The 274,938-nt window shown below is 52.0% G+C and overlaps 17 protein-coding genes and 3 long non-coding RNA genes across 36 annotated transcripts in view; 10 read left to right on the top strand and 10 right to left on the bottom strand.

Moving 5' to 3' along the window:
- Window positions 1-463: 463 nt before the first annotated feature.
- LOC135304289 (lysophosphatidic acid receptor 6-like) lies at window positions 464-4,614 on the bottom strand. Its single transcript, XM_064426546.1, has 2 exons — window positions 4,480-4,614; window positions 464-1,154 (listed from the first exon to the last, which is right to left on the bottom strand). The coding sequence occupies exons 1-2, from the start codon at window positions 4,515-4,517 to the stop codon at window positions 464-466; spliced, it is 729 nt and encodes a 242-aa protein (XP_064282616.1). The 5' UTR covers window positions 4,518-4,614.
- On the top strand, window positions 953-24,916 carry CYSLTR1 (cysteinyl leukotriene receptor 1). 5 transcript variants are annotated; one of them, XM_064426544.1, is made up of 5 exons: window positions 953-1,093; window positions 2,507-2,664; window positions 11,228-11,283; window positions 18,961-19,133; window positions 21,760-24,916. In XM_064426544.1, exon 5 carries the CDS (start codon window positions 21,803-21,805, stop codon window positions 22,841-22,843), a length of 1,041 nt encoding a protein of 346 aa, XP_064282614.1. In that variant the 5' UTR covers window positions 953-1,093; window positions 2,507-2,664; window positions 11,228-11,283; window positions 18,961-19,133; window positions 21,760-21,802; the 3' UTR covers window positions 22,844-24,916. The 5 variants fall into 5 exon arrangements, 3 of the variants coding, with proteins under 3 accessions (XP_064282614.1, XP_064282615.1, XP_064282613.1); XR_010365725.1 differs by lacking the exons at window positions 11,228-11,283; window positions 18,961-19,133; window positions 21,760-24,916 and adding exons at window positions 2,783-5,030; window positions 6,848-8,945; XR_010365724.1 differs by lacking the exons at window positions 11,228-11,283; window positions 18,961-19,133; window positions 21,760-24,916 and adding an exon at window positions 6,848-8,945.
- A 15,361-nt stretch (window positions 24,917-40,277) lies between these two features.
- On the top strand, window positions 40,278-79,500 carry LOC135304290 (fibronectin type-III domain-containing protein 3a-like). The gene is given in 29 exon segments (XM_064426548.1): window positions 40,278-40,354; window positions 44,875-44,965; window positions 56,396-56,531; window positions 59,576-59,651; window positions 60,502-60,578; window positions 62,034-62,117; window positions 62,119-62,172; window positions 62,174-62,273; window positions 63,209-63,481; window positions 64,371-64,426; window positions 65,534-65,688; window positions 65,949-66,008; window positions 67,011-67,149; window positions 67,971-68,024; window positions 68,706-68,827; window positions 68,916-69,090; window positions 69,936-70,022; window positions 70,348-70,486; window positions 70,928-70,996; window positions 71,302-71,420; window positions 71,521-71,626; window positions 72,165-72,340; window positions 72,816-72,929; window positions 73,452-73,601; window positions 73,949-74,229; window positions 74,706-74,918; window positions 75,436-75,602; window positions 76,286-76,407; window positions 76,996-79,500. Coding segments are annotated over 27 exon segments (3,582 nt in total). The 5' UTR covers window positions 40,278-40,354; window positions 44,875-44,965; window positions 56,396-56,435; the 3' UTR covers window positions 77,314-79,500.
- A 2,968-nt stretch (window positions 79,501-82,468) lies between these two features.
- TAF9B (TATA-box binding protein associated factor 9b) lies at window positions 82,469-86,411 on the top strand. Its single transcript, XM_064426549.1, has 7 exons — window positions 82,469-82,602; window positions 82,688-82,769; window positions 83,056-83,192; window positions 84,134-84,268; window positions 84,912-84,993; window positions 85,544-85,657; window positions 86,066-86,411. The coding sequence occupies exons 1-7, from the start codon at window positions 82,552-82,554 to the stop codon at window positions 86,224-86,226; spliced, it is 762 nt and encodes a 253-aa protein (XP_064282619.1). The 5' UTR covers window positions 82,469-82,551; the 3' UTR covers window positions 86,227-86,411.
- Window positions 86,412-87,529: 1,118 nt separating this feature from the next.
- On the bottom strand, window positions 87,530-105,326 carry KIF4A (kinesin family member 4A). Of its 2 annotated transcripts, XM_064426550.1 has the most exons (31): window positions 105,281-105,326; window positions 104,943-105,072; window positions 104,753-104,867; window positions 103,898-104,088; window positions 103,587-103,676; window positions 102,837-103,003; window positions 102,577-102,671; window positions 102,276-102,395; window positions 101,109-101,284; window positions 100,573-100,634; window positions 99,778-99,913; window positions 99,287-99,345; window positions 99,009-99,114; window positions 98,301-98,366; window positions 97,835-98,017; window positions 97,349-97,452; window positions 97,013-97,157; window positions 96,445-96,555; window positions 95,893-95,976; window positions 95,201-95,314; window positions 94,870-95,025; window positions 94,221-94,315; window positions 93,016-93,145; window positions 92,119-92,289; window positions 91,653-91,760; window positions 91,387-91,464; window positions 91,202-91,303; window positions 90,407-90,556; window positions 89,511-89,627; window positions 88,759-88,881; window positions 87,530-88,257 (listed from the first exon to the last, which is right to left on the bottom strand). In XM_064426550.1, the coding sequence occupies exons 2-31, from the start codon at window positions 105,063-105,065 to the stop codon at window positions 88,081-88,083; spliced, it is 3,654 nt and encodes a 1,217-aa protein (XP_064282620.1). In that variant the 5' UTR covers window positions 105,066-105,072; window positions 105,281-105,326; the 3' UTR covers window positions 87,530-88,080. The 2 variants fall into 2 exon arrangements, with proteins under 2 accessions (XP_064282620.1, XP_064282621.1); XM_064426551.1 differs by lacking the exon at window positions 89,511-89,627.
- Window positions 105,327-105,550: 224 nt separating this feature from the next.
- Window positions 105,551-108,190, top strand: PDZD11 (PDZ domain containing 11). 2 transcript variants are annotated; one of them, XM_064426553.1, is made up of 6 exons: window positions 105,551-105,704; window positions 105,812-105,895; window positions 106,358-106,414; window positions 106,593-106,691; window positions 106,777-106,837; window positions 107,458-108,190. In XM_064426553.1, the coding sequence occupies exons 1-6, from the start codon at window positions 105,618-105,620 to the stop codon at window positions 107,490-107,492; spliced, it is 423 nt and encodes a 140-aa protein (XP_064282623.1). In that variant the 5' UTR covers window positions 105,551-105,617; the 3' UTR covers window positions 107,493-108,190. The 2 variants fall into 2 exon arrangements, with proteins under 2 accessions (XP_064282623.1, XP_064282624.1); XM_064426554.1 differs by lacking the exon at window positions 106,358-106,414.
- Window positions 108,191-109,796: 1,606 nt separating this feature from the next.
- On the bottom strand, window positions 109,797-125,770 carry RAB41 (RAB41, member RAS oncogene family). Its single transcript, XM_064426552.1, has 8 exons — window positions 125,576-125,770; window positions 124,085-124,143; window positions 122,421-122,474; window positions 117,349-117,454; window positions 116,982-117,093; window positions 114,128-114,221; window positions 112,483-112,549; window positions 109,797-111,708 (listed from the first exon to the last, which is right to left on the bottom strand). Exons 1-8 carry the CDS (start codon window positions 125,652-125,654, stop codon window positions 111,644-111,646), a joined length of 636 nt encoding a protein of 211 aa, XP_064282622.1. The 5' UTR covers window positions 125,655-125,770; the 3' UTR covers window positions 109,797-111,643.
- Window positions 117,409-119,668, top strand: LOC135304296 (uncharacterized). The gene is made up of 3 exons (XR_010365726.1): window positions 117,409-118,723; window positions 118,864-118,955; window positions 119,151-119,668. It is a non-coding gene; the product is annotated as an uncharacterized LOC135304296 (long non-coding RNA).
- Window positions 125,771-126,458: 688 nt separating the features above from the next.
- ARR3 (arrestin 3) lies at window positions 126,459-135,056 on the bottom strand. The gene is made up of 19 exons (XM_064426555.1): window positions 134,958-135,056; window positions 133,936-134,155; window positions 132,655-132,704; window positions 132,237-132,267; window positions 131,863-131,923; window positions 131,483-131,527; window positions 130,931-131,130; window positions 130,770-130,829; window positions 130,465-130,532; window positions 130,040-130,175; window positions 129,875-129,959; window positions 129,695-129,767; window positions 129,052-129,189; window positions 128,567-128,650; window positions 128,285-128,308; window positions 128,155-128,207; window positions 127,755-127,764; window positions 126,933-126,935; window positions 126,459-126,663 (listed from the first exon to the last, which is right to left on the bottom strand). Exons 3-19 carry the CDS (start codon window positions 132,669-132,671, stop codon window positions 126,564-126,566), a joined length of 1,188 nt encoding a protein of 395 aa, XP_064282625.1. The 5' UTR covers window positions 132,672-132,704; window positions 133,936-134,155; window positions 134,958-135,056; the 3' UTR covers window positions 126,459-126,563.
- A 2,176-nt stretch (window positions 135,057-137,232) lies between these two features.
- Window positions 137,233-146,570, top strand: LOC135304298 (phosphatidylinositol 3,4,5-trisphosphate 5-phosphatase 2-like). Of its 2 annotated transcripts, XM_064426556.1 has the most exons (26): window positions 137,233-137,615; window positions 137,769-138,189; window positions 139,228-139,291; window positions 139,838-139,970; window positions 140,049-140,166; window positions 140,242-140,379; window positions 140,499-140,586; window positions 140,708-140,794; window positions 140,941-141,048; window positions 141,137-141,251; window positions 141,433-141,539; window positions 141,716-141,818; window positions 142,187-142,383; window positions 142,597-142,714; window positions 142,823-142,919; window positions 143,087-143,225; window positions 143,301-143,400; window positions 143,648-143,736; window positions 143,960-144,041; window positions 144,133-144,222; window positions 144,305-144,421; window positions 144,505-144,593; window positions 145,025-145,112; window positions 145,303-145,458; window positions 145,572-145,659; window positions 145,738-146,570. In XM_064426556.1, exons 2-26 carry the CDS (start codon window positions 138,053-138,055, stop codon window positions 146,255-146,257), a joined length of 3,168 nt encoding a protein of 1,055 aa, XP_064282626.1. In that variant the 5' UTR covers window positions 137,233-137,615; window positions 137,769-138,052; the 3' UTR covers window positions 146,258-146,570. The 2 variants fall into 2 exon arrangements, with proteins under 2 accessions (XP_064282626.1, XP_064282627.1); XM_064426557.1 differs by lacking the exon at window positions 139,228-139,291.
- A 4,103-nt stretch (window positions 146,571-150,673) lies between these two features.
- On the top strand, window positions 150,674-152,146 carry P2RY4 (pyrimidinergic receptor P2Y4). The gene has a single exon (XM_064426559.1). It carries the CDS (start codon window positions 150,872-150,874, stop codon window positions 151,985-151,987), a length of 1,116 nt encoding a protein of 371 aa, XP_064282629.1. The 5' UTR covers window positions 150,674-150,871; the 3' UTR covers window positions 151,988-152,146.
- A 136-nt stretch (window positions 152,147-152,282) lies between these two features.
- Window positions 152,283-157,997, bottom strand: LOC135304300 (diacylglycerol O-acyltransferase 2-like). Its single transcript, XM_064426560.1, has 9 exons — window positions 157,941-157,997; window positions 157,360-157,412; window positions 155,792-155,920; window positions 155,612-155,719; window positions 155,285-155,355; window positions 155,001-155,205; window positions 154,387-154,561; window positions 154,090-154,292; window positions 152,283-153,988 (listed from the first exon to the last, which is right to left on the bottom strand). Exons 2-9 carry the CDS (start codon window positions 157,397-157,399, stop codon window positions 153,834-153,836), a joined length of 1,086 nt encoding a protein of 361 aa, XP_064282630.1. The 5' UTR covers window positions 157,400-157,412; window positions 157,941-157,997; the 3' UTR covers window positions 152,283-153,833.
- On the top strand, window positions 157,723-161,717 carry LOC135304302 (uncharacterized). Of its 3 annotated transcripts, XR_010365729.1 has the most exons (4): window positions 157,723-157,897; window positions 158,113-158,281; window positions 159,000-160,147; window positions 160,607-161,717. It is a non-coding gene; the product is annotated as an uncharacterized LOC135304302 (long non-coding RNA). The 3 variants fall into 3 exon arrangements; XR_010365727.1 differs by having other exon boundaries at window positions 157,749-157,897; window positions 159,000-161,717; XR_010365728.1 differs by having other exon boundaries at window positions 157,754-157,839; window positions 159,000-161,717.
- Window positions 158,677-163,532, bottom strand: IGBP1 (immunoglobulin binding protein 1). 2 transcript variants are annotated; one of them, XM_064426562.1, is made up of 6 exons: window positions 163,317-163,532; window positions 162,528-162,827; window positions 161,154-161,349; window positions 160,239-160,324; window positions 159,522-159,625; window positions 158,677-159,188 (listed from the first exon to the last, which is right to left on the bottom strand). In XM_064426562.1, the coding sequence occupies exons 1-6, from the start codon at window positions 163,505-163,507 to the stop codon at window positions 159,043-159,045; spliced, it is 1,023 nt and encodes a 340-aa protein (XP_064282632.1). In that variant the 5' UTR covers window positions 163,508-163,532; the 3' UTR covers window positions 158,677-159,042. The 2 variants fall into 2 exon arrangements, with proteins under 2 accessions (XP_064282632.1, XP_064282631.1); XM_064426561.1 differs by having other exon boundaries at window positions 158,677-159,191; window positions 163,317-163,531.
- Window positions 163,533-167,237: 3,705 nt separating this feature from the next.
- LOC135304088 (protein Wnt-11b-like) lies at window positions 167,238-171,096 on the bottom strand. The gene is made up of 5 exons (XM_064426353.1): window positions 171,026-171,096; window positions 170,713-170,933; window positions 170,053-170,330; window positions 169,021-169,313; window positions 167,238-168,299 (listed from the first exon to the last, which is right to left on the bottom strand). The coding sequence occupies exons 1-5, from the start codon at window positions 171,094-171,096 to the stop codon at window positions 168,125-168,127; spliced, it is 1,038 nt and encodes a 345-aa protein (XP_064282423.1). The 3' UTR covers window positions 167,238-168,124.
- Window positions 171,097-177,625: 6,529 nt separating this feature from the next.
- On the bottom strand, window positions 177,626-183,867 carry LOC135304303 (transforming growth factor beta activator LRRC32-like). The gene is made up of 2 exons (XM_064426563.1): window positions 180,177-183,867; window positions 177,626-179,639 (listed from the first exon to the last, which is right to left on the bottom strand). The coding sequence occupies exons 1-2, from the start codon at window positions 180,279-180,281 to the stop codon at window positions 177,702-177,704; spliced, it is 2,043 nt and encodes a 680-aa protein (XP_064282633.1). The 5' UTR covers window positions 180,282-183,867; the 3' UTR covers window positions 177,626-177,701.
- A 139-nt stretch (window positions 183,868-184,006) lies between these two features.
- EDA (ectodysplasin A) lies at window positions 184,007-244,886 on the bottom strand. 6 transcript variants are annotated; one of them, XM_064426569.1, is made up of 8 exons: window positions 244,517-244,886; window positions 209,726-209,831; window positions 193,298-193,327; window positions 190,076-190,255; window positions 189,233-189,267; window positions 189,080-189,131; window positions 186,687-186,766; window positions 184,007-185,257 (listed from the first exon to the last, which is right to left on the bottom strand). In XM_064426569.1, exons 1-8 carry the CDS (start codon window positions 244,793-244,795, stop codon window positions 185,006-185,008), a joined length of 1,014 nt encoding a protein of 337 aa, XP_064282639.1. In that variant the 5' UTR covers window positions 244,796-244,886; the 3' UTR covers window positions 184,007-185,005. The 6 variants fall into 6 exon arrangements, with proteins under 6 accessions (XP_064282639.1, XP_064282637.1, XP_064282636.1 ...); XM_064426567.1 differs by having other exon boundaries at window positions 186,651-186,766; XM_064426566.1 differs by having other exon boundaries at window positions 186,645-186,766.
- LOC135304306 (uncharacterized) lies at window positions 239,032-244,287 on the top strand. Its single transcript, XR_010365730.1, has 3 exons — window positions 239,032-240,764; window positions 240,923-241,145; window positions 242,033-244,287. It is a non-coding gene; the product is annotated as an uncharacterized LOC135304306 (long non-coding RNA).
- Window positions 244,887-255,303: 10,417 nt separating the features above from the next.
- Window positions 255,304-274,938, bottom strand: part of NALF2 (NALCN channel auxiliary factor 2) — a 28,081-nt gene continuing 8,446 nt past the window's right edge. Inside the window, exons 2-3 of one of the 2 annotated variants that reach the window (XM_064426572.1) lie at window positions 264,891-265,038; window positions 255,304-264,374 (exon numbers count right to left, since the gene is read on the bottom strand). In XM_064426572.1, coding sequence (XP_064282642.1) covers window positions 263,962-264,374; window positions 264,891-265,038 — 561 coding nt within the window. In that variant the 3' untranslated portion in view covers window positions 255,304-263,961. Of the gene's footprint in view, window positions 264,375-264,866; window positions 265,039-274,938 lie in introns of both variants that reach the window. The other variant, XM_064426571.1, reaches the window with a different exon arrangement.
- LOC135304176 (SAP30-binding protein-like) lies at window positions 258,084-258,797 on the top strand. The gene is given in 3 exon segments (XM_064426381.1): window positions 258,084-258,111; window positions 258,114-258,546; window positions 258,548-258,797. Coding segments are annotated over 3 exon segments (684 nt in total). The 3' UTR covers window positions 258,771-258,797.

Raw genomic sequence — 274,938 nt, forward strand, 5'->3', positions numbered from 1 at the left:
TGTCCAGGTGGGGCCGGTGCCCTGAGCCCACCTTGGACATCTTGGTGCTTACCTTGTCTCTCCATCCCACCTGCAGAGCCTGGGGTCACCTGAGTTAGGAATATTTTAGGACATAGATCCTTCAGTAAACAACTACACAAATCTTGGCTCAACAGATCCCTGAGGAAGCATTTAAGCACCCTTTTTATATAAAAAATAGTGGGGTTGATTTACAACCATGAAATGTCTTTTGTTTCACCTCTACAGTGAATAAAGTCTAAATAAACACACACCAGCTGTGGTGTCTTAATGCCAAGGGGCTCCTCAGCCCCAAACTCTTCTCAATAACAGCTCAACAGTACCAGGAATCAGGAAGGTTTAAACTCCCTGGTGGGCCTTGGTCCTGGTTATTGAACAGTTTCCAAGTGGTTTGGAATTGCGTTGAAGGGCCTTGTGTTGTTCCAGCATTCCCAGAAGAAACATCCTACTTGGATTTGAGTCTAGACCTGGGAGACATGCTGAAAAATATCTTGTAGTAGATGTAGACGTTGATAATCCTCAGCAGAATTCCCAGGATGTAGCTGAGGGACCTGAGCAGGGCCGCGGCCGCGCTGCAGAGCTGGAACAGGAGCCCCACAGGGCCGCGGGAGGGAGCGGAGGCACCGCCGGCCCTCAGGTGGTCATCCACGAGGAACAGGGCACACTCTGCGGCCACCAGCGCCCAGACCACCCTGGACAGCAGCCTGGCGTTCCTGACTGTCCGCAGGGGCCGCGACTCCGAGGGCAGGAAGGTGATCAGGTAGGCCTCCAAGGCCACGCAGCTGAGCAGGACGCAGCTCACGTGGGCGTTGGCCGTGAGCAGGACCCGCGCCACGGCCGAGGCCGCGGGAGGGACAGCGGCACCAAAACCCCCCGAAACCACGTCAGAAACAAGGCTGAGCAAAACCAGGATGTCTGCCTGGGCCAGGCTGGAAATGAGGACTGCAGTGGACTTGGAGGAGACCTTGGCAGACTGCAGGAGGATCATGGTGTAGGCGCTGCCCAGCAGGCCCAGGAGGGTGCTGACAGCATTGGAGGAAGACAGGACGAGGTATTGGATATACTTCAGTGCCAGGTATCTTCTGAGATCTTTCATGTGGTCTCGCTCCATTGAAATGCCAGTTAGGGAAGAATACCTGGAATACACATAAAATACCCCCATGATTAAATGTAAAATTAACAGGATGGATTCCAGGCAAATTACGATGGACCTGTGCTTGTACAGGCACATTCCGGTGTCAAGAACTGCTTGGAGATGATGCCAGCTCAGGATCTGAGCTTGTATTTACACACTCATATCACAAATAGGAATGAAGTTTGTAAAGTGCCTGGATATTTTTAGGTAGCAGAATAATTTTTGTAATCCTGCACAGAAGGAGTGTAACTGTGAATTATCCCTGTCTCTGAAAGGGAGGAGCCAGAAAATTATAAGCTGCAGTTCCTAGAAAATACTGAAATCATCACCGAATTCAGTTCTAACAAATAAACAAGGAAATTGTTATCTAAGTGAGAGAGATGAGATAAGGAAAAACAGCATGGGTTTCTCACAGATAAAGCAAATTGATTGAGCCCAGCTTCCTCCTGTATCAGGGTGATCAATCCTGGTGGGAATCAGCCAGTGTCACATAGCTTGAATTTTCTCAAGAACTTCAATATTGTTTCATGAGGCATTTTTAGAGAGGAGCAAGGTAAGAAATGTGGCCTAGGTGAAGTTGTGGTTAAGTCATACACAGCTGGATGGGAAATTGAGGGAAGGCTCTGTTCTCAGGAATTTGAGGAATGATGTGTCAAGTGGGGCTCTGCAGAGATCTCATATTTTGTGGTTTTCATGAACTGCAAGAAGGAACTCAGCAGAATTTAGGCCTTGACTGAGGTGTGTGACCAGTTTTAAGAGCAACAGCTCAAAAAAGGTATCACTGCAGAAGTTCCAAGGAAGCTGATCCTCAGAGATTGAGCCGAGTGTAGCAACTCCATTTCCCTCCTATTGAGCAATCATCTCCATATGTAAATTCCCAGAATTCCCAATGTCAGCACCTTGGAGCTGGTGTTACAGAGATTTTCCAGTGCATTACCCAGCAGGTCTGAGTGCTTGCTTAAGTCATCACCTTGGTTTAATTTTGCTGGGATGATGGGAAGATGATAATCCCGAGTGATTCCCATGAAATGTACGGAGCCAGGTTTTTGAGACTGGGATTCCCATTGCTTGTAGAGACTTGACTGGTACCAGGTTGACTCATCTGAGATTCACATGTGCCTGTTCTCCTTTGTCTTTGAAATGTCTGATCCAACTTGCTGAGGGATTACTTTGGGGAAGAAGTAGGGAAAGATTTCTCCCTGTATTTCAGCTGACTCAGCTCATCCTACCCTCCCTTCCCACAGTGATTAAGTGGAAAACGATTCTGCATTTTGTGGCAAAAGCAAATGATCTTAGAGGTCTTCTCCAACCTTAATGACTCCATTATTGGTTTGGCCCTTTGTTTTGATACAGAGCACCAAAGCAATTCCAATCTAATGGAACAAACCCTGAACCCACAACACGGAACTCGTGCAAGTCCCCAGCTCCAAGAGGAGGAGAACCAAGCCATGACATGTACAGCTGAATCCTGATTTATCTTCTTGTCTTCAAGCAAGTTACTCCTTTGAAAGGTAAGGATGTCCTGTCATTATATTTTTTTCTTGCAACCTACTTCTGTGTCCATTTTAATGAATTATATTTTTGAGGAGATAAATCACGTGCCTTGATAAAGATCTTTGCTCGTTTTAGGAGCTGGATTTACAGCAGATCTTATCTATGTGGAGTGTTTGAACTCAGAGCTTCTGGACTTTGGCTCCTACCTCGCCCCAGGGTTTGGTGATGAGTCCAAGGAGGAGCGTTAGAAATCCAGAACAGCCGGAGAAGCCAGGGGAGGTGCCCAGGGCAGAACCCCGAGGAGCTCAAAATGTTTCTCCCATCCTCTCTTCTTGAAACTTCAGCATTTTTCATAGTGCTGCCGCATTTTCTGAACACCACAGTGTCCTTTGGGAAGGAGCTGGAGCTTCTGGCTGGAAGGTGCCTTCCTGTTCTCTGTTGGTGACAGCCAGAGGTGTCTGTCCCTTCATTCCACGGCTGCCCCTCGAGGCAGGGTTGCTGCCAGGGCTCCCTCCTGCTCCCTCCTCCTCTTCCAGACTATAATTTAGGGGTTAAAACTGTCATCCAGAATGCAGCAGAGCCAGGTTTGATTTCCTCCTTTGCCTCAGGGGTTTGAGATGTTTATCTCCTGTGGGTGGATGGGGATTGTCCTCGTGCCTCCCAAGGAATCTGGGCACAGTGTGAGAAAACAGGTGACACCCCTGGCCAAGGGTTGGGATCAGGAGCTGCCCCATGGGTCACCACACAGGCATTTGCACATGTTTGATAGGGAAGAGACGTCCCAGTTCCTGGCACTTGCTCCAAGTGCTGTTTGGATTCATCTGCTCCTGTGAATGAAGCAGAGCTGGGAGATGTTCCCAGGTGCTGGAGCTCCATCCATGCAGAGCTCCAGAGGCCCCTGGCAGAGTTGTGGCACTGCCAATGCACACCCTCCATGGGGACAGGGGCTGGGCTGTGGCAGCAGGAGGCAGGGAATGCTGCCCACCCCACAAGGATGCTGTGAGGGCACAGTCCCTGCTCCTGTCACCAAATCAGTGCCAGAGAACACCCTGGGCACAGCCCTGGTCAGACACAGCCTCTGCACAGGTAAGAGAAAGGTAAAACTGGGTGAAGAGCAGGTGCAGGAAGAGAGCACAAGCAGGGGCTGAAGCCACAAACTCCTCCTGTGCGGCTCACCTGAGCTCCCAGTGCCAGAACCCCATCCACGGCTTCCTCCAGCTGGGAAATCCCACCAGACCATAAAGACATTTGGTGAGGAGAGAGCAAACCCTTCCCTCTGCCTGCACCTGGGCAGGTGGGATCACACCAGCTATGGGGACAGGAGTGGGGAGCTGTTTCCTGAGTGTTTCCTGAACGGCCACACGCAGTGAAGGAGGAAACCTGAGCTTCACCCATTTATTTACAGTTTTCAAAGCAGCTCTTGTGGCCTGTGGTTCAGGTCACCCACAAGAGGATTCCTGCACACGGGCAGGGACACTTGGACAGTTTTTGGTCGGATGAAATCCAAGTTCATGCTCACACAAGGCTTCCTGAACCAAATGAATCTGGCTTTTTCAGTGTGCTATTTTTTTATTTCTACAGAAATCTCTCCTGACACAGTTCCCAAATTCCAGATAATAATAACTGCTTATTTGTCATAAATACATTGTTGTAATCTGAGGGGTACCCAAAAATACCTCCTTCTCTTAAAAAAGTAATTCCTTTTAAAATTCCTCCTGGAATGATGTCAAAGAATATAGAGAAGAGGAGAACAAATTAAAAAGGCAGATTAGCACTGAATATCCCAACAGTAATGAGGTGCTATTCCTTATTTGAAAAGGAAAAATACTTACAATTGCTGGAAGAAGCAGCCAGTGATAGTTTTCTGCATCCCTGCCCTCTGTGTGATGTCTCAGCAGAGCTGAAATGTGCTGTTTCCCTTGGAATGATTCCTGGTTTTTATACAGAGCACCCCGTGTTCGGCTCCACGTCACAGCTGGGGCCACGGGATTTGTTTTGCTGGGCGACTTCCTCCAGAGCTGGTTTCACAAGGATTACTCACTGGAATCATGGTGCCCATTAACTTTCAGCTGTCTGGAAAAACTGATGGCCTGAGTGGAAAAGGAGTCCCAGACACTTCCTCACACACAGGCTGGAGCAGATCACAGGGAGCCATGCCGGGCTTGTCTGGGTGCTGCGTGGGCCAGCACAGGTTATCCTCCCTCTGAGCACAGAGGGGATGTCCCTGGCACGGCTGGACCGGGCTATCCCGGGATTGTTTGTGTTGGCGTTGCCTGGGATACCCAGGTTTGGTGCTGCTGACGCTGCACTCCCTCTCCTCATTGTTCTCCATGGTCGGAGCCGAGTCCTTCCCTGTCTCAGGAAATTTCCTCCCGGGGCATCGGTGAGCAGCAGAGGGGCAGAGGAGCATCCCACAGGCACGGGGGGGAGCAGCCAAGGGACACATCCCCAGCCACACACGGAGCACAGCTCCCAGGCTGTGCCTGCTGATCCCACACCCGCACCCAGGACGTGGAAGGCAGTGACTCTGCCTCGGCTCTGATCAGCCAGGAGGGTTCACTGCTGCCCCACACCAGCCCTGCCATTCCCTCAGCCCTTCCTGAAGCCGTGGAGAGCTGTGGAAGGAAAAAGCAGAGGAAATACCAGGTGCTGCAAAGGATGATGCAGGGAAGGAAACCTAGTGCTTTCCTCCTCACCTGGAGACACCGGGGGAACATCTGCCAAAGGCATCCTTGGAAACAGGCACTGGGCTGGGTGGCAATTAATAGAATTTGTGCTTGGATTTCATGTGTAATTATTCATTTTTGTATTTGATTCCAAGGAGTGGATTTTGCCAGGGACTCCATAGCAGTTCTGTGTTTTAACTTTTGCTCTACTTCACAACGTCTATTATCTTTTACAAGTCCTATTCTATTTCACAACTTCTGTTGGATTTGCTTATTTTTCTTGCCTGCCACGATGATACAACAGAACCAGCAGCTGCAAGAGCACAAATTCTGCAAACTGGCCACACTTTCCTCAGCAGCTCAAAATTTCACAATGATTTGGGGACAGATAAGATGAACACAGCATCTCCCAGGGCACCACCCTATGGTGAGACCTTCCCCTGCACCACCCACCCTGTGAAAACAGCAAGAAACTCCTTTTTGGGGAGAGGAGGGAGACTGAGATGGGGGATCTGGCCCTGGCTGTGCCCAGTTTCACCAGCCATGGGGAAGGTGCTGGAATCTTTAATCAGCTCAATTATTTCATCTATTCATCTTTACCTCCCCCATGGCTGGTGGCTCCTCCTTGAACCCCCCCAGTGCCTCCACAAACAGAACAAACAGAGCTTTCCCAATTAATTTCTGTTTGCTGGGAGCTGGTTCCCAGTATTTTTCCATAACCTGTTTATTTTGTGCTACACCTTTGTTTGAAGGCGGTGCCCAGCTCCCTGCAGTGATTGCAGTGCCCTTTACAGCTGAGAACTTTCTCTTCCTTTTCTTTCTTTTTATTTTTTTTTTCCCCTCAGCTACTGAAGTTAATTAGCATTCAGGACTATGTAAGAAAATTTCAGTTTTCTTCTGTCTGAAGCACTTCACTCTTCACTTTTTATCCATGAGGGTTTCCAGCAATTTTCCCTTGCCATCTCATAGAATCACAGAATAATGGAATCACAGAGTGCTCTGGGTTGAAGGGAGTTTAAAGCTCATCTCATCCCAGCCACGGGCAGGGACAGCTTCCACTTTCCCAGACTGCTCCAAGCCCCATCCAACCTGGCCTTGGACGCTTCCAGGAATGGGGCAGACACAGCTGCTCTGGGCCCAGGGCAATGACATCATCTGAATATTTTGTAATTTTAGGAAGTTTTTTAAACACACTTGAAGATTTTGAGGAAATTGAGGGAGGACAATTTTCTTTGCAAATAACTTTGCAGCTTGGTGCTACAAACCAGGTCCTGATTCCTGTTCCTTGGTGCTTATCCAGTTATCTGGTCCTGATGGTTCCATCCTGATCCCTGGGCTGATTGACGGCTCTGCTACTCACAGTCTGGGCTGCTCTTCTCATGCTTTACCTTGGTTTTATTTTCTCTTGGTTTGTTTGAGAAACCAGAACAGCTCCTGTAAGATCTTTACCCACAATATCCTGGTTTTTCCCTCATGAAGGGTCTCCTGCCTGGACATCTGACTTGACATCATTTCCCATCTTTATTTTCCTCAGAGAATGTGCATTTCTTCAGCACCTTTTGTGATTCCTCCCGAAGTTTTCCACAATTCCACCTCTCCCTCACCTGGCAGAGTTCAAGAAGCTCCTTTTCAAAGTCAAACCCAGCTGAATAATTGTCTCTTCTGGCTGGAAAAGGGAGGAGAAGCCAGGTAAGTATTTGCAGGTGTGAGAAGGAGTTTGGTGACGCTGGGCAGAGTCTGGAGGGCAGGAGTGACCTGTCACAGCTCCCACTGCCACCAAGCCACAGCCAGAGCTCCACTGGCAGCAGAGCAGCAGGAGGCTCCCAAAAGTGCTGAGCTGACCTCCATGCCCTTCCTGACGGGAAACCAGCAGATCCTGCCTGCTGGAGAAGCAGGAATTGGCAAGGGTCAGCTGTCCCTGCTGGCTCAGGTGTGGATGTGTGACCTGGCTGTACCCTGTCCCTCTCTCAAGAACATGAGTTTCCTTTTTTCACCTTTTGGAAGAGCTCATCAACAAAGGGAATCATCATCTCGCTTGTTTTATTGTCATTATTCTCCATTTTCAGGGTAGAAAAGGAAATTACCTTTTAATGAGAGCAAATGAGGGGATGAAGCATTACTAATGGAATGTTTGTGCCTTATGGAGAGTAATTCCAGACATAAAACAGGATTTCATCAGCCCCTTCTGAAAAGCTGGCAGGAAAGATTTCCTTACAGGGAAACAGGAACAAGGTTGATGGCACAATCCTTTTTGTTAAGGTGTAGAATGGATCAAGATTACAGAAAAAGTGCATAAAGAAGCAGTGGTGATTCCTAGAACTGGGGGGAAGGACTCAGTGCAAAACATTTAATGCAAATCTCAGTGTGCTCTGCCTTCCTCTTTCACTAATTCCCATTTCCAGGGAAGGAAGAACAGCACTTTGGGACACGCCCTTCTTCCAGGAGCTGAGGTGGAAATTCCCACTGCTGCCCTTAGCTGAAATTTCGGGAATAGCTTGAATAAGTTGGGAAGTTCTCAGCTGACAGTTGTTCTAAGGAATTGTGCAGGGAGTGCTGAGCTTCCCCAGCCCTGCTCAGCTCCTCGGGGCTCTCATCCTGCAGAGCTCTGCCCTTGCCTGCTCCAACCCCTCCCAGGAAATCCATGGAGCTCCTGGACTTCCCCTGTGCTGTGCCAGGGTCAGACCTTTGTTGGATTTCTCTCTGCTCTTGTTGTGGTTTCACCTCAGTCTCTTGCTCATGTCCCAATGCTCCTCCTCATATCAGTCTGGTTGCAGTTAAACTCTGTGCTTTCCTTTGACTCACAATATTCCACTGCTCAGCTCATCCCCAGGGATGAGGCTGGCAGGAATTTCCCTGGAAGCCACAGATTTCCTCCATTTTCTGCTGAACTCATCCTCCTTCCCCACCCTCACGCTCCCCCCTTCCTGGCTGGGCTGTCTCCATCCCCACCACGGACCCGGAGCAGGAAATTATTTCCATACAGGGTTTTTCTCAGCCGTAAATGTTGCCACTTTTACCACTCCAGTGCTCTCCCCCATGCCACCAGGAGGGAGCCAGAGGCAGTGTGGTGCTGGGATTAATCCAGGACATGGTACCAGGGCCACTTCCACAAGGAGGTACCAGCCCAGAGGGGTCAGGCAGAAGTGACATCCTCCCATGGCTCATCCATGATTTATCTGGAGTAGGGTTTCTCCATGTTTTACACCGTGTTGTAAAGTGAGAGCAGAGCAAACACTCATTGCAACGCTGAGGAGTAAATGCAAAGTCATTGGAAAAGCCCAAAGGAACTTTTGGGATTAGAAAAGGATGATGAAGGAATGGCTGGAGCATGGCAGGATTGGAGCAGGTGAAGCCTGAGCTGAGCAGGGATCTCTGAGAGCTCCCTCAGAGCCCACCAGGGACAGCTCCAAAGCCATAACCCATCCGCATCTGGATCTTCAAACAAACCAAACCCTTCCTCCACAGGGAGCTGAAAGCAGTGCACGAGGAATTACTGCTCCCAGAAATCTCTCCTGTATGAACACTGGTTGTCTTCAGCTGGTGAGGACAAAGTTGTTGGAAAGAAAAATTTATTATTCCTTTAACAAACAATTCTAGGAGCTATTTTGGGTGTTATTGTTGCATAAAAGAATAAAAGAGGAAACAAATTCTGTGCTATATTCATGCAATTCCCGTATCAGCAAATGTGTTTGCTTTGGACAGATGACAGGAATTAGGAAAATGTTTCCTAGTGGGACCACACAGATGGACAAAAATAACTGGTATAGAAAATCACCTAATTAAGAAAGTGACCCAAGTGTGCTGCTGCAAAATTTTGGGAGATCTGGATTGCCAACCTGGGAGAATCCTTTTGGATCATGAAAATCCTCAATTCCCTGCAAAGTCCGGCTAGGATTTGGGTTTTCTATGGCTAAGGCCAATTAGGGTTGAGAGCTGGGAGAGCTCCCAAAGAGCTGGGGCAGCTGTAGCTCCTGTGGTCCAGGGGAATGGAGGAAATAGAGGAAGATGTTGATTTCTGCTCAAAGAAATCCTGGTCATCAGTGCAAGTTGGTATCAGGATTTCCGGGCCTTATCACTTGGCAGGTCACAAACTCTGCTGCAGCTGATAAAAGATCTGGGGGCAGGGGGAGAGCCACATCTGTTACACGGGGCATTGCCACACATTTTTGTGGGGGGTTTTAGGGCCTCGTGAGGGTTTTTCAGAAGAAACTGCCTTTCCCTGGCAGCTGAAGCCGCACAGGTGTCACCCGTGTCCCCACAGACCCAGGACAGTGCCAGTGGTCACCACCACAACCTGCACAGGGAAGGCTGAGGGTTTCCCAGCTTTCTGTAGCTTTTTTGGGATTTGTTCTTCCCTCTCTCTTGAAGAGAGAGTGGGACATGGAAAATAGGACCTGTGAGCCACCTGCTGCTCCTGGCTGTGGCTGTGGAGAGCCAGAAGCTCTGGAGCTGGTCCATGGCAGGGTGAGCCAGGTGCTCGTGCTCACACAGCCCTATGGATTTGTTGGACCAGCAAATCCTTCCCAAATCTGTCTGGAAAACAAAAATAAAAGCTAAATACTGCTGCTCTTGCTCCATGGAGTCCTGCTGCACCTCAGGAAAAAGCACTTTGGGGAAAATCAGAAAGAAAACACAGTATAGAAAGAATAATGGGAATAAAGCACAACTAAATAAATAACGAGGCAAAGCAAGCCTCGGCTGAACTAATGGCTTGTGGTTCCTGCAGGGAAAGGCTGGGAGCTGGGAAAACAGCTGCCTGATGCTTTTATAATTTTGTTCCAATCTTTAAAGGCAGGGATGAGAGGCTGAAATTTGATTTTTGAAGCAATAGAGAGACTTGATTGTGGATGGATTAATTATAAGATAATGCAGAAATCAGTTGTCAGCCTGGAAGCTCAACAGAAGCAGAGCTGATGTGACTCAGAGAGCCTCAGATGACCAAAAAGGGCTAAATTTGGTGATGTAGGGTCTGCAGGGAACTGGAGTCAGCCAGAATTCTCTGAGATCAGAGTTTGCACAGAAATCCCCGTTCTGCCCAGAAGGGGCTGGGGTTGGGGTCAGTCCAAGGTCATTCCCAAACCTGACCTTGCAAAGCCAGAGGGGTTTTGATGCACAGACAAACACAGACTAAACAGACAGAGATGTGCAGAGGTGATTTTTATCTGTGGGTCCTCAGACTGTGGCAAAATGGAAACAAAATCTCACAGAAATTATTTCAGGGAGCTCAAAGGAAGTTGGGAAAAGACCCAAATCCACCAGTGGCACTGACTGGAGTGAGCTGCTCCTCGCTAACTCACAAAATGATGGCCCAGAAGCAGCACAAAGAGGGGCTTCAGGGGATTTTTGGCAATGGGTGATGAACACCAGGCTGTACCAGGTGGTAATTACAGGAATCCTTCATCTCCCTGCTTCTCAGTTCTTGGAAATCCACTGGAAAGGGTTAAAAAGTGGATAATGCCAACAGAATTGTGTCCCAGTTTTGCAAAATCTCCACTGATACCAGAGTTATTTATCACCCACCCCCATCAGAGTTTTTCTTTGCCAGCAGTATTTTTGTGTTTTACGGGATGTTAGAATGGATGGAAACAGCCAAATCTTCTTTGGCCTTGAAACTGCCCAAACTCAGCCTTAATATGGTCATAAATGTTCAAGATAATATATTTTTATATAAATATTTGAGATATTAATATTAAGTTATGCATTTAATTGCTGGTTTCAACTGCAGATCAGCACTCACAAATCACTTTTGGAATGTTGATCCCAGTCCTGACAGTCCCCAGCAGGGACTGACAAGGGACACCAGCCTGGGCTGGGATTGTTCCCATCCTCCACCACCTCCTGGAGCACCATTTGAGACATCACTGATCACAAGGGAGATGATCTTTGTGTGATATAATTTTTTAATTTTTTTTAGGAAGAAAGCTTTCTCACTGGCTGCCTTGGCTGCTCCCCTGTCCTTTCCCAACCCAGGTGAATATTCCATTTTAAAACCTATTCCTGGCATTTTATGGGCCTGGGCTGCTCAGAGCAGTTGAATCATAGCAGAAAAAGTAAAAACCTTCTCCAGTGAGCATTAAAAGCACCTGAAAGAGCCAATCTTTCACATGAGATAAGAGCAGGCAGTTATATAATTGAGGGATGATTCAGAGGCCAGAGGAAGCATTTTTGGGCTGATCAGGAGCTGATAGCTGGCCTGGCCTGAGAGCACATGTCAAGAAATCCAAGCAGAAAGGATGGGAGGTTGTGGAGCAAACAATGGGAGCAAAAGCAGCTCAGTGTGGTGGTGTAGGGTGGTACAGACCACACAACTGCTTGCTCTGATGGAAAATGTGAATTATTTTCAGACAGATCGACTGGTGACATTCAGGAAATGAGAGGTTGTAACGATTAAAACCAAAACTTCGATTTCATAAAGATTTCTGGTGATATCTGCTGCAATCTGCTGTGGAAGCAGAGCTGCAGGGGGGCTGGAGATGGGCACTGTAAGAACATATTTTCACAAATTCTTGGTACTTGGGGTGTCCTTATCTGCCCTCAACTCTGCACAAAGGGCCTGGTTAAGTCATCACTCATCAGGGGCTTTCTCTTTGCATTTTTCCTTTCAAGTCAACAGAAAACAACAAAAAAAAAGCCCTCAAGATGAGAACCTGAGTGCTCAAAGAACAGGAAGTTTCTGACACTCTTTCCTGTGGTGTTTTTAACCAAACACTTTGCATATCTGATGCTCCAGATCCCTCAGTCTGGAGGGCTCAATTCTTGTTGTCTCCAGTTCCCATGCTGCAATTGCAAACCCTGCTCTTGGAGAAGGGAGAGTTCCTCAATGATTCCTCTGGGAATCCTCAAGGATTCCTCTGGGAATGAGGAACCAGAGCGTTGTTGCCAGTGTGCTCCAATTTATTCTGCTCCAAAGTTGAATTTTTGGGTTGGCCTTGGCTGCCCTGACATTTCCCTTGGCTGAAGAACCCGGGCGTGTCCAACCCCAGGTTCCATCCTGCCTTCTCCTTTCTCCAACAGCTTGATTAGGCTTTTCCCCTGTTACTTTTCCCCTGTTACTTTGGCTGGTTTTTAATTATGTCCCTTATTAATTATGTCCTTTATTAATTATTAATTATGTCCAGGTCTTATCTCTCTCCCCATTCATGCAGGCTCTATGTGATCCCTGTTGCATTCCTTTGGGAATCAAAATCCCAGGACTGAGCTCTCTTGTATTTGTGGGGTTCCCAGACGAAGGAAGGAATGATGCATCTGACATGTTCTTAGAAGGCTAATTTATTATTTTATGATCTATATTACCTTAAAGATTACTAAACTATACTAAAGAATACAGAATGGATACAGACAGAAGGCTAAAAGATACTAAAGAAAACTCATGACTCTCTCCAGAGTCTGACACAGCTTGGCCCCAGTTTGCCAATAAGCCAAAAACAATTCACACAAAACCAATAAAACAACCACCTGTTGGATAAAGAATCTCTGACCACATTCCAGAGCAGCAAAACACAGGAGAAGCAAATGAGATCATATTGTTTTCCTTTTTCTCTGAGGCTGCTCAGCTTCCCAGGAGAGAAATCCTGGCGAAGGGATTTTTCCAGAAAATATGACGGTAACAGAGTTTCAAGGCTGCTCCAAGTGATCTCAGTCTGGACATGGGGCTTTCCCTGTCAGTCAGTAACAGAATCAACCTCGAGGTATAAATCATTTTACCACCCAAATACAGCCCAGAAATCCAGGAATATTATCCTAAAAAGAAGTAAAATGGCACTTGGGCACATGGTGCTTAGCAGTGCTGGGTCATGGTTGGATAAATGTCCTTCAGGGTCTTTTCCAACCTAAATCACTCCATGATTCCAGTTACGTGATGGTTAATGCGAAGTAGTAGAAAAATGAGGTTTCTCCTGGGAAGTTGTTTTTGGCCTTGTGCTCCCCATGTCTTCCCAGGGCAAAACTGTGAATGAGAACAGAGAGCACAGGTGCAAATAAAATAAAATGGGAATAATTAAAAGGTTAATCCCATGGCAAAGTATGTTTGATCATCAAAGATTAATTATGGAGGTTTAATTGACCTGGCATTTATTCTTAATAGCTTTTAAGGAAAATCTGACTTCCACATGGCTGTATCTCCACAATTAAAATGGAGCTGTTCAAATGCAAGGCAGGTTTTTCATCCTGGTGGATTTTCCCTGAGAAAAGCCTCTGGCTGCAGTTTTATTCCAATGCAAGGTGCTGAACATGATCTCTGGGATTCTGTGGAAAATACTGAATGTGTGCTGTGTCCCAGATAATTCCCTGGCCATCCTCAAATCCTGAACACTGCTTCAATATCACAAGATGCACTCAATACATTCAGGCTCCAACTGTCACCCATGAAAGTTGAACTTGGGGATCTTTGAACTCTTTTCCAACCTTGGTTATTCTATGGTTCATTAATTCACATGAATTTTCCCCTCTGTTTAAATTTGGACAAATTTCCAAGAGCTACAAGCCCTAAAAATAATATTGATGCCAAAAATCCACTTACTTTCATGCTGTTTATTCCAACCCCTTTCCCAAAAGAGAATGCCAATTTGCACAGGCTATTTCTGGCTTTTCAGTTTACTTTCCAAAAGATTAAACTAAAATTTATCTATGAGGAATTTTTGCCTTTGTGCTGTTGAGTTTTCTGGGGAAGTTTGTTTTCTCATCTTCCAGCAACAAAGTCTGGTGGATTTTGGTATGAGAGAACTCTGTGGTCAAAAAATGATCATCAGAGAGTTAAAATGTTGCTTTTGTGGGTGAGAAAGGCTCCCAGTAGCCCCAGTTGGGAGGGTTAAAGTCACTGGTGGTTTGCAAGGACCCTCACACCCAGTTCCAGCCTGAGGGTCAATAATGCACCTTTTGGTCTGCCCCATTCTGAGAAAAATATTAGGATGAAAAGATACCTTGAAGAGATTTGGATATAATACAGATTTCCTATCAGTTCTACAAAACCAGGAGAATTCATAGAATTTCCCAGCTCCTCATAAATGAACCATGAGGGATGAGGAAATGTTTTCAGGCTGTTTTTCCCTGACAATGCTTCATCTGAAAGGGACACTGCACATTCCCTGAGAGTTTTCTCTGTGATGGGACTTGTGAAATACCAGAGGCAGAACTCAAACCCAGCCCTATCTGCCCCATCTGCTGCAGCCCTCGTGTTCCACATACAAAACAGGAAGGGGAAGCAGCAATTGGCTCTATCAGAACAGCATCTCCAGCCAGAGTGGCTCTTTGTTCTCACAGGTTGAAAACTGTGAAAAAAAAAAAAAACCCAGCCAAGGAAATGCAGCTTTTCAAGTCAGCAGTTCAAAGGTTTTTGATGATAATGACTTTAACTTTTTTCTGAGGTGACCTCAGATACTCAGGATGCTTTTCCTGGCGCCCAGCACTGCTGGCCTCAGAGGTGTCCCGTGCCTGGTGGAGCCCATCCCATAATGACTCTGGAAGTGTACAAGTTCAAGCCTTCTCTTTCATAAAACCACATGTAGAGCGTGACCAGCTGACTGCAGATGGGCTGGTTCCTGCTGGGTCCTTCACCCACCAAACCACAGCAGAAGGATGACTCAGGGTCCTTGTCTGGAGCTTTGGCCTCACGAATCATCCTATGATTGAAATATCCTTTCCAGAAGTTTTCTTTGGCAGAAGAACCTGAAGTGTCTGTCCTCTGTCCTAAGATCCCTCCAAACCTGGTGTGGATCACTTTAGGGAGGAGTGGAATTGCAGCTCCAGGAGCTGTGGCAGCGGGGACAGCCCTGTCCCTGTCCCCACCCGGTGGCAGCTCCACTTCCCCAAAAAGGCCATTCAGACTCTCCCTGTTGGGATTTTGAGAGGAAACCCTGTCAGTGAAGCAGAAACAATCAGTTACCCCTGGCTGATGTCTTTGGTCCCTCCTAGATTGGTCATCCATCTCCATCCCCACCTCTTTTTCTGGGGAGAAATCAGCAACATTCTCCAAATGTTCAGGATAACAAGGGCTGAATATGGTCCATGCACTCAGTCCTGGCAGTAATTTATTTTATTCATCTCAGCAGAGCAAGTGCTTTATCCCACAAAATGCTGACTGGAGACCATGTTGAAAGTGTCCAACTATCTCCCCATCTTCCCTCAGTCCTCCTTCCTCAGCAGCCACTCAAAAAGTTGTATTTGCAGCAGGATTTGATGGGCTGAGTGACAAGGGGTGAAGTTTTCCTTCACAAGAGGTTCCCCAGCTCTGGTTTCCCACAAAAAACATGGAATAGGGAACTTTGTTGGCCTCATGGCTTGGGATGGAGCAGCTTCTCACAGCTGCCAGTGCAGGTCACTCATTTATATAAATCCCTAAACACCAAGGGGAGATGGGGGCAGTGTTGGAAGTGTGACAACAACTCAGGTTCCCTCTGTTGAGCTGGATGCTGATAACACCAAGGGTTTGACCTCTGGATAAGCCATTCCCTTAAAAGTTGGACTTGATGATCATTGTGGGTCCCTTACAGCTCAGAATATTCTGTGATTCTGTGGATTCCCTGTGTTGAGTCCAGGGAATAAAGAGACCCAAGTTTAGGTGAGAATAAGGGATGATCCCCTGGAGAAGCCGCTCCCACTGGGGAAAAGGAGCTGATACAGCAAAGGGGTTCCACACCCTTGGCAAGCAGCAGAAATGACTTCTCCAAACAAGAGGAAGCAGAGGAGGAGGGATCCAAAGCCATCCCCCAGCAGCTGCTGACAGCCCCGTTCCTCTGTGTGGTTTTGTGTCACCCAAACAGCGACCCAGCCAACCCAGGGCTGACCCTGCCCAGGATGGCCCTGACCCAGCACTTCCCGGGGCACAGCCCCTCTGTTTCAGAATGACTGTGGGCTGCTGGCCTCCAGGGCACAGAATTTATTGCATTGAAAGGCTCTTCACCTCCACTCACACTGGGGGGAACCCCCAGAGCTCCCCTTTCCCTCTGCTTTCCCACCCTGTGCAGTGGAAGCTCATCCCTGTTCCAGTGCACTGCCCTCATTAACCCCCACCAAGAACTTTCCATCCTCCTTCCCTCTGTTTTTTTGGGTTTTTTTTGTTTTGTTTTGGTGGTTTTTTTTTTTGTTTTGTTTGTTTGTTTGTTTGGGGGTTTTTTGGGTTTTTTCCCCCTTCTGCTTTTCTCCTGTGCTTTATTCACTTCCAGGAGGGACATTCCTGGGATGATGACTGAAGCCATGCACATTGCAGTTGTGGCTGGTTGAGTCCAGCTGATCAGGGCAGGCAGAGCATTCCCAGGTCTCCGTGCCTGATTTCAGGCATCACCACAGTCCTGCTTTTCTGGAGAAATCCTGCAGCTGACATTGCCCCTGGGAGTTCCCTGCCAGTGTCACACAGCCCAGCCCACTCCAAATACCTTGGGGCAAGTCTGAAGCTGGGACGCCATCCTTATCCCAGGAGATTCCAAGAATAAGGAATTATTTCAGAAGTCACATGAGAGGAAAGAAAATGCAACATTGTTAAGATGTTTGTTTCCTCACAAAACCCCACCTTTCTGCTCTCCCCATCCTAAACAGCCAGAGTGGAAGTTGCCAGTGCTGGAGGGATTTTTCATTTGCTCTGGGAAGTATTTGGGCTTTTAGGAAATTGTCTGGAAGTCCTGCAGCAAAGAGATAAGCAGTGTGCTGGATCAGTGGCATTCAGGACACTTGAGGAAGGGCTCAAGTTTTGGAATCTGGTGCCATTGGAAACTTCCTGGAATCTGGCAGGAGTTGCAGGAATTTGGGGTCCATGGGGAGAAGGCAATGGAGGATCAGTCAGTGCTAAGTGACAATCCCAAAGCATGGTCAGGCTTTTCCTAGATTTGGATGGTCCCAGACAGATTTCCAAAGCCTCATTTGTGTCTTTATTCCTTATCCCATTTTTCTCTGGAAAGGGAATCAGAGTTACAACCCAGCATCAAATTGCTCTTATCAGACCTGATGGTGATCACTTTGTTGGGGTTTTCTTCACCCTCATTCCTCTGGGAATTCATCCAAGACTCATTTTAGGAGTCCTCCCCTCCCCTTGCTCTCCTCTGGATCTCCTCACATGTTGATATGTCAGGGAGGTACTGCAGTCCTGCCTCCCCAAATTCCCTGTGTCATCTTTGCCCCATCGTGTCAGAGCTGCAGTCTGAGCTCCTCCTGGATTCAGCGTGGAAACTCTTCCCACAAAACTGTGGCTGCAATTCCAGCACATCTGGAACAGCAGCAGCCTCCTCGATCCCACACCAACCACAGTCTGACTTTGCAACTAGAAATCTTCCTGTTCTTGAAAGTGAAAGGCAGAAAAGAAAAAGGAACAGAAAAAAATATAAAGGAAAGAGAAAGAAAAGGAGAAGGAATAACTGAGTGGCAAAAAGCAGAAGGAATGGCCAGAAAAGGCAGCAAAAAAGCAGAAGAATGGCTGAATAACAGCAGAGTGTGCACCACAATTAAAACAAACTCCAGAGGCACCTCCCAGCACAGGAGATTGCAGGCAGTGCAAGGAATTGTCAGTCTTGGAGGCTTTTGGAACTCCAACCTTGAAAGTTTTCAAAATCAAGTGGGAGAAAGCCCTGAGCAGCCTGGTCTAGATCAGCTGAAGTTGCACTGGAGATCTCCTGAGGTCCCCTCGAGCCTGGATCATCCCATGATCCTGCCATTTGACTGTTCCCAACGTGCTGCCAAGCAGCTCCTGGGAGCTGGACAGGCTTCCTGGGCACGGGTGGGTGAGGAAGGGTGGGAAGCTCTTGGGAAGGGCACAGGGAAAAGGTGCATTTCCTTCTCACACACCTTCATTGTTCACGGAGAGCGAGGTCAAAGAGAAACTGTCACGTTCACAGCACCGTGGCCTTGGAAAATCCAAAAGCAGCTATAGAAATGGAGCTGGGGCAGGAAAAATGGCTGGGAATGCTCCCAGGAAGTCACACAACAGCAGCACCGTGGGAGAGCTGTGCTGGTGTGGCTTCACAGCTTCACAGAAACGTGGGATCACTGCTGCCAGCCCCTGGGACAGAGCTGGACAGGCTGAGCCTGGGGACACCAGCAAGGTGGGAACCAGGGATGGCCACGAGGACAGGGAGATGTCCATGAGGACAGGGAGATGTCCACGAGGACAGTGACCCACGTGGTGAGTTCAGCAGGGCTGGCTTTAATCATGGAATGGTTTAGGTGGGAAGGGACCTTAAAGCCCATCCAGTGCCACCCCTGCCATGGGCAGGGACACCTTCCACTGGAGCAGGTTGCTCCAAGCCCTGTCCAACCCAGCCCTGGACACTTCCAGATATCCAGTGCCATTTGGAGCTGTTCCCACCATGGATTAAGGTTTCTTCTCCCAAAGGATTCCCCATTGCCTTGGAGAAGACAGGAGCTGCTGGGTCCCACCACCCCCTGTGACCATCCACATTCCAGTCAAACCTGGGGATGGGAGAATAGAAGAATTCCTTAACTCCTTGGCAAAAGGTGGGAACAGCATATTATACATCCTCAAAAGAAAGCCAATATAATAAATTGAAAATTCAGAGTGGGACAGCCCACTTAAAATATTCAAAATTGAGAAAATTTGATATAGCCATGGAGTTTGTTTGGTTTGGTTTGGGGGGTATTTTTTATTTTTGGTTTGGGTTGTTTTGGTTGGTTTTTATTTGTTTTTGGTGTTGTTTTTTTTTCCAGACAAAGCCACAGTTGTTTAAAAACAGATAGACAAATATAGAATATTTTGATATGCTGGAAGAATGGAGCTTCGTGAGAATTCGTGAGAATTCTGTTTTCCCTCTGATGAGACCAACATCAAAAAGTCTCCTAAAAGCTATTTCTAAACAAGGTTCTTAACACTGATGTCAGAGGTGAGCTCCCTGCCAGTTACAAGCAGGAGTAAAATACTCTCAGAACAAACACAGGGAGGGGACCCGGCCAGCTCCCCCCAGACCGGGGGGGCTTGGGCACGGCTGGAACCTTCCAAGTGCTCTTTTCTCGGATGATGGGAAAACCCTGGAAAAGCTGAAGTTTTCGGGGTCCCGGTGGGGCCAGGGCGGAGCCGAGGGCGGGATCGGGGGCGCGCCCCGCTTTAAGAGCGGCGGGAGCGCGCCCGGGACAGATCCGCGCCCGCTCCGACCCCGCAGCGCTCCGGTAAGGGCTGCACTGGGGCTGCACTGGGGCTGGGGGTCCCGGGGTCAGGGGTGGGGGCTCTGCCTCGGTGCCCCCCGCTTGTGCCGTGTCCCGGTTTGAGCCGCTGGATCCTCCCCGGAGCGCAGCCGCGCCGCTAATGAGCTGCGGCGTTAATTAGCGGCCGCGATGATCGCTCCGTCCCTGTCCCGTGTCCCCGCTCCGTCCCCTCGCACAGCGGGTCTGGGGCTTGTGAGAGGAGTTTGGTGGTTTGGGGCATTCCCGTCCCTCCCCAAACGGGGAATGCAGAGCCCGGAGCGCTCCTCGGGATGGGGATGTTTCGTGTCTGTGCTTGGAGCGAACGACAGCAGCGGCTTGGTGCTTTTGGAGTGTGTGATTAAATTGAGATGCTCCGAGAGCTGGAGTGCCTCCGCTCTGGAGCCAGGCTGGGAGAGCTGGGGGTGCTCACCTGGACAGCAGAAGGATCCAAGAAAACCTTGGAGCCCCTTCAAGAGCCTGAAGGAGTTCCAGGAGAGCTGGAGAGACACTTGGGACGAGGGATGGAGGGACAGGACACGGGGAATGGCTTCCCAGTGCCAGGGGTAGATGGGATATTGGGGAGAAATTCTTTCCTGTGAGAACCTGGCACAGGGTGCCCAGAGGAGCTGTGGCTGCCCCATCCCTGGAAGTGTCCAAGGGATCTGGGATGGTGGAAGGTGTCCCTGCCCATGGCAGGGATGGAATGGGATGAGCCTTAACGCCCTTTCCAGCACAAACCAGTCTGCGATTCTATGACAAGCTATAATTTATCTGTGCTGCATCAGAGTGGGAGAATAGCAGTAGTTCAGGGGTTTTGCTCCCTTTGGGAGCCTTTTCTCATCCACTGCGGTTCCCTTTCACTCAGTGAGCTGAATTCACCAGCATACAAATAATTGGTTCAGTGAACCACGACTGTACAAATAAAAAAGTGACAGAAGGAATGTTTGTCTTCAACTCATGATGCAAATGTAAAGCCTCAGCTGGGAAATGCTCTCTTATGGGATTCTTGTTGATTTTTACAGAAGCATTTCTGGGTGTGATGTTCTCTCATGCTTAAGCAGTCGGATTGCGAACATCAGTTTCCTTTTGGTTGCAAAACTCAAATTCTGTTTAGAAATAGACTAGATAACAAGTCTTGCTTGTCTTTTGGACAAATACCTCGAGTAGTTGTTTAAATTGTGGGCTGGTTGCTGGAGTTAAGGCCATAATGTAATAAAAGCATTAAAGATCCTTGACACATGGACTGGTGGCTTTGTTCAGGATTTCTAATGAACATCACTGCCTCTACCCTTGGGTGGTGACAGTCCCCTCACTGACACCTGCTCAGCTTTTGCTCATTTGTGCATTGCAGATAATCAAAGGACTCTTTTAAAAGAGTACAAACACCAAAAAATCTGAAATTTAACTGACACCTGGAAGCCTTGAGCATCCCAGAGCAGTTCTGAATTCTGACTTCAGCAAGTCCTGGGGGCAGACAGAGAATCTAATAAAGCCAAGTTATTTGTATGGGTGGAAATATATTTATCAGCAATTTTGAGCATATTCATGGTAGAGTTGTGGGTTCTCATGGCTGATCTTGACTCAGCTTCTGCTTTTGTTGTTGTTGTCATGGTGTCCTGTTATTTCAGCTGGCCCTTGTCCTGCAGTTCTGGTCTCAAGCTGCAAGGGAAGTTCTGTGTTTAAACCATTAGGAACTGAAAATCAATCAAAAAATAAAAAAGAGGAGAATCAGTGCTGGAGAGTTATTAGGGTCCAGGACACTACTCCTATTTTAGATTCCGTAGTGGTGTTGTCACCTTCGTTATCTGTCTTTGCTCTTTTGCTGAGTAGCTGCCTCAGTGTGTGAGTTAAGAGATTTTTTGGTAATTTAATACCTTGATGTCTTTGTCTTGAGTTGCACCAGGGGAGGTTTAGATTGGACGTTAGGAAAAATTCCTTCACTAAAAGGCTCATCAAACCCTGGCACAGGCTGCCCAGGGAGGAGCTGGAGCCATCATACGTTCCAAAACGTATCAATGTGGCACTTGAGGACATGGATTAGTGGTGATTGTGGTGGTGGTGCTTGATGGTTGGACTTGGTCCAAAGGGTCTTTTCCAGCCTTAAGGACTCCATGGTACTCTGATATGATTCCATGACTCTCTGCCACATTCTGTCACTCATAACCAGTTGTTGGTACCTGGTGAAGAAAGGTGGATGTAGTGGGGATGGGTCAGATCCACACCCCTTCTCAACTCTCTCCTGAGACAGATGACAGATTTTTCCTCTTACTTCATCACGGATATTTATGTTCCTGTCCTGCTTTACCTCACCTTCATTTCCCCCCCCAGGCCTGACACCATCCCTGGGGAGCTGGTGCCTCAGCCGGGCACCATGACAGCGCTGTCCCCCAACCTGTCGTGCCACCACCACTCCATCGACGACTTCCGCAACAGCGTCTACTCCACGCTCTACTCCATGATCAGCATCATGGGCTTTGTGGGGAACGGCGTGGTGCTCTACGTGCTGATCCGCACGTACCGGCAGAAAACGGCCTTCCAGATCTACATGCTCAACCTGGCCCTGTCCGACTTCCTGTGCGTGCTCACCCTGCCCCTGCGTGTCACCTACTACGTGCACAAGGGCAACTGGTTCTTCAGCGACTTCCTGTGCCGCCTCTCGTCCTACGCGCTCTACGTCAACCTCTACTGCAGCATCTTCTTCATGACGGCCATGAGCTTCTTCCGCTGCATCGCCATCGTCTTCCCGGTCCGCAACATCAAGCTGGTGTCGGAGAAGAAGGCGAAGTTCCTGTGCATTGGCATCTGGGTGTTCGTCACGCTGACGAGCGCGCCCTTCCTGCGGAACGGGACCTACCAGCTCGGCAACAAGACCAAGTGCTTCGAGCCGCCGGAGAACTCCCAGAAGACAAACATGGTGGTGATCCTGGATTTGATCGCCCTCTTCGTGGGCTTCATCATCCCCTTCGTCATCATCACCATCTGCTACACCATGATCATCCGCACGCTGCTGCGGAACTCGCTGCGGAAGAACGAGGCCAACCGCCGCAAGGCCGTGTGGATGATTGTCATCGTCACCGCCACCTTCCTGGTGAGCTTCACGCCGTACCACGTCCTGCGCACGGTGCACCTGCACGCGCTGCGCCTGCGGGGCCCCGGCTGCGGGGACACCGTGTTCCTGCAGAAAGCTGTCATCGTCACCCTGCCCCTGGCAGCTGCCAACTGCTGCTTTGACCCCCTCCTCTACTTCTTCTCCGGGGGAAACTTCCGGCAGAGACTCACCACGCTGAGGAAGGCGTCCTCCTCCAGCTTGTCGCAAGCCTTCAGGAAAAAGATCTCCATGAAGGACAAGGAGGAGGAACCCTTTGGAGAAAGCCAGAGGGAGAACGGAAAGGCAGCTGTGGCTCCTTCGTAAGGAGGTTAAACTTTCCCCTCAGAGCTCTGGTGGGGGATGGAGATCTCTGAACTCTTCCAGAAGATGGGATGGAGGCTCTCGAGCCTTCGTTGCAGTTAAATAGCTGTGGACAGTCGCTGGTTTGTGGTGGCAGAGCTGCTGCTGGGGCTGGGCAGCCCCTGGGGCCCCCAGAGCCACGTGGGACAGAGCAGCCACCACCAGCAAGCTGTGGAGCTGCTGCTGAACTCCCCGACCCCTTCCAAGGCTGCATTTGGGCATTTGCTTCATTTCACAACTTTCCAAGAGCGTTAATTCCCCGAGCCAGCGGGAAATGTACACAAAGCTTGCGGCGCGTGGGGAGCTCCTGATGAACAGTGAGGGCAGAGTTTTCACTGGAACTTCAAACAGCCGCCAAGTTATTTACACAGCGAGGCCAGGATAATTCCTGCCCTGCTCCCAGCCGCCTCTGGATTTTGGTTTTTATGATCATTATGTGTGTTTTAGGCTCCCAGGGCTGTGCCTGGGTTGCAAATTGGGATGGGCCCCTCTCTCACCCCCACCAAGCAGCTCAAGAGGCTTTGGTGGGCAGCAGATTTGCCAGAGTTTTCCCAGTTTCTAGAAAAATCCATGGGATCAGTTGTAGAATTGCAGTATTCAATTGCAGTTGTAGAATTGCAGTATCCTGTGCAGGATAACTTAGGAATAAGTATAAGAGGAAGCTTTATTTCAGTGGGACTGGTCCTGAAGTGGTGGCTGCAGGATTCAGAATATCACTCCAGTTTTTGGGGAAGTTTTAGGTAAAAGTAGAGCTCTGCATGCTTGGAGTCAGATTAGCCTTTCTCAACTATTGGCCAAGGGTATTAAATTAATGACAAATATTTAAAAAAGCTCTCCAGGATGTTTGATTCTGTTCCAGAGTGTTCACCTCACCCACACCTGGCAGGAAAGAGGCAACATGAGACCCTTGGAAAGACTTTTAGGAAGAGCTGGAGATTCAAAATCTGAGTCTGGATGAGATGTAATGCTGAAAAAACATTGGGCCGTTTTTCTTCCGTAAAGAAAAACTTTAAACTCTTGGATGGAGGGAAACATTCCTGTACTTTTCCAGGGGATCTGCAGGAAGGTAGCTCCAGCTCTGCTGGAGCAGAGCCCAGCCGGAAATGTGCGACACATCCCGGCAGAAATAGAAATTCTTGTAGGATTAAACCTCGCTGTTCATTTATCAACTCCTTCTCCAAATGAAAGTGTGTTTGGATATAGTATTTATGAAATTACTCGATGTTATCTTCAATAAAGAAAACAGTTTTAGTAGTGAAGAATAACAGTGAGCAAAAGAAGTTTGGCTTGGACAGGGATCTGCTGGAGAAATTATCTGTACAGATAATTGGAGTATGAATTCTCCCTTGGCACCACAGCCCTAGGTCAGCAAAAGGACCTTAAAAAACCAAATTCACCTGCAGGATAAAAGATGGATGTGAATTTCCAAGGAGATCTGAAATTCCTTTGTTAAATTTGAAGGATAAAGCAGTAGAGGGCTGAAAGTTGCTGCTCTAGAGTAGAGTTAGAGACCCCATAAACCCCCAGGGCAGAGCCAAGAGTTCAAGCCAGAACTGCAAATTGTTCAGGGAAAAAATGTGAATGAATTGGCTAAACCTCATTTTCAAGGGTCAGCACTGAGTATTCCACTTGTGTCTCCAGGCTTTAAAGGTATTGTAAAACTGTAAAAAATCCTCATGGATTTTTATTTGGAATATGCAGAAACAATATGCCCATTCCCAACGTTTAAATGATTGTACAGTAAAGCTAAGTGTTTATATATATATATATGTATATATTGCAAAGCATTTTTATTGTACCAGATGTATTTTTTAACCTTTTGCCTTTTTTATTTGAATGAGACAATATTAATGGCAAAGAAAATGGCAGCTTTTTTTCTTTTTATTTTCTGTTTTTGTGCAATAGGAATGCCTGTTTTAAAAAACTACTGAAAACCAAATGAAAACATTGCAAGGGAAATTTTAATTACTGTTTTCTGTGGCTCATTTGAAAGTCTATGTTACAGATTCTTCTTCCCTACAATAAAACTTTATTTGCACAGCACCAGAGTGTAATATTTGCTTAATAATAATAATAATAATTTATAATGGTGGAATAAACACTTAGAGCAGCACAGATGTTGCTGAGATGTTTGGGGGAGTTATTTTGCTCCAGCCAAACTGGACTTTGAGGAAGCCCAACTTCCCTGGAGCTGCAGTTTGGGGATCTGTTGGAGCCAAAACACTTCTGAGGGTCTTGGTAGAGCTTGCAGTGGTGGAGCAGTCCAACAAAAAGCAGCTGGAACCTGGATAAATTGGGATGTAGAGACAGAAAATGCATGCAAGACAGTTGGGGGGGCAGGGATGCTCCTGGTGAGGGGGATTTTTGTCTGTTCTTGTGATCACACATCACAAATGCATGGGAAAAGCTGCTGGGAATGTTTTCACCTTGGAGTTCCCCAAAGCAGGTGCAGGGTCTGCAGGGGGGTGTTGGGTTATAAAGCTCCAGCCCAGAGGGCTGAGGAGAGAAAAAAAAAAAAAAAAAAAAAATTATATATTAATATTTATTATTTGCCACCTGCTGCGGGTGATAATGTCCCCGTGTGTACCTTTGCCCTGTGGAAACAGCAAAGTGCCACCCTGGCAGCAAATTCCGGGTAAGATTTGCTCAGGAATAGGAGCCTGGAGAGAAAGCTGGGCAGAGAAACAGGGATTGGCACTGGGATGGGGCCAGTTGGGATTTGTGGTGTTTCTGGGGCTGTACACCGTGACAGGAGCTGGGAGTTGGGGACCGAATGTCACCCTGGTGCGGTGACAGAGACACAGAAAAAACGAAAGTGAGTGGGTTGTGTTTTTCCTTGAAAAGGGGCTATTTTCTGCTGCAGTTTCTGGTCCAATGGTGTCCCCTAGTGCTGAGCCCTGCCCGGAGCCTGTGGCTGCCGAGGTTTCCTCTTTCCGTTTAGTCCAGCCCCAGTTCCTCTCCTGTCACTGTCCTGTTTCCTCTGGTGCTGACCCCTTCGTTCCTCCCCTCCCATCCCTGCCTGTGTTTTTTTTTTTTTTTCCACAATCTTTGGGGTTTCCCTCTCTACCTTCCTTTTAGTTTTTCCTATTTTTCAGGATGGATGCTCCAGCTGGGAAGGACCCAGCCACAGAAGCACTCAGTACCCTCCTCCTGCCTTGGGGTCTAATTGCACCCTCGACTTTGCCTAAAAAACTGATTTTCCATAGGATGGCTGTGCCAGTATGGACCTGCAGAGCTGCCACTGGGAGCTGGTAGTGAATACAGCCCTTGGGCATCACCTCCCCGTGCCAGTTTGGCCTGGGTGTATCTGGGTTATTTCTGACCAAACCACTACAGCTGTGGGCAAAAAGCTCTGCAAGAAACTGGTTATCCATAGGGGAATGGAATGGTCCTGCCTGTCTCCCACCAAAGGAAAAGGAGCTGCCACACAGGCACAGCTGGGGACTTCAGAAATGGCACATGGGACACGCTCAGCCTAATTCCTAAACTGCCTTTCCATAAAACTCCTGCAGCATGTGAGAAGCCAGCAGCCCTTCAGTTTAATGAGTTAATAAATAAAGTCCAAGCACTGGCAATAAAGAGATATTTCCTCCCATTCCTGCTCCAAGCATGATGCCTCCTGCCCCCCCAACCCTGAGCATGAATTTTGGGGCTGGAGGGGCTCAATCCATTCCCACTGCCCTGGATTCCCCAGGGATCTGTGCACTGAGAAGCTCTGGCTCCCTTAAGCAGGAGTTAATTCTCAAGCTGAATCTTAAATTAGCATTTTTTTGCCCAATTTCCACTGTGGTCTGACATTGGGAGAGGGACTTCTCCCACATGGCAGGAGGGAGAACACCAGGCTCTTTATCCTTCTCCTACACGGGGTACGACCTGATTACCAGGGAAAAAAACTAAGGAGCAAAAATGAAGGAAAGCCCATCCGATTTTGAAATACCATCAGCACCAAAATCTCTTAGAAACATTCCTGAAAGCAATAAAATGTCTTAGAAACATTCCTGAAAGCAAACCTGAGGGATGAAAAGCCCAGCCTGACGCTTGGGGTTACAAATCCCTCTTGGGATCAGCAAGGTTGGGAACTCACCCCTGCTTCCCCCAAACTCTTAATTCCAGCCCTGCGAGGGGCTGAGCGTACAAACAGCTCTGTGGAATATTTGCAGGCTTCACTGGAGGGGGAAATGTGTCTGTTTTGTTCTTGTCAGTGTGGTTTCTTACGCTTCAGAGGAAAGCAGCTGCCCTGGGAGCAAAGCAAGGGCTCTTTGTTAGGTCAATAAATACATTCCTGATGGATCTTCACCAGGTTGGGAGGGATAGAAGGAATGAGGCAGCAAAACCCCACATTTCTGATCATTAATAAAAACTCTAAGTTTTTATTAATGCTGCAGGTCTCTGCTGGGCAGGCAAAGACTAAGCAGGGCTTGGTTTGGGATTGGCCTCTTAAAATCCCTTTATTTGTGAGGCGCACAACTCCCTGGCGATCTGCTTGAGTTTCATTTCAGCAAGCTGAGGTCATTTGGGTTGTTCAGCCTGGAGAAGAGAGGACACAGGGGAGACTCCTCAGGAGCTGCAGCTCCTCCTGTGGAGCAGCTCCAATCTCTGCTCCTTGTGACAGGGACAGGAGCCAGGGAATGGCTGGAGCTGTGTCAGGGGAGGGTCGGGCTGGATTTTAGGAAAAGGTTCTTCCCCCACAGGGTGCTGGGCACTGCCCAGGCTCCCAGGGCACTGCCCCAAGGCTGCCAGAGCTCCAGGAGAGTTTGGACAATGCTCCCAGGGATGCACAGGGTGGGATTGTTGGGGTATCTGTGCAGGGTCAGGAGCTGGACTCTGACCCTTGTGGGTCCCTTCCAGCTCAGGGTAATGTGTGACTCTGACAGGCTCCCCACAGCCCCTGAGTCCCCCAGAGACACCTGGAGGGCTCAAGGGCAAGAACCAGAGTGTCACCATATCCCTGCTGCAGGGACACTCAGGACAGGAGTGCCACCATGTCCCTGCTGCAGGGACACTCAGGACAGGAGTGCCACCATGTCCCTGCTGCAGGGACACTCAGGACAGGAGTGCCACCATGTCCCTGCTGTGGGGACACCCAGGACAGGAGTGCCACCATGTCCCTGCTGTGGGGACACCCAGGACAGGAGTGCCACCATGTCCCTGCTGTGGGGACACCCAGGACAGGAGGTTCCTGCAGGTGTTTTTTCTGACCAGCCCAGAAGGCAGCAAAGGGCTGACTGGCTTTAGGAGCAGTTATTGCAAAAGGCAGCCTGTGGCTGGACTGTTAGAATTGCATCTGTCCCAGGATCAGAGAGGCTTTATTTCCTTTCTGAGTAACCCTGAGACAGCCCCTTCTCTCTGCCCTGTCCTCCCCACGTTACTCATGGCAGGAAGCTGCTGACGTGAGTGAGGGCTGGAAAATGCTGCACTGCCCTTTCACCACGAATTTTCAAGGAAAACGGAATGAAAGTTCCCCCAAACTGGCCTTGAGCCGCTGCCTCCTGTCAGCAGCATCTCCTCCCACACTCCCCACGTCCTCCATCACCCCGAGCCACCGTGCCAGAGGTTCACAGGGCTCCAGAGCTGCTCTGGCTTCCTCCTCATTTTCCAGGTGGGAAGGGCAGGGCAGCAGCTTCCCTGCACACCTGGAGCAGCATCCTCACCTCTGGGGAAGGCTTGTGATCCCCAGCTCCAGAGAAGAGACTGGAGCAGGGCTGAGAGCCTCGGGGAGGGCAGCCAGCCCCAGTGCTCAGGTGGCCCAGACGTGTCCCAGAGCAGATTCCCAAGGAATCCCAGGCTGGGCAGGACTCCAGGGGGGGCAGAGGCTGAGCTCAGGTGGATTTTCCTCTTGGGATGCAGTGTGATGTGTCCAGTCAGGGTTAATCATATCCTGTGGGAGGAAAAAGAGCCCTCAAGGATGTGAACTAATGAAACAGAGGTGCTGAGGAACGGATGTCAAAGCCCTGGGGGACAGTCCTGCAAATCTTCAGCTCCTGGGGTAGATCCTCCTGGGGTCTATCTGCTCAGATCTCCTGGGGTCTATCTGTTCAGATCGTCCTGGGATCTATCTGCTCAGATCCTCCTGGGATCTATCTGCTCAGATCCCCCTGGGGTCTATCTGCTCAGATCCTCCTGGGATCTATCTGCTCAGATCCCCCTGGGATCTATCTGCTCAGATCCTCCTGGGATCTATCTGCTCAGATCTCCTGGGATCTATCTGCTCAGATCCTCCTGGGATCTATCTGCTCAGATCCTCCTGGGATTTATCTGTTCAGATCCCCCTGGGATCTATCTGTTCAGATCCCCCTGGGGTCTATCTGCTCAGATCCTCCTGGGATCTGCTCAGATCTCCTGGGATTTATCTGCTCAGATCCTCGTGGGATCTATCTGCTCAGATCCTCCTGGGATCTATCTGCTCAGATCCTGCTGGGATTTATCTGTTCAGATCCAAACTGTGCCACTAGCACCAGCTGACGGTCGAGTTTGCTGCCACTGTAATTAAAACTAAAGCTAATCAATAGAATCTGAGGCTGTTCTGAGGGTCAGCACATGTCCCTGGTGCATCTGCACATGGCAGAGGAGACTGGAGCCACTGGGCAGTGCTGAGCAGGAGCCTCCAGAGCCACAGAGAGTGGCACCAATGATTCAACTCAAATTAAATGTCTAATTATGATAACTCTCTCCCATGGTGGGATTTCTGCTGGTGAAACAACCCCAGCAAATATCCAATATTACAGAGTTTTCGTAAACTCAGGCACAGCCTGCCCGGCTTCCAGAGAGGTGCCCGAGCTCGTGGCCTCCTCCAGCAGCACTGACCCCTCAGCAGAGCTGTATATTTTGATTTTTCCCTGTTTATTTCTACTGGATGTTCCTCTGAAACAACTGTGCTCCAACAAGGACTGCTGGAGGAGGAGGCAGCTCTTACACTCCATACTCAGGGAGGGACAATTCGTGGTTGAACTGACTCTGAGAAGGAAGGTGGGAAAAGTAGAAATATGGTTTATTGGCCATCAAATCTAGAAAAGCAACACAGCCAGGAAAATATTGCCCTCCTGTGAGCCAAGGAGAGTGATAATGAAAGGTTAAACTGAAGTTTCAACTCCAAATGTAATTCTGTTACAAGAAAAAATATGGAAATTCTTCAGTCCCTGCTTTCCCTGGAAAATTGAAATTTCTACAAAATACCAGCTCTTTATCCAAACTACAAGGATTGTGTCGATACAAACTGCAGGAGTTGTAGGGAGAGGGAGGAGATTTGGGGCCGTAGTAAATTGGGGAATATTTTTGTTTGTTTCTATTTCATATTAAACTTCAGGGACTTTTCCTCAAGTTCAGTGCTGCAACACCACAAGAGAACATAACCTTTGCCATCCTAACTCACACAAACACAGTTTGGACTCCTTTTGGATGGAGGGATTTATATTTAAAGACTGTTATTGATGGTTTTTGCTGGATTTTATGTAGAAATACATAAATAGGAAGAGCAGGGGCAGCAGTGAAAAGGCAACACTGAGCAAGACCCTGATGGTGGTGAGGCCTTTTCTGTCCCCTGTCCCAAAGCTAAAGGGGTCAGGGCCCCCTAAGGAGGCACTGACAGCATTTTATCCACCAGAAGGAGGATTTTAAAGCCCGGTAACCTTTGGTAAGAGCAGGGATTAACAGAGCTCCCTGAGTGACACCGTGACAAAAGGCCAGCCCTGCTCATGTCCCACACGCGCTGCCCGGGCACGCTGCTGGCAGCGTTGGGGGAGAAAAGATGAAGTAACAGCAAAGAGGGGAAGTGAAAAGGAGATTGCTTCATTTCTTGATGAAACAAGGGTCCTGTAGTTCTCTCAAAACATGTGTTTGTTTTTGGAGAAACTGCTGGAACAGACGCCGAGGCCCCACGTGTCACTGGGGGAAGGATTTGGTGGCTGCAGGGTGAGCGGTCACAGGGGGCCACGCACAGGTACAAATATTCCATGTCTGGAGGCTTTCCCTCGGCTCCAGTAGAAATGCTGAGCATGATTAAGACCAAAAAGAGACATTCAAAGCTTTTTATTGAAGGAGGTGCTGCAAACACTTGGTCTCAGGAGGCGGGAATGGGGCAATGCCACTGCTGGGGTTCAGCCACCCCATCCCTCACCAAGGCAGAGGAACCCGGGGATCAGGGGTCCCAAATCCCTTCCTGGCACTCAGGGGCTGCTCACCCCCCTCTCACAGCTCTAACACAAATCTCTCCTCATCCTGTCGTGCTTATCTCACCCCTTATCTCACCCCTAACAAGTGGGGACTCCTGGCTGCCCTGGCAAGTGGGAAGTCACTTATTCAGTGAGGCAGAGGGGCAGGGGCTGATGCTGGAGCACCAGGCCATTCTCCACCTCCTTTTCCAGCAGGAAAGTTCATCCTGAGCTCACCACCAGCTCAGGATGAGCACCTGCTGGTGACCAGGAGCACTCCCTGCAGAGACAGCCTCAAGGCACATCCCAGGAAATGTCACTTTGCTTCCACCCCTCTTTATTCCTTCTGCTTTTCTCACAGTGATTGGAAAATCCACTGCTGGAGTGTCACAGACAATCCCCACATCAATCCCCACGGATGAGCTCAGCTGGCAGCTGCTCCAGGCCCCATTTGCAGCCTCTGGAGCCACCAGCCCCTTTTCCAGAGCAGGGAAATGGCAAAGCTCCTGGAGCAGAGACTTTGGAAAGGCTCCCTGAAATTCCCCACTCCCAGCAGCAGGCACAGCAGCAGGGAAAGCAGTGAGGAGGATTTTTCACAGCAAGAGAAGATGGGGAAGGTGGGAAGGGGCCAGTTTGGGTTTTTTTTTTCTGCTTTCTCTCCTGAAGTGTCCTCGATAATTCCATTTGCAGGTTCTCTGCCAGAGATCTGCTCTGCCAGCTGAGACATGCTCCTTGTGCCACCACCTCCCATGGAATATCAGTGCTTGGACCTTCCCTCTGAGGGTGGGAAACCAGATCCATGCCAATCTCAAACTGGAGATCATTAGCCCCAAACAAATAAGTAGATTTCAGTAATGGATACAACGTGGAGGTTTCCTGGAGGAGCCAATATTTGAATTCTTCACAGCTGCATCTCTCCTTTTGCTGAGTGGGTTGGGTTTTTTTTTTTTCCTCTTTAGCCTGAAGTGCTCCCAAGTGCCTCGTGCCATGTGGCTGCTTCTTATTTGCATCCCAGACCTGATTCATAGCCCTGCACTGATATAAAATCTATCAGATAGAAAATGCTCGCTGGGGTGGGGAGAGTCCCTTCTGCAGTGCTGAGGACACTGATCTGATGGGAAGGGGAGTTGGGGCTGTTAAAGGAGACCCCAGCACAGAGCAGGGCCCCCAGGCCTCCATCAAGTGAAAAATAAAAAGTAAAACAAAAAAAAAAGGGAATGGAAACAATCACGAGGAATGGGCTTATTGTAGGAGAGAGCAAGTAAAAGAGGTTGTTTGGGGACAGGGAGGAAAATGCCAGATAGGAAAGAAATAGAGCTCTGAAGAGAGACAATGGAGAACTGGAGGGAAACAATTGGAGTCCCATGTGGACAGGGAGCAGGGAGATCAGGGAGCACGGGCAGCTTTTCCCAAAGGTGCTGCAGCTTCCAGCACTCTCAGCCCGGGGCTGGACACCAAACCTTCTGTGCACAGGGAAATTCTGGTGCCAATGTGAGGGGAAAAGGGTTTGCATGCCCTGAAAGTGAGGTGGGGGGAGTTAAAACAAGGGCAGCAGCCAGAAAAACAAGTGAACCTGTGGAAAGGTAGGAAACCTGCTCCAAGGGCCCAGCAGGAAGGAAACAGCCCAAACAAAGGGATGAGCATCACATTACACCTGACACAGGAATATTTCAGGTTTTATCAGTCCTCCCCTGCTGAGGGCTCACCTGCAGCTCCCCTGGATGTGCCCTTCAGAACAAGTTAAAAAAGAGATCAGCATTTCAACAACTGAGCTCAGCCTTTTGTCTGATGCAAAAAAAATCAATTCCAAATGTGGAGATTTCAATACAGGCTGTAATTTTGTTACAATTCAGATTTATTCTGCTTGCTTTCTTTCCTTTTTTTTTTTTTTGTCCTCCCCTCCTCTCTGTTCTCCAGACATTGGCTCTGGTGCCTGTTCTGCTCTCCAAAGACCTTTCTCAGCTCAATTCCATGCAGGGAAATGAGCCCCTGCCCAGCCCAGGGAGTGAAATCCCCTCTTTGGGATAAAACCACAGGATTCAGGTGCTTCTGCAGCATCCTGGAAATGTTCTCTTCGTGCAGAGCAGCAGGAAAGCACATCAGGGATGGTTTGTTGAACAGCTTCACTCTGATTTACAAGAGCCTTATAAATGAACTTATTTTTGCTTCCTCCTTTCATCACCAGAGCAAGGACGAGCACCTCCAGCTCTAAGATGTTTAAATGATGGTTGTTTTGATTTCCTTGGAACTGTGAGCACACTCCCAGGTGAGCAGAGCTGACCCAGCCCTGGTGTGCCTGTGACTGGGTCAGATGGAGAACTGTCCCTAACACAGCTGGGAGCAGCTCTGCTCCTGCTCCTGAGCCTTCCCTGGGCTCTGGGGATGCTGCAGCACCAGGGGGAGGTAGGTTGGGCTCCATCCCACAAGGAGATCCAGTTTTTCCCAAATTAACATTCTGCTCTGGAGCAGAAGCCCCAGCATTGCTTCCCAAGGCCTCTGCTTGGACCTGCCCATTCCCAACAATCTCTTGAGGCACAGAGTTCTTCAGCCTGTTTGGATTTGGGTTTTTTTTTTTTTTTTTCTGTCTTGTTTGCTTCTTGGCTTGGGGCAAGAGTTATAGATTTATGGCTACACAGAGCCAGTGGTTGGAACTGGACTGAAATGAGATGTTTGATTCCTATCAGGGCTCCTGCTGGATAAATTGAGGAGAAACGGAGCAGAAAGACCTTGCAGAAGGTGGGAGAGACCAGGCAGGTGCTCCACAGCCTTCTCCTCACATGCTGGTGACAGCAGCTCCAGACTGGGGCTGAGAGAAGTGAGGAACAACTTCCCTACTCCAGGTTTTTACCATTTACAGGTATCCAGTGGCAAGGTGGGAGCTCCAGCCCTCCCTCCTGCACGGCAGAGGGATGAGGGCGAGCTCAGCTTTTCCTCCCTGCTCACAGAAAGACCTTCAGTGTTTTAATGACATTAAAGGTTTTAATGAAATTAAAGGATTTAATAAAATTAAAGGTTTTAATTCCCTTTTCCAAACAGCCCCTGTTGTGCTTGCAGCCTGCAGGATGGGGCAGAGGGAGGTGTGGAAGCAGCTCGAGGGCAGGACATGCAGTGTTTGCTCGTGGGCTCTGCCCCATAGCGAGTGAAGGAATCATAAACCAGGTGTTCCCCAGCCCTGAACTTCATCCCTCGCCACTCCAGCAGCCATAAACACCAGCAGTGTTTGTTGTGGGCTGCAGAGGGCCTTTGGTTGGGTTTTTATGGTGACTTTGTGCCAGCAGGTTTGTGGATTCAGGGCTGATGTTCAGTGGGATTTTATGGGAGCAGGTTTGTGCCAGGAGTTCCTGGTTTGGAGTGAGGGTTCTTGAGGAGTTCTGGGGCCTGCTTGGACAAAGAAGCACAGACAGTAAAATGTGGTGTCCACCTGCATTTCCACCCCCTGCCAGGCTTCTCTGCCTTCCGTGCTGGCCTGTCCATACTGATACAAACACCTGTATTTTCTTCTTCATGCATCTCTGTTTTGCTATACAGCAACGCCAGAACTGAACCAGAACTGAAAACCACTGAGAGGGCAGAGAGTTCTGAGAATAGTGCTGAACCCAGAAGAAAATCTCCAAACTTGGTGTATTTTTTTCAATTAAAATGACTCAATTTTAGTGACTGGTGACTGGTGCTGGTACCAGCCTGTGCATCTGCCAGTGTCACCTGTTTGTTTAGTGGGTGTTTAATAACCCTAAAGCATTTCTGCTGGTGCTGATTTGCTTCTGTGGTTCAAAGAAACAGCACTTGGATGGGGCTTGGAACAACCTGTGATGGTGGAAGGTGTCCCTGCCATTGGCAGGGGTGGAACTGGATGGGTTTTAAGGTCCCTTCCCACCCAAACCATCCTGGGATTCTGCGATTCCATGGAACAGGGATGAGGGCACCTGCAGAGCAGCAGGTGTGTGACCCTTGAGGGAAAACCCCCTCTCCAGGCTTTTCCCCCTGTGCTGCCCTCCAGACCCAGAGCCCAGAGTGCTGCTTTGCTCCCTGAGGAGCAGATCCCACAGCTGCAGAAACGCTGGGGGTGTGGAAGGAGCGGCTGCAGGATCTGCCCCAGCAGCACTGTTTGCTCTGCAGATCCCAGCACAGCTCCCTGCAAAGTGCTGCTGGAGGGAAGTTTGTTTGCCAGGCTGTCCTGGCCCGCTCCCTCCTGGAGCGCACGCAGCAGGAGTTTGTGTGGAGCCAGGGAAAACCAAGGGAATGCGTTCCAAGCTCCAAGCCCGCAGCTCCCAGCGAAGGCAGGAGAGGGGAGGCTTTGCTGGACACGAGTTCAAATAACCAGAATCGTTATTATTGTAGTCCAAGGATGGAAAAACAAACATTTGTATTATGGGCTGGAGCTAAAACTCCAGGACGGCTGCTAATCCCCCTGATAAGTGGGGTGTTGGCGTGGAGGGGGGTTTGCATCCAGGTTTTTGTTTTTCAAGCTCCCCAGCCCACGTTCAGACTGGGATATGTTGTAACTGCAATGTTCCTCTTATCTTTCTTTTCTCCCCTCTCTGTCAAAGGGTTTTCTTTTCCATCTCTTTAATATTTTTCTTTCCCCCTGCCCCTTTATTTTTATTAACTCACCTAGGGCAGTTGAATCAGCAAATTAAAAAAAATGAAATTGCAATTCCAAATTTTCTAGTGGAAGAATGAGCATGCTTTTGGCACTGCCTCTTGCCATTGTTTTGTTAAGACAGACTCTCCTCAATTCCCCTCTTTTCCATTTTTTTTACATTTCAGAGCCTGCCCTTCCTTTATAAGCCCAGTTTTCTTCCCATTTGTCCTCTCTTTCCTCCCTCCTGACTCATTTCCACTTCCCATTTCTTTTCTCTTTCCCTTTCCTTTTGCCAAGTGTTCTTTGATGTTATATTCTACTATTTTTAATTCCTCTTTCCCAGGCCTGGATCCACCCCCAGCCCAGTCCCCTCTTCCTCTCCAGACTGAAAGAACAGTCTGGGCAAACATTTCCTCAAAATCCAACTTTTCCCCATCCAGTCGCTGCCGTGTGTGGAACCCCCTGTCCTCGCACGGTCCTTGTGGCTCTCCAGGAATTTCAAAATACAGTTAAAGCTGCCCTCAGCCTTGTTCCATGTCATTCCTGACCCATTTAATCAGACCTTCCTCCCAGGCAGTTTGGTCACCGTGCTCCTCACGCCAAATATTCCTCCTGTGTGGCTTTTCCGTCTGGAACATCCCGCCTCTGCCTCCAGCCTCACCTCCCTCTCCAGCCCAGCTGTAAAAAACAGCTTTCCCTCACTGTCATGCTGGGTGTAGGCAGCAAACATTGGGTCATTTCTTTTCCATGGTGTGGGAATAGCTGTGGCACGTGGAGTTTGAAAGGAGCCCTGGAGCCCGTGGGGTGTGGGCAGCTTTGAGATCTCTCGTCCCCAGGCTCACTGGGAACGAGCTGTGACCCCAGAAGTTCCTCCATCATTTTGCTGGAATTACTTTGTTATATAAGAATGGATATAAGATCCATTTAAAATGGAAATTTAAGGAGAAAAAAAATGATTTAAGGGAAAAGGATTTTTTCTGCACTGCATTATTACCTACAAAGGAATTCTTGTCCTTATCAAAGCTAGGAGCTTTCAGAGCAAAGAATGCTCAGCATTCCCTCCCAAGGACCTCCTTTATTCTGGATATCAGGCACAGGACATCACCACGGGGGACCACAGCCACCACTAGTCACAACTTGTGAGGTTTAGCTGGCAGTGGATAAATACTGAGCCTGGGAAGTCAAAACAGTCCTTGGATCTCTGCTTTCAGCAGCAAAGTTCATCTGGTGCAGAGTGCTTCAGATTTCAAATCCATCTGGTGGGTCACTTTCAGGAGATCTCCCAAAAATTAAGCCCAAATATTTCACTTCAGAGTGAAATCCCCAGGGCACTGCAGATTAGGTAGAGCCCGTGGAGTTCTAAGATTCCTGAGATGGAGTGCTGAAGATTCCAGGAATTCTCTCCAAGGTGAAATTATTAACCAACTTTTTGTTCCTAAAGCAGGTCTGCACTCCCTGAATCCTGTGTTGGTCTGGTCTTCCACCTTTCCTGAGGTGTTCCCAGACTTGAAAGGGAGCTGGAATTAAAGAATTCCATTTGGGGTCGTCAGTGAAATTCAGACTTTAATATCAGGGACAAAAGCATGGTGAGACTCAAAACAAAGGAACAGATTATTTTTCCCCTAAATCTTTGTCTGAAGGTTTCAATCTAGTTTATAGGCAAATTTATAGTTTCTTATCAACCATAATAAAACATGGGATGTGCTGATCCAGACTATTCCACATGAAAAAGAATCAGGCCAGGAGTCACACGTGTGCAGGGACACTTGTGGAAGGGGCAGAAAGAAGAATTTCAGTGCATAGATTTTTACCAATTATCTTGTTAAGAGGAAAAGGTTTCCTCTGCCTTTTCCACCTGGAATTTGCTGTGGATTCAGCTGTAAAATTTTGCTTTTCAGATGCAACAGATTTTATGTTCTTTCACCATTTGCTCCCAATTAGAAAGGAATACATTCATGCATTTTATGGGCCTATATGAGTAAAATTAATGGTAAAGTTACTCTGAGAGTTGTTTCGGCCTTTATTTAACAAGGTAACCTATTAATTGCTTAAAAATTCAGCAGCCACCACCTCTTCTGGCCTTTCTTACCAGGGCCTGATTGTTTAAAAATATGGATGGGAATTTATTTTAGTCCTGTCCAGCACAGGGTGTTCGTTCTGGCAAATGAACCCCTTCCAGCATTCTCCAGAGAGAAATTCTCTGACATTAAGGAACAATTTCTTCTATTCATCATAAAATTTTCTATATTCATTATGAACACATCTAAGATCAGTCTGGGGGTAAACACAAGCCCATTCATTTTAAAAGGTTAGTCTTTCTATGTCCATTATATAGATTATATATACACATTTATTATATTGCATATAAATGTCAAGTGTGACCTTTTTCTGCTGTGATCCACAGTTTAGTGGGGCTTGTATAAAAGCACAGCTGTCACATTTATTTTACATCCACATGGAGCTGAATTCCACACAGAATATCTCTGAAATCGCTGCTTTAAGCAAGTTTGAGGCATATTTTTTAAAAACACATTAATGGAAATATACTGGTGTAAACTGCCTGGTGGAAATAAGGTGTAGAGTGTAAGATTAATTGGTACATTATTTGCCACAAAAAAAAAATGGATGTGCCAGAGGGGCTCTGCAGCCCAGGAGGGTTTTTTTTTCAACCCCTGCCCTTGATCCTCTTTGCAGCAGGGCTTGGGATGCTCCGAGGCTGAGCATGGGAATGGAGCTGCCTGTCAGGAGACACAGGATCGTGGAATAACAGGAATGTTCAGCTTGGAAAAGACCCCCATGGAGTTCAACCACTCCCCAGCACTGCCAAGGCCACCACTAACCCACGTCCCCAAGTGCCACAGGGATCTGAAATCCCTGCAGGATGGGGTCTCAGAGGGATCTGAAATCCCTGCAGGATGGGGTCTCAGAGGGATCTGAAATCCCTGCAGGATGGGGTCTGACATGGATCTGAAATCCCTGCAGGATGGGGTCTCTGTGCAGGGATCTGAAATCCCTGCAGGATGGGGTCTGACATGGATCTGAAATCCCTGCAGGATGGGGTCTGACATGGATCTGAAATCCCTGCAGGATGGGGTGTGACAGGGATCTGAAATCCCTGCAGGATGGGGTGTGACAGGGATCTGAAATCCCTGCAGGATGGGGTCTCGGAGGGATCTGAAATCCCTGCAGGATGGGGTCTCTCAGGAGTCTGAAATCCCTGCAGGATGGGGTCTGACAGGGATCTGAAATCCCTGCAGGATGGGGTCTGACAGGGATCTGAAATCCCTGCAGGATGGGGTCTGACAGGGATCTGAAATCCCTGCAGGATGGGGTCTGACAGGGATCTGAAATCCCTGCAGGATGGGGTCTGAAGGGGTCTGAAATCCCTGCAGGATGGGGTCCCACAAGGATCTGAAATCCCTGCAGGATGGGGTCTGACAGGGATCTGAAATCCCTGCAGGATGGGGCCTGACAGGGATCTGAAATCCCTGCAGGATGGGGTGTGACAGGGGTCTGAAATCCCTGCAGGATGGGGTGTGACAGGGGTCTGAAATCCCTGCAGGATGGGGTGTGACATGGATCTGAAATCCCTGCAGGATGGGGTCTGACAGGGATCTGAAATCCCTGCAGGATGGGGCCTGACAGGGATCTGAAATCCCTGCAGGATGGGGTGTGACAGGGGTCTGAAATCCCTGCAGGATGGGGTCTGACATGGATCTGAAATCCCTGCAGGATGGGGTCTGACATGGATCTGAAATCCCTGCAGGATGGGGTCTGAAGGGGTCTGAAATCCCTGCAGGATGGGGTCTGACATGGATCTGAAATCCCTGCAGGATGGGGTCTGACATGGATCTGAAATCCCTGCAGGATGGGGTCTGACATGGATCTGAAATCCCTGCAGGATGGGGTCTGAAGGGGTCTGAAATCCCTGCAGGATGGGGTCCCACAAGGATCTGAAATCCCTGCAGGATGGGGTCTGACGGGGATCTGAAATCCCTGCAGGATGGGGTCTGACAGGGATCTGAAATCCCTGCAGGATGGGGTCTCTGTGCAGGGTGGGTGGCCCCAAACTTTCCATGAGGAAATTTTCCTTAATATCCAACTAGATGTCCCCTGGCACAACCAGCAATGAAACCTCTCCTTCCTCGTCGTTTTGCCCACTCAGTCGGGGTCGCCCCCTCACTTTCATGCTGTCACCATTAAAGTTTTTTGTGCTGTGACAGTTTTAGGGCCAGGGACGCGCTGTGAGCCCCAAATTGTGGGGTGCACTGCACAAAGTGGGAAACCTCCCCCTCATCCTTGTCGTGATGGGGGATGGAGACCGGAGACCCCCGAGGGGGCCCGGGCACGGTTTGGTGACACTGGGGTGACAATCAGTGCCTGAGGGTGACATCGGCCAAGGGGCACAGACAGTGACCAGGGGACAGTGCCCAGAGTGGCGGGCAGTGTCCGGGGGTGGCGGGCGGTGTCCTGCAGGGACAGACAGTGCCCAGACAGGTCACCCGCCCCCAGGTGCCACCAGCCCGGGCCACCCGCCCCCAGGTGCCACCAGCCCGGCCCGCCGGTGCCGCCCCCCCGCGCGGCTTTCGGCGGGCGCGGTGTCCGGGAGCCGCGGAACCTCGCGGGCTGTGGTTGGCGCGCCCGCCCGCCCCCGGCCGGCGCTGGCGCAGGCGCGGTGCGCGCATTCCGTGATGGCGGCGCGGGCGGGCGGCGGGCGCTGAGGCGGCGGAGCCCGCGGGGCACACGGTCAGTGCCGGGGGCAGCGCACGGGCACCGCCGGGGGCCGCTCCCCGGGGCTCCTTCCCCGGGCTCCGCTGCTCCCCGGGGCGGCGGAGAGCGGCGGCGCCCAGCCGGGGCGCGGTGGGCAGTGCCGGGAGCGGAGCCCCGCGGAGCGGAGGGCGGGAGGCGGCGCGGAGCCGGGCGGGGGCGGCTGGAGGGACAGGCGGGACCCCGGGGACGGGAGGGGTGTTGTGAGGCGGGGGACAGCCCGGCCTGTGGGACAGGTTCGGGGTGGACGTGGCGCAAGGGGCAGGTGGGGGCAGGATCCGCGGGGTTCCGCTGTCCCGGGACGTGCGGTGGGATGGGGTGAGCGGGATGGGATGGATTGGGATGGGGTGCCGTGGATGGGGTGCCCGAGGTGGGCTGGAGTGCCCGAGGCGCACGGGGTGCCCGGGCTGCGGGGCAGGCAGGGCTCGGGGTGTCCGGCACAGACACCGGGCTGTGTCCGGCTGCGCTGCCCTGCGGAGCGGGAGCATCCCCCGGGAGCCCCGGGGGTTCGGGGGTTCCGGGGAGCCGCTCCCGCAGGGACTCCCGGAGCTCGGCGGGCCGGGCCGAGCGGGGGCTCCGGCTGAGCCCGCCCGGATGGGGTTAATGCCAGGGGGTCGCGCTTCCCCCAGCCCGTTCCCGCTCGGATCTTGCGTCTCCTTATTTCCCTTTGCTCTCCTTATCCTGCTGCTTCGCGGGGCTGGAGGGGCTGCGATGTGCGGTCGCCCCCCCGGGTCCCCCCTGGCCGCCCCCCCGTGCTCCCTCCCCGGCAGCCGCTGCCTGCGAATGCCACGTAGCCTTGTAGTTGTTCCCCTTGGCTGCTCCGCAGCTCCGGTCCCAGACACCTCCCCCGCGTTCTGGGCTCGGGGCAGGGGGAGGTCACTCCTGTCAGCCCCTGCCTGGCTGCTGGCCGTCTTTCGCCCTCCCCCTTCCCGCTGTGCCCCCCTCTCCGCCTTGGGGCAGCAGCAGCGGGGACCCCGCTGGGGTCGCTCTCTGTCCGCTCCTGTCTGTGTGTCTCACAAAGGGCTGCGGACTGCAGCAGCGGCTGCTTCCCCTCGGGGACAGTCCCCAGGGATTCTTTGCCCCCGGACTCAGCAGCCCCTTTGCCACCTCAGATCTGAAGTGTTTTGTGTGGTGATCTCCAAAAACAGGGCAATAATGCATTGCTGGCAGGTGTATCTGCTCCCTTCAGCAGCTCGCCCAGCTGGTTTCTGAGTTTCATTTCTGTTCAAAACTTGGTTGGAATGACGGAAATTTTCTGTAATTAATAACTGAGGTGTCAGTTTCTGTCCATTCTGCTGCTGCTTTGTCTTCTCTCTGTCCCGTGCTAGTTAATTTTTTTCACATTGGCAGCCCTTCCTTGCTTTCCCTGCTGCCTGATTGGGAATATTGACACACAGATAAGTTCCCCAACAGCCCGCTGCACATATGTGGCCTGTGATTCCTGATGTTTTCCTAATGCATTTATCTTTACAACACTGCCTTCAATAGGGAAATACTGTCTCAGTCACAGATGGAAAGACTGAGGCACCGAAATATTTATGGCCCAAGGTCGCACAGGAAGTATGTGGTGAGGCAGGGAATTGAATCTAGGTTTCCTGAGCCTCAGATTAGCATTTGAACCAGGGAAGCATCCTCTCTGTATTTTAAGCCAATAAATTGACCTTGGAGTTAAGATCCAGTGTAGAAGAAAGTACTTTGTGTTTGGTTCAGTATCTGTGTAAGTAAGCACAGCCTGAGTTGCTTCCCACACTCGCATTCCTTCCCTTGGTTTATGTAATTTGTGAAAGAGGATAAGGTGGTAAAATAGGAAAGATGTTGACTTTCTCAGGGCTCAGTGTGTGATCATGGGTGTTGAAAAGCAGCCAGCTATTACACTCTCCTCTCTCTTTGGGCTTTTTACCTTCCTGTTTCCAAATCTTGGAAAGTTTTGGAGTGCTGTTGTTGTTTGGGAATCTTTTGTTCCCGGCTGGGATCAAATACATCTCATTTTTTAGAGAGCTGATCTGATTCACTGGATCCCAGATCTCTGTTTGGGATCCTGCACGGGGCAGGATAAACAGGGCTGGGGCTGATGGCTCACACAGCTCCTGAAGCAAGCTCTTACAAGTTGTTCACTCAGCTGTAGCTCAGGGTTGTTGCAGCAAGTTTTTGGAAAACTTGGCTTCAGCTGGAATGAAGCAGCACTTTGACAGTGCAGTGGAATAATTTCAGCTCCTTCTGCACAAATACCACCTTGCCCTGCTCTTCTCTTGGGACAGCTGATTTTTGGTGGTGATTTGGTCCTTCAATTTCTTCAGTGGTTTTGAGGAATTGGAATGGTTTAAAACAATAACTCCTGGGGGATTCACCTTGAGAGAGAATAAAGATAACTTTGTCTACACAAATCCATTTCCTGCCACAAGCCTTGATCATAAACTGCATCTCTCTTTGATGTTGCACTGACACCAAATCTGCATATAAATGTTCTGTATAACTCTTTTCATGACCTTTTGGTTGTCATTTTTGGAGGTTGGCATTGGCATCCTGTTAACTGTGGGGCTTGTCCCACCCCTGCCAACAATTGTCATCCTTTATGGTTATTTTTAGGAAAGGTTTGGTGAGTCCTCACAAAAACAATATTTCATATGGACTGTGCAGACAGGAAAAATTCCAGTATTCTGCTCCCATTCCGCCTGGCCTTGGGTGAATTTCATGCAAATTAAAATTTATCTTTTAAGCTTGAAAGAGCAGCATTTTTATTTGGTGACTTGCTATTTCCACAATTGGGGAACTTGTCAGATTTAGAAGGAAATACGTGACTGGGAAGACATTCTTATAATGTTGTTCATCAAAGTCAGGAGCTGCTATGAAATATTGTAAGAATTCTTTCCCTGGTTCCATATTTTCTTAATTTCCTGTCATGATTTCATTGAATCGGAGAAGAATTTTAAAATTATCTCTGAAAGCAGATGAACAAAACCTCAATATAAGTAATCCTGCAACAGGCAAGAGGCTTGAGGGAAAAAAATTACATTTCTCACTTCTAATTTTGTTCTGTCTGAAAGCATCAGGTCTGAACTCTCAGTATTTAAACCTGGGGCTGCTCAAGGCTCAGTCTCAAGGCTGGGGGATGTGGAAGCAGGAACCTGTGCATTTTTTCACCTGTTTTTAACACATTGTCATGAAGCTTCCCAAGGTCAGGATGGTTGGTTTTCAGCTGTTATCTTTGCTGCAAGCCAGACCTTCACTGAAAAGTTTTGGATTCCTGAGTGAGGAGCACACACTGAACTCTTTATTGCATTCTTGAAGAGCTTATTGTAAAAGCAGCGATAATTTATTCTTTCAGTGGTGCTAACACAATCCTGTCTGTGTATTGACCAGCACAGACAGACCACTGGCTCCCAGCCCTTGGGCCCTTTCAATCCTAATGTAAATCTCCCCTTGTTCCCAGGATCTTGATTGATGTGGAAAATGCCTCCTTTTGCCCAGGATTCACTCTGAGGCCTGATGCTTTATATTCAATATTTTTCCAGTGTCTCATTTAAAGCAGCTCAGCAGGAACATTTGTTAGGTTGTGACTTCAGAAGCATCTTCAGGTGATGTCATCAGTGTGACTTGAAGACAGTATCACCTTTTGGTGACAGTGACAATGGATTGCAGTGTGGGAGCTTCTCCAGGCAGCCTGAGGAGCCACAAGGACTCAGATTTCTTGGAGTGTTCCAGTAAAACTGCAGAACACTCTGCACCTGCCTGGGCCTTATCTTTAGAGATTCAGCAGGAATTTCCCCATGGAAAGGGCATTGGAAAGGAGGAGATTTGGAGTCCCCATCCCTGCAGGTGTCCAAGGAAGGACTGGGGGTGGCACTCAGAGCTCTGGGCTGTGACAAGGTGGGGATTGGGCACAGGTTGGAATTGATGATCTTGGAGACCTTTTCCAACCTTAACAGTTCTGTGAAGAACAACATTGGGGATTGACTGATCCCTGCAAAACCTTCCTGTGTCTGGAGGGCCAAAAGAGGGCTCAGTTTAGGAAGTATTTTAGTGCTGGATGCAGCTTGAGGAAGGTGGTGATTTTTACATTATTAAATACAACATCTGAAGTGGTTTAACAACTCCTGGAGCTGTTCATTTCCTTCTGCTGGAGCATCTTTTATGGAGCAGTTTCTAGAATAAAGCTGTGCTGCCCCATAACAGCAAACTGGGATTGTATTTCCAGTTTTTTGTACAATTTATGTCTTTTTATGTCCTTTAACAGAAGGGAAATGTGTGCATGCCAATTTAAGTTTGGTTATGTTTGGAACTTGATTTTTCTGTCTTTGTTGCCATGCAGAGGAGTAGAACAGGTATAAAGTAGGTAACCAAATAAATCCAGTTCTGTCCAAAGAACTCCCCAGTGGAGTTACCACTGCCTGGCTCCTGCTGTTTCCATGGATCTCTGGTGTTCCCTGCAGCTTGTTTTTCTTTGGATTTCACGTTTGCCAAGGCACTAACATGAAAATGTGGGGTTTTTTTGCCTGCAGAAAGAAGCTTGAGGACAGCACGCGTTGCTCACTCTGCAGCAGGCACTGGAGCACTCGCCAGGAGGAATTCCCAGTCAGGAGAGTGACAACGGTAATTGCACAGAATTTAGGATTCTCCCAGGTTTTATGATTTTTATTTTCTCATTAAATCTCTAAGTAACATTTTAAATGAATGAATGTACTTGACAGACCTCTAAACTTAGGACTCTTTTTTTTCTGGAAGAAAGTTCTGGACAACTTCTTATCAAATGGAAAAAATGAATTAGGGAAGGAAGAACTCATTGGGTTCTTGAGGTAAGAAGAGTTTCAGGTTCTACAGGAACATTATTGATTTTGTAAGGTGGCAGCCTTATCTCTATTTTCACATTTCTTACTCTCTCTTCTCCCTTCACCCACTTAGCTGGAAGTTTTCTCTTGGAGAGAATTGCATAATTGGCTTTGGACAGAGAAAGTAAATTCTGTTTTTAGCCAAATGCATTTCCTGTGTGGAGAACAGCTGGAGTGGGTGACAGCATTCTGGTAGTGCCTTGCTCAGATCCTTTGGTTTTAGTTGGAGATCATGGAACTGAGTTCCTTCTCATGGAACTGGTCAGGTCAGGGAACTGATCTGCTGGAAAAGCAGAAGGGAATCTCTCAAAACCTTGGGAAGGAATGCTGGAAAGCAAGACATGATCAGCAGATGGATTTCATACAAGAGGTAAAAAGAAGTGATAATCATGCTGCATTCCTGCATCTGTCCAGGTGTTGTGGAAGGAAAAGCATTCAACCAGGTTAAATCCAGGTTTATAAATTCAGATGAAGTTTTTTCATCTGCCCTTCCATGCCCTTTATTAAGTAACTTCAGCATTAATGTCTTCCATGGGAATCAGTTAGTTTCAGTTCTGCTGAGTGAGATTACAAACCCCACTGATGTCACTGGGGTTTGTCATCTCCAGTCAGGAGTGAAGGCACTTTAATGTTTGCTTGGGAGGAGTTTTATGCTCCTGGAGGACTTGTTCATGTTGGTTTAAAGCAGATCCTGCTTGAAAAGACCTTTAATCTGCTCACCCAGATATGTATTTTTGTCCATTTCAGTGTGACGGGTGAGAATTATTTAGAGGAACTATTCAGATTTGGAAGATAATTATGTAAACAGTCTTTTGGTGTATTGTAAATTGTCATTTTGCTTTTTAATGCCTGGATTTCTTAAAATGTAAACTTGATAAAACTTACACAAACTATCATCATCCTTAGGTTCTTTAAAACTGATAATTTCTACTTAGGCAGTTCCATAAAAATGTGATTCAGTGCCCAAACTTCCAGCAGGTTCATTGATTTGCTAATAAATATCCAAAGCCCAGGTACAGAAAGGAAGGGCTTCAGTGTGTTGCCAGCCACCAGCTGAGCTGTGGCAGTGATTCTGTGCTGGTCCTGGCCAGTCACCCAGACTGAGGGAAGTGTTCCTGCTCCAGCCTCATGGGGATGATCTCACACTTGCATTTTTCCCTTGCATTTTCCATGAACTAAAAAAATGCACATGGTCTGATGCCACGAGACTGCTCAGCTGTGGTAATTGCAGTCATTTATTGGTGTGTTTTAGCCCTGGGTTTAAGCATAACCTGTTCTAACCAGCCTAATTTGACCCAGTGCTCAGCTAAAGTGTTACAGCCTCAACCTCTGGTGTTGTGCAAGGAAAAGTCTGCAGCTGCTGTATCAGAATAATTCCTCCTTGCTCAGAGTTTGCTTAATCTGCTCCAATTTGGAGAAATCCTTTGCTTTTGCTGGGGTTTTCTGCTCGGTTTTGGAGTCCTGGTTTAAGAGGGTTGTTAAATGAGAGGCCTGTTTGTGCTGCATCCAGCACTGGTGATCTGGAGACCAGAGCTGGTGGAAAATCAGCCTTTGCTTCCTCGGAGCCTGCAGAAACCAGGGAGCAAACTCCTGTTTGTTCCACCTGTGAGATGCTGCTTTTCCTCCTGTTCTGTTGGATCAGGCAGCAGCTGACTGCTCTGAGCTGTCTCATGGCAGGGAGCCTCTCCTGGAAATGGCCTGGTGGCTGCTGGTGCTCCCAGTCTGCATGATTGCCCTCTCTGAGTCAGGTTAAAGGAAATAAATCAGTGCAGATGTGGAATGGAAGCATTTGGGAAAGAGCTTTTGGATCACCTCTGTCTCATATCAGCTGTGTGTGTCTGCCATCCCATAATGCTCCCAAATTCATGGAGGTATCCCCCAGCTCTGGCACTAAAAAAGGCTCAGGTTTGGTGCTTTCCTGGCTCATTCCCAGGAGTTTTCATCCAGGTTTGGACACACATGGCACAGGACAAAGCAGAGCAGCCAAGCTCAATTCTTAAATTCCCCACTTTTCCTGCTCCTCACTGGAAGATTCTAAAAAAAGCTTTTAAAATACTTTAATATTTATTCCATGCCATGAGCTGGGTGTTGCTGGCTGGAGGGAGGGCCTGGGATGAACAAGGTGCTGTGGAATGATGTGTTCCTGTTGGAGGGAACGTGTCTGCACACACAGCAGCCATTCCTTTGGGTTGCTTCCAGGCTTCCAAACACAGCTTTTCCCCTGGAAGCTGGTAAATGGGCAGAACTTTTTTATTTTCAGGGGAAAAAATTATCATAAAATGGCTTCAGTTTTACCTTCCACTCCAAGACAAACGTGTCCCATGGAGAATAGCTGTGCCCAGTTATGCAGATCTGGATTTCAGAGCCTTGGGAGAGGGTGCAGCTCCCTGTAGGAACTTGCAGTTCCCAGCTGGCAAACCTTGGCACACTTGGAAACTCTTTGTTTCGTCTGCCCAGCTCTGGTACTTCCAGGTGGGAATTCCAGCTGCCTTTTTGCTGACCAGTTCAGGCCCAGGAGGGAATTCCTGGCACACACAAGGGCTTGGGCTCTGTCTTGTGCCTCTGGGCAGAAGTTTTTTGGATTTCTTTTCCATGGACTGTGATGTCTGTTGCTTCCATAGTTTCCAAGTGAATTAGAGAACCATTTGGATATAGAATTTCCATGGTGTATAGTTAATGTGTAAATAAACTGGTTTTCTTCATGGCCTAAAAGAAACCAGAATAATGTGGTTTTAAATTAATTTTACACTTAAAACAAGCCTATTGTTAAATTGCATGTAATAAAGGCTTTTTTATCGAAGCTTGAAAGTTTTTTCTTTGTGGAGCATTAAGATGTTAAAATGAGCACCTTGGCTTATTGCAGAAAGTGTCACCTTCCTAACAGGTGGAAAGAAAGATATTTTATATTTAATTCTTTTTTCTCTCTCTCTTTTTTTTTTTTTTTTTGGTAACAGCATTTTTGCAGCTAGAAAATTTCTGATCCCTTTATTTTTTAAGCTGAAATAAGAATGAAGCATCTTAATGGCTCAGTCCTTTGAGGTGCTCAATTCTCTGAACATTTGTGGAAGCAGGATTGGGATTAGGACAAAAATAGGACTTTCAGGAACTCCTGGAGTTTGGTTTATGGGACTGGTCACTTAGGTCACTTAGCACACAAGTGCTCAGGATTCAACTCTGCTTTTCTGCCAATAACAGAAAAGCCATAAAAGAACTAAAACAACAAAGGAAAATATTTATCTAAAAGTCATGTCATGTTTGCATTATAGAAACTGTTACTGCCAATTTTACAGGCCTCCCATATGAATAATTCTGAGGGCAGGCATGGCCTTAACGTGAGCATAATATTAAATAACAACTCAAATCAGATGATTGCACTCTGGGCACTGACAGAGCTTCTCTTCCCAGCGGAATTTCTTTTGGGAAGAGCAGCGGGGAGCTGTGCAGCCTATGAAAAACGTGGGTGTAAGCCTGGAGGGTGGGCACTGGAATCCTGAGGGATGGAGTTTCAGGCTGGAAAACAATCCTGGAGTGCTGGGGAGCTGCAGGGGGAGGCTGCAGGGGACAATTGTGTGATGGCTTTCCTGGCACGCTCCCCCCGGAACCCGATCCTGAGCCAGGGTGAAAATCGATCCCATCCCTGGGGGCAGAGCTCCCGGGCCTGGGGGGGTTGGAGCTCTGGTTCTGGGTGCTTTTGGGGGTTTTGGTGTCTGGGAAATGAGGGATTCCATCCCAATCTTAGTCCTGCTCCAGGGAGAATTTTAGGAGTGTTGAGGTCTCGTGATGGCCTGAGAGATGAGTGTTAATAGTGAATTAAAAATCCTCCTGCAATCCCAGCAAACGCCTGGAGCAGAGTGTGGGAGCCTTGTCCTGTGTGTGGAGCTGGGCTGGGATTTTGGTGAGGTCAAATGTGGGCTCTGTGACCCCATCTGTGACCCCCTATTTAAGTATTTTCTTATTATATTAAAAATCTCTCTTCAAAAAGATCTCACACTGACTTTAAATGGGAGGAACACTGCAGACAGGCATGGATCAGCTTTATTCCACTGTCCAGAGGAGAAACCCAACACATTTCATAAACAGTGAAAAATAAATTAATAACCCCAGATAGAAGCTGTCCCAAAGGCTGGATTTTCATTACAGTAAGTGCTGGATTTAAGATGACAAAGTTCCTATTCCAAGAAGCTTTCCTGGGGTCACAGACCTCACCTGGGTCAAAGCCACCCCTGGATCAGGCTCTGAATAGTCAAAATATTTGAGCCCATTTCTTGGGTAAATAATGAGGGACATTTTCAGGTGAGCTCTCAGTATTCAGAATATATGAGCCCATTTCTTGGGTAAATCATAAGGAACATTTTGAGGCAGGCTCTCTCAATATTCAGAATATTTGAGCCCATTTCTTGGGTAAATCATGAGGAACATTTTCAGGCTGTGTTGCCCTCCTGGCTGGAAGCCAAACTTCCCACAAGATGCTGTGGCCCAATTCCCTTGGGGGCCGTTAGAAATGATTTCCAGGATTTTAATCAAAACATGGATTTAGTGGGGAACAGATGACTTATGGAGCAAGGGTGGTCCCTGCAGAGCTCAGGTTGTAACTGAGCTTCTGTTAAATCTCTCCTTGCCTTAATCTTGCTCAAAGTAACCCCAGTCCATCCACAGTTCTCACGTGTGGTCCTGGGGCACAAACTATTTTAGGAGTGGGATGGCACCTTCAGCACCTTGTTAATGCTGTTTATTGGAAAACTTTGGGTGGCAAAGGGCAGCTTGGGTCTTATTTCCCCAATTTTTTCTGCTTTGGAATTGCGTGGGGAGTATCTGGGTTTTTTAGGAGTCATAATTAAGGTTGGATCTTTTTGACAAGGTTATTCCTTAGCCCGAGGTTGGGGGTGGCTCCGTGGTTGTTCTTTTCAACAGCCTTTGGAGATGAGTGATGGAAAATTGATCTGACAGTGGAGTGTGAAATACTCAGAGCTTCAGTTTGCAGGAGAATTCTAAGGCATGGCAGTAACAAATAATATTCTTTACGAGAGAACATGGGGTTTCCCCCTGCTCATGTATTTGCTGTACTTTTATGTATTATATAATATTTATTATATTAATTAGTAATTCTGTCAGTATAAAAAGGTGTAAGTCATGCTTTAGCTGTTTATCTTAGTTTAAAAAAAGCTGTTACTTTTAGTAAAGAGCAATGTTAGAGTAGTTTACTTCCTGCAATAAGTGAAAATTTAGGATCAGGCTGGCAGGTTGCATAAAGCACTGAACCTGGAAATCAGGAAGTCTCTGCTGAATTTCAGGCTCTCCTTCCTGTACACATTGTTCTTTCTAACTCAGGCATGCTGTATTTAAGAAAAAAATAAAGTCTCTATTTAAGTAATAAGCTTCTTGGAATAGGAACTTTGTCATCTTAAATCCAGCACTTACTGTAATGAAAATCCGGCCTTTGGGACAGCTTCTGTCTGGGGTTATAAACTTATTTTTCACTGTATATGAAATGTATTTCTTGAAGAAGAAATGGGTTTCTTCTCTGGGCAGTGGAATAAAGCTGATCCATGCCTGTCTGCAGTGTTCCTCCCATTTAAAGTCAGTGTGAGATCTTTCTGGAAAGAGCTTTTTAATATAAAAGGAAAATGCTTTAATGTGAGACAACGGGAACTTTGAAACTCACTAAATCTGTAATACTGCAACACATTTGCACAATAGATAACATGACTACAGGATACAATTCCAATGAAAAAGTTCTTTTTATCAGTTTATTACATTTTTTTAACATTACAATTAAGAAATACACAACCTCCTTGTTCTTCCATGTCTTGCAGTAAATACTGGCAAAAAGAGAAACGTCTGTAAATTGTAGATTGTAAATTAGTGGTGACTGCTCCAAAAGCTCTTGATAAAACAGGAGTGATGTGTTTATCCAGGAAGATTCTTCTGGCCACAGCCTTTCTTCCAGATATTGCTGTGACAGTTTTGAAGTTGCTTCTCCCGTGTCATTGAAGTGGAAGTGACAGAGCTGACGTGGGGCCTCGTCCTGAGCTGCACGTTGGGAATGGCTCAAGGAGGCTCAGGAGTGCTGGGAGCTCTGCCCAGGAGTTTGCAGAACATTTCTGGAGTCATGATGCTTGGAAAAGCCCTCTAAGATCCCCTACTCCAACCATCTGTCTGCAACTGCCCCTCTGCCCTGGAATTGTTCATTATTCCACTTGGGATCCAAACCAACAGAGACAGTTGGCGTGGGGTGGACTCGGTGATCTTTAAGGTCCCTTCCCACCAGTCATCCTGGGAATTCTGGGAATTTCAGCATTTCCAGCTGCCTGGTGTGAATAATCCCTGATGTTTTCCAGGCTTGGGGTGGGATGATCCCATATCAGGCAGCCCTCAGGAGCTCCTAGGGAGCTGCAGAGCAGTTTTCCATGGAATCTGAGCTGGAATCAGTGAGCACTGAGCAGCCTTGGGGCTGCTGGGCTTCAGGCTGGACTTGGGCTGGAGCCTTGCAGAGCTGGGCTGGAATTTGGGCTGGAGCTAAGGGAGGCTGGGCTGGAGCCTTGCAGAGCTGGGCTGGAATTTGGGCTGGAGCCTTGCAGAGCTGGGCTGGAGCCTGGCAGAGCTGGGCTGGAATTTGGGCTGGAGCTAAGGGAGGCTGGGCTGGAGCCTTGCAGAGCTGGGCTGGAATTTGGGCTGGAGCAAGGGGAGGCTGGGCTGGAGCCTTGCAGGGCTGGGCTGGAATTTGGGCTGGAGCTAAGGGAGGCTGGGCTGGAGCCTTGCAGGGCTGGGCTGGAATTTGGGCTGGAGCTAAGGGAGGCTGGGCTGGAGCCTTGCAGAGCTTGGCGTTTTTGCTGCTGCAGGAAGTGAGGTCAGGCCCAGCTCTGTGGACAGGAATTGTTTGCTGCAAGGGCAGTCCTGGCGATTTTCTGTTTTTCTTAGAAGCTTTTGTAGGAGTGTCCCTGGAAAATGTTGCCTTCTTTTGAAAATGGGAGCAGGACCGTGTTACTTGAGGTTGATGAATTAGTCCAGAACACATCTCATGGTCTGGTTTTACAGTATGGATTGGGTTTATTTAGTTTAAAATATATTCTGTTGTGAAAAATTACTGTATTTCAGTTTTTTAGATGTTGAATAATCTTTGAAAACAAAAGCTATTTAACTTAACTCATTCAAGCTGTTTAACTTAGGAATGTGTTACCCACTACCACTTCTTCCAGCTTCAGGTTTGTTGCTGAGATGATTAATGCAAATTATTTTAATTTTTTGTGGCTCTGTGCGCTGAATTCATCCCTCAGCTCAACCCAGGTTTGGAAATGACCTTTAGCTGATGTGTAATAGAAACCACTGCAAAAAAATGAATCAGGCCAGAAGTGCCCTTGCAAAACGTAACCTTTCTAAAATTTAACTTGTTTAATCCCATACTGAGTCAAAAATCTTCAGGACAGGGTGACAAAGCTGTAGAGACACCTCTACAAGTTCTGCTATTGATTCATATTTAATGAGTCACTAAACTTCAGTTTATTCCTATAAATGACCAAATTTGCCTGGTCTTTAATGCTTCCAGATGGGTTTTTTCTTGCTTATTTTTAGTTTAGAATGTAAAATTTAGTGTATTAGCTCATCTTTAATGTCAGTGCAGCCTGTGAATTCCCAGGACTGTATTTTTTTCCTTGATTTCTTTTTTCCCCTGACCACTTGAATAGTTCCTGGGGATGATCAATCCCTCACTGCCAAGAACAGACCACAGCAAAAGCAGCTTGAGCTGCTCTCCCTGAGGCCGGCTGGAATGAAGTGGCTTTAGGGACCAGGGGCTCTTTGATGCAGTTCTCCCTGTGGGTGGCTCCATGAACAACCCCCCAGCTGCATCTGCCTCTCACCCTGACTTGGTCTGGGGTAAATCCAAGGGTTTAGAGGAAGTCTGGAACCACTGACAGCCTTTAGGGATGATGTGAAACTTGGGAGCTCGGGAGTGTTGTGGAGGAGAGGCTGGGCCTGCCCTGGCCCAGAACCCCCTGGTTCCAGGTGTGGGCAGGAGGAACAGGGAATTCTGCCCTGCTCAGGTGAGACCCCACCTGCAGAGCTGCCTCCCAAAACAAAAAGGACCTGGAGCTGCTGGAGAGGGTCCAGAGAGACCACGGAGCTGCTCTGAGGGCTGGAGCCCCTCTGGAGCCAGGCTGGCAGAGCTGGGGGTGCTCACCTGGAGAGGAGAAGGCTCCAGGGAGAGCTGGAGAGGGATTTAGGACAAGGAATGGAGGGACAGGACACAGGGAATGGCTTCCACTGCCAGAGGGCAGGGATGGATGGGATATTGGGAAGGAATTCCTGGCTCTGAGGGTGGGGTGGCCCTGGCACAGGGTGCCCAAGCAGCTGTGGCTGCCCCTGGATCCCTGGCAGTGCCCGAGGCCAGGCTGGACAGGGCTTGGAGCAGCCTGGGACAGTGGGGTGTCCCTGCCCATGGCAGGGGTGACACTGCATGGGCTTTAAGGTCCTTTTTAACCCAAAGCATGCTGGATTCCATGGTGCCTGGGTGTGGATGGAGGTGGGTTCAGGAGCCTGGAGTCTCCTCTCTGCCCTGTGCTGGTTGTCCTGCCCCTCTCCCTGGGGAGCAGCCTGGCCCTGCAGGGAGAGCAGGACTGGATTCCCTGCTCCAGGCCAGCCCTGGGAGGCTGTTGGGAAATGGCTTTTCAAGATAGAGCTCTGTCTTTGTTTTGTTTTGCAGGAAATTGTGCTGAGTATGTAATAACTTTTCAGGAATTCTCTTTTTATATACCCAAATACCACCTACTTCCTTGAGTGAAATGGAGACTTTGGGGAGGTGAATCCGTGGATTTATTTCCCTGGAAAAGTTTTACCTCTTGAAGTGGGGAGGGGTTGAGCCCCACATTCATTGACTGTGTTCTCTTGGAGGGCAGGGTGGTTTCGCTGCTCTTATCAGCGTTTTCAAGGAATGAAGCAGTTCTCAAAAGCCAAAATAACTTGGTTTTTTTCCAGTTTGTCAGGATGTCCCTCTTTGTCCTCAGTGTTCTGCTACTTGCAGCCACCCCAGCCCAGCTGCACAGGGAAATACCAACGTTGTGAGCCAGGTGAAACTGTCCCAAAACCTCTTCAGATGGTTTTGTTCCTGTCAGTACTTCTCTTTCTTCTGACCATGTGGCCATTGCTACTAAGACACAAAATTGGCTATTTTTGGAGTTTATCCTTAATACTTTAAAACCAATTATTTCCTGATACTCCTAATATTCAGTTCTTCCTCAGAGAAATGAAGTTACAGCACTAAGCAAGCAGAAAGTGTTTGGAGGTGTCCATTTAAATTAAATCCTCCCTGTGTCATTAGGCAGGAGATGAAGGCTTCTAAAAACCACAGGGATTTTGGGGCTCTGCTCTCTAATTTGTCCTAAAGAGAGAATTAAATTCAGCCAAGGCAGGGGAAGAGCACAGAAACTCTGAACCTTTATTTAAAGTTGCAGGTGCCTTTGGGTCCTGTTTCAGAACACATTTTTCTGCAGCTGCTTATTTGGGGTAGTTGAATTTCAATGCAGAAGGAGTTGCCCTTTGGTAAAGGGTTTTCCCCTTTATTTTCAGTTTTAATTTCTGTTTACTTTGAGATTCAAGAAATTCATATGCAAATGTAAAATAAAGAATTTTCATTTTGCTTGAGTACAGTGAATTCCTGTTATGGCTTTTAAGGCTTAGATCCAACCTCAAAAAATGGGAGAGGTGTAGAGGAAGAAACCTTTGCCCAAATTTTACTGTTCCAGGCAGGGATTTTTAAGTGGAATAGTTAAAATTTGCATCCTTGGCAGAGGCGATTCCAAACCTGACAAAAAGGAGATTATTTTATTCAGGAAATAAATACCATGCTCAGTGTGTTTATTGAGTGTATTTAGGCCAAACCTGATGCAGATTTGATCTTTGAGGTCCTGTCCAGCCCTTGCACCTTGCAGAGATGTTTGGCTTCTTCAAGCTGTCACTGGAGCAGCCCTGGAGAAGAATTTCCTTGTGAAAGGAGCTGGGTTTGGGAAGTCCTGAGGAGTTTGTTGTGCTGCATTTTGTGGCTGTGTGATTGCATCTCTGATTTTGAGATGATTTTGCAAAGGAGGAGTGGGGGTTTTATCAGTGGATTCACCAGCTCCTTTGCCTTGTCTTGATAACACAGGAAAAACCTTTGTAATCTCAGCTTTCTTACAGATTTTTCTGTACAAAATCAGTTAAAAGCAGAAGAAATTATGTTAATTATATTATATTTCTCCTACTGTTGCTAATCTGCTGGAAATACAGTCCCACAGGTACAGAATTAATCAGTTTTTGTCTTTTTTCTTCCCCAAAAATTGCCCTTTCCTTGCTGCTTGTGGAGAACTGAAGAAAGATTTGACACTTTCAAGCAGCCTGACTCGGTTCATGCACAGATTTAGGGAGGTGTTTTGTGGTTTGCTTTTTATTTTTAAGGAATTGGACCCTCCTAACCACATTTTGCCTTCTGGTTTATGGGAGGTAATGGGAAAGGAGCAGGAAGTGTCAGCATTTCCTGTATCCTGTTATCTTGTGCTTTTTATGGATGCTGGATTAACTATACACTGAAAATTCCCTACCATTGGGAGCTTGTAGCTTGATTTGCTCTAATTACTATAATTAATTTGTATCATGTGTATTTTGACTTGCTCTAATTACAGATTTTCCCCTGGAAGCTCACAACTCTGCAGCACTTTTCCATTCACATTTCCCCATGACTGTCAGTCAAAAATTTTGGGACAAAGCAAACAGGATTTTGTGTTGTCTCGAGCTTTGCTTTCACCCTGGCAGATTTTGTGTTGGAGAAATTGCATGGTTTAGGGTTTTTTTGGTCATCACTAAAATGTAAATGTGGTGTGTGCATTATGTAGCCTAAAACTTGGGGTCTGGAGTGGAAGCAGTTTAGGAATTTGAAGTGCAAATTTAGGAATAAATTGCTGTATAAATGGAAATTCCTCTGCTGTGTAATTGCTGCACTGAGGTACCAATTCCAGCACTCGTGGCTGAAAATTCCTGATAATTAAAGGGGAGAATTTTGGGAAAAGGACATTTATTGCTTACATGAAAGGAGTTAAAAGTGAGAAGCAGGATATTGGATATTTGGGTGCACTTGGAGTTGACAGAGCTGAGTTTGTCAAACAAACAGGGAATGATTTAAGGAAGGGAGAGCTGGATCTGACCTCATCCCTGTTTTTTCTTGGAGCAGGTGGCTGAGGTGAGCAGGTGTCCATGAGTGATCCCAAGAAATGATGGCTGAGCAGCCGCCCCCCCTGGAAGCCACACCTCTGCTGAATGAAGTGCCACTTCTACCTCACATGGTCAACGGGGACAGCATCCAGCAGGCAAGTGAGCCCTCAACTGGGAGCACTGGGAGCAGCTGGGATGGGGGCTCCACAAAAAGCAGGCAGCTCTGAGAGCTGGGGAGGGGTGAGGTTGTGAGCACTGACAGCAGGAGTTAAACAGAAGTGCAGAGGGAAAAAAATCATTCAGCTCCCAGCAGTGGACAAGTGTGAAAAAATGGCTTTAAAATGGAGCTGCAAACTCTAAAAATCAAAGGAAAAATTGGGGGGTTAATAAAGGTTTTGAAGCTCTTGTGAAGTAATGAATAAAGATTAGCAAGGGATTGCAGAGGAAATCTATGGCAGGAAAATGAAAGGAAAGACCTTGGCTTCCTGGTTTTAAGTGTCTTCATTAATAATTACAGCGCAGTGGTGAAACCTGAGTGTGTTTAGTTGAAACTTTAGAGCATTATTGGACACAACCCTTCAGAAGCCCCTGGTAGGATTAAAAATACAGGTAAAAAGTGGCAGCAGAATAATTTTAAAGCCCAAGTCTGTGTAAGTTGTCAGTAAATGTGAATTTAGTGTTCAGCAGAAAGAGCTGAGTGCTTTGTACTACAAATACTGGGAGCTCTTCCCATCCTTGAGGTCTGGCAGGCCATAAATGCTGAAAGTTTACATGAGATCTTTAATTTGTCATTGCTGCAGATAAGAAGGAGAAATCTGTGTTGTTTCATCTGTATACTTGGAAAAATGGGCTTTTTTTAAAAAAAAAAGTCCTTTTCCTTTTATCCATCAGACCCTGGAGGTGGAAGTACAGTGAGTTTGTGTGGAAATGAGCAAAGTCTCCAAGGTGTTTCTGAAGTTCTGGCAGTGGAAGGTGAAATTTCAGCCCTGGCCAGCTGGGAGGTGGCTCAGGTGGTTCAGGTTTCATGAGGAAAGGAGATCATGTAGATTTAGTTGGCTCCTGTCCCCAGAGCTGTGTGTGTGGGACATGGAGGTGACACTCGCTGGCATTTTTAGGACCTAGAGAAGACTTTGCAATCAGGTGAGATTAAAAAAAAAAAAAAGGAACATAATAGAGTTGGAAGAGCAGCTTTGGAGTTTAAATAGACTCTTTCAAAGAGAGTCTTGACTTAGAATCTTTATTAATGCAGAGGATTTTTAATTATTTCTCCACCAGTGCTGTGGAGGACAGTGCTAATACTTAATTACTGTAGAGAGATTTGTTTCCAGAAACCAAACCTCTGTGTTTGGCCAGTGAATCCATTAGCTCCATTTCACTTGAAGCAAAAGTTGGAAGTTTTCTGGAAGGGTTTCTGCATCCAAAAATGTGTGAACAGGGCTGAAAGCAGAGCTGTGGCTGAGCAGCTCTGGCTGTGCTGGTGCCCCAGCCCTGCAGAGGTGCCCAGCACACCTGGAGGCGTTGGCAGCTCCTGGGCTCAGCACTCCCAGATCCACCCCTCAGCCCTGCTCCAGCCTCCTGGAAATGTTCCTTGTTGGAAGGTGCCTGGGAGTGCATTTGTTCATGAATTCCAGTGAGTCACTGCTCTGAGGCATGGCCTGAGCATTCCTGGCATTCCAGGCTCCCACTGCTGGGATCCTTCCCTCTCTTCTGAGCTGGAGTTCATGGAGCTGTGCTGAGGATGTGCCACCCTCAGAGGCTCTGAAGCTCTCAAACATTCCCTTTCTGCTGAGTTTTGCCCTCAGAGATGAGCCTTTTCCTGAGGTCAGTCCCTGCCTGTGGAATCCTGGATCCACAGCAAATCTTTGTCCTGTTTCTTGTGCTCTGGCAAATCCCCAGCCCATTATTGTCAGTTTGCTTTAAACTACTGACACCACTTCTCTCCCTTTCCCCCAAGGAATGTATTAGCATTGAAGTCATGCATTTACTTGCATCTGAAGTGACAAATCTGCATAAAATTCATTATTAATGCAAATTATGCCACGTTTAAAGGCATTCTCTGCCTTCTCTCACTCTCCTGGAACCATAATAAATGTTACTGAGTGCCTAAATGGCCTTTTCAGGGATTTTGGTGGCTTACTTATATCCAGAAACAAATCACCCATCCAAAGTAAAGTTCTCCTGTACAAGGAGCATCAGTTCTCCCCTACAAAGGAGGTTATGAAAAATAAAATCAAAGATTAATACAGCAATATGCTGAAGCTGCAAAAGCAGTGTTAAATAGCATTTGTCATTTATCCCTGGAGTCCCTAGTGATGAGAACAGTGAAATTGGTGCCTGAGGAATTCAGGGAGCTCCAGCACTGAAAATGTGACAGCACAGAAAAATTCATTCATTCATTAATGTCATGTGTGGCTCATTTTATCAGGAATTAAATGACCAGGTGATTTCTTCAGGTGCCATCTCCCTGCTACAAATGTCACTCCATGAATAGTGCAAAAATACTTTATAAAATTTGAATGGAAGAAAATTGTACTGATCTTCACACTGCTTTAACAAATACATTTTATTTCAGTTTTTACATCAGCTCCAGCTGTCAGCAGGGTGGAATTTGAATTGTGTACCTGCAGTTCTTACCTGGCCAAACCCCCTTTTATTAAAGGATTATCTGTGGAATATCACAGATGTTACAATAAAGTGCAGCTGCCAAAATTCCTGAGGCTGGGGCAGGATGAGGGGAAGGTTTGTGATCCCAGCAGTGCCTGAGGAGTGATCCTGGCCCAGCTCCACGTGGATCTCTGTGCAAGAGGACCAGAGGGACCTGCAGGATGTCACTGGGACCTGGATTCCTTCCACAGGGAAAACTCACCTGGGCTCACAGGAGCTGCAGGGAAGAGCCTGGAATGCAGTGTGAATCTCAGGTCATTATTGCCTCAGAAAAAGCAGAAAAATCAGTGTGAAATGTGAAATTGAAAGCACATTTCATGTATATCAAGTGAGGCACTTCTGGGAAAGAGAGGAAAAATACAAGGATTTTATGTCAAAGTAGGAAGAAATATTTTCATTCTGTCCATTTTCCTGTTTTACTCCAAGGTTGCCAAAGCTCTGATGTTGTTTGTCTCTGAAGAGAAGGAGTTTTCCCCCAGAGAATTTCTAAAATTTAAAAAGCCCCCAACCCCTCTTTTTGTTTTGTTTCCTGCAGGTGATTCTTGTCCAGGTAAACCCAGGTGAAACATTTACAATTACAACTGAAGATGGACACATTCAGTGCATTCAAGGTAAAGGGAGCCTCAAGTCCTGAATCCAGATATTTTGGTTCTAGGGTTATTCCACTGGGCTTTTTCTGTGATGTCAGATGTGTTTTCTGCACTGGAATAAATCAGATTTTTCAGTTTGTGTCCAAGCACAAATGAGGCAGCACTGGGAAGCTGCCAGGATTCCCTGAATCCTGCAGATTCTCATTCCCAGAAGATGGGTTTGCAATGATCCTTGACTAAGTGTCTTCCCAGCATCCTAACTCATGATTTCTGAGTATTTATTAACAATAAGTTGAAGAGCTTTAAGGGGCACTGGGACCTCCCTGTGCTGTGAGGTGGGGAGTCATTGCTCCACTCTGTGCCTGCAGATTCCTTCTTACCTTCTGGGTGAGTGACAGAAAACCTGAGTCAGGCAAAATATCTCCTGTAAGTCAAGTTAAATATATCAGTATTTCCATTTTTTGAGCATTTGTCACCGTTTTACATGATACTATACAAAATGTGTCCATTCTGTTTTCATCAGATCCCCTACAGGAATACTTCCCTTGAGCTTAACATGAAAAATAATGTATTTAAAATCAATTTTTAAATTCCTACATCAGCTTTACCCCAATACCTGCATTTACCTTCAGTACTACAGACTTTTAGCTGTCACAAATTAAGAGCTAAAATTATTTAAACAGATTTTTGTGCAATTAAAAATACCCTGTTGGCCAAAGCGTGGTGCCTGGAATAAAGCCAATAACCAAACAGAGAACGGGCTGCAATCCCTGATGTTTCAGGCTCCAGGGTGAGCTCCCACCTTTGGCAGAAGGTGTCTCCAGCTGGGAGAAGCCTTGGTTGTTAAGGAGTGGCCCCTTGTCCTCGGCAGGTCCAGCACATGTCCCCATGATGTCCCCAAACGGTTCCATGCCGCCGATCTTTGTGCCTCCCGGTTACGTATCTCAGGTGCGTTCACTTCTCCTTCTCTTGCTGGGTGGTTTGGGGGAAATTTTAATAATATTTTTATTATTTATTGCTGATTTTAGCTGTGAAAAAAAAGCTGTTTTTTCCATTGAACTTAACCAACTGTTTCACTTTATTGTGGGCTCAGTCCCCTTTGTTATTGAGTAATGTCTGATCCAGTTTCCAGGAATTTTTTAATCCTGCTCCCAGCAGTTAAAGACACTTTTAGTAACAAGGACAGCTCTGAATTGACTGTCTGAGCTCCATGAACAGGATCCACATGTTTATTTTTCATCAGTCCTGTTTGCAGGGTGAAGCTGGGTCATGTGAACAGTCCCAGCTGGCTGCAGGTTTTCTATTTAATATAAAATTTACCCGAGTTTTCAGTGCCCCTTTCTTGACCAGCCCTGATCTCCTGAAATTCCAGCAAAGCAGCACTGCTGGAGCAGAGTGGTGGTGATGCAAACACTGATTCCAGTGATGTGTTTGGGAAATGAGCAGTGCTCTGGGCTCTCCCAGCTTTGCTTTTCCACTCCCTTGGATTTTCCACTCCTGGGTGTTGTTCAGGTCAGACCTGCATGTTGTTACCAGAGATACTCCCAGTTCCCAGTTTGATTTATTCCTAAATTAGTGTGTTTTAAAAGGAAATAATCAAAACCAAATGTGGAAAGTCATGTTGTAGTAATGTTGAAAATCAGCAGTGTTCTGAGTAGGTTTGAAACCTGTGAGTTCTTGGGTTGTCCCTGCAGTTTCTTTTGCACACAGCTGCATTTTGGGCTTCTGCCATTGTTCAGCTCTGCAGACCTTGAGCAAAGATTCCCCCAGACAATTTCTGATCCCTGTGAAATGAATCCCTCAGTGCAAACAGTGGGCAAAGCCCTGGCAGCACTGAGCTGCTCAGCCTGAAAACCACGTTTATTTGTTCTGTGTTTGCTGTCACCTGAAACCAGCAGGGTTGGGTTGTTTTCCCTTGGTTGTTGTGACAGGGATTGACAAGTTGGAAAGCAGCTTTGAGTCAGAGCTTGGGTTACCTGGACTGCTCTTGTCAGATGAGGTGATAACTTTGTGTTCCCAGTGTCTGGAGGAGCCCAGGGCTGGTTCTCTTGGGTTCTGCCAAAGTGGAGTGAAATAATTCAGGAGTGAACAGGTTGTGGGCTCCCATCCCTGGAAGTGTTCCAGGACAGGCTGGGTGGGGCTTGGGGCAGCCCCTGTGGAAGGGGTGGGATGAGATGGAGTTTAAGGTCTTTTCCTACCTAAAAAACATCCTGGATTCCGTGACTGCCTCAAACTCCACTTCATCCCAGCAGTCCTGGTTTCCACTGGAATCCAGTGTGGTGTGCAAACCCTGCCTGTCAGGTTCTGGCTGTGAACCAGAGCAGGGAAATCCCTTGGTGAATGTGCAATATCTGATGGGACTCTCTCTGGCCTCACAGCTGATTTCTCCCCTTTTCCCTGCAGGTGGTGGAAGAAAATGGAGTTCGGAGAGTGGTGGTGGTGCCCCACTCGGGGGAATTCCATCCTTCCATGCATCCCCCTCCTCCTCCCCCCTCCTCCCCACGTGCCCCATTACATGCACCACCCCCATGCCCTGCTCCCACCCCCCCCCTCACCCCGTGTTCCCCGCCGTGCCCGGCACAGGAGAGCTCCCACCCCAGTTCATGCACCAGCACCCGCCACCACACGTGTTCCAGGAGCAAGGTGAGAGCCCAGAGTGTCCCCGAGCCTGGGGACAGCTGGCCCTGCCTCCCCACACATTGCCATGGGCTGTGTTATTAACTTGGAGCCCCCCTGTGGGTCAGGGACTCACCTGAGTCCCTGAGGACTCCCTGAGTGCAAAGTGTGGTTGTGTATCCTCTGATTTTTCTGTTTGGATCCTCTGTTTTCAAGGAGTTATGCACATTTATACCTGAGAAATGTTGTATTTTCCAGTGTTGTATTTTCCATGCATCCCTGCTTTTGCCACTCTAAATCCCACAGCAGTGACTCCTAAAACTTCTTTCCCTAAAACTCTGCCCACTGAGTTTTGTCACAGCCTTGGTGTGAAGTTTATTGAAAATGAACTTAATTTGATACATGAATGTATTTTTGTTTTAGTCCAAATATGACTGGAAAGTGAACAAAAACAACCCAAAAAATGTTGTTATCCATAGTGGAGGGTGAAGTGCAGACCCACTCTAAAAACTGAACAAATCAATAAATCACAGAAGAACAAGGGTTATGTTGCATTAAACCAATCTCTAATCCTTATTTTATTATCAAGACTTAAAACAGAGATTAGACTTCGTAAGACTGTTCATTGTCTCTCAAGTTTAAATTGAGTAGGTATTTTGGCTCACTCTAGGCTAAAACAGCATTCAGGATGCGTTGGAAAAATTCAGTTTGGGTCCTAAATTTGCTTGAATTTTTGTGAATGTGTCCATAGCAGGGAAGAAAGGCAGCTGTAAAGCAGGATCTGGAGCAGCTGACAGCAGAAAGGCCCAAAAAATTCAGTTTAAAAAGACCCCAAACTCCAAAATCCCTCCAAAAGCACAGGGAAGTTCCAGGGGCTGGGTTTTAGTGATTTTTCCAGCTTGTAAATTCAGATATCAAATGAATAATTCAGAATAATGAAGTCATTTCTCCCTTCTTTGCAGAACCTCGTTCCCATGGGAGGACAAACTTCATCCAGAGGGACGAGAGGAGCCTCAAAATGCAGGAGCACCTCAAGAAGAGGCTAAAGGACAGACAAGCCAGTGGCCACACCAACAATAAACTGAACAGCCCTCCCTCCTCACCACATAAAGTCCTTAATTCTTCCAATGCCACAATTCCCAATGGGAATGGGAAGGGCCAGCAAGGGGCAGTTGGAGCACTAAAGCAGAAGCAGATAGGAAAAGCAAAGGGCAGTCCAGAGGCAGAGATGGGAGGTAGGTGGCATGGGCAGGGGAAATCTCTGTTGTTTTATGTAAATTCATTGCAAAACAGGTTCTGAAAAAGCTGAATTGATAATTATTATTTATAATTTATTTGTTTGGCTCTACAGGATTAGAGGAAGCCTGAAATCCATTATGGTTAGATGTTTTTTTTCTTCTTTAGGAATCATTGGAATACCAAGTTTTTTCATTTGGTATTTATCAAATAAGGTCTTCAGGAAGATTTAATCTGAAACCTTTTTACTTCCCTGCCATTTCTGAGCCACGACTGATCAATATTCCCAGTGAGGGTGACCTGTAGGTACTCCCAGAACTTCTGGTGTCACTGTTTGTGGTACTTTTTGGTTAACCAGGAGCCACTTAAACCTTCAAAAAATATGAAAATTTGAGCAGTTGTAGAAAGTGCCATTTAATTACTTCTAATTTCAGCTTTTGAATACCTTGTGGCTACTAAAAAAGCTTGTGCAGTGTCCTTGCTTTGCTTTGAGACAGTGTCAGGCTTCTTCCAAACTGGGAATGTTTTGCCATAAAAATTCCAGGAAAACACATCAGACAGAGATAAGATCTTATTGTCATTTTTTTTAACACCTCTCATTTTTGGAGGAATGTTTTTCTGTTGTCAAAGAAAACCTATTTCTGCTCCATTAGGAAAAGATCCCCTTTGTGCAGGATGTACTAAAAGGGTTTTTGTACCACTGTTGGTTTTGGATAGTTGGTGTTTCTGCCCCTCACGCAGCCAAAACAAACAGGGGAAATGAACTTTGCACAATAAGAACCATTGTTCAAGTCCTAATGAGGCCAACTCCATCTCGTGGTGGCCTTTTGGTAACAGCCTGGGTTGCTCTCAGGCTTTGGGATAATCTGGTTTGTGTTTAAATTGCAGAATCTGACACAGAATCCAGGAAATGTGATACTCACTTGAGCATTGGCAAGCCAGTTGTAAGTATTAGCCTTAAAATCCCATTATTTTCTGGGCCTGTGCTTCCTAGAAAATAACTTGTGTTTGATCAATCCCTTTTTCTTTGTCCTTAAAGGTTTAATTTTTTTTTAATAGAGAAGATAAATACAGTTTAGTTGTCAGAGTTCCTAGCTGGGAAAGGGCAACCATGCTGGAAATTCAGTATTTCTCAGTTTGCCAGCCTGTAATCCCAGAATATTCCACTGCTGCAGTTTTCCAGTGTATGTGAGGGCTTTACCTTGCAAACCAGGGGCCTGCTAAACTCTTGGAAGTTTGTCCACTCCTGGAACCATCCTTTGCTCAGCAGAGAGGATTTAGGAGTGTTGAGGATAAAGTTTACACAAACAGATCCTCTTTTGATGTTATATTGAGAAACTGGAGCAAATATTTGAGTATTTAGAGACTTATTTAGGAAGGAGGATTCTGGTGAGGGTAATTAAAATGTCTGTGTTTGATATTGAGCAAGTTTAATGAGCTCTTCTCTGCATTATCCACACAGCAAACAGGGGTTGTGTTCCCTTGCACCAGCTTTTGAGGGGATTTTTGGTCCTTTAGTACTTTTTCCCTGCTGCTTCTGACATCTGTACTTTGAGGTACCCCAGAGTTGTGTTGCCTTGGGCAGAGAGAATTTGGAGTGTGGGAATTAAGCAGCTAAAAAAAAAATCAGACAAGAAATGTTGAGTTTTACAAACAGAGCCTGTGCTGTCCTTAGGATCAGTGGCTGAATATTGTGTGAGGGAGCTGTCAGAAAATGACAGTGAGGTGTCTGTGCCTAAATCTGATCTGGGCTCCTGCCCAAGACTCCCCAGCTGAACATTTGCTCCAAGTGCGTGATGATGGAAACCTTGATGCAGGAATTTTCTCTTCCTGCCCCACTGTGGTGTTGGTTTGGTGTTGGAAGGGAAAGCCTTTAGAAATGAAAAGAGGAAATCATTGCAATCCAAAGAATGCCTCTATATTCCCACTCCAAAGGGAAAGAATTCCTCCAGTGAGGAGCTTCCTAGGCCAATTAGCGACACCATGTTATTGACTAATTAACCTTTTCTTGCAGAAAGCAAACTTACTTGCATTATTTATGCTTTTAATAGGTTTCTGATATACAAGCAAGATCAGCCGTTCTGTCCTGGAATCTCCCAGTTAGTTCACAGAATGGAGAGAGCCATAGTCATAGTCCAGCAGCATTTACATTTGAAGTAGCAATATCCAACAGTGGTAAAAATGGAAAATTTAAATCTGTCTATGTGTAAGTTTAGTTTCTTCCTTTAAGCACAATGTTTAAACCATTAACCAATCAGCAATCTCTCTATCAGGAGCTGTTTGTTGACTTGCAGACCTTCCTACTTCACATGAAATAAATTTTAAGTAATGTCACTAAAGAGTTGTACATGGACAGTGGGAAACTTAAATGTGCACTACGTGGTTTTGCTTTTCAATGAGCTTTGAGCCCTGAGGTTTAAGGAGGAGCTGTAACTCTGCTTTCTGTTTGTTTTTGCCTTTTCACAGTGGGGAAGAATTAACAATTACACTTCCTGATCTCAGACCAGCCACTGATTATCATGCCAGGTATGCTGCTGGGGAGCAAATAAAGCTTTGGGGGATGTGGGCAGGCAGGATTTTTGTGGCTTCATGGAAGAGGGGTGATACAAACAGTTAAGGAATACTCTGAAAAAACACCATGCTGTGGACACTGGGTTTGCTATCTAAATTCCCATTGATCTTCTAACTTCATTAAAATACCACCTCATTTCCTTCCCTACCACCTTCTCTGTCTCCTCAGATTTCTCAGTTACAAACTATAAATTATTCTCTGCTAGTATTTTTTTAGAACAACACTCTGTTGTGGGCTGAAGTCAGTGGGAAATGAAATAATTTAGCCTTGAAATTGGATCTGAAATCTGACTTGTCAGCTGGATTTTGGAGATGCTTGTCTGACCTGCAGCAGGGAAGTGGGAATGGGCTGGATGGTCAGGAGTAAATGATCCTGACTGGAGGTGTTGGGCTGGCCAGGGAGAGAGCAGCTGCTAAACAAACCAGGGGAACCAGAGTCACACTCAGTGCTGGGGCACTGGAGCAGGTGAGATTAAAAATTCCCTGCAGCAAAGTCCTGCTCTGAAGCTGTGGAAGAGTTCTGGGTGTGGGGAGTGCTGGGACAGCTCCACCTGCACAGTGTTTTCCACAGAAAGAGGCAGGACTGCTGAACACATGAAACAATTCCTATGTTATTTTATGATTTAGCTGCACAAGCATTGGCTGTATTTGAATTTCAAGGTGTTTTTAGCAAAAGGCTCATTTCCAGTCAGGTATCCTGTTGCCTTTTAGGAACACCTGCATAAGTTTACATCCCCTATCCCACAGGTATTTCAGCACTAAAATATTTCCACTGTGACAGAGAGTAAAGGCAGAGTAAATGAAGGGTGAGAAATGGGGGTCTGGGGTCAGCAGTGAGCCTGTGTGACCCCCACCCTGCAGCCACTGCCTGGGAATAAATCCCTGAAGCTGCCAGCCCTTCCCTCCCATCTCCAGGTGCCAGTGCAACAGCCACATCATTAATTACCCTTTGTTTAGAGTTTCAGCAACCAGCAGTTCCATCAAAGAAACCATTTCAGAGCTGGTGAGCTTCACCACAGAGAGCTGTGAGCCAGACTGTCCAGCTGCCCCCAAACTGATAAACAGAACCAAAAACAGCCTGAGCTTGCAGTGGAAGGTAAGAACCACACCTGGGGCTGAGGGCAGGGAGCAGAGCACTCTGCTGGATTCCTGGGCAGTGGATTGAAGTGAGCTTTGTCAGGAATTCAGTGTGTGCTGTAGGTGTTGCCTTTTGAGTTGCTCAGTGAAGATTGATAATGAAATAATAATTACCTTTCTTTTTTTTTAATGTTTGCTGAGTTTCTTGCCTGCAGCTGTAGTGTGACAGATTTGGTAGCAGAGCTCTTCTGAGCTGGCAGAGAGGAAAAAATGGATTTTTATTTATTTATATATATCTTTGCTTGAGGTCCTGGATGATAAATAGATGTGACTTAATGTTCTTTTAGTTATTCTGACCCGTTCAGACTAAATTTCTTTGGATAGATTCTCATTTTTAATCTTGACTTTTGAATATAACCACTATCTGTCAAGGCTTGTTGGTAGCTGTGTTTGCTTGGTTTTTGATGTTTTTCTTATGACCATGCTGAAAAATGGTTCCAGCTAAATGACTTTAGTGAAATCATTTGTAGAATCTGTGCTTAGAAAATGAAGTTCCCATTTCATGTGTCAGATGTTGCTTGTGTGAACCCTTAGATTGCAGAGGCAGGTGGTGAGCACACAGAGCAAGGCACCAGGAAAAGAGCTCTAAGAATATAATTTGCTTCATTTATAAATTCAAACAATTTATAAATTTATATTCTAAACTATCAGAACTAAAAGAAGTACCACAGCAGCCTTTTATTAAAAGGCAGTTGGAGTTTATTCAATGAGTAAAAATATTTATAAAACACATTTACAACCACTTGATTTTAACTCTTTTTTTCATTTCTTTATTTTCAGTCCTCAAATGACAATGGTTCCAAAATAACTAATTTTCTTTTAGAATGGGATGAGGTAAGAGCTTTTCTAGTACCAAAAAAAAAATCATAATGACATCTGTAGAGCAATTACACTTAAAAATACCCTTTGCTTAGGTACAGCAGCTATTTTGGGGCAACTGTCCTGACAATTTTAAAGAGACAAATGATCAGTGGGAGGGGACAGTGTAAAACTGCCTCATTTCTTATCCAGAATATCAGCCATTCCTGTGTTCTCTTGAAATGCACAAGCATTTGGCATCTTTGGGTTGTGCCACAAATCTCCCTCAGCTCTTGAGCATCTTGCTGAGATGTAATGCAAAGGGATGAAAAACTTCCAGAATGTGTTTTGTTTTCAGCTCAATGGTTAATCCCATTTTTGTCAAATCCCCACTACCAAAAGTAATCAGATATCTCAGTCCTAATGTGGTTTATTGTCAAGACTGCTCAGGGTGACCATCAGCAGGCTCAGGATGACCATGATACATTAAATTTTGCATACTTGAGGCAATAGAAATAGTAACTACTATTTTAATTACTGTTAGTTGAGTGAAATGACATTTCTCATGGAAGTTGTCCCGGCCCATGGAACAGGATGAGCTTTAAGGTCTCTCCCAACCCAAACCAGTCTGAGATTCTGGGCTTTAGGAGGGTGTAGAGTGAGGAGGGTGACCTTGGCAGGGATCAGGGAGTGACTCTGGATCTCCCTGTTCTCCAGGGGAAGAATGGCCCCTTCAAGGAATGTTACTACGGGCACCTGAAGCAGTACAAGCTCACCAGACTCGCTCCCTCCACAAGATACTCCCTGAGACTGGCTGCTAAAAACGACATTGGAATGAGGTAACCAGGAGCCCAGGGCTGCCAAATGCTGGATTCCCCCTGGATTCCATCAGCTGCTGCTCACCTTTGTTCAAAATCTCCTCCCCAGTGGGTTCAGTGAGACGGTGACGTTCGGCACGGCCGGGGTGGTGCCACCAGCGCCGGCGCCACCCACGCTGCTGGAAGCAGGAGTGACCTGGATGGCCCTGGCATGGAGCCCTCCTGCAGGAGGGGCCGTGGATGACTCCCTCACCTACTGCCTGGACATGGAGGAAGAAGGTTCTGTAAGTGCTGGGCTTTGTGTGGAAATTTCCTTCATAGTGCTGAAATAAAAATGAACTTTTTTTTATCTTCCGATAAATGGTCGGCAAGGATTGCATGGGATTGATGGCAGAGAGAGAAAGCATTGCATGGAATTCATGGCAGGGAGAGAGCATTTCATGGAATTCATGGCAGAGAGAAAGCATTGCATGGAATTCATGGCAGGGAGAGAGAGCATTTCATGGAATTCATGGCAGGGAGAGAGAGCATTTCATGGAATTCATGGCAGAGAGAGAAAGCATTTCATGGAATTGATGGCAGAGAGAGAAAGCATTTCATGGAATTGATGGCAGAGAGAGAAAGCATTGCATGGAATTCATGGCAGGGAGAGAGAGCATTGCATGGAATTCATGGCAGAGAGAGAAAGCATTTCATGGAATTCATGGCAGGGAGAGAGAGCATTGCATGGAATTGATGGCAGAGAGAGAAAGCATTGCATGGAATTCATGGCAGGGAGAGAGAGCATTGCATGGAATTGATGGCAGAGAGAGAAAGCATTGCATGGAATTCATGGCAGAGAGAGAAAGCATTGCATGGAATTCATGGCAGAGAGAGAGAGCATTTCATGGAATTCATGGCAGGGAGAGAGAGCATTTCATGGAATTCATGGCAGAGAGAGAGAGCATTTCATGGAATTCATGGCAGAGATAAAGTATTGTGTGCAGTTCGTGGCACAAAGTATTGTGTGTAATTCATGGCACAGAAATGAAGTTCAAGATAAAAAAAAAAAGTGACTTAGCCACTCTGGGTTTTGTTTCACCTTAAAAAATCAGTGACTGTGTTCATCCTTCTTTTCCCTCCTTGCCAGGGCTATGGATTCCAGCCCCAGTACAATGGAGATGAGCTCTCATGCACTTTAAGAAACCTGAGGAGGAGTACATCCTATAAGTTCAGGGTTTGTACCATAGTTTGTTCCTAACTTCATTTGCTTTCCTGGGCTTTGGCATTTTCCAGCAAGTTTTTCAGCTTTGTATGGAGACAGCAGGAATTCACCTGTTGTCCCAACAATTACCAGTTGTTAGGGAAGGTTTTGGTGAAGTAATAATACAAACCAGATTTTTTGCACCAGCTAATTTTGGTATAAATGATTGTCTTTATTTTGGTTTGGTTTTTAATAGATATTTTTTAATCACCAGCATGTTTATCCTTATGTATTATCACCATATATTGCTATCATTAAATAAACCATTTACTCTGTGTTCTGTTCCCTCCTCCAACAGCTCTTTGCCTACAACAGTGAAGGAAAAAGCAGCCCCAGTGAGGTGGTGGAGCACAGCACCAAACCTGACAGACCTGGAGCCCCCAGCAAACCCGTTGTAAAGGGCAAGATCCATCCCCACAGTGTGAGAGTCACGTGGGGTAGGTGCCTTGGGGTGTTCAGTGCTGCTGGGGTGTGGACTTATTGCAGGAGAAATATTCAACCTTACCCAAAAGTGGTTTATTTTGGGGCTGTGGATGCACACTGGTGTTGTTCATCCATTTCTGAGAAGCACTGACTGCTGTCCTGACCCCCACTGTGGGTTTACTGTGGTGTTTAAATAATTCCTATGTTCACTTAAAAAATAAGAGCTGATACCTGAAATTGGGAGTGTTTTCCCAGTTTCTGTTCCTGGCATAATCATGATTAATAATAGGAGGAAAATTGCTCAGAAAAAATGTATTGTGAATAATTAAGTGCACTTGTTTCTCTTGCTGGTTGACTTTTCTGTTTGAATATGAATATGTTCACTGAAAAAGCTGATAAAAAAACAATGCCTTGATATTAAATCTTTTGTAACTTAAGGTGTTGATTTCTTTCAGAACCCCCCAAGGATAATGGAGGATCAGACATCTCTAAATACTTTTTGGAAATCTCTGAGGCATCAGTTGGTAAGGAATCATCTCTGGGTACTAATACAGTACTCAGTCTCCATCCCTGGAGGTACTTAATTCACATTTAGACGTGGGACATGGTTTAGACTTGGATTTTGGAGATGTTTTCCAACTTAAATGATGCTTTACTCCAGCAGTCACTTCTGATTTTACACGTGTGTGTGTGTCTTGTACATGTTTTCTGTATAATTAATCATTTCAGATTGATTCTCTGGCTTGACCACCTTAATAATTGTGTGAGAGAATTTCCAGGTGGGATTTTAGAAAGGTTTGAAATGATAAAGTGCTTTTCCTTCCCTCAGGAGGGAGGTGGGAGCCCGTTTACAGCGGAGCCCAGCGGGAGCACGTCTGTGACCACCTCAGGCCTGGCACCTCCTACAGGCTCCGGGTGTCCTGTGCCAGTAAAGGTGGGGACAGCCAGGTGAGCAGCAGGAGGGGAGAGGCGCTTCTGTTCCATTTCTGTTCCTCTTTTAGCAAAATGCTTTGTGTCTGTGCTCTGCAATGACCTGTGTCCCTGGCAGGCCTCTGATGTCACGACTGTCACCACAGCGGCCGTTCCCCCCGGGCCCTGTCCTGCCCCAGCCCTGCTGGGCAAAGCCAAGCCTAAGGAAATCACTCTGCAGTGGGGTAAGCACCAGAGCTGGAGTAAAACACTGCTCTGATTTCAATCATACTAGTCAAAAATCTATAGAACTCTTCAGGGAAAATGAAAGATAAAAATGAAACTATAGAGATGCTGTCCATGGCCTTAGGGTTTTTTTGGGTTTGGGGTGGGGTTTTTGGTTTGTTTTGTGGGATTTTTTTTAAGAAGACCAAAGCTTCTGTCCACCTCTGGTAGGGTGATACAGTGAGACTGAAGCAGACATAAATATTTTCCAGTGAGAAAGCTTCCTGTCTGCCCATGACTGACACCTCCTTAGCAATTTAAAAATCTCCTCTTGTTTTATGTTATCTCAGTAAATGAGATAACCAAAAATGAATGAAGATGCACTGTTAATGAAGAAAACAGGGAAAATACATGAAAAAACCCTGATGAAGGCCATCTTAAGCTAAGTATCAGTGCAAGCTTCAAGCAGTGTTTCTGCTCAGACACATGACAAGAGCCTGCCCTAACTTAGGGAATTCAGAAATTAACAGGAGAATGCAATCTGTTTTTGTCTGCCAGGCCCCCCAGCTGTGGATGGAGGCTCAGAGATCACAGAGTACCTCCTGGAGATGGCCAGCTCGGAGCAGGACGAGCGCAGGGTGCTCTACCAGGGCCCAGCTGCTGAGTTTGGGGTGACCAACCTGCTCCCAGGGAGAAGCTACAGCTTCTGGCTGCGGGCAGGGAACAGAGTCGGGGTGAGCACTGCACTCACTGCACCTCACAGGGCAGCACTGAGGGTGCTGAGGGCCTTCTGTAGCCTGGGTGCTGTGAACCTCTTGATGTTTGTGCCTTTGGAATTGTTGGATGTGTTACCCCGAGCTCAGGCTCTGCAGATGTGGTGGGAGCAGCGTGGTGTAGAGAGGGGTGGGTGCCAGCCATGCCAGGATGGGAGAAGTGTGAGGTAAACACTGGTGGCATAAAAGTGTTTGTGAAACAGTGCCCAGCTGCTGTGGAAGGCAGATCCTGGCTGCGGGAGGGAGGAGTTACAAAACCCTGGCAGTGGGAGGAGCTCAGATATCCTGTGTACTCGAGTACCTGCAAGGAATCCGAAACTGAGCCCTGAGCTCTGCTGTTTACTTCCCTGTCAAGTTAAAAATAGTTTGCTTCACTTGCACATCAGTTCTTGCCCTGGTGCTGTTGCTGTGTTCATGCAGTGTTGTTTTCCTGCAGTTTGGCCCCCACTCTGAGAAGGCAGAGCTTTGCACTGCTCCAGGACCCCCTGAGCAGTGCTGCAAACCCCTGGTAACCTGCAAAAGTGCAACTTGTGCTGTGGTTTCCTGGGAGGTAGGTGTTGATGGCTTCCAGTACCACCCAAATAGTGTTTGGATTTTAGAATTGTAGTGACACATTTATGATACACAGAAATTAGAGAAATAGTATGTGTAGAGGTGGAATATTTTAAGCCCATTTCTTTATAGAGGTCTGTGTTGGGCTTGTAAATTTTGGGAGTTACTAATTGCAGTCTTAAATGTACAAACTGGGTGGCATTTAATCTTCCTCATGCTGTGGTAATTGATATATAGTGAATGAATTCTTTGAAGTAGTAAGAGATTGTGGGACAGTCAAAATTCTGGTGTGAACTGTGGTGGTGTTACAGCCACGTGTCACCTTTTAACTTAAAATCCCTTGGAACAGTCCTCAGATTTCAACCCCAGTGCTTACAAAGGTTGGATGTGATGATCTTGAAGGTGTTTTCCAGCCTTTTCTGTGACTCTCACCCAGTGTCTCAGTGTGACAGAGCTCCCCCCTGGATTCTGGGGGTGTGTAAGTGCAAGAGCTGAGCAGAATTTCTCCCTCACCCTGCAGAGCCCGGCGTGCAATGGAGCAGAAATCACTGAGTACAGGCTGGACTGGGGCCAGGTGGAGGGGTCCATGCACATCATCTACACTGGCCCCTGCCAGAGCTACGAGGTCAAGGGGCTCACACCTGCCACCACCTATTACTGCAGAGTCCAGGTAGGAAAAGCCTTTTGGTGCCATGGGGCACTTGCAGTCTGGGGCCAAACTCCAGCTAGAGGGGAATAAAGTCATGTGCTGTCACCTGCTCATGCAATAGAGAAGGTAATTGGGGAAAAACACTTCCCTTGTCCCCCAGTCCCTCCTCATTCCCTGAATCTGCAAGAGTTTAGATCCAGTGTGCTGTGAAATACCAGCTTGACAGATGCTTTGCCCTGTTGACAAATTATTCAGGAGATTTTCCACTCTCTCCCACGTTGCTTTTGAGAACACACGGAAGGCTGTGAGAGCTGTGAGTGCCTGCTGGGAAGGCAGGGATTTGGTAACCCCTGTGTGGTGTCTTCCAGGCTGTGAACGTGGCTGGGGCAGGGCTCTTTGGGGACACGGCCGTGGTGACCACGCCCCCGTCAGTGCCCGCAGCCGTGGCCGTGCTGCACTTACTTGAAGAGGATCAGGTGGAAATGTCCCCTCCTTTCTCCACGTGCCTTGCAATCCAGTGGGAAGAGCCCTGCTGCCACGGGGCAGAGATCACAGGGTACAACATCGAGTATGGGGAGAAGCAGCTGGTCACTGTGGGGAGAAACACAACCCATGTCCTTGAGAATCTGCTGCCTGACACCCTGTACAGGTAAGAATTATTCTTAAATCACATTTGTAGTGTTTAAAAGTCCTTTGAGAGGGTAGTGCTTTACATTTTTAGAGCAATTTTTCGTGCAGCTTACAGACTATTTGCCTAATTCACCCTGCAGCTCCAAAAAAACTCCTAAAATTGTCATATCCAGAGTCCAGTCGTGACATTGGCATGAGTGAGATCGTGGTTGATGTTGAGGTTCACATTCTGTCTCAAAGCCAAGACTTGTAAGATTTCTGGGTTTAGAATCTTTCATTGGGATGCTCAGGTGTGTGGTGAGAAGATGGATGGACAGGTAAGAGCAGAGCAGGGGATCCTGTGACCTCAGTCTTGGTTGAAGCTGAGTTCAGATTTAATTTCTAACTGCATATTAATTGCTTTACTGTTTGGAGTTACACTCTGTACAGCTTTTAACTCTTGCTTTGTTACCCAGCACTTTTTGTGACCACGTGGCTGCTCTCTCCCATCCCCAGGATCAGGGTACAGGCCATCAACAGCTTTGGAGTCGGTCCTTTCAGTCATTCCATGAAAGCCAAAACCAAACCACTACCTCCTGACCCTCCCCACCTGGAATGTGTTGTCTTCAGCTACCAGAGCCTTAAACTGAAATGGGGAGAAGGGCCCAGCAGAGCTTTAATTCCCAACCCTACTCAGTTCAATCTGCAGATGGAGGACAGGTTTGGCAGGTGAGACCATGAAGGATCTTGTGGTTTTACCATTTCATGTCAAGTTTTTAAGGTGTTTTATATTATTCTCCCTTCTGTTGGCACCACTGAATCATTTGAGCATCCTAGAGTTTTCCCTTTTGCAGTTTTGCATCCCATCTTTCAGCCAGAAATGCTGTCAGTAACTTGCATTTCTGCTGCTTGTAAACAGCAAATACTATTTAAAGAATAAATACCTTACCACCATCCTGTGCTGGCAGGGTTATTTTTGACATTCAAAAACAAAGTCAGGCCTGCATAGAAGAAACAACAGTTGGCCAGCTGTTCTTTAAGAGGAAATTTCAATTTATTTTGAATATTCAAGGGTTGTTTTCTTGATTCAGAGGAGTTGGGCTCTGCAGCCTCAGTGGGAAGAAAGCTGGGACACCCAGCATGCTGCATCACTTCTTTGTCCTTAACTCAAATCTGAGTGCTTCAGGTCTGCTGCTGCCCTGGACACTTGTGCTAGCTGGGTAACTGCGTGTCCTGTGTCCCCCAGGTTTGTGACAGTCTATAATGGTCCCTGCCACACCTACAAGGTGCAGAGGCTCAGCGAATCCACCACGTACCGCTTCCGCATCCAGGCGTACAACGACGCTGGGGAAGGAGCCTTCTCCGAGGTCTGTGCTTTCACCACCACCAAGTCTCCACCTGCCCCTCTCAAAGGTGAGCTGGCTCTGCCCTGGCAACTGCTGCAAGGCACTGCTGGGCAGGATTGGATGCTGCAAGCTGACCCTCAGCCAACCTTTGCAGGGACAAGGACACAAACTCGCTCTGAGGGGCTTTGGGTGGGAGAAGGGCTCTTTTGTTGTCATCACCTCCTGCACTGCAGCTCTTCACCCCTGAACTGAGTGTTCCTGCCTTTGCTCTGCTGGAAAGGCATTTTGCAGGGTTATCCATTGAAGTTACAGCAGTGTGTAGGCAAATGAGGGCAGAGTTAATTCCTCTGATCTTCACTTTTTAATATGGACATTTAAGGTCATCATTAAAGTCACTGTGAAGGTCACAGTGCTGAGTGCCTGCAGCAATAGTGATTGACTGGACCATGGCTAGAACATAATTTCAGCTCTGCACTTGGGCAGAAATGCTCAGTTCTGTAGTGACTTGAAAGTGCTGCTCCTCTTTACAAACATGGTCTCATCCTGGCAGCTCAAAAAGACCAGCAAGTATAACCTACACATAGCAGTGATCATTTTCTAAGCTCATGGCATCAAATGAAAGAAAAAGAAAGAAACAAATCTTAATTGCTTTAAGTTATTGGAATGAGTTGCCTCTAAGCATGACAGCTGTACATTTGTAGAGACAATTGTTCTTTTTCTAAAACACCAACAAATCACTCTATTTTCCAGCACCCAAAGTGATTCAGCTGGAAGAAAACACTTTTGAAATCACATGGGAGCCTCTACAGCCGATGAAAGGAGATTCCATTGTTTACATCCTTCAGCTTGCTGCTGGCAGAGAGTTTGATCAGGTACCTTTTATGTAGCATCAGGAATGTGAGGGGTTTTTCCTGGGAAAAATTATTACCAAAGAAAAGTGTGCATATTTCTTATGGAAGGTGTCCCTGCCTATGGCAAAGGGTGGAATGAGATGGGCTTTGAGGTCTCTTCCAACGCAAACCATGCTGTGATTCCATGATTTGAAGGTTGAGATTATGTCTGGGGAGATGACAGGGAGACTTTTCATTTCATAAAGTGTGCAGTGGGTGAGCACTGGTTTATCCTGTTCTCCCTTGATTCTTAATCCTGATGGTCTGTGGTACCACTGCCTCTCTTAATCAGAGAGTCCACTTTGCTGGAGGAGCTTTGAGGAAGAAAATGCAGGATGATTTTTTTTCTCCTTTCTGAGCCTCCCAGCCCAGGTGAGGCCTTACTGTGGGAAACTTCAATGAATCATGAATTGTCCAGAGCTTTAAGCTGCGATTTCACAAATTTGGGGAGAGAAGGGCAACTCCAGGCTGTGCCCAGCACCTCCCACACCCCTGGAGCAGTACAGGCAGCTCCAGGTGCCAGTGCTGAGTGCTCTGCTCCTGACTGAAGCTGCTCCTGTCCCCTGCCAGGTGTACAAGGGCCCCGAGCCGTGCTTCCGGCTGCCGGCCGCGCAGACGAACTGTGAGTACCGCGCGCGCGTCTGCGCCGGCCGCCAGTGCCACGACCTGCCGGGCAGCCCCGAGCTCTGCGGCCCCTACAGCCCCAGCACCGTGTTCTGCTGCCAGCGCCGGCAGCCGGGCCCCGGCGCGGCCCCGGTGGGCGCGGAGCTGGCGCAGAGCGGGAAGCGGCTGCGCGAGGAGCGCGCCATCGCCATCGCGCTGCTCTGCGGCTTCGCCGTGGTCGCCATCCTCTTCGCCGTGGTCATCCAGTACTTCGTCATCAAGTAGGGCGGAGCTGGCCCCGCTCGGCTGGCTGTACAGAGCTCTCTGGGGTATTTATGGGTAGTTGAGTGAAATCCTAGCTGGGAACCCTTCGCTCCGTGCGTTCCCGCTCCTGCTGCTGGCTGCCGGCGAGGCTGGCGAGGCAGATCCTTTCCAAATGCTGGACACAGATTTCCTGTAGAAAGGGTGATCCTGGGGCCTCTGCAATCAGGGTGAGCTGGTGGAGAACAGCAGTCAGCTGCCTTACGGTGCACGCCGGGGGGGTGTGTGCACGCTCCTCCTCTCTCCCCATCCCAGCCAGTTGGAGAGGGAAGGCATTGCTAGAACAGTCCTTTGCCAGCACCACCAGAGCAGCGGGAGGCGATGGCTGCTCCATCGAGTCCCGCTGCGGTCTGATATCCATGAAATCCAGCAGCACAAGTGCTTTGAGCTTAGAGCAGAACTGCAGAGCCTACTAGAGCATACCACATTTACTAGACTGTAGAAGGAAAGCAGAATATTGACTTAGTGATACTACTACTTTACAGTTATTTTAATACTTGGGATTCAGTAATAATCATTTCAAGTGTTGGAGTAGAGGGTGCCAGGGTTTTTTAGGGTTTTAATCCAAACCAATGCCAGCAGGACGTGGCCCTCGGCCGGGATGCCCAGGAAAGGCTCTGCCCGGAATGTTCCTGCTGTCCTGAGCAGCTTTGGCCCAATCCACATTTCACTCTCAGTGCCTGAGAGAAAAGTAATTCCCTGTGCAGCGTGCTCAGAACAGCACAGGAGTTGTCTTTAAGGAGAAAGAGTGCATTTATGATAAATGTTACACTATTTGGCTCAAACTGAGCAAATGTTTTTGTACTATTATTAACCTAAAAAAATAAAAAGTTCAGCCTGCTTTGGGTGCCCTTCTAACTTAACCCCAACGAGCAAATTGTACGTGAGAGAACTCTTTTTAGATAACGTTTATACAATGTTTTAAACTTGCTATCCCAGTGGTAGCAGCTTCACATTCCATGGTTTTCCTGTTGGGAATGTTCAGCCTGCTATGAACTTGTCTGAAACTCGTCCTGGTCGGCTGGGGGATATTTTTGTGGACACTGTGCACTACATTTGACTGTTGTGTTCCATCTGCTTGTGAATCCCTGAGGAGGAGCCTGGCAGCTCCTGGCTCCGTTAGATCAAAGCTTTTGAAAGCTGGAACTCACAAATTTCCAGTGCTTCAGGATGGGTCTTGCCAGCAGCATTTGGAACATGCCACAGAACGGTAGATTTAGGGTCTTGTGCAAAGTCTGTGGCTCCACTTCGGCCATCAGAACGATTCACTTGTGGGTGGGAGGGTGGATGTGACAGAGCTACAGGCGATGTGTTTCCAGTAATTAATTAATCACTTTTAAGGGTCTTTCTCCTACAGCAGTTGAGGAATAACGTTGTGTTAGAGTTTGAGGCATTGTGTTGTATTTCAGATGTGGAAAACCTAAATTATGACCTAGTATCACTTAATCCTCTTCACAGTAGATCGATGGTGCAATCTGAAATTAATCTTTTCAAAACATACTCTTCATTTTTGTACTCTATTTATTTTGATTAAAAGTCCTGGAAAGAAACAAAAATGTATGTTTGAATGTATTGTTCTACTTGTAGCAGAACTTTAAGTTAATCATTTATTATATCATAGAAATCTGTCCCTCCAGTGTCAGAGTTTTATACAGATATTAGTCTCTAGTTTGCAGAAGAGTTTACAATCTGTCTTTATTTTCCTCATAGTCTCCCTTTAGCAGATAAACTGCCTGCAGCAAATCTCCGTTGCCAAAGGGTTCTTTTTTAACTCCTTAGAACCAACTTGTAGAGGTTTATTTGGCAATAATAGTCCTGAAATTAGGATTGCAGAGTAAATACTAACAAGTCACCACTGCTAAAAAATGAAATCGAATCCTTTTGTGATTGCCACAAAATGCTCATATTTCCAGAAAATATCTGGGATTTCTACTGCAATACGGATTTTCCATCAGCTGTTGTCCATTCCAGAAGGATGTACCCTCGTGGCATTAATGTATTTTAGATATCTTTGGTTTTCTTGTATTGTCATTTTTGAGGTATCTCAAACGTATGTTAAAGCTGCCATGCATTGTATTACTAAATTGTAACTATCAAATAGATAATATATTTAATACAGCCAATAAATAATACAAATGTATTCAAATTTGACTCCGAGCTCCTGTGGTTTTGTGGGATTTAGTCTCACTTGTGTCATGTGTAATTGAAGGGAAGGGAACATGCTCAGTGTCATTAAGAGCTGAATTAACTTGGGACCCTTGGAATGTCACTTCCACTTCTCCTCGCACTGCAGGAAGGACCTGCAGTTCCCAGGTGAGACAGAAGAGTTCCTTGACACTGGAAATTGAATCATTTGGGGCTGATTGCCAATTTTCCATCATTTTGTGTTGACTCAGGTCTTTTCCCCCTTAAGCTCTTCCCCAGCATTTGCTGCTGAGTGCGGAATTCCTCCTGACGGTGCCTTCATGATCCGATAAAGATAAGATGGGAAAGGCTTTATTTGACCACCATCCCCAAAGAGACAGCTGGACACAGCCTGGGTAAAATTTCCACTTGAGGAACAATCAGGGGTGAGGAGCTGGAAAATGCTGGGGTGGAGGAGGCAAGGGGAGTGGGGGCCAGCCTGAGGGAATCCCAAAGGAAGGCTCTGGGAAGCTGGAAGCACAGGGCCAAAGGGAGCAGGGACACCCAGCAGCAGGATCTGTCCTCACAGTGCTCAGAATTCCTCCAGAAGCCAGGAACAGGGCTCTAGCAGAAATGAGAGGTATCAGCTACAAAACAAATCTCAGAGCTTGGCTCTTTGGAGCTCTTATTCTCCCAAGGACTGCCCAAATGCCAGAGTTTTGTGGAGCCAAGTAGTGTGGGATTAGTGCTGGAAAGGTCAGCGCTGAGCACAGGCACTGCATTGTCCAGCAAATCCCAGCTCTGACGTTAGGGAGATTCCTGCTGCCCTTTCCAAGAGGCAGAAGCTCTGGCTGGGGTTCTTGCAGATTTGGACACCTTCCAACAAGAAAAGCTGTCCTTGTGCCAGGGCTGTGCGTGGCTGCACCCTGAACACCTCAAATTTTGTCTGGGAAGAAATTCCCAGTGAAATTTCATAGAATAATCATGGAATGGATTGGGTTGGGAGGGATCTTAAAGCTCATCTTGTTCCACTCCTGCAAGACAGGGACACCTTCCCCTATGTCAGCTTGCTCCAAGCCCCATCCATCCTGGCCTGGAACACTTAGAAGGATTTAAAATTTATGGATTTCAATCCTGCCCGCTGAGCAGAGCCACGTGCCCAGGCTGTGCTGATTTCTCCAGCAGATGATTCCCAGCTGGCGGCAGCTCCGGGATGAACGACCGCGGCCGGCGGAGGAGCCGGCGCCCGGCCAGGACACACCATGACCCCATTTCCTGTTTTCCAGCACTGAAAACAGCCCCAGTCCCCGAGCAGAGGGGAAGGATGGCTGCTCTTCCATCGGGCCAGCGTGTGGTGCCCATGGAATGTGTCTTTTTGAGTTTATCCTGGAGAAAAGGAGGCTCAGGAGGGACCTCGTGGCTCTGCACAGCTCCTGCCAGGAGGGGACAGCCAGGGGAGGCTCTGCTCCCAGGGAACAGGGACAGGAGGAGAGGGAACGGCCTCAGGCTGTGCCAGGGGAGGGGTAGGCTGGACATCAGCAGGAATTTCTTCACAGAAAAGGTTGTTAAACATGGGAACTGCCCAGGGAGGTTTGGAGTGCCCATCCCTGGAGGTGGCACTCAGAGCTCTGGGCTGGTGACAAGGTGAGGATCAGGCACGGCTTGGACTCCGTGGTCTTGGAGGGCTTCTCCAACCCCATGATTCCCAGCATGGCTGTGCCCCACAGGAGTGTCCATGGGGCCAGGAAGGCTTTTGTGGCCCTGCCCTGTGGGAGCTGCCTCTCCCTGTCTCCTGCTGCTTTCCTCACAGAAATCCTCCAAGGAGCTCCTGGTTGTCCTTCCCAGCGTGGAAAGTCACCTGTGGTGAGTGGAGGAAGTGGCACAGAGGAAGCAGAAGAGTCCTGCACTGGGTTTAGGGATAAATTCCGAGCCCCATGGAAGTGGGGAATCAAACCATCATTTTCTTTCCTGCCTCAGGAATAAAGAGTGTGGCAGCCCCCAGCTCCACATGCTGAGCTCCAGCCTGATCCCAGCCCATGGAAAAGCTGCTCTCCCCCTCTTTCCTAAAACAAGGGGAAAGAAAAGTGGATTTAGTTTCTTTAGTCTAAGATCAGTGTCTGGAATTCCTCCTCCCTCCCTCGCTCCCTCCTCCCAGGATGTTTTTGTGTAACACACTCTGACTCATGGAAGTCAAATGACTTGGCCTGGGAGCTGCCCCAGCCCTGGATTCTGGCGCAGGGATCCCGTGCCGGCCCCTTGTGCTGGTGAGGGTTTTCCAGCCGGAGCCATGGGGCTGCTCCTGCTCCCCCAGGCTGATCCCAAACCAGGCAGGGCTGGGATGTGAGCCAGGGCTGAATGCCTGCCTGGGGGTGATGGGAGCAGCAGAGCTGCTGGAATGTTCCGCAGGGCGGATCGGAGGGAGCAGCCCTTGGTGTGTCCCTGTCTCTGAGGAGCTGGGTGGGAGTCCCAGCACATCCTCCTCCTCCAGACCTGGCTGCAGTCGGACCTTCCTGGGTTTTAACACATTGCAACTGCTTCTGGAACGTTCCTGATCGCCTGCCCGACAAAATCACAACAAAACTTTATTTTTGGTTCTGTTTTGCCCCAGAAAGTGAGAAACTCTGACAAAGCTCACATGGAATGTGCTCTGTGTGGCTTACAAATCCAGCCAGCTGACATGAAAACCAGCTTTAAAAAGCTTTTAAATTTGCTTCCAAAGTGGAATCTTTTATTTTCAGAATAGTGGGAACACACTGTCATTTTTAGTTAATCCTGGGATTGCTAGCACTTTAAAAAGTGGCTTCAGATCTATTAATGAAACAACAAAACATCTCCTGCATCACCTCAGGGCAGATGGGGGCACTGGGCTGTCTGCAGCAGGGGAAGTGGGAAAACAGTCGCTTGAATCCAGCAGATTTGGTCTGTGCATCAGTTGGCCTACATGAATATTTACAGTAAAGTGAATTTCTGCTCTGGCAGGCCGCGTCTCCACGGCAACCCCGCTAGGCCGCGTCTCCATAGCAACGCCGCCCTCCCGGCCGCCGTAGCCGCGCCCCCTGTGTCACATGACCGGAAACCATGGAGGCGGCCAAGATGGCGTCTCCCAAGAGCGCCCCTAAAGACGCGCAGGTACCGCGGGGCGCGGGGGGCTCCGGGCGGGTCCGGGCGGCACCGGGGGCTCGGGGGGCTGAGCCGTGCCTGTGTCCCCCCGCAGGTGATGGCGCAGATCCTCAAGGACATGGGCATCACCGAGTACGAGCCGCGCGTCATCAACCAGATGCTGGAGTTCGCCTACAGTGAGCGGGGCCGGGCGGGAAGCGCGCGGGGAGGCCGCGGGTGGGGCAGGGAAGGGTTGTGTGGGGCAGGGAAGGGTTGTGTGGGGCAGGGAAGTGCTGCCCGGAGCAGGGGAGGGTTGGATGGAGCAGGGAATGCTGCCCGGAGCAGGGAATGCTGCCTGGATCCGGCTGCCTTGGGCGCTCCCAGAGCTGCTCTGGCAGGGAGGGATTCCTCGGTTACCCCACGGGTGAGGCCAGGGTGGGGCTGGGGAGCTTTCCCTGAAGGGCAGAGCCCGTGTCCCCCCAGGGTACGTCACCACCATCCTGGAGGACGCCAAGATCTACTCGAGCCACGCCAAGAAGTCGAGCGTGGACGCGGACGACGTGCGGCTGGCGATCCAGTGCCGCACCGACCAGGCCTTCACCTCGCCCCCGCCCCGCGACGTGAGCACACGGGGACGGGGGGGGGACACGGGGCTGGGGGTGACACAGGGACTGGGGGTGGGCAGGGACACAGGGACACAGGAGTGGGCAGGGACAGGGAGGTGGCACAGGACACGGGGGTGACACGGGATATGGGGGTGACACACGGACACAGGAGTGGCACGGGGACACGGGGCTGGGCAGGGACAGGGGGGTGACACTGGGCTGTCACTGGGACCGGGGCTGGCACGGGACTGAGGCTGTCAGTAGGACACAGGGCTGGCGCCAGGACACAGGGATGAGGCCTGCACATGGGGATGTCACTGGGATACAGGGATGAGGCCAGGACATAAGGGTGTCACTGGGACACAAGGAAAGAGGACAGGACGTGGGGATGAGGCCAGGACACATGGGTGTCACCAGGACACAGGGATGTGGCTGGGACACGGGGATGGCACCAGGACACAGGGGTGTCGTCAGGAAACGGGGATGTCACTGGGACACTGGGATGAGGGCAGGACATGGGGATGTTAATGGGGCACAGGGATGAGGTTGGGACACGGGGATGTGACCAGACACGGGGGTGGCTGGGACACTGGGATATCACCAGGATACGGGGATGAGGCAGGGACACGGGGATGTGACCAGACACAGGGATGTCAGTGGGACATGGGGATGTGAGCAGGACATGGGGATGAGGCTGGGACACAGGGATCTGACTGGACACAGGGATGTCACTGAGAAGACACAGGGGTGTGACCAGACACAGGGATGTCAGTGGGACCTGGGGATATCAGTGGGACACAGGAATGTCACCGGGACACAGGAGTGTGACCAGACAAGGGGATATCAGTGGGACACGGGGATGTGACCAAACATCAGGACACAGGGATGTGACCAGGACACGGGGGTGTGACCAGGACAGGGGGGTGTGACAGGCAGGGTGTGCCATGTCCCTGCAGTTCCTGCTGGACATCGCCCGCCAGAAGAACCAGACGCCGCTGCCGCTGATCAAGCCGTACTCGGGCCCGCGGCTGCCACCCGACAGGTACTGCCTGACTGCCCCCAACTACCGCCTGAAATCCCTGCAGAAGAAGGTAAGGAGTGCCCAGGGCTCGGGGATCACCCCTGGGGGGTGGGAGTGGTGGTGGATTGCAGTTTTGCACAGCTCTGGAAGGCTGGGGTGGATGTTGGCCTGTGCGTGCCAGCTCGGAGGTCTCCAGGCTGGATTCGCGATTTGGCGTTGGTTGATTTTAGGTGGAAATTTTGAAATGTGGGAAGTTTTAAAATATGGGAAAATTTCAGGTATGGGAATATTGTGGTGTTAATGAAATACTGCAGAATGCCAGGATCACTGAGGCTGGAAAAGCCCTCCAGGATCATCAAATCCAGCCTGTGCCAGAGCACTGAGTGCCATTTCCAGTTGTTCCCTGGGCACCTCCAGGGCTGGGGACTCCAGCACCTCCCTGGGCAGCCCCTGCCAGTGCCTGCCCAGCCTTTCCCTGAAGAAATTCCTCCTCATGTCCAGGAGGAACTGTCAGGTTTAATGTCAGGTTGTCAGAGGTACAGGCCAGGCTTTGGTGTAGATGATATTAAAGAGTATTTTTGACTTCCACCTCAGTTGTTTCTGCTTTAGATAGAAAATATTTCCTTTGCTGGGAAGCCCTGAATGCCTCATTGTGGGGGGACTTTCCTGTTTATTCCAGGCCATTCCCTGATTCCCTGTTTCTCTCCCCACAGGTCTCCTCCACAGCAGGCAGGATCACAGTGCCTCGCCTGAGCGTGGGCGCCGTGAGCAGCAGGCCCAGCACTCCCACTTTGGGTAGGGAACAGCTCCACAGGGGATTCCCACCTTCAATTTAGGAAGGAAAATAAAGAGGAATCATTTAAAACACTTTTCAGCCCATGAGGGAATGTCAGGGACTGCCTGACCTTATATTGTTTGACAGAATCAGAAAGTTAATTTCATAAATTAGTATTACAATAACATTTAAATGTAAATGCATTATAGATGTTCTGTATTTGTGATAAATTCTTTGTTTAAGGGACTATGCAAGAACTTTACTTAAATTTAGGGTTATTTTCCTCAGTGTCAGTATGATGCTGAATTAAATAGCACATTTTTAAAAGGATCTTTAATTTTTAGGGCACAGCTTTAAATTTTATGTGTGTTTATAGTCTGGAATTCAGTGGGGCTCGGGCAAATGTGGGAAAATTATCAAATGTGCAGCTCTGCCTGGAAATCTGATCCTTACATCTGGTGTTCTGTGCATTCCCACTGTGTCTAATAGCAGATTCCACTTGGCGGGGGGTAGTTTTGGGAGTGTTTTTGGTTTATTTTGGTTTATTTGGTGTGTTTGTGTGGAGTGCAGGCACCCCCTCAGCCCAGACCGTGTCGGTGTCAGCCAAGGTGGGCGCGCCGGTGTCGCTGGCGGGGCAGCGCTTCACGGTCCAGATCCCGTCCTCACAGCCTGCTGGGAAATCAGGTACTGCTGGGGTTCCTGGGGCTGGGAGCAGGGATACCACGCTGCCACAGCCTGCTTGGGCTGCCAGGGAGGAGCTCATCCACTCTGCCGTGGACAGAGACACCTTCCATGCTGCGCCAAGCTGCCCTGGAACACTTCCAGGGATGGGGCAGCCACGCTGCTCTGGCCAAGCTGATGGGGGAATTTCTCCCCCTGCCCCTCACTCCAGGAACTTCCAGTGTTAATTCCCATTCCCAGCACGCAGTGACAGCCAGAACATGGCCATCCTGAGCAGCTCCCCCCCACCCTGGCTCCTGTTTCCCTCTCCCCCTTGTGTCCTCACCCCCCCAGACTTTCCCCATCCTCCCTCTTGGGATGAGCCTGGAATAACTCCAAGCTTTCAGTGACGCCTTTCCATGATTCCCACAGCCACTCCCACCACGCCCACGGTGCAGAACGTCCTGATCAACCCCTCCCTGATCGGCCCCAAGAACATCCTGATCACCACCAACATGGTCCCGCCCGGCGCCGCCGACCCCAACCCGCTCAAGAGGAAACACGAGGACGACGACGACTACGACGCCTTGTGAGGTTCAGGGAGCCCTGCCCGAGGGATTCAGGGAGCTTTTCCCATGGGATTCATGGAGCCTTGCCTGTGGGGTTCACAGAGCCCTGCCTACGGCATTCACACGGACTCCAGAGGGTGGGAATGGGCAGGAAGGCCCCGTTTGGGCCTTGGGAGTGTGGAAATAAAGAGCAGAGTGTTTGTAGCCTGGCCTTGGTGTCTTGTGCACACACCTGGGGGAGGGGGCAGGGGCTTCTCAATATATTTTCTATATATTTTCTATTTTTAAATGTATTTTCATGTTAATTTTTATATAATTTATATATAAACACACACACATATATATACACATATAGTTTTTATATATGTGTTTCGTATATATGTGTATATATGTGAAATATATTTATCATATACACACATGTAATTGCCTTGTACACTCAAAACTCCCACTTTTTAATATATATACATTTCTCTATACACATACATATTTATATCTTAGATATGTATGTGTGCACACATAAAATATATATAGTGTGTAGAGAGACTGCACAGTAGCTAATTATGCATACACAGAAACGCTCATATATAAATTATGTTTTATGTATCTAAAATAATGATATAATAATATGCTATATAATGTACAACATATAATTATATATTTTATATTATAATATATAAATAGCTTTTGGGACAATCTTCCATTAGGGCCTAAGCCCTCAGAACTTCCAAGCTCGTTTAAATCACTTGGAAATATTTTACAGCTCTCAGGGCCTTTATAGACTTGGAAAGCAAGGAGAGGAGTGCAGTCCAGGTGAGAGGGATTTTGGGAAGGAATTCTGTGAGGGGCAAGGCCCTGGCACAGGGGGTCTGTGCTCTCTGTGGCTGCCCCATTCCTGCAGGTGTCCAAGGCCAGCTTGGACAGAGCTTGGAGCAGCCTGGGCTGGTGGAAGTGGATGATCCTTAAGGCCCCTTCCAGCCCAGACCATCCTGGCATTCCCTAAGCTGGCAGAGCCCTCATCCAACAGGAAAATAAAGAGGATTCTCAGGTCAGGGAAACTGCTGCCCAAATCCCACAGCCCTGTGCACGTCACACCCAGTGGCAGAAGAGGAAAAATAAATTTAACAAAGTTAACATTTATCACCTTTTCTTCCTGCTGAGACTCATAACTTAGGGCTGAGGGCAAGGAAAAGGAGCAGGAACGTGTTTGGGACCTGAACAGGTCTCAGTGTCAGCAACTCCTGGACTGGTTTTAAGACCAAATTTAAGTGCAGAGAGGCCAGGGGAACCTGGGGAATGTTGTACACAATAATTCCAACTCCAGGCCTGGTTTCTTTAGTAACTCCTTTATTAAAATCACAAACCAGAGTTAAAATTCCTACATTATTCACATAAGTCAAGTTTCTAAGTTCATTGAATAAAGACAGTCCAGCGGCCAAAGGGGCCAGAAAGCCTGAGCAGCTCAGAGCTGCTGCTTTAAGACTTCAGCCAGGCCCTTCTCACTCCATGGCTCTCCCAAGGCAGCTGGAAAAGTTCCTTCAGGCTCCATGGGCAGAGGCAGGAGCAGAGCTCCAGGGCAGAGGCAAAGCTCTCTCAAGATTTCAGGTGAAACCGTACCCAGGTTCACAGCTCAGCAGGAGGGAGGGAGCTGGGAACACCCACCTGGAAAATCCCTCCATTCACTCCAGGAATTCCAGAGGACAGATTCTTACCCCCCACCTGGCCCCAACACACAAATATTTACAGAGACATAACAAAGAAAGAAGCAGCTTGACTCCCTTGCTGCGGGCAGGAGCTGCTGCTCCAGCAGGAGAATCCAACTCCCTCAAAAATCACCAGGAATGTGGCCTAAAGGGATGGGAAAGCTCCAGCTCAGGTAAACTACTCCTTGATGGGGGTGCAGCCTGAGAAGAAGCTGATGTTGCTGCTCAGCATCCTCTTCTTCCTCCTCCCAAAGGGGTTCTGGTTCTCCTGGGACTCCTCATCCCTCCCGAGCAGGGAGGCAGCAGTGCTGGGAATCTTCAGGAGCGCCTCCTGCTCTGTGATGTCCTGCAGGACCTGTGGGAAAGCAAGGGACAATCCCTGGAGTTAGTCACAGCTGGGGTGACCCACCCGAGGCAGCAGGACACCAAGTGCCAGGCCAGCCTCAGGAGTGGCTTTTCTTACTCAAGTCAGGAAAAAGACATTTTTTTGACAAAATACCAAGATCCAGCAGGGAGAGAGAGCAGTTGGAATAGGTGGGTTCCCATGGGATAAGGGAATTTGTTTAGCTGAGGTGAAATGAGATGTGCCAGGTCAGAGAGGTCACTCTGAACATGGACAGACAGGATTTTATCCTGCAAACTCCTCACTCCCCCCCTCTCCTTGCTGAAGGAGCTGCAGGAAAACGTGACAAGCTCATGGCATCATTTCAGTGAGGAAACAAGAATTCAGCACCCTCTCGACTTCCACACGAGCTGCCTGGAGCTGTGCAGTTTTCCAGCAGCAGCTTCTCCTCTGGGGTGATTTCCCTCCAAGCCCCCTCCCTCCTTCAGCAGCTCTGCTGTCCCCTGGGAATACCTTGGTGGTTGGAGTGATACACACGGGCTGGAAGAAGCTCTCTTCTGCTTTCACCTCTGTGGGGTCTTCCAGCTTCAAGGACCCCTCTGAGTCCCTTTTGTTCTCCTCACATGTTGTGGTTTCCTGAGGGGCAGCAGAGGGTGAAGCTCTGGCAGAACATCCATCCCCTCCCTTCCCACCACAGCCCCTGCTCTCCAGCTGGGAAGTTTTCCACACTACAGGATCTGCAGCTCAGACTAGGCCTCCATAAAATAGGCAATAATTAGAGCACTATGGGATGTCCCTGCTCCACATCTCTGAGATCCAAGAGCAAAATTCCCACTAGGAACATCAGTTTCTCATGGACCTTCCTGCTGCTACAACCCCCTCCCCCAAACCATCCCTTCCATTCTTAAAAAAGAAATCTGGGAATGAGTCAGGGTTTTGTGTTGTCTGAAGCCAAAGACAAAACTTTAATTTACTGAGTCCAAAAGGGAAATTGAAACTGTTTATCCTCAGATTTGTGGATGAGAAGTGGGAACACGAAAATCTTTGCTGTGAATCTCCAAAATTCTGTCCTGAAAGGCAGAGTCTGGTCCTGCAGTGGAAAATTTTGCTCAGTTACCAGAGAGGCACTAATTAGTGACATTTCACAGAGTTTCAGCAAAGTGCACATACTCTGCCTGGACAAACTATGCTCGTGTGGGAGTTATCCCTTCATCCAGCTTTGCTCCTGCCCCAGCCCCTGTGCCCCCAGAGCCAGCAGCACTCACCAGGCCTCGCTCCCTGTTCCTGCACGTGGCCGCGGCGCAGCTGCAGCCGTCGGTGCATCCCAACTTCTGCTTCCTGCAGCCACACTGCCTGTTCCCACAGCGGCCCTTGCACGAGCACTGTGGAGGAGGCAAGGGGGAACAATGGCCAGGATGCTCCTGCAGTGCTCCAGGTCCTGCCAGCTGTGGCATCTCAAGGACAGGGACAGCCCCAAGCTGCCCCTTGTCGCATTTCGCTGCCATTTCGCATTTTGCTACATCCCAGAATAATTTTCTTCCTAATATCCAGAATAAAATCCTTCCACCTACAGATCCATCTTCAGGATCTACAGAAGTACCTTCAGTTACTCAGTGCCTGACTGGAGGTTAAGGATCCCAGTTTCTGTGCCACACTTCCACAAAAAGAGGGAGGCCCCAGCCCAAAAGCCTCAGGAATTCTCTAAGCCAGAGGCTGAAGCTCCAGACTGACAGACAGATGGAAGTTGAGGCTCTGTCAGGACTGCAAGCTCCACGTTCCCAAAGGAAACAGGGATGCACAACAGGCCATCTTTTTTTATTTGTTTTTTTTTTTTTTTCCCCCCTAAAACTGGCTCCCTGGACAGATCTGGCTGCTGTTGGGGCTGTTCCTAAAGCAGAGGCCAGCTCAGACACAGGCAGCAGGACAGAACATGGGAGAAAGTGACTTGGACAGGGAAAACCTGTCCAGGAAGGTCTTGCTGACTGCAGACAACCTTTGCTATGTCTGTGGGAATGTCCCAAATATCCCCAGGCACCCAAATAACCCATTCCTGCCACTTTGAGAGCAGTGGAGACACGGCACCTCCCAGCTCCCTGCCCAGCCCCTACACAAAGCAACTGATCCCCTAACAGACACTGGAGCAAGGGCAGCTGGATCTTACCCCCATGAGGTTTTTCTTGGTTCCTCTGCCTGCTTTCCCTGGAAGCCAGTCAGAATCCTCCAGCTCCCCAGGGTCAGAGAGCAGCTCCTCCACATCCACCTCGGGGCTGGGCGCTCGGGGCTTGGCCGTCGTCTGCCGGCGGCACCGGGGCTGCAACACAGGAGCACCAGGGTTAGGCCACCAAAAATCAGCTGTATTTCATGAAAAATATTAATAATGATTACATGTTAATAAGGTTTTATCAGGGTTTTCAGAGTCCCTCACAGCCAAGCAGGTTGTGGAGCGAGAGAAGGGAAAAAAGATCCAATTATCAGGATTGAAAATTCAATTTAAACTATTGATGACAAATCCTCTGAAGTCTGAGTTGTTGACACATCACATGACAAAAAACAAGTGTCACACACTGCTGTCCAAAGAATTTTAAATCATTTCTTCCTCCCAGCACTAAGATTTGGCTCTATGCAAAGCAGCAAAGTTTGCTGTGAAACATGTGCCTTGCTCCATAATTTAAAGACTGGGAATGCTACAGAAAAACAATCTGGATTGTGAAGGAGAATAGAGTCAGAACTACAATGAGGAAACAGGTTTGGGGGTTTGTTTGTTTTTTCTTTTTTAACCAAAAAACTAATGTAAAGTATTTGAGTCTTCTGGAAAGGACTGAAGGGGCCACTTCAATGAGCAGAACAAGTGCCTGATAAAAGCAGCTTAGGAGAAAGAAAACCACATTATCAATAGCCAAGATTAACTCTGGCAAAGAATTCAGGTGCAACACAAACTGTGCAGCCTCTTTCTTACTTTGGGTGGAACATAATCAAAAGAAGAGTCTGGAGACTCAGGTGGCCTTTGCTGGATGTGCCGGATCTTCTGGCCACTAGCAACTTGGAGGAGCAGCAGTTTCTGTCAAAAGGGACAAGAATTAGCTCTGCAAAATCCATCAAACCCAACTGCCACGAGGCTCTGGTGTCTGTGCAAGGCTCTACCTGTTTCAGATTGTCATTTTCCCGGAGGAGTTCCTGGTTCTTCTCACAGATCTCCCTCATTTTTTCCAGCTCTTCCTCCTGTTCACAGGATAAGAGGAAATTTGTTTCATTGGAGATAAATGAGAGAAAATCCCCCAGGGTTATTCCAGCCTGCACAGCAACCATCCCATGCAGGCTTCTGCAAAGGGAACACACAATCCTTCTCTTAATTCCACACAATCCTTCTCCTAATCCCAAAGGATCCCAAGCTCTCCCAGCCCCTGCACCTGGAACCGCAGTCGCTCCTGCAGTTGTTTCTCCTGCTCGTTCAGGGAATCTTCCAATCTCTTCTCTGCTGCTTCTTTCTGCTGGAATTGGCTGAGCAGGTACAGAACCTAAGAGCAAGTTGGAATAAACAGGGGTGAATTCCTGAAAGTAGCACTTGGCATCAAAGTCCAGGTTCAGAGAAATTTCCTGTCACTTCCAGCACAATTCCACCCTGATCTATCTGAAAAGTGATCTTGTGCTCAGGTGTAACTTCCTCATTTAAAGCAGGAGGAAAGTTACTGAATAAACCAATTTACACAGGATAAATACAAAGATTTCTTTGGCTTTGAATGAACCATCTGCAAAAATCCAACAAAATTTGAGCTGATATTCAGCACCAGTTTCATTTCAGCACATCCCCCTTTGCCTTTCTCTCTGAGCAGGCCTGGAGATCAGACTCCAAGATTTCCATGAGCTGTGGTTCACCTTTTCCTGGTGTTGCTGTTCCTGCACCAAAATCTGATTTTGGAACTCTGCCTCCATCTCTGCTATGTGGTTTCTCTCTTCCATCAGCATCTTCTGCACATCAGAGCAGCTGGCCTGGCTCTGCTGCAGGCCGCTCTGCAGTTTGCTCTCCTGCACTTTGGAGGAGACCAGCTGGAAAACAAGAGCAAGGCATGGCTTGGGACAGGGATTTCCTGCTGGGACAGGGATTCCCTGCTGGGACAGGTGCTGCAGGGTGGAGGAGAAGCATCCCTGTAACTTCCAGCTACCCCAGGAATTGGACCAGCCCTCAGCACCAAGGACACCAGAGAGATCCAGAGGCAGACACTCTGGAAGTGCAAACCAGGGAGCTGAGGGTCTTGCTCACAGTTCTGAATTCACCTCCCTTCCTGCAGCACTTGGAGCATTTTCCTTTTCACCCTTCTCCTTGATTTCCAAGCACCATGGAGCAACAGGTAATTTTGTCCTTCAGTTGCTCTCTCCCTGCTCCCACAAGTCCCCAGTTTCTCTTTTTCCCATCTCCACACCAATTCCACTGCTTCCCCTGACCTCCCAGCACTGCCCTTGTTTCCCTGCCTGCTCAGGAAGTATTTCAGATACTTTTTCTTCTCTTCCACTTCTGAAATTCGTTTTTTGCTTTCCCCATGCAAGCATTTAGCTGGTATCTCCAGACCCTCATCTATTCCACTCTCCTCTTCCCTGCCTTTCAGACTTCACTCCCCCATACAGATTACTCTAATCCAAACTTGAGAGGGGAATGAACCTCATCCACTACAAGAGGGCTCCACTCAAATTCCTTTGGTCACTTCCTGTTATCTGTGGCTAAGCAGACTTACAGCCTTTATTTTCAGGGCCAAAAGAGGAAAATGCAGGGTTTACCTCTCCCAGGAGATACTTCAGAGCACATTTGGCCTCCAGGATGGTGGCAATGCTGTCCCAGCGCTGCTTGGCCCGATCTCCATTGTCTGCATCCAGGAGTTTCTGCTGCAGATCTGCTATCTGGGCACTCCTGGGATTGGAATCATGGAAAATCCATGGATTTGGGGTTACAACACAGGAGAAAACCAGGGCTGGTTTCTGGGATAATGTGACTGTTCCCAGAATATTGAGTAAAATAGTACAAATTGAGATTTTTGCTGCTCAGTAGAGCACCTGGAGCCTGCAGTGCTTCCCTGGGGAGTTTTGCCTCCACTCCACATTCCCAAATAAAAGTGGAGGTTTTTCCCCCAGAGGTGCTCACTAACAGCTCAAAACACCCAGTCTAAGTTTGTGAGTATTTCCCCCACATTCTGGAAACATTCCAGCCAGGAAAACCCAGGAAAGGGGTTTGGGGGTTTCACCCCCTGAAAAGCCATTTTCAGCTGGTCACTTTGCCAGTAGATACTTGGCCAATACCAAAAACCACTCCACATCTTTCTCCATGTGTTATAAATCCCTCTGATGGATGGGGTGTTGGGACCAAATTCCTTCCTGAAGTGTCCTTTGAACCCCAAAAACTGGAAATTCTTGGTTCTGTAAAAATGGATTTTTGCATCAAATTTTGGCTTTTTTGGCTTTGAACAAAACAAAGACAAAACGTCAGATGCCACTCCCTATCACCCTGGGTATAAAGATGCAGATTCTTGATGTAATTATATCTCAGTTCTGTTTTCAGTTACAATTTACCATGGGGGATGTTTTTCTCTGTGGAGACAGAGCTTGGCCAACCATTCCATCAAACACCAAAGGTGGTCCATGGAGCTTTGGAAGGCTTTCTTTGCTGACACCCAGTGTAAATATGATTATAGACCATAGATGCAGAGGAAAAATGTTTGTCCATCACTATGAATCAGACTGTAAAGATGATTTTGAACCTTGAAGCTTTGGAAAAATACTTTGCTTTAGCAGTGGCTCTAAAGCAATTAGATGGGTTAGGGTGCTAGTTAAGGAAACAGACCAAAGCAACTTCTCTTGCACTGAGTGAAAGGGCTTTCCCTCATCATTCCAGTATCAGTCTGTGTGTTTTACATCCACCTCCACCTCCCAGACAGCTGGGATGGAAACAAGAAAAGGCAGAGGCAAGGCTGTGTGGGTGAGAGGCTCACCTGAGCTCCATCTCTGTTTGCAGGCTCTCGATCTGCTTGGCGACAGAGACATCGGTGTCCAGAGCCTGCAGGTCAGTCAGGCAGTAGGTGCGCCTCTGGAAGCACAGCACACAGGCATGTAGGGCAGGGACAGGGCAGCAAATCACACATTTACAGATATTCCAGCGAGGAAAGCCTCCAGGCATCTCCCCACAGCTTCAGTTCCACTGTTCCTCCCCAAAGGCCTGTGCTAAGGAGGGTGGGACACTCACATCCCTCAGAATCCTTGAGGATGGAAAAGCTCTCCCACAGCTTGAGTCCAACACTGATGGGTCACCCATGTCCCCAAGTGCCACACCCAGATGGTTTTTGGGCACTTCCAGGGATGGTGATTCCACCACTTCCCTGGGCAGCCCGTTCCAAAGTCTGACTGCCCTTTCTCTGACTGCCCTTTCAGGGAAAAAAATTCCCCAAATTCCATTAAATAAGTTCCTTCAGCACTGCTTGTCCCTGACAAGTCAGAGGATAAAAATATTAACCCTTTCTCTCAGAGAGGGTGGGATCCATCCCCACCTTCTGAGGGAACAGGTCAAGTAGGAGAGAGAAGAATGAATCCAGTATTGCTGAACAGCCAGAGGAGTGGGGTGGGAAAAGGGGAATTTCTTCTTACCCGCAGCTTTGGAGGGGGGTTTTCTCCAGCATCTTTCTTCTCTTGCAGCTGAAGGAGCTCTTTTGCAAGGATTTTCCTGTCCTCCAGCAGGTCTGCCAGGTGTCTTCGAGCTTCCTCAGTGCTGACAAGAACCTCAACTTCATTTGCAAGCCAGCTCTGGAAAAACAACCCCCAAAAGCCAGTGGTTGAGCTCAACTGCAGGACTGAATCCCTCTGAATAATCCCACTGCAATTCCCTGGTCCTGCTGCTGTGCTCCAGCCACCAAGGCCAGCAGCACCCACCCCAAATCCCAGTTTGCCCACTGCAGGGATGTCAAACACTGTTACCCACTTTGACTCGTGCAGCAATTCCTTCCATGCCCCGATTTTGGGTCTCCTTCCGTTTATCTGCCACCTCCTTCTGCCTCTGCAGAGCATCCTTCAGGCGCTTGTTGGCAGCTGCTGCCTGGAAAAGATTCCCCAAGGAGCTGAGCAGGGACTGCAAATCACCTGCTACAGCTGGAAACACCAGGGATTCCCAGCCCAGGGCAAACCCTGGGACAGTGACAGCACAAGGTTAATAAATCTGAGATTATTCTGCTTTAACTCAAGGAGTTCTGCCCTGGATTTATTTTCTTTGCTGATATCCTACCTTTAAAGAAAAGCTCCTTCTAGGCCTGAAGGGAGAAGAAAACACCCAAAATGAGGGGTTAAAGGTGAATTTCTTTTACAAAGCCATCCTTGAAAGGATTTTGAACTGCAACCTTGTAAATCCACCAATTCATTTCCCACTTCCTACCTTGGGCATTTGCATGGATTTGCCACAGGAGCCTGGGACTCACCCAGAGCCACCTGGCCTTTAAGGAGCAAATTTAACTGGGATCCCTCAAAAGCAGAAATGGGGATTTCTCTCTCTACAGAGAGATTTTTTTTCCAGCCTCTATACTTCCTTTCAGGGGTTTCTGTGTATGCTGTTCCTTCCTCCAGCCCCACTTGGCAGACCTTAGGGACTGTTGGGATTTCCAGGAGGGGCTGGCTCCTCACCTCCTCAGTTTTGCGCCGCAGGACGTTGGCCTGTTTCTGGAAATCCCTCTCCAGCTTGAGGAGCTCATACTGTCTCTTACGGTCCTGCAAGGAGAAACAGCTGGAAAAGTCACATTTGTCATTACAAAGGAAAGGTTGCACCCCTAAAATTCCAGCTTGAGCACCCCGAGGCACTGAGGGGCAGGAATTGCTGTGACACCAAACTCCAGATGTTTGCTGGCTGTTGCACTCAGCCACCACAAGCAGCTGGATTCTGTAGATCCAACATTTCTTTGGAAGTTTAAAAACTTCCCAATGCTGAAGCCAAACCCTACAACTGTAAATCCTTCAAATATTAACTATTTTTGCTTTCTGCTTTAGAGCAGAGTCACAGCTGTGGCAAGAGCTTGAAGATCTCCAGTCACAAACAAGTCCAGGTGGTGAGAAGTGGCAGCCACATGAGCCAAGCTTTTCCTCAAAGCATTCCCAGCTCTTCTGAGATTCTTCCCAGTTAAAGAAACCTTCAGGCAGTCCTTTGGAGGGAGGAATAGTGTGAGGGGCTTGTTTGCTCACCTTTTCCTTCAGCTGGATCACCTCCTTGTCCTTCTGCTGCTTCCACTGCCTGAATTTCTCAGTGTCTTCTTTCATCTGACGCATCAGCTGCACCCTTTGCTGCTTCATTTCCTGAAAAACACCAGTGGCTGGAAGAATTACCCAGGATTTACATCCCAAAGAGCTTCAACCTCCATTCCCCCCTGTGCCTGCCAGGTGTGGGGAGTAGCAGGTGGGAAATTTTGCTCTGCTCCCTCAGGACACTTTAAAAAACAGGGGGTTTTTTTAGGCATAAAAGGAAGACAAACACAGGCACAATTTAGGGAAATCAAAGAGAAATCAAATTATTTGACTGAGGCAATAAATTAGAAGTGCCATAAGATACATTAGACTTATTTTCCTCCCAGCCCTCACTAGTCACCTGCCTATTGTGGCCATGTAGCCACAAGAATCTTGCCTAAAACTGCTATTTTCAATCTGACTAAACAGAAAGTGGATTCCTGTGGGATTTTTGTCAGGGATTTCTGGGACTCCTGTCAGGGAGCTGCTTTGCCCACACTGGCTCAAGTCAGAGGTGCTTGTTGGTTACCCTGATCTCCTGGTTCAGTTTGGACACCGTGTGCTCTGTGGATTCCTTCAGCTTCAAGAGCTTGGACTGCTCATTCAGCTTCTTCTTGAGCTCACTAATTTGTGCTTCCAGCTCCTGGAGCCTCTTCCGGCGCCGCTCACTCAGCCTGGAGAGAAACAACAAATCCAAATGTCACCTCTGCCACCTCTGCTGCTGCTGAAAGTTTCTTTCCAGCCCCTGGCACATTAAAGGGATACTTTTACACCAAAAAAGAGCTTTTACAGATGATGGAAGTGCAAGACATTGGATTTCCAGACACACTGACAAGCCCCAGAGCTGCAGGCAGAGCTCTCTTACTTGGCCTGGTTGATGTCCTTCTTTGCCATTTGCAGAGCAAGGACCAACTCCTCCTTTTCCTTCTGCAAGTTGCTGACCTCTGATTCCAGATCCCTGATATTGGTCTAGAAAGGACAAGAAGAAGACATCTCCAAATAAAATCCTTGGAAAGACACCCTGAGGCAAAGGTTTAAGACTGAGAAACCTTGAAAAGCCCCACTCCTTCCCAGCAGGCTGCTAAAGCAGCTCATCTCAGAGCAGTGTGAGGGTCACAGGGCTGGCCCAGCACACTCTGCAGCTTTGGTGGGCACACTGGGGCCACGTCCTGACTGAATGATTTCAGAGATGGGAGATCCCAACACAGCAGGGAACAGTGCCCAAGGGAGCAGGGACCCAGCTTAAGGAACAGACCCAAATCAGAGCAGGCTCCTGAGGACAGATCTCCTCCCTTCCCTCCCCAGCAGGAATTGGGGAAAACAAACTGACCAAGGAGGATTTCAGCTTTACCTGGTACTGGGACTGAATGGGCCCAAGCTGAGTATCATTTTGAGACATTTTTTTGGCCAGGGCCTCTTTCAGAGTCAGGGCTTTGTTGAGCTCCAGCAGCTCCCTGGAGAGCTGTGCCTGGCGCAGGGCGTGCTGGGTGCTGAAGTCAGAGGCTCTCTTGGATTCCTGGCCCACTTCTGCTCCCTGCAGAGACACAGCCATGAGGAGAGGCCAATCCAGAGCTCCTGAATTACATCATCTCTGCTTCTACAGAGCACTTCAGATTCATTTTAATGTAAAAAAATCAGATACTCAGAAATGAGAACAGGTTCTTGACTGTGAACACATTGAGTTTGAAACAGCACAGACAAGGGTGATGATTTATCAAGCATTTGGGTTAGAAAATGAGCAGGAGGGAGCAGATAAAAGTGATGAGGAGATAAAACCACGCCCCAGTGAGGTGTGCACTGCTGAGCCCCTCACTTACACCTGGAGAATCCTGTTCAGAGTTTGGCAGCTCTGCAGCAGCTTCTGTGATGGCAGCATTTTCACTCTGGTGGACAGAGAAAGATAAAATTTGGGTAAGAAGGGAAATATGAAATAAAATGAAGGAAATAACAGTCTGTTGGCACATTATGGCAAAGCACAACGTGATTCTCCTCTGGCCAGGACCTCTCTGGAAAGAGGAGACCATCATCCTCCTCCTCAAGGATGTGAGGAAACTCCTCCTTTTCTAGCTGGAAAAGCCATTCCTTGAAATCTTCCCTGAACTCCAGCACTGGAGAGAACAGGAAGAGGAAGAGGAGAGAACAGAGGAATGTCCAGTGAGGCAGAACTGAAATTCCTCCATTAGACAAAAGCCTGGAAGCTTCTACTTAACAATTTCAGAGCCCTGCAATTTACATTGTCCCTAAAAATCACCAAGTTTGGAGCACTCCATCCAATTCAGGGACTGTAAATCCATGCCAAGCTCCAGCATCAGGTTTTTCATGTAGATTCCTCCTTCCCTTCCCCCCAGGAGCAGCACAAGTGGCCTTTCTGCAGCATTACAGCACAACAGGACAGTTTTGAAGTGGATCTCAAGAGTCATTTCACACTGTTAATTGCTGGGCTCCTTGAGGGAAGCTGTTGGAGTGGAATCCCAGATTTCCTGGGATTGTTGCCACAACCCTCCCCTCCCTGGGCTCAGCCTTACCTGCAGCTCAGCCAGCACCTGCTGCAGGTTCCGGATCACCTCCACATTTTCCTTTAACTCCTCATCTTCCACAGTCTCCACCAGCTTCTGCAGATCCAACTTGCACCTGCAAACATGGGAGCACGTCCATGCTGAGTTTGTGCCAGGGAAGAACAACTTTCCCCACTCCGAATTAATTCTGGATGAGCAAATCCCAGCTGAGTGGATCCAGTTCATCCCACTGCAAACACTGAATTCCCAAGGACATTATCCCAGGAGAAGGGAGTGGGGACACTTACACAGCGTGCTGCTGGAGCTGCTCTAGCTTTGCATTCATCTTCTCATTTTCTTGCTCTGTCTAAAGAAATCAGAATTATATTGAATTGTAGAAGATAAGAAGCCAGAAATCAGCTGATAATTTGCAGTAAAAGATTGGCAGAGTGAAAATCAATGCACTGAAAGATCTTTCATGGTCAGGGCCACCAGCCTGGGTTTCACAGCATTTTTCAGGGATAGACACTGCAGGCAGTAGGAAAAAAACAGCTGAGGAAGGGAGAGCACAAGTGTGCAAGTGCTATTTAAAATATTAAACCAAAATATTTAAAATATTAAAAAAGTTGAAAGATTCAAGTCTCCTTTTTCCAAAAGGAATCTAAAGACCAACAGATTCAGGCAGGTTTTTGGTTCTGACTGATTTGGAATCAATGTGAAAGGAACATTTAAGAGAGATTCTCAGTATGTCATACACAGGAGCTGCTGTTGATTATCACTCTGGGATAACTGAACTTACCAGGATGATCCTCTCCAGCATCTGTGCTGTCTGCCCAGCAGCCTCACTCAGCCCCTGGCTCAGCTTCTGGTTCTCCTCCTGCAGGGATTGGTTCTTCTCCATCAGGGATTGGAGGCTCTCTGAGGGGGCCAAACCACTGCAACAGCAAGGAGCAGCTGGGGGTGAGTTTGGGCTTTGGGACAGCACTGAAGTTACCTCCAAAATTATTATTATTCTCTAAATAATTTAAATAAATAGCCCAGCATGGCTTGGGAGGGAAGGATCTTAAAGCTCATCCAGCTCCACCCCACCATGGGCAGGAACACCTTCCACAGACCAGGCTGCTCCAGGGTCTGTCCAAGCCTTGGACACTTCCAGAATGCAGGAAAACCTCCAAACACAGGTTGTGAACTCCATGTTCTTGGTTTTGGAACATCCCCAGAACACAACACCTGCACAGTCCAACTCTGTCCCAGATTTTGTGTTTTTAAGGATAATGTGGGTGGAACTGCCCCACATTTAGGGGTAGAGGGGTGAGGAGAACAGGGATGGATGGTCTCAGAGACAGGAATTTATTCAGGAGGTGTTTCCTGATTCCTTTTTTACTTCATGCAACAGATTTCTGCAATCATGAAGTGTTTGCTACAAAACTAAATATCCCAGGGAATTCCAGCAAGGATGACAAAAAGAGGGGCAAAAAAAGCAACCAATTTGTTCTCCCCTCGCTCCACAGCACTGCCCAGAGCTAAGAGATCCAGAGACTTCTCTGGAGTGTGATAAATACACATCCAGAGGACATTAAATAACAAATCTTACTTGAGAGCCACGGGCAGGGTCCCTCCGTGGGCCTGGAGCAGCAACACCTGGAGCTGCTGGACCTGCAGAGACAAATAATTATTGATTGTAAATGTAGCAGCTCCGTGGATCCTTGGTCTTCCTGACTGCTCTGCTCCAAAATTCCCCTTTTACCTCTGACTGGGGAAAGGAGTGGTGTTGTTACAATACTTCAAGTTATTTATTCTTCAAATAAAAGGTTCTTCACTTCCCTCTGGGATCACCCCAGGGAAAACCCTTCCCCTTCCTCAGTGCTGGGCACAGGCAGGAGATGTCAGGAGGGCACCAAACCATCTCTGTATTTTTAACTGTACCTGCAGCTCACCAGGCAATGATTTGTTGGGAAATTTAAATTACACCAGCACCACCACTTTTCTCTGGCTGCAGGAAAACAAGAAATATCCACACATCCCCTTCCCAGCCACCTCCAGAGACAGAGCAATGCACATCAGGGACGTTTTGCATTTTTTGTGAGGTTCTGCCTTCCTTTGGGGTTTGCTGAGGGGTTCCCCCAGTACCTGCTGCTTCAGCTGGTGCAGCTCAGCTGCCTGGGGGTCCACGTTGACAATGGGTTTGTTTTTGATCTTCCTGGCCCTGTCAGCATAACGCAGAGTGTTCAGGGTCTCCTCCAGGTTGGAATCTGCTGGGCTCACACAGGCAATCATCAGCGTGTGGCTGTTCCCACCCAGGGAGTCTGGCAAGGAAAAGAAACCATGGCAAAGCTGTCAGAGCAACAGTGGCAGGGAAATGCCATGGGTGCATCCCCAAAATGCAGATGAAACAGCTGGATTTTGGTGAAATTCATTACTTTCTCCTCTGTACACTCTGTTCTGTTTTAAAGTGGGTTTTTGAAAGCCAAAGTCAGGCTTTGAAACCAAAGGATTCACCCCAGAAGCCCCAGTTGTTGCCCTAATAAATAATTTCTTTATGCCATTTCTGGCCTGGTTCTTTCAGGTTTGCCCCTCCCAACAAGACCTCCATAAATATCCAGAATTTTCTCCTATTTAAGGAATTTTTGGCTAAGAACAGATCACAAAGCTGCAGGGTTTGTATAAAACCCTTTGGTTTTATACAAATTGGCTCTTAAAGCTACTGATCAGAAAAAAACCAGGGGCCACAGACCAATCCAGGTTTTATGAGGTACTTTCAGACAAGGAAAATACTGAAGAGCATTTGTACCAAATTATGTAATTACCATAAAAACCCCAGTAATTTCATTACTAAAGCTGTGCCCAAATTAAAGGGCAACTTAAATAAAATGCATGGAAAGACAAATCCCAGCTATTGAAAAGTAAAGACCAGATATTCAGACTAAGAAAACAAATCCCAGGGAAAGCACAGAGAGCTGGATCTTCATTCTGGTGACATCACCAGGGAGTTGCTATAATTAAGGTACAATAATAGATCTCTGCTCCCAGACTTCTCCTCTTCCTTCTCCCACCAAAAATAGCCCCTGAATTTGTCTTGTTTCCTCCTGTCACACAAAGTGCAGGAGAGCAGGATTTGTTTTGAGCTCATCTCACTGCATTTGCAACCTAAAATAAGAGTCCAGGAAAGGCCTGGCTTCAGTGAGGAATTAAACAAGCAAATCCCTTTGCAGCAGCAGCTCTGAGCTGGGGGTTTTCTCCTGGTTTGTTATTTAAAAAACACTTGCAAGTTTAGGCTTTGTCATCCTCTTCTCTCACCTTGCAGCAGCCTGGTCAGCTTGGAGTCTCTGTAGGGGACAAAGCCTCCCTTTTTGTTCTCATCTCCCAGAGCACTGATGACATTCCCCAGGCACAGGAGGCCTCTGTTGATGTTGATTCCTGCAGACAAAGCTCACAGTGAGCACAGCCACCTCAACAGCTCCAAGCTCCTCATTTCCTGCCCTCATTAAAACTTTAACAAGCTTCAAAAAAAGCAAATTAAAGGGTTAAAGAAGTCTTGCTCTTTTATTAAGCCCCAAGTGAAAAGAAACCCAAACCCCACCAGTCCCAGCCCAGAGACCTTCTTTGAGTCTGTCTCCCTCAGCCTTGGTCTTCTTTTGTCTCTCAGAGCCAGCAAGATCCACCAGGTGCAGCTTGCAGTGAAAACTGCAATTCCTAGGGCAGAGAGAAACTCTTTTACTCTCCCAGGTGGAAAAGGAGCAGCCCAGGAGTTCAAAATTCAGGGAGCCAAACCCTGAACTGCCTTGGGAAGCAGAGCTCAGGACCAGGATGAGGAAATTTTGGCAAAGTAACTCCCATCAGCAGCACAATGACACTCACTTGTCATTTTTCTTCTTCTGGTCGATGCAGATGGTGAAGATGGCGTGGGATCTGGAGGACTGGGAATTCATGGCCGTGGATCCCACAGTTCTGGAGTTGTTCCCCTGCTCCAGGCAGGACACGGTCTCTTGGGCACAGGTGACATTTCTTTCTGTCAACCCCACAATCTGTAGCCAGGAAGGAAACATTGTTTATCCTCTGCTTCCTCTTTGTCCCACCTGGGATCAGAAAAATCTCCCTGCACCTCAGGCTGTGCCAGCCCATTCCCAAAAACCACTCCAGCCAGGGGGCTGGAATGGAAACTCCCAGGAAAAACTGGTTCTGAATTTCACTTCAGGAACATGGAATCACATCATGATGCTGCTCCTAAACACCCCCCAGGTTCCTCTGCCTGCTCCAGAGCCAGCTGGGCTCAGGGATGGAGACAGAGCTCCTCAGGGCCCCTGGGACAAATCCATGGATATCCCGGGCCAAGCTGGGAGCTGAGAGCTGTGCCAGTCACAGGAAGGGGCTCAGGGGGAGGGGATTTGTGTGAATAAAGTACTGCAGAGGCAGCTCCCAGGGACACACACCAGAGAGGGGATGGGCAGGAGGGACGGGGTGTGCTCCGTGGCAAGCTGTGCTCTCCCTGAGCATCCCACCCCTGGATCTCTGTGCTGCTCCCAACACAAGGATGATCCCCATCCCACTGCTTCAGGGATGACAGAAACTCCCACACAAAGCCCCTCCTCAGTCCCCAGCAGGGCAGACCTTGATGCCTTCCTTGGGGTCCTCCCGGATGCTGATGGGGGAGCGCTCTCGGGAGGGGCACAGCAGGTCCAGGATGTCCTCGTTGTAAATCTGGAGGCACCACAGGAGCAGCTCAGAGTTACCAGCCAAATTAGGGCTAATTTAGCATCACATTGTACTCATTTCACCTTCAGGGAAAGACACCTTGGACCAGAAAGGACTAACAGAACCTCCTAGAGTCTTAGGTGTTGATTTAACCAATATTTATTAACCTGAAGGAGGTGACCTCAAAGCTCCCTTTATTCCTAACTTGAAAAAAACCAAACTTTTACCTCCAAATAAGAAACTTTGAGGACGAAGTCCCAGTCCTGCCTTTGCTGCTTCTCCTCAAAGAGCAGCTTGATGACCCTGGGGATGACCCCCACGCTGGGCTCGTGCTCCTGGTTGGCAGTGTAGGTGCCTCCCATGGAATAGGTTTTCCCTGACCCCGTCTGTCCGTAGGCCAAGACGGTGGCATTGTATCCTGAGGGAACAAAGGAACCCGGGTGAGTCACGTGCAGACTGAAAGCTGCAGTTTTGAAAACTGCCCTTGCAGAAAATCATCAGTTTACACCAGCTTTAAGCATAGATCACAGTCAGGAACATTGAGGGGGGGAAAAAAGGCAATGAAAACTTCATAAAGCACAGATAATAGGGTTATTTCAGTTCTTTGTTAAGACTGGATGTTTTATTAGAGCTAAACAGAAACACAGCACAGAATCTCTGCCATCCCAGCTCCACTGCAGCATCCTGGAACAGGATGTTTATCAATTCTTTGTGTTATCCCTAAGGAAGGAGAGGGACATTTTATAATGGCTGGAGTCACAGGACAAGGGGAATGGCTTCTCACTGCCAGAGGAATATTGGGAAGGAATTGATCCCTGTGAGGGCAGGGAGGCCCAGAGAAGCTGTGACTGCCCTGGATCCCTGGAAATGTCCAAGGCCAGGCTGGACAGGGCTTGGAGCAGCCTGGGACAGTGCAAAGTGTCCCTGCCCATGCAGGAGTGGCACTGGGTGGGCTTTAAGGTCCCTTTTAACCCAAACCTCTCTGGCATTCCACAAGAACTGCCTCACAGGGCAGCCTCAGAGAGCACACCCCCGTTCTGCGGAGAGGAACGGGCTCCGCACGGGCACAACCCGGGACAAACCTTTGAAGATGCCTCGGACCAGAGGCGACACCGCCGTGTTGAACACCTCCTCCTGCTCGGCGGACGGGTCGAACACGTAGTCGTAGGTGAAGGCTTTGTCATTGCCCACCACCACCTGCGGGCGAGAGGCACGGGGCAGCGCTGGCGGCGGCGCCGGGGCGCCGGGACCCCCGCGGACCCCGGGGCTCACCTGCGGCTCGCCGGGCACGAAGGACAGGCACGTCCGGCAGCCCTCGCTGCTCTCCTTGGGCACCAGCGGCCGGCAGCGCAGCGCCACGCGCACCGGGATGCCCTTCTCGTCCTCCCGCACCATCACCGGCCTGCGGGACACGACGCCGTGAGGGGGGACGGGACGCGGAGCGGGGCTCGCCTCAGGCCTGCCCGGGCTGGGGGGGGGGAGCGGGCGGGAAGCGGCCTCAGCGGGGCTCTGGGATGGAGCGGGGGGCTCGGCGATGGAGCGGAAGCCCCGGGGGCGGAGCGGGCCCGGCCTGGCCCTGCCCGGTGTCGCGGGGCGGCCGCGGGACTGACCTGGAACCGCCGCTGCCCGTGCCAATGGCGGCGCCGCAACGGCCGCCGTTCGAACCGGGCCGCGCGCCGCCGCGGCCAATCACCGACAGGGACGTCCGGCGGGGCGGCGCCGCAGCCAATCGCGGGGCCGTGCGTCGCCGAGAGGGCGGGGCGGCAGCCAATCGCAGCGCGGTGCGTCACTCAGGGGCGGGGCCAACCGAGGGTGGGGACGGCACCGCGCGAGGGGCGGAGCGGGGCCAATCGCGTGCGGGTGCGTCAGGCGCGGGGCGGGCCTCGCGGCGGGCCTCGGCCAATCGCAGCGCGGTGCGTCGCGCTCGGGGCGCGGCGCGGCGGCAGCATGGAGGGCCGGGTGCCCTACGACGACTTCCCGGTGGTTTTCCTGCCGCCCTACGAGAGCCCGCCCGCCTGGGTGCCGCCGCACGAGGTCAGCCCGGGACGGGGGGAGCGGGGGCACGGCGCGGGGGCGGCGGGGCCCCGCCGGGCGGGGGAGCCCGGCCCGGCCCCGGCTGAGCCGCCGCGCGTCCCCCGCAGCGCGTGTACCACCCCGACTACAACAACGAGCTCACGCAGTTCCTGCCCCGCACCATCGTCCTCAAGAAGCCGCCCGGAGCGCAGGTGAGGCGGGCGGCGCCGGCCCGGCGCTGCCTGGGCGCGGTGTCGCCTTCCCGCAGCGTTTCCTGACAAAAAAGGCGCTGGGATGGCGATGTTCCCGGCTGGCAGCGTCCTGGCACAGGGAACTGCCGGGCCAGGAGCGGGGCGGGCAGGGTGGCGGATGCCAGCGCGGTGGGCAAGGGGAGGGCTTGTTCCTGATGTGGTACCTTGGGATGTGGAGCTGCTGGAGGATGGAGCGGGTGCCCTCAGGTGTTCCCGGGAGCAGGAATTGGGAGAGAGGACCTGGCGCTGCTGGCTGAGCACCGCAGCAGCCGGGCCTTGGATCCCTCCGGGAGGCAGAGCAGGGAGCAGAGCCCTGGGGAACTGGAATGGCCCTGGACAGGGAGAAGAGTCCTGGGGAATGGAAAGAACCGGGCCAAGGGAAGGGGCCTGGTGACTGCATTTCCCTGCTGGCTTTTCCCACAGCTGGGCTTCAACATCCGGGGAGGAAAAGCCTCGCAGCTGGGAATCTTCATCTCCAAGGTGTGTCCGTCCTTGTGCCTGTGCCGCCGGGAGCAGCTGAGCCCCAGGCGGGCTCTGGCTGCCTCAGAACTTCCTGCACGCTCCCTGCTCTCCTCCCAGCCCCTGGAACTGCTCCCGGGGCAGTGTGGAGGGGAGCTGTGGGGGATTCCCTGCTGCCATCCCTGCTCTCCCTTCCCAGGTGATTCCCGACTCGGATGCGCACAGGGCCGGGCTGCAGGAGGGGGACCAGGTGCTCTCAGTGAACGACGTGGATTTCCAGGACATTGAGCACAGCAAGGTGAGTGCTGGGATGGGGGATCCACATCCTTGCAGCCTCTCAGCCCTGCACAGAACCCACGGGATGCTCTTTCCTGCTTTTCCAGGCCGTGGAGATCCTGAAGACGGCGCGGGAGATCACGATGCGCGTCCGGTACTTCCCCTACAGTGAGTGCCCAGGCCTGGGATGCTCCCTGGGGAGCAAACTGCCATAAATCCCTGAGAATTCCACCCCAGTTTAGCAGCCCAAGGTCACTGACTGATTTGGGATCAGGCACCACGTCAGGATAATGAGGCCTGGCTTCATGTAGGAAAACTCGGAGAGCAGGAAGGTGGGATGGTTGGGAATGGAAAAGTTAATTTAAAGCTCATGACTTTCAGCTAATTATCCTTGAATAACATAGGAATGAGGTCTGGTACAAGTGCATATCCCTCCCTAAGGATGTTTGAGTTGTGAGTGAAGGGAAGGACTGGGTTAACTCCCAGTTTCTGCTTCTGCACCCATAAATTTCCAAGATTTAAGGAATGAAAAAAGGGAGAAGTCAAGCCAAACGAGGATTCTTCATAGAATGGAAAGTGGCCATTAAGAAGAAAAGGAGTAGGAGCAGAGGGGGTTTTGAACAAATAATTTCAAACAAACCTGTTGTTCTAAATGCCCTGAAATCACTTGAAGTGACTGGTGGGGGTGCACTCGTAAAGCCAGAGGGTCTCAAACACTGCCTCCACTCGGGAATGTGTGTTTTCCTGAACAGTTTGGGTAATTCCCCTGGCCATTTTCTCCCTCCCAGATTACCAGCGGCAGAAGGAACGGACAGTTCACTAACGGGGAGCTTCCTCCTGCCAAAACCCCTCCACTCCTTCTCCCCACGTCTGAGATGACTCCTCACGTTCCAGCTTTCCCTGGAGGCACCACTGGCCTGCCCAGGCTCAGCTCTTTGCACGTGGGGAGATGCCAAGGGGCTCATTTGGCTGGAAGGTGGGTGGGGATTGAGGCTGTGCTCCTGGGAATGGGTGTTGGGAGAAGCTGGTGAGAAGTGGGTCCTGGGGGGCAGCTGCTCCAGCAGGATCCAGAGTTTAGCAAGATTGAAATTAATGAGTTCTGGGCTGGTTCTGGATCCTTTGATCCTGAATCCCTGGCTCTTGAGCATTCCTGAGCAGAGCACAGGCACTGTCCTCCAGGAAATTCACCTGTTCTACTCTCTTGTGCCATGGAATTCTTTCCTTCTCCTCTGTCCCACCTCTGCTCTGCGTTGCTGGGAATTCCAGGAGTAAAATCCAGCCCCAGTCCATGCACAGCTCTGGCTGTTTGTGCCTCTTTGCTGATAAAACCCCCACAATATAAGACTGGGATGTTTGGAAATGTTAATTACCAAGGAAATTATCAGCAAATCCAGGGGCAAATGCCTGGTGGGATCCCATTGTAATGGCTTCAGGACGGCCCTGGCTCTGACCTTCTCTTCCTTGTGGTGTTTTCCACTTTTTCTGTAAAATCAATCAATAAATCAAGTACAGCAGCCTGAATTCAGCTTCTTCCCACTCAGGAGTCTGGAGGTTGGGATGTCCCCACCATGAGCACCATTCCAAGGAAATGCTGGGCCAAGGCTCAGCTCCAGTCAGCCTTGCAGCCTGCAGGAGAAAAGTTGGGATCTGCAGCTGTTTCAGGGGCTTTTCCCACTGACTCTGCTGGAAATCAGCCCCTGATTCCCTGGAGTGTGTCCCAGCACTGCTGGGAAGGAGCAAGGCAGGATGGTGGCTGTGGTGGCACCAGCACAACTCCAGGAGCAGGGCAGGACCCTGAGCCAGGCTGGGAACAGACACTGGAAAAGAGATTTTTCACTCCAAATTAAAAATTAGCTTTTCCACCAGGAGAAGGAACATCCTGGAAGCCCCTGCAACACTCTGGGAAAGGGAAGACCTCTTGCATCAGCTGTTTCCCACAATCTCTGTGTCCCACAGGGAAGGAGGAGCTGCAGGTCCAATTTCAAGGTTGAATTTGTCCCTCCTGCTTCAGAGCATTCCCTGGCAGGAGCTGCAGGAAGGTCTCCCCTGCCCAGGGCAGCTCCTCCCAGGGAATGACTCAGGTGTTTTCCTGCTGACCTGGCTGACTGGAAAGAGTGGATTCTTTCCCAGGGCACATTCATGTTTGGGGTATGTTAATTAGCAAAGCATTAAGGCCACCAGAGTGCATTTCATCCTCCAGAACTCGAGCAGTTACTGATTCCTGGTGGGAAAACAACAGCTCCAGCAACACTGAATTGTTTTAGTGACACAAAACTAGGCTGAGAGGCACAAATTTATAAAATCATGGACTGGTTTGGGTGGGAAGGATCATCCAGTGCCTGGATGGGAGGGCAGGGACACCTCCCACTGTCCCTGGTTGCTCCCAGCCCTGTCCAACCTGACCTTGGACACTTGCAGGGATGAAGGGAGCACTGCCAGGGGCTCAGGCTGCAGGGAAGCAGCACTGGCAGAGTCCTGCAGGTCTTTCTGGAGCAGCAGGATCAGTCCCAGGTGTGTTGCAGGGCAGGGCTCACCTGAGGGCTCCAGGAGCTGTGCGCTCCATTCAGAGTCACCTTTGGATCCACAAGGTCCTGTTGTTATCCCAAAATAGGGATCCTTCTTCCCAAGCTTTGGTAACCTCCCCCAGGGCTGAGATGATTGAAGCACGTCCAGCCCTAACCCTCAGTGAAGCAATTCCACCCACAAGTCACCTGTCCTTCCAACACCTGCACATCACTTCCAGCTCATTGGCTGCTCAATTCAATTTCTTGGATTAAATCTCATTTTTTGCTGAGCAGGCTTGAAAGTAACAAAGATCAAACACAAAGAAGAGACCTCCTGAGAATATTGTTACAGATTCCACCTTTTGCAACAACGTCAGCAAAGTCCTTTCTCCCTCCCTCCTCTGTCCTTCCTTCTCCATTCCTCCACTTCTGTTCCTCCTCCTCCCCCCATCCTTTTTCCTCATTCATCCTTCCTTCTCTTCATGCCACCTGCTCCATCCTCCCTCCTCCTCTTCCTCCATTTCTCCTTGTCTTCCTCCTTCTCCTCCATCCCTGCTCAGGACAGGAATGTCACACCTGGGAGCCCTCTCCCCCCAGGCCGGTGTGGCAGCAGGAGAGCGCAGTGTTGGTGAAATAACTTTATTTATTTAGTGATACACTGTGGCTGTGTCACACAGTCCTTACTCAGAGTTACAGTCACACTTACTCGCTACAGCTACAAGACAGCGGGGCCGGACACACGGCAGGAACACATCCAGAAAAACAGTGGGAAGGGAACTATTGGATTCCACTAATTACCCCCCGCCCCTAATTGGGGTCTCCCCCCTCCCGCCCCGGTCCGTGAAACAACACGAGGGGACAGCAGAGCTGCCTGTGAGGAGGGACAGCAACACCTGTTCTACAGACACGGACACCGACACCAGCGACTGCCACCGGGCTATGTACAGGGAACGGGGACAGGACGGGACTCACACCCCAGCTTCCTCCTGCTCGGGGCACCTCGCTCAGCTGCTGCCAGGCCAGGGCTGTCCCTTCCCTCCTCAGGTGACACACGGACCGAGGGACACGCTGCCAAGGGAGGGGAGGGAGTGCCACTGACCCCCCCGGCGTGGTCACTGTCCCACCACAGCGTGCTCTGTGTCACACAGGCCAGGGGGGGAAAGGACAGAGGAATTCTCCTCTCTGCCAACGGACAAACCAGCTTTGTATGGACCCAAAACCCCAGGAAATCTCTGAAAAGCTCTAGGAATGAGTTCAAAAGCAGGGGCTGGGGGAAAGGAGGCAGTTCCCAGAGTGACACCGGAATTCCCTTCAGCAGCATCCAATCCTCCAATCCTCCACCCACTGTGACAGGAATCCCCTGCCACTGCTCCCCTCAGCTTTGGCAAAGGTTCAAACTCCCCCAGGAGTGAATTGGCTGCTGGTCCCACCCCAGAGCTCTGCTCCAAGGGCAGAGGCAATGGGAATGATTGCACCAAGCAGCAACCTGGGAATGAGAGTGGAATGTTGCCCTTCTCTCTGCTGTGCCTCTCCTGCTCTGCATGAAGCAGCTCCCATGACAAAGAGCAGGAGAATGGAGATCAGGGAAGGAGCCTGAGGAGCATCCATGACTCCCAGGGCAGGTATTGCCCCTGCAGTGATGGATTCCAGGTCACTGTTTGCTTCCAGAATCCCTGAGGATCTCTCCCCACCCAGCCTCGCGCTGCAAAGCCTTGTCCTCTCCCACGTCTGCAGCCAACACTCACCAACATCCTCTGGATGGGAAGAGATTCCAGCAGGCTCTGGGATGTCCCTGCCACACAAACAGGAGCAATAAGGCCAAAGCTCTCAGAGTCTGGGGCTTTCCAGGGCCTGTGTGACTCGAGGGGCAAAACTGGGAAGTGGTGAGCGAGAGTTAGCCAGGGTCATCCACAGAAAGGAGAAACCAGGGAGCTCATGGGGTGTGTGCCCTGCGGGAAGCAAAGCCTGGGAACCTGCAGAGTCCAAAAAGGCAAGTCCAAGTGACTGGTTTAAGTTTAAGGAGCAGCCTTTTACCAGAGGAAGTGGGGATGCAGGACAGAGGGCTGGAGAAGGCAGGGGGAGGATGCAAGGCAGGAGGGAAGGCAGAAAACCCACCCCCCCAAAAGCTTCGTTTTTGTCTTCCCTAACTCGGCAGCTTTTCCATGGCATTCACAAGATACATCTGAGCAGGGAGGCTCCAGGTGGGAACAGGGGGAGAAAGGGAGGAAGAGAGAGAGAGAAAGAGAGAGTGTGAAGGGCACCGCGGTGCCAAAGTGCAACAACATAAAAAAATAAACTCAAAAAGACAGGACACTCATTCTGCACTCAGGGCTCAAACCATGCAGTGAGAGGGGCGGCCAGGGCTGCTCCCCACCAGCACCCAGGGGTTCATTTGCTCGCTTGGGGATGGTTTGGCAGCCCCGGGGGGCGATGAGCGCGATGTTCTCCCGAGCCCGTGCGCCTGGGGCTGTTAGCAGGAGCAGCCGCTCTCCGTCACTGGCTGCTCGGGGGGCTTCTCTAGTTTGATGTCAATCACTGCAGGGACAGTCAAGGAATCACCCAGGACAGGATCTGGAAGGGTTGTTTGGGGTCTCTCCATGGCCTGCCCACACAGGCAAAGGCAGGCACGTGGTGAGACCTTTCAGAGGATGGACAAAAAGAGTAACAAGCTCTGGTGCTCTAAAGCTGTGGAAATTCCAGCCTCAGTTCGAGTGGAGAAGTAAAACTTCTGGCCATTTATATCTGGTCTACAAACAGGGTCATACAATCCCAAGGTGGTTTGGGTTAGAAGGAGATCTTAAAGATCACTCAGTGCCACCCCTGCTATGTGCAGGGACACCTTCCACTGTCCCAGGTTGCTCCAAACCCCATCCAATCTGGCCTTGGACACTTCCAGGATCCAGGGCAGCCACAGCTTCTCTGGGTAATCTGCCAGGGCCTTCCCACCCTCACAGGGAAGGATTCCTTCCCAATATTCCATCTAACCCTGCTCTGTGGCAGTGGGAAGCCATTCCCCCTTGTCCTGTCACCCCAAGCCATTGTAAATATTCCCTTTCCATTTTTCTTTTTGGCTTCTTCAGGTCCAAATTAGGTCACCCCAAAGCTTCTCTTCTCCAGCCTGAACAATCCCAATTGTCCCAACCTTTCCTCATGGCAGAGCTGCTCCATCCCTCTGCTCACACTCAACAGCTCCGTGCCCTGCTTCAGCCACACCCCTGCAAACCCCAGCAAGGCTCGTCCTCACAATGTGCCAGAGAAAGTCAGTAAGCCAAATTTAACACCAGATAATTCCATGGCAAACAAGGATACTGTCTTCTTTGCTCTTCTCTGGTGTGCTGTCCATCCCAGGTAAGGCAGCAGCCACACGGCGGAAAAGCTGGGAAGCAGCAAGAGAGAAGCTCAGGCATTGTCAGAAACAAATTCCTGTTAGAAACATTGTTTTACAGCAGGACTCTGAGCCTGAGTTGTACAAACTCCTTAAGTGGGTGCTTTAGCAGGCAGAGCAGTGATCAAAAATGCCATGAGAATTGTATGGAGGAAATTTAACAAGTTTTAAAGAACTTATATTAAAGAACTTATTTAATGCCTACAAAAAAATTTTATTTTACCTGTTCCTGCTTGAAGACAATGTGGAATTAATTAGTAACATTCTTCCAGGGATTCATGGAATTCCCTCCTGCACTTACTAAACATCATTTACCATGCTCAGCCTCTGCTTGTGCACACAGGGTGCACATTTGGGGATTTCTGATCACTCAGCTGGCACTGAATATTCCTCTGTGGAAGAACAGAGCTTTTAGAGGCCAGCCCTTCAGATCAGTCCTGCTGCCAAAGAGCCATTCCTCAGCAGAACTGCTGGTTCCAGGGAGCTGCACTTACACTGGGAAGGGCTCTGCTATCCCCAGAAAACCTGGAAAATGGGTTTGCACCATCCTCAGCCAGTGTCTGGAGCTTGCCCTCACACAGTGCAGACACTGCCAGGCTGCTGAACTCTGCTGCATCAAACCCCAGAGCAATTCCTGCTGCTCTGATTTCCCTCCTCAGCCACCCCAAAGGGTGTTCCTTGCAAAACCAAGGTCCCAGGGAGGTGCTGGGGTTTGCAGCCTTCAAATCCCAGCTCTCCTCACGAACACCCGTTGGGCAAAGCAGGCAAGAGGAGTCAAAATGCACCACTGAAGTGGGTTCAATCCAGAACAGCCACAAAAACTGAGCCCAAAAGCCTCCCAACCCCACTGTGGGGTTGTACCAAGCTGCTGGTGTGCAGCAAACCCCTGAGGATGTTTCCCAATTTCCTCCAGAGCTCACAGCTCCTTATTCCAAGCTCTGTCATATCCAGAACAATCCCTGAACCAGTGGAGAGGGGAATCACAAGTAAGAGGCAAAGGGCACAAGCAGAAATCTGAGAAATTCTGCTTAAAACAAAAAAGTAAAGGTTATTTTGTTGTTTGGTTGATCAAACACTGGCACCTGGAGTCAGCTGTGGCAGCCTGCTCTGAGCAGGAGGGCTGGAAGGGATGATTTCCAGAGATCCCTTCCAACCTCAATTCCTCTAAAACATTTCAAGATTCTCTGGCTGGCAAACAGAAGGAGGAACTTCTACTCCAGTGCATCAGCAGAAACAATTCTCCCCACTGATGTCAGCAGTGATTTCAGCAAACAGTGCATTGACTGTGAACCAAACCAAACCAAATTCCAGCTGACTGGCTGCACAAAACAATGATTTTTTCCCCTTTCCCATCCCTCAGCACATTCTGGAGTGAGTCCTCCTTTGTTTCAAGGTTTAGCTTTGGCAGGGAATCATTGACTCAACAGGAAAGGAGCTTGCACTACACAAACAAACCAAGAAACATCTCAGAGATCATTGAAGACGAGGAAATTCCTGCAGGATTAAAATCCACCCGGGAGCAGCCCCAGAGCAGTGAGATCCCTGCCTGGGAACACAGGCTGGATGTACCTGTTTCACATTGTAGCCAGTCTTTGCACTGGTCTCAATGAACATCACATTCAGCTCTTTGGCTCTCTGTTCCCCTTCCTCTGTGGTGATTTGCCTGCACAAAGGTGGAAAAGAGACACAAAAACAGAAGGAAGAGTTAGAGATGGCTGGAGTGAGCTGCTGCTCCCCCTCCAAGAGGGTACAGCCCACCTCAGGAGCCTGGAGGCTTCAGCACCCCCAGGTCTTCCAGCTGGGAGTGAAACCACCTCAGGGAAGCCCTGGAGCTGTGGCAGATGAGCAGCACAGGATGGAGCCTGAGCAGAACATCTGAGCCTCATCCACAGCATTCCAGGCAAGGAAAAATGCCCACATTTGGAGTTTTCCAAATCTAAGAGGGAATGTTGTGAGGTGACACAAAGATTCCAGAAAGGCTCCAGCAGCAGGGACAGTGCAGCAGCTTGGGGACAAGCACCTGGAATTGTCCCTCTGTGTCCCATTAAGTCCTGCTTTAGCACTGCTTTCAACACACAGCACATTCAGCTCCTGGGCTTCTCCCTCACCCTCCTCTACAGAAACCTGTCTCCAGTAATGAGAACAAATCACAGAGCAGAAAAACCAAACAAAAGCAAAAGAGTCCAAAAATGAGAGAAAGAAAACTGCAGGGAAAAAGAAAAAAAAACAACAAAAAACCCCAGCCAACTGAAGCAACACTGAGTGGAATGAAAAGCTTACCAGGCTGCACTGAACAGGAACAGGGCTATTTTTAGTGCTGCTTTTTGGCCTCAGAACTTGCCTCATCCCTGGTTTTTATCAGAGGATGAATGGCTTCCCTGTATTCTGCCTCAACAAAAAAACCCTGTCACCTTTGTGACACCAAAGGTGGCTTTGTCCAGCCTTTGCAGGCCCAGAATTCCAGCCTCACCCAACCCCAAGGTCCTTTGAAAAGAAAGGCAAGGCAGCTCCTGTTACTGACACCTGGATATTCCCTTCCCCATCATTCCAAATCCCAGCCCACACCAGGACTACTGTCACGTTCAGCTGCCAAAATAAGAATTTCCAGTGCTGCATCAACTTCAGCTGTAGCTGCTTCAAACAATTTTCTGGTATTTTTAATTCTTCCAGCAGTGCCAGGCCAGCTGTTGTGCACCACCAGGAAATACTCCAAGGCTGAAATGATCCCACTGGCCTTTCTAGTTTCACATGAAACTGGATTTTGAGAGGAATTAGAAATGCCAGGTTGTTCTGTCAGGGAGCTGCAGTTATTCCAGCTCCCAGGAGGGGATGGGAGAGGCTCAGTGGTCAAAATCCAGAGCTGGCTCAGGGACAACATCTTGGATTTTGGTTTTGTGAACGATTTCAGGGACAGATCATGAATTCATCACACATGGAATTCTTACCAAAATGAACTGTACATGTTTTCATTGTACTCCTGAGGCTCTCAGCACCAAGATTTAGGAATATTTCCCAAGTGCAAGGCATGGGACACCTCAAAAGGCTTCCCAGTGAAGTGGGAAAAGCCAAATGGAATTATCCCTGCTTTTCCTGCTTGGCATGAAAACTAAAAACCTGCAGGACAAACAGCCAGGGATGCTGGGGATGTTGGGACATAAAACCACCAGAATGACAAGAGAAAATCCACATCACAACACATCCTGAAGGGATGTGTAACTGCAGGAGTGAGCAAAGCAGGGGTTAGAACTAAAAATGTGGGAATGTCCCACAATGGAACACTGAGATCACTCTGCTCATCATCCCAAGAAACAGAGTAAACTGATATTCAAAGAAAAGCCATGATTTTGCTGAGAAAACATTGATTTAATCTATAAATTGTTCTTCTCCTTTGATCAGGAAAACCTTGTGAACAGCCAAAGTACAAGAACTTGACTTTTTAAGGCTTTGTTTTTGTGTGAGATCCAGGTGTTTCCCAGTTCTGCCTTCCTGAGGTGATTTTCTGTGCATCAGATCAAAATCCCCCTGTGGCTTCAAGCCCTCACACATCCCCTGACACCCAAAGCCCACATTTCTGGGATGTGTGAGGGCTGGAATTGCCTGGTTCACTCCAGCTTCCCTGTGCCAACTTCTGGCATCACCCATTAAAATAAAAAACTTCCCTTATCTACACTGCTCCTGGTACCTTCCTATGGAACAAAAATCTCTGAAAATATTCACCAAAATCATTGCTAAATCAACAATCCAGAGAAGGATTTGAGATAGGAACACAAAGTAAAGCCTGTGCTCTTCTAAGAGCCCACTACATTGGTTATTTTGGCTGATCTGCTGTAGAATTAAGAATTTTAAAGCAAAATGCTTTATGGCACCTCCCAAAACATTAATCTGTGTCATTTTAGGAGTCTAATCAAATTCTTGGGACTCTCTTTGGGGGAAGTTTGGGTTTTGCTGACTGGGTTTCCTTTCACACATTCACAAGCTCAGTGTGTGTTATGTATGACAGGAAATTTATACTCAGAGAATTTCAGATCAATCCTACAAAAGTTTGTGCAGCTTCTTAATGAGGAGAAATTGTGCCACGAACTTCCAGCTGCATGTGCAGAGAGAGTGAGAGAAATTAGTGGAAAACAGTGAAAATCAGCTGATTTCCTTGCTTTTAGCCTTCACCTCAGTGTGAAAAGGAAAAATCAGACAAAATACCCTACTGAGATAATGGAGCAGAGCCACTTAAGCAATTTTTTCAGGTGGGTTTGTTTTAAACCATTTGTTGGACAGCAAAGGGAATAACTTTTGCTGAAACCAGAAATGAGAATTTCCTGACAAGCAAACGATGTTGTGTTTAAAACTAAGCCTTGTTTTAAGGCCAGACTGGCCCCAGTCCCTGGTGGCTCTGGGCAGGGCAGCAGGGCCCAGTGTCCCCTGTTACCTCTTGTCTGCCAGGTCGGTTTTGTTCCCCACCAACATGATGATGACATCACTGCCTCGCTCTGTCCTGACGTCATCGATCCACTTGGAGGTCTGCTGGAAAGAATTCAAGTCTGCAGGGAAGAATGAAATGGCAAAGCTGAGGAGAAAACTCCTTTATGACTGGGAAAACGCTTCACTTGTACTCAGGTGCTTCTCCAAACCTCCCCACCCCACATCAAGTATTTCCCACCCGGATGGAAAGACAAGGAAGGGGTGAAAACATTTTGATTTTAATGATATTTTTGCAGAACTTGTGGTTGTAACTTCTCAGTTCTGCTCGTGTGGGGTGTTTCTAGCAAGGACTCAGCAGAGCAGGCCCCACTCACTTGTGATGTCATAGACCACGACGGCGATGGTGGAGTCGCGGATGTAGCTGGGGATGAGGCTGCGGAACCGCTCCTGCCCCGCCGTGTCCCAGAGCTGCAGCCGCACCTGCTGGGGCCAGCCCGGCCCACACGGGGGGGAGAGAGAGCAGGAAAACCCTTTAGGGACAAGGCCACTTCCACACCCAGCTGCAGCAGCAGGAAAACCCTTTAGGGACAAGGCCACTTCCACACCCCACTGCAGCAGCTGAGGTGAGCTTGGCATCTCGCCCCCAGTCCAACCCCAGCAGAGATGTTTCCTGGATTTGTGTATAAAGTGCTAAAATTCCCTCCCTGTGCTTGCCCTGCTACTCCCAAACATCTCTAGGATTTGGCTCCCACCTCATTACTGGGGGTAGCCAACAGTACAGCACTGATGTCCCAGGATTATGGATGGGATCTCCACAGGACTCATAGCCTGGAGCATCTGTGATCAAAGCTTTTGGGGCAATTCCCCCAGGACAGACACCAGGCAGGAAAACAACATCCAGCATGGAGCATCCATGTGATGGCAGTGGGGATTTTCATGTGATATGGAAGCAATGACAACTTAAATTGCAGCAGAAATGAAAGCAAGTGTTACACACTGCAGGGTTCAGGTGGTGCAAAGGGCACTGGGTTCTGCCCTCCAGAGCAGCACAGGAGTCACAAAAATGCTGGAAGAGCTTGACCCCAAGCACAAACTGTTACAATTATATATTATATATTATTATATATGACAGCTCCATGGTCTGGCTGAACCAGCACTGCTCAAAAATTCCCCAAACACTCCAAAGAAAAAGCTTTCCACACTGGAAGTCCTTTTCCTTTACCCCACAGTCTCTAAAAACAGGATTGCTCCTCCTTCCCAACAGTTTTCTGGAGGCACCCACTGGTTCCCAGTTTACAGCCACAAATAATCCCAGCAGGGAGGCAGAGCACTGGTTAATGAAGCAGCTCATCAAGGAAAGAGCAGCTTCTTCAGGACCAATCACTGCTTGTTTAGAAGAGGAAGAGAAGCTGATAGAGCACAGGCCTGCAGTCAGATTCAAAACAACATCTTATCTGCATCAGGGAATGTCGAGCTGATGCCCTGGGGCTTAGGGAAGATTAGGGTTTATAGTTAAAGCAATTAGCTCTTGCTTCATTTTGACGGCAGACTTGATTACAGAAGCAGAAGTCAGAGCTCTTCTCTATGCCAGGAAACTCAAGGTGACAAAGTGGGAGCACCTGGGCAGCGTCACAGCAGAGCTGGAAGGAAGATCAGGCTGATCCCAACAGCTCCTGGACTTCCCAAGCTTCCACACCCTCCCTGGACAGTGCTGTCACACTGGAATATTGCCCATGAACATTCACCCAGGTGGAGACTGAACCCCCCAAACCTTCAGACTCACAGCAAAAGGCAACTGGAGGAAGCACCACACAGCTGGCCCAGGTAATTTGTTTAATTTGTTAAATTTATTTAATTTTATAAATTTGTTTAATTTGTAATTTGTGCAGGGTAAAGTAATTTGAGGGAAGGTCTCCAGTGAGCAGGTACCACACAGACACCCCTGAAGTGACCCAGGTGTGCTGCATTTCTACAAGTCCAGGTTTGTGTACACCCATTTTAGAAGGGAAAATACAAATAACCACTGTGGGACACCAGGAATGAGCCCAGCCCCCCTTAGGAACAACCTTCAGGAAGGGCCTGAGCTGAGTATGGACTCCCCTCATGGATCTCTCCACCTGCATTTTGGGATGTCCAGCACATCAACAATAACTAAACAATTTCATTGTGCCCCCAGAAGTACCTGAGCATGTCCCTTCTGCCACACAAGAAAACTTTAAACCTCTCAGTCACTAAGAACTGTGAAAAAATGAAATTATCTGCAAAGATCAGCCTGTTACTGAAGAATTATGAGATCAGCTGTCACTTAATTTCTTCTGACATGGCTGGGAGCTGTCAAGAACAGCCTGGACTGGCAAAATATTTCCAGCTGCTTGGATAAACAGCATCCTGTACCTGCACAGTGGGAAAAATGATGGCAAGCTGTGCATCCTGCCCAGCTGCCTCAGCACCTCACCACCTGCACATCTCTGTGCTCCCCAAACAGGCCAGTCTGACATCATTTGCACCAAACCAGGAATTCCCCAGCACTTCTCTGGGAGAAATACCAAGAAATTATTTATTAATCCTCACTGAATAGTGAGGATAAATCACAGCCTATTATTTGTTAAGCACTTCAGCCTAGCAGAGCAAAATAAATGCCTGGTCCTCACTCTAAACTTGTTTGTAACAGAATAAAGCTGGGCCAGAGCTTTTCCACCTGTGCTGTTTTCTTTACTGGAATTTATATAAATCCAGATACTGTAGATTAACAAAACCCCCACCAGATCAAGTGGAATCAATAACAAGGAGTTACAATGAAATAATTCTCTTCATAACTTCCTATCTTGCATTAAAACATTCATGTCAAGTTACAGAGAATTTCCCTCTAAGCTTGTTTGTTCTTTAGAAATTGTGGTTGTTCCATCTCTCCTCTTTCAAAAGCTCTCGTGAGTCTCCAGGTCTCTTTTCTAACAAAATGGGAATCTTGAATCCTCTTAAGTCACTCCTCAGTTTCTGTTTAAGAGGGCCCTGTTTTGTTTTACCTACTCTGACAATGTTCCTTTGCTTTGGCACCTGAAGCTGCTACTTGTATAACCTCTCTCCTTACCCAGAAATTAAAAAGAAAAATCATTTTGAAGTTAGAAAAATAAAAAAAAAAAAATCAAAACAGAAAAACAATAAAGCTTTCCAAAGACTACCAACAACCAGCACAGACACAGGAACTCCCAATCCCTGCCAACACCCACAGCTGGCTGATGGGCTATTTTAGCTCTTTTTGGGTACCACCACCACTTCCAGAGCAAGATATGTGTTAAAAGCAAGGTCCCTGCAGAGCCTGGGCTCGATACCTACTTGTGATGCCAAAGACAATGAGAGCCACAGCAGAGTCACGGATGGAGCTGGGAATGAGGAACCTCTCCTGGCCGGCTGTGTCCCACAGCTGCAGCCTCATCTGGGAAATGGAAAAGTGCAGGGGAAGGGGAAGGGGAACAGCAGGAAAATGGAGAACAAAACCAAAACTCAAGTGAAATCAAATTAAATAAATAAATAAAAATAAGTTGCAAAGCAAAACTAAGGCAACAAAAGGAAAGTTCAAATGGAACAGAAATGTGAAGAGAGGCAGCGACACTTCCCCAGCTCTGGGAACATCCCTCCCTCCACACACCCAGGAATATCTCACACATTCCAACACCAGAAACTGGGAAAGCCCTAGATCCCTCCTCATGGCACCAGCTAACAAGGGAAATGCACAGCCAGGCCTCAGGGATCCTGCCAGAACAGCCACACAAGCAGCTGGCCAGATGTGAGACTCCTGACCCCAAGGATCACCTCATCCCAGCCTGGATGATCCCACTGGAAAACCAGAGCTGGTGGAACCCCCAGGAGCAACCACCCTGCAGGCTGGCTTCTCCTGCACTGCAATCCAACAAGGCTGGGAGGATATGGACACACAGAGAAGGAGAACTGCTCAGTCTGTCAGGAATGAGGGGAACTGGCACATGGATTTGGCTGCTGACAGCCAGGACTGAGGATGGGGCTTCAGGTGGCTCCAGCTCATATAGTGCCACACATCCCAATGCTGGGAATGTCACACAGGAGATGGTTTTAAAGAGCCAAATCCCACATGTATTTCTTGGAACCCCAGAATGGTTTGGGTTGGATGGGATCTTAAAGCTCATCTCATTCCACAAAGGGACACCTTCCACCACCCCAGCTTGCTCCAAGCCCTGTCCAACCCGGCCTTGGACGCTTCCAGGGATGAGGATTCCTTCTGCTGGCTTTTGCTGCAAGGCCATATCAAATCCACCAAAGCACACATCCCAGCTGGAGGCTCAGCATGCCTCATTTCCAGCCCAGAAATCAAAGCCTATTGCAAAATCCAGCATTAACCACATCTGAGAAACTATTCCAGTGTCTGAATTTTCTCAGCTTGTTTGCTTGTATTTCTTCCTCCTCTTATCTACACTCCACACCTCTGTTATCTGAACAGGCTTTATGGGCTCTGTGTGCCACTTACATAACCAGGAAAGCTCACAGCATTCCAACACTGGGAGGAAAATGGGATTTTTTGGATAGCAGAGCAGCAGGTGAATGACATCCTGACTTACACAGCCATGAGAAACTCACACCACAACAGCACACAGGCATCCACAGGTGTCCAGCAGCATTCCCAGGATCCTTGTCTTAAACAAAGGTTAAGGAAGGGCTTTTCTAAGAGGGAATCATTGCTAAAATGGCAGAGGAATTCTCAGGAAATTCAGCACACACAATGGGAAGAGACTTCTTTGGAAGCAGCAGGCCCAAAGCTCCACAGAGGAGTGTTCCCTGCCCCCCCAGCTCTGTCACACTCCTCACACAGCAGTAAAATGGGAAAAAGGCAAATACTGGCAAAACACGAGCAAACCCACAAATACTGAAAGGAAATCCAGGAGAAGGGAGTGAGAGGTCTCTGTGCAAACAGGAATCTCATGCAGGCTAAATCCCAAATTGCTTTACTGCAATAGGTCAGAGCTGTGTTACCACAAGAACTTCCTAGGAGAAGGAACAAGGTCTAATAATGAAAGACTTCAAGACTTGGAACACCAACTCCTTGGCTTTTTATTGGCTTCAGGAGCTGCACTGCACGAGCCACGTGGGTCCTTTCCAGCTCAGAATATTCTGTGGTACCTGAGGTCTGCTCAGCCCTTTTCATCCTGCCAATGCCAGAGGCAGAGCTGCAAATTCAGGGAGCAACCTGCACCTAAAGCAGGTCCACACAAGAGGCAGCATCCCAGGAAAATGTGGGATGTGGCCATTTCCCGGCCCCAGTTTTCCATGGAAGATTCTGACTTCCTGATGGAGGAATCAGATCTTGTACCAGTGATGGGGCTCAGCCAAGGCTGGCTCTCTGGAGGCTGCTGGGGGATTCCAGCAGCTGCTGGGGAAGGGTCAGGGGAAAGAGCCCTCCCAGCCCCGCCCCACTCACCGTGCGGTCCTCCAGGTACATGGTTTTGGACAGGAAATCAATTCCAATGGTTGCCTGGAAAGAGGAGAAGCATTAGGAGCTGTGATTTGCCTCCCAGCATCCCCTTGCTGCACAAGCTCTCAGAGATGTTCACAAACTTGTTATGAAGCTGGTGAAGTGATTTGCCTTCAATTGCCTTCAACTGAAGTGATAAAAACAAAGCAATCTGCATTTCACAGCATTCCTCAACACTTCTCAGCTCCACAAGGGCCTCTGAGTCTGGATTTTAACCTCAGACATTCCTGTATCTCCACACAGATTGTATCTGAGCTGGCAGCTCCTTCTGGCCTGCCCCAATTCAATCTGGTAAGAGTTATCTTGTTAGAAATACCCAAAAGGTAGAACAAATGAGATCTATAAAATATGGGCAGCTGAAAGCTAAAAAGCCATGTTTATCCAGGCCTTCCCACTTCAGAATGTGCTTCTCTTCCAGTGACATTCAGCAGCTTCATTTCCCAGGCAGGTCTGCATCCACTCCCATTCCCACTGCCAGAGCAATTCCAGCACAAAGGCATTTAAAATAATGCACTAAGATAGGTGCACTCCCAGGCACTCCAATCAAGGACTGTCCCAGCTCATCAGAACTGCAGGAAAAAGGAGAGAGCTCCTGATGTACCAGAATTGAGAGTTTTAGGCACAGTATCCCCACTCTTAACACTCACAGCTGAATGTGTACCACTGGACAATTGTAAAGAGCAACACAGTCAGTTTTGGGAGGGAGAATTTATTTCTGGGAGGTCTATTTTCCAACCAGGCCATGGTTTATAACAACTACAACAAACAATAAATAAATCTATGAGAACATCTTACAAGAGTCAGGAAAAGAAAGGAAGCACAGGAGAAGAAAAAGCACAGGAAGCACAAGAGAATCCAGTTTTCAGTGACTTGTCCTCAACTTCAAATCACCCCAATCTAACCCAGTAACTCTTCCAGGCTGAATTAAAAGATAAAACCCTAATCTCATCTGCTTTACAGATATTTGATATTCCCATGAAATACTTCTGAGTGCCTTTGATGCCATTAATTCTTCCCCAAACCTCTTACACATCTTCTGCTTTTCATCTGCAGCCTCTTCATCCCCACCCCCCTCTTTGCCTGCCAAGACTTCCCTGGCTTTTCCTATCTTTAGTCCTTCAGTCAAAAAATAGTAATAAAAAAATTGAGAGACAGAATATACCAAGCTGACTTCTGGCAGATCCATCTACACACTCCAGACTCAACTATCCTGACTGAAATGGAAGCTCTAAAGATAACAGAGACTGAGAATGTCAGAATATGTTGGGTTTTTATTCATTCTCCATTTCCTGAGGCTCTCATATCCAGCACCAGAAATCCTGACCATAAAACAACGTTCTCCCCATTTTCCTCAAGGCTTCTCACAGGATCTATCCCACATCCAAAGGGGATCTAAACCTTGCTCCCTGTCTGGACACAGCACTTCCTGACATCACACTGGATGCTTTGATTTACCATTTCACAGCACATTTTAACCTGATTATCTGATTATCTGATCTTGAACTGACATCTCATGGAGAAATGGGCTCCCAGGCATCCATTTGAACAGCAGGGCATGGATTCATTAATATAAATATATTTTTAAAAAGCAAATAAATACTATCACATACCTGGTAAGTATTGTCAAAACTGTCATACATAAACCTGGTGATCAGGGAGGTCTTCCCAACTACAAGAGAAGAGAAAAATTACTTTCAAGCAGCACTGGGGGGGAAAAAAAAAATAGCACTGCTTTGGGAGTGGCACTGATGTGACAGCAGCTGCCAATCTCAGGCCATTCCAGCTACACCTTCCTGGGAAACAGCCAGCTGGAAATCTCAGTCCCAAAATGACAGAGGCAGATCAATCTCTGCAGGTCCAAACTTAATCATGGAGATGACCTGGCCCTCAAATCAGGTGTGTTGATAACAAAGAGCCGCTTGTTTGCTTTGGGCAAGCAATAAATCTGCTTTGTTACCCTGCTCTGCTCCTTATGTAATCCCCAAGTCTGGGGCATAAACATCAAAACAAAGCAGGTGATATCCCAGATGCTGTTCTGCTGCCTCTGGCTGCGTGGAAAAGCAATATTCCACACTCCCATCCTTCCTTTGTAACAAGATTTTAGATACAGAGCAAACTCTGGTGGTTTGCCTCAAAACTTTAAATTTACATCTCCAAATATCATCGAGACAAGGTGCAGAACTGATAAGAAGTGAAAAACAAAGATAAAGCTCCAATTCTGGCTCAAGAAGCTGGAGGAAGCCAAGAAAAATTCAAAGGACATGGATAGAAGAGGAAAGAGGAATAAATTGCCTAAAAAGGTTGTGAAATTACGAACATTGGAGAGGGTTAAAAACAGATTAGACAAATGTCTGTCAGCAGCAATGTCAATCCTGCACAGGAAAGGCTGGGAAATCAGAAAACTTCTGGAAATCCCTCCACGACCTCCAGTTCCAGGCTCGAGGAGAAGGTGAGGAGCAAGAACCCCACGACGGTTTGGGTTGAAGGGACCTCAAAGCTCATCCAGCGCCACCCGTGCCGTGGGCAGGGACACCTCGCACAGCCCAGGCGGCTCCCAGCCCTGTCCAGCGGGCCTTGGGCACTCCCAGCGCCAAAACACCACGGTTCCAGGGAAAGCACACACCTCACCCACCCACTGCCGGGAAGGGGCGCAAAAGGGAGGCCATTTGAGGCAAAACAAAACCCCCGCGGCCGCGAGAGAGCGAGGAAAGGAGGGAAGGAGGGAGGGAGGCCGCGGCCAAGGGGGCAGCGCAGCCCTGGGGCCGCCTCCCCTCACGGGCTGCGGGCGCACTGCGGGCCCGGGAGGGCGGAACGGAGCCCCGGCCGAGGGGAAGGGCCGGGAACGGGGATCCCAGGCGATGGGAAGGGCCGGGAACGGGGATCCCAGGCGATGGGAAGGGCCGGGAATGGAGCCCCGGCCGATGGGAAGGGCCGGGAATGGAGCCCCGGCCGATGGGAAGGGCCGGGATGCAGCCCCAGGCCCCGCCCGCGGAGGCCTCAGGCCGGGCCGCCCCTCCCCGACCCGCGTCCCCCACCCCGGGCACGGCCCCGCAAGGCCCCGGGCGCTGCCCCCGCCCCGCCCGGTTCCACCCGGCGCTCACCGCTCTGCTCGCCCAGGAAGACGAGCTTGAACTTCCTGAGCGGGTTCCCGAAGTCGCCGCCGCTGCCGGGCGCGGACATGGCGGCGCGGGGGGGCCGAGCGGGAGCCGTGATGGGGACAAGGAGACAGCGCCGAGCGCCCCGGTACCACCGCCCCGCGCGTCACCTCCGCCGCGTCACCGCCGGCCCGCCCCGCGGGGAGGCGCGTCGCCCCGGCGACCGGAGGAGGGACGCGGCCATGGCAACGGCGGGGGCCGGGCTGCCGGGGAGGGCGGTTGCCATGGCGACGGGAAGGGGTTGCCATGGCGACGGGGAGGGCGGTTGCCGTGGAAACCGGGCGGGCTCCGGGGCGAGGATGCTGCGGCGCGTAGCGGGATGTGCCCGGGCGGCGGCGGGGACGGAGCCGGGGGTAGCTTGGCTGGAGCCCGCTGTAGCGGGGAGGGTTGGAGCAGGGTGGGTCTGCCTGTACCGGGGTTGGACTGTAGGATCCAGCCTGCGGCTGTAGCAGGATGCAGCCAGCCGTAGCTTGGATGGGCCCGGCTGTAGCGGTTGGGAGTGGCTGCACCACGTCCTGCAGCACCTCGTCCTCCCCTCCCCTGCACAAAGGCAGCGTGTGCTCCCCCCCGCCCAGCACAACACAGAGCCTGCACCGGGCCACCGGGGGGGTTTATTGGTATCAATGTCACAGAGCTGTGCACAACATGTCACGGGCAGGTGACAGCCACGCTGGTGACGCGCTCGGTTGGGGCCATTGCATCCCGCCCTGTCCCTGTGCTGGCACCCAGGGGAACGGGGAGCACCGTGGGCTTGGCAGCGTGGCGGGCCCGGGAGGAGCTGCAGCAGCTCTCACCACCACTACCAGGGCTTGGAGTGGGTGGGGAGGGGGGACCTATGGGGACTGTGGGGGGCTGAGGGGGCTGTGCCACGTGTGGCACAGTGGGGACACTACAGGTGGCTGCGTCCCAAAGTGGGGCGTGGGGGGCCGGCAGCTTAGCTCTCCTCTTTCTCAGCTTCCTCCTTCTCATCTTCATCATCCTTCTCTCCCTTGAGCTTCTGGCGAGCAAATTCCTCGATGACAATGTCCTCCTCGCTGGAAGGGAGAGCAGAGCACAGTGAGCCCACAGGAGGAGGGGAAATCCCTGCTGAGCCCAAGCCCTGCTCCTGCTGGGGACAGCACAGTGGTGACTCCAGCCCTGTCACCCCACTCAGAGCAGGTCACTGTGAGCACAGCCTGGCCCCAGCACACAAACCCAGCCCATCACTGTGAGCCTGCCTGACCCAAGGAGCTTGGCCTGCAGCTTCTGCTGGTTTTTCACACAATATTTTGCATTTCCAAGGGAAAACAAAGAGCTGAGTTACCTCCTTGAGAAAGGCGAGCAGTGAGTGCCAGCAAGGGAGAGCACAAAGTAAAAAGTGGGGGAGAAAACAGAAAAAAAAAGAGTCAGCAAAAGATATTCCAAAAGCTTGGGAATGTGAAATGATTTGGCAAAACCTACATGGAGCCATGGCTGATAAAGACCAAGAGATTTCCTCTTTGGAAGTTTAAGTGCTCTCACTGAGCTGGGAAATGGATGGTGTGGAAGGGCAAAGTGTGAAAGCCTGGACTGCAGCCTGGTTTTCCAGGCCCCAAAGCCCAGCGCTCACATCCTGCTGCAGGCTGTAACCAGACACAAAACCTTTGGCAGGGCCACGGCTCTCAGGAATGGGTTTGGCACAGCAGCTTCCCAGAGGAAAGAAGTCCCAGCTGTGGCTTCAGCTGGAAGAAGCTGGTTTGGGAGGAGAAGAGGCCTCTGGGGAATGTGCAGGGTCACAGGGATGTGGCTTCCAGCAGCCCAGGGAACTCTGTGTGGGGACCAAGACCATGGAGACATCTTCTCCAGTGATGGCACTTGTGGCTGGAAGACACTGTCAGCTGCTTCTGAGGGGCAGGGCAAGGCCTGGGCATGCAGCTGCTGTGGCTGCAGCAAAGGGAATTGTCAAATAAACCCTGGGAGTTTGCAGAACACATCCCAATCCCAGGATTTGGTCTCTCCTGCTGCCTCTGAGAGTGGCTGCTGTGACACAGGCTCAGGGCTTTGGGACCTGGGTGGTTTAATCCAAGGATGTGAGCTCAAGGTGGGATGTCACATCCATCTGTGATGGATCTGTGTGGTTTGTGTGTTAGAGGGAACATCTCTTTACCTTGGCTTAGCTGTATTCCAGTGATAAGCACAGGGAGAAAGGGATGGGGAAAAGAGAAAAGGTTAATACAGAAAGGACATTTCAACTGACAGCTCTTCTCAATGCTTGGGTGTTTTCCTGGAAAGAGGGAGAGTGGGAAGGGTGCTGTGGGGAGGACATCTCCCACCCTGCTCCAGGACACAGGATGGGTGCAGCACAGCTGGACAGCTGTGCCCATCCCGTGGGAAAACTGCTTTAACCCTGCTCCAGCACAGCTGGACAGCTGTGCCCATCCCACAGAGGGCACAGCAGGGCCCTTGGCACTGGGGCAGCTGCCCCAGAGCTGTTTTCACCAGCTCCCCCCTGAACCAGAAGTGCCTCTTTCCCGCTGGTTTTCGGCAGCATCCCACACACAACTCACAGTCATCAGGCTTCGGGTGCATGAGGATGACGGGCATCTCCACCCCAACATCACTGCAAGGAAAAGCAGCTCTGTCAGGGATCCTGCCCAGCACAGCCCCACTGTCAGCCCCACAGGCAGCTCCCCTTACCTGGCAGTGAGATCCCCCAGGATGCTGTGGCAGCGGGAGAGAAGAGACAGAAATGAGCCAAGGCAGAGCAGGGGAGGTGTTAGGCTGTGCTTTATACTGAGCTGGAAGGTGGTTGATAATAGATAGGGGTGGTGGGGGTCAGAGAGCAGCCCAGTGACCCCAGGGGAGCAGGGCAGGGATGAGGGGGCCGTGGTGTGAGTGGCCTCTCATTTCCCTGGGGTACAAACCCCCCAGCACAGCCCGAGCTGATGATCCCTGATTGCCCTGCCCACGGAGCCTCACCCTCCTCGGGACACCACCAGGTTGACCTTCACTTTGTAGGACACCAGGATGCCCAGCACCTCCTTGTCCATGCCAGGTCTCAGGCTAGGAAAAAGGCAGAGGGGGACAGTGAGAGGGCAGTGCTGCCTGCAGACCCCATCCACTCCCCCCATGGCAGTGCCAGGGTTTATTTTTATCCTATAACTTGTGGGGTGCACTGGGGTTTAGTAGGGGAGGAGAGCAGAAAAGGGGGAGGGGATTTGGGTGAAGCCACAGAGAAGCTTCTGGAGGCCCCTTCCAGCCCTGCAGAGGGATTCAGGAGCTTTGAACAACACTGGAACTGGGAAGCTACAGCTCTCCTACAGAATGGAGGGGTGCCAATGTCACAAAATCTCTACATTTTCCAGCTGGATGAGGTGGGCTCAGGGGCCCTTGCTGGGAGCCCAGAGCAGGGGGAAGTGGGGGAAGGCGTGGTGGGGAGCAGGGGGAGCCCACGCAGCCCTTACATGGTGGTGGAGGCCAGGTTGGTGTCCTCGTGCTTGAGTTTGCCATCGAGAGCGAGGCCTCGCTTCTGGCGGTTGGACGAGAGCAGGGGGGTCACCGAGTACGTTTTGGAGAAGGTGGAATTGGCAGCCACAGTCTCACTGGAAGGGTGGGAGAGAAGAGCTCAGAGCCAGCCCCAGCCTGGGGGTGCTCAGCATCACTGCAGGCACCCGCACAGGGCCAGCCCTGCCCTCCCCATGCAGCTGCTGGGCCATTTCCTCCTTTCATTCCCTCCTCTCTTTCGCCTCTACAACCACTTCTTTTTTCTCCCCGCCACCTTTGCTCGCTCCCTCCTAGTTCTCAGCGGGGCAGAGGCTGTGTCTGGCCTCAAAAATGCAAAGTGAGGAGTTGAAGAAGCCTGGGAGCAGCTGTGCATCTTCCCCAGGGACCTTCCCAGCCACCACCGGCTTGTGCTGGTGGGATGTGGTGCACAGCCTTCCCTGTCCTCTGCTTCCTCTGCACCTGCTTTCTAACCCAGACATTTTTGCTGCTTGGTGTAAAACTGTCACATCCTCTGTCCCCATCCTCTCCCATCCTCCTCCTCTTCCTCATTTCTCTTCCTCCCTCTCAGAAATGCCACTTCACCTCCGGCCCCTCATCCCTTACTTTATCTCCTCGATGCACACGGGCTTCGTGTATTTATCCAGGGAATACAGGACCACGTCTGTGATCTGATCCACTGGGGACAGACAAGGGGGAGCCGTGTTGGTGACGTGGCAGGGGTTCACGGTCCCCATCTCTGTCAGGGATGGGTGCTGGGACATGTCCCTTCTTTCCCTCTCTCACCTGAGATCTTAATTTTTTTCACAACCTTGTTGGTGGTGTTGTTGATGTTGACGGTCACGTTGATGGGTTCTCCGTGGTAGTAGATCTGCAAGGGGAACAGGCTGAGTGACGTGACCAGGAATCCTGGTCCCCATCCCTGGCAGAGGGGACAGTGTCCCTGCTGACCTCCCTGTCCAGGGAAGCCTCGAGGTGCAGAGGCTTGTCTGACATCATGAACTGCCGGGTGGTCTCGGCTCTCGGGGCCGGTCCCGTCTGCAGCGGGGCGAACTGCACCTTGCGGATGATGAGGCGCACGGAGTTCCTGTGGGGACAGACACAGGTGGCACCCCAGTGTCCCCCACAGCGTCAACGAGGGGTCACAGGGACTCTCTGGGGACTTCACAGTGTCTCCAGGCAAAGGGTGAGCGTTTCACCTGGCTCTTAGGATGTGACACAGGGACCACTGCCCCAGTTTCAGGCAGAGTTCCCCATCCAAGCATGGCACAGGCTGACACAAGACCCTCAGCCTGACCCCTAAGATGGTCATCCCAGAAAGATCCTGTGGTTTAGTTTTAGGGCCAAAAGGCGGGAAAGGGATCCCCTGAAAATACCTCTTGTGAATTTTCTCCTCCAGATTTTCAGCACAAAATCCTTTGACCTCGAAGTCCACACCGCAGGCCTGGGGGAACACACGTGGTCACTGAGCAGGAGGGGCTCACAGCTGCCTGAGCTTTAGGTTCCTTGTCTTCCTTCCTTCCTCCACTGCATTCCCAGAGATCCTGGCACTGACTCCAGCCATCCTCCCTTCCCACCCCTCACCCCATGGGCCATGAGAATCAATTCTCATTTTTAGCACCCCACAACCCCTTCCCAGGGAGGATGGTCCAGGGGACACAGGCTGGGGACAGCAGCTCACCTTTCCCACATCATCTGGCCCAGGCTGGAGGGTGATGGAGCAGGGCAGGTTGGTGGCAATCTGGGCAGAGCAGGGAAAGAGAGAAAAAAGAGAATAAAGGACATGTTCAGAGCTGAGCCCTGGTGACACCACGGAGCCGGGAGGGGCTGAGCAGCCCCTACCTCAAAGGTGAAGGGGTAGGCGTTCTCCCCAAGCTTCTTCATCAGCTTCTCCTGCAGAGGAGTGAGGGTTTTGGGGGCCTGGTCTGGCACGGGCGGGTACAGCTGGGTGGTCAGCACGTAGATGTCCTTCCTGAAGGTCAGGCCGATCACGTCGAGGTCGTCGCGGCCGTAGCGGAAGGCGCAGGTCAGCGTCACATACACTGAGCCAGGCCAGGGACGAGGGCAGGGAGGCAGGGGAGGCACAGGGGGTGAGTAAAGAGGCAAGAAAAGCTGTTCAAAAACTCTTCAGCACGAATGAGACTTGCTCAGATACTAAACATGACCAGGATCCCTCGTGTCCTTTGCTGCATGGCCCTGATGGACAACGAGCTGTAGGTGACATGGAGCAGCTTTAACCTGGGCACAGCCCATGGCTGCTGAGCTTTGGGCTGGCTGTAGGTGACACGGAGCAGCTTTAACCTGGGCACAGCCCCGGGCTGCTGCTGAGCTTTGGGCTGGTTCCTTTGGGTTGGCTCCATCCCCTCCCCTCACGCTGTATTTCTGTATCAATACCTTTCCTGTCCTTCAGGTACTCCGGGTCGATCAGGCAGACACCATCTGCAAACAAGCAAAAGGAGAAGGACTGGTGAGCTCAGCTGCCTGGGAAGATCTTTGCTAAGACACAGCTTTTTAAACCCAAATAATCACTTTGCAGCTGAAAGCGCAAAGAGGACAAGAGGAGCTGCTGCCAAGGGGGATGGTGATGCCTCCTCCAGCAGTGTGGCTGGGTTGTTTTGCAAAGGGATTTTGTCCCTTTGCCCACTGTTTTTCCTAAGGATATTTGCAGAAAACATGGCATTTGCTCCTCCTGAGCTCTACCAGCAGCCCACAACACTAGGGCTGGCCTCCCCAGCCTGTACTTCCCCCTCAGTGCTGGGCACAGCCCCACTCACCTACAGACTCCACTGAATCCACGTTATCCACATAGTCTCTCTTCCCCAGGTAGAGGGAGAGCTGGAAGCAGCACATGGGAAAAGGGAGGAAGGAAGAAAGTTAAAGTTTGTCATGGAATTGGCCCAAATTTTGAAGCCCTAAATTGTGTCCTGGGGTTTGTCACCAGGCTGGACCAGAATCACCTTGAAGGGGTCATATCAGGGTATTTTTTAATTTCTGTTTTGGAAAGCCAGTCCTGCAGTGGCATCGTGGCAGGTCCAGGAATCAATCAGATTTCAAAGGGAAGGCAGACCCAGCCTGGATCCTGTGGGCAGATCCAGCCCAACCTAAACCTTGGGCTGGCCACACAAGGGGACAGGGCACAGAGCCTCACCTTGCTGTTGGGGCTGGTCTTCTTGAAAACCCTGTGGAGAAAACAGAACTGGATGTTTGGGAATGCCTTGGACAGGGCTGGATGGGGCACAGGGAGATAATGGGCTGCCCTACAAATGTGCTGCACCACCAAGAGCCACACCAGGGTGTCCAGTCGCTGGGGAATTCCATGTCCTGCAAATTCAGGGCCAAACCCACGCTGTGTGGCTGCCCCAGGTGTGCTCCTGAGCTCAGGGGGACCATGGGGGGATTCTGTGTCTTAAGAGCAAGTGAGAAAGGCCAGCACAGAGCTCTATGACAGCCCCATGGGAGTTCACATTCCAGCCCCTGGGAGCAGCAGCTGGGTCGAGCTGGGGTCTCACTTTCCCCCTCTGCTCCTGCCCTGCTTCATCCCAATTCCAGGCAATAAATATACTTACTTTGATCCGTCTGCCATTTTAACTCAGTGCAGGAATGTCCACGAGGAAATCTGTGGGGAGAAACAGGGAAAGCACTGGATGAGGTGGTGGGGAAGAGACAACTCCAGCCATGGCCACCATCCAACATCCTGCAGAGCCCTCAGGATTTGGTGCTGCCACCTCTGCAGAGCTTGGGAGCTCCGGGTTTGGCTTTGGGGCAGCACATGGGAGCTGAGCCAGCTCCTTGTTCCTGGCCAAAAAGGTGATGAAGTGAGAGAGTGTTGTTCCAGAAAAGAGGAAGCACAGGGGTGATTTCCAGTGGATCAGGTTCAAGACTGGGAAAGGCAAGAAAATGAACAAAAAGCCTTATAGAGTCTCAATTTTAATGGTTTTGCCTGTCTGCTGGAAATTGGCTGTCACGGCTCAGAGGTAGGAATGGGCTTGTTTTGTCCTGTCACTCACAGAAAGGTGAAGAAAACCCATGGAGAAAGGTGAAGGGAAGCTGAACTGCCCCATGGAAAGAGGGGTCTCAGGGCACAGGATCCCTCCAGTCCCAGCCCTCTGTGCTGGGAGTGGGGCTGGAGCTGCCCAGCCCTGCCCAAGCTCTGCTGGCTCGAGCCCTGTCCAGAAGGAAGCTGTAAGATCCCACTGATCAGCAGCTGATTCTCCGGGATATTAAATGGGATGAGCTCAGCCTCTTAGGGATAGGCAGCTCTGACATGAGCACAGCTTAAGCCCAGGCAGGATTTTAAGCCCCAGGGGCACGTGGACAGCGTTGCCTCTGAACACAACCTCAGGAAAGCTGGTGAGAGAGAAGAAATGGCCATGGGAGTGAGGGGATGATTCTCTTCCCCACAGGAAGACAAGAGATTAGTGCCAAGCTCAGGGTCTTTGAGGTCCTTGGGTGCTGTGGGATGTGAAGTTTGGGAAACCTCACAGGGTGAGAAGATGCAAAAGGAGTGGGAGCAGAGTTTGGCTCCTTCCAGACCCCAGGAATTGGGGATGAGGCAATGAAAGGTGGAGGGAGAAGCGCTGAACTCCTGCTCTGCATCTCCCAAGCCCCAGAGATGGAACTCAGCCCCTCCCTGGCTTGGCTCAGCTGTCCCACACCAGTATCCAACCCCTCCACTGCATCCTTTGGCCACACTGGAATCCTTTTTATCCACATTTTCCCCATTTTTCAGCCGTAAAACCACCCTCCTTCCAGCCCCAACCCAGCACCAGTGGCCTTGTTCTGTTTTCCAAACCCTCAGAACCCCGAAGCCGTGGCAGGGCCAGGGCAGCAGAGCAGGCAGCACTCACCTGGCAGGAGGATGGACAGACAGACGCTCTCCTCTTCCTCTCCCAGCAGCTCCCAGTGCCACCCAGTCACTACAGGCTGCTCCCAGTGCTGCAGCTTCTTATATCCCCCCTGGCTGTCCCTCCCCTGGCATCTGATCTCGCCCACTCGGCCTTGGCCGGGGCTGGGGGGGGGTTGTGTGTGTCTGTGGGTGCTCCAGGAGAGGGACTTGAGGGAAGAATCCTATTAGTTGATTAATTGGGGAGACGCTTCATGAGTAAGAGTGGGCTATAAATACATCTCTTGCTGGAGCCCTGGGAAAGCAGCTTAGAGGGATTGGCAAAGAGGGCTTAGGAGCGAGGTGATGGTAATTGAGGTGGAAGCTCTGCTCCTGGTGGGAAGGAGTGTGGATTCCCACAGGGGCTCTCTGCAGCTGCTCCCATGGCAAGGGGACATGGGATGGGTCTGGGCATGGGGCTGGATGGAGATGGCAGAGGAGGGACCAGCCTGGAGTCCTCCCTCACCTTCCTGGGTGGTAACAGAAGGATGGAGGCACAAGCAGCTTCCTGCATGGCCAAGGTGCCCATGAGGTTGCTCACCTAGAGGTGACCTGCCATGGCCCAGGGCACAGAGGACACCCTCCCCACGGGGACACTGCTGTACCAGAGGATGGGTGAAGGCAGGATTCACCCTCCCTGAACCAAGAGGGAAGGACCAGCCACCCCTGGTGGGTGGGACACAGAGCTGCCAGTGTCCCCAGCCCAGCCTGCCCAGCCCAGCATCATTTCATAACTCCAGGCTGGCCTCGCCTGACCCAAGCAGTGCATCACTAACCCCAGGTTTGCTGCAGCAGAGAGGAGACTGTGGAAAGCCCAGAGTGGCTCTACCTTATGGCTGCCAGGCAAGCAGAATTCCCACTGCAGCCCTGTCCCAGCCACAGCCACTGTGTGGGATGCCCGCCGTGGGACTGGCTCTAGGGTGGGGCACAAGGACAGCCCAGGGCAGCTACAAACTGCTCCAGCAAAGCCCCACTCACCCTCCTCACCTCCAGCACCACTCAAGCCCTTCCTTTGGGGCTGCACTCAGTTCTGGCTCAACCCCCAGAGCTGAGCACTGGGATCAGGATATCCCTGTAGGAGCTGTGCCTCCTCCAGGCCTCTGCATCAGCTCAACATTTATCACCTGGGTACCAACTCCTCCCAAACACAGCTCACCTGCTCCCCCAGGGCCACTGGGAGCCATGCCATGCCATGCCATGCCATGCCATGCCATGCCATGCCATGCCATGCCAGCAGCCCCACTGCCAGGGCTTTAGCTGCCAGCACACGTTCCCCGGGGCCGAGACTTGTGATCTCTTTAACTGCACACAGGAGAGCTGCTTAGGTTCCAGATTAACTGGTGCTATTTCTGCCACAGTCAGGGGGACACGTGAACTGTGACCTTCACACTGGCAGGTGAAAGAGGAGGAGGAAGAGGAGGAGGAGGAGGAGGCAGCCCCACTTGGACACCCTCGGCCTGGCCAGGGCCCCCAGCTCTGTGCCTGGGGCACCTAATCCTGAGCTCTGTTTGTGTTTGTGGCTCTTTGTTACGCTCTTAATGAAAGCCCTGTGACCGGGGCCAGGCACTGGCTCTGCAGGGTCTGCACAGTGTGGGGAGGGGGACAGCAGGGCTCACCTTGGGTCCCTTCAGCTCAGCTGGGTGGCTTCAGCCTCCCCATTATCTGGGGAGCAGATAATTCCCCTCCCCAAAGCAGTGGGGAGATGGACAGAGCCCACATCCCTTCCCACGCTCTCCCTGTGCTCCAAACCAAGCACTGGGGAAGGAAGCAGAGTTCAAAATAATCGGGAAATTAAAGAGGCTTCCTCCTTTTTCCTGTGTCATGAATGGCCAGAGGTTCCTCTCATCTCCTCACCCCACCATCCCTGCAGGCACAGTCACTGTGTGGAGCACTGCTCAAGCAGCCACTTCCAGAGGGACAGGACGCCAGGGGGGCTGGTGGAGCTGGTGGCTTCACCCCCTGTCCCAACGGCCAGTGCTGCCTTCCCAGGGAAGGGCCATGGGGCCTCCTGCATCCACAGGCTCTGGAGGGAGCCTTGGTGCAGCCAGAGCCCCCAGGTGAGCCCACATTGCCCTCCCAACCTCACCTGTGCCCAGTGCTGGCCGAGCTGCCAGGTGCCTCTGGCTCGGTGCCAGCGCTGCCTCTGGCACTGCACACCACAGCCACCTTACATAAACACCCACAGCAGGCACTGCTGATTTCCCAAAGCCCTTCAGAGCTCCTGGGCTTTCTCCCTGATCCGGATGAAGCGGCGTGGACGGCATTAATCAGGAGACAGGCACCTCCACGCCTGCCAGGAATTACTGCCGTGCTGTTAAGTAACGGGATGGAGCAGCACTGCTGGGGCTGGGGCTCCAGCAGGATGGGTGCCTCCAGCCCCACACAGACCTGCCACCTCTCTGTGTCCCACACAGACCTGCCACCGCTGTCTGTCCCCACGGCAGGGGCTGGGCAGAGTTGCACCCTCTGCTGTGTGACCAGAACACCAGCCCAAAATAAACCAGGCGGCCCAACTTCTCACTGGCCCAGCCACAGGTTCCTCTCCAGGATGGGAAGGCCAGGAGGAAGCCTCACAGGGGGTTTTGGCACTTCTGGCTGGGGCAGGAGGTGGGGGAACAGTCCCTTGGCAGTGGCCCAGGGCTGCAGGGGTGTGCAGTGGTGCCAAGGGTGGGGAACAGTCAGGAGCGTGGCTTGGCACAGAGCTCCATCCTCCTCCTTATCCTCATCCTCCTCCAGCAGGAATCTGCTTCTCCATCTATCTCCTGAGCAGCTCTGGAGCTGCCAGGCACTTGGACAGCAGACGGTGACTGCTGCTCATCTGTAATTAATTGCTGTTAATCACCCTGGCAGCTCGAGCCACCACACGCGTGTGGGCCCGCTCCAGCTGCCAGGCCACGAGGAGTTAAACCTCTGGGGCTGCACCCAGGAGCTGCGGTGCTGCCCAAACCCTGTCCTGCTGGGAAAAGTCTCCATCCTTCCTGACCCCTTCCCGGGAGCCCCTGAACCCAAATTCCCTCCCCGCTGCGGGCAGGGCACACTCAGGTGTGGTGACATCAGTGCCACTGTGGGTGCCCGGTGCCCGCAGCTCTGTCTCTCTCCGCCAAGGGCAGAGCTCGTCCCCAGCTCAGGTCTCCAGGAGTGGGCAGCTCAAGCCCTGCCCCAAACATATGTCAGGAGTTTTCTGCCATCCTGCACCACAGCAGTGCCTCCTCCCAGCGTTCTGCCCATCCCGCATCCCGGGGAGGATGCGCAGGGAGCGGGTGGAGGCAGAGCGGGACTGTCCCCGCTGTCCCCGCCGTGCCGAGCCCCGGTGGCCGCTGCCTGGCCCCGGTGGCGGGGCTGGAGGAGGAGCGAGGAGGCGGCTCCGGGGCTGGGGAGAGCGGGGCGCGCAGAAGGAGGAAGAGCGCGGAGCCGAGCGAGCGGCACCGAGCGGGGCCGGCCCGAGGGACGGGGACCAGGGCATCGCCGAGGGCACTGCGTGACCCCGATGGGCAGCGTGGCGGGCAGGGAGCCGCTGTGACCCACCGGGGAAGCCCAGCAGCATCGCGGCCCCGCTGCCGCCCGGCTGAACCCCAAAATCTCAGCTCGCAGCCCACAGCACCCCACGGGAGCCACGGGAGCCCCGCACGGCGGCTGCGAGGCACGGTGAGTGCGTGGGGTGAGGGCAGACCCCTGGGTGCCACCGGCATGGCCTGTCCTCGCCGCACACCCCGCAGGATGGTGGCCCAGGGCCGCTTTTCCTGTGACTCCCCCAGCAGGAGAGATTTGCTCGCTGATCTGCCCCCGTGTTCCCTGCAGGCTGGAGCCTCCTCGATGAGGATCATCCGGACCCCCAGCCTCCCCCAGCCGCCCCCCGGGTGCTCCTGCCACGCTGCCCGGCCGCAGGGCACCGTGTCCCCATGAGCATCACCGCGGTGGCTCCCTGTCACCCGCCGCGACCTGCAGCCAGCGCCACGCCCGGGTACCGGGGACGCGGTGTCCCCACGCCGCCCCCTCCTTGTCCCGCCCCAGCAGCCCCCGTGGGTGCCTTTGTCCCCTGCTGAGCTGGATGCGGCGCGGGGACGGGGACACGGCCCTGCAGGATGGCGGCAGCGCGGTGGTACCACCGCGACATCAGCCAGGTGGTGGCCGAGGAGCTGCTGGCCAAGGCTGGGCGGGACGGCTCCTTCCTGGTGCGGGACAGCGAGTCGGTGAAGGGGGCATATGCCCTGTGCCTCCTGTGAGTCCCTGCCCCGCTCTGCCCGTGGCTTCTGTGCCTTTGTCCCCTGCCTGCCTCCCTCTGTGCCTCTCCCTGCTCCAGGCACCGCCAAAACCTCGTGGAAGAGCTGCAGGGATGTGGGTGGGGTGGCAGCTCCCTGGCACAGGGGTTTGGGTGATCCCCGGGTTGGGAGCAGGACGAAGGCTGGGCCCACAGTCCTGCCCAGCCCCATGGCTGCTGGATGGATAACCCCAAATGCAGGGCACACTGAGCTGTTTTGGGCTGCCTGCCGGCCTGTGAGCATCTCCCACGCTGGGGATTTGGGGCTACAGCCCCCAACATGGGGCCTCTTGCCATCCCCACACCTGGAACCAGGTGTGCAGCCCCTGAGAGCGCTGCTGCCTGTCCCCTTCCTGCTCTGCCCCCTTCCTGCTCTGCCCCCTTCCTGCTCTGCCCCCTTCCTGCCTGCTTGTCACGTGTCTGTGCGGGCAGGTTTGGCAGGATGCACCCCCTTTCCTTCACCAGCCTGGCTCTTTGTGTGGGACAAATTGCAAATTAGGGCACTGGGGCACGAGCCAGAGTCCGGGCTGGTGGCACAGGACGGTGGCACGGGCAGGGATGTGCACTGGCCCCACAGGCAGCATGGCCCAAAGCCAGGGCACTGTGGGGAGCCCAGTGAGTGCTGGGGGTAGCCCAGGGAGTGCTGTGGGTAGCCCAGTGGGTGCTGGGGGTAGCCTAGGGAGTGCTGTGGGTGGCCCAGTGGGTGCTGGGGGTAGCCCAGGGAGTGCTGTGGGTAGCCCAGTGGGTGCTGGGGGTAGCCCAATGGGTGCTGGGGGTAGCCCAGTGGGTGCTGGGGCAGTCACAGCTGTCCCGGGCTGTTTGGGAGCAGGGGGACACTGCACATCCTCCCGCAGGCTCCGAGCTGAGGGTGATGATTTGTTTCTAGAGATGCTGGCTCAGCTCCTCTCCCTGCAGAGGGGACGAGGTGTTTGTTTCAGGGCTGGGCCCCCCAGCGCTGCCACAGGGCAGCAGAATGGGGCCCTCACCTGCTCTCTGCAGGTTCCAGAGGCACGTCTACACCTACCGCATCCTCCCCGATGACGAGGGGCTGCTCTCCGTGCAGGTGGGTGCAGGGGGTGCCTGGGCGGTGCCTCGGAGCTGGCTGTGCACAGGATGCAGCTGTGCAGGGCTCGGGGTGCTCGTCCCGCTCCCCGGGGAGGTGCCACCAGCCTGTGGTTTGTTGGTTTGTTTTCTGTGCGAGCTGCAGGATGCGGGCGCTTTGCAGCCGCTCCAGCTCGGGGCCGTCAGAGGCTCCCTCCTCACAGCATCCCGACACTGTCCCTTCCTGCCACGCAGCCTGTCACGGCCTGGCCACGCAGAGCCAGCCCCATGGTGCCTGTCCCCATGTCCCCTCAGGGTTTCTCCTGGTACCCAGCTCTGCCCTTTCTGCCCCCTAAAAAGAGCATCCTGGGTGCCCACAGGGAGCATCCCTGTCTGCTGGAGGAGGCTGATGTCTCCATGCCCCTCACCCCATGGGTCCGGTGTCCAGCTGGCCCTTCCAGCTCACCACGGGCACATTTTGAGGGGCAGACCCGCCGGGCTCAGCAGGCTGGGGCTGCCCTGGCAGAGGAGGGGATGTGATGGCACTTCCCCCGCTCTGCCTCCCCAGACCATCCAGGGCATCCAAGCCAAGTGTTTCCGCACCCTGCCCGACCTGATCGGCGCCTACCAGCACCCCAACAACGGGCTGGTGACCCCGCTGCAGCACCCCGTGCACCGCCCGCGGCCGGACGAGGACTCGGGTGAGCCGGGGAGGGGCCGGGGGCTGTGCCGGGCTGGCAGCGGGGACGGTCCCGCTGAGCTGGTGACTCTGCCCGCAGACGGGGAGGATGCCCGAGGCTGGGGGCACACGGTGCCGTGTCCCGGCGCTCCCCCCTCCAGCCGGACCCACATCCCGCAGCAGCTGCACCAGAGGCTGCAGGAGCAGGTGCACAGCAGGTAACGCACCCTGCCCGCCCCGGGCCGTGGGATGGTCATGGCCGGGGGGGATCCTCATGTCCGCCCCTCTCCCAGCCCGGCCAGTGACTTCACGGGCTTCATGGCCGAGTACCTGACCCACCACGTGCACGACCTGGAGGCTCTGTGCCACGGGCAGCCGCAGCTGCGGCACCTCAGCACGGCGCTCGCCACTGCCTGCCGGGCCCTGCACAGGTCAGTGGCCTGGGGGCGGTGGGACCGTCTTGTCCCCGTCCCCTTTGTGTGGCTGAGTGTCGCGCCAAGGCACGGGAAACGCCCACTCCGCCCCTCGCCCGTTCTCCCCTCCCCTGCAGTGAGATCGACTCCACGCTGGCGGGTCTGGAGACCCTGGTCAAGGTGTTCGACCCCCCTGTGTCCCCTCGCAGCCCGGCCAGGGAGCAGGTGAGTGCCCCCACAGCCCCCAGGGACCTCCACGTCTTGTGGAGCAGCCCAGACCCACAGCGAGGGATCCACCACTCCAGTGCCACCGTGCTGCTCCAAAATTATCCATCCTCCCCTCCAGGGTTTCCTGAGCAGCGACCCAGACCTGGAGCTGCTCCTCAACAAGATCTCCACTGTCAACCACCTCCTCTCTTCGCTGGAGAAGAAGGTGCCTGACCCCGTCGTGGTGCAGGGGGAGGCACAGCTCCCCCTCCCCTAAATTAACCCCTCTGCCACCCCAAGCTCTGGTGGCAGCACAGCCCAGGGCTCCCAGGTGTCCCAGTGCCCCCAGCACACTGCCCGTCCCTCTGGCAGGTGCTGAAGTCGCTGCAGGAGACGGTGACAAGGCACAACCTGGCACTGCCCAGCGTGGCCATGACCCCCCTGCCAGCTGCCAGGCCCCTGGCCGTGCAGAACTTCGAGGTGAGGCTGGGGACACGGAGGGACCCTGGTGTCACTGCTGGGCAGGGCGGGTGTGGGGACAGCTCCAGAGCCACGTGCCCGCGTGCAGGTGAAGGTGGGCAAGTGCCAACGTGCGGCCCTGACGGTGGACGTGGAGTCGGGGACAGTGACTGTCACCAAGAAGGGCAGCAGCTCCCCGGAGGAGGTGATCCCACAGGATAAAAGTGAGGGGCTGCTGTGCTCCTGCTGCCTGCCAGCGGGGTTCCTTGGGGCTGTAGGGTGCCCTGCCACAGGCCTGATGCCACGGGGACGGGCCACATGCCCTGTCACACCCCAGCTCCCGTCCCACACTGCCCCGTGGTGGGCAGGGGGGGTCACCAAGCCCCCCTGACCCCCATCATTCAGTCCTGCAGCTGATCAAGTACCAGAGTGTGCAGAGCAAGGTGAGGCTGGTGTGTGCCCGCGAGAACCAGAAGAGCCTGAGCAGGGATTTCATCTTCCCCAACGCGCGGGTGAGCGGCACCGCCGTGCCCACGGCGTGTCCTGGGGGAATATAGGAAGCAGCAAATCGGTGCTCTTGGGTCTGTGACCACCTCTGCAAGCTGGCTCCTGCACCTGGGGGTGATGCCCACCCAATCCTGGGGTGCTGTGCCCCCCATCTCTCTAAGACACCCTCCCCATCCTGCAGAAGCGAGAGGCTTTTTGCCAGCTGCTGCAGCTGATGAAGATCCAGCACTCCAACCTGGACGAGCCTGAGATCATCTCGGTGTATGTCGGGACGTGGAACATGGGTAAGGGGCCAGGAGAAGGTGGCCTTGTCCTGGGAGGATGTTGTGGCTCTTTGTGAGCCTGGCTGGCTTTGGGGAGGTGTCTCAGGAAACCTCAGGTCAAGCCGGTGGTCAGTTTGAGGAGGAGGCTGGAGAAGAACCAATCTGGCTGCCATGGGCTTTGTCTGACCTGTGGTGATCCACTCACTTGGAGGGTGCTGGGGACACAGAGGAGCAGGGACACCATGAGGGTTTTGGGCTGTAAATCCCAGCAGCAGTCTGGGATGCACATCCACGGGGCTGGCACGCTGCTTCCCACCCCAGCAGCTCCTGGAGAGGGGCTGGGCTGTGCTGGGGAGAAACCTGGGAGCCCTGTGTGTCTCTGCCCGCAGGCAGCACGCCCCCTCCCCGCTCCCTGGCCTCCTGGCTGACCTCGAGGGGCTTGGGGCGCACGCAGGACGAGACCACAGCCTGCATCCCCCACGACATCTACGTCCTCGGCACCCAGGAGAACTCCCTGGGCGACCGCGAGTGGGTCGAGTTCCTCTGCGCCTCCCTCAAGACCCTCATGGCCATCGACTACCGAGTGGTAACGGCGGGCACAGCCAGCCCCTGGCAGCCTGGGGGGCTGGCTACCAGCAGCCATCGTCCCCCCGCTCCCACCCCAGCCCCCCACCCCAAATCAGCCCCACAGACCCCCTGAGTGCTGTCCCCAGGAGTCAGGGTCACGCTGACCGAGCTGCGTGCCCAGCCCCATCCTCCTGGCCGTGGGGCAGGATGGGGGACAGTCCCTGTCCCACAGGTGGCCCTGCAGTGCCTGTGGAGCATCAAGATGGTGGTGCTGGTGAAGCCGGAGCACCAGCGGCGCATCAGCCACGTCCACACCTCCAGCGTGAAAACCGGCATCGCCAACACGCTGGGTAGGGAGGGGATGGGGCTGGGAGGTGACCCCGAGGGAGGGGACAGCCTGAGGGCCGGCACAGGGCCTCTGGGCTCCCCCAGAGCTCGGTGGTGGCACACCCCTGCAGGGAACAAGGGAGCTGTGGGCGTCTCCTTCCTTTTCAACGGGACCTCCTTCGGCTTCGTCAACTGCCACCTGGCCTCTGGCAGCGAGAAGACCCACAGGTGATGCAGGGATGGGGAGGGTGGGGCTGCCGCGGGGCAGGTGGGTGTCTCAGGGGGCTGGAGGAGCCCTGAGGGGCTGTGGGGCTGCCCCTGTCCCCAGCTGGCAGGAACAGAATGAGAGCGAGGTGTCCCCGGGTGGCTCATACGGTCCTGCTGTCCCCCTGCAGGCGTAACCAGAACTACAGTGACATCCTGCACTCCCTGGCCCTGGGGGACAAACGTCTGGGGGGCTTCGACCTCACCCTGCGCTTCACCCACCTCTTCTGGTTCGGGGACCTCAACTACCGCCTGGACATGGACGTGCAGGTGGGAGCTGCAGTGCCAGGCTGGGGACAGCGTGGGGAGAGGAGCCCAGGGGGTCACTGTCCCTTCCTGGCACAGGACATCCTCAGCCACATTGTCAAGAAGGAGTTTCAAGCCCTGCTGGCTGTTGACCAGCTCAGCCTGGAGCGGGAGAAGAACAAGGTGTTCCTGCAGTTCAGTGAGTGTGGGGACAAGGGCGCTGCTCCTTCTGCTGAGACAGCAGCACCAGGGTCCCCAGAGCCCTCCCCGTGTCACCCCAGCTCTCAAGGTCCCCTCTCCTGGCCCAGCTCTGCACGAGGGGGACCTTGGCGTGCACTGGGCCAGGGGTGCCAGCCATGGGTGTGAGCCTCCCGTGGGGACAAAGACACCCCATGGGGACAGGCAGGGACCATGGCCCCCATGCCACCTGCGTGTCCTGATTCCAGGTGAGGGTGACATCTCCTTCCCTCCCACGTACCGGTACGAGCGGGGCACACGGGACACTTACGTGTGGCAGAAGTCCAAGCCCACGGGGGTGAGTTCCAGAGGGGTCCCTCCAAGCAGGACACCTCTGGGGACAGGGACAGCACGGTGCTGAGGGGGCTGCGTGGTGATGCTCAGTCCATGAGAACAGCTCCATCAGCCTGTTCCAGGGTCTGGGGAGGAGGGAACTCACTTTTTGGGGTGCTGGGATGCTCTTCTGGGCAGGGGGACCCAGACCTGGAGGTCACTGAAGCAGCTGCTTTCCCTCTTTCTAGATGCGGATCAATGTCCCCTCGTGGTGTGACCGCATCCTGTGGAAGTCACACCCGGAGACCCACGTGGTGTGTAACTCCTACGGTGAGTGAGACCCTGGGGCCACAGCAGCCAGGGGTGGCCAGGGCCTCCCAGGGCTCTGGGACCCTCCCCAAGCTGCCCCTCCTGCCCCCAGGCTGCACTGATGACATCGTGACCAGCGACCACTCGCCTGTCTTTGCCACCTTTGAGGTGGGAGTGACGTCGCAGTTTGTGCCCAAGGAGGGTAAGGGCTGGGGTCTGCCACCCCTCGGGCCGGGTTTGGGGTGAGCCCTGGCACAGCCTGACCCACCAGGACCTGCCTGCAGCCCCCGGCTCCGGCCCCGAGGCGCTGGCCTGCATCGAGTGGGAGAGCATTGAGGTGATCCTGAAAACCACGAGCCGCAGCAAGTGCTACATCGAGTTCCACTCCTACTGCCTGGAGGGTGAGGGGGTGCCTGGGGTGCCGGGGGTGGCTGTGGGGGTGACCTAGCCTGGCTGGAGCTGTGTGCCCCTTTGTCTCCCCCAGAGGTGCAGCGGAGTGGGGAGAACACCTTCCAGAACTGTGAGATCCCCGGGTTCCTCAAGCTGGGCTGGTCCTCCAAGCATCTGCCTGTGGTGCGCAGCCCTGGAGCATCCTCATCCCCATCCCTGCAGCATCCCCATCCTCATCTCCATCCCTGCAGCATCCCCATCCCCATCCCTGCAGCATCCCCATCCCCATCCCTGCAGCATCCTCATCCTCATCCCCATCCCTGCAGCATCCTCATCTCCATCCCTGCAGCATCCCCATCCCCATCCCTGCAGCATCCTCATCCCCATCCCCATCCCTGCAGCATCCTCATCCCCATCCCCATCCCTGCAGCATCCTCATCCCTGCAACATCCTCATCCTCATCCCCATCCTGCAGCATCCTCATGCTCGTCCCCATCCTTGCTCTGTACACTGAGTCCCAAGGGGAGCTGCAGCTGTCACCACCCCCCAGGACAGAGCCTCCCTGTCCTCCCTACCCAATGGCAGCCCCCCAAGCCCCCCCTCTCTGTGCACAGCTGAACCCCATCCTGCCCCACCTGGAGTACCTGGGGGACCAGCACCTGCTCCTCAGCATCAAGGGCGTGGAGAGCTGCGAGTCCTACGGTACGTGGGGATGGTGACAGTGGTGGCAGGGGTGTGCCCATCACAGCCCCCCCAGGTTACACCCTGCTGGGTGTGAGGTTGGTAGCTGGAGCTCGGCAGGAGGGATCCTGGCACCCACCCTGCTCCGGGCACTGCTGCTCACGGGGGGCTCCCGTGTCCCCCGAGCCCGGGGGTGACGCTGTGCCCACAGGCGAGTGCTGCCTCGCCCTGAGGTCGGCCATCGGCAGCACGGCCCAGCAGTTCGAGACGTTTCTGTTCCACCGCGGGGAGGAGACGGGCTCCCTGCGCGGCTGGATGCGGGTCCGGGTCCCGCGGGGCCGGAGCGGCACCCGCGAGAGGCTCTACGGTAACGGCGGCCGCACGCAGCTCCTCCCGCTGCCCCGGGCTGGGGACATCCCGGGCCACGCTGCCCTCTGTCCCCCGGCCGTGCGGTGAGGCCAGACCCCGCTGCCTTTGCAGAGTGGATCAGCTTTGAGGAGGAGGAGGAGGATGCCGAGCCGGCGGCGGAGCCCCCGACGTGCCCCAAGCCACCCCCGCAGCGCCTCAGGTAGCCCCGGTGGGCTCGGCCGTGCCGGGGCCCCGCAGCGGGGGGATGCTGAGCCCTTTCCCTCTCTGTGCTTCCCAGGAGCCGCCCCCGCAGCCTCCCGGAGCCGGCCACCGGCTACACCAACCCCGCTTACTTCATCTTCGAGGGGGTGCCCAACGCGCGGCTCCCGGGCCCCGGAGAAGCCCCCGAGAAGCAGGCGGAGCGCCCGGCCGGGGGCCCGCGGTGCCGGAGCCCCGGCGGACCGCGGCTCCCGGTGCCCTCAGAGGAGGAGCCGTGGTGTGGCCGGCCCCGCTGCGGGCCCCCGAGCCGTGGGTCCCCGCTGAGCCCCCCCCGAGCCGGCCACCACAAGAGACCCAAGTCGGCCGTCCTGGCCAGGGACGCGCCGGGGCTGGGCGACTGCTCGCTGTGTGCGGCCACTCGCCCGAGCCAGCTGGGGCAGGTGTCCCCGCAGGGCAGGGGGGACAGGCAGGAGCTGCCGCCGCGCCTGTCCCAGCACCTGGAGGTGCCGCGGCCGCTCGGGAAGCGGGGAGCGCCCGGAGCCCCGGAGCTGGAGGCTCAGCCCGCTCCGCCCGCCGGCCCGCAGCCTGCCAGGCTGTAGCCACAGCAGTGCCCGGGGCTGCTCCCTCCTGCCAGCCCTGCTCCCGGAGGACTTTCCCTCCAGCACGGCTCCCCAGGCCGCTGCGCTGCTTCCCTTTGCTGTCAGTATCCAGAATAAAGCGTCAGGGACTGGGTGCGTGTTGCGCGCCTGCTTCTGAAAAAGGGCAAAGAGAAAAAGTGGGGGAAACACCAAGGTTTTGCCCCCCAGCTCTCCCCATCCCATGGGAACCCTGCGCACCCCGCGAGGCTGCCCTTGCAGGGTGTCACAGCCCTTGACCCCCCGCTCTGCTCTGCCCGGCACAGGGAGAGGGGCACCCCCAAAAAACGCAGGGACACGCCGGTCCGGCCGTGTCCTGGCTGTGCGACACGCGAGGTGGCCCCGGTTTGGGGAACTCGATGCCCGGGCTGGCCTCAAGGTGGCAGTGGCCACCTTTGTCCTCAGGATCGCCCCGCAGGGCTGGGGGCCAGCGGGACAGCGCCGCGGGACCCCGGGGGACAGCGGGACAGGAGGGCTGTCCTGGGACGGGCGAGGGCCCACGGGCCCCGGGGATGGGGGCTGCGACCCTCGTGGCTGAGGGACTGTGGTGTCCATCAGAGAGGGGCCGTGGTCACCATGGGCAGAGGGACTCAGCCCATGGGTGAGGGACTGTGGACCTTGTGCTCGAGAGACCACGGTCCCCATGGGTGGAGGGATGTGGTCGCCGTGGGCAGGGGGACACGGCGCCCATGGGTGAGGGGATATGCCCTCGTGGTTGAGGAGCCTTTCCCAATCCTGAGGAAAGGGCTGTGACCGCATGGCAGAGGCCACCATGCCCCAGGTCCGGGTGCTGCAGGTGTCCCAAGGGCTGCCAGGGCAACCCAGGGATGGGAGCGCAGCGGGGCTGAGCCCTGCGGCAGCTCCTGCCCCCGCCTCTGCCCGCCTCCAGCCCTGCCTTCCCTGGGCACTTTGCTCCCGGCCGCGGCGAGCGGGAGCGGGCACGCTCGGCACGGCACGGCACGGCACGGCACGGCACGGCCAGGGCCCCCGCAGCCCCGGCATGGCCCCGTCCCGCCTGGGGAACAGGCTGTCCCCGTGGGGGCCCCGCTCCTGAGAGCCGCCCAGGCGTGCAGGTGAGCCGGGACAGCCCTGTTTGGTGACAGCCGGGAGGGACAGCCCTGCCACGGTCACGCGGTCCCAGCTGGCCTCCGGAGACAGAGGTGGCACCTGCGGGGCTGGGTGGGTGCAGGGTGGGGGTCAGCCAGTTCTCACCAGCCCTCCACCACCCCCAAATCCCTCTGTACCGCCTCCTGTCTAACATGCCACCTCCTTCCACTGCCACTGAGGGCCTTCATCCTTCCCAGTGTGTCCCCTCCTCTCCTTCATCCTCCTCTCCATCCCCCAAATCCGTCTCATCATGGGTTGAAGCTGCCCTGGTGCTGCCGTGGCTCAGCCCGACACCGGGGGCTCCTGCTGCTCCCAGCGAGAGGGGGACAGGGACAGGGCCAGCCCGGCAAGGGTGGAAGGGAGCCCTCGCCCCCACCCTGCCCAGGGTCAGCTCGGGGCAGGGGATGGGGTGGACAGCGAGGGGCACGCCCGGCCCTGCTGCTGTCCCCGGGGAGGTGTCCCGGCAGAGCGTGCCTTGGCTGCTCTTCCAGGCGAGGGCAAGGATTGGAATTGGGTCACATCCCCTTGTGCCGGGGCTTTGGCTGCACCAACCACGTGGCGATTAGGGACAAGGGTCCTTCTGCAGGATGTTTTGCATAATTTCTCCTTGTTTTGCAATTTCCAAGGGCTTAGGCGAGGAGAAAAGCCCTGCTTTTCCCATGCTCCAGCAGCAGCCGGTCCCAGGCTCACCCATCCCTGGCAGCTGCTCCAAAATCCACTGTCATCTCCCCTCTCCGAGCTCCTGCCTGCTGCTCCATGGTCCCCAGCACCACAACGCCCATCCTGCCCCACCAGCAGGACTTTGGCTCCAGGACAGATTCTGCTCTGGTGTTGTCCCACTCCTGCGTGTCAATGGAGCCTTTCCAACACCTCCATGAATCCCCAGGGCTGGGGGAAACCTCGGATCCCACCAGGACTGGTGCTGCCAGCAGGGCCAAAGGACAGCTCTGGCTGGGAAGCTCTGCAGGACCAGGAGCCAGGGAAAAGCTGCCAATCCTGTGGCCAAGGGCATCATGTGCCCTCAACGTGTGCCACATGGCTGGCCCTGCCCCTTCCCGCTGGCCCAAGGCTGCTGCTGCCTTCTGCAGGACCCCCCTTGCTGCTTCCTGGGGAAAACCAGCGGCCACTCCAAAGACACCATCCCTGGGGGATGTCCCTGCCGTGGACAAGGGGTTCTGCAGCGTTCCTTGTACATCCCCAGAATGGGCAGAGCAAGAGCATCACCTCTCCCTGCAGCACCTTCCATCTCCCTGCAGCACCTTCCATCTCCCTGCAGCACCTTCCATCTCCTGCTCCACATCCTTCCCCTGCAGTGCCTTCCATCTCCTGCCCCAACAATCAGTCCCAGCTCTTGGCTCACACCTCAACCTCTCCTCAAAAGCCCACAGCCAGGGATAGTTTTGCCAGGAATGTCAGCAAGAAATAGGAATGGGGCTGGTGGTGATGTGTCCTCAGGCTAGACTGATGTGATACAGTAATTTCAATCACTGATTTCGGTTGTGACTAAGGTTTCTTGAGGAAGCAAGAAACCTGTTAAGACATAACTTGGCAAATGTAATCTTCTGCATTTCGATATTTTGGTGGTTATCCTCAAAGGAATGTGCTTGGGAATGGTTAAATCCCACTGCTGATTGTGCTCAGGCTGCATCAGCTGCCAGGGCTGGGTGCCTGTGCTCTCCTCTGTGCAGTCCAGCAGTCCACAGCTGCCCAGGATTTCTCCCTTGCATTCTTCACACTTGATTATTAACTTTTATGTACTGTCTTGTCCATATCTTAATTGGTTGGTGACCTGTGTCATGGACACTGATCCTGCAGCGGCTCTGCTCTGGCCAGGCTCAAGGTTTTGAGTTCCTTTGCACTCAGAGGTTGAAGAGGAAACAAAATCTCCTGGCCCCTCATGTCCCCAGCAGCTTGGGGACATGTGGCTGCCAGGCCAGGACCACCACTGACACCTCGTTTGCAAGCTCAGGTTTTCCCACCACCTGTTTTCCCTCCTGGTTCTGAGAGAACAAACCACGTTCTCCCCACTGTTAATGTTTGATCAGGACGTGCCTGTTGCTCTCTGAACTCATCCCTGCAATAAAGGCGGGAGCTGTGGCGGGCCGGGAGCCGCAGGGTGTTGGATGTGGGCCCGGAGCTCAGCCCGCAACTCAAACAGAGCCCCGGGAGCAGGGCTGGAGGGGCCCTGCTGTCCCATCTGCCTGCTGAGTCATTTACGAGCATCTCTGTCAACCCCAGGTATCTCTCCAGGCAGGGCGTGGCAGGGATGATCCCGCAGAGACACCCCAGAGAGATTCCTGCTGGGAGAAGCCTGCACATCCTCAGGGCAAAGGGAAACAGGAGGGGGATGATGAGGGAGCCAAGGGATGAAGGAGTGTGAGAAGATGTGTCCTTCCACTTTGCAGCACCAGCTCCAGCTAAAGTGCATCCCTGAGCCCTGAGTCCTCCCCTGTCCTGGTGCCCCTCACCCCCTGGATGAGCTCTGGACAAAAGGAATTGGAGATGCTCCTGCATTCCCTCCATCAAACATGGTTTTGGCTACACCTTGATCTCTGCCAGCAGCACAGCAGCTCCTGCTCCTGGGCTACTCATCCAAACATCCATCCTGCGTTGGGGGAATCGTTTTACCAGGAATGGTGGAGGGTGTGGAGGGGTCAAGGCCCAGGCAGCCCTCACTGCTGGACACCACGGTGGTGGCAGACCCTTCCTTTTCCCTCGAGAAGAGAGTTCTGAACTTTGGCAGCTTATCCTCATCCCGACTTCCCAGGAGCTCACAGATCCCAGCCCAGCCAGGAAGGTGCTGCCTGCCTTGTGAGCTTGCTCTGCCTTGAGCTGGGACTCCAGAGCTCAGCTCATCCTTCCCTACGGACAACACCCGGCAGCCAGCGGCTCCTGGCTGTCCAGGGACACTCTCCCCCAAAGGCTCCTTTAACAGCCCCCCCAGGATTTCTCTGGGCCGCAGCATTCCCCCAGACAAGCCTTTCTTCTCCTCCCGCCTTTCTTCTCCCAAGGAGCCCTCCGGGAGCAGCGGCATTGTCAGGATGGTGCCAATTAGGCTGAGGCAGCTTCCAAGAGGCTGCGCCGGCCCCGGCCGGGGGCTGCTGGTGCTCATCAGGGTCTCATTGTTCGGCGGCCGTGGGGCTGTGCCCGGCGGGGCTCTGTCCCCGGCCCGCTCCCGGCTCCGCGCAGCGCGGCAGTCCCTGCTCCGGCTCAAAGGGGCGATTAAAGGGTGATTCATGGGTGTCAGTGCAGGGGCTGCGGAGGGGAGGCTTTGCCGAGCCCGCTCCCCCCGCCCCCGGCTCCCCACGCGCGAGTTGAGAAAAACCAGAGAACCATCAAAGTGGCCGGAGCTCCTGGAGGGGGAGAAAATCTGGCAGCTTTGGCTCCTTTCCACGCTTTGTGCCTGACAATGGTCGGGATCAGTGACTAGTGTGCTTTTATGAACTGCTCCCTAGGTCTGGCTGGCACACCATGGCCACTCCGGTGAGGACGTTCCCGCTTTCCCTGTGGACACCGACGCCGGCTCCCTGGCCAGGGGGGAACACCACAGCAGCGCCCGAGGCTAAGTGTGTCTTCAACGAAGAGTTCAAGTTCATCCTGCTGCCCGTCTCCTACAGCATCGTCTTCGTGGTGGGGCTGCCCCTCAACTCCTGGGCCCTGTGGATGTTCATCTCCAGGATGAGGCCCTGGAATGCCACCACCACCTACATGGTGAACCTGGCCCTCTCGGACACGCTCTACGTCCTGTCCCTGCCCACCCTGGTCTATTATTACGCCGACCGCAACAATTGGCCCTTTGGCACGGGGCTGTGCAAGATCGTGCGGTTCCTCTTCTACGCCAACCTCTACAGCAGCATCCTCTTCCTCACCTGCATCAGCGTGCACCGCTACATGGGCATCTGCCACCCCATCCGCTCCCTCAAGTGGGTGAAGACCAAGCACGCCCGCATCATCTGCGTGGCCGCCTGGCTCGTGGTCATCATCTGCCTCATCCCCAACCTCATCTTCGTCACCACCAGCTCCAAGGGCAACACCACGCTGTGCCACGACACCACCAAGCCCGAGGAGTTCGACCACTACGTGCACTACAGCTCCTCCATCATGGCCCTGCTCTTCGGCGTGCCCTTCCTGGTCATCGTCCTGTGCTACTGCCTGATGGCCAAGCGCCTCTGCAAGTCCAGCGTTTCCAGCCCCGGCCCCCGCATGCCCTCCTACAAGAAGCGCTCCATCAGGATGATCATCGTGGTGCTCGCCGTCTTCGCCATCTGCTTCGTGCCCTTCCACATCACCCGCACCCTCTACTACACCTCCCGCTACTTCCAGGCCGACTGCCGGACCCTCAACATCATCAACTTCAGCTACAAGATCACGCGGCCGCTGGCCAGCATCAACAGCTGCCTCGACCCCATCCTCTACTTCATGGCCGGGGACAAGTACCGGGGCCGGCTGCGCCGCGGGGCCGCCCAGCGCCTCCGGCCCGTGCCCACGCTGGACCTGGTCCTGGTGTCACCCTTCGCTGACAGCCTCACGGGTGACAGCCACATCGCCAGTGTCACCCGCGGGGCCGGGACCGCACGCGGGTGCTGAGGGGTTCCACAGCCTCAGCCCTGGGCTCCAGGAGCTGCAGCCCCTCCGTGTGGGCATTCCCAAATCCCCAGACCTGAGTTGTGCCTGCCCTGCAGGGCTGAGGGCTGCAGCCCCGGGTTGGTCCCAGCCCTGCCCTGTGACACCGTGGGAGGAGGGTGCTGCTGCTGGCCAGGGCAGGAGAGCCACCGGGCACTCATGGCAATGGGAAGGACACTGAGGAGGCTGTTCTGGGGCAGCAGGCTGGTGTTCCATCCCTGGCACTGCTGGGGACACATGGGGCTGACAAGTCGCTAAAGAGAAAGGACACGAGTCACTAAAGAGAAAGGACACGAGTCACTAAAGAGAAAGGACGCTGGTGCCTCCCTGGGCAGGCACAGCTCTTCCAGGTGACTCAGTGGTGACATGCAGGGACCAGACTGAACCTGGGGACAGAGCCCACACTGGGCGGGTTCTCAGAGATGTCCCTGTGACACTGCTGGCCTTGGCAGAGGGGGAGGGACATGGCCTGGGGCAATTGCTGCCCATATATTGCCCCCCAATAAAGCCCCTTCCCCTCTCTACTCTCGGGCCTGTTTCTCCCTGCAGCATAAGGAAGAGGGACAAGACAATCATCCTCACCCCAGAGAAAATCCACTGGGGCAGTCTGCAGGGATGAGCTGGAGCTGCTGTGGTGACAGGAAGGTTCTTGGGAATTTCCCTTTATGGGTGTTTGCTCCTCAAATGTTTACCCAGCCCTTTGTTTGACCAAGTGCCTGCGCAGAGCAGCGCGCTGAGATTGGTATCAGTGCTGTTGACTCTCCCACGCCAGCCTGGCAGGAATGGGACAGGGACAGGGCTGTCCCCGTTCCAAGAAGCCCAGGAGTCCCTGTCCCCACCAGTCCCTGTAAGTTCTTCCAGCACATGCCTAAGAAAGGGGTGCCTGAGTGTCACTGGAGTGTCACACCCAGCCACCACACCAGTCACACAGAGCCACATCCCACAAGAGCTGCCCAGGGGAAGGAGATGGCCCAGGAATGGCCCATCCCAGCCCCACACCCCTCTCCCACCCAGAGACACCCTCACTCACCACTGAACCAAGAGCAGAGAGAGCAGGAGGCATCCCTCCTGAGCCCAGTTAAACCAGTAAGAGCTGCCCCTCACCTCCCATTACATCCAACGTGGCTCAGGTGCACCTGGGAGCTGCTTGGCTGCACCTGAGTGGTGCAAGGGCCCTGCCAAACACTGCCCCAGCTGGAGGTGGGACTGCTAGGGAGGGGACATGCTGGGTGGCAAGGGCACTCAGATGGGCAGTGCAGGGGTACTGCCACCGTGCTGCCAATCCCAACCTCTGGAACACACACAGACAGGCACTGGGAGGTTCAAAATCTGTATTGGGCACGGAGATGGCAGGAAAGGCTCGTCTGGGGCCACATGGTCCTGGCTCAGGCCACATCCACAGGTCCCCAAGTCCAGGAGTGTCCCCCCCCCACCCCAGCGCGGGCTGTGCCCCAGGCTGGTCCCTCTGGTGATCAGGATGCCACCCCACAAACCCCATGTCAATCCCTCCTCCCATGACACCCCTCCCTCAGCTTGTGGTGACCTGGTTATCCCAGGGGACCGTGCCCATGGCTGGCCCCAGCCCCACACCAGCCCCCTGCAGGGAACAGCTGTGTCACCCACAGCCCTCCCAAAACCCCTTGCAAGGGGGAGCCTTTCCCAATCCTCCCCTCGCTTCCCCCTCTCCTTCTGTTTGGAGGAACAGAAGGCCAGAGTGGGGACTGTCCCCTGCACGTCCCCATGCCAGGCTGGCTGAAACTCCCCCTGCAAGAGCCCTGATGAGCCAGGAGGGGGCCGGTGCCGGTGGCGCTCAGAGGATGTGCAGCTCGTCTGACTCGGACAGCCCGTACTTGGTCTTGTTCTCGTTGAAGAGCTTGAGCAGGGCGCGGATGTAGAGCTCGTGGTACCGGTCCACCAGCTCCCGGCTCGGGTTCTCCACCTTGGGCACCGCCAGCGGCTCCCCCACTGCCGGCAGGGGACGGGGTCAGCCTGGTGGCCACACGCCCGGCTGGGTGGGGACACCACCCGCTGCGGTGTCCCCTCACCCTGAGACCCCCAGCGCTCACCCACGGTGGTGATGGGCCTGGCGTAGGGCAGGAAGCCGCGGGAGCGGCACGAGGTGAGGCCGCGGCCGTAGAAGAGGCAGGGAGCGAAGCCGATCATCTTCTGGAAGCGCCGCTGGATGCTCCTCATCCAGGAGCCCTCCTCAAAGACCACCTGGCGGAAGAGGTCGTTCTCCCCAAAGGAGAAGGAGGGCACGAGGAAGGCCCTGGGGAGGGGACACGGTGGGTGGTGACGGGGCTCTGGGCACGGCCGGGACCCGCGGGGGTGGTGGCAGCGCTGGTGGCCCAGCCGTGACCCACCCGTGGCGCAGGGCCATGCGCACGAAGCCCTTGCGGTTCCTGAGGATGAGCGTGGTGACTCCGGGCCGGCAGGACAGCGACTCGGCCGCGCCGCCGATGACGATGGCCACCGCGTTGCCGGTGCCCTTCTGCGACAGCAGGTACCCGATGGCGCGGCGGGTCACCGGGAACAGCCCTGCGGCGGGACGGAGCACCGGGGCTGCGGCACTGCGGTGCCCGGCCACCCGACAGGGACCGCCGAGGGTCCCCCCGAGCGACGGCACCTGGTGGGAGCGGGGCGAGGACGGAGCGAGGGCTCCCTCTGCTGCGGGCAGGGGTGGGAAAGGTGCGGGCAGGGAGCGGCGCGGGCAGCGTGGGGACAGCGAGGGCGGAGGGCACACGCAGGGTGTAGGCAAGGAGCGGGCAAGGCGGAGGAGCGGCCCCGACAGGGTGTAGGCAAGGCGCGGGCAGGGTGCGAGCCGGGTGAAGGTGCAGCTCGGGCAGGGTGCGAGGTGAAGCTGTGGCTCTGGCACAAGGCAGGCAGAGCAGCGCCCCTGCCCTGCCTCCTGCCGGGAGCACCGTCCCTGCCGTGCTTCAGGAGGGATGGGGAGCTGGGCAGGGCAGGCACCGCTCACCCCCACTCATCAGGTACTCCCGAAACACGGGCAGGCGGAAATTTCCGGCCAGCGTGGTGAGGAAGGAGCGGATGCCCGGGAAGAGCTCCTCGAAGCCCGTGGAGCCCGTGATGAAGTTGCAGAAGGCGCCGACGCAGAGGATGCCGTGGGGGTGCGAGCCGATGATGTAGTTGTGGCTGGGGGACAGGTCGTGGGTCTTCACCAGCTGCGGGGACAAGAGGAGTCACGGGAACGTGACGGTGGCACCTCCTTTTGGGTGGTCCCAGCCCGTCCCGGCGCCGTACCTTCACCGGGAAATAATCCCGAAAGTGCTTCCACACGGTCCATCGCCGCAGGCACGACAGCCTCCTGCCACCTGCAGAGCCGGGAGGGGCCCCAGGAGATGATGCCCAGCCCAGCCCGGCCCAGCCCGGCCCAGTGGGCAGCAGGATCCAAGGGATCTCCCCGCGGACCCGCTGCATCCCTCTTCCCACTGTGGTGCTGATGATGGAGTGGGGGGAAGGAGCAGTGGGGATGTGATGCTCCCCAAATTCTGGGAGGCACCTGGAGAAAGGGGTACGCCACCCCCATCCTGCTGCAAAGCTGGAGGAGCAGGGACACGGCCACCACACCTTTCTCCGGCGTGTCCCAGTCGAAGATGATCCAGGCCAGGTAGAGCACGGGGATGAGCCAGAGGCTGGTGAACAGCAGGTAGATGAGGAGCACGAGGCTGACGATTCCTGCGGGAGCCGGGCAGGGGGTGAGCGGCTGTGTGGCCCCCCGGGACCCCCCGCAGCCCCCTCCTCACTCACCCAGCAGCAGGAAGCTGAGCACCCACTGCAGCACGGCCAGCAGCTGGAGGGCAGAGGCGATGTCGCGTTTCGAGGGCCAGGGCACGGCCAGCAGCGTCCTCAGGGCAGCCTGGATGCTGGCCCGGCTGCCTGCGGAGAGGGGGGCGCGGCCCCCGCCCAAAACAGCGCGGCTCGGATGGGGTGGGGTCACCGGGAGGTGGGGTGGGAAGGGGGAGCAGCTGGGGGAGGAGGGATGGGATGTGGCGGGTGGAATGGAGGAGGCTCATCCCCAGGAAGGTCTGGACCATGCCAGGAGGTGGCCCTGGGCAGTCAGGGCTGTCCCCAGGGTGGGGAGCACTGGGCACCCCAAGCCCAAAAGCTCCGTGCACCAGCGGGGCCGAGAGCAGTGGCACATCCCGCTCCATGCCCAGTTCCCGAGGCCAGGACCATTCTGTGCCCTCCTTGGTGTGCTCAGGCTCACGGGGGATTTGGGGATTTCTCAGCTGGCACAGCAGGCAGGCACCACCCCCAGCAAGTGCCAAGGCCAGCAGCAAGGCCAAGCCAGGGTGGCTGGAGGTGGCTGTCCCAGTCTGTCCCCACAGGGACACGCCGCTGGCAACACAGCCACTCCACTCCCCCTGCCACCCCTTCCCTCCAGCCGATCTTGGTGAACCATTAACCTCCCTGGGCTGGGAGCCAGGATCCAAACTCCAAGCCTGGCCCCATCCTTGCCCCATCCCTGCTCCCTAAAACGGCCCAGAGGTGCTGGCCCTGCCAGCACTGTGCTCCTGGACAAAGGTCCCCACACTGAGACCACCCCAGAGAGCCACCCCAGCATCACAAAAGCCTTGTGTTCTTAGGAAAACAACCCCAAATCTGGCCAGAGAGATGATCGGGAGACACAGGAGCAGCCCTGTCCCTGTGGCTGCCCAAGCCAGGGACCCCTGGATCAGAGGAAAACCACCGACCCCTGGTTCAGGAAGCTGGTGGAGGTTCAGCTCTTCCCAGCTCAATCCAAACCAGGAATGGGACAAGTGAAATAAATTAAACACTGGAACCATCTCCGGGACATGGGAGATTTTTCCAGTGGGAAATTTTTGTCTTTTTCTTCCATGCAGCACGCTGGGCTCTGGGTGATCCCTTCCACCCACCACACATCCCCAAAATCCCAGTCACCTGCAGAACCCAGTGTCTTTACCCCAGGGAAGACACAGAGCTCTTCTCAGCAAACTTGTGCCCACCAAACAGTTGCTTTTTAACTTTCCTAGCTCCTATTCCAAAAACCCCATGGATGTCCCCACCACAGACACAGAGAACCCCCCAGGGCTCTGCTGTCAGCCCCATCCACAGCGACAGCAGCCTCTGCAAACCCAATTTGGAATTTGCAGGAGCATCTTGTGTGTAACATTCCCAAAGCCACACAAAATTTCATCCCTGTGGAGCAACAGCGGGTTTTCCTGTGGAGCTATTCTCTAATTGCTCCCAACACCCTTTTCTCCTCAGCAGTGCCAAGCAAGGGAGACAAGCACCAGCTCCTCACATTGCTGGAGAACCAGGACCCATCCCAAGCCTTTTTGGGAATCCCTTACCACTGAGGTTCTGGGAGCAGGCTGCTATGATGGTTTTCATGGCGGCAGGAGCTCTGTGGGTGGAAAGGTGAGTTTGGCAATCAGAGGGCGCCGGGTTGTGTGTCCAGAGCCTTTAACCAGGTGACCAGAGGGACTCCGGCCCTGCTGAGGGGAGGGGACCTGCTCCAGCTGGGATTAGCAGCATGGAGAGCAACTGGGGGTCCCTGAAGGGTCACACAGAGGGGGAGGCACTGTGGCTGTGCTGGGAGGTTGCTGTTCCTTGGAAAGTCCCGGCTGCCAGTGCTGGCAGGGGCTGAATTCCTCTGGGAATGCCCCATCCCCCTGGGAATGGTACCGTCCACGCTGGGGGAATGTCACAAACACTGCCATGTGACAGCCCCAGAGCCACCCAAAAATATCACCCTGAAGCTCCACAGCCAGCAGACCATTCCTGCTGCTCCCGGCCCCGGGATGGGCACTCTGCCTCCTGCCCAGGGAGAGGTTTGAGGGGAAAAATGACAAGAAAGGGAAATAGGAGCAGCAGGGAGCCAGCACTGAGGTGGGGCTTCAGGCCAACAGCCCAAGGAACTGGGAGAACCCACAGGGGATAAATCCCTGAAGCTGCTCCTCAGGATCCAGCTGTCCAGAGGTGTTCCTAGTGCTGGCTAACATCAGTGTAGCAGAGGGATGAGCACACCCACAGGATCATGGTGGGGATGTAATAAATGTTTCCTGGGAGATTTGGAACCCACAAACCCCTGCTGTGAATTGTAGGGACTCGGTACCTGGGAGGAAGGAGCACAGTCCCTGCAGGTTTCCTGGGTGTGGATCAGTTCTGAGGACAGGGATTGCTGCATGGAAAACACCTCAACTCCAGCTGGGCCCAAATCCTGCTGACAGGAAGGAAAGCCACCAAATTTCTGCAGAATCCCACTCTCCCAGGGTAAGGAAGCACCATGGAGGTGACACTGCTCCAGGTGACAAAAGGTGCCAGCCATGCTTTGCTTTCCATCCCAGTATTCCACCAGGTTTGGAACAAGTCCATCCACAGCTACCAGCCCACACAGGGCACTTCCAGAGCTCCCAGCTGTGATTCCTGCACACACCTGCTCTGTGCCAGCTCAGCCCTCTTCTCCCTCATTCAGGAATGGTGCCTGAGGGATTCAGTTTTCCCCTTTTCAGGGATTGTACCAGTGGGTTTCAAAACACACTACTTTGTCTTGGAATATGGCACCATCTGTCCCAGTTCTGTCCCTTGTGGGCTCCACGAGAGCATCTGGGGCTCACCCCCTGGAAAAGCTCGGGATGAAGAGCAAGAGAATTTCATGGCAAGAACCAGACAGCACAAAGAGAGTTTATTTTGCTTAAAATAGAGAGGAAAAAAAATAAATATATCCACCCACAATACAAAGAGCAGTTTCCAAATCCATGGAGCTCCCCTTGGAGGATGCCTCCGCCTGGGAGGGCAGAGGGAGCCTGACCCTCCTGGAGCTGCCCCTCAGAGCTCTGGGGCACCCCCAGCACCACCAGTGCCCCCAGTCTGACATGGAATGCACACCAAAGCAGGGGGTCACTGTCCTCCTGCCATCCTGTGCCCTGCCCATCCAGGGAATTCCCGGATGTTCCACCTATGTACACTGTATTCCCTTCTCCCTCTCCAGGTTGTTCTCCCAGGATCTCCAGGCCCTGCTGGCAGCCAGAGCATCAGCCCATGTTGTGCCTGTTGCCGTAGCCCCGGGGGTGTGTGTCCTTCCAGTCGTCCCAGTCCCGAGCTTTCCGAAGAGCTTCCTCATCATCCTCCTCCTCCTCTGTCTCCTGCTGCTGCTTCTGCATCTCCTCATCACTTGTACCTGCTGGAGGAGAGGGACACGAGGAGATGCAGCTTCTCCAAAGCCCTGCTGGGAGCTGGGCTTGCCAGACAGCAGGAGGGAGAACCTTGGAATGGGCTGGGTTGGAAGGGATCTTAGAGCCCATCCAGTGCCACCAGGAACACCTTCCATGATCCAGGTTATTCCAAGCCCTGTCCAACCTGGCCTTGGACAGGCCAAGCACAGTCTACCCCAGTTGTTTTCCTAATAAAGCTTGGATTCTTCCACAGTCAGAGGTTCCATACCCTGCACACATCCTGGTTCACCCATCCCAAGAGGCTTCCCAAACCCCCTGCTCCCACCTCTGTTCCATACCTGGAACCCTCTGTGGGGTGGACACAATTCCCTGCTTCCGGCGCTGCTCGTACCAGTCATCCACAGTCATGGTGGGCAGCCCGGGATAGCCGGCTCCAAACACCCTGCAGAGGGACAAAACCAGGCAATGAAATCCCCTGGAATGAGCAGGAACACAGGCAAGAGGCACAGGGCTGTTCCATGATCCAGTCTGTGCTAAGGATGTCACAAGGCAGGCTTGAGGGGTGACCCAACTGTGGCCTTCCTGTGCCTGAGGGAAAGATGGACAGGGCCTGGAGTGGCAGGACAAGGGAATGGCTTCCCACTGCCACGGGGCAGGGTTAGATGGGATACTGGGAAGGAATTCCCCCCTGGGAGGGTGGGGAGGCCCTGGCACAGTGTGCCCAGAGAAGCTGTGGCTGCCCCAGGATCCCTGGAAGTGTCCAAGGCCAGGCTGGACAGGGCTTGGAGCACCCTGGGACACGGAAAGTTGGCCCCAGGACATCACTGGGAAGTGAAGCAGACACATGGAAAGCTCAGCACAAATCATGTGCCAAGCATGACAGGAATTTTGGTTTCTCTCCCATTCTGTGCTTTAGATGCTGAAATTCCTGCATTCTGCCACAAACTCAAGTGCAGACATGAAGGTACCACCTGGATTTCTGCACTTGATGGAATATTTCAGGCTTGACATGACAGCACTGCCCCAAAGTGTGTTTGCATCATCCCAATCCATACCTGGCCTGAGCAGCATCCCGGGTGAGGATGAAGGGTTTCACTGGAGTTCTGGCTGACCGGGAAGGGCCACGGGGACCTGCTGGAGCCTGGGGATGCAAACAACAGTCACCAGGGAATGGAGGGGATCAGAATCCCCCCTCTGCTCCCCATCCTGAAGTTATTAAAGGTCTTGTAGAGGAGAAACACCTCAGCTGTCAGAGCAATGCTCCAGCATGGAAAATCCAGGCCTGAATTTGGTTTAAATCGGGAATCCCAACTGTGCCTGCACAGGAATCACCTCCTGTGCCTGTGTGCCACCTGCTGGGGTCAAAGCAGAGCTGCCAGGGCTGAGCTCTGACCACAGCAGGAAATGTTATTTATTCTTCCAGTGGAACATTCTGAGCCCATCATTCCACGGACACCTCGGAGGAGCTGAGTCCTGCAGTGCCAAAACATGACCCCCTAAACCAGCCCTGCCAAAACATGACCCCCTAAACCAGCACATCAGGATTTCTGTTCCCAGGTCACAGAAATCCTGGACACGTTTCTGCACAGGCATTGCAGGTCTGTGGCAGTGTTCTGTCATTCCAAATGGGAATAACACCTGGAGAAGCTGCAGACCAGGAATGGAAGCTTGACAGAAACCACAAGGGTCTTATTTTAATTTCCAAACTCAACTGCTCTTCAGAATTAAGGATCTGCAGAAAAGCCTTTGCACAGCCTAGCTCAGCTCTGATATTCCAGGCTGCAGCATTCCACAGGCTGGGATTGTGGCAGAGGTGTGGCAGCAGAGCCCAACCCAAACCCCAGGATTCAGAATGAAGGAAAGCCCATCAGCTCATGCTGTGATCGAGCACAATTCCAATGGGAAGTCACTGAATAAAACTCTGGATTCCTCTGGGATTCATCCCCTCGTGCCCAGGAGAGCTCCCTCACCGGCCTGGCTGCATCCCTGCTCTTCAGGATCAGCAGCTCCTGCTCGATGCTCTCCATCTCCTCCAGGCTGGTGGCGATCCATTTCTGGATCTGCAGGATGTAGAATTCCCGGACCTGATCCTCATCCGCTGTCCCGCTCTCCACGGAGCTGCTCATGGAGGCCAGCTTGTTCTCCAGCTCCTTCTTCTGTTTGTACCTGGCTCAAGCACAGCAAAATCACATCATGGAATCATTTTTCTGCAGCACAGCCCAGCCCTGGGGTCTTCACCACCCTTTCTAAGAGGATCAACCAAATTCCATGGAAGTTGTGCTGGCTCCTGCTGGAATTTCAGCCCCTCCTGTCAGTTAAAAGCAGCTGTAAAGTTACATTTAATTCAGAGGGGCCTCAATGATTTTATTCTCCTCCTAAACATTGAGGAATCCTTGGAAATTGAAGTTTTCCTGGTAAAACTGGGCAAGACTGGGAACATCAGTCTCCTGGAGAAAGCAGGACTGAGAAAATCAATGGAATGCCTGGTTAGGGTTGATTCCATGTCACACAAACAGAATAAAACACTTTTCCAACTTTTGCCTCAGGTGGTTTTTGTGTGCAGGCAATTTTTTTTAACATAATTTTGCCTTTTTGGACTTTTTGACCTATTCAGGAATTAATTATTAAAGGGAGGGACTCCCTATATAATAAACTTCCAGGGTAAATTTATTTTTACTTTTTCAGGAATTAGCTGTTAAAGGGGAAACCACTCATATCAAACACTTCCAAACTAAATCCTTGTGTCCTCCTTCCCTCAGTTACTGTCACCTGAAGAATGAACAATAAGAGCCAAGAAACCTTTGGGAGATGAGAGGACAAGGAGCATAAAGAAGTAATTCTAAAAAAGAAACCCTTCCCAATTAGAATATAAATCATATTTTTCTATGCTTTTCTACACAATTCCAGCAAGTCCAGCCCAGTTTGGACCTTACAGTGCTGCCACAATGAGCAATTCAGTGGCCAAAATCCCAACCAAAGCATCAAAGGCACAACAATCTTTTTTTTCAGGCTCTAATGAACCCACTGGTAGGAAACTTCCAGTCTGGAAGTCTTTGTGCTGCCAGCAGTGATTAAAGAACTAATTGCAAGATTAATTATGAAAGATTAAAGAGCTAATTTTAAGTTTTTGAGCAGTTTTTCCTCAAGAGACCAGAAACTGGAGACAGAAATGCCCCTCCCCAGCCCCACCCATTAAACAGCGAGCTGCATCTCTTCAAATGAGCTTTTATGATCAAATTATTCCAATGCTCAGGGAAGCCCTTCCCTGTCCAACCCTGCACTGCCTCAGGCTCCTGCTCCTCCCAGAGTGGTTTACAAAGCCCTTCCCAGTGCACGGAGCCCACCTTTCAATTTTGGCTTTCCTGTTAATGGCCATGGCCACCAGGTCGGGCTGGGTGGGGTCCTGGGGGGCCGAGGGGCTCCCGGTCTCCTCCTCCCGGGAGGTGCCGGGGGGCAGCTGGGAAGATCCCAGCCCGTAGCTCCTGCAGAGCTTCAGGAAGCTCAGGAAGTGCTCCCGGGCGCTCTCCAGGTGCTCCCTTCTCCTGCTCAGGTCCACCTGCTTCAGCGTCAGGGCTCCCAGCAGCGCCGGCAGCAGCATGAACTTCAGGTCGGCGGAGGGGATCTCCTCCAGCTCCTCGTTCTCACTGCCAGGGAGAGAGCAGGGAAAAGGAATGGGGACGGGAAAGGGGCTGGACTCATCCTGGGAGGGGCTGGGGGGGCTCAGCCTGGAGGAAAGGAGGCTCAGGGGGGACCTTGTGGCTCTGCACAGCTCCTGACAGGAGGGGACAGCCAGGGGAGGCTCTGCTCCCAGGAACAGGGACAGGAGGAGGGGAAAAGGCCTCAAGCTGTGGCAGGGGAGGGTCAGGGTGGAGAACAGCGGGAATTTCCCCATGGAAAGGGCGGCCAGGCCTTGGCAGGGGCTGCCCAGGGCGGTCTGGAGTGCCCGTCCCTGGCGGTGCCCAAGGAGCGCCCAGAGGGGGCACGCAGTGCTCGGGGCTGGGATCGCTCACAGGCTGCACTCCATGCTCCTGGAGATCTCGTCCAGCCTCACTGACTCCGGGATCCTGTCCCGTTCCCGCCGCCCCTCTGCCCTGCCCGGGGCCCTCCCGTCCCCTCAGCCACCCTGAGCCCACCTGAACAGCTCCAGCTGCGTCACCATGGCCGCCGCCCGCTGCAGCGCGTCCAGCCCCTGCCGCACCTTGTCCTGCACGGCCGGGGCTCCCGAGGAGGACTCGGTGCTGGCCTCCAGCTCGTCCCAGAGCCGCCGTCCCAACGCCAGCAGCTCCGCCAGCCGGGGGCCGCCCGCGCCCGCCTCCGCCATCATGGGCCGGGAACGGCGCCGCCGCCACTTCCGGCGCGGTGCGGCGCGACCGTACCCGCCCCGGCAGCCATCTTGGGGAGGTCACCGCCATAGGCACAACGCGGGGCGCCACCTTGGAGAGGTCACAGCTCGAGCTGCGGCGGGCGCCATCTTGGGGAGGGCACGGGCGCGGGGCCGCCATGCTGGTGAGGGCAGGCTGAGGGCGGCGGGCCTGGTGGGCGCCGTGAGGGCCCCGCGCTCGCCCCGCGGCCCCGGAGCCCCCGCAACCCTCAGGACGGACGGGAATCGCGGGCAGGAGCGGTTCCTGGCGCTGCCGGGACCGCTCAGAGGCCTCCAGTGCCCGCACGCTTTTCCCTGCTAGGTCCTGCCTGGCGCACCGGCCCGCAAGGGTCCTGGCAGGGAGCGCTGGGAAACTGGGAAAAAATGTGGATAATTAGATAAATTGGCAGAAAAGATCTATTTTCCCGCTGTATAAAAAGGGGGACACAGTGGAGATCCTTGATAGTACAGTACTGGATGTCAATATATATAAATTTATTTGTTTAAGCACAACATCTTCCTATTCACTATTTTTTCTACAGTACAAGTGGGATATGTGATTTTTTTTTCTTTATTTATTTATTTCTCTCCTAAAATCTCTACAATTCAACCAGGCATCAGGCAGGGTAGGGTTAAATCTGTGCTTTTAGGAGCAGGTTATTTCCCTTAGAAATACAGGTGATCTGGCTGTGAGCAAAGCATGGATGTAGCAACCACTGCTCCTTACTCCTGAGTGATTCTAGCTCAGCCTCTGAGGGTGACTCAGGTTTACTCTCTTTGTTTTCTCCATGCCTGTGTCAGATTGTGCAATGAGTGGTTGCTCACAGAGCCCAGGAGTGCTGTGGGTCCCCCAAACCTGCCTGGCCCCATTTTGGTGACGGGAGGATCTCCTGGATATTCCCGCAGGGTTCACGGCCACCTCAGTGTCTGCTCTGCACAGGAGAGAGTGCCCAGGCTCCCGTCCTGCTGGAATGGCTGCCTGGCCTGGGAGAGACCAGATCCTTCCCCGCAAGGGTGGGGAGGCCCTGGGATGGATTTCCCAGAGGAGCTGTGGCTGCCTCACCCCTGGAAGTGCCCAAGTCCAGGCTGGATGGGGCTTGGAGCAACCTGGGATGGGGAAGGTGTCCCTGCCCATGGCAGGGGGTGGAACAAGATGGGCTTTAAGGTCCCTTCTGCCAAACCATCCAAGAATTCCATGATTCCAAGGGATGGAGAGCTGCTTCCCCTCCGAATCCCCGCAGGCCCTGCCAGAACTGACCTTCCAGCTGCGCCCAAACCCCCTCAGGCTGCAGCTGCTTCCCCCTCGGATCTTACAGCTTTACTCACCCCGATTGTCCCTGTCCCTCAGCTGAAGATCCCCACAGGGACAATCCCTGTTTGGTTTGTCACCCTTGGAGCACCCCGCCACTGCTGAGCCCCCCGGGGATAAAGGAGAACAGAGAGGGAAGGGTTTTTCCTTAAATACAGGCGTGTGTGTGCCTCGTGGTGTGATGGTGCATGGTCACAAAGGTCACAGCAACATCCCCCAAATACTCCCAGCAGCGCGGGGCTTGGAGCACCCTGGGGTAGGAGAAGGCTCCCTGCTGATGGAACTGGGTGAGATTTAATGTTCCTTCAACCCAAACCAGTCCAGGATTCCCTGAATTCTGTGAGAAGTCACGGCTGAGCCCACCCTGGGCTTCCTGCTCCTCCTGGCTCGGCCCTGTGAGCAGCACAGGGAAAAGCAAGTGCAGGTTTCTATTCACATTCCAATGGGAGCACTCCAGGGCTGTGCAGAAGGAGTGGCACAACATATCCCCGGACTTTTGGAGCCATCCTTCCTCCAAAATACTTAATTACCAACGGTTTGTTGCTCATATTACCCTGCTGGAACGAGTTATGCAGCATCCCTCAATGAATAAGGGAATAAAAGGAAAAATAAATAAATCAGCGTTTTAACAGCAAAATCAAAAGAACCCATGAAAATCACTCGCCTTCCTCCCGACTGTATTGTTTGCACAAGTCTGACCAGCAACAAATAACCACGTTCACACCAAGGTTACTCCCTCAAAACCCCTGGGGACAGACGCAGGGATCGTTTCCACCGCATCCATCCTCCGGCTCCCGGTTCCTGGGGGATGCTCCCGGCCCTGCAGGTCTCACATCCCTGCTAATTCCAGGTGTGGGCCCGGATTCCAGCAGCCCCCCTGGGAGCGTTGTCACAGCGCTGTCACCCCCTGCCAGCCTGACCCTTTGCACTCTCCCGCTAATTCCGGCGCCTTCCCAATTCCCGCAGGATTCCGGCGGCACTGTGACCCCTCCAGTCTTTTCCCAGCTCTCCCCTGATGGGCTTGGAGTCAAGGAGGGAGAGGAGGAGTGAATTCTGCATATTCAGCACTTGACCCTGCCTTTTCCCAGGCAGAAATTCCAACGGGACCTCTCTAGGAGGGATCCCGAAGCTCCCCTGGGCATTCCTTGCTATTGTGGCTCCTCTCCTCTCCCCCAGGCGATGTGTGTTTGTAGTTACCAAATGCAAATCACATTTCCCACCCTCCTGGCTGGAGTTCTCACTCCACAAGATCCTTCCCTTTTTTTTCCCCCCTCTCACCAGCTCGTTTTGCAGTGCTCGGCGGAGTTCGCCGCCCCTCCCGTTGTCACCTCCCCGAGATCTGGGATGCGGATGGAGGGAAGGCATTGAGGCAACCCTGGTTTAGTACCTGCAGCCCCCTGCACGCAGAAACTGCGGCTGCTGAGCAGCCTGGCAGCCGAAACTCCTTTTTCTGGGCCATGCCGGGCGCCCACCCCTAATCGCATTCCAAAAGGAAAACTCGGGATAGCTTTTGGCCTTGGGCAGCTGCGGCTTTCCAGGCGCTCTCGGAAAGGAGCTGGCAGCAGGCAGGGCCCGACAGTGGCATTTAACAGCTGATAACGAGGGTTAGCCCCCGGCACCCCCGAGCTCGGGCTCAGCTCCAGCCCCGCATCCTCTCGGGCCACCTCGGATTCCCTCCCTGCTCCCACAGAAACCTGGAGCGCATTAAGGGGAGGGGATGTTTTACAAGGAAAGCTCATGCGCTGATTCCGTGACCCAGCAGAGACCATTAAAAGTGATGGAATGGATGTGGGAATGAGTAATCGTCCAGCTGGGCTGGGGCTGAGCGCGGCCAGCTCCCGTCAATGGGAACCAAAAATAAAGGGGAGCTGCAGGAATCCATCCCAGGAATCCCATCCCATTTACCTTTCCTCCTGGTGCTGTTTGGACTCATCCTTCCTCTCCAAAGGCTGCCCCAGCAGGAATCTCATCCCATCCAAAAGCTCGGCCAGATTTTGTGCTCTGGGAAATGTGGGAGCCCCCATCCCTGGCTCCCCTTGCTGTTCACACACACCCTTGGCTCATCCAGCCACATTCCCAAGGATCAGAAAATAACCCTGGACTGCCACAGCTTCCAGCACCAGCCCTGAATCCCAGGCAGACAGAGACCTGAGGAAGCAAGGGATAAAACAGGAGCAGAGGAAGGCAGGGATCTGTAATTAAAGGCAAATCGGGGCCAGTGAGAAAGAGTTGAAAGTGAGCTGGTCCTCAGAAAAGGAAAAGAAAAGTGTGGACATGGGGCTTTATGGACACAAGGCTCTCCTTGCAGCCTCTTTCTCCAGGACCAGCTCAGAAGGACATGCAGGAGAGATTGTCCTAGGAAACAAGGTGCAGAGAGTTATAACATTTATTTAAAAACAATACCAGAATCCCACTTACAGGAAGTACAGAAAATAAAGGTTATTTCTTGCTTCCCCAAGGCCCTGGAGTTGTGTCCCCTCTCCAGAATTCCAAAGGGTATCCTAAGGGTGGAAAGAGTGGGCTGAAGACCTCAGTGGACCAGAAGGAGGGGCAGGAAGGACAGGCCACGAGAATTTAATGTATTGGGTGTGCTCCCACCTCTGACATGGGGGCAGAAGCTACAGTGATGCCATGGCTGGGTTGCTCACACACAGTCAGGGGTGGGTTTGCCAGGCTGCCCAGTTTTGGCAGCCCCCAGGAGCTCTCCTGCCCTGGTGTCTCTGCCTTCAACAAGAGCAGCCCCATCTCTGCAAATATCTCCACTGGGGTGCTGCAAAGGGCCCTGGAGCAGTGTTCTCCCCTGAGGAGGAGCACCCTGGATGAGCCCACAGCAGAATCCTGCTCCCAAAGGAGCTGCCCATGACCCCCTCACCCCAAGCAGCAGCGTTCCATCCCTGCAGCCCTCTCCCAGTCCCATCCATCTATCCCCCTCCCATCCATCACTCCTGGCTTTCAGGCAGCTGTCAGAACCCTCCTGCAAAGGGACAATGGCATCCCAGGGTCCCCGTTCTCCCGGAGAAAGGGGTCTGTGGGATGATCAATGGCTTTTCCCAGCTGGGGACAAAGGGCTGGCCCAGCTGCAGGAGGGCAGCTCTTTGTCCTGCCCCGAGGTCTGGCTTGGAAGGAACCGAAGGCTTCCCAAAAATCTCTCAGTCTGAGGCTTTCCGTGAGAGACCAGGCTTCCTGCACAGCCTCCTCCTTGCTGGGGGCATCCCTCGGGGTGGGCTCCTGGCGCCCAGCCGTGCCGGGCGGGTGCCAGCAGGGCTCTCTCCTCACTTGCAGACGTGTCTCTGCAGGCTGCGCCGGCAGCGCCTGCACACCACGGAGCAGCACCAGCGGTAGCGGCAGTGGCAGCGCTCCTGCACCTCCTCCGTGTAGGTGTTGTAGCCCCGGCCACAGCACAGCAGGTCGCAGCTGTCACTGCCCACAGAGCTCCTGTTGCACGGCCTGTGGAGAGATGTGGGAGCTGGGGACCCGCCCTCCCCAGCCCCGGCCTCTCCCAGAGTTGGTGTGCGCAGAGGAGGCAGCAGGATTATGGAATCATGGAATGGTTTGGGTTGGAAGGGATCTTAAAGATCACCCTGTGCCACCCCTGCCGTGGGCAGGGACACCCCACTGTCCCAGGGTGCTCCAAGCCCCTCCAGCCTGGCCTTGGGCACTGCCAGGGATCCAGGGGCAGCCACAGCTTCTCTGGGCACCTTGTGCCAGGGCCTGCCCACCCTCACAGGGGATAATTCCTTCCCAATATCGCAACTAACCCTGTCAGTGGGAAACCATTCCCTTTTGTCCTGTCCCTCCATCCCTTGTCCAAAGTCCCTCTCCAGCTCTCCTGGAGCCCCTTTAGGCCCTGGAAGGGGCTCTGAGCTCTCCCTGGAGCCTTCTCCTCTCCAGGTGAGCACCCCCAACTCTCCCATCCTGGCTCCAGAGCAGAGAGGCTCCAGCCCTGAGAGCATCTCCATGGCCATCTCTTAGTGAACAAGTCCCTGCCTCTCTTGTGTTGGGGACCCCACACCTGGATGCAGCAGTGCAGGAGGGGTCTCACAAGACAGGGATTCAGGGATTCAGGGATCTGCTGCAGGCTCACCCCAGCCCAGCCACATCAGCTGCCCAGGACTCTCAAACCCAGTGGAACAGGCACTCCTGCCATCAGAAGCTGAGTCCTTCCTACCTGTCCTGTGTCCCCAGAGAGCCCAGCTGGGGGTTTGGGGTGCAGTAGTCAGGAGAGTTGATGAGGTAAACCAGATCCATCTCTGTCACTGGCCTGGCATCCCCTTCCTTGGGGATCAGCTGCTTCCTGGGCCCCACGAGCCGATGGCTCACCTTGAGGGCTGCCAGGTACCTGGATTTGAGGTCAGAGGCGATTTCACCCAGGTCTGGCAGCCCTTTCCAGCAGGTCTTCACGGAGCAGGAGCCTGAAACCCCGTGGCATTTACACCTGGTATCCAGGGAGTCACTGAGCACCTGCAGGAAACAGGTGAGCTTGTTCTGTCCTGGTACTGCCCAGAGATTGACTCCCAAGGGCACCCGTGGGAGTTTCAAGGCATGAAAGGGCTCAGAGCTGAATATACTGGGGCAATCAGGGGCTCAGCCCTGCTTCAGTCCCTTCTGATAAGAACCTGACCCTTGGGGAGCTTCCAGGGGAGCTGGCAGTGGGGCTGGAGGCTTCCCAAGCCTCACCTGGGGAACAGGAGTGGATGGAAGCACAAAGATGGGACGGGCTGGGGAGCGCAGCTGGACTGGGACAGGATGAGCTCTGTTTCCAGTGAGAAGGGTGGAAAGAAGCACTGGGAGCACTGGTGTGAAAGATCAGCTAACTGGGAGTACTGGTGTGAAGTCTCAGGTGTGCTGCTTGTGGAGAGGGCATGGCACGTCTGGGGGTGGGCAGCAGTGTGCGTGTGGGGGGTGTCTGCTAACACACTTTTTAACCATTTTGTTACCCCCTGATGCTCAGGACATCCCAAAAAACCTCTGTGGCATCTGCTGCCTTACACTAGTGACCTCTGCTCCTGCTGTGGGGGGTGCTGGGCTCCATTTATCCCGGGGGGCTCGGACCCACCGTGTCCCCCCCGGGCAGTCCTGGGGGGGCTCGGACCCACCGTGTCCCCCCCGGGCAGTCCTGGGGGGGCTCAGCCCCGCCGTGTGAGTCCCAGGGGGCTCCTACACCCCCTGCCACCCGCAGCCCCGGGGGTCCCGCACCCACCGCCCGCCCCACGGCTCCGTTGTGCCGGTTCACGGCGCGCAGCCCGGGCGTGCCGCCGCTGCCGGCTCTGGCCGAGCCGTCTGTGAAGGCGGCCCCGAGCCGCAGCCCGTGGCTCAGGTTGTCGCCGCAGCCGCCCCAGCGGGAGGCGGGCGCGGGGGGCTCGGGGGGCGCGGGCCCGCAGGAGCAGAGCGGCAGCTCTCCGGAGGCGCAGGAGCGGGCGATGCCCTGCGCCGCGGCCGCCGCTGCCAGGGCGTGCACGAAGGCGGCTTCGCGCGTTCCTGCGGAGAAAAAAGGGATATTTCCTTCCTCGCTGCCCGGGCGGGCTCCTCTCTCGCACATCTCTCAGTGCAAGGAGGTTCTTTATTTCGTCTTGCAGCAGGGTAAACTCAAGGCCTCTCAAGTTTTGTGGTTTAACCTGTGGCCCCTGTGTTGCACTGATGGTATCCCCCCGCCTCTTCCCCGGCTTTTTTGGAGCCTCTGGTCTTCATTCAAACAGCCTGGCAGCTGTTTGAAATGGAAGTCACCGTCTGTCACCTCCCCCAGACGGAACTTGCACAGGATTAACACCACGTAAAGGCAGGATTTTTTCCCCAAAACAGCAACCCAAGGCAGGACACGCTGCCGGGGCAGGGCAGGGCGGGCGGGAGCAGCATCCCTTACCTGTGAGCAGCTCGGGGCCGAAGCTGGGGGCGCGCTGGATGGAGGAGCAGTTCCAGCGCATGTCGGCGAAGCTCTGCTGGCACAGCGCCTGGGTGCGCCGGGCAGCCCGCACGATGCCGGGCATCACCTCCAGGTGCCGGCGGCACAGCTGCAGCAGCTCCGGCCCCAGCAGCCGGCAGTGCTGGCTCTCGTTCCAGGACACCCCGCTGCCCGCCAGCCCGCTGTGGGGACACCCGGGGTCACTGCGGGGGCCGCAGCGCCCCGAGGGACCGCCAAGAGGGGCTCGGGAAAGGAGAGATCCCCCCCTACTCACAGCCACTGGATGGCTGCGGAGAGCCCCAGCTGGCACAGCAGCGCCGTGGCGACGGCGGAGGGGCGGCCCATGGCCGGGAACGGGGCTGGGATGGGGACTGGGAGCTGGGATGGGGACTGGGATGGGGCCGGGACAGGGGCTGGGAGCTGGGATGGGGACTGGGATGGGGCTGGGAAAGGGCTGGGAGCTGGGATGGGGCTGGGACAGGAAATGGGATGTGGCTGGGATGGGGTCTGGGAGCTGGGATGGGGTCGGGACAGGGACTGGGACAGGACTGAGAGCTGGGATGCGGCTGGGATGGGGACTGGGATGGGGTCTGGGAGCTGGGATGGGGCCAGGACAGGGACTGGGATGGGGCTGAGATGGGGGCTGGGAGCTGGAATACAGCTGGGAGCGGGATTGGGAGCAGGGCTGGGGCCGCTCGGCCCCACCACCCCCTTTATAGCAGCGGGTCCTGCCCCCCGGGGAGGGGAACAAAGGCGGTTTCGGTGCCATTCACAGGGTTAGGGACAAGGAGGGGCTGCAGGGAGGCCAGCTGTCATCAGCAGCCACCGTCCCCAAACTGCACCTGGGAGGGGGTTGAGGGACGAGCCGCTGCAGGATGTCCCCCCAGCGCTGCCAAGGCCACTGCTGTCCGTGTCCCCAGAGTGCCACATCCACATGGATTTTAAATCACTGCAAGGGTGTGACTCCACCTGGATGCCCTTTCCATGAGGAATTTTCCCAGATATCCAACTAAACCTCCCCTGGCACAGCTGGAAGCTGTGTCCTCCTGCCCTGTCCCTTGTCCCCTGGGAACAGAGCCCGACCTCCCTGGCTGTCCCTCCTTTAGGGTCAGCACAGGCTCATAATTTCTATTTCTTCTCCTGCCCTGGCTGGGCACCAGGGCTGGCTCGTGCCTGTCACAAGGTGCATTTCTGTCACAAGGTGCATTTCTTGGGATCTCTCTCTCCTACAAGCACAAAACCAAAAGTGCTGCCTGGAGCCCGTGAGGAACCAGGTAGGCCGGGATTTCCCACAGTGGGAGGTGACATTTGACACAAGCCCAGCTGACCTCAGGTTTTGGAAAGGGTGACAGGTTGAAACCCACTTTTGAGGCTTTCACTTTCTCCCTGGCCGTGCCACTTCCTCTCTTTCTGGAAGGTGCTTTTCCTTGACAGACCCAAACGGGGGGTGGTTGCTCCCTTGTGACCTCTCACCTTGACAGGACATGCCTGGATGGTTGATTATTGTCCCCTTGTGACCTTCCTTTGACTTGGGATCGTGTGCACTGAAACCAGGACACAGGGCTTGAGTCCTTGTCCTTCCCAAACAATTCCCTTGGGATGCCAAGGCCCATTGTGCTGGAGCAATGGCCCTTGAGGAAGGGTCCCAGGTCACTCCCAAATCCCCCACCGAGCCACAAGGGGCTTGCTTAAAGGGCAGAGAGAAAAGCAGGAACACAGGGATGACCCCTAAACACCAAACCTGATGTCTGGGATTCTGTCCCTTGTGGCTTCCAGCTCAACTCCCCCTCAGGGTGTGGATGGTGTCTTGTTTTGGGATCTGGAGGATCTCCAGGGGGTTGGGGGGCAGCTGGGAGGAACCCCAACCCCCCCAGGGGGTTCCAGAGCCGTGAGAATGGTCAGGAAAAGCTGCTGGAGAGCTGGAATGCTGGAATGCACCACTCCAGGATGGAGGGAATTCCCTTCACAGGTGATGGGAGCTGTGATCAGCAGCAGGACAGGGGGGCTCAGTCCCACCCCAGCCTCCCTTTGGGATGGGAGCTCACCCTGGCAACTGGGCAATGGAAGCAGTGCCAGCACAGGGAACCAGTGTCACCCATGTCACAGGCTGCCACCTCCCACCAGAGGTATTTTTACCAATCCCTCTTCACAGGAAAGTTTTGCAATGACTGAGTAGTAGGAAAAACACAAACCCTTCCTTTTAAAGCAAAGCCAGCCCTCCTTCGAACGTCAATTCCTCTTTTTAGCTCGATCCTTGGAACAGGCAGAGGGTGAGTGCTAAAAATACCCCTTCCTTCCCCTTACAAACCGGGCTGGTGGGGGGCAGGAGGGGATTCCCAGCCCAGGAGAGGCTTCCCTTCCCCAGCTGGGGCTTCACTGCTGGGGGGAGACCAAAGGAGCCGGGAGAACATTGGGAAAGGTCCCGTCCCACCCCCCTGCCTGGTGCTGGGGACACAGGGAGGGGACAGCTCCAGGAGGGGCTAAAGGGGCACAGCTGGTGCCGGCTCAGAGCTCCTGGCGTGAGGCTTGAGTGGAGGAACAGCCAGGAGTTGTCCTGGAGGGCCAAAGGTTGGTGTCCCTGGCTCCTGGGGCCAGAGCAAACACCCGTGAGTGGATTGTGACCCCCGTGAGCACGCGGGGTCCCCGTGCACTGTCCCAGCTCCCAGTGTCCCTGACTCTGAGTTCAGCAGGGGCAGATCCAGGGACCTCCCAGGGGTTTCCCTGCCACCAAAGTGTCCCCCGAGGCCCCGGTGACCTGGGTTCCCCCCCCCAGCCCCACCGACCGGCCGGGCCTGCGGGGAGCCCCATCCCCATGTGTGCCAGCGCGGGGACAGTAACACAGGGCGTGGTGGCACGCGGTCATGTGGCCCTGACCAGGGCTGGGGATGAGCTTCCTGCTGCTGGTGGGCACTGGCAGCACCCTGTCCCCTCTGCGGGCTGGGGACAGTGGGACAGCCACCCTGGGTGGCAGGAGCCCTTCCTGCCACTGAGCTCAGCTTCCCTTCAGGGAAAACATCCCCTTCCTCTTTCCAGAGAGCACGAGAACAGGCTGGGGGTGGCAGGGACCTGGTCCTGCAGAGCCACCTGTCCCCACAGCGTCCCAAACCTGGGAGCAGGGACAGGGGATCTGCGTGGGGACACACACAGGGTGACACTTCCCTGTGCCAGTGTGGGCAGCCCTGGCACAGCTGGGAGGGAGGATCCAGCTGCAGAGCATGTGGCACATCTGTCACCCTGGCCCGAGGAGGTGACAGAGGCAGGAGGGACCGGGGGGACACGTTCCACATCTGCCACACCCCGAGGCACCTCGGGATGGAGGTCCCAGCCCGGCCAGAGCCCCTGGAGAGGAGGAGACGTGTCATGAACGACACGCCCGGCCTCCCCCAGGGCTGGGCAGCGCTGCCAGGGGAGCTGTGCCAGTCACGGAGCCGCTGAGGCAGGGAGGGATAATGGGAAGCAGCCCCACGGATGGGAGGGACACAGGGCGGTGTCCTGGAGGTGCCACCAGCCTCTTGTCCCTTCCCAAAGCCACAGGGAAAGCGCCACATTCACCAGGAGGACACCCCAGGCAGCCAGGACACGGCACCAGGATGAGAGCAAAAGGATTTGGGAATGGGAGCTGCAGAAACGTCAGGGAAAATAAAAGAAATGGTACCTCCAGCAGCCCTCTGGAAGGGGATGTACCCTCAGCTGGGTGAAAGGACTCCTTATCTTCCTTATCTTATCAGGGCTGGGGAGATTTAGGTTCATTTGGGCTCTGTCTGAACGCAGAGGAAGAGAAATGCTCTCCTCTTCTGGCTCTGCCCAGCAGGGATGGCTGAGGAGGGAGATCTGCCAGGCACTTCCCAAGATATCCTTCAGCTCCTGCAGCAGATGAAGCTCTGGATCATGAAAAAAAAAAAAAAAAAGACCAAAAAAAGAGGGAAAAGGGAAAAAAAAGAAGAAAAAGGGGAAAAGCAAAACTGCTGTAATTGAAGTGAGTTGAGGGAAGGTAATTTCCGCCTGGGTTAGTGAAACAGCTCGGTGGAAATTTCTGATAAAAATCTATTCTTCTTTGAAAATGCAGATCCAGGGAAATGTGAAGGCTTTCCACTGGAAAGAATGAGTTCTGCTGGATTTCTCAACCAGTTCTCTAGAAAATTTGTCAATGGTCACAACATTTTAATCACTGCTGCTTTTTTTGTCAGACCAAAATTTACACTCCTGCCGCCTTCCAGCCTGACACGAAAATGCAACATTTTTGGCATCGCCGCTTTATTTGTTCAAAATTTAATATTCTACAGATCTTTTGCCCTCCTTCTGGATCAAGGAAACGCTGGAAATGCCAAGACATGCCTGGGACAGGGAAACCATTTCCCCTAAAGCTGGGAAGCTCCGGATGAGGAGCAGTGCAGAACTCAGCACAGACCCCGGGGTTCTCTTGGCCTCGTGCTGCTTCTGGGGACACAAAGGAGGGTTGGTGCCACCTCATTGTCCCACCCTGGGCCAGCACAGGCTCACCTCACGTCCTGGGGCTGGAAGAAGGGGGCATTGCCCTCAGATTCAATTCTTGGCAAATCCATGTGGGCACAGCTTGGAATCCCGTTTTAATTTGAGGTAGGAAAGCACACAGACATCAATAAAGGTGATTGAGCCAGGGCAAAGCTGTTGGGTTTTTTCCACACCTTCACAGCCCCTCCTGAGCCTGGGAAGTTCTCCCTTCTTCCCCCTGACCCTGGGCTTTACAGAGCCCTTAGGGCTGGAAAAATCCTCTGAGATCAAATCCAGTTATTTGGGAGCTTTTCCTGCGGGGCAAAACCAGCCCCAGGATTCTCCCCCCGTTATTTTTAGTGCATTTTCCAGCAGCTGCTTCAATCCCCAGAGGAACTCCAGCATCAGCAGCCGCTGTCCCCAAGTGCCACTGCCCTGAAGGGGTCAACCCCTGCCAGCTGCTGCTCCGCGGGGACAGGGCACTGGGTAAACAGGCTGGGGACACTCAGGATGCCCGAGGCAGCGCCTGGCACCGAGTGCCGGCAGCACATGGTGTCCCTGAGCAGCCGGTGGCACGCCTGTCCCCGCCCGGCCCCGGGGTGGGAGCAGCACCAAGCCAGGGCATCTCCGGTGCTACAGCCTGGGAAGGGTTAAACGAGGAGAAAGGGCCACAAAAATGCAGCAGAAACACCCAGCGAAGGCACTCGGGGCCCTGAAGTGTCCCCGAGATGTCACCGAGCGCTGGGGCAGGAGGGTGGCACGGCATCACCCAGCTGCTGTCCCAGCAAATCCTGCCCAGGGACAGTCTGAACTCACCTGGGGACACTGGGGAAGCAGGTCCCTGCCCCACGGAGCTCAGGTGTCACCCAAGGGCAGGGGACAGTGCTGGGAGAGGACCCAGGTGGGCACAGCAGCTCCGGGGACACTCCATGCCCCGAGCCCAGCTGGCTGTGACAACCCAGGGACATCAGCTGGGGACAGCACTGGGGATGGAGCCAGGGGGCACCGGGATGGGAGCGGCCAAGGGAGGTGGTGGCTGTGGCACAGGGACTTCTGTGACCACAGAGGGACACGGGGACAGGAGCTCCAAGGGGGACGGGGTGTGGGAGCAGGAGATCCAGCAAACAGCAGCCCTGGAGCAGGAGGCTGGGCTCCCTCCTGCCCCCAAGGTCCTGCAGGGTGGTGACACACAGTGACAGGCTCCCCTGCCACAGCCACTCGCTGTGACAGGGCACAGAGCTCTGCAGAGGGAAACTGAGGCAGGGCTGGAAATGTGGGGGCCACCAAGGTCACGGGGGGCCTGGAGCTGTATGCCCAGCAAAGGACAGGAAGCTGAAGCCCTGATATATTTTACAGCAAAAATGCCCTTTTTGGTTCCTAGTAAAACCATGATAAGCTTGAAAGGAAAAAAAAAAAAAAAGGAAAAAAAAAAAAGGAAGAAAATGAGAAAATGAAGCAATTGGGATTTTAAGTAACTTCCAAACCCTTTTGTTCACACAGCTCCAACCCACCAGGTGTGTGGAGGTGACTGGGCCCAGCTGGGGACTTCCAAGGTGGAACCAAATGGATGTGAAACGTTGAAGGTTTCACTGCAGCCTCAGTGTTGTATTTCCAGGGGCTGGCCCAGCCCCTCAGGTCTCCCACTCTGCCCTGGGAAGCTGGACAGGTCACTCAAGGGAGAGAGGGACACCACCTCACAGTGACAACCCCACTCAACACCTCCTCCTGCTGCCTTGCCAAGCTCCTGGATCATTCCTGGCTTTGGGGTGCTCAGAGGGTGCCAAATCCACCCAGGACCACGACTCAGGCAGCACTTACCTCGTGCTGGGACCAGCTGTCTCTGACACTGTCACCTCGGGGGTCCTGGCACTGGGGGTGGGACATCTTGTGCCAGCCAGGGACAGCACAGACCCCCCACTTCTCCCATTCCCACCATCCCAGTGGGGGAGGACAAGGTGGAATTCCTCCCAGCAAGGAAAAGCAGCAGAGAGGTGGGCAGGGTCCCACAGAAGCCCCCTCCCCACCCCGGCACTGAGAGCCGCCACCACCATTCCCATTCCCATTCCCTCCTGCTTCAGGAGCAGCAGCAGGGCGTTAGCAGAGCTATTAAACCTTTTAAGGGGCTGCTGGGCTAGCTGGGAAGCAGCCAGGTGGCCCCAATGGAGACAATTCCCATCCAGCTGAGTGTGATGTGGAGGAAGGGGGTGCTCAGTGCAGCCAGGGATTGGTTTCCTGTGCTGAGAGATGGGAATGTGTGATGGCACCCCAAATTCCACGTTTGATTTCTGGCAGGGATCAGAGAGGACAGGGAATGTCCCTTCTGGAGAAGGGGAGGTGGCTCAGAGCCCTGCACCCACCACGCTCCTGTCACCGGCTTCACAAATCACGCAGCTACCAGCGAGACTTCAACCACAATAATATTATTAATATTAATATTATTAATAATAATTAGAGTTCTGACCGATGGCTGCAGCTCTGGGCTACACCTTGGTGGTGCTGTCAGGTGGCCTCTCCTCGGCTGGCCCCTGTCCTTTGGGATGGGGCTGGGACACTCCCACCCTGTTGCTCTCAAGTCCCGCACATCCCGGAGCCTTCCGCCCTTTCCTCAGGAGGCAGAAAACCCAGACAACAAGGAGGGAAAGGCCCATCAGGGCCACCAGCAGAGCCAGCGAGGCAGTGCCCTCGGCTCGGGGACAGATCCAGCGGGGAGTGCCGGTGATCCTGGCCGAGATGTTCCGGCCGTGCTCCTGGAAGACGCAGCGGGCCTGGCGCAGGTCGGGCACGGCCACGCCGGCCGCACGCAGCGCGTCCAGCCAGCCCAGCGAGCAGCAGCTCCAGGGGTTCCCAGCCACAGACACGGCCCTCAGGCTGCGGGACCAGCTCCCCGCTGCTCCCAAGGCCTGCAGGTTGTTGTTCCGAACGTCCAGGCTCTCCAGAGGGGAGCAGGAAAGCCCTGGGGGCAGCAGGCTCAGGCGGTTGCCCGACAGGTCCAGCGCCCGCAGCGTGCCCAGGCAGGGCAGCGCTGCCTCGTCCATCTGGTTGTCCCTCAGAGAGAGCTCCTGCAGGGACAGCTCCAAGCCTGCCAGCGCTCCCGTGGGCATGGACAAGTCCCTGTTTCCTGACAGGTCCAGGGAGAGCAGTGGGGTCCCGCTGAAGGCGTGGGGCTGCAGCCTGGAGATGTTGTTCTCGGACAGGCTCAGGTGCTTCAAGTGAGGCACGTTGTAGAAGGGGGTGCAAGTGTCTCCAGGGGCTGATGTGTGAGAATCCCCTCCCAAATTCCTTCCCTGGTCGCTCCCCTGGCTCTCACAAGGCTGGAGGCTGTTGGAGCCCAGATCCATGGATTCCAGGTGGGGCAGGGAATGGAAGAACCAGCGTGGCAGCACACGGAGGGCGTTGCTGTGGAGGTCCAGCGAGCGCACGGACAGCTCCGTGCCATTGGTGACAGACTCCCTGGCCACGTCCTGGAGACAGTTCCTTGCCAGGCTGAGGCTGTGCAGGGAGCCCAGGCTGCGGAAGAAGGAAAATGGGAACAGCTCCAGGCGGTTGTTGCTGAGATCCAGGTCAGCCACGTGTGTCAGAGTGGCCACGGGACGCACGGTCCTGTTGAACCTCTGCATCTCCTTGTAGGGCACGATGAACTCCCTGGGGTAGGGTGAGCCTGGGAGCAGGGAAGCGATGAGGTTGTTGGAGAGGTTTAAGTGTGTGAGATCATGGGCTCTGGGGAGCTCTGGGAAGGAGAGGAGTCTGTTATGGCTCAAGTCGAGCACTCGGAGCAGGTAGGGCTGCGCTCCCTCCTCCTCGGAGAAGAGCTCCAGGGCGTTGTGGCTGAGGTTTAAAACTCGCAGCTGCGTGAGGCTGAAGCCAGAGATACAATGGAGGGAATTAAAAGCCAAGTTCAGCACCTGCAGCTCTTCCAGAGGCTCAAAAGCTCCCTCCTGGATCTCCATGACGTAGTTGTTGCTGAGGTCGAGCTGGCGCAGCCGCGGTGAGTTCCGGAAGGTTCCCGCCAGCAGCTTGGTCATCGTGTTCCCGGAGAGATCCAGCACCCTCAGGCTGGTGAGGTTGCTGATGTACCAGCTGGCCATGTGGCTCTCCAGGTTATTCACAGACAGGTCCAGGACCTCTATATTCCTGAGCAGATGGAAAGCTTCCCCGTTGGCCAAGTAATTCCGGTCCAGGTGGTTGGACCCCAGGAGCAGCGAGCGCAGCCGAGGCAGCTCAGCCAGGGCGGCGGCTGACACGGATTCCAGCTGGTTGAAGCACACATCCAGGTACTCCAGCTGCCCCAATCCTGGCATGTTGCTGCCTGACAGGTTTTGGATGAAGTTGTTGGAGAGTTCAAGGTACTTAATTCCTTGGCCAAGCTCCTTGGGAAATTTCTGCAGGCCAACTCCTTTGCAAGACACCTTCGTGGGGCTCTGTGGAGAGACAGGAGAGGTGTGAGTGATGGGGGGCTCCAAACCACAGCTCCAGGCAAGCCAGCTGCTGTCCAAGATGGGCATGAGAAGTGGGAATGAGCACTGCTCCCCCTTCCCAAGCCCAGCTGGTCCAGAGCATCCCTGTTTAGGCAGGAAGGGTGCTGTGTAGGCTCCACCTTTCCTCTCACTCTGGTTTCCTCTGGAGTTGGGAACCTGGATGGGGAGCAGCTGATTTTTTTTTTTTTTGGGAGACAGAAACCTGCTGTTCCCCAGCCAGGCTCCCAACTGCCTCACTGGAATCCCTGCCCTCCATCCTCTGAGCACCTCAGGCATGGCAGGGACGTGGGAGCAGCTGGATGCCACCTCACAGGAAACCACCTCCAAGGCAGGAAAACAGAGGAAAAACTGGGAAAGTTAAAGACATGGAGGCTGGAGGGAGGTGAGAGCCATAGGGAAGAGATCCAGGGCGATGCTGGCAGCCCCAGCCACGCTGCTGGAGCCATCCCAGCCCAGGTGCTCCTTGGAAAACAGCCTTACCTGCTGGCACAGCGGCGAGCCGGGCCCGCTCTCGGGGCTAGCCCGGGCTCTGAGGATGGACGGGAGCAGGCAGAGCAGGAGCCATCCCCCTGCAGCCCAGAGCATGTTGGGCTGCGGGCGCTGCCAGCCCCGTGCCGCTCCCGCGGCGTCGCTGGCAGGCTGGGCAGGAGCCAGGCTCTGTATAAATAGGCTTCGGGATGGGATGGGGGAAGGAGATAAGGCATGTGGGTGTTCGCAGCACGGAAGTGGGAAAAGACAGACATCAGCTCGCAGAGGGGGAAAAACGGCACAAAGCCATAGGGAAGGGAAAGAGAAAGGGCAGGATGGGGAGGAGGGAGCTCAGGTGACCGCTGTGACATCAAATGCCAGGAGGCAGAGGTGGCTCGTAGGAAAGCTGAGAGGGTTTGGGGGAGATTCCCTGTGCCAGGGACAGGATGTGCCAGCTCCCGGGACACCAGGGGCAGCCGGCGAGGGCTCTGCAGCCATCCTGAGCCAGGGACAGCTCCTGGCTGTGGCATCACCTGACTGTCACACCCAGGCAGTGACAGTCCCTCCCCATCCCAGCGCAGCCCGGCCGGGGGGACTCTGCCTCTGTCAGGAAACAACAGCTTCCCAAGGCTCACTGCCCCTTCCCAGGGGATGTGCAGAGCTGGAATCCCCCTCCTCCTCCTCCTCTCCCTCCCCAGGGCTCTGCGGCGTGGGTCAGCTCCTCGCCCAGGGCAGGAGCAGAAGGGAACCGTCCCTGCGCAGCTCCAGGTGGGATCTGTGCGCCCGGAGCTGTGCCCCACCCACAGGGACATTTTATTTGGGATGGTATCTCCGTGTCCTTGTGCCACCTAGTGCTGACACACTCCTTGGGGACACGCCCCTCACGCTTCAGGGGGCACTCTCCAAAATGCACAGTTTGGGGTGTTTTTTTGGCTCAGAGTGGTTAATTGCATGTGAAGGAGCAACTCAGGCTACTGAAAAGTTGTCCAAGGATGTGAAGTTTCAGCCACAGAGCTGATGCTCTAATCCTGGAGGTGTCTGGCAGGAAAAAAAAAATATATAGACATAAAATACATAAATAAATAAATATAGATTATTTTTATGTATATATACACACACAGAGAGTTACACAACTGAGTTACCCCTCACCCTCTGACAGTCACTGTGGTGGGGGACACTTTGTCACCTCAGGATGTGACTCAGCCTTGAGCTGGCTGTCCCCAGCATCCAGGTCAGCAGGACAGCAGTGACAGGCCAGGGACAGCGTTTTGGGCTGATGAGGCAGCAGCGAGCACAGAGCACATCTGTGCAGATGTGAGCTCCTGCCAGGGAAACACCGACCTCTGGATGACCCCCGGGCCCTCCCAAAAACAGAACCGGCACGTCCAGCCCTGCCACACCCAGGGAAGCCCGGCCTGTCCCCTGCACCCCAACTGCTGGACGTGACTCTGCACGGTGACACAGCCCCTGTCAGCAGCTGAAAAGTCCCTGATTTGGATCTGGGACTTCTGCAGAGAATCCCAGGGCATTTGCATCCCAAGGCTGTGAACTCCCTTCGTGGGAGCGCCGGGCGTGGATCAGACCCGGCAAACACCGAGAGGCTTCTCTGGGATTGTGACAAAGGCAGAGTGAACTCACGGCCTGAGCAGGGAGACTCTGCTCTGAAACCAGCCACCCTCTGCTTCTAGGCCTTCCTGCCCTCCGTGCTGGCTCCAGCAGATCTGTTGGAGAGATTCCCTGCTCCCCCCGGGAGTTTTGTGGGAGCAGTCTCCAAAGGGTGTGAGGAACGAGCAGCAGGACTGAGGTGTGGAGGAAGCAGGGACAGACCCACCTGCCCAGGTCACATCCCTGCTGTGGGTGACGGGCTCCAGCCTGGCTGTTTGGGAGCAGGATGCCTGGTTATCCAAGTCCATCGGATCTGCCCTTCCTTCCCTGCATTCCCAGGGCATTGGGAAGTGACTCCTGAGCAGCTCTGATCCCAGCGAGGGGACAGTGCCTCTCCCACCCCTGAAGGATGGAGCTGTCCCCTCACAAAGCACAGCCAACACTGTGCTGTGGCTGTACAGACCTTCCATGGGAGCTCCTGGTGTGCCTGGGGAGGGACATCCCACCGGGAACACCGAGAGCAGGAAAAAGCTGTGTTTGCCAAGGCCACCTGCAGCCAGCTCCAATTCCACGTCTCCAACTCACACTTTGGTGAGCGTGAGCACCAGAAAAAGCCTGTTAACACATTCCATGAAGGAACTGTTCCCTCCTGCCCTCCTCCTGCCCCCCTAGCATGCACCAGGAAGAACTTCCATGCAGGAATTGCTGTCTCCTGCTCTCCTCCAACATCCCGAGCACACACCACAGGGGACAGCAACACTCTGGCCTTTTACAGAGCAAAGGGATTCTCCCTCTGCCTCCCCCTGCCCACAGCCATGGAGCACATCCCAGATCCTGCCAGCGGGGGACAAGGAATGCAAACTGCATCCCGGGCTCTCCCAACCCCCCGTTATTTACGGCTGCCCCCAGCCTTGCTGCTCAGGCCTGTTCTAAAGCAATCCTGTTAACGATTTGCTTCATGTTCTCACTGTACACAGTTGTCCCGCTTCATTCTTGTCACAGGAACATGTCCCTCTTAATCCGTTTGAAAGGAAAGAAAACCACAAAGCCCAGTGAAGAGCCCCCAAGGCTCTCGCCCATCCCACATGTCGAGGCTGAAGGGAGGAGAAGCCACTAAAAAGGCAGAGCAGCCCATTTGTCACGCAGTTGTTTCCCGAAGTGCACGGCTCCTGTGAATAGCGAGGCCGCGGCCAACGCCGCTGCCCCGAGGAATTTTTGTCTCCCAATAACTGCAACACTTGGCAAGGGACATCACTCGCTAGGGCTGGAGCCAGGAATGCTGCAGGCAGGGCGGACCCTCCGTGGCCACAGCACAGCGCTGGGACACGTCCCTCCCACACCCTGCAGGTGACCAGGAGCCACCTCTGCGTGGAGCCAGCGCCAAGACCACGGAATCACAGCACTGGGCTGGGAGGGATCTTATGGAACAAGCAGTTCCAACCCCTGCCATGGACAGGGACAGCTTCAAATAGCCCAGGTTGCTCCAAGTCCCGTCTAACCTGGCCTTGGATACTTCCAGGGATGCAGGGGCAGCCACAGCTTCTCTGGGCATCCTGTGCCAGCACCTCAGCACCATCACAGGGAAGGATTCCTTCCCAATATCCCATCTGCCTGCCCTCTGGCAGTGGGGAGACATTCCCCCTTGTCCTGTCACTCCAGGCCTTTGTCCCAAGCCCCTCTCCAGCTCTCCTGGAGCCCCTTGAGGCACTGAGGTCCCCAAAACCTTCCCTGCTCCAAGCTGAAGGTGTCACTTTGGGATTTGTCTCATTTCTACACAAGCTGCAACTTCACTCCCCTCTTGAAAGCACAACCAGGCTGTGGAAAGAAACACAGGAAAACAGAACCCCAACCAAGCTGAACAAGTGTGAGCCAAGGGCTGAGACAACAGAGCAATTTGTGCCTCTTATGGCTCAGAGCATCTTATGGCTTTAGGTCTCCCCAGCTGAGGGGAGGTAACGGGACAGAGTTGCTCAAGAAGCCAAAAGAAACAATAGTTTCCCAGCTCCTCTATTAGTCACCAGAAATCAAGTTATGACTAGACTCAGCAGGGCTCAGAGAAAAGAAAAAGTGGTGACTTCATGCTGGACCGGATTTTAAAATCCCATTTTTTTTCCTTTGCTAAAGTCTCCATCACCACTTATTTTAGGTAGAAGGGTGCCAAAAGGAAAGGGGTGGGGGGAGGAAGGCTAAAAACCACATCTAAAAGCAGGACAGTTGCTATTAAAACAGAAAAAAAATTTCCTGTTTGAATATTTTATTCTTAAACATAACAAACTTCCTCCGAGTGTTGTCACAAGTACTTGTGGCTGCTCTACGTGGCTCGGTGAAGCCTGTAGAAATGTGTTCTGGTTTGCAAAATATTAATTAAAAAGAACAAAACAAACCTCCCCCCCTGAAAAAAAAAACAAAAACAAAACAAAAAAAAACAAAACCAAAATACCCCCAACCCAACTCAACTTGCTGTAACAGCAGCAGTACTTGAAGGCAGCCCCCGCTGGGGCAAGGTTACCTCTGGGGTAAGGGCAGGAGCTGAAAGGAGCAGAGGCCTGGACCCGGGAATCGGCGTTTTCTTTGGGATTTGGTGGTTTCTGGAATGTGGAGGCAGTTTCCTATCTGCTAAGCCTGCTCTAGTTATTCCTCTTCCTCTCGCACTTCCTGCTTTTGCTTCCAAGCTCTAGGTCGAGGCACTTTTCCTCCTCCTCCTGAGGATGAATGTAAACACCACTGACCCTGTCTCACTCACCTCCCTCGCCCCCCAGCCCTTCCAGCTCCCCCTGGGAAGGCAGGAAGCCAGAACCCCCTTCCTGGCTGTCGTGAGCGTGCACATGCAGCAGCCTGGCTGGGATTTTGGGACAGGAGTCCGTGTCCTCCCACTCCCGCCTGGGATGCTCTTGCCAGTGCCAACATCCGAGCAGAGCCCCCAGCTCTCCCAGCAAGCCTCGTGTGAAGGTCACAGAGCAGAGTATCAGTGCAGTAATACTTGAAATACTGAGACAAGGCACACCCAACAGCCTTTCCTCCTCACAACGCTCTCCCCACCAGCTTTTTGGTTTGATCCGAGTCTCCCCGCGAGTCACAGAGGACAGTTGTGCTTCCTGCATTCACATATAGGAATAAATAGCTCTGGATCAGTTTCCTTTATGGCCGGATTACAGAACCCCTGAAATACTGATACGCTTTATGAACAGCAGCACTGGGCAGTTCCGTGGGTGTCCTTGGCCACGCCAAGTTCCTCTCTAGGATGCAGGAGCATCTCCCAGGCGGATGGCCCCAAAGAAAGTCGTGTGCTTGCTCATGTTGATGGAGATGTCAGCGTGGACCATCTTCACGGCGATCTTCTGCCTGGCCTTGAGCAGGCACACCCCGGCCGTGTAGCAGGTGTTGAAGTTGGTCTTGCCGGTCTCGATGCTGCGAGTGCATTGCAGAAAGGGCTTCTCGTCCACCACCACCTCGTAGCTGGCAAAATCGGTGAAGTTGATGTAGTAGACCTGATGTGAAGCAGGGAGAAGAAAGGGGTCAGGGAGGGGGTTGGGGTGTGGGGAGCAAGTGCAGCGTCCTGGGGGTGTGTGAGCCCCTGCTGGCCCCAGCACCTGCACTCACAGGTGACGTGTGCGAGGCAGGGAGAGCCCCAGACCAACCAGGAACCTCCTTTATTCTGCTTCAGACTGACCCAAGCATGCAAAACCCCCTGAATCCATGTGCCTGAGGCTGAGCTATCATCCTGCATATTCCAGGGAAGTGACACACCTGCACGGAGCCATGCAGGACCCCCTGCGTGCTACAACAGCTCCTCACCCCACACACAGACACACACACTCCACTGAAGGCCTCTTGCACTTACCTGGCCAGTCCTGCTTCCTGGTGCCAGGAGCCTCCTTTAGTGGTGACATCAGAACTGCCCTAAGGTGGCCTGGGAGCTGCCTCCTGGGAAACTGGACTCGGTGCTTGCACAGGCACGAGCTATTACAGGGAAAAGGCTCTCCCAACCTCCACAGCTTGGAAGGAAATCACCTCACAGTGCTTCTACTGACTGAACTCCCTGACTTCTTCCAAGGCCCTGTGACTCTACTTGTCCTCACTTAACCCTCTCCTACACTCTGATTCCAAAGAGCTGTGGAGGAAGACCTGTCCAAGGAGAAGTCAGTCTCAGGGAGCTGCTTCTTCCTGAGAAAGGAAATCCAGCCCTCTTGGAGGCAGGAGCTGCCTGAACACTGAATCCCTTTTTTATCCTTGATGGACCACAAACGATGAGGCTTCACTGGTCCAACACTGTGGCCAGCAATCAGCATCAAGCACTTGGGAAACAATTATACTTTGGCCCATGTGGAGTTATATTTTCTGCCCCCATCCAAACTGGACACCAACTGGTGTCACCAATTCCATGGAAGAGCACCTGACATCCGTGGTCCACTTCATCCCAGAGCTGGTTCTGGGGAGGAGCTACACAGAGCAGGGGGAGGCAAAAGGAGTCACCTGGGCTGGAATCTGGCCAAACCACCTGGGCTGGGAGTCCTGTGCTTCCAGAGTGACACAGCTCCAAAATAACCACAAACGACCACAGTTTGGGTCTTTTACAGCACTGAGCTCAGCGTCCTGCCTGCAGGGAGGTTTGGAGGGGTCGGGACATGGATAAACGGAGGGATAACCCCGGGACTGGCGGGTGTGGGGTGTGCTTTCAGTGACTAATCCCTGGCGGGCGGTGTCCTGGCGGTGACAGGGGTGTGACACTCCTCCCCACACCCCTCCTGAGCCGCAGCGGTTACAGCTCCACGCCAGCTGCCGGCATTTGGCTGTTGTCTGGAGCCCTCTCGTGGTTCATGCAAGGCTTCCACCGGAACACAAGAATAGGAGGAGTTAGCCTAGGACCGTACTCACTTCTACCTGACTATAGATGAAGTATGTGCCGTCCACCAGTACCTCCAGCTCCCCACTGCGGGCATGCAGCTTAAACACCTTGGGGTTCAGAGTGATGCGAGACCAGTCATTGAGGACTCCACCTGAAAGATCTCAGTATGAGAAAACGGCGGTCACTCAGTACCCGTCAGGAGGAAAACACAACACAGTCACAGCACGACAGGGAGCAGGGAATTCACGGGGGGATCCCGGGATTGCACACCAGGGAACCCTCTAGCTCTGGGCACACCGTGGGGTCGCCTGTCCCTCCAACCCTCTGTGTCTCCACCCCAAAACCCAGTGCAGAGCCTGTTGTGCTCCTAGGGCTGGACATGGACCTGCCTGCTCCTGACCCTGCAGCTGAGCTTTTTTGATCCCTGTTCCCCACTGTGTCCATGGGAATGGTCATCACAGAACCATCATGGAGTGGTGGGAATGGTTTAAAGGACCTTAAAACTCATCCTATTCCACCCCCTGCCATGGGCAGGGAGAGCTTGTACAGGTTGCTCCAAGCCCTGTCCAGCCTGGCCTTGGACACTTCCAGGGATCCAGGGTCAGCCACAGCTTCTCTGGGCACCCTGTGCCAGGGCCTGCCCACCCTCACAGGGAAGGATTTCTTCCCAATCTCCCATCTACATCTATCTTCTTTCAGCTTAAAGCCATTCCTTCTTGTTCTGTCACTCCAGGCCCTTGTCCAAAATCCCTCTCCAGCTCTCTTGGAGTCCCTTTAGGCACTGGAAGGGGTTCCCTGGAGCTTTCTCTTCTCCAGGCAAATGGAGGCCAAGCTTTGGGTCACATGATTGATTTTAATTCTGCTGTTCCTTGACTTCACCATTCCTGACTTTGTAATTGGGATAATTATAACAAAACCTTTGCCTTTATAACTTTTAAGGTTTTTAAAAGCCAGAAAAACAAGAAAGTGGGAAATTGCATCATATCTCACAACACAGTAATCCCTACTGGGGTCCTCAATATAGGGATTTATGGATCCACCACCCAGTCCTTTGGGATTACTGGGATAACCTAGGGACAGGCTTTGCTGTGAGTCCCACACTGAGCCAATCTCTGTAGGTGCCTCAGTCTGTCAAATCCCACTCTTTTCCTCCCAGTCTCCATCTGCCTCTCCTCTCCCTGCTGGATGGGCCTTTTACTTAAGAGCTGGACTCGATGATCCTTGTGGGTCCCTTCCAAGCAAGAATATTCTGTGCATCAGCTGGAGCTCGCCAGGCTGGCAGCTGGGCAGCATTCCTGGCTCCCAGCTCTGGATTGTTCCTGAGCAGCAGGGAAGGACACTCACAGGGCATTCCCGCTCTTAGAGAGCAGCTCCCTCTGGAAACCCTCAGCATCCCCAGTAATGAAGGGATAATTGCTTTCTGAATGTAAGCAAACTGCAGCTTTTCCCTCACATTGTTCCTGGGAACGGGTGGTTTCCTTTTCATTCTGGGGAGCTGCAAGCACAAATCCTTATCCATGAGAAATTCCAGCTGCTACTGCTCACAGGGAAAGCTGCCTTTCCACAGAAGCAGTGGCCAGCCCTCCCCATCCCATGTGTGAGGCTGGAATTCATGGACAGGGATCCTGCTGCCCCCACCCTCGAGATTCCCTGCCTTCCCAGTCTGGGATTGGGCTAAGGATGGATGGATGGAAGGATGGAAGGATGGAAGGATGGAAGGATGGATGGATGGATGGATGGATGGATGGATGGATGGATGGATGGATGGATGGATGGATGGATGGCTGTGGTCCCTGGGAGCTGCACATGGGGACTCAGGGAGGGGACAAGCCAGCTCCTCTCCAGCACAGCCAGAGCAGGGAGGCAGGAGGTGAGGAATGAGCCCCAGCTGTTGGCAGGGACAGCAGGAACTTGAGGAGAATTTGGATGGGGATCTGGGAAGGAGGAGGAGGGCAAGGAGCTTCCTGTGGATGGGAAGTGGCTCAGCAGGATCTGGGATTAAAGGCTGTTGGCAGGGACAGAGGTGCTCAGGGAAGAGCTGGTGGCTGGACAACACCTCTCTGTCCTCTCACCACTGGGTATTCCCTGCCTTAAATTCCCGGGAAACTGGAGGAAAATGGTCAAATGGGGAAGAGACAGGACAAGGATCCACTGAGGGCTTAAAATAGAATGGGGGATAAAAGACCTGGTCATGGAGGGGCTGGGGAGGCACAGGATGTACCTGGAGGTCAGGGAGAGGGAGATCCAGTGGGACAGAGTTACTGGGATGTGCAGGGCAGGGATAATCTGGGAGATGAACAGGAGCTCAGGGGAAATGGAGGTGGAGATTCCACACAAGACTGTTCTTGGGGGGTGTGGGCAGGGATCATCCTGGAGCTGTGTCATGGGATGGACTGGGATCCAGGAACTCTAGGGGTGCAGGAGGGGCTCTTCCCAGTACCCACAATGATCAAGAGATCCTTACCATTCTTCACTTGGATTGCTGAGCCTTGGCCTTGGAGATGGACCACAGCTGGCTGCAAGGAGAGCACAGGGATTGAGGATTAATGGGAAGCACCGTGCCAGTCCACAAAAATGCCCCCTAAAGCTGGGTTTTTCCATGGAAAGATCAACCCACCTGGATGTCTCTGGAACTGGCCTTGTCTGTGGCACCTGCAAAAGGCAATTCCAAATCATTGAAGAGGGAGGTTGAGTGAAAAATCCCATAAATACAACTTTTATCCCACAATAACCCTTAAACGCCCTTATAAATAATTTTTTTTACTCCAAAATAACCCTGAAGCCCCATATAAATTGCTTTTCTTACTCTATAATAATCATTAAAACCTCTGCTTTAACAGGAGGAGGGATATGGGGTGGAAGCAATATTAAAATATATAAACCAGAAATATTAAATATAAAAAATATTTAAAAACATACAAGGAAGAAAAAGACACATCCTATATTTCCCAAGTTTATTCCTGGAATTTCTGTCCAGCCATCAAAATTCTTTATTATTCAACAGTTTTCCACTAGAAGGAAAAATTGCACAACCCATTCCCTGATCCACAGCAGGAATAAAACCTCTTGGCTGCCAAGATGCCAAGTTCCCCTCTGCAGGTCATCCACTCCACCTCCCTTCCCTGGGAGCCAAATCCTCATTAGGGAGGAGATGCCCGTGGCAGCAGAGCACGGAGCTGAGGGGCTCCTGGCCATCCAGAGCCATGGAATCCCAGAAATTCAGCATGCTTTGGGCTGGAAGGAACCTTAAAGCCCATCGAGCTCCACTCCTACCACGGCAGGGACTCCTTCCATAGGTTGCTCCAAGCCCTGTCCCACACGGCCCAGACGCCCCAGTCCTGCTCCAGGCCCTTGTGCCACAGCATTGGGACACTCTGGTGACATCTCTGGTGACAAGTCCGGTGCCATCTCCGGCATTCCCGCCCGGCAGCCTGAGCAGGGGGCACGGATGGATCCTTACCTGAGGGGCCCTGCAGGCCGGGCGGTCCCTGAGGGCCGGGCGGGCCGGGGGGCCCGGGCGGGCCCATGACGGTGGTGCCTGGAATCCCGGGGATGCCGGGAATGCCGGGGGGACCCTGCGGCCCGGGAGGCCCTGGTGGCCCTTGGGGACCGTTGGGCCCTGGAGGACCAGCCTTTTTACCTGGAAAACACAAGGACGGGCGTCACCCGGGGCTGTGGGGTGGGCTTGGAGCTGCAGGAATTGGGGCTGGGGATGGATCACTCCTGGCTCAGGACAGCGGGGCGGGTGTCCTACAGCTCCACACCACGAGGACAACGCTGCCGGCAGGGCAGGAGCAGGTCACCACCCTGCAGGCTCCTTCCTGCTGGGAATTACACTGAAATGAGGCACGGGGACTCTCCGGGGCCTCTCAAGGGATGGAGGCTCAGGGGGCTCTTCCCACAGCTCTGGTCACAGCTCTGGTCACTCCTCAAGTCCCAAGTCCCAAGCCCTGGTCACATCCCTACGGACCCGGGATGATCTCTGGATGCAGTCAGGATGCTCCCACAGCACGTTCCAGTGCACCCAGCCATGGCTGGGCTGTTCTGGTCCAAAACCACTCTGCAGTTACTCCATTTGCTGGGTTTTGATGGAAAACAGGGATAATCTTTCCTACCTGCTGCACATGATAAGGATTGGGAGATGATCCCCATGGCTTGGTCTCCTCCAGAGGGCAGTTCAGAGCTGAGCTCCAGCTCTTCCTCAGTGTTGCTGGAGGAGCCCCTGTGCTGCTTGTGCCTCAAAATAATTCAATATTTTGGGCTTTGGATGGAGGGAGGGCCTCGGGAAGGACTAACCCCATCCAGGGCATGGAAACACCAGGGAATTGTTACAATCACAAATTCCAGACTGGTTTGGGTTGGAAAGCACCTTAAAGCCCATCCAGACCCACCCCTGCCATGGACAGGGACACCTTCCACCATCCCAGGGTGCTCCAAGCCCCATCCAACCTGGTCTTAGACACTTGCAGGGATCCAGGGACAGCCAGAGTTTCCCTGGATAACCTGCCCCAGTATTTTACCAGCCTCACGGTAAAAACCTTCTTCCCTACCAGGATCCTCAAACACCTCACACGTCCCAAGGAAGAGAAATGATATAATCACATCAGGAATGACTCCTACACACAGAGAGTGGGATGAAACAAACTCTGCAGGGACAGTCTGGTCCCTGCTCTCCTGATTTTCCACGTTCCTGACAAAAATGATGTTCTTTTGATGTAGTTTTTAAAATGCCACTTTGGAACAGCTTTTCTGCCAAGGAACATAAACAGAGCAAAATCTCTTCAATTGCTGCCACAAGGTCCCCAGTAGGACAGAATTAAACTCATATTCAGATGACAGCAGCAGTTGGGATATGAAATTATAGTTGTTGGAATAGTCTCTGAGTACATTTATGTACTTGTTTCTCTACTAATATCCACCCTTGTAACGGACAGAAGCGTGAGGAAAAATTTGTTTTAGCACAGGACTGGGAATTTCTGGATGGCCACTAGCCAGGAGCAAGGGCACAAGGACATCAGGGTGGGACAACTGTGGGCATAATTTAAATGTGTAGAAAATGAAGTTAAAGTAAGCAGGGGTGAGTAAAGCCACACTGGCATCCTACAAAAAGTGGAAAAAGACTTCAGGGAACAAATCTCCACAGCAATATTTCTTTCCAAATCAGCAGCCATGACTTCCTACCTGAGCTGGCCACAATCCAGACCTCCTCTAATCCAGTACTGCTCTTCAGGATGATGCCCTGCTTTGGCAATGATCACCTTGAACCACACCCGTTTTCCCAACACCAAACTCCTCTCACTGACATCCCTCCAATCCAGGCCATCCCAAGGGAGGATTGCAGACAGGGAGTTGGGAATGCTGCTGCTGTCACTCCAGGCTTCCCTTCCCAAGAGGGATGCACATCACAGCTGGTTTAACTCATCTGCCTCCAAAATCTGCTCTGCTACTCAGGGAGCTGCTGCTTGAGCAGTGACACAATCACTCATCCCAGCCACACATTTCTGTGCCTTTCCCTCCTTCAAGGCATTTCAACCACTTCTCTGCATTAACAAACCTCACAAGACAAAAGATATTCCATTTATTATCTGACAGCTCCCCTGTCAGGTCTCCAGGAGGGTCCCAGCACCCAAATCCCAGCCTGCCAAGTCTCCCATGTCCGTACCCACGGGCTCCGAAACTCAGAGCAGGCAGAAGCAGGGAGTTCTCCATAACCCTCACTCATCAAACAATGAACTGGAACTCTAAAAAGAATTAAATGTGACACTACCATAAAATTAAGCTACTTTATACAGCTGTATGCAATCCAGCTCCACGAGATCCCCCTGCCCCTCTGGAATTGCTCCGGAGGCTGCAGCCTTCAGTTGTTATTTGTTGGGCTGATTGGACGTGGGTTGAGCTTTGTTAGGACAAACGTCTCCAAAATAAAATTTTACGCTGCTTCTCGGAGTAAATACAAATAAAATTGCTAAGTGTGGCCTGTTCCCACCTCTCAGCTGTGGCTCTGGAGTTTGCATCCAAACATTAAAGCAATTTGATGTGCTGCTGCAGTAGTACAGACATGGAAAACGCGACTGCTCGGATCCCTGGACTCACTCAAACTCTGGGAAGTAAATGTGGGACCCTGCATGTGGGACCCTACATGTGGGACCCTACGTGTTCCCAGCAGTCCTACAGAAACAAGAATGGCATCAGGAACCCCCCAACAGGGCTGCCTGAATAACCCAAATCCCAACAAACCACTGCAAACTGCCTGAGGAACATCACGAAATCCACAAAACCTTGAGGGCTGAGCAACACTCAGAAGGGGCTCACAAAATGATAATTTGGAGGTGAAAACAAGGAAAAGCAGAATGCAAAGCGTGTTCATGCTGAGTTTGGTGGGTCTGAAGGAGAATCCAAGCTGCAGGTTGGCAGGATTGGGATGAAAGCCAAGGCTGGCAAACAGCAACAGCTCCTGGTATGTGGTACTGACTCAACTCAACTTTTCAACTGGAGAATCTTCAGGATTACTTCTGTACAACATAATTAACTTCTTTCAGTGTTTAAGGAAGTTTTAAGGGGTGCTTGTGCGTGTTATTTCAGCCTTTTCTGGAGAGGAAAGCTGCCATTGGTTTCTCCTTCATGTTGGCTGAAGAGAATTCACAAACACAGAAAGGAAAATTCAGTTAAAACTCAAACTTACCCTTTTTCTTGTTTTTCACTGAACTTGGACCTACAAAGGGGAAAAAAAGAAAGAAAATTAGTGAAATTCAGGGATCATTTAATCAGAGAAAATCCCCATTGCCATTTTATTTTCCAAGTGGACAATGGATGTATTTGTGGCCCATGCAGCAGCACAGGAATGGTCTCAGCTGAGACCAGTAACCCAAATTTCAGAGCATCACAGAGTGGTTGGGGTTTGAAGGGACCTTTAAAGATCATCTGGTCCAATCCCCTGCTGACTCCTTGTGAGCCAAGTTGTTTAAAAATAAGAATAAAACACTAAAAAAACACAAAAGCAAAGAATTACTCTGAACTGGCTGTTTGAAACAATGGGAACCCAAACCTCCCGAGCATGGAGAGAAAATATTTACAGTGAAGCTGAGAAATGACAGGACTTTGTGAGCAGAGGCTGAAGTGTGAAACATGTTCCTCTGCTTCCCCAAGAATTCATCATGTATGGGAATTAACTGCAAAAATCCCCAAATACTCCCTTGCTATTCATCAGGGAAATTCCTCTCAAACCTGGGATTTAGCACAGCAATGACTGAAATCACCTTTAAATGAGATAAAATTATAAGCAATTGAAAGTAATGAGGTTGCTTTGAGTCTGAGGGGTGGGGAAAGGTAAATTCCCAACAGAAAAGCCATTTCCCCATGGACAGGCAGAGGAAAGACAGGAAAAGCACCAGAGAAATTACCCATCAACCTTACTGATACCTTTCCAAAAGGAATATTGATTTTTCCACATCGTGCTGTTGGGTCATGGGACAATGATGGTATAATCTATGAAAGGCATTATCTGTAAAAGACATTATCTATAAATGGGAGATAATATAATTTATATAATTTAAGGGACAAATTCCTCCCTGTGAGGGTCTGGCACAGGTTGAAGCTGTGGCTGCCCCAAACCCTGAAGTGTCCAAAGCCAGGCTGGACAGGGCTTGGAGCAACCTGGAATAGTAGAAGGTGTCCCTGCCCATGGGGGTGAATGAGCTTTAAGGTCCTGCCATCTAAATGATAATTTCTGCTAATTCCCTATAGTTAATAATATTTTTATACTAATTTTTTATAATATCCACAGGTTGGACAACACATGGAATCCTAACGATGTCATTCCAGTGTACCACTAGGAAGCCACACCAAATTGCAAAACCCTTCAGGCTGGACAACCAGGCTCCTGATTCTGCACTTCTGAGCCCCACCAGTCCTCATTGTAGCCACCAGCCACTGAACAACATTAGAAGAGGGAAAAAAAAAAATCCCATTTAAAGATCCCAGCCCATCCCAACCCAGCGAGACGCGCGCGGCTGTGCCTCGGCAGCCCTCGGAGTCACGAGAGTTTATTTCATGTTCCATAGATCCCACCATTAGCACCAGAACCAGAGTGAAAGTACAAATAGCTGCGGCCAGCCAGACACATTTGGGCTGGCTGGATCCAATTAGCTTCAAAGATGACTGGGAGGAATGAGAACCACATGGGATGTCAATGTTCGCAGTCTATATTACAACACACGCATCTGTTCCAGGCACGACAGAGAGAGATGTTATGGATCTGCAAGTGGAGCTTTCGACAGACACAAAAGTATTCCTGACACGAGGGGGGGAAAAAAAGCCAGGATTATTAAGCTTGGGAGCTTCTGAGTCTCTCTGGGGTTTGCATCTGTTTGCCTCCCGGGAGCAGGGGGGGATCGTTTAATTGGAGCACAGAGCTGAAGCTTCTGATACAGCAGAATTTCCCTTGGTTCTGCTCAAAATGGGTGGTTTGTGAGCTACTGCTACATTTAGGCTAAAATGGTAATAAATTAGAGTCTAAGCTGAGGGCCATCAAAATTGCAGATCAATATTCCTCTCAGGTGGTGAGGTGTTGAGGCATAAGGCTTGAAAACTTGGCTTGATGGATGTCCCAACATTGATGTGCAGAGGAGAAAAATGGTAATTAAAAAATCCTTTCTGCCAGGGTTTTCAGAGGTCACAACCCAATATTTAAACATTAAACTTGTTAAAATACTTTAAAATACTTTTCAAAATATTTAAGCTTGTCAAATGCAGTGGTTGAACACACAAATAATATCAATATAATATAATGGATACCCCATCCCCTGGAAGTGTCCAAGGCCAGGTTGGACAGGGCTTGGAGCTACCTGGGATAGGGGAAGGTGTCCCTGCCCATGGCAGGGCAATGAGGTCAGTGTTAATGTCCCTCCCACCCAAACTAGTCTGGGATTCCATGATATATCTGACTCACTGGCTACCTCTCAATTAATGGCTAAATACCTACAAGTTATGCAAACCATTTATTTACTGTAGCTTCACACAGCCCTTGATCCCAAGGATGGCCTAAGAGAAAACTCTGTTTGTTTCCACTCCAAGATGTGGAACACAGGTGCATCCACTCTGTTCCTTCACTGTCCAGGAGCATGAAAAACCAAATTACAGGACATCTTCTGCTGCTCCAGGGTCTACAGACCTGCCACCTTCATGGAGAAGGAAACTCGTTTGACTTGAAGAACTTCTGACTGATCAACATCTCCCACCCCTGATTTCAGGGACTTTGCCATGCTGCAGTTGAGGATTTATTCCAGTCCCAATGGGATCTGAGAGCAACCCAACCTCTCAGCTGTTCCCTGGCACCTCTTTTCCCTTCTTTACAATGTGCACCTTTATGAGTGCACCTTTCTGCTCCTCATGAATCCCTTTCCATATCCATCAGGAATGTCCCAGAGATCCAGGTGGTCCCAGCTACCAGGATTGGATGTGACAGCCACCCAAGCACAGTTATTCTTCCTGACTTCTGTCCTTCTTCCCAATAACCCCACCTCTCCCTTTCCACATGCTGCCTGTTCTCCTTTGAGGACAAACCAGGCCCAGACCTCGGGAAATCCATCCCCTTCTACTTTTCCCATCTTTCAACTGGAATTAAATATATGTTTAAACTCTGATCCCTCCTTGAAGGAGTTGTCAGCTCTGTTCACCCCCTTGTTTAGGGGGAGGGAAGTTGGCCAGAACTGTTAACACAGAAATGGACTGGGAGAGCAGGACGGGCTGGATGGCTTTGAAGGATAATAAGCATGGAATGAGATTCAGTCATACAAAATATACAGTCCTATAAAAATATATATATATATATGGGAAATAATAAAGTGTTCTGGTGGATGCTGGAGGACACCTGCATGTGCTCAGCTGCTGCTGCTCACCCAGGCAAGGTAGAAACACAATCCTAAAATGGGAATAATTCTGGAAAACATGGGGAAAATCCTGCTGCCACTTAGGGAAGGGTTGAGGAAATCCTGGGAACAGTGAAGTCAATCCTGATCATCTGATACAGAAAGATGAATTGAAATGAGAGGAATCCCACAGAGAGGCTCCTGGAAAGGGCAAGAAGTGGGCAAGTGAACTTGCCTTGGTGGCCACCAGCACTGGGAAAGGGATGAAAGCACCACTGGGAAAAGAAGGAGGAGACCTGGAGGGCTTCAAGATCAGTTCTGGCACATCCAAACTGCTCCCCAAGACCATGGAGTTGGGAATGAGAATACTTCCAAGGAGAAGCACAGGTCTGGAGGGGAACTTCTGGCTCAGAGTGAGCCCTCCTGTGTCAAAGGTCACGGTTGGAAAGTCTCTCTAAAGCCTGACAGTCCCTTTGGAATGTTACTTTTGGTAAGATTTTTGCCTACCCACCAGAGCCATTGCTACTGAAGCTGCTGCTGGAAACATCGCAGCTACCTGATCTGCTCCTACCACAGACACTCCATCTCCCTGGATCTCCTGTAGGAAAAGCCCCTGACTCTGCAGCAGTAACTCAGACCAGATGAATTCCTCATCCCAGGACAGGATTCCCCCAGGAAATCTGGGAGCAGGAGTGCTGCACACTGCACACCCTCTGTGAGCAGCACTCCAGGGCTGGACCCCTCCAAAAGCTGATTTTTCACAACTGCTGGGAAAACATAATGGGAGGACATCAGAAAAGGAGGGAATGTCAAGCCTGCAGGAGGGGTAAACTTAGAGGGAAAGGCACAAGCAGGAAAGACATCTCTACATGATGACAAAAGGCCTCAACCCAAACAGAGCCACCACACGTGGAAGGCTCCAAACCATTCCAAGGCACTCCAAACAATTCCAAGCCCCTTCTAGCAGAAGCACTTTGGGTTCAGATGCAAACATCTCACTTGAAGCTGAGGGAAACCCTTGCAAGAGATGAGTTTTTGTTGTGCAAACCCCCAGCTGTGGCCCAGCCAGCAGCAGAAGACATCTCCCCATGCTTCAGGGAGCAGGTTCCAGCCCCAGCTCCTGCAGCCATACCATCTGCTGGATCCGTTCCAAGGCCTTCAGAAAAATCCCAGATGGTGATGCAACTCAAGGATATTACATGTGACATGTTTGCTCTCAGCAAGATTAATAGAGTTGACTTTGCCCCCCCTCCAATCTCTCTTTCTGCACGCTACACACTGCTATGATTTACTCTAAATACAGAAATATCCCAAACTTCTTTAGGACATCTGCTGATATAAATAGGATATTAAAAAGCCCCTGCATTCCCTTATTAGCTGTGTGTGTGGATTAACAAGAAATAGTTTAAATTCCTGCCAAACAGTTCCAACTGGTTTTATGGACGGGAACAGATCTTTGTAATTATGCTGATTTTATATCAAACCTATAAAAGGTTGACCATTATAGGAATCAGCCAAACAAAGGATACACCTAAAGAGGTGCTGAATGTGCTGGAATTCCCTGCTGCCAAGAGCAGAAAAAAGCCATGGAATGCCACAACCATGTTTTAGCAGCATCATTTGATTCAGGACACGACACCAAGTGATGTCTTTAAGGTGTTCATGCAGTTTGGGAAAGACACATGGCAGCAGCCACCAGTTCTGGGTATCCATCCATCCATCCATCCATCCATCCATCCATCCACCCATCCACCCATCCATCCATCCATCCACCCATCCACCCATCCACCCATCCACCCATCCACCCATCCACCCATCCATCCATCCACCCATCCACCCATCCACCCATCCACCCATCCACCCATCCATCCATCCATCCATCCATCCATCCATCCATCCATCCATCCATCCATCCATCCATCCATCCATCCATCCATCATTGTGCCAATCTGTTTTCAGCATTCACTGGGAATTATTGATCCTTCTCCTATTTCCTAGCACAGAGTTACTACGGAACATCCTCAGTCTTCTTCCCTAAGTGTGACACTGGTTTGGGGACATGTGAGACCAGGTAGTTCAACTGAAGCACCTCTGTTTCCATCTCCCCTCCACCCTGGGAGATGAGAGGATGGAGGTACTGAGGAATTATCCTCATCCCAGGTCACAGATTCGAGGCAAAATTACGGTGATTAATGAGATGTCAGTGTCATTCAGAAACACCACATCACTTCTCACTCTTCCATAAAATAAACATTAAATCATTAAGTCACAGAATCATGGAATGGTTTGGGTTGGAAAGGACCTTAATGCTCATCCAGCCCCCCCCAGGCATGGGGAGGGACACCTCCCACTAGCCCTGGTTGCTCCAAGCCTTGTCCCACCTGGCCTTGGACACTTCCCAGGATGGGGCAGCCACAGCTTCACTGAAATCAATTCCAGCCCCACACCAACAGGGAAGAATTCCCTCCACATGTCCAAAAATTGCCCCTCTTTCAGTTTGCACCCATTTCTCATTGTCCTGTCACGACCATTCCTGATGATGAGTCCCCCTCTGGCCTCCTTGTAGATCCTTTCAAACACTGGAAGTGGTGAAGTCCCCACCCCTGCAGGTGTCCAAGGAAGGCCTGGATGTGGCACTCAGTGCCCTGGGCTGGTGACAAGGTGGGGATCAGTCACAGCTGGGATTGGATGATCTTGGAGGGCTTTTCCAACCTCAAGAACTCTGGGTTAAGTCCTACCCATCAGCCAACCCCTCTATCCCTATCTGAGCAATACCAAAGGTGGGAAGAGCAGCTTGGGTGTTCCCTGAGATTCCAGGTGGTGATGAACCTCCTGCCATCAGGGCTGTCAGTTTTCCCAATGAACAAGAAACCTCCAGAACTCAGCAGCTGCCTTTCCAGCACTGGAGCAGTGACATTCACTTCATTCTCATGGGCAGAAGAAATGTAAAGCTTTTCAAATATTTTTAAGTGTGGGGTTATTAATGCCAGATTCCAGTGGATTGGGGAAAGCTCTCAACACATGCCTAATCTAGAACATGTGGTTTCGGGGGAGGTTTGGAACCAATATGTTTTCAACATTTTCAGGAAATTTGGTCTATCCAGATGAAAGCTTCTTGGACCCTACTGAACTATCAGTCAGTGATACAAACACTGAAACAAGAGGAATATTTTCCCTTTTTCCTGAAAAAGAAAGTGCTTCTTTACCAACTCCAGAGAAGATAATGGGTCTGCTGAAGAGCTTTGGGATTATTGCTGCAGAATATTTAGAGAATATGATAAACGATAAATCTAGGAAAACATCCCAGAAGTAAATCACATCCTGTGCTACTCCAGAATTCTGGCACATCTTCCCAGGGTGGCTTTTTGATGAGGAAGGGAGATCCTCTCTTGAGAGTGGAGGAAAAGTGCTGCCCACACTTAGAGAAACCCAAGCCAGGGGTGTGAACTAGAACTAACTTCAACAGATCTGCATACAGAGAATATGTTTGGCAAGGGAATGGGGAGGGAATTCACGACACAAAGTAGAGGAGGGATGAAACAGCACTGTGGGATGTGTGAGTCCCTAGAGCAGAGCCCAGGGCATTACAGCTTTCCTCAGCCACCACTTTTCCTTCTCTCCCTGCTTTTGTTTCAACTTGTTTTAAAACTCCTTAAAATTCATGTGTGAACACAGCCACCCTTAATGGTCTTTGCCTGGTTGCACTTTAAATTGTGATGCCCCACAAGCCAGCATTCCCTCCCTGTCCTTCATCCAGTGGGGTCTCAGTCCCATGCCATTCCCAGAGTCACCAGAGTGCCACCCCAGCCTGCTCCATCTGCACAGCACAAGCCCTGAATTTCAGGAGTGTTTGCTTTGTGCTGCCCTGTCCCACTGTGGAGTGGGAAGCTGCACAATCTCCAGAAATGGCTTGGGGACAGTGACACTTGTGACCCCCCAGCCCTGTGCTGGACTGCCCCAGCCCAAAGCCAGTCTCCACCAGCCTGGGAGATCAAGAACAGTTTGCAGCTCATTTTGGACTCTGCTGAGGCACTCCCTTGGCTCCATCCGATTTTTGAGGCAATTCTTCATATCTTTGATGGACTTTCCATGTGCCTCCAGGGGCAGTGTCCTGCACTGAGGTCACTCCTGGGGCTGCCTGGCCACAGGGTGTGAGAAGAGCTCAGCACCAAGGGCTGGGGATCATCTCCCATGTGTGGCTTAGGGATGAGAGTGGCCTTTGCTGCCTCCCTGCTCCTCTCCTCACATTCCACCAAAGGACAAGCCTCCATCCATGTGTCATCCAGATGAGCAGATGCTGCTCCAGGAGCTCCATGGATCAGTAGCCTGCTCCCTCCCCATTCCTCTGATCCCAAACACCAGCCCCCAGTTCAAGCTCATCGGGCTGAAAACAAACAGAGGGAAGTCACAGCTCATCCCTGGAATCCCTGGAGAGACACGAGATGCCAGAGAGCCACAATCTCTCTTCTCAAACAGCTTCAGACCACGTAAGATCTCATCAGGAACAGGGGTTTTTTTGCTGCTGAAAGTTTTTTTTTCTCCTGCCAGTACTCAGATTTTTGCTTGGCTTGACAAAACCCAGGACTCCTTAGGGAATCATTTGGTGAAGCTCCTAAGGGCAGTTAAACTCAAATTTACAGATAATGCCAGTAGTGGCATTAGGTTGTGATGTAGTTTACCCTGGTCTTTAATCACATTCAAGGGAAAAAAAACCTGATTACTGCAGATGATCAGAACCAAAGTGAGAACAGGAGACAGACCTAAGGGACAACCACTCATCAACCTGATTTTTGCTCCAGCTAAAGGTCAAAAGGAAAGGACAAAAGGAGTGGGATGAATTAGTTGTGCTCATGCATTCCACAGGTTTTTCCACCTTCAGAAGGATGATGGGACCCAAAGGGCACCAGGTGCTGTCTGAAGGGAGGTCCTGGAGCAGGTAGAGCCCCACCAGCCCTGTGTGCCTCCTTCCTAAGGGCTTTTTGGCATGAGCAAAAACACAGGTGCAGGATTGTAGAACCATCATGGAACAGCACCTGTCCTTTAGATGTCTGTCACCTCTGCTGTTGTCACCTCTGTCACAGTGCTGGTCCCATTTAGGAGGAGAGGCTGGATCCAGTCACCTCTTGGGGTTCTCTCCACCCTACAACCTCAACTCTGCTCTCCAAGAGCCAGAGCTCAGCTGAAAATCCCTCCTCACTTCCTTGAGCAAGGCAGAGGTGTCCCTGCTCACTGCAATGGGAATTTCCAAGGTTTTACAGAACATAAGGAACAGCCAAGGTGATTTGCCTCCTCCACCCCATCCAGATCCACTGTGGGATCAATGGCAAGGCACCAGGACTGGCTGCTGGTACCAGAGGCTCTAAAAAAACAGCTCCAGCCTCTGAGTAGGTGCAAGAACACCACAGCACAAATGTGGTCACGAGCAAAGACAAAATCCTGCTCCCAATTAACTCCAGAGCCACTGTTGCTGGCAAAATCCTCTTGCACTGCCTGCTCAGAAACACAAAAAGCCAATCAAACAGGAATCTCCGCCCTCCTCTGCTCTGCTCCCACATCACCAGTCCCAGCCAAGTTCCTGGGGTTCACACCAGAACCTGTGGCCGTCATATTTCATTTTCCACCCTCTGGCTGGCTCTGGGAGGAGGATGTGATGTGCCTTTTGTTTCCCTTCAGGCATTTCGGTTGGATTCCAAGCACAGAGCTGACAAAGAACATTCCCAGTTCTAATTCGAGGATCCCAAGGCTTTTTTTGGCTGCTGGCTGGAGTCACCAGGGTGATTTTCTATCCACCACTGCACCCTCTTGCTTCCTTTATCAATCCCACATATTTAAATCCAACAATTTGAAGCGCAGCGTTACAGCTGTGTTTTTATTTTGTTTGTTTTATTCGGTTGTTGCCTAACACAAAACACTCTGACATTTTCAGTCACATCCCACTAAGATAAACAACGAACATATGTCATGAATTCCAGCAGAAATGATTCCCAAGTGGGGCAGCAGCAAGGTTTGAAGTGGGAGTACGAGAGGCTCTCCCGAATTGTTTGCTGGATGTTTGAAATGAGCTCTTCCCGTGGTTTTCCATAAGGAATCGAGGGCAGGTGGGAGGAAACTTCTCTGACAGTCTCATCCCTGCAGAACTTGATGTGTTTTTCCTCCTCCCGTCCATAATCCTGCCTAATTGGATGGAAAACCTCCATGGCATTGAGCAGCTGCCTGAGAACTGATGGATTAATTACAGGGAAAAAGGCAGGATCTATATCCAAGGATCTGCCCCTATGCATCCACACCTACTTGCAGCTGGATGAATCTAAAAACTGGGGAAAAGGAGGGGAAAAAAGGGGAAGAAGGGGGAAAAAGAAGGAAACCCAAGAGAGACTCCATTGCTTTTGTGAGGATTGGATGAATTTGATAAGATGGAAAAAGAAGGGGGAAAAATGGGGAAAAAGGAAACCCAGGAGCGACTCTACCACTCTGGGGAAGTTCAAGTGAAGTCCCTGCAGCAGCTGGGACACAGGGAATGCTGTCTGGCTCAGCCAACCCTTGCATTTATCCATTGAAAGCAATTAAGGCACTTCCCCAAATCCTGCTGGAATTAGTGGGATCAGATATGACTCCAACAATGTCTCCATACATCACGGCCAACAAAGCCCTCATGAAAACATTCCACCCCAGCCCCATTCACAGCTTTTCCCCCAGGGAATTCCTCACTGGGGCTCTGCAGCTCTGGGCTGGTGCAGCTGCTCCGTGACAGCCGAGAGGGTTCCAGTGAGTGCCCAGAGAGGGCACAGTGAGGACAATCACAACTGCCACCACCAGAGCAGCAGCTCCAGGTTTGGCTGTCCACAGAATCCCAGAATAGCTGGAAGGAACCTCTGGAGATCATCCAGTCCTAGGCAGGGTCACCCTTTGGAGTGGGTGACACAGGAACATGTCCACATGGGTTTGGGATGTCTCCAGAGAGGGAGACTCCACACCCTCCCTGGGAAGCTGTTCCAGGGCTCTGCCCCCTCCATGGAAAGAAGTTCTTCCTTGTGTTGAGGTGGGACTCCTTGTGTTGTACTTTATGGGCATTTCCCCTTGTCCTGGAGCCTGGCACTATCCTCTGACACCCTTTGGAGATATCTGTATGGATTATGAGATCCCCAGACACAAAAACAAGCTTATTCATCCTAAAACCTGCAGGAGGAGGATCCTTGTGGTGGCAAGGGCAGGACCTGACGGGGGACTCAGGTGGATCTGATCCACTTCCACAGCAATTCCTCCACTTGGAGCGACCAGACAGGCCTGGAGCATGTGCTGAGCCTGCAGAGCCTCCCTGGCTGAGGCTTCATCCACTGAAATCAAAGCTGGGCTGCAAATCTGCCAGCAGGGAGACAATGGAGCCTCTCATGCTGCGAGAAGGGAGCAGCAGCTTCCAGAGCAGTCCGGCATTTCCAGCGCTCGGTGCAGCTCAGCTGCACTCGCGGCTCAGCTGCAGCCACATTCCTGCCCCTCTGGAACATCTGTTCTCCTCTCATTAGTGCTGGCCCTGTTTTGTAACACAAGGAGCTCTGTGAGATTCCTGAAGCTCAGTGTGTGACCCGGGGCGTTCCGAAAAGCCCCGGCTCTCAGGAGTGGAATTCAGACGGAATCACCAGTCACTTCCAATAACGCTGCTCTGAGTGCAGCTGGAAAAGGAGCTGAGCTCTGGTCAAGTTTGAGCACAGCCCCTGGGAGCTCAGAATGCACCCACAAGTGCAGTCAGGGCAAGTGTCTGAAAGTGCCACCGAGGTGACAGTGATAAAAGAATTGCTTTTCATCCTCAGAAACTCCAGATCTCCCAGTGGCCTCATCCCAACCAGGGAAGGACAAACACCCCCAGAGCAGCTCCAGGGATGATGAGGTGCTGACCAGATCAGCAGCACCTCATCACAGCTTTGTACTTCCAAATAATGAAGCAGAGTTCCTTCTGGAACAATCCAGATCCCAAGTGGAAGGGCTGCTGAGGAAGCCAGGGGTAAAGGGAGGTTTTGGATGGGTCAGGACACACCAACCATTATTCCACTGTGATCCCTGTGAGCCAGGATAATTCCTCACCCTGCACACCACACAACTGGGCTTGGGCCTCTCCCAGATTTTCCTATTTAACATCCAGCTGGGACAGCAACATAGCAGAGCTCAGGGAGGAATTCTGGACTTCAGCACAATCACAGAATCATAAACTGGATTTGGTTGGAAGGGACCTTAAAGCTCTTCCCATTCCACCCCCTGCCATGGGCAGGGACAGCTTCCACTATCCCAGGTTGTTCCAAGCTCTGTCCACCCTGGCCTTGGACACTTCCAGGAGCATCCACAGCCTCTCTGCACAAGCTGCGCCAGGGCTGGAACAGAGCTGGAACCAGCACCTAGACACCACTCTGGGTTTTTAGGGACAAGAGCAAAACAGATCCCTGTTATCATAAGCCTGGGAATAACACAGAGATAGGGATATGTAAATAAGCTGCAGCCTTAATTTTATCACAGTAATAACAAATACTGACAGCAACCTCCTGGGAATGGGATGAGTTTATCCCCAAAGATTAAAACACCACATTATTCCAAATTTCTCCCATTTAGGGGGAAATCCCGGAGAAATTCTGGGGGAAATCAGTAAGAACAAGCACTTTGTGGTGAGCCTTTCCTTCTGGGACAGTCTCCTGTGCTCCAGGATCCAGGAAATGTGCAGTATTTACTGCGTGCTCATCACCATGGTTTCGGAGCACAATAAGGCTCTATCGCCCTGCATCCATCTGTGTTTCTGGGAATGCCGGGGCTTTGGGAATTGCACGGGGCCAGCACAAAGGCACCCATTGTTCTGGAGGCAGAGGGACGAACCTGCCCTTTCCACAGGAGAGGAAGCCAGCAGGAAAAGTTGCTATTGTGAGCTGGATATTAAAAAAAATGCAGAAAAAAAAGTCTGATTGCATCGTCAGCGCTGCCGGGTCGGGAAAGGGGGATGGCTGGGACAGGGCACCTGTGGGATTGGGGGCTGCCTGGGGAAAGCCAGAAAGACTGGCATCAACTCCTGATAAATCATCCCAAAACCATCCAAAATCCATCCCAAATCCACCCTAAAAGCCAGGCTGGCATCAGCTACCTGCTAAACCATCCCAAAATCCATCCTAAATAAACTCTAAAAGCCAGGCTGGCAGCAGCTACCTCCTAAATCATCCAGAAATCATCCTAAACTCATCCTAAAAAACAGGCTCTGGCACCAGCTACCTACTAAACCACCCAGAAACCATCCTAAATCCATCCTAAAAGCCAGGCTGGCATCAGCTACTTGCTAAACCATCCAGAAAACATCCAAATTCTACCCTAAACCCACCCTAAAATCACTCTAAAAGCCAGGCTCTGGCATCAGCTACCTGCTAAACCATCCAGAAAACATCCAAAACCCACCCTAAAACCACTGTAAGACCATTCTAAACCTCTTCAAAACCTACTCTAAAACCCTCTGAAAACCACAGTGAAATGACCCTAAAACCACCAAGCAAACACTAAGAGGGTGAAACTGGACCCATGCAGCTGGAGCATCACTTCCAAAGCTCCAGGTAGGAGCAGGGATGGGGAAGAGCTTTAAATCCCCCAGAATTTAATTTTCCTTTCCACCCAAAGCCATTTGCAGGGCTGGAGTTCTCCTCCAGGACTTTCCTTGGCAGGAAGAACTGCCAAAGTAGTAGGAACCAAATTGTTGTCAGCTTAAAGCCAGCCATCTGCTCAGCCTCTCCCCAGCTGCCATGCTCCCAATCAAAGCCTGAAGAACAATCCCTGATGTTTCTCACCAAGCTCAAGATGAAAAAAATCTAGGAAGGGGAAAAAAAAAACCAACAAACCAACAACTCCAAACCCAAAATGCAAAAAAACCCAGAAACCAGGAAAGGAGCCCGGCAGGGATCTAACTGGGAACAGAGATGAAAGTAGGAGAAAAAGAAACTATTTTATTTGTTTAAAACAATGTTTTTTAAAGAGTCCTATTGACATCTGCTTTGTAAATGCTCTGTCATTATTTATAACCTCCAGAGCATGGAATTGTCTCTGGAGTTACAACCATGCTACTCCCAGATTTTGGCTTTGTTAGCAAAGAGCCAGCAGCATTTTTACTGGCACTCTGGGAATAGAGATCTAACATTTCATACCCAGTTTATTTAAAAGTGGACTAATTTAACATCCTTGATGGTTCCTTTTAGCACAACTGTTGCTAATTAGCAGCTCCAGAATGATTTGTTCATCTGAGAGCAGCAGCAGTTCCACGGCAGCATAAATACACCAGGGCAAAAAGAAAGGAGGAGGAAAGGAGAAAATAGGGAAGAGGCATTGGAGAGGGGCAGGTTTTGGAGAATTAAAGGAAATGAAACAACAGGTGGAGATGGGAACACTGAGGAGAAAAGAGGCAGAAAAAACAGAGTGCAAAGGGATAATCCTGGGCCTTGAGAAGCTGGAAAAATTGGTGGCAGATTTTAAAGTTGTGCAAAAGTTGAGTCTGGTGGCGTGGACTGCAAAGTGGATTAAAGACAATGATCCCAGGACCGGGACAGGCACCAGCCCCCAGTGATCCCATGGGATGCCCCAGGGCTGAAGGGATGCAGGGACAAGGAGAGGGACCTTGGCCAGGACACGACCTCAGCTGCTTTAAGTGGCCCCAGGGCACCGTGGGGGCAGGGCCACAACCCAGGATTGAGCAAACCCAACCATAAAACATGTCAGGGTCAGAAGGCTGAAACCAGAGTCCTCCAAGAAGGAGACCCTGAAATTTCAGAATCCTGTTGGGGAGTGACAGGATCCAACTGATGGCTTTGCACACAATTTCCCTTGGATTTTTGAACAAAGAAGCACCAAAGCAGCTTTGCTGCTCCCATCCCTGTGGCTCTGTGCTCTGGGCACAGCCAGGACCATCACCCTCCCCTGGCTGCACAGAACCAGCTCTGCCCTGTCCCAAAATCACCTCTTTCACAGCAAAAGGCTTGAAAGCAAATCCTCCAAAAAGAAAAAGCTTTTGGGAAAGAAATCATGTTCTCCCTGATGTTTAGAAATCATCAAAGACAGCCTGTTGCTGGTACCAGGATGAGCAGGACTGGAAGAGCTGGGAAGGGTCGGAGCAGCCTCCCTCCAGCCCCAGCCTCCATGCTCTGATCACTTTGGTCTTTCCCTGCATGTGTAAAAGCACTTGAAAGTTCATAAAATTAATTCCAGACAAATATTAGCGAGGCATCAACTGGAAAGCACATCTCCTTCCTTCTGGGAATTTATAGTTCAGCCACTTTTATCTTCGGGAGGCTCTTTAGAGATCAAAGATTTGATCAACTTTCCCTTTGCGAAACTCATGAAGAAAACGGTGTTATCAGGGCCATGACATGATTTTATTTATTAGTTTAATGATTCATTGCCCTGCTCTGACAGCAAGATTCCTTCACAAAGGTCTAAAACAAACAGCCTGAGTTCCCCAAGGCCGTGGCTCTGTTTGTTTCTCGATTTTATGGTTGTTACAAGGTCAAGCCCTGCCCTGACAGCTCCCACTTGTTAAGTGCAGCTCTAAAACCACCCCGGACAAACATGGGGCAACCACTTGCCAAAGCCTGAGGGACACAACCTGTCACTCTGGCAGTTTTTCCCATCTCCACTACCTGTAGGGTCAAATCCCTAATTTTCAAAAAGACACAGGTAAGAATCACAGGATCAGTGAGGCTGGAAAAGGCCCCTGAGACCACAGAGTCCAACCTGTGATTGATCCCAGCCCAGAGCACTGAGTGCCATGTCTGGGTGCTCTGGGTGTTCCCCTTCTAAGGCCTAGCCACCCTTTCCATGGAGAAATTCCTCCTGACATCCAACCTGACCCTCCCTGGCACAGCCTGATGCCATTCCCTCTTGTCCTGTCCCTGTTCCTGGGAGCAGAGCCTGACACCCCCCAGCTGCTACCTCCTGTCAGGAGCTGTGCAGAGCCACAAGGTCCCCCCTGAGCCTCCTTTTCTCCAGGCTGAGCCCTCCCAGCTCCCTCAGCTGCTCCAGACCCTTCTCCAGCTCCATTCCCCTCCCAGGACTGGATAAGGGTCAAAGAGCTCTGCATTTCTGGAGTGACTGAACTCTGAGCATCCAGGGAACATCAGGGAAATCAGGGAAAGGAATGCCAGTCATGAAAGAACAACACTGGGCACAACGGTGATGGGCAAAGCCCTTGTTAGACACCAACCTTCAGCCTCCCTGTCTCTCCTCAGCAGCTCTCTGCACATCTGGCAAGGCAGAGGCAGCCTGAGGGGTGAAGTTCATCCCTCTCAACATCTGCCAGCAGCCTTCCATCAACTCTGCTCGCCTCCAGTGGGAACTTGCTACTACACAAGCAACTGGTGAAGACACTGGGATAGATTTCAAGGAGACTGGGAAAAGGACTGGGATGAGCCATATGAGCACCAGAGCGACACCAGCTCCAAAACTGAGAGCCCACACTAGGCTGGAATCACTCAGGGAGTCTGTACCAAATGCATCAGACTTGTCAGCATTCTGGGCAAGAGGAATCCAAGGAGTTTCACCAAGCCTTTTCTTGGAGCTGAGCCACAGGGAAATGCTTCTCCACTGTGAAACTGCAAATGTTTCAGGGGAGATGGGAAACTCACAGAGCTGGACTGGAAAACTAATGGTGATAAGGGAGTAAGGACTCGGGCACAGAACCACGACTCCACCAGTTCTGTCTCTGCTTTCCCTGGCATGCAGTCCTTTCTCCACTCCTGTGAAAGGGGATCTGCTCTTTCCTGTAATAGGGAAGCATGAGAGCTCTTCCAGGAGTTCACGCTCCTGTCTTTGTGTCATGACAATCATGAAAAGGCAGGACTGGAAATCAAATTCCTCACAAAGACATCAGAAAACTTTCTGCTCTTTCATCCAAGCTTTGTACAACTTTGCCTTACCCTCACCTGCTTTGGCCCCACCTGAGACTCCACAGCAACTCAAAACCCCCTTAAAGCAGTCACCAGTTTGGGATGCAGATGTTCCCAGCTGTTTGTTGGATTGTGAAAAGCTCCTTGATGATTTTAAGCAAAATTGGGTATGCCAAACAACAAATAAGGGCGAACAATTACAAATTAAAGCCTTAAATGTGCACAGTTCTAGGAGTGAAGGATGGAATTCCTAAGCAGCATTAATTCACCCAAGTCCTACAGCTGCAGAAATCAGAACTCCTGGAATTCCTCATCTGGGAGGGGACCAAAGCCAGGGAGAAACTGAGCAGGACTCACCGTCGGGCCCTTCGCTGCCTTTACTCCTTTTATTCCGACGGACGCGTCTCCCTTCTTCTCCAACGTGCAGCTTCTCCTCGGGGTGGAAGAAGTTCAGCAAGGCCAGCTGTAAGGAGAGGGACAAGTTTAAGCATCTTTGCACACATGGTTCAGCCGAGCTGAGAGATTGGAGCCTAAATGCCAAATCCTTTCCAGCAGGGATGAGCGGGAGAGCCGAGGAGGATGAGAGATGGCTGCTCATGGATCTCAGCTCACCCCAAGTCCCCTTGGAAGTGGTCTAGGACTTGGGAAAACTCCACCTGAGAGGTTTCAGCATGGAGAATCCTTCTTCCAGAGATGGGGGACTGCAGGGAAACCTATGGCTGGAAATAATCAAACAACTCAAAGGCCGATGCGATAATTCCTAATTTTTCTCTGCAAAACTTGCGCAATCCTGGATCTCCTTCTCCAGTACTACTCACTGCCAGTAAGATTTGCCTCTCTCAACCTCTTCTCTGCAAGCCTGAGATTCAAAGGTCTTCAGGGACCTTTAAATCCAACCCAATATACCACATAAATTAACACTTTAAACCTACAGCAACATTTGTAACACGAGATTTGCCAGGAGGCAAAAGTTTTATGTAGAGATCTCTTATTCAGGAAAAATTTACTGCTGCCTTAAAAAGTCTTTTACAGATCAATATCCCGACCCAGAAATTGGAATTTGGGGTTAGAAACCAGAATCCCAGCTACCCCCGGGTGCGGCAGCTCATCACCAGCGGCATTTTCCTCTTATTTCCACTTCATAAGAAAGGAAAGTCAAAGATCAATTAGGGACCAAACACCTTCTGTGTGTTACTGCATCCAACAGCCAGGGCTGCTCCGACCAGGATGGGGTTTTCTTGCTCAAGAAACCCGATCTGCTTATTTCAGCTGTAAATACATAGCAAAACAAAAACACAGCCCAAGACAAGAACCAGGAGGCTTCAAAAAGCAGCCCCAAAGGTTATCGAACCCATCATTGTTCTGAGAACAAAACCTGGGGCATCAAAAGCATCTTTGAAAGAGCAGAGAAGAACAAACACCTCCCCTGAATTGCCGGGCTCGTTAAGCTCCAGCCCATAAAAGTCCCTATCAAGAGCAATAATCGCAAAAGGCCCTCGGCTTTTCACAAGCCCCAGGGCTCTCACCTCCCCTCTCCCTCCATTCCCAAGGTATTCCCAAGCACAGCTCCCCTCCCAGCCTCAGCATCCCAGTCCCTCAGATTTTACATCTGCATTTTGCTTTACTCCAAGCAGTCTCGCACATCCAAATGTTTGGAAACCCGTTAGTTTCCAAGGAATCCCCAAAGCGTTTCTCAAATTCCCAATCTGCTGCTATTTCCTGCTGCCCCTGTGCAGGCAGGTCTGCAAAATTCCTGGGTGTTTGTCACTGCAATGATGTCATGGCTGAAAGGACCCTGAAACTGTGGGATGATCAGGGATCAGCTTCCCAAATTCTCACTTCTGGGCTTTTAAACATCCCTAAAAGGCCATGATGAGTAAAGCTTACCTGCCTGAGGAAAGCCACTTACACGGCTGGCTGGACAACTGAAGGCTCTCGTTTACAACAAGGAGTAAAGGATGAGAACAATTCCCAAAGCACCACATTCCCAAAGCTCCCACACCCCATTACATTGCCCCAGGTGTGGGACGCTGGAGCAGGATGCTCCTGCAGGTACCACCAGCACCTTTCCTGACACCATAGCACAGCCAGGGATGAGAAAAAGTGCATTTCTCTTTAAACCCCTTATTTAACTCACGTTGAGACACTGCAGAACTAATTGCAGGAACAAATTGCATTATAATTTGGGTTAAAGTGTCAATGAAATCCTCAGCGTGGCTTTGGAATGCTGTTATTGCCTGGATCATTACTGGAGTTTTACAGAACAGGGTAACAGAGGCTGTAATAGAAATAGAGGCTGCTCCTCCAGGCTGAACAACCCCAACTCCACTGCTCTGCTCCAGGTTTTAACCTGATGGCACTTGCCAGTGACCACTCAGAAAAACACTAAATTTAGGCTAAAAGTAATCTATCCATTAAACTCTGCATTTCTAGTCAGAAAGAGAAATGACAGCGAGGGTGAATGACTGCCTCACACCTTTCACTTAGAAAACAAACCCATAAAAGCAGCTTGTGACTCCAACTGTGAACACAGCAGCTGCTGCTTTGGGACACCCCCCATGACACCGTGTTTTCCAGGAGCAGAGAGAGGGGCCCATGCCCAGGGTGCACCTTCCACAGTGCTGTGAATTATCCAACACCAGCACTGACCTTCCAGTGACTGGCACCGAGGGCTCAGGGGTCCTGCCCGGGATGGAGGGAATGCTCAGATCCCCGGGAAGGTCAGGGGCAGGGAAAGGGTGACCAAGCCTCCTGCAGCCACCCAAGCTCCCAGAGGCCACGTGCCCCTCTGGGGACTCAAGGGCCCTGTTGTTCCAGGGCTGCAGCTGCCCGAGGTCGGGGATGCTGGGCCATGAAGAGCCCGTCTGTGTCCGGCTGGGAATTGCGGCCGGCACCGCGCGGGTGCTTTTTCCATTCACCACCCCCGAGCCAGCAGTGAGATACTGGGAGGAAATTCCTCCCTGACAGGGCCTGGCACAGGGTGCCCAGAGAAGCTGTGGTGTCCCTGGGTCTCTGGAAGTGTCCAAGGCCAGGTTGGACATTGGGGCTTCCACTATCCATTGGGATAGTGGAAGGTGTCCCTGCCTGTGGCAGGGGGCAGAATAAAATCATCTTTAAGGCTCCTTCCTTCTTCTGCATCAACCCTGGGCTCATGGGCATCTTGGCTGTGCCAATATCTGGGGCAATCCTAAAAGGAATTCTTACCTAGTCCATGATTTCACTGAATCTCCTCATCCTCAAAGTCACGGAGAGCTGATTCTCTCACCCTGTCCACTTTTAGAGCCTGAGAATTTTTCAGGAGTCAAGCACACGCAGCTTCTTTTTTGGGAGCAGGTATTTTCCCTGCACGGTCTAAACAATCCCCATTTCCCTCCTTCTCCAAGCTAAAGCCCTCAAATCACCCTTAATTTTAGAAACACCATGGGTTTAATCAAGAGAATCACTATAGGATGCAAAAAGGTCAAAAAGCTAACACAGGAAAAAATCCCAGGGGAAGGCATTCCTCAAAATAACCTGGGAAACAATAGCACAGGCACCGCTCGCCGGAGGGAATCGGATCTGCCTCGGTTTCTCTGGGCAAAATAAAGCAAAACAAAGGCACACAGAGCTGGTTTTCCCTGCAGAACCTGCCTGGGAACATTGGACAAAGCTGCTGGAGGATGGATGTCAAGGGAGCACAGTGGGAACTGCCAAAATAACAGGGCCTCAAACTCATTTGTAGGATGGACATTCCACACTCCACACAAGTAAAGGATAAAGAAAGGTATTATAATTTTTCATAAAATAAAATATTATTTGTCTTGTCACTCCAGACCCTTGTCAAAAGTCTCTCGAAGAGCCACTGGACACCAAGGGAATGTATTTCCAATGGTCAAACAGCTTCAAAGGAAGAAAAGTGGAAAAATATAACCCACCCCATGCAATTATGCACAAAGGGTGGATTTTTCCTTAGGCTAAGTTGGTAGGAAGAACAAGTGTATTCTTCCTGCAGAAGGGAGGAACACCCAAGCCTTCAGGTGTACAAGGACTTTTGGGTGAAAAGTGAAAAAAACCTGAAGATCTTCTGCCTCTAATGGCTCCTAATTCCTCCTGACAAAGCAAGTCCAGCTAAAGATCTCATCCAGAAACTACAGCTCAATGTCTTAAAGCACCTCAGAAAAAAACCATGAACTCACCCTCTTGCACGAGTGTTTAACAGGATTGTTAAAGTCAAATTCCCTCTTCCTTTGCAGTTTGGGAGATCAGCAGTGTGAGGAGCCTAAGAAGCAGCCCAGGCTCTGTAGCAACATTCTCTGCAAGCAATATTGTTGTTTTTCTGGTGCTCTCAAGTTCAGCCTGTGGTTCAGAGGAGCAGCTACTTGAATATCAGCCCCATTGTCCTCCAGAGCTTTGCCTCTGGTGACACGTGGTGCAAAAAAAAAGCGATCAAGTAGACAATTTATATTCCACCAGCTCGGAAAGAAGCTCGAGGAGTAGCTTTGCTTTATTGAAAAGAAACCCCATCCCACATATTTTAAGAATTGTTTTTGTCATCATTTCTTGCTCCTCATAAAAATGGAAGGAGCAAACAAGGGAACAATTCCCATTTCAACGCGACAGAACTTTGACACCGTGTCTTGTCTGCAGGACAAGCCACAGCCCTGCCTGCAACACTCGTGGAATGTGATCAATACCATGAGGGGAGGAGCAGAGATGGAGAGAGCAGAGATGGTACAGCCTCCACTACCCACCTTCCTCCCCAAACCTGGTACTCCCAGCTGGCTGTGGGAATCCTTGCCAGGGCTCTGGAGCAGGTTCCACACCATAACAAACCCCTTCCTTCAGCTTTTCCTGTGTGAAGCTCCAGTTTGGCCCTCACCTTCAAGATGCCCAGAACTCCTCTTGTCCCTGTTGCTTCATCTCTGTCCTCCTTCCCTCCCAACGCCAGCCACATTCCTGCTCCATCCAGCTGTTCATCCCAAAGCCCAAGATCCCAGAGGCACAATCCTTCACCCTGGAGTTGATACAAAATCCCAACTCTCCCTCATTCCAATCTGCACTCAAGGATCCTCACTGGTTTTAAGACACAACTTCAAAAGCATTTTCCATCCAAAGCTGTTCTGTAATCCCAAAACACCAGCGATGCAGGGAATGAGTTGGGCTCGATGATCTTGAAGTTTTCTTCCAATCTTGTGATTCTGTGATTTTATGATTTTTGAGCTCTGGCCCAGGCAGGAGCTGTAACAGCAGAGCCACCTCCCTCCCAACACTCGTGAGGAGTTTCACAAAAATGAAAGCCAAGGAGTCAAGGGAGTATTTGACCAAGAGAACACAGAAATTACCTTGGACTTGCAAGATGGACCATGGAATGCCATGGCCTGGGGCACAGCACCTGCCAGCAGGCAGGAACTCAAATCCCAGCACATCTACACCCTGAACACGCCACCAGCACTTTTGGGAACAGGATTTGAGATGCTGCCAACATGCTGAGCACTGGGTCAAAATCCTCTCCCAAGAACTGTGCAATCCCAGTTTGGAGAAGGCCAGGGAATGACACTCTGGGTCTTCCAAGCACTGCAGTAACAGACACCAACTGGAGACCAATGGAAGAGGAGGGAGCAGGTTGTCCCAGGATTTTGGTATTTTACATTTAGTACCCAGGAAAGCCATGGTGTTTTGAAGGACAGAACCCTAAATTCAACTGCCAGTTCTCAACCCAAGCCAAAGCGATGGACAGGGAATTAACTGCCATCAGAACAATAAAAACATCTTATAAAATTCCCTTCAGATCCAAACCCTTCCCAAAATTTCCCTTCTCCCTTCCTCTTTTCCGTGAGGAACTGGACTTTAAGCAGATCTATGACAGCAGCAACCATATTCTGCAACTCCAAGTCTGAACAGGAATTCCCTCCTTTTCCTCTAATCCAAACCTTCCTCAGCTCAAGCTCAGCTTAGTTCAGTAAGCAACATCCCAAATTCTTACATTTCCACCACTGACCCAACTGAACACACCACTTAATTTTCACTTTCAATCAGCTCAGGGAACCTGGAGCAGATGCAGGTAAACCTGGCAGGTAAGGACATGGCAGAGGGGCAGGCAGGGGGATTTGCTCCTCATGGGAGGAGTGAAGTGCAACTTTGGAAAAGGAACGTTCCAGCATTCCTTCAGACAGAGAGAATAACCTAGGGAACCCTCAGAAACACTTTCTGTCCTAAACCTCCACAGAAAATTGTTTTCAGCACAAAATGGAACAAGATCCACAGTCCAAATCCCTGGATTCCACACACCCCACAACTTTCCCTGACTCAATCACCAAAATCACCGAATCTGACCCCAAACCAGCACCACCTCAAGCCTGGAAGACCACAATTTGTTAAAGGAGGCTGTTTGTCCACACAGTTGCCTAAGACACCTTTCCCTGGAGCTGCCTTTTGCTGGAGGGGAGCTGGTGGCTGCCACGAGGACTTTGATGGGGGGACAATGCCACGGAGGTGGCCACGGCTCCAGCTGAGCGACGGCTGAGGCTTCCCCTTCCTTACACCTGCTGGCACTGAAGGGAAAGCTCAAACACAACCCAGATGTGAGCAGAACAAGGTCAAAGCTGAGTTTAACACTGCACATGAAGACACCTGCAGTGAATTTTTTACTGGTAGCAGGAATAAGAGATTCCTGCTGCAGGCCCCGGGTCCGGCACAGCAGAGCCGCGGGAAGTTCCTCGCTGGGAACAGGCTGGTTAAACGCTGAGAGGGATCAATGTCAGCAAGGTAAGGAACTTAAATCAGTTCCTTTTGCCTCCCAAGGAAATCAAATTTAGCTGTGAAGCAGCGCCAGGCAGGGATCTGCTGTCTATTAGCAGGAATTCTCAGTTTTTCACATTTTAATTAGCTTTTGTAGCCCTTTTCAGGCCAATTTTCAGCCAGCTGGGCTACGCCCCCCTCCAGATGGAGGTCATGGGTTCTTCTCCTGCATTCCAGCAGCAATTCCTTCCTTATTTGAGCAGTTATATGCCCAAAATATTCATGCTTCTTATAAAACACAGCACACATTTGATTTGGGGGAACCCAACCCTCAGCAATTCTATATCAGCCATAGCTCCTCTTCTTTTCTCCAGATGCACCATTGCTCTTGCTCCTCGTGACCTGAAGCTTCTCCAGCACACCCGAACAACATGAGGTCAACAGCACAATCCTCCTCAAGCCAGAATTCCTCTTAAAAATATTCCTCAAATCAGGAGCTGCTCCAGCAAAGAACTTCATTCTGTCCTTGCTCCCAGACAACCCCTCCTATTGGGTTTTGGGGGGGGAAAATCTTCAAAAATCTTCGTAATTTTAAAATATTTCTGCTGTTCTGATAATTGAGCTGTTTAAGGAAGTGTCCAAGGCCAGGTTGGATGGGGATTGGAACATCCTCGTCTAGTGGAAGGTTTTCCTGCCCATGGAAAAGGGGTGGAATGAGATGAGCTTTGAGGTTCCTCCCAGGCCAAACCATCCTGGGATTTCATAATTCTATGATAAAGTTTTAAAAACATTTTTCCTTGCTCCATAACAAACCGAAGACTTCCTGTCCGAGTGCATTTTTTCCCTTTTTAGCACAAGGGCTTTAAAATCATCTTTTCTCAGTCTGAATGTTAAATTTGGCCTTCGGTGAGGATTAATTTTTATGACGTTTTATTGGAAGAAGAAGAAGAACGGAAGGGAAAGAAACAGGAGGAAGGAATCAAGTAGTCCAAATTGAATTGAATTAAAATGAAAACAAGTCTGCTGAAAATGTGACACCCACAAAATAATGCATCCATGAAACAGTGTGGATAAACAGCCCACTGCAGCAACTGGGCAACAATCCAATTATTATTCAGCCATCCACAAGGGTGAAGGCTTTAATGGCAATTCCCACACCTGCAGGGATGCATGGAATTGTGGTGGGAGACAGCGACTGCCTGGTTAATTCTATACAATAATCTGCTCAGATAAATTACGCTCTGTTGCCTAATTAATCAGATCCCCTGCAATTAACGTCAAGGAGCCAATGACCTCATGCAGACAGGATTAAGAGCTCTGCAAGGCTCCGTTCCGGGCACAGCCACGGGAACAAGTCCCCGCAAGGCAGGGCTGGGTGCAGTGCCAGAGATGCTCCTTCATGCAGGAATTGCAAAACTCCAGATCCTGCAGGGACTCCTCGGAAGCCAAATGGACACAGCATGGGAATGGGGGGAAGAGGGAATGTCCCCTCCTCCCAGGGAGAACTAAGGGGCTTCTCAGCATGTGGCACTGGAGAAGCTGGCTCCAGGTAAACACCCTTCTTCAAAAATTGAATTATAGAAACATGGAATGGTTTGGGCTGGAAGGGACCTTCAAGAGCATTTGGCTCATCCCTCTGCCATGGGTAGGGACAACTTCCACTAGTCCAGGTTGCTCCAAGCCTCATCCAGCCAGGCCTTGACTATTTCTAGGGTTGTGGTATCTACCTCTGCTCCGGGCAACCCTGTGCCAATGGTGGTAAAACCACTCTCATTGGAAAAAACCTCAAATTCTGCTACCGTTTAGTCCCCTCCTGGCCTGGTTTCCCCTGCCTGTGTGAGCTCAGCAGCAGGAATTGTTTCCTTTGGAAGTGAGGACACCTGGAGCAGCTCCCACAGCCATGGCACCCATCAAAACCACTGGCATGAAGGGAAAAGAACACCCCAGCACCTCTGGGACAGACCTTTCCAGAATCAAACCTGTGGCACCCTGACCCACCTGCCAGCTGTGCCATCTCCTCACCCTTGGAATGTGCTCTGGAATATGTGAGGACAGCTGAGGGAGTCAGAGGAGGCACATGGGATCCCTGATGGCTCCGTGGAGCGGTGCCACGGGATCGACCGCGAGCACCGGGCTGGCTCTGCCCCACCATGGCCTGTGCACTGGAACAGCACAGCCCTGAGCTACGAGGGATGAGCTGAACCAGAAACACCACGATGTGCTGTGGAAACTGCAGGAAAAGGAGCTGGGAGGAGCTCAGGAATGCGAGCTTTCCACCAGCCGCTATCTCACAGCCGGTCCCAGCGCCGTGCGCGCCCCCGGCCGCCTCTAGGCCCAGCTTTGGGGCCGCCAAACCCAGCTCCACTTGCTGCTGCAAGCACCAGACAGTTCCTAATCAGAACAGCATTCCCCACTCCCTCTCCACATGGCAACAGCTCCGTTTTCCATGCAAACAACCCATCCCAAGCCCCCACGGCCTGGCCAGCGAGCGCGAGCAGCTGGCACGGCACGAGCAAGTGGATCGCGAAGCTGCGCACAGGAATTCCATCATCTTCCCAGCAAACAAACCTCAGCCACGGCATTCCCGCGTCTCTGGCTGCGGGTGGGAGCCACGGCAGCCCCAGAGCAGAGGCAGAGGTGTGAGTTTGTGCAAGCCAAGCCTTTCTGAGCCGGGCTTTGAAGTGCAGAGCCCGACGCACGTCTTCAAACAGCGCCCGAGGCTGCACAGCAGCATCGGCTCAGCGGCTCCCGCCATGCGCCGCAGCCCATCCAGATGTTTCCAGCCAGGCAGCCAGGCCAGCTGCTGCACAGCTGCCTCGTGTCGGGCTGGGGCAGCTCTTGGGAGGGAGCAGCGCTAGCTCAACATCCCCTGTGACATGTTCTGACTCTGTGAGGCTGAAAGAAAAAGGTTTTGTGCCGGCTGAGTTGTTTGTTGAGAGGAGTTTAAGTAAGGAAAGTAGTAAAGGATTTAGTACTTCAGCTCCTGGATGCTGCACATGCCTCTGCAGCAGATGGTTCTCCATCCTGTGGTAAAACTGAGGCACTGGGAGGTTAAAAGGGCCCAGAAGGTTGAAAAAACTGGAAGGTTAATTAAAAAAAAAGGAGCCAGAAAAAGAATTTCGTGGACAGTTCTGTCCATACCCAGGGGCTAAAATGAGGTTCAACTGGCTTGGACTATTTGGAGCTGGCCAGCAGCTTTTGACCTTGGAAAAGAGACAAGTTCAGCAGCAAAGGGTGGGGAATTCAAGACCACAAGATCCCAGATTGGTTTGGGTTGGAGGGACCTTACAGCTCGTCATGCTCTATCCCCTGCCGTGGGGACACCAGACCAGGTTGCTCCAAGCCCTGTCCAGCCTGGCCTTGGACACTCCCAGAGCTGGGGCAGCCACAGCCTCTCTGGGCACCCTGTGCCACGGCCTGCCCACCCTCACAGCCAGAAATTCTTTCCCAATATCCTATCTATCCCTGCCCTCTGGCAGTGGGAAGCCATTCCTTGTCCTGCCACTCCAGGTCCCACTCCACAGTCACTCTCCAGTGTCCCACAAAAGTCCAACACACAACTTAGGGTGACACGTGAGCTGGGGGGCATCTCATCCAGGCACTCCACACACTCACCAGTAACAGGAAATGCTGCTGTGGTGAAGGAAAATTAGGAAAACAACTCCCTCCTGCAGCCAGGGACTGTTTTCCTACTTCTCTGTGCGAGACAAGCAGTGACATTGCTTGGGGCTCAGCATAAGAAAAAAAAAATACTGTTTACAGAGAGAATTTTGCAACCTCTCCAAATGTCATCCTGGGTCATATTTTGCCCATGATGGGGACACAAAACCTGAGGGAAACTCCAAAGGCTGTGGAGCCCTGGGGTGCTCCCTGCGGCTCCTGCCTGGACATGGAGAGGCATCACCACGTGCTGGAGAAGGACCCACAAACCTTCTGAAGGCTTGAAACTGAAGAAGGATGGAAAATGTTTAGCTTTTGCCAGGAAAAAGTATCAAATATATCCTCCTAGGATTTTTCAGACAGCTTGGTTTGGGTTTGTTTGTTGTATTATTTTGGTGGGGTTTTTTTTCTAAAGTTGAAACTGGTTTTCTAAATCATCCTGGACAGACAAACAACCAGGGACATCACACAATTCAATACCCAAACAAAGATGAGTCCACTGGTCAACTTTTGCTACAAATTGAGTGGATTAAACCCTTTATTTTTCAATAATGACCAGCCATGCTGCCTGCAGAGCACCGGAAGGTCAAGGGCAGGATCTGGCTAAAATCCCATTCCCGAGGAGCAACAACACCAGGGAGCAGCTGGAACCACCACTGTGGGATTCCCCGGGGGTGATCAGGTTCAGGATTTTTATTCCCCTGACCTCTGGGATCAGCCAAGCTGGGAAACGCTCCCACAAAACAGCTCCAAACGAGAGGAATATTTTACCATAACCTTAAATAAACAAGAGCAGAGGAGAGAGAGGAGATGCTGCTGGGAACTACAAAGGGGAACTGTAAACACAACAGCAGATAAAGCAGATGGATGTTTGAAACAACCATTTGCATTGGAGAAAACACATGGGATCCGTCCCCAAGCCCGCAGGGAATGAATTTACTGCAGCCAGAAACCACGTGCTGCAGTCAAATTTCCATTTATAACCATTACCTGCTAAGCCTGAAAAACCCACAAATAAAATCCAGGGCAGCAGAAATTTGTAACATTGCAACAGGAAAAACCAAATGACTGAGGATCCCGTGTGGAGAGAAGGATACTGGGAATGCTGCTGCAGGGAGCTCGGGGTGCCCAAGGGCAGAAATGCATCTGGTGGTTTTAATTCCCAAAGAACTCGGACATCCAGCACCCAAAGGAGAGGGAAATGCTTGGTCTGGATCACATCAGCCTCAGTTCTGACTCTCCTTTTCTTTCTCCAGCAGAGAAAACAATTTTATTTTTATTATTAGCCTGGAGAGGTGCAGGGTGGAGGTGGGAAGTGAGTGAGCAGAGCAGGAACCAGCCTCTGGTGAGAGATCTTCTGGAAGTAGCAAAGCACAGAAACTACCAATAAAACAGCCTTATAAAGTGGATTGTTTGGGAATGACACCATCATTTAACAATGGTATTTTGGTAGCAGCTCCCACTCCCCCAGCAGCACCTTCACCTACAGCTTGTGGCTGAAATTTAAAATTTAATTAATTAAACCACGGCCAGGGAGGCAGGAGGAGAATGTGTTGCTTTGGACCACAGTCAAATAACAGATGGACACACTGGACTAAATGAAACACACTTGGCACTACTGGAATACACCAGACTCCCAAAAAAGCCCATTCCCCACTTCTCTTTGCTCTGCCTACACATGGCAGCTCCTCACACAGGGCTGGGATTAAAGGGTGAACATTTCACCAGTGTGGGGAAGGGATCCTGAGGTACACGTGTGATCCTAGAGAAATTCAGGGAATTAATGAGCAGCCTCCCCTCCTTCCCAGATGCTCCCATATATCACTGGGCACGGACAGCAGAGAGCCAGACAACTTTATGCAGCAAGGTCACCTTTCAAAAGGAGAAGCCACCCAAGGCCTCTTTCAACTTTTAGAGCAGAAGAAAAAAAAGAAAAGGAGAAAGAACATCTGAAAGGGATGAAACCCCCCAAAATTCACCTCACTGCTAAAAAACAGCTCCCCACGGCCTGAGCGCGCAGAGCCGCCTGCACCCCCTGAACCTGCTTCCTTGTGGAATGCCAAAAGAACTGTCAGTCTTGCATTCCCAGAGGAGAGGAGGGATTCCTGAAGCAGCTGTCTGTGTGCAGACAGCTCCAGCAGCAAGTCCCAACACCTTCCCCTCCGGCCCTGCTTTCTGGCCTCACCCACAGCCGTCAGGGGCTCTTTGTCAGGCCCCGAGTGTTGACAAATCGTGTTCTGCACAGCTCCCCACAACGGGAAGCAACAAAAGGCTGGGCTGTGCTCCTGTGGATTAGCTGCTCTCATCCCTCTAGCCAGGAGCTGTGCCTGTTCCGTGTATTCATCAGGAAAATTCCTTAGCCAGGCATTAGGCAGAAAACGCAGGGAAAGACAACAAACAGCGGCTGCTCGTCCCACCCCGCGCTCCACCAGAGGCACCAGGAGAACAAAAGTGGTCTTTGCTCCAAGCACAGCCTCAAGCTGTGCCAGGGGAGGTGCAGGCTGGACAGCAGGAGGAATTCCTGCATGGAAAGGGTGGTCAGGCACTGAAGGGGCTGCCCAGGAAGGTTTGGAGGTGTCCAAGGAATGTCTGGATGTGGCACTTGGTGTTCAGTGACAATGTGGTCCCAGGTTGGACTGGATGATCTTGGAGGGCTTTTCCAGCCCCAGTGATTCTGTGTGATGTTAAGTGAAAAAGCAGCACTTACTGCAAGGAGAACACTCTGGGCAGGGAATGTGTGAGCAGGCAGCAGTAGAAGCTGCTCCTCCACCTTCTTCCTTGTTTAGCACTTTTCCTGAACCCCCAGCTCTGCTGCAGCGAAAGCTCCATCCCTGTTCCAGCATCTCCTCTTGACAGCAATGCCAGCTCACATCTTTTAGCAGCAGTTATTCACTGACAAGCAGATTTTGAGACACGTCTCACGTGGCACTGGAGTCTTTCCACCAGCAGTCAGGGCAGCCAGCTCTTCCCGTCACAACCAGACCAGAAAAACTCTGACCCAGGGAAAAGGGAAATGTACTGGCACAACCTGCTCACAAACACTCAAAGCCCAGAGCACAAGATCATGTACCCTGGAGGACTATGAAGAATCCCAGAACCCCAGGCTGTTTTGGGTTGGGAGGGAAATTAAAGCTCATTCAGTTCCATCCCTCCAGGGGCAGGGACACCTTCCACTATCCCAGGCTGCTCCAGTGTGGCCTTGGACACTTCCAGGGATGAGGCAGCCACAGCCTCTGTGTCCATGTAGATGTCCATGGGCTAAGGATGGACAGTGCCCCTACCCCAAAAACCCAAGGAATGTACACAATATATAAACATAAATGTAAATATAAACAGCAGCCTCTTTACCAACACTGGTACAAAACTGATATAAAACCAGTTCCCTTCCAGAGCAAGGCTCCACCTTCCCATCAGCAACACACACAACCCCCCAACACAAACACAACCATATCTGAGGCCATCACTCAAGCCTGGCTGATGAATAATGTTGGGAATAATCCACTTAATAGCAGCTCTGCTCCCCGTTTCCCTCCTGTCCCTGCCCAGACACGCTCCCAGGCTGAGCTGCTCCCCTGGGCTGACGTGGAGACACAGAATTTCACACTCATGGGATGGTTTGGGGTGAAAGGGACCCATTTGGGGTCACCTTTGTCACAGGGCACATCACCTGACCAGGGACAGGAAGCCAAAAACTCAATCTCCATTGCCTGACCAAAAAACCTCACTCCAATCCTCCCCAAATTCCAACAATATCATTCCCAATGTGTCATTTCCAAAGAAAAAGAGAGGCTAGAGAAACTGACAGTAAACACAAGGAGAATCTGTTCTTAAAAAACACTGCTGGAAAAAACAAATTTCAGATTCAAGTCCTGTGCCTCCGACACATAACAGCAGCTTATCATGTTACGAAAGCCCTCTAATTTGAAGTGAAAAAACTCTAAACCACACAATTATCAAACTGCAGGCATTAAATCCTGCGTGTTCCCTAATTTCACAACTTTCCTTTTGTTAATCACTGATTAACACTGCAAACCCCAGCAGAGGGCCCTACCTGGCCCTTTACACTACAAAGCAACTGAGAAAAGAGGGAAAAAGCTTTTTTTCTTCTTCAAAATCCCCAGTTTGCGTATAACAAATCCCTCCTAAACCAGCAAAGTGTACTCTTAGCAGGTGCTGGCACAGCAAGATGCTCCTTCTTCCCAGTTTATCCCAAAGTCAAAGAAATGCTAAATTTATTCTTATTTTCTGTAGAGCCAATGCTCAGAACCTGCAGCACCCAGGGATGGACTTCTCCTGGCAAACCAATCCAAACAATCATATAGAGAATAAAAATAGACCTAAACAAGACACAAACCTCATGGATCCTTGAACTCTGAGAGGTTTAGTTGGGAAAGAGTGAGAAGCAACCACTGGAGCAATAGGAGCCAGAAGTAAAAATAAAAATGCTTAAAAAGGGAGAATAAACCAACACGGAGAACTCCCTGTTGCAGCAACATTAATTAATTAATTAATCAGTCTTAGTTTGTGTATAGCCTGGCCAGGAACGTGTAATTTCCAGCACTGCTCCTCGAGGTGTTGGTGCATGCCAGCTTTATTTATTTTAAAAAGTTGCTTTTAGTTCACTTATCTCAGTTTTCCCATGTCCTCTACAGATACAGGTCCTTGGTGGTGGTTTTCACCCTGGCCCAGGAGAGATTTCAGGAGGAAATCAGGAAGGGAAAGCCACTATAAGTTTATCAAACAACCCAGGAACTTTCAATCTGCTCCATCATTACCCCAATTTTCATGCTACAAACCTTTGGGACAGACTTTTTTAAGCTTCAAAACCCAGCCTGCTGAGAAATATCCTCTACAGCAACATCTCACTGAAGAAATTTCAGACAAATCCCTTGGGATGCAGAACATGAACCTGAGGATGACCCTCCAAACCCCAACTCAGCACCTCAAAGATCCAGGGAGAGGCAGGGATGTGCTGAACTCTCCCTGTTTGTTTCCTGACTATCAGAATTCCTGCTGGATCAGCTCCTGAGAATCCACAGGCTGTAAATCCCCGTACTGGAACCCCAGGGAACACGTGCTCCCCCCCACTAATGTCTCCAGCAGCTCAATCCCAGCTCCTGCACCACGCCAAGCCTCGGTCCCAGACGCTACAAATTAGTTCTGACTATAGAAATCCCAGCCATAACGCTAAACCCAAAATTCCAAACAATAGAAGGGAATCTAAACCTCACCCAGAGACCATTTGCTCACAATATAGTTTTTTATGTTTGCCGCATAAATCACAGCAGAAGTGGCCTGGGTTTGATGATTTCATTTGGGGGTGGACATGGAGACGCCTCTTTTAGTGCCATAAAAGACTTTTCCAGAGTTACCTTGAGTGCTCTGCAGCAGGAGGGGATGCACTGCCACAGGAGCCCCTGGAAAATGCCTCCAGCCCCTCAGGAATGTCTGGCACATGGCACAATTCCCAATCCCTTCACCCATGGAGCAGCCTCACGTTGATTTTCCAAGCTATCATAGAATAATTCTGGAATGGGTTGGGTAGGAAGGCTCCTCTCATTCCACTCCTTTCCCACCCTCCACTATCCCAGGTTGCTCCAAAGCTTTGTCCAACCCACCCTTGGACAATTCCAGGGAACATTCCCATCAATCTGCCTCCACTCTGACCCCTCAGTGCCTCCAAAACAGTTGCCAGAGCATGGAAAAAGGGAACAGATGGACAGCAAAGGCACCATCCTGCCTGCACATGTGCTGCCAGCAGTGGCTGATGCAGGATTTTGGGACACCTCTCCCACCCAAAACAGTTGAGTTTCCCTTCAGCAGCCTTGTCCAAGTGAAATCCCAGCTTTTCCCCGAGCTGCTCCGGCAGATTGGGACGTCTTTTTTTCATTAAATCCCTCCTTCCAAGTTGAGAGCTTTTCCTAAATTTAATTTGAGTGAATCACTTTCTTGCCAAAGGAAAAAAACAAATCAAAGGTTTATTCTGATGCTATTGAATTCAATGCCTGTAAATTTAATTTCTATCTGTACTTTTGTTTAAACATTTTATGGTGTTAATTACAACAAACCATGCAAATTAGGCTGCCAGTGGAATAAAAGGCCTGTTCTAACAGATAATAAATAGCTCTCAACCATAAGCTCATTAAGATGCTGTTCAAGTGCGTGCTCCGACTCCCAGGTTGAGATCAAAATCTGCATCCTAAAAACAGGAGGATTTTTGGGGCAGCACAGGCTGCTGGCACGGAATATTGCATTCTTTCCAAAGGAAGATCCTGAAGCAAGAGGATGGTCTGAAATTCAAACCCTCCGTGTCTGGTTTGGGGCTCTAACACAGCTATTTTAAACAGGTACCACAAATCCTACGCATTATTCCTGCTTACCCATGAGCATTGAAATGTCAAGCTTGGTGCAAATGAATTACTTTGGTTGGATCCTTGATATCCTCCAAGCCCTGCTGCCCTGACCCCCTTCCTTAAATCCACAGGGAAAACCAGCTGAAGTGTCCCACACATTCCTTGCAGTCCCTGCAGGAGAAGCTCAGCACCTTTCTGGTCTTCCACAAAGTTCCACTTTGACCACCCCTAAGGAGGTTGGAGCCCAACACAGACCAAGGAGAGGGATGGAGAAACCTGAAATGGTTCTGTCTTTACAAAACCTGGGAGAGATTCCATGGACACAGAGGGAAGTTCTCCCTGCCAGCTGCAGGTCAGCCTCAGGACACGCAGGATTTTGAGGACATCTGGTTGATCCTCCCCTTGAGATCCAAGAGCCTGGGAGAGAGGAAGGTTGTGCCTCTCTTGTGGGCCTGATACACTCCTGACACTGAGACAGAGAGGAATTACCACTTCCAACTACGAGCAGGTGATCCACTGACAGGGATTCCAGCAGCCAATACCCCAGGGAAAAAATGTGTGCCCATGTGTGGCACATGGACACCTGCACGTCCCACAGGGATGTGGGAATGTCCTCCCAGCCAAGGGGCAGCTCTGAGCCCTCACCCTGCAGGGGGATGGCTGCAGCCACAACCAGGGAGGGATGGGAAGATCTGGAAAGGAACGGAAGTATGGACAGCAAGTGCAAGGGAAAGCTTTTCCTCACAGGGAATGTGAACAGTGTGGTCTGTGCTCTGGACCTCGCCATCCTTAACTGGGATCCATCACCAAATTGGCCAAGCACCAAGATCCTGCCAGTGTTCCTTCCCTCCTGCCTTTTGGAAGGACATCAGCCCCAGTGCCAGATGCAATTGTCCCCCTGATCCTCCTGGGATGCAGCCACAGCCTGAGGAATGTCCCTTTCCTCTGGGCTCATCCAGAGACAAGGATGTGGAACATCTCCACACTGACAGCTCCCAACATCACAGTCCCATTGCCACTTTCTGCTGGAGACAGGGAGTGCCTGGAGCCCAGCTCAGCAAGGACAAGCAGCTTTGATGCTCAGTTTGCTCCTACAGGGAATTATCCCCCCTCACCAACTGGGAATTGAAGCAGTTAAAAACACCAACCATGAATCCAATGAGTTTATCCTTAACACCACCCCTGGCTGTTCTATGGATTCAAGCCACGTCCTAACCAAGGAAAAAGATGGATTTACCACAGAGAGGAGACCACCACCCACAGCCCCTGCAGGCACCACCTCCCTGCTTTGCTCAGCACAGCAATCCTGGGCAGAGCACCTCCAGCCACAGATGTTCCAACCACACATCTGGCACATCAATGGCTTTCCTCCATCCCTCTGCAAGGACAGCGACTCCTTGATCTCCTGATTTCATATGGATTTCAGAACAAAGCACAGGCAGGTGTTTCCCTCCACAGTTGGGCTTTTGGCTCTGTTTGAAAGGCCAGAAGAGCTCAGAGAGCTTTAGGCTGAGCTCTGGCTGGAGGTGGTGGCTCAGGGCCATGCTCAGGAGATCCAAGAGGAAAATGTTGGCTCAGCCAACTCCGCCACTTTGGCCACGGGAGCTCCTCAGCACCAACACCTCCCCATTTATGAACGGGGTGAAAATCCCCAACCCAACCATGTCCTGCTGCTCTTCAGGGCCTTTCCTGTGTCCAGAGGAGAGAACAGAGCTGGGAAAGAGTCTGGAGCACCAGGAGCAGCTGAGGGAGCTCAGCCTGGAGAAAAGGAGGCTCAGGGGGGACCTTGTGGCTCTGCACAGCTCCTGACAGGAGGGGACAATGGGGGGAGTCAGGCTGTGCTCCCAGGGAACAGGGACAGGAGAGGGAACAGCCTCAGGCTCGGCCAGGGGAGGTTCAGTTGGATATTAGGGAATATCTCTTACAGAAAGGATTGTCCAGCCCCAGCACAGGGGGGGAGCCTCCATCCCTGCAGGGGTTTAAAAGCCATGGGGATGTGGCACTTGGGGATGTGGGCCTTGGCAGTGCTGGGGAAGGGTTGGACTCAATGATTCCAGAGGGCTTCTCCAACCTGAATGATCCTGGAACAGAAAATGAGGCCACATCCAAGGAAAAAGGGGTTACTTGAAGGTGAGGTGGGTGCACAGAGCAGCACTGGGCCCTTTTAGGAGCACTCAGAGGTCTGGAGAAGGTTGGGTCAGATCAAGTCAAGGGTGCATGGAGGGGTGAGATGCCTCCAGCTCCCATTCTGGAAACATAAGCCTCATTTATCCTTCCTGGAAAAGAATGGGCAGCCCGAGAGAGGTCTGCTAGGTTGGAGCTATAAAAGAGAATGGCAAAACATAGCCAAGAAGGAATTTTCCATTCAGCATTAATTAGTTTCCATTAACACCCAATTCCACGGCTCACTTTTAGAAGAAAAGCTCTTTTGTTCCAATTCCAGGGGCTGAAAAGGGCAATGAAGGGCTGAAAATGCTCTTCCCAGGGAAAGAAGAAGCATCAGGGTTCATATTCCTGGGGTTTGAAGATAGGGAAATCACTCAAATGCAGAGCTGGGTCTCCTCCTGCCAAGTAATTTTGTTATCAATATAGGAAGTTCCAGGGAAAAGCAGCAGCTGTATGAACATCTTCAGTACTAAACTCCTTCCATACTGTAGGATCGTTATTTGCAAAGAATCCTGGAATGGTTTGGGTTGGAAGGGACCTTAAAGCCCTTCCAGTTCCACTCCTTGTCATGGGCAGGAACACCTTCCACCAGACCAGGGCTCCAAGCTCTGTCCAACCTGGCCTTGGACACTTCCAGGGATATAAAAGGAATGTTCCATACTTGGAAGAAGGAAGGAAATCCAGTAGGATCAGATTAATAAGGAAATAAACAGAAAGGTGACTCTGCCCATCCTCCCTAAAGACCAACACTCCAAAAAATTAAATTAAACAAATGCTGACGTTTTCCTCCCCTCATTTCAAACCATTTCATGCTGGATTTGAGATATTTTCAGGGATTTCCAGCTACATGCAGTGCAGGGGATGGGAATCTCCATTTCCAACTGAAGTGGCAGCAGCCAAGCCTGGGCAGGAATAAAGAGGAGCAGGGAATGCTCATCCCATCTCCCAGGCAGCTCACATGGAACACTGCAGGAACACAGAGCTCAGAGCCCCTCGGGTGCCCTCCAAGAGCCAGAAGACAACGTGGGGCTGGAAGGGGGAAATCCTCAACCCCTGGGTGCCCCCATCCCTCCTTGAGGCTGGGGATGCCCCACAGGGAAGGAGCTCAGAAAGGACTGGGACACACCAGGAAGGTTTCCACATCTGCTCCCAGAGCCCAAGCACATCCAGCAGCTCCCACTCCCTCCAAACCCTCTGGAAAGCCACTGGGCACCACATTCCCTGCTCTGCTCCCTCCAGCTCGGCAGGTCCCACATAACCATGCTCCACTACACAGCCTAAAATCTGCTTTGCTAGGGGTTTTAGGTTGGTTTTTTTTTTTTGGTTTTGTTTTTTTTTTTTAATACTATGTTTAAAGTTGTATATTGTTCCAAAGTTTCCCTGTTTCATGTCATTGTTTGTTACTGTGCTTGAAAGTTGGCACATATTTGTTCAATTAAAGATTTATTTGCACTATTTGTTGAATAAAGATTATTCTTGCTAAAAGCTAAATAAAGTTTCATAAAAACTCACACGTCCCATAAACAAAATACAATGTCCTTTCCAAAAAAGCGTTGCACAAAACATTTCAAAATCACTCAATTCATTAGACAATAAATCCACACACAAAATAACCAGGCCTTGCCAGAATACATCATAAAATCTCATTACAACACTTTCAGGCCGGGGCTTCAAAGCAGGAACACAAAGGCTCCACCAACCCCTCAGCCTTGAAAAATCGCTGGCGGCGTGGCCGGAGCGAGTCCCTGGCACCTCCTGAAAGCTTTGGCACCTCCAGCAGCACCCATGGGTGCCAATTCCCTGCCCCCTGGCCACTCTGGGTGGATCTGGGCCAGCGGGGCCGTTGTGGTCAGAGTGGGGATCCCGGGCATCACACCCCAGCTCTCCCAAACCACGGCAGCAGATGGAGAGCAGGGCTTCCCAAATCAGCACCACACGAGCCCCTCTGGGCACTGCAGCAACAGGAGGGGCTTCCCAGCCCATGGATCCACCCAGATCCCAGCACAGTGTCACCAGGCTGGGGATGGTGGCAGCTGTGAGGTGAGAAATGAGTCCATGACGTCTGAGCTGAGGTTTGGGGCAGAAAATGATGGCACAATGCACTTAGAGAATCCCAGCCATGGAAAAGCATCCCCGGACTGAGAAATGTTTCCAAAGGAAAATGGCAGCCCCAATGGTTTGGTTGGACCTGGCCAAATGTCAACCCTTACCATGGCAAAGGCACCGGCAGCATCAGCCTTTGTCACCCCGAGGGCATCTCAGCCTGGCACACAGGAGGTCAGTGGCACTGCCACCATCACCAAAATCATCATCATGGAGTATCCTGAGTTGGAAGGGACCCCCATGGATCATCAGCCACCCCAACAATCCCACCCTGTGCACCCCTGGGAGCGTTGTCCAAACCCTCCTGGAGCCCTGGCAGCCTTGAGGCAGTGACCATTCCCTGGGGGGCCTGTTCAGTGCCACAACACCCTCTGGGGAAAGAACCTTTTCCTAAAATCCATCCTAAAGCAGTTTTAGGTAAACCTTCTCTGCCCCCAAAACAAAGCTGTGCCATCACACACGATCCCTGACCCTGAGCAATCCCAGCCAGTGAAAAGCTGTGAAAAACTGACATTTTCATTTACAACTAACTCCACAACACCTTGACTCTTCCCTCAACCAGAATCTGGAAGTTGGAGAGGTTTTTGGTTTTTTTTCCTGGGTTTAAGTGCTGAGGGCTCCCAGAGAGAGATGGCCATGCACCGGCTGCGCTCCCTCCGGCACAAATCCCAAACTTTATGGATGCACTTACCCACTCCCCTCTGAGCAACAGCTGTCCATGTGGATTTGGTTAGTTGGGAGCAGCTACTCCACAGCAGCACTGGGAGAAGCCTCCTGTGCCCAGGAGCCCCCAGCAAGTCCCGAAAGAAAGGGATGATGGAGCAGGAAGGCGACGGCAGTGCCCCAGCCTGGCCTGGCTGGGTGTGACAGAGCACCCAGGCTCTGCTGAGCAAGGGAAACTCTGGAATAACACTAGGAAGAACCTGCTGAGAGAGGGATGAGGCTGTGGAATTGCTTTCCAAGAAACATGGAAGTGGAGCTGGCTCTGCTGCCTGAACAGCGCAGGGAATTAAGGAAAGGAGCAGAAAAGGGGGTGGAATGAGATGATCATCAAGGCCCCTTTTGACCCAAACCATTCCTTGGCTCCACAATAACAGAGACCACAGCACACATGCCCCATCTCCTGAAAACCCAGGACACATTTTCCACCTGGAAAAGCTCCTTGACTTCATTAAAATCAGCTGCTAAAGCTCAGGACACAGGAGGAAGGACAAGGACAAAGGCACCCGAAGGACAAAGACCCCTGAAATGGGTCTTGGTGAGAAGATCGAGGTACACAAAGGTTCACAGGGTTAAAACTCTGCTTTTTCCTGCCTCTTCAAGCACATAATCACTTGCTTTAGTTGCTAGAAACGCCTCCCTCCCAGTTCTTGGGGAATATATTGTCTCAGCAGGCAGAGGGGGATGAACTCATCGTGGTTTCCCAATCCTGACCAGGGGCTCTGCGAGCTACTGGCAATACATATAATAAGTTATTATGCAAATAAAAACTGGACCCGGCCAAGGGAAATATGCTGGCTCTTCAAGTCCCATCTGCATCCCAGCAAGGATCTCAATGAACTTTAAAATCCTTATTGTCACCACAATGGGCAATATTATATTCTAGTTTGGATCTGTTCCTTCGGAGCATTAGCTCTCATTTGGAGATATTTTTAGATTTTCCTATCCCACTCCTCATTATGAAACACTGAGCTGCAGATTGATTTATTTCTTAAAAGCAAGTTGCTGTTTTCCCAATAACAGATTTAACAAATTTGTTCCACCTGTTCAGCTATGCTTCCAATGTCTTTTTTGTGGTTTCATTGAAGTTTTTTTTAATCCAAACCTCAAAGCCTCTAAACTCAGCATTAAAAGACAAGCTCAGCATCATCACTACCACTCACAATTCAAATGCTGCTCCAAATTACTGCAAGCTTTCATTTGTAAGTCGATACAGACACCAAGATTATGGAGCTTAATGGCTGTGGGCACAAACACACACTCTTCCAAGGGCACTCTCCTACTGGAAATCCTGCCTTGCTGGAGCAGGGACTCGCTGCCTCATCCCCTCCATCCTCCTCCCTCACCCCAGCTGACCCCAGCCCCCAACGGCAAACAGAGCTACTGAAACAGAAATTAAATCATTCTATATATTAAATAACTCTATATTCACCAGAGCCCCTCCAGCCCAGTGTTTTCCATCATTTTATGGAAAAAGCTGTGGTTGCTCCATCTCTGGAAAGGTCCAAGGCCAGGCTGAAATAACCTCGGATAGTGGAAGGTGCTCCTGCCCATGTGAAGGGGGTGGTTCCATCTTGACCCACCCCACTGCTTCTAAACACAGTTCATTTGCTTGAACAGCCTCTTTTTGTGCAGCCTTAATTCACAACTGACCATGTGAGAAGTCTCAAAACAATAATTTTTAGCTTTCCCAAACCATTCCTTGGCAAGTATTTTAGGAGCAGCATTTCTGGGCAGCAATTTCCTGGTGGGTGATGGGAGTGCACAGGTGCGCACAAGAGCTGGCCAAAAATTCTGCCTCATTTATGTGCAAATGGTTCTGTTGTGGAGATCTCAGAGGGAAAGAAGAAAACAAGGATCCTGTATGAAATAACCCAAGTTCTGCCAATCTGAGCATGTCAGCACTGAGCAATGACAGTGGAAGCCTGAGAAGAATCGTGGAATCATTGAGGTTGGAAAAGCCCTCTGAGATCAGAGTCCAACCATTCCCCCAGCACTGCCAAGGCCACCACTGACCCTGTCCCCAGGTGCCACAACCAGCTACGGGGATGGGGACTCCACCACTGCTGCGCCAGGGCTGGACAACCCTTCCCATGCAAGGTGACCCCTGACACCTCTTGGCCAACAAAGCCCAACCCTGCTGATCTCCTGCAGATCAGCAATCGGCACCTCCTGTGCAGCCTGACAGGCTCCTCTTCCCCATGGACACCAACCCTGGCAGATCTTGGTGGAAAAGCCCACCAGGAGCCCAAGCTCAGCCCAGCCCAACGAGCAATTCCTGATCTCCGAAGCGAGCGGCACAATTCACTGGATGTAAAGATAAACTGAGTGACTCCTCATCCTCCTGCAGCTCCAGCTGCCACACACATCTCCGCTGGCTCCCAGTCAACAGAGCTCCCTAAATCACTCACCCTGTGGGGTGAAGCCCTGGCTACACCAAGCCCAGCTGGACCAACCAACCTAAAAGCCACCACAACAGAAGCTGCCGGGGACACAGGACCAACAGGGCATCACAGAGAACATGGCCAATCTCTTCCATCTCTAAACCGCCATAAATTTTCCCCACAGAAGTTCAAGATCTTCAAACCCAGAGAAGTGGCCTTAAAAAACAAAAAACCCCAAACATCCAAGCAATTGCCCTGGGTTTTGTTCCATCTCAGGCGCCCGTCAGGCTGACACGTCCCGACACGAGAGCCCCGGGGCCAAAAGGGACACGGGGACATCCAGCTCAGCCATGGCTCCTCCTGCTCTCAGACCTCTCCCTGGAGCACAATTCCCTCCACAACCAACCTCTTTATCAGCAGGAACGTTTCAGTCGGGTCCCTTTCGGGGTAAGAGCAAAAGTAAAATCCAGGGAAGGCGGATTTCTGGAGCTGCAGTAACTCCAGCTCTGTTCTGGGGATGTCAGGCATATTTCATGGGAAGATGTCAGCTCCTCACATTTAATGCTGACACTGTCATTTGCCCTTCAGCGAGAAGAAAGGCATGTAAGCAACACAAACCAAATTGAAATTTCCCCATTGCAAAGCATTCCTGCCAGGAATCACAATCCCAGTGTCATGTTTCTTATGCCCTTCCTTCCACAATAGCCCTCGAAGGCCGCACTTCCAAAGTTTTATTGCTCAGCATTCCTCATGCCAGAGTTCACAGAGCATCCTGGACACCCTCTGGACCAGTTGCAGGCCAGTGCCTTTCTATATCAGAGTGAAATCAAAGGCAGCAGCTGGATCAGGACCAACTTTACAACTTTATTCCAAATTTTTCGTGTCAAAGTCCCTCTGTTTCTCACAAATGCAGTTTTGCTTCACTCTCCAAACACACACAGCCAGGACAGAGGGATTGGTGGATGAACATGTGACACAACACCCTCACAGAAACATTTATTCCCATTTATTCCCATTTAATAATAGTTCAGACCAACCCAGCCCCAGCACAAGGGGAAGCCCAGCTGGGCTGAGATGACTTTTGGGGTCTCAGGAGGGGCTGCCCCTTCCAAAGTCAGTTTTTACTGCCCAACCCAAATGCTTTCCTTCCGTTGTTTCTAACCCACCTCTTCACCAGCCTCTAAGAGCCTCACAGAAGTTGGAAGTTAAAACCCTTCCAATCCCAGTGTTTTTAAAACTGTGATTCAGGCACTATCTCACCACATTTGGCCTCGCTCCAATTAACCCCTAAACGCCAAGGAGTCAAACAAAAAGCAAAAATCATTTGTTATCTCCAAGCTGCATCTGCTGACAAACCCTGCAGTGGGGTTTTTGTTGCTATTGTTCTCCAGGTTTGGGCTTTCTGAGCACTTCACGATAAGAAAATTGTTCGGTAAATATGTCAGGAGCCCTTCCCTGTCAGCCGTCATCGCCTCGGGGCGTGATTGCTGTTCACAGACATCAAAATTTTTGCTATTTGCCAGATTTCAGAAAGCAAACTTGGATCCCCTGGGAGATACCTGGCGCTGTTCATGTGCATCAGCAGCAGGAATTTTTAACTCCTTCAGTACCTGATCCAGCTTGAAGCCACATGGGATCTTCACAGGGATCTGACTGAAGGGTAGCTGCCTCAAACACCCCATGAACACTTGTTAGCAGAATGATCATTTATAAATTGGGGTTTCAGCATCTTCAGAGATGGGGAAAAAAGGATTTTGAGTCAGAAGAACCCAACAGAGAAGCCCAGGTCAGAGAGCGGGGGGTACACCAGCCCAGGGGTCCCTGGGGGTCTTCTCCTGAACCCATCTGCACAAAACTGGGCTCAGAAATCCTCTTTCAAGAACAAGATCTTTAATATTCCAGCCAAAATCCCCTAGGTCCAACATTTAGGTACCAGAAGAGAAGACCTTGAGTTAATCTCAGCTTAATGTGACCCTCAGCCCTCACCTCAGCCATGGGATTGCAGAGGGACCCCACAGCCTTCGTGTGAGGTGCTGCTGCCTGGAGTGGGGTGAGGATGGAGAGAAATTCCTTATCACTTCCCAACAGCCCAGTTATTTCAGAAAGCAGGAGAAAAGCTGCCCAGCAGCATAGGGAGGAAAGAGTTGACAGCTCTTTGCTGCATCCAGCGTCATTTTCCTTGGCACATCCAGGCTGTTGTTGGAAACGTGGCCAGACGCGGGATGGGAGCTGAGCCGGCAGGAGCAGCACTGGGGATTTAACACTTGAAGACCTCAACTTCCCAGAGCTCCTCCTGCAGCTCCTTCCCAGCCAGGACAGGGACACAGCACATCTGGAATTGTCCAAGCCCTGCAGCCACGCAGGGGAGTGTGAAGGACCTGCCCAGCACCTGTGCCTGAAATGAAATCCTGGTTTAATTAGGAATGTGCTGGCTCCCAGCATCCCTGGCAGTGGCACAGAGATTCTTCTACCCCTCTGCTGCTGAGCCTGAAATAAGAAGCAGCCCCTGGGGACACGGGGGAGATGCACTGGACTGAGCCTGGAGTGCTGGATTCCATCCAGGGGATGCAGGGATTACACCAGACAGCATTCCTGCAGGTGCTGAGCACGGAGGCTGTCCCATCTCCTAAGCAAAATCCACCCTGCCAGCAGAAGGTTGAGTTTTTCTCTTGGTTTCAGCATCTCACCAGACACAGAGGCCAAGCTCAGCTGAGCCAGGATTGGTGCTGAGCTCCCAAGGCTCAGCTGAAGCCTTCAGTTCAAGACTTTTCCTGCAGACATTCCCCTTCCAGAGAATGAAGAACAGAATGGGTTGGGTGGGAAGGGACCTCAAAGCCCATCCAGTGCCAACCCTGCCATGGGCAGGCACAGCTTCCACTGTCCCAGGGTGCTCCAAGCCCTGTCCAGCCTGGCCTTGGGCACTTCCAGGGATGGAACAGCCACAGAATCTATGCCAGAGCCTCACCACCCTCACAGGGAAGAATTCCTTCCCAATATCCAATCTAAATCAACCCTCCTAGTTTAAACCCACCACCCCTTGTCCTTTCACCATCAAGTCCTGCACAGTCCAGGAATCTCTGCAGGAGCTGTGTTCTGAGCCAAAACAACTCCTGTCAACAGCAGGAGAAAACCCCAAGTTGGCAATAAAGATATTGCTCAAATGAAGATTTAATATTCCTTTAAAATGGACAATTACCAGCTTTAAACTTTTACTTCCTGCCCCCCCCTAGAAAAAAAAAATCCCCTTTTGACCTTAGCAATCTGCCAGAATTTACTCTGAGGGCACGTGGAGGTAATTCCTGATGGGCTTCCCTTGCCTTGGGATGGGATCTCCCCCCTTCCCAGCAAGAGTTAACACCCCAGACAGACAGAGCAGGCCCCAACAAGCCCATCCACAGCCCCAAGGCAGCCAGCTACTCACTGAGTTCATTATCACTCAAAAGATACAAACAGCTGCAGTAGAAAACCCAGCTCTTCCCTTCATCCCGCTCTGGAAATGCACCTCATCAGCTGCACATCCAACGACTCCCTGGCTGATCCCAATTTTCTGTCATAGGTTGTGTTTTATGGGAAAACGTGAGAATTCAAGTTTTCCAGGCAGAGCCTTCCTGCAGCCCCAGGAACAGCAGCAACCGCAGTAAAAAATTAAAATAACCCCCTGATTTTTCAGTCTAAGCTGTTCCATCCTCTCGGGTTGGCAACAGTTCCAGCTGCCAGCTTTAAATGCCTTATCCTATTTTCCTATCCCATGGGAAAATTAGAATAAAGTGCTGGTTAAGAGAACCAGTAGCTCAGCAACTTGTTTGCAAAGTTGAAGGAAATAATTGCTCTGAAATGATTTCCTGGATTAATTTCACAGAGCCTGGCACGTGGGGAAGACTGGAAAGATCACAAAGGTCTGTTTAGGCCATTTGGTGCCTGTCCCACATCACTGGCCCCACACCGCACTGGGAAACCCAGGGAAAGCTGCTGCTGCCTCAAGGATCAGAAAATATAAGGAAGAATTCAAAGATTTATATATTTTTAGAAAATATATAAATATTATTATCAAATAAGAATGAGATTCAAAAATTTTTATTTAATTTTTTTTTCTGGACAGGACACTCCAATCTTCTCAACTCTCTGGGAAGGAATGCCAGAACTATCCAGTTAAAACAAGAATTGGAAAAGGGAGAAGAGACAACTGGGAAGGTGCCCTGGAAGCTGCCCCATCCCTGGAAGTGTCCAAGACCAGGCTGGAGCAATTTGGGACAGCGGAAGGAGTCCCTGCCCATGCAGGGAATGGAATGGGATGAGCTTTAAGGTCACTTCCCACTAAACCATGCTGGGATTCTGGGATTAAGCAGCACAATGGGGTCTGTCTGCCACAGCATCTCCCCAAGCCTCCCACCTGTCGATAATTTACAACCACGGAGCCCATACCTGCTCCCAGGTGGGTTTGACTTCCAGCCCAGCTCAGGGAACACCTTCCCAGTCTCCCCCCTCCCAGTGCTTGGTGCCTCCTGAAAGCCCAGAGGTGACAGGAATTGCAAAGAGGGATTAAAGGACAAAGGCAGCACTCAGGGACAGCACCCCGCTGGCCTGGCACACAGGGATTTAACCCTGCTGTCACACAGGGATGGGATTTAACCCCTGGGGCACCGGCACTGCCCAGGAGGGGAGCCAGGAGGGCAGGAGACAACTCTTCCCCAGGCCTCTCCTCCTCCCTCCTGGGAGCATCCAGCAGCTTCCAGCCATGGTGGCCGCTGTCCTGCCACACCACACAGCGACCACAGCCCCACACAGCACAAAGAACCCCTGCCCTGTCCGCCACGGCAAAGGCACCTCACACAACAGCCACTGCCACCGAGCCAGCGGCTCCCACCACGGCACAGCCACGGCCCTCCCCATGGACATAAACCCGCACACCATGGACATGGGACCTCAAACCATGGACATGGGCCCTCACACCATGGAACACAGGCCCTCCTCATGGACATAAACCCGCACACCTTGGATATGGGCCCTCACACCATGGACATAAACCTGCACACCATGGACATGGGCCCTCACACCACGGAACATGGGCCCTCCACATGGACATAAACCTGCACACCTTGGATATGGGACCTCACACCATGGACGTGGACCCTTCCTATGGACATGGGCCCTCACACCACAGAACAGAGACTCTCGACATGGACATGGGCCCTCACACCACGGAACACAGACCATCCGCATGGACATGGGCCTTCTCCATGGACATGGGCCCTCACACCATGAAACACAGACCCTCTCCATGGACATGGACCCTCCCACCATGGAACAGAGACCCTCTCCATGGACATGGGCCCTCACATGATGGAACACAGACCATCCACGTGGACATGGGCCCTCACAGCATGGAACAGAGACCCTGCCCATGGACATGGGCCCTCACAGCATGGAACAGAGACCCTCTCCATGGATATGGGCCCTCACACCATGGAACAGAGACCCTCCTCATGGAACCCTGACCATCCCCACACCACACAAACCCTCCCCATGGACACGGACCCTCACACCATATGGGTGTGATCACAGATGATCCCCACACCATACAAACCCTCCCCATGGACACGGACCCTCACAGCAGGGACACAGACCCTCATGACACGATGCCACCTCGTGTCACGCATTGCCCACAGCTGCAAAGCCACACAACTCAACCCCAATCCTGACGTTATCCTCCCAATTCAGCAGATTCTGGGATTCCACTGCAAGAGCCATCCCCAAGGAGAGCATCTCAGCTCCATCCCCGGAGCTGAGGTGCAGCCAGGCAGGAGGATGCTGACAATTCCATTTGGAAGGTGTTATAGGACTGGCACCCCATCAATAGGGTCCTGCATCATTAGGGCTTTGCACTTATAACAGCGTTTCACTGGGGCTTAGGGCAAGAGCTCGTTTGCATCCACACCCATCTGGGAGTGATTATTCCTGCTGTAGTAGCATCCAGGCCCGACTGGCATCGGCACCATTAGCACACAAACCCAGAGTTTAACGAGAGAGCACTTACCACTGAAACCGCCCCATAAAGGCACTTAGCCACGTTAAAATTGCAGCCAAATCTCCCACTTAACCACGGTGAAACTGCAGCCAAATCTCCCACTACACCACGGTAAAAATCACAGCAAACCTCCCTGGGGTTCCATGCTTGGTTATAATGGATCCTGACAGATTACTCCTCTTCAGGGACACGCTTCCCACTTACTGCACAGAATTTACTCAGTGCTTCACATCCCCCAAACCCCTCACAGACCCGTACCTTCTGCAGCCAGACACCTCTAAAAATAACATCCTCCCCAAGTGTTGAAAGATATTAAAATATAAAGCCATTAACATATAATAAGACTGGAATGAGAGCTCCGCATGCTCTGAAGCTCTCAGGGTTTGGCTTCCAGTCAAGAAAAATATATTGGATTAGTCTGAGAGCAAAATTAGGCTGGTGTGCAGTTTAATTAGCATTACAAGACACTACATGTGTATGGGAGAGCAGGGAAGATTTATGTTATTATGTGGTAAGAAAAATAATGTTAAAAGGTTAAAATAATATGGGGTTGATATGGCACTATTTACTCTGGGGTTAAGGGGAAGATAACTTTGGAATGCCACTGAATGTTGTTAAAAACCCAAGTTCAAGGATATGCCAGGGAACTCATCGAAAAATTGTGGAAAAACCCTGCAATTTGGTCATGGGTCAGTCAAACACTTATTCTGGCAACAATAGTCCCCATCAAGGAACTCAGTTAATGCTGATAAAACCTCCTGGTCCTCACACAAAGTCACAGTTTTTCTCCTTCATGGGATGAGCAGAAAATAGAAAATGAAACCCCAGATCAGCAGTGGAGGAGGCTGGGGGGCAGAAGGAAAGGCCCTTGCAGCACCATAAATCTGGGAATAAGGACTTTGGGAAGGTCCTGACTGAGCTGAAGGTGTCCCTGCCTGTGGCAGAGAGATTGGACTCGATGGCCTTGAGAGGGCCCTTCCACCCCAAAGCCTTCTGTGATTCCACAATTCCCAAAGTCCAGCCAGGCTGTTCCCACCCAGCCAAAGGTTTCTCCTCACAGGAATTCACGCCAGAGCACGTGCAGGGATGCACGTCCAGCCTTGGGAAGAGCTCACACTGTATTTAATTTCCCAAAGGATGCAACACATCCCGCAGCCACTGCCACGCTCCTGCCACTCTGCAGCATCTCAACAGGAGGAGTTCTGGATTGTGCGTGGAATACCCACAGGCACAGCAGCAGGGATAGAGAATTGGAGTTGTGAATGAAGGTAACCAGAGCTGACATTTGCCACAGAGCTCTGCAGGCTCCCTTTATTGCCCTCAGGGAGATTCGTCCAGCTTCAAGCAGGACCACAAAGTGGAATTTGAGGGAATGCCCACTGTGAGGGCACATCCTAATCGCCATCTTCCCTCTGCACACACCCAGCCTTTCCCTAACCCAGGAGCAGAGCCATGAAATCCCAACACACAGGCCCTGAGCGGGGATTTGAAGGTCAGAGCCCACAGGACCTGTGCTGAGGCTGCTTCCAGAGGAGGCTGGAGAAGCACTTCCAACAGGAGCTCTGCTCAAAGCTCTCAGCACGCTGGGCAGGTTTCAGCTGGGATGCAGGAGCCAGACACGGGGATGAAGATGCATGGATGAGCCACAGGTATGCTCAGGGTGGGAGAAGCCTCTGGAGCAGCTTCCACACCTTTACAGCCTTTGTGCCAAGCACACCAAGAGCTGCTTCTCACTCTGGAGCCAGAATTAACAAAAAAAAAGGGGGGAAATAACTGCAATTTCACATTGGTGAGGGAAAAGAAAGGAAGAAATTCCTCCCTGTGAGGGTGGGCAGGCCCTGGCGAGGGTGCCCAGAGAAGCTGTGGCTGCCCCTGGATCCCTGGAAGTGTCCGAGGCCAGGTTGGACAGGGCTTGGAGCATCCTGGGCTGGTGGAAGGTGTCCCTGCCTGTGGCAAGGGGTGGAACTAAATGAGCATTAAGGTCCCTTCCAGCCCAAACTACTCCATGAAAGCAAGGATCAGGAATACTGACATGGGCACTGCTCCAAAGAGGGAACATCCCTTGTTAAAAAGGTGAGAAGTGGAGACTGAGAGATCAGACACCTTGGCACCGGGAAGGTGAAATGCCAGCAACCAAACTGCTGCTCAGCACATTTTTTTGGATGACTCAGCACCTCCCCTCCCTCCCCCCACCAGCTGCAAGCGCCTTCACAATTAGTTTGACAAAACCGATGGCTTTTGATCCCATTCCCAGGCTTTGGAAGTTTTTATCCCCATCTTGGGACACTCTCCGGGCACACATTTCACCCAGCATTGGCCAAAGAAAAAGTTTCAGCAGAAATATGGCATGACACAGATTTGGTTGGAGAAAAAGCAAGGGAATGATGCTCTGCACAGCTCAAATATTGCAAGGATGATTTTTTGACAGCAAAATACAATTTAATTTAGGCACAAAATCCTCTAAAGGGACACAGTGCCCTGATGGGGATCTCCGCGAGCGGAGCCTGCCTGACAGAATCCCTCTCCCATCCCACAGCACACCCATCCAGAGGGATTATTTAGATTTTACACCACCAGCCAAGGCTCCACCACTCCCCAAACCCTCTCTCACACCTCTGAGCCACTGAAGAGTCAATGAATTAAAGCAGCTCCAACAAACTCCTCATCTCGCAGCCAGCGCGGTGATGCAACACCCGGCGGGTTCTGGGACAAAGATGTGGAACTACAATGCCTCAACCTCTGCCATGAAAATCTGCCCTTCTATCCCAAATGAGTTACATATTTGGATACCCTGTGAGATAGGGAAGCGGGGCGTTATCGAGCTGCCAAATCTCACTCCTGTCATGAGGTCATTTCTGGCACAGGGCCAGGTGAGGTTTCGGCCAAAATCTGAGCGCTGACCATCGCTCCCCGTCCTTCCCCCCACGCTCCTCTTCCTCCTGCCTCAGGTCAGGAAAGGGGGTGGGGGGAATAAAATAATTCAAAAATAAAGAAAAAAGGGTCAGGACGGGGAGTATCTTTTGGGTTTAAATCAGTTTGTACAATCATGACACACACAGCACCCGGCCTCTTCACTGAGGATACCTCAGCAGCTGAAGGACATTTGAGGGCTCACAGCACTGTGGTCACTGGTCCCCCCAAATGAACTCTGACCATGGTCCTCAGGAGAGAAATGTCACTGATCACATTGCTTGAATGAATTATTTAGGAATGTCAACCTAATTTATGCAAGCATCACATGTATAGGATCCACTTTGGGTTTATCATCAGCACAGCTTGGAAGGGCTGCTGGGACCCCCACATGCACCCCAAAGCTGGACAATAACTTTCTAAATAAAGCTGTTTGCAAACCCCTAATTTCACTACTTTAATCACTGAAGGGATGCACTCAGCACCCCAGGACACCCAAAGTGCTTGTTTTTAGCTGCAAGGCAGAAAAATCAGTGAGAAAGGGTGAGCAGCACCTCTACAAATCCCATTAATCACACGTTGTCACAGCAGCCGTTCCCAACCGGAGCAGCTCGGGACGCTCAGCCTTCCTTCCCCATGTCCCTACTACCAGCAACCTTCCTCTCCAACCCAACTGCTTCAGTGTGCCCCAAAGAATATTTCATCTCAAGCCTGACAGGCCAGATGTAGAATAAAGAAATAAATAATTAGCGTTACCTTATCTGGAGTCCGTCAGCTGCAGCGAGCGACGCTCGGAGCTCCGTCCGCATCCAGAGACAAATTATCTAACGCTGTAATTTATGAATGCCTCAAGTATTTGCCCTGGTATTTCATTATACACTCGCTGGAAAGAAGAGCTCGAAAGACTAAACAGATCCAGCACGATAACACGAAAGGCACTCCAGCCGCGCGCTATTCCAAGGCAACCCAGGAATCCCAGCACGACATCAAACCGCTCCGGCTCGCTCTGTGTTGACACTGCTGGAGGGGCAGCGAGGGCAGAGCGATGACCCGGGAGCTCGGCTTCCCTCCGGTTCAACGCTGGGCTTGCATTTATTATGGGCAGCCGCGGGACGCGGGCAGCGCAAGCCCGGCTCTCCCGGGGGCAGCCGAGGCCGGCGCGGCGGAACGGCTCCCGCTGCCAAGTGGGAGGAAGAGTTCCAAACTCGCCGCTTTATCAAAGCTATTTTTGTCCTTCCCCCCTACACACTGATAACCAGCAAGGCGAGGACCGCCAGGGTGCCGAGGCAGGGCTTGGCATCTCCCCCGAAACCCCGCTGCGACTCCGCGGCACAGCCACCCGGCACCTTGGGGGAGCGGGCCATCCGCTCCGGAGGCTCGGAGGGGAGGAAACTCCTTCCTCCAGCTTATCCTGCTCGCAGCGAGGTTTCGTGCCTGGAAAAAATGAGCTAAGTTTGCGAGCGGAGGCCCCAGCTCCGCTCCGGCTCTCCCAGAGGCTCTCGCGACAGGCGACCCCCGCCAAGGGCTGGGGACACCGGCGGGACAACCGGGAGGCTGCTGCCCACCTGTCCTGCACAGGCTGAGCGGCTGCGGCGGGGGGCACAGCGAGGCATCACCCAAAAGACGATGCACCTGGCCTGGGGGAGAAGCGGAATCAGGAACACAGCGCCGGAGGAGCGAGGGCAGCCAGCGGAGGCCGTGCGGGACCGGGACCCAGCGCGCACGGCGGGTGCGGGGCCGAGCCGTGCGGGGCTCCCCGGCAGCAGCACCCCGCGCCCGGGGGCACCCCGCAAGGGCCGGGGCAGAGCCGCTGCCCCCGGCCAAGGCTGGGCTATCGGGACACACGGCGGGTCTGTCGCGACAGGGAAACCGCGAGCAGCAGGTGGAACACGGGCAGCCCCGCAGCCCGTCACCCCCCGCCCAGAGGAGCTCCCCCCGCACTTCACCCCCGCACCGCGAGTTGGGGCTTTGCCCCCTTTCTGCACCAAACTCCGCCGAGGGGCCGCTCCGAAGCGCCCCGGGGCGCGGCGGCCGAGCGCGGGGATGGAGCCGGGGGATGGCCCCGGGCAGCGCGGAGCCCCCGCGGTCCCCCCGCCCCGGCCGGACCCACCTGCTGGCGCCGCTCCGCGCCCTCGGCCGCGCGCTGCGGCCGGCCCCCGGCCGGGGCTCCGGGCGCTGCCGCCGTCCCGTCCCGGCGCGGCGGGGCCGCGGGCTGCGGGCCGCGGTCGCGGCGGAGCTCGGAGCGCAGCTCCAGGTAACAGCCCAGCGTCAGGACGTGCAGCGCCAGCGACAGCGCGAAGAAGCCGAGGAAGAGCCGCCAGCTGCCGCCGCCGCCGCCGCAGGCGCAGCCGCGGGGAGCCGGCGCCGCCGCCCTGCGCTCCGCGCCCATGGTGCGCTCGGGCGGAGCGGCGCGGAGCGGCCCCAGCGCTGCTGCTCCCGGGGCGCGCCGGGCACCGCGGGCTGCGCGGCCGGGCCGCCAGCGCCCCGCCAGGGGGCGGGGCCTGCCCGGGGGGCGGGGCCGGGCCAGCAGCGGGGCGGGGCCCGGCGGGGAGGGGCGGGGCTCGGCAGCCGCAGCGCCGCCTCAGCGTCCGGCCGGGGGGCGGGGCCTGGGCAGGGAAGGGGCGGAGCCTGAGCAGCGGCGGCGGCACTGCGGGGCGGGGTATGCAAATTAGAGGGCGGGGTCAGACAGGGCCGGAGCCGCGCCCATCTGCGAGCCCCGTCCCGATCCCCATCCCTTATCCCTAGTCCCGATCCCCATCCCCACCCCTTATCCCTAGTCCCGATCCCCATCCCCACCCCTTATCCCTAGTCCCAATCCCCATCCCCATCCCTTATCCCTAGTCCCCATCCCCATCCCTTATCCCTAGTCCCGATCCCCATCCCCATCCCTTATCCCTAGTCCCGATCCCTTATCCCTTATCCCTAGTCCCGATACCCATCCCCACCCCTTATCCCTAGTCCCGATCCCCATCCCCATCCCCATCCCTTATCCCTAGTCCCGATCCCCATCCCTTATCCCTTATCCCTTATCCCTTATCCCTAGTCCCGATACCCATCCCCATCCCTTATCCCTAGTCCCGATCCCCATCCCCATCCCTTATCCCTAGTCCCGATCCCCATCCCTTATCCCTTATCCCTTATCCCTTATCCCTAGTCCCGATCCCCATCCCCATCCCTTATCCCTAGTCCCGATCCCCATCCCTTATCCCTTATCCCTTACCCCTTATCCATTATCCCTAGTCCCAATCCCCATCCCTTATCCCTAGTCCCGATCCCCATCCCCATCCCCATCCCTTATCCCTAGTCCCGATCCCCATCCCCATCCCTTATCCCTAGTCCCGATCCCCATCCCTTATCCCTTATCCCTGATCCCAATCCCGGTCCCTGTCCCGGGACTGGCACGCAGATGGCTGGGCCCGTGCCCAGTGCGGTTCAGGAGGGCCCAGTCCCGCTTCCGATCCCAGTCCTGTCCTGATCCAAATCCCAGTCCCTGCCACATCCCCATCCCAGTCCCGACCCCAGTCCCGGTGCGGCCGGAGCCGATCCCGGCCCCCGTGACCGCATTCCCGCAGCCGGCGGAGCATTCCTGGGAGCGGGCACCCAACGCCGCCGATCCCGGGCAGGGGCAGCGCTGTCACCGCTCTGCCGGGGGACACGGCCCGGCACGGGGTGCCCAGGGCTGTGTGAGTGCTCTGCAGCTTGCTAAAGGCTGAGTGTCACTGCTGGGAACTAATGGGAGCTGGGAAACAGCCACGGAAAGAGTGAACCAGGGAGGGGAGTGGATTTGGAGAGGGAAGCATGGTGTCGAATCACACCTGGTTTTGTTTGGAAGGACCTTAAAGCTCATGGAAAGGAGCTGGCAAAACCTGTGCTGGCTCTACTTCCAATCAGGGGATTTAATTGATAACAAGAGGGATAATTAGATGATTAAGGTGCTGTGTGATGCTCACAGGCTGCCAGGAAATTTGAATTGAGAAATTAGAGATGTTCTGAACAAACTCGAGAGGTGGCCTGGAGAGAATAGGATGTGATTTGGAAAAGCAAAAGGAAAAGAGGGATTAAATCCGAGGAGGTAATGGCCACAGAGGAGGTGGCACTGCAGAGGAGGACTCCGGCTGGGTTTGGAGGATCACAGGAAGCAGAGCAGGCCAGCAGTGCTGGGAGAGGTCAGAGCCATCCCCTGATGTCCAGCAAGGGCCAGCACCAGGGGCTGTCACCAGCACAGCCCTGGGAGGGGTCCTGGTGAGCCCCCCGGGTGGGCGCCCAGAGCTGGGTGGTCCCGTGCCAGGTCTGTGCTGCCAGGCCTGGGCCAGGGTGAGTTTCCCACCAGGCTGTCCCTTCCATGAAAAACCCTTCCGAGTCCTGGGACACATCGTCTGAGGATTTGTGGGGTCTTCATGCCACAGATCACAGCCAGAAAGGTCCCACGGTGGCCTTGTCCTGCCTTTGGGGAGGAGGACGACCTTTTCCAGCCCTTCCTGGCCTTGTTTTCCTGCAGTAAGGGTTTGGGTTTTTTTCCTCTAAGTCCTGTGTCATAGACATGAACTTCCATGAGAGTCTCTGTTTTCATTTAAGAAAGAAATGTTTTCCTAATATTTGGGAAGAGCAAAACTGGAAGCATCAAGCGCTGCCAACGCCAACAACTGAGGAGCAAAAAGCAAATAAACACAAATGAACCCTCTGTTCAAAACCCTGTAATTATTTCAGGAACATTTATAATTATCTGAGTGCTTGGTGTTGGTGCTGGTTTTCATAGAATCACAGAATATCCTGAGTTGGAAGGGACCCGCAAGGATCACCAAGGCCAACTCCTGCACCACCAAAATCCTGTTTTTCAAGATGAAAATCCCAACCCCAATCCTCCATGGACCTACCCACACTTGCAGCAGCCTCATCCCGTATTCCAGAGTCATTCAGGTTACTCTGAAGGTGAATTTTCGAGGTCAGGTGAGCCTGGGGCTGAGTCAGGGGGAAGATGTGAGCTTTCCATTCCTGCCTTGATCTCATCAGGGATTTGGACCAAATCCTCACAGTGAGGGATTTCTGCCTCCTAGAGCTGACCAGCATCCCACTAATCAAAAAGGAATCCCCTGTGATGGAAATAAAACATAATTAATAAGTGGGATCCTCAAACCCAGACCAGTCGAGCCCCACAGTCTGTGGTTCCAGTTTCTCTGAGATTCTGCTTTAATTCCTCTTGTTCTGAGCATTCCCTCCTCTTCCTCTGCCATCCCTGAAAAACTTCATTACATGGATGAAGACCCTCAAAGGTTTGAGCTGTTTTTTGTCTCCTGCCTGCGCTCCAAGGGTCCTGGTCCAGGAGAAGCAGGAGCCAGAGGGTGGGGAAGGTGCAGAAGGGACAGGATCCCTGATGCTCTGTGTGGGAAAATAAAGAGGTTGAGGGTCCTGGGGAGGGTGGGCAGAGGCTGCAGGGGAGGAGAGCACACAGGGGACGTTTCTGGAATGATTTTTTCTCTTGATTCCCAAATTTGCTGGGTTTTTTCCAGCACTGCCTTCCCATCCCAGCAGGATTTAACCGCAGGTGGGAGGAAGCTGCTGCAGCTTAGGAGATCTCCCTTCCCTTTGGAATGGGTACAGCCCTGCACAGCACAGGTGGCAGGTCTGGGTGCCCCTCTGCATGTGAATTCCACAGATCAGGGAATCTTCGAGTGATGTAAAGCAGCTTTGAGTCCATTTCCCATTTACATTTTGGCAGCAGCTGCAATTCCTGCAGCGGCTGCAGAGTCAGTTTAACATGTGTGACCTAAAAGCTTTGGAATTCCTGACTTTCTTTTGAGGAAAGCCATCCCTTGCTCTCTCAGTGATGTTCTCAACAACATGAGTACAATAAAGTCTCCTAAAACCTGAAATCCTGGCACTCCAACAGCACATCCACGGGCGTTTACAAGCCCCTAGGAAGGAGAATCCTGATTTTATGGAGCCTCCATCCAGCACTGCAGTTTCAATTCCTCTTCCTCAGTGAGATCTAAGATGTTCCATAAAATCTGCTTTTCTTAAGACTGTTTTTTCAGTAACTGTGAGCTCTGTCCATGCAGGAAAGGTAATTGTGTCCAACTGCTTCCACAGGGGCAGGGATTGAGCAATACACTCATCTTAGAAGAGCAAGATGTACTAAGGAATCACATTCATGACTTTTTTTTTCCTAGGTCTGCCAGGGATTCTTCCAAGATTTTCCCTCTCAGGACAGCACAGTGTCTCTGATCATTCATCTCTCCCTCTCATCTTCCCCCATGAATTCTCACAATGAACACTAAGTCGCTCACAGAAGCTGTGGCTGCCCCATCCCTGGGGGTGCCCAAGGCGAGGATGGATGGAGCTTGGAGCAGCCTGGGATAGAGGAAGGTGGCACAGGGTGGGATGGGCTTTTTACAACAAAAAACAGCAACAAAAAAAGCTGTATTGACTCTTGCTGGGTTTATTTTCACATTTCTCCCTGCGCTGCTGACTTTTAAGGAGCAGCAGCACACTGACACCTCACTTTCCTGCCTGGACCAGGCTTTGCTGTGTTTTGAAGGAAGATGAGGCCTGGCAGCCCCACGACTCCATCCTGGAGCACACAGGAGGAGGTTTGGCCGAGGGGGCCGAGCTCAGCCTAAACACAACTTCTTGCAGAGGGGGTGAGGAAGATGCTGCTCTTGGTTCTGTTGTATGTTTATTTATATGTTATTTGGTGATAATGAGAACCAAATGTTCAGGATCTATTCAGTTCTTAAACTTTTATAGACTCATTGTCTTGATTTTCAACTGTGCAGCCGTCTCCGAGCCCCTGCCTCCCCCGGAATCGTGGCAGTGCCGTCGGTGACCAGGCTCAGCTGTGCTCTTACTCATCCTGGCTGGAACAATGATATTCCACACCACGTTATTCAACCTCCCCGGTGCCTCCTGGCCCCCTCACGCCGACCCCTCGGCTCCCACATCCCGGGTCAGCGCCGCAGCCGGCCAAGGCATTGTGCTGGGGGTGCCACTTTGGGGCTGTGCTGGTGCCAGGGAAAGAGGATACGATCTGTGCCTCGAGGAGCAGACGTGCCACATGAAAGATGCTCTGCCAGAGAGCCCAGAGCCCGCTCTGCCCCTCGCGTCGCTCACCAAAAGGCAGGGAAAAGGAGGAGAAGGGAAAGGAGGGAGCTGCACCCTTAGTGCCGAGCCTGGCCAGGGATTACAGCCAGGGGCTGCTCTCCCTGCCCCTTGGCAAGGATTTCTCCAGCCTGCCTGGTGCCGTGGCCTTGCTGGGCCCTGGGTTGGAGTCAGTGATCTCTCAGGTCTTTTCCAACTTCATGGTTTCATTGCTTTTCCTGTTTGCCCAGGAGCACAGCTCTGGATTTGGGGCTCCTTGGGAAAAGGGTTCCACCCCACAGAGCCACACCCTGTCCAGGTGGGAAACCCCTCAAACAGAGCCCTCCCCACCCAAAGCATGGCTGCTCTCACAGCACAAGGGTCTGCAGCAGCTTTGCCACAGCCTGAGAGCCCCTTCCAGTGCCTAAAGGGGCTCCAGGAGGGCTGGAAAGGGACTTTGGACAAGGGATGGAGTGACAGGACACAGGGAATGGCTTCCCACTGCCAGAAGCATGTGGGATTAGCACCGTGTTGTGGGCAAAGGAAACTGCAACCTCAGTGCCACCGCTGGTGTCTTCTCCAGGCAGGGGGAATTCTGACAGGAGAGCTCCTGGAAATCCCCTGCCACAGGTTTGTGGCCCATGTCCCCATTTCAGCCTCTTTGGCTTTTGCTTCTCTGTCTTTAGAGATGTAAATTGCATGGATAATGATTTGAGCCTAAAGATGCAATTTCTGTATTAAAGACAGACAAATGTAAAGTGCCTAAAATCCCTTGCAGATGGAGCAGGACCACAGTTCCAGCCCCAGTATAGAATCGCAGGATGGTTTGGGTGGGAAGGGACCTTAAAACTGATCCCATCCCAGCCCCTGCCATGGACAGGGACAGCTTCCACCAGCCCAGGCTGCTCCAAGCCCTGTCCAGCCTGGCCTTGGACACTTCCAGGGATCCAGAGGCAGCCACAGCTTCTCTGGGCACCCTGTGCCAGGGGAGAATTTCTTCCCAAAATTATACCTAACTCTTCCCTCTATCAGGTTGAAGCCATTCCCCCTTTTCCTGCCACTCCAGCCCCTTTTCCAAAGCTCAGTTCTGGCCTAAACTCAAACTTTCAAGCATTTTGGGTAAGGCAGGGCGAGTCCAGCATTAAGAACTGAAGCCCTGGCTTTAAAAAGGGTAAATCCAAGGAATTCATATCAAAGCAGGAACAGTCATAAGGAGAACATATGGAAGTGTCTTTTTCTGCTCACAGTGATTGGAAACTGCATGCCCAGGCCCTGATCCAGCTACAGGACCCCACATCCGGGGCTTAGTTTCCAGGTGACCCAGGATTTCAGCGATTTCCAGCCTTGGGATTGTTAATGTGAGATGACAGCAATAACCAGGGAAGGAAAACCCCACGTGTTTGTTCTCCCCAGCATGCCAACACTTGTGGATTTAAGTGAGGAGAAAGATCACAAGGCTCAGACAGAATATCCTCCAGAACACAGCCCTAAAGCAGCAATTTCCTCTGCGGAGCCCGTGTGAGATCAAGGCAGGATAAAGCACTCCATGTGAGCCTGGCTGAGGGGATTTGGGAAGGGGCAGGAGCCATTTGTTGGGGATGGAATAGTAAAGATTAAATTGGGTGTTACAGGGGGACCTTTCCAGAGGGAACAGCTCCAGCTCCGAGTGCCATTTGCCTTCACCTCTCCTCCATGAGGAGACTCCTGGCTTTGGGAACGCAGCATTCCTAAGCTAAACCTGCTGATAGGAACATGTGCATTTCATCTCAGAATGAATAAAAAAATGATTGAAAAATAGCAAACCCTGTAATTTTGGTGAGGAATAATTCCTGGGCGATTGGAGCAGCGCGCTCTGGGATGGAAGGGCCGATTCCTCTGGATCAATGGGATGGAAACATCTGCTTTATCTCACCGAGATCTGAAGAGGTAAGAGCTGACAGTCCTTTGTGGGAATCTTTGCTATCTCATTGTATATCTAAATTACATTAATTGATGTCCAACGTTGACGTTTCGGGTAATTCTCGTGGATCTCACAACCTTCTGTTTCAAATTCACAGTCTTCCACCACTCAAACTATTATTATTTTTACCAGTCCCAAGGGTGTGCTGGAGTCTCTTTGGTACAAATTAGAAAGGCTTTTATGAAAAGCTCACAGTTTATGGAACAGAGGTTCCCGTTGGCTCCCTGACCCCGAGGTAGTGACAGCTCCCACCGGAGCCTGGCCCACAGCAGGGGTTTTAGCACCGTTCCCAACGCGGCCTGGGAGCTGACATGGGGTGAGGAACAGCAGCAATTTCCCCCAAGAGGGACAAAAAAAGCCAAATGTTGACAAGTTTATGAGTACAAACATGTCAGGGGATCTCCTGGCAGTGAGGCTTTGCTCCAAGCCTGTGCTGGGCTCACCTGGGGCTGGTTGTTCACCTGGGCTGGGCTCTGAGCCCAGGGAAGGGATCTGGGGGGACAGAAACCATTCTGCAAGGAACTAGAGTGGGGTAGAAATGACCCAAAGATCCCAACCCAAATAATTCTATTAAAAACACCCCAAACTCAATGAGTTTTGGAGAAAAGATCAAGCAACACAGCTGAGGGAGAGAAGGGAGGAAAAATGCTGAGACTGGAGGAAGAAGAGTCACAGACTCCCAGGATTTCCTGAGCTGGAAGGGACCCACAGGATCATCCAGTCCAAGCCCTGATCCTGCACAGACACCCCAACAATCCCACCCTGTGCCTGGGAGAGTCCAAACTCAGATCTGGTGAGTGCCCATTCCCTGGGGAGCCCTTCCAGTGTCCAACACCCTCTGGGGGAAGAACCTTTCCCTAAAATCCAACCTGAACCTGCCCTGACACAGCTCCAGCCATTCTTTGGGTGCTGTTCCAGGTCACAGAGAGCAGAGATCAGAGCTGGCTGTGAGCCCTTGGAAAGGTGACACTGTGAGTGTGAAGGGTGAACAAGAAACCAGGGGGAAGTGGAGGCAGCAAACCCAATAAACCCAACCCTCCCCAGCTCTTGCCCATCAATTCACTGCAATTAAAGTTGAATTAACAAAAACAACAGATTTTTTCAGTTGGGAAAACACAACAGTGGAACCTTGATCTTCCTCAGGTACCAAAACAGATCCAAGGCCATGATCCAAAGGAGAAACCAGGAAAAGCAGAACAAAGGAGAAAAATTACCCAGTAAAACCCATCTGGCTCACAGCATCCATGGAAATCCACACAAACCCACCTTCCACAGCCCCTCCAGGCTCTGCCAGGGCAAAGGGGGCTGGAATGAAAAATTAATTGTAAGCTGTTACTTAACACAGAGACAAAAAGAAGAGAACAAAGGAGTCCTTCAGGCAAAAAATGTGGAAAATGACAATCATTAATAACGTCAACTCCTCACTCCAGGATTTTCATCAGTTGGCTGAGGTGGCATCACATTGTCAAGTCACAAAAGCCATAAACACACCCAAAAAACCTGATTGATGCCAGAAAAATAAATGCAGAACTCACCAACATCAGGAGCTCCAGTTGGAATGTATCCAGAATGTTCAGGCTTGGAAAGGCCTGAAATCATCCTGGAGTCTCCTGGTAGGTGGAAAACACCCTGAAACTGCATTCCCGAGAGGAGGAATCCCCTCTTCAGAATTCTTAATCTCCCATGGTCAAGTGTTGGTGTGAAAAACAAGGATCTCAAGCACATTTTTAGAACCCTGTTTCTGGATTTCCATGAAGCCTGAGCTCTCCTCTGCTCAGGGAGGATGGAGAAGCTGCAGGAGGCCTGAAATTGCTCAGAAATTCTCATTTGAAAATGGTTCTTTTCCTTTTTTGATAACCCAGAAGGCAGGAGCTGGTGTGCCATCTATTAAACTATAAATAAAGACATAAAAGAAGAATTCCTAATCCACATCCAAGAAGGGCTGAGGTTCAAAACCCAGACCCCACCCAGGACTTCAGCATCTGGAGTGTCCCATCTCACACCTCAAAACATTCCCAGGCCTGGACTTTGATTTGGGTCTGCAGCCCTCTGTGTTGTTTTCTCGGGGGTGCAGCATTTTCCAGGCTCTTTCCAGCAGAATTCTTTCCATGCTGCCCATCATAATTTTTATGGAGTCACGAGGCAAATTTACAGCTGAGAAACTTCTCCCTGGCCCCACGCTGCCTCCCAGCTTTGATGTGCACAGCCCCTATAGCCATGAAAATTCACATCCACTTAACTCAAATCCCCCCTAATCAAATCCTTGGGAATCAGCACGTTCCTGGGTGGATTTGCAGCTGCTGCAGCAGTTTGGGCACCACGTGGCCACCAAAACCCTTCCCTGGGAGCTCAGGAGGGGCATCACTGCTCCCCAAGCACCCAGGAGAATGAGAGATAGCGGCAGGATTACCAGGACACGTCTTGCAAGCAGCATTCCCAAAGGAAAAGATCCCAAACACCCTCCTGAAAAGGCTGGTGCTGAATCCCAACTCTGTCCACCAGCCCAGGCCCTTGCAGGACCCTTTTATGCAGTTCCTAAAGTCCAGCTGGGGCCCAGAGCTCTGAAATTGGGGCAGTTTAGGGCACACCCAGGAGGAGCCACTCTGGAATTGGGAATCACCTGGGCTGCTGTTGCCTGCAGCAGGACAACCTGAGGCACCTGAGCTTCCTGGGGACAGGCTCCAGTGGGTGCTTTCCTGCCTGGGGGGACACACACCTCTTCCATCCTCCCTGGGCAACTGTGCCAGGGCCTCACCAACCTCACAGCCAGGAATTCCTTCCCAATATCCCATCTAACCCTGCTCTCTGGCAGAGGAAGCCATTCCCTGTGTCCTGTCCCTCCATCCCTTGTCCCAAGTCCCTCTCCAGCTCTCCTGGAGCCCCTTTAGGCCCTGGAAGGGGTCCTGAGCTCTCCCTGGAGCCTTCTCCTGTCCAGGTGAGCACCTCCTGCTCTCCCAGCCTGGCTCCAGAAGGACTCCAGCCTTTGGAGCAGCTCTGTGAGCTCCTCTGGACTTGCTCCAGGTCCTTCTAATTTTGGGGTTCCAGAGTTTGAGGCTCTGAGTTTGGGGTTCCAGAGTGTGGCCTCACCTGAGCAGGGCAGGGAGACAGAACCCCCCTTCCTGCTGCCCGCACTGGGGAAGTGCAGACCCCTCATGATCACCCCCAGCCCCTCTCACTGTGACCCACCTGTGAGCCCCCTGAATTCCCCCTCCTGCCCCCCAATGCTCTGCCTTGGTTCTCCAGCACAGCTGGTGCCTCCCCCATTTGCCTCCAGCACCAATCTGTTTTTTTAAAAACATTTATTTCCATCCCCATCCAATTTCTTCCCCTTTTCCTGGTTTTCTTTCCCAGCAGAGGGTTTCCAGCTCGGGATGGGGATGGCCACAGTGTGACTCCAGAGCTTTGTCCCGTGGCCTTCCCCAGCCTGGCACGCAGCGCTCAATTTGGAGCGCGGTGTCCTCGCTCTGTTCCATGCCGAGCTCTGTTGTCCAGAGGAATTAATTCCAGATTATGTGTGGGTGTGGACTTCAGCTGGGCAAAATTTGGATACCCTGGTTGAGTCATTATTGTCTGATGAATCTCTTGGTGACAGCCTTCGCCCCTATTGTTCTGAGGTGAGCCCCGTGGCAAGAAATGTGAAAGCAAGAAACAAAAGAATATAAAGAAAGGTTACGAAATCAAATTCAGTTAAGGCAGGGTTATTGTCCCTCCATCCCGCCTCTCTGGCCTCCAGTTGGGATTGGATTTGGCAGGAAAACAACCCCCATGGGACAGTGGCTGGGGTTTAGAGCAGGTTCTGGGGGGAGCCCGTCCCCGTGGGACCCTGGTGGCCCCAGTGACACAGCAGAGACTGGGAGGAGGAGTTATCATCAATTCTTAACATTTTATTTCTTTACTGGGTTAAACAAGGAGCAGAGAAAACCTCAGCCCCAAAATACAACAGAACTGAAAGCATTACAGGTACAGAGACTATTGAACACAGAGAGTAGTAGGATAATATTTTAATACAACTGAATTATAGCATGGGATTGTGTTTTTGTTGGGTTTTTTTTGTTTGTTTTTTGTCAAACCAGTTTGGAAAATAAATGTAATAGGAACTAGTGCAAAAAAGTTCTAAACATGAAGCACAGTGTATAAAATGGCATAAGAAAACTGTCCCCTCGAGGACACAGTCACTTTCTTATGACAGAAGGGAGAAAGAGAAACAGAAGGGGGGTGGGAACAGAGGGAGGGTCCAGGAGGCGGAGGAGGAAAAGCTGGAAAGAAAGAGAAACCGGGCCGGGGGATTAGAAAGGATACTTTGACCTCAGCAATGTTGGTTTGTGTCTCACCACCACGCACTGTTAAGGGACCTCGCTGGGGTCGGGCCGAGCTCTGTCACCACCCGCATGGCACGAGCACTCCAGAAGGGTTCGGGGCCGGCAGCCTGGGCACGGCGGGGCCGGGGCCCCCGAGGTCCCCAAGGTGCCCCCAAGGCCCTGGGACAGCAGCACAAGGCAGGGAGCCCCAGCTCGGACACGCTCCAGAGGGAGAAGGGCACGAGGGGCTGGGGTCTCCTCCTGCTCTCCCTCCCCACATCCCTCCTGAACACGGCTCCCTCAAGGACCAGCACACGGAATTTGATCCCAATTTCCACCCCAGTGCCTCCCATCTCCCTTTTTGAAGGCATCCTGAGGCTCGAAGGAGCTGGATTCGGTTTGGGTTGGAACAGAAAACCAAACCAAACCTCCATGAGAGGCATGGCTGGGGATCCCCAGGAATTCCTCCCAGGCAAAACCAGCTCTGATTCCCACGGGGAAGGTGTCCCTGCATTCCCAAGGTGTTATCCCGGCCTGCTCAGCCAGGATTCGCTCCAGCCTGTTCCCACCACGGAGCCACCCAGCCTCCTGCCCTGGAGAAACTGGCTGGATGCTATTTTAAGGAGAGCTGGTTGGAATTCCTTACAAATTGCTATTCTCTCCCAATCCGCTGCCGCCAGTTCCAACTCTGTGAGCAGAAAAAGTGTGATTGATTTTTTTTTTTTTTTTGCCTCGTTTTCTATTTGGAAAATGAAAGGTTTTGTGGGAAAGGACTGTTCTGGATGCATTTCTCAATTTGCAAAAAAAAAAAAATTGGTCATAATGATCAATCTGGCTTGTTGTGACAAGTTTCAAAATTAAAAAAAATCACTGTCTGGCTCTTTTTGTCTTTTTGTTTTGCAACTTAGGCATGTCCAGTTCCCAAATACATTTAAAAATGGTAAAACCAACCCCAAATTTCATAAGCCAAACCTAATTCTTGGGGTTTTTTTGTTGAGTTTCAGTTTACAACAAGCGGAGTTGTCGACCTTCTGGGCTCAAAAAGGATCCTGAAGTGCTAAAAAGGCTGGAAATTGCTCCTGGCCTGCCTGGAACACAGGTCCTGGAGATGTGGAGCAGGAAAGGGTGGAGGGACTGGGCTCAGAACTCAGCCATCTCCTGCCCAGGCCTTTGAGAGGGGCTGAGAGCTTTGATAAAACCCCAACAACTTTTAAAATTTATTATTCCTTATTTTTTTATGATCTTCAATTAAAAATGGTTCATTCCCCACCAGAGTCTTGCCTTTGCTCCCTTCCTCCTTCCTCATAGAGACATGCAGGGCTGGGAGGTCACTCAAAGAGCCACCTGGACCAAGAACACCCAAAAAAGCTGCAAAAATCCTTCCATTCCTGGAATAAAATGGGCTCATGGTGGGAGCTGTGCAGCCCCAGGGCTGTTGTGATACGGGAGCTCCAAGCAGGCTCCTTCTGTGGGAGAAGGGGTGATTTTGGGCTTGTGGGATGGTGGCACCTCCAGCTGGGATGCCCATGAGCTAAACTTCTGGGCTGAAGGAGATCCTTAACATCCAGCATGAACACCTGACATGGCCCTTCCCAACTTGTCCAGCCTAGTTTAAGAGAAATTTAACCCCCAGAGACGGGAAGCCCCAGGGAAGCAGGAAAAGCTGATTCACAGAATTCCCTGCCTGTCTTGGGTTATGATGTAAGATGTAACCAAAGACAGGTGGGGCAGTGTTCTTTATCTTCCCATGGCTCAGCCCTGATAACTCCCCCAGGGAAGCACCAGCCACTCTGTGAGGAGCCATCCCCACTGATGGGCCAGCAGGGTCCCACAGAATGGCTCATAGATCTCATCATCCCTTTGTGAGAGGCTCCACCCAGGGGGAGGAACCAAACATTCCTACCTGGATATAGTCTGAGGCCTGGAACACCACAGGAGCACTGCCACTGGATTCCCAGAGGACAAGAGCTCCACAACCACCACGGCACTTCCAGAGAAGGACCAGACCTTTCTACAGGATCACTGCTTTGACAGAACCACATCCATCACTCCAACAGCTCCCATTTAATGGGACTGCTCCCCACCCTGACCACCAGGCTGGCAGGTCGTGCTCTGACTCTGTCAGTCTAAGCCAGTGCTTCTGCACTACTGCCTTTAATTTTCCTATTAAATTGTAGTTCTGACTTGGAATCTCCTGCTGGTTTGCTTTCAAGCTGGAACATTTCTGGTGCCCAGAGTGGGCAGCCCTGGAAGATGTGGTGGTGAATTAGAGTGCTCTCTCCTTGCTGGAGGTTTGTGGTGAGGACCTGCAGCCGGAGAGGGACGGCAAGGATGGCACGGGGGAGATGGCACGGGATGGCACGGGGGAGAGAGGAGCCTGGTGTCAGCCGGGCATGGAGAAGGTGACTCTACCCACCTGGAGGAGGATGAGGAAGGGTACAGAGAGGAGGATGACGGGAACAGCAGGCACTCAGAAGATGATGATTTACAGACTGAAAAACCTAAGGCTGGTGACCTAAAGGAATTCCAAGAAGTGGAGGAAAGAGATCCTCAGGAACCGGTTGCTTCTTTTTCAGAGAGAGTGTGGAACACGTCTCCAGATGGGATCAAAATCCCTCCTGAGCCTCCTGGCAGATGTTCTAACCAATTGCAGGATAAAACTAAAAAGCTGTATGAGAGGAAAATAAAAGAGGGCATGGATATGAACTACAGCATCCAGAACAAAAAGGAATTTCGCAACCCCAGCATCCATGAAAAGCTGATCCAGTTTTGTTCCATTGATGAAATTGGTACAAATTACCCAAAGAACGTTTGATCCTCATAGCTGGTCCGAGGATTCACATTATGAGGCACTAGCTAAAGCCCAGAAGACTGAGATGGACAAAGTGAAGAAGGCCAAGAAAGAACGTACAAAGGTTGAATTTGTGACTGGCACTAAAAAGGGTACAACAAGAAGCGCTGGTTCCACAACCACCACAACATCCAGCACCACTGTGGGAGATGCCCAGAAGAAGGGGAGGAGGAGCAAGTGACACGTGTTGAGGAAGGGTCTCAAAGAATGACTCAAAATCATCTCATTGTGAGCTCCTGCACACTGAGGGGAGGAACCAAACATTCCTACCTGGATATAGTCTGAGGCCTGGAACACCACAGGAGCACTGCCACTGGATTCCCAGAGGACAAGAGCTCCACAACCACCACGGCACCTCCAGAGAAGGACCAGACCTTTCTACAGGATCACTGCTTTGACAGAACCACATCCATCCCTCCAACAGCTCCCATTTAATGGGACTGCTCCCCACCCTGACCAACAGGCTGGCAGGTCGTGTTCTGACTCTCTCAGTCTAAGCCAGTGCTTCTGCACTACTGCCTTTATTTTAATTTTCCTGTTAAATTGTAGTTCTGACTTGGAATCTCCTGCTGGTTTGCTTTCAAACTAGTACACTGCCCCATCACTTTCTGGCAGAATCCAGGAATGTTTCTGTCCTGACATTGTCTCCACCAAGCCCCACAGGCATTCCTTTCCCAGACAGCAGCAGGAATGGGAACAGGATGAATCACAAGCTGAGGGTAACCTGGGCTATGGGACCTCACTCCCTTTGGCTCTGTGGAAGTCATGGAATCCCAGAGTGGTTTGGGTTGGAAGGGATCTTCAAGATCATGCAGTTCCTCCCCCTGCCATGGAGGGACACTCCACTATCCCAGGTTGCTCCAAGCTCCATCCAACCTGGCCTTGGACACCCCCAGGGACAGGGTAGCCACAGCGTTTCCAGGCAACCTCAACAACCATCCCAAACCATCACACTCAGTGCCACCAGAGACCAGGAGGCACATGCAGAGCTCAGCACAGGGACACTCCAAGGCCTGGCCTCACAGGATCCTGCCCAGGAGCAGCAGATATCTGGGATTTTCCCTTTATTCCCTTCCTCCAGGCGGCAGCCGAGCGTCTCCCGGCCCCGCCCGCGGCCCTGAGTGGCAGTGAATGAACTGCCCTGACATCTCCTCTTGAAGCAAAGCAAAATGTGTTGAAGATAAACCAGTTCCAGATGTTTTCCCAGTGTTGCCAAGTTACTCAACATGTTCTGCTTTAGTTGTCAGATGCTTTCAAAGCGATTTCCCTAACTCCGAGCACGAATGGTGAGGGCTCTCCCTGGGAATCTTCTGCCTGGGGCTACCATGGATCTGTATTTTCATAAGAAAAAGACTCAGCTAATGATTAATGTTCCCCAGAGGAAGCGGGGCCTTTCTTTGGGATTTTTCTTCAGTTATTTTTAATTAATTTGTACAACTGGCAGCTACATGAAAGTGCAAAACCCGGGAATAACGCTGGACCCGACTCCTTTTGCTCCTTCTCTCTGCCCACACCTGGAGCTTGTGGAGACATCACCATCCCTCACTTCCCTGGGGATGAGAAACCCCCTCACCAGGGAGGAATCACTGCTTCCCACTGGGAATTTTCTCTGAGCAAAGAGAAGTTTGTCTACTGAAGGAAAAGTTGAGTTTTACATATTAATCCCAACATGGGGCATCTTCTTTAGGAACAAGAGATAAGAACATTGGATGAAGAGGACAAGGCCCCTTGGGTTTAAGTTCCTGGTAGGATAAATCATTTAGAGCTCACTTATTCCAAGGTGGCTTTGGGAATGTGGAGAGCATTTGGGATTGCACAAGGCCCCTGCTCGAGTGGACACAGGGCTTGGGGTGAAGCATCCCTGGACACACAGGGTAAGGAAGCCCTTCCCCAGCTTATCCAGGCACATTCCTTCTTTATCCAAGCACACCCGCTCCTTTTCCAGGCACATTCCCTCCACTTTGTAATAAAAATAATGCCAGTGGTGTTAAGTGAGACAATGTCACTGTCTGCTTCCCGGGCTGTTCTTTCAGAGAGCAAAGCCAGAGTACTCGGGGATGGAGGATTAGGAGGTTGTAATGTCAGACCAAAGGCAGGAATTTTATCTGATGGGCTCCTGATGATGGACTGCTCCATACACCACTTCCAGCTGCTCCTGCTCTGGGAACAGCCTTGTCTGGATCCGTTTAAGCAGATTGGCAAAGTGTTGAATGCAGCATATGGTGCCCTAAAACCACAGAACTTATTGACAGCAGCCCAGACTCACTAAAGAAAAGATCTTCTGCAGCCTCGCTCTGGGAAGACCCAGCACTTTCCTTGCAGCAGGTAAAGCCCATCCCATGCTCCCAGAGTGGATCCACATCCCATGTGCTCTCTCTGGCATCTCATCCTCTTGGGAACACCCCTCAGGATCCGTGGCCTGGAAAACGCATGGATCTCCTGTCCTGGTGGCCTCCTCACTCCTGGTGGATGGGGCTCAAACCTCCCCAGCAGCCACCCAAACCAGCCCAGCTCTGAATTGGCTCCACTTCCTGATTCACTGGGATGCAACACCTCCCGAGGGAAACCTCCAGCAGGTGTTATTGAAGGTGAAACTGTTTCTCACAGCTCCCAGGTTATCCCAGCAAATCCCTGCCAGCACCCCCTGAAGATGACTTGGGTTGTTGGATCTCACTCCTGCAGCTCTGTGGAAATAATGGAATCATGGAATGGTTTAGGTTGGAGGGATCTTAAAGCCCATTCTCTTCCACCCTCTGCCATGGGCAGGGACACCTCCTACGGGACCAGGTTGCTCCAAGCCCTGTGTAACCTAGCCTTGGACATTTCCACAACTTCTCTGGGAGCCCCACATCACCACCCCCAAGCCTGGCCTGGCTCTCCATCACCAGCAGGACACAAGGGCTTCAGGGCAGGGAGAAGGACGCGCGTCCCTCAGGGTGGTGCCAGATCCGGACGTGGTGCAGGGACTGAGCCAGGCCACACTGCTCAGTGTCACACATGACACAATGAACAGGGCCAGTGACTCAGGGCCACTTGCTGACGCACCACACTGGGCCATTCTTCTCTCTCCCGATGAGTCGCTCCGAGATTGGACACAGTCTATCTCCGAGAGAGGCGCCTGGAATTAGCTTAACTCTTGGCAGTACAGGAGAAATCTAATTTCCTTTGGGATCCGGCTGTCTGGAGGCAGGGATGGGGCTGTGCTCCTCCCCTGGCCTCCCCGGGAGCCTTTGCTCCTTGTCAGAGCAGCTCCACAACCCACTGCTCACAGAAATCCAAGGGATTGGATCCCGGTTTGCAGAACTGCTCCATGTCCAACTGTTCTGACTGGTGTAAACTAGAAATTAGATGGATGAGGAACAGTCAAATGAGAGACATCCTACTTTTGGGGTGGCAGTAGCAAGGGAATCTGCTCTGGAAACACTCTCCATCTTCCATGAGCACCACCTCTCCCACCCCACAAACCATGGGACAATGGGATCACAGGCCTCGTCTCTGCAGGACTTTGGGAACAGGCAACTGGTGGTGTGTAAACATCACCCCAAAGCTCTGAGATTCAAGTCAAAGCAGGAATCAAACATTCAGCTGCTTCTCAGAGCCTCTTTGGTCTGGAAATGGGCTGGAAATGTCAGGAAACCTGTGCTTCCCACGAGATGCCTGGTACTTCCTTCTTCCAGCCGGGCAGGAAGTAGCTTTGCTCATGGGGCTCTGCTCACGGGGCTCTGCTTGGCCTTGCTTCACCTCAACAGACCAGAAACCACAAAACTCCTACAGATCCTCAACTCTGGGACTTCTTGAACCCTCACAGGGATCCGAGATCAATTTGGGATGCAGGACGTTTCTTGTGCTCCATCCCTGTCTCCTGCAGTGACCCACGCTGGGCTCTGCTGTAGGTTCCTGTCAAGAGCCAGCCTGGAAACAGAGGGACCATCCCAGCCCCTCTGGGAGCAGGGAATGGGCTTACACCCAACTCGTGACCTTGTGCTAAAACACCCTCTCTTCCTTCCCTGCCCACACCCAGGACAAATTACAGCCCCTGGTGCCTGGCCTGGAGGCACCACCTCGCAGTATCCATGCTGGGAGCAGTTCTGGTGGGTGGGTGGAGAATTGGGAGTGTCTTGGAAATGACCTGGGGATCAGATCCTAAGGATCTGATGTTTGTTTGGGGCTGAATCCCTGGATATGCTGAGCTCAGGTTAAAAAACCACCCCAAGTGAGCCAAATGAGGCCACACCAGCCAGCACCTTGCCCAGCCAAGTCCAGCTGGGCTCCCAGAAATTTCCGGATCTGGGGGCATCCATGGATTGAAACTATTCACAAAAATGCTCCTCCCTAGCTGGGCTTTATTAGTGCCTCTTTGTGTGGGAGACTCTCCCTCCAAGCCAGATTTCTCCAGCCCGTTTGCCCAGTCCTCCTGCCATCCAGTCAATGATTTGTAGCTGGGAAGCATGGAAGGATGCCTTTGGGATTCCCTGCATCCAACTGTTGCCACGTGGGATCCCTGTCCCTCATAGCCTGTGTGCTGCTGGAGTCACATCTCCCCAACTCCTCACTGAGACCAGCCCCATCAGCCAGGGAGGACAACAAAAAAGGTTACACCAAATCATCAGGACACTTTGCAAAGTGGGATGTGGGAATGCTGGGGACATCCCTCCTGCTCCGAGCCTCCTCCCTCTCCTCCTCCTCGCACAGAGGAGCAGGAAAGGCCAGGCTGGAGGAGCAGGCTGGGATGCAGTGAGACCAACCCCGAGTGGTACCACAGTGCAGTGTCACAGCGTCCCACTCCTGTCCCCAAACGCCATCGCGAGGCAGCGCCGTGCTGAGGACACTGCGCCCCACCAGGGCGGCTCTGCCCCGAGCCCCAGTGGCTTTTCCCGGGAACAGGAGTGGGCCAGGCTGTGCCGGGAGGTGCTGCCCCTCCGCCTGCTCCCTCGGGATCCAGACCCAGGAGAAAAGGAACGAGGGCTGGGCTGACCGTCAAACCTCGGCACGGCGCGGCGCGGGGGGCGCGGGCACTCAAGGCACTCGCGGCAGCGGCCGGGGACACCCGGCAGTCCCATGGGGACACCCTTCGATTCCCAGGGACCCCTCCCCTCGGTGCCCCCGGCCCCGTGCCGTTCCTGCCCTCCCGGCGCCTGCGGGGCCCGGCAGTGCTGGCCCTGCCCGAACCCTTCTGGCGCCGGGTCCCGCAGCCCTGTGCGCGTTAGAGACTCTTCACCACGGGGATGCCCCGCGCGAGCAGCTCTTGGGGGATGTGCGGGGGTGCGTGTGTGCCACCCCCAATCCCGTGCCTCCCATTGGAGGAATAGCATGTGCCCCCCTTCTGGGAAAAGATCTGGCGTTCTCCTTGGAGGTCGGCTCTGCCCTCTGTGTCACTCGTCCCGTGCCACGCTCTCCTCCAGGGCGGGCGGGGTCTCCAGGCCGAGCCCCCCGGCGCCGCCGTGCACGCTCGAGAAGGACACCATGGTGTGGAGGAGCATCAGGACCAGCACGCACAGTCTGATCCTGCTGCTGCCGAGGCGAGACCCCGCAGAGACCGGCAGCAAGGACGGGGAGCGAGGCTGGTGGTACTGGTGGTACTGGTGGTGGTGGTGGTGGTGGTAGAGGTGGTAGTGGTTCTGCCTCTGGTGATGGAGGTGGGGGTCGTGGCGGTGGAAATGGAGCGACTCTGACGCCGTGGATTTGGGGGATGTGTCCTCGTTGCTGTCCGGGGGGTGCTCGCAGGAGTCCCATTGCACCTCGCAGCACTTGGCCTCCTCGTCGGGCAGCTGGTTCTCCAGCAGGCCTGCAGGGAGGAGGAAGCAGGAGGAGGGGTCAGCAGGACAGTGAGGATGTGGCTGCAGAGGAAGCGAGCTCTGGTGCCCACCAGTTGTGGGATGGGCACACTTCAAAAACAGGACATCCAGACACCCCCTGGGACTGGCCCCAAAATGTCTGTGAGCCTCCACAGCAAGGCAAGCTCAGGGCTCCCCAAATCCTGCTCACAGTGGTTCAATATCCCCACCCTGCTTTAACCCACCACCTGCAGCTCCCTCCATGCTTTAGCTTTTAGCCAGAAGCAGGACTTTCACCTCCTGGGCTAAGATGTTGCTGTGCCCCTATTAACCCCTTACCCCCGTACCCTTGGGGTGGCCACATTTTGGCATCAGGCAATGTTTCCACACTGCCCCTCCTCCCACTCCACCCCACAAGCCTTCCAAACGCGGGGAGTGGCTTGGAAACTCGCCAGGGCTCACCATCACCCCCCTGTGCCCGGCGCGAGCCCGGCCCTCCTTACCCGTACAGATGAAGCCAGGCAAACCTCCATAGATCAGCTCGTCATTGTCCGGTAACACGAAGGGGCACCTGGTCTGCACCTCCAGGCAGTATTGCTTGCATGGGATCCGCTGCCGGCACTGCTGCTGGGTCACGTTGAAGTACTCGGAGCACAGCCACGCCTTGTAGACAGCCTGGGGGAAATCATGGAGAAGGACATGTCACTTCCCAAGCGCTGGGACAGCTGGAGCATGGCAGTGTGGAAGGGGACGGGAGAGCTCCCAGCTCTTGTGGGAAATGCGTGTTGGGGTCATTTGTTGAACAGTGATGGGTTCAAACAACCCAGTGGAGTGTAACAATGGTGGAACTCCTCTATCCAGCTAAATCCACCACAAAAATAAAGCTAATTGCCACATGGAATAATGTCCCCTACAGACAGGCATTGTGGCAGGTTCTGCCAACATCAGTGACCCAAGGGCTCAGTCCATCACACCAAAATTCAAACGCTGCTTATCACCCATCCCAGAGTGTCTTTCTCATCCCCAAGACATCCCATGGCTCTCCTGGGAAGGGGAGGATTCTCACCTTCTCTAAAGTGCTTTGGCCCCCATCAGCTCGGGCCATGGGACAGCAAAACACATCATGGGCTGGTCTTTACTGGAAATTTCCTGCTGGAAAAGCTGCAGGACAGAAGCAGCTGGGACGCAGCACATGCAGCCACTGCACCTCAGGCTTGTGCCTCTCTGCCACCAAATAACACCTTCCTCACCTTCCCCACCAGGTCCTGGGAGAGATTCCCAATTTTCTGACATCTGGAACTTCTGCTGTGCCATTTCTTTTGGCTAAAGGGGGAAACTTGTTTATTTTCCATGGATGTTCTGGCACTGGGATGTACCAGTGGTACAGGTGTCTTCATGTACTCTGTTCACCCTCCTGATACTTCAAGCTGTGCATGGCAACATTTCCAGAAGGAAGAGCGCCCTGGGGTTTCAGCAGTGACTGCAAGGCTGTGCCACATTCCCTGCCTCTCCAGCCTGCCCAGTCCTGGGTTTCCCTCTTCCCTTCCAGCCTCCGTGTGCTTGTGCCCACAGCAGAGAGCCAGGCACAGCCCAGTTGGCTCAGTTACATCCATATTCCCAAATTTCCCATATCTGCCCAGCATCAGGCACGGGGGAAGTTGTTTGTCTCCACTGGCTGTAGCTGACAGGGAGGGAGAGCTCCCGTTTCTCCTGGTGTGCATCATTCCTCAGGCTGCAAGAAACCCATGGCACTTCCAGCTCATCCCTGAACTCATGAGGGCACAAGTGACAGCACCATGGTCATTCCACGATCACATCCAACTTCCTTTGAAACCAGCTAGAAAGGGCTCCCTGTGATTCAAAGGGAGTGAGTTTCCCTCCTCGGCATGCTCAGAGAAACCCAGTGCTCCGCCTTCCAGCTGCCTTTTCATTTTCTGGAGGCTTTAAACCCATCACTTCTTTGTTTCCCCATGTTTTTCATAGATCCTTATCGTTGTTTCTTTGGCCCACAGTGGTGTCTCAGGATTAAAGCTGGTTGGGAAATTCTTGGCAAGTTATTTTAGTTTTTTGTTTGTTTTTTTTTTTTTTCCTGTAAAATGCCAAATCATGAAAGCCAGAATTTTCACAGAATTGTGTTAGCTTTGGTGAAACTTTCATCCCAAAAAGTTTAATGGGTGCCAGGACACAATTTATGGAGTGAACATTTTGGAGCAGCCCCCAGTACCATGGCCAGGGCTGGCCCCTGGGATGTGGGAATGCAGGTGCTTGCTCTCCTTGTCCTGTATTAATTACTGGGACACAGTGGAGCAGCTCTGCAGAGTGTGAGGACACAAGCAGGAGAGTTTTGAGGTCTGGATCTGCATCCCTGAACATGGAAGTGTCCAGGACTAGGCTGGGTGGGGTTTGGAGCACCCTGGGAGAGTGGAAGGTGTCCCTGCCTGTGGCAGGAGGTGGCACAGGATGGGTTCAAGGTCCCTTCCAACTCAAACCACGCTGTGACTGCATGATCTGATAGAAGTGAGGAAGAAGAGCTGTGCTCTGGAGGGGCCACAACCCCCACTGCAACACTGCCCTCCCTGACAGCCCCTTGTCCCTTGGGGACAGTGTGTGGAGCAAGCAGACACGGGGACAAGGAGGACACAGCAGGACCCCTCAGTGGGTGGCACACAGCCCTCTGCAGGCACCATGAGTTTCTCCCTGTTGGGAAAGCAGGACCTGTCCCTGCTGCTATGGAACCTCAACAGGACGTAAAGGAGGGTTAGAGAGCTCAGGGGACAGTGACACCTTACACTGATGGGACACAGCACCAGGGGGTGTAAAATGGGCTCCAAAGCAGCCACTGACTGCCCAGGATGCATTCAGACAGGCCATACCCTTATTCCAGTCTGAGGACTCAACAAGTCCCTGACTGGACACAATGCTGTTGTTCCCACATGCTCCAGACCCACTCCAGTGCAATGTGGAGCAAAACAGAGAGAGGCTTTATTAATTACCTTAATTATTTGGGGTGCCTTTAGAGCAAAAAGAAGAGGGTGTCCTGAGAACACCCCGACCCTCGGAGCGTCCATCAGTGAGTGGCTGGATGAGCTTCTCCTTCCCCTGGTGACCTTCCAGGATTTTGGGCAGCTGGTGTGGATGACCTGCTTGAATTTGAACTGGCTGATGTCAGATGGGTGAATTCCCCCCAAAGCCAAGAAGTTTTCACGATTAAAATCTGGATGGGTTAATTGAACCACAACCAGCCTGCAGTTTTAAAGGGAATTACGAACACAAAAGAAGCTGGATTGACATCACTGGTGTGCCCAGTCCATTCTGGGATGGACACCCTGAATCCATCCCTCCAGCTCAGCCTCTTTTCCAGCCCTCATCTGCCTTAGGATAAACATCTCCATCAGTGGGACTTCCTTGTGTTTCCCAAGGAGGTTGTTTTACAGCACTTATCTTGCTGCCTACAAGTTTTCCTTCATACTTGACCTACATTTTTCCATCCAAAAGTTCACTCCCTTCAATCATTCCCTCCACCATTCCCTCTCCCTGCTCTGTGTTTACACATCTCTAATATTTGCAGATGTCTCACGCTCCCCCTTTAGTCACAACTCAGGCGAGCTCGGCTGATTTACTCACTCCCATTTCCTGCCAGTCTTCTTCCCAGCTCCGACTCTCCCACGCTGCTTCCCAGATCCCAGTCACATCCCAGCTCCCACCTGGGCTCACATGCAGCCTGGCATGGAGGGTACACTGAGTGCTCCAGCAGAGGATTGTGGGTGTCACCTCAGCTGTCCCAGCTCCAGATTTGGGGGGAAAAGGCAGCTGGAACGGGAGATTTCCCAGAGCTTTGTAGAAAGCTGATTGGGTTCATCCTGCTCTCATGTGGAAGCAGCTGGCACAAGCAAACTCTGCATGGATCCACAAATACCCCCCCTAAAATGTTTGTGATGATTCCCATCAGGGAAGTCTGGCAGAGGTTTGGGGTCACACACAGGACATTCCATGAATTTCATGAAAATATGGAAGGAGACACTGCAAGGAGCTGGTGATACCACTGGGGAGGGCAGAGCTGGAGCACTCATACAGAACCTGAACCAGGATTCCCTGGCTGCCTTCCATTCTTCCTTCCCCTTCCCCTTGAGGGAAGCACTGACCCCAGCCAGCCCATGCCATTCCCTTGTGGCAGATCCTCCAGGTGCTGCAGCAGCAATTCCTGCAGCTCTGCAGGATGGAAACTGCCTGTGTGTACTCAAAACCAGAGACATCCAAGACCTGCTGGTCCAGCAGGGCTCTCCCACTCCATTGGGTTCAGGCAGAGACACAGGTGGATCTCCAGGAGATCCCAGTGTCCTCCCATCACTCACCCACAGAGATCCATGTCACAGACAAGGAGCAAATTCCCTGGGATGCTCAAGGTTTTGGTACCTTCAAGCTTACCCCACACAACCTCCTTAGTTCTGCTGTTAAAAAAGACGTGAGAATTTAGGACAGGAAGAAATTTATTCCCTGCTCAACTAGGAAAGCTCCCTGCTTTCCATTCCTGCCCTCTCTGGATTCTTCAGGAAGCGGGTTGAGTTGCAATCAGTGTTCCTGCCATTCTGGTTTGGCTTTTGGCAGATCTCCAGCCTGGCCAAGTAAATTAAAGTGACCTCAACTCCAAAATAGCTCCAGTTTGGTGCCCTCTTTCTGCATTTTTAGCTCTGGAGGACTGGCTGCATGACTCTGAGAAAGCACAGGGAATTTGGCTGCCTAGGAAAGGAGCCAACTTCAGACACCCGATTTATATGGAAGGAAGAGGACAGACTATCTGTCCACATTGGAATTTTGGAGGTGGGATGAAAAACCTCATCATAAAAGACATTAAAAAAGCCCCAAATGAATTGGATTTCTAATAGTGAATTACACTGTCTGCTCACGCTCCCAGTGGGGTCTGGAAGCAGCAGCCAGAGGGATGGTGCTTTCACAGGGAATTCTGTGCCAAACAGGAGTTCTTCCCTGCCTGCACTATTCCCTCTGTCTCCTGGCAGTATCAGAACAGCATTCCCCAGCAAACAGCTTTTCCAAACTCTTTTTGTGTCCTTAGGATTTCTCTACAAATTTGGCCACTTCAAGGCCAGTCCAGTTGCTGCCAGTATGTTGGAGACACTGGCACTGCCTGTGGAACCATCCCAGCCACATTTTGGGAGAACAGAGCAGGAATGGAGCAGCATTCTCAGGATACACCATCACTGCAGAGGATGCAGTGCTTGGGATAGTCTGGATGCTCACTGGGAATGCCAGCTGTAATTAACACAACAAACTGAACAGGAATCAATGCTTGGGAAGTTTCCCCAAGGAAAATCCTGCTAATGGCACAAACATAACAAACCCTTCTCCTTAATTAGAGGCGGGGATTGAGGCAGCATCCCCAGACCAAAATCCACTTCTCTGGAAGGGGGAGATGCAGACTGGAAGGCAGAGACTGAAATAGGGAGGTTTTCCCTACAAAATAACCTCAGAAGGAGATCTGGGAGTGTGCTTGGACCAGAGGTGAGGATCACTCTGGAAGTTGAGCTCTGCCATCATGATTCTCCTCCTTTCCCTCTTCTCACTGGGTGCACCCAGCTCCCAGCAGGGATGGGAAGAAAAATCCCTGCCTGCCCCTGCCAGACCCCCAGCCTGGAGCAGCCCCCTCCCCTCCCTGGGACTCACATTTCCATCCTGGTCTGAGAGGAGCATCTGGAGTGGCTGTGCCTCATTAATCTTGGACACAGGGAAATGAGCACTGCTAATGAGCCGCTCGGGCAGCTCTCCAAGCTCTGGCACACGAGGATGCAGCGCGGGAAGCAGGACAGGCTGGGGGGAGAGAAGAGCCCCCCTGGATGGCAGAGGATTAAGGGAATACTGAGGTGCAGGGCCAGCCAGGAGGAGTCACAAACACATCTGCAATGTCCAATTACCACTGTATTCAATTAACTCAGACAGTAACAATGTGGAGCTTTAAACCAGCTTATTTTAGGCTTTTTAAAAAATTCTCCTTGCTATGGGCTGTTCCAACATCATCGCTGGAACAGCTGATTTTTGGTTTCTTTGATAGTTCTGGAGTTGTTATCCCTGCCTTGACACATTCACATGCTCTGGGTTAGGAGAGAGGGGACAAAAACACCAACCCAACCCTAAACCCCAACAACTGGGCAGGATTATGGGATTTGTATTGTTTTTCCTTCATTTTTAATATAAAGTTGCCTCTTGCCTGGCGATGACAGCACTGGAGCCGCAGCTCCTCCGTTTCCCAACCAGGGGAACCTCTGCCCATTGTACCCAGCTCCAGAGGGCACAGAGTGGTGGCTCTGGTGGGCACTGGGATGGGGCTGCCAGCAGGAATGCCTGGGACACGGATGGGGATGGAGGAATGGGGATGGATGCACGCAGGGTGCAGGGAATGGCACTGGTGGGAATCCCAGCTGGAGTGGGTGTTCCTCAAACACCACTGGAAGCTCCACACAGAGCTGCTGGGCTGGCTGGCACGTGCCCATTCCAGGCTCTCCATTACCCTCAGCCCACTCCTCTCCAGCCTTGGTTTGCCCAGAAGTTCTTCCCCAGCCATCCCACCCATGACAGTTTGCATCCTGATGCTGTGTGCCGTTCTGGGCACAGGGGGCCTGGGTCTGGCACTGAGCAGGCTCATCCTCCAGGAAGGTCCTGGGTGGTGGAACATCCCCTGTGCTCCCAAACTTCCCACCTACATCCCACAGGACCAGACCAAGTGATGAAATCACTTCCAAATTACCTGGAAGCAACTTGTCAGAGCTACTCATTCACCACTCAATCACCTCATGAAGCAGCTGATAGTTTTAAGGGTTAGAACTTTTGGTTTTCATTTAAAAAATAAAGCATTTTAGCTTTAATTCCCAGTTCCTGGATTAAAGAGACTGTGTGAATGCTCCTTCTTTTAGAAGGAAAAACCCCAGATTTCCCCCTCCAAGCCACTCAAATCAAGTATGAGACAAACAACACTCCAGGTGCTCATTGGTCAAAATTAAGAGAAAATAGCTTTAAAGTGTGATCTCCACACACCAGACACACTCAAGGCCCAGGTAACAGCTGCCACACAGTGTCATGATATCAGGCAGCTCAACACATGCCTTGGGAAGGACTGGAGTGGGAAAGGCTGGGAGAACCAGCACCCCAACCTATCTGTGCAACCACACACACACCCCCAGCAGCCACAGGTGATGGGCTGGGGGGTGGCAGTGCCAGCTCCCAGCCCCAGTAGGAGGTGGCAGTGCCAGCTCCCAGCTCTGGGAATGCTCTCAGGGGACAGACACCACAGTCACAGCCTCCTGGCTTTGCTCGTCTGCTCATGGCACCGAGGGCTGCTGTGTGCAGAGCCCAGGGAAAAGCCTGCTCTCATCCCAGCAGATGCCACACTGCCCTTGGAACAAGCCCAGGAGGCAGAGCTTGCATTCCCTGGAAGAGCAGAGCTTGTGGACTTGCTTTGGACACCTCTGACAGCTCCTGTGCTGAGGGGACAGAGCACACAGCATCCCAACACGGCCATGTGCCTGTGCCTGTTGATTAATCACAGTAATTAATGGCACAGCTGGATGAACAGGAAGGCAGTGACCACTGCCAGGCCCTCCTGCTTCCCACAGCCAGTGCCTGTCTCCATGCATGTCACAGGTTACTCCATGCCCTTTCCCTCCCACCACAGCTCCCACTTTTCCCAGTGCAGGCTGGGACCTGGCTGGAGGTTATCCCTGCCCTGCCTGACCACTCCTACAGCCCCCAGCCCATTGCAGGAGGCTCTTGATCCCATCACTGCTACAAAACATCCCAATTCCCATGGAATATTTCCATTTCATTATCCAACTCCACCTCGGGGTGGATGCATCCTCTCTCCACGGGGGTGAGCACGGGGTGACAGTGCTCTGCTCAGGGATGGGAGCTCTTATCCCAGCATTCCTGATGTCATCTCCTGTTCAGTCCCCTCTCCTCACCCTGGGAATTCCCTGGCAGTGTCTGGGACACGGTGGCCCAGCCATGGTGGGCACTGCTGCCAGACCCCAGGCACAGCCAGTCCCTGTCCCAAAATCCCAGCCCGGGAGCACAGTGAGGCCACAGGGACCAGCATTCCCAGGCTGCAATCAATCCAGGCTGCTGCTCTGTGCTCTCCTTTCAAAAAGGGTCTTGGCTGGGCTTTAGAGAAGAGAAGAGCAGCTTGTCAGGAAGGCAAAGCCAGCTGGAGTGTGGAGGTTTGTGTGGGAAGGGGGTGGACACCAGGAGACAGGGACAAACAGCAGCTCTCACTGGCATCTGGAGGGCTCTGTCCTTGTGACACCACATGGCCATGCCCCAAGGTGGAAGAGGAGAGGCCAGGCCTCCAGTTCCAGGGCCTCACCACACTCTGAGGGAAATTCTTTCTAATATCCCATCCATCCCTGCCCTCTGGCAATAGAAGCCATTCCCTGTGTCCTGTCCCTCCATCCCTTGTCCTAAATCCCTCTCCAGCTCTCCTGGAGCCCCTTTAGGCACTGGAAGGGGCTCTGAGGTTTTTCTGGAGTCTCCTCTTCTCCAGGTGAGCACCCCCAGCTCTCCCAGCCCGGTTCCAGAGGGGCTCCAGCCCTTGGAGCAGCTCTGTGCCCTCCTTGGGACTCGCTCCAGCAGCTCCATCCTGTACAATCCCTCACTGCCAGCCCCAGTGGGTCAGATACCAGCCCATCCTACCAGCCCAATGACTTAAAAAGTAATTAAAGACCTCTGCAAAACTGGAGCTGAACACGATGGAGTTGGGGACAGAGGGAAAGTGAGGTCCCTGCAATCCATTAGGATGGCTTGAGGAATTCACTCCCATTAGATCCTGCTGCAGGCAGGGGCTTAGCAGGATTCAAAAGTGGATTAAACATTTATACAGCTAATGAGAACATCCTGTTACATTAGATAGGATATAAAAAAATAAAGGCGAGACACTTCAGGGCCACGAGCCATAAATTACCCACCAGTGATGGGGGCAAGGGAGAAGTTTCTCTGCTCATCCCCCTTGCAAAGAAGTGGTGAGGCTGGAAAATTGTTCTCAGGATGGTGTGAGTGTCCAGCCCGGCCAGGGCTTGTCTCAGCAGGGCTGACTTGTATCCAGTGCCTAAGGAACAATCCTGTATTCTGCCAGGAGCCCCTTGCACAGCATCCTGTGAGGTGCCACTTGGCTTGAGTGGGAATGGGACAGGGTATGAGGCAGCAGGAGGAACCTGGTCCCTCCTGTCATCCTTGTGCACCTCACAGAGATGGGCAAGCAGCAGGATCTGGCCCATCCCTGCTCCCTCATGGAGCAAACAGGGAGACAGGAGCATCCCGGCTCCTGGGCACCTTCCATGGTCACAGAGAAGTGCAGTTTTCCATGCTCATGTGCATGGTTTTCCATGCTCATGCTGGGTCTTGCAGCCACCTCAACTTGTGCCCACAGGTCCCTTAAATGCTAGCAAAGATGATTTTGAGATGCTTATCAGCACTCCTGGCAGCTCCAGCTGCTGGAGACACACACCAGGCCGTGGCTCATGTCAGACCCCAGAGCTGCAGCCTCTGGTTTTCTCCCTGGCTGAACAGCACTTGCAGAAATCTCCTGCTCCCCTGCAGGGGAGGAAAGCCCCAGGATGACTCTCAGTCTCCGTGGTGAGCAGCAGGCGCTCCCGGCTGGCATTGCTCCTCAGACAGAGCATCCCAAGGGATGTGCTACTGCAGGGAAAGCATTCCTGCTGCTCTCCCCTGGAGCCAGCCCAGGGCAGGCTGGGCTCTCCCTGTCCCTCATGCTCCACAGAGTGGAAGTGCTTCCCCTGCATTCCCAAGAGCGAGGGGTGTCTGGAGAGTGATCCCAGGACCACAGCCCCAGGCTGCCACCCCAGAGCTCCTGGTGCTTCCTGACAGTCTCATTTGAACGGGAGAGCAAGGAATGATGACAAACAAGCAACACAGCAAGGCAGGAAAACACTGCTCACTGCTCCCTGCACACACAGGCAGAATCCCCTGTGGATTCCTCCTCTCCACATCCAGCTCCATGGAAAATGACGTGGAAGACAACCAAGGAATATGACACCAAAGACCAAGAGCAGATCAGGGAGATGCCCAGGTCTGAAGGGGGTTGAACTCATTACATTAAAACACGATTACACAAACACAGCTCTTGTTCTGCTGGCACTGGTCAGTCCTTCCCAAACTGCAGCTGTTCAGAAAATTCCAAGAAAATTCCACTTGCCTCCTTGCCCTCTGTAAACACCAGCAGTGGGGAATGCTTGGGACTGGTGCCTGCAGGCTCCAGTGTTCCAGGCTCCCTGATCTGTGCAAACCCAGGAGCTGGCACACCCCTCACCAGGAAAACCCCCAACCCAGCCACCTCCAGGCCCCCTCTCCAGCTCCACCTTCGCTCTCCTGTCCATCTGCAGCCTCCACCCACCAGCAGTGCTGCAGAGCTGCCGTGCAGGGATAAGATTCCAGCCAAGATGCCAAACACGTGTATCTGTTACTCCCAAGAGCATGAGCAGGGCAGGTGGCATTTCCTTCTCCAGCCAGGACCAGGAACATCAGGATGCTGGCGCAGGCACGGCTCTGGAAAACCAA

Source organism: Passer domesticus, chromosome 7 (assembly GCF_036417665.1).
Source record: "Passer domesticus isolate bPasDom1 chromosome 7, bPasDom1.hap1, whole genome shotgun sequence".
In the NCBI taxonomy this organism is placed as follows: Eukaryota; Metazoa; Chordata; class Aves; order Passeriformes; family Passeridae; genus Passer; species Passer domesticus.

Excerpts from the sequence above, each read along its gene's own strand:
- IGBP1 (XM_064426561.1), bottom strand. The coding sequence starts at position 163,507 with ATGATGGCGGAGGCGGGCGCGGGCGGCCCCCGGCTGGCGGAGCTGCTG. Across the intron at positions 162,828-163,316 it reads ACGCAGCTGGAGCTGTTCAG|TGAGAACGAGGAGCTGGAGG; the intron begins GTGGGCTCAGGG and ends TCTCCCTGGCAG. Across the intron at positions 161,350-162,527 it reads AGGAAAGCCAAAATTGAAAG|GTACAAACAGAAGAAGGAGC; the intron begins GTGGGCTCCGTG and ends TGCTTGAGCCAG.
- LOC135304088 (XM_064426353.1), bottom strand. The coding sequence starts at position 171,096 with ATGGGCCGCCCCTCCGCCGTCGCCACGGCGCTGCTGTGCCAGCTGGGG. Across the intron at positions 170,331-170,712 it reads CGGCCCCGAGCTGCTCACAG|GAACGCGCGAAGCCGCCTTC; the intron begins GTAAGGGATGCT and ends TTTTCTCCGCAG. Across the intron at positions 169,314-170,052 it reads ACGGAGCCGTGGGGCGGGCG|GTGCTCAGTGACTCCCTGGA; the intron begins GTGGGTGCGGGA and ends TGTTTCCTGCAG.
- LOC135304300 (XM_064426560.1), bottom strand. The coding sequence starts at position 157,399 with ATGAAAACCATCATAGCAGCCTGCTCCCAGAACCTCAGTG. Across the intron at positions 155,720-155,791 it reads GCTCAGCTTCCTGCTGCTGG|GAATCGTCAGCCTCGTGCTC; the intron begins GTGAGTGAGGAG and ends CGGCTCCCGCAG. Across the intron at positions 155,356-155,611 it reads CTGGGACACGCCGGAGAAAG|GTGGCAGGAGGCTGTCGTGC; the intron begins GTGTGGTGGCCG and ends CCGGCTCTGCAG.
- TAF9B (XM_064426549.1), top strand. The coding sequence starts at position 82,552 with ATGGAGGCGGCCAAGATGGCGTCTCCCAAGAGCGCCCCTAAAGACGCG. Across the intron at positions 82,603-82,687 it reads GCGCCCCTAAAGACGCGCAG|GTGATGGCGCAGATCCTCAA; the intron begins GTACCGCGGGGC and ends GTCCCCCCGCAG. Across the intron at positions 85,658-86,065 it reads ACAGCCTGCTGGGAAATCAG|CCACTCCCACCACGCCCACG; the intron begins GTACTGCTGGGG and ends TGATTCCCACAG.
- ARR3 (XM_064426555.1), bottom strand. Across the intron at positions 131,131-131,482 it reads GTACCTGAAGGACAGGAAAG|TGTATGTGACGCTGACCTGC; the intron begins GTATTGATACAG and ends GGCCTGGCTCAG. Across the intron at positions 129,768-129,874 it reads GAAAAAAATTAAGATCTCAG|TGGATCAGATCACAGACGTG; the intron begins GTGAGAGAGGGA and ends GTCTGTCCCCAG.
- LOC135304298 (XM_064426556.1), top strand. The coding sequence starts at position 138,053 with ATGGCGGCAGCGCGGTGGTACCACCGCGACATCAGCCAGGTGGTGGCC. Across the intron at positions 143,226-143,300 it reads GCCTGGACATGGACGTGCAG|GACATCCTCAGCCACATTGT; the intron begins GTGGGAGCTGCA and ends TTCCTGGCACAG. Across the intron at positions 143,737-143,959 it reads AGAAGTCCAAGCCCACGGGG|ATGCGGATCAATGTCCCCTC; the intron begins GTGAGTTCCAGA and ends CCCTCTTTCTAG.
- LOC135304289 (XM_064426546.1), bottom strand. The coding sequence starts at position 4,517 with ATGCAGAAAACTATCACTGGCTGCTTCTTCCAGCAATT. Across the intron at positions 1,155-4,479 it reads GGCTGCTTCTTCCAGCAATT|GTATTCTTCCCTAACTGGCA; the intron begins GTAAGTATTTTT and ends TGTGTATTCCAG.
- KIF4A (XM_064426550.1), bottom strand. The coding sequence starts at position 105,065 with ATGGTGCGGGAGGACGAGAAGGGCATCCCGGTGCGCGTGGCGCTGCGC. Across the intron at positions 104,868-104,942 it reads TCGTGCCCGGCGAGCCGCAG|GTGGTGGTGGGCAATGACAA; the intron begins GTGAGCCCCGGG and ends TCTCGCCCGCAG. Across the intron at positions 93,146-94,220 it reads CAAACAGAGATGGAGCTCAG|GAGTGCCCAGATAGCAGATC; the intron begins GTGAGCCTCTCA and ends TTCCAATCCCAG.
- PDZD11 (XM_064426553.1), top strand. The coding sequence starts at position 105,618 with ATGGAGGGCCGGGTGCCCTACGACGACTTCCCGGTGGTTTTCCTGCCG. Across the intron at positions 106,692-106,776 it reads AGGACATTGAGCACAGCAAG|GCCGTGGAGATCCTGAAGAC; the intron begins GTGAGTGCTGGG and ends CTGCTTTTCCAG. Across the intron at positions 106,838-107,457 it reads CGTCCGGTACTTCCCCTACA|ATTACCAGCGGCAGAAGGAA; the intron begins GTGAGTGCCCAG and ends TCTCCCTCCCAG.
- EDA (XM_064426564.1), bottom strand. The coding sequence starts at position 244,795 with ATGGGCGCGGAGCGCAGGGCGGCGGCGCCGGCTCCCCGCGGCTGCGCC. Across the intron at positions 193,328-209,725 it reads AGGCAGCGAAGGGCCCGACG|GTCCAAGTTCAGTGAAAAAC; the intron begins GTGAGTCCTGCT and ends TCCCCTTTGTAG. Across the intron at positions 185,258-186,644 it reads TCATCTATAGTCAGGTAGAA|GTCTACTACATCAACTTCAC; the intron begins GTGAGTACGGTC and ends GCTTCACATCAG.
- CYSLTR1 (XM_064426543.1), top strand. The coding sequence starts at position 21,680 with ATGACAGATTTTTCCTCTTACTTCATCACGGATATTTATGTTCCTGTC.
- RAB41 (XM_064426552.1), bottom strand. The coding sequence starts at position 125,654 with ATGTCCGCGCCCGGCAGCGGCGGCGACTTCGGGAACCCGCTCAGGAAG. Across the intron at positions 124,144-125,575 it reads CTTCCTGGGCGAGCAGAGCG|TTGGGAAGACCTCCCTGATC; the intron begins GTGAGCGCCGGG and ends CTTCTCTTGTAG. Across the intron at positions 117,094-117,348 it reads CGTGGTCTATGACATCACAA|ACTTGAATTCTTTCCAGCAG; the intron begins GTGAGTGGGGCC and ends TCTTCCCTGCAG.
- LOC135304303 (XM_064426563.1), bottom strand. The coding sequence starts at position 180,281 with ATGCTCTGGGCTGCAGGGGGATGGCTCCTGCTCTGCCTGCTCCCGTCC. Across the intron at positions 179,640-180,176 it reads GCTCGCCGCTGTGCCAGCAG|AGCCCCACGAAGGTGTCTTG; the intron begins GTAAGGCTGTTT and ends GTCTCTCCACAG.
- P2RY4 (XM_064426559.1), top strand. The coding sequence starts at position 150,872 with ATGGCCACTCCGGTGAGGACGTTCCCGCTTTCCCTGTGGACACCGACG.